The sequence below is a fragment of the Cupressus sempervirens genome, chromosome 6 (genome assembly GCF_028749045.1).
Source record: "Cupressus sempervirens isolate cs-2001-9-10 chromosome 6, ASM2874904v1, whole genome shotgun sequence".
Taxonomy (NCBI): domain Eukaryota; kingdom Viridiplantae; phylum Streptophyta; class Pinopsida; order Cupressales; family Cupressaceae; genus Cupressus; species Cupressus sempervirens.
In genome coordinates, this window is record NC_143123.1 from 122,052,542 (window position 1) to 122,340,899 (window position 288,358).

At 36.3% G+C, this 288,358-nt stretch overlaps 2 protein-coding genes across 2 annotated transcripts; one reads left to right on the top strand and one right to left on the bottom strand.

The window, feature by feature from the left end:
* Positions 1 to 24,489: 24,489 nt before the first annotated feature.
* LOC149551526 (cyclase-like protein 2) lies at positions 24,490 to 200,212 on the bottom strand. The gene is made up of 6 exons (XM_089787024.1): positions 199,761 to 200,212; positions 141,100 to 141,144; positions 68,335 to 68,407; positions 65,198 to 65,295; positions 44,292 to 44,362; positions 24,490 to 24,886 (listed from the first exon to the last, which is right to left on the bottom strand). The coding sequence occupies exons 1-6, from the start codon at positions 200,143 to 200,145 to the stop codon at positions 24,761 to 24,763; spliced, it is 798 nt and encodes a 265-aa protein (XP_089643150.1). The 5' UTR covers positions 200,146 to 200,212; the 3' UTR covers positions 24,490 to 24,760.
* Positions 200,213 to 235,876: 35,664 nt separating this feature from the next.
* Positions 235,877 to 238,811, top strand: LOC149551527 (reticulon-like protein B10). The gene is made up of 5 exons (XM_089787026.1): positions 235,877 to 236,420; positions 237,514 to 237,694; positions 237,797 to 237,938; positions 238,132 to 238,201; positions 238,380 to 238,811. Exons 1-5 carry the CDS (start codon positions 236,033 to 236,035, stop codon positions 238,595 to 238,597), a joined length of 999 nt encoding a protein of 332 aa, XP_089643152.1. The 5' UTR covers positions 235,877 to 236,032; the 3' UTR covers positions 238,598 to 238,811.
* The last annotated feature ends 49,547 nt before the right edge of the window (positions 238,812 to 288,358 follow it).

A 288,358-nucleotide genomic window follows, 5' to 3' on the forward strand; every position in this document is an offset into this window, starting at 1 on the left:
TCTTTTCAGGGATTGGGAGAGATTCTCCTTTGCTTTCTTGAGTTGGGAAATGACCATTTCTAGATCTAGCTTTTCATTGTCAATAGCTTTGTCAAGTTTGAATATCTCCATAATCCTTGATCTGTGCTCAAGCTATCAAAATTTCTCCTGAGAACCAGAAGCTCTAATACCAATTGTTGGAAATATATTCAAGACTATGCTAAGTTACTAAGAGGGAGGGGTGAATTAGTAACTTCTAAAACTTTACCAATTTCAATTCTTTGTCCAATAAATCAATTAGTACTTAATTCATCACAACTGATCTAATTGCATGCATGAGAAACTAAAGACATGAAAGCAACCATAATACTTGAACACACAGATTTGGTGACCCAGAAACCTTCCAAATAGAAAGTAAAACTAGGGTGGGAATGATACCCACAAACTTGAATTCTGCAGCATAAAGTTGGTCAATTAAGGCTTACATTGATCACTTCTGATGATATGCCCTATTAGGAGCAATTAGGACTACTAAGTCAACCTTTTTAGAGGTTTTACAAACATACAATGAAGTATGCACTCGGTAAAGAGATTTATGAAAGACTGTTAAGTCTACCTTGTTAAAGGATTTTGATTGGTTCACCTGTCAGGATGAAGCAGTAGATCTCTGATCTGCAACTGAATTTGCTAAGTGAGATTCCTTTGAGTACCGATCACCTTTCTGTGATGGATAAGTCTTTTTTGCTCCTTATACTGACATGGCCTATACAATTTGCTTTTTTTCTACTTTATTAATTGCACAATTATGTATATCTTTCATTACACACTTGGATATGATTCAATACATCCATATATATATATATATATATATATATATATATATATATACCAATTCAAATCACATAATTACAAAGTTGACCATCATACAAGATAACATCAATATTACAAAGTCGGCCCATATGAAGACACTCGAGTTTTGAAGACTAACTCGGTGAAGTTCTGATACTCAACATCCACTACCATTACTTGGCATCATCATGCACTTGGTAGATGTAGAGGCTCGGTCGATACTGATCACTTCAGAGTAGTCTTGAACTTGGTCTACATTGGTGACTCAGTAAATACTATGCAACTCAACATAAACCGAATCACTTATTTACCATAACTGAACTTGGTAAACACTATCTTCGCATTTTATGAACTGAGAACTCGGTAGGCACTTCAATGCTTGATAATAATTGGCATTACTCCAAAAGACTTGGTAGCAACTATAATGCTTGGTGGCTAATAAATTTCATGGTAAACACTATAGACTGTTCAATGAGCTCAGTAGCCATACAAAATTCAATTAAGTGTGTGTCACTAATAACAAACTTGACTAATATGTCAACATTAACCAGTCAAGATTATTTGGTTAACAATTCAAATTGATTGGCACCTTTTATGTTCAATGAACTATAAATGTGCCACTATATTTATTCATGATGGTATTGATTTTCATAAGTTTATAGAATGTGGTAATCTTGTACCAATTTATGTTATTATGATATTAAAAATTGGTTTATTTGGTTGGCAACAATGCAGAGTTTGTAAGACAAGTACTTATTTAGATTGGAGATAGAATTTGATGTGTCTTTCTTAAATATTGTAATGACTAGTAGTTAATACAACCTTTGAAAGAGTAATTTTCCTATTGTATACTATCATATTGAAATTTGTGCCAACCTTGTTGTATTGAAGATAAGCTAAATATGTTTAGATCTTTCCAAATCCCCACAATTGTATATTTTATACTTTAAGGTACTCTAGAGGAACTAGTAATTAATATCTCTATATACATTATGATGCACTATAAAATGGATAGCATAAGTTTCTCCTAATGTTAACTATGACAATATATGTAAAACAAAGAAAAAATTCATTTCAATGATCTAATAGATAATGACCTGCTTGAATATTGGATGATTTTGTTTATGAAAATTCAAAAGTGTATAGAAATGTCTTCTTGATACTTTGATGCACACCCAATAGATCCTTTTGTTTTTTTCTTTGGGGTCATTATATTTGTTTGGTTACTCAAGGTTACTTGTGGTTTGACACAAGGCCTATTTTGTTTGGGTATTATAGAAATTTTTGCTCCTTATAGCAAAGCATCCTATTTTGAGAAATGATCTTGGGTTTTGTAGAATGGAAGAAAAATATTTTTTTGGACTTTAATATACCATCAAGGCTAAGAAATTGCAATTAAGTTGGACGATTAAGATCTCATTTAGAAAAGTAAGTTTCCTATTATATTATATCAATTTTTTGGTCTATTTGTCTTCATTGTAGATAATATTGAAGTGTTTCCATCTACTTAGCTTCTAAGAGTGGCAAAGGCTTTTGAGAGAAAGAGAGACTTTGTGCTAGAAGCCCTGAGAGGATGCAATGTGTCGAAGATGAAAAAGACAAAATATGTCCTACTTTCTCTCTCCTGATATTCATGCATTCCAACCACCACACCAACAATCATAGAGGTAAAATGTGTACAAATAACAAATAAAGAATTATAGAAACACTAACCTTCACTTTTTTTGGAGAAAGTTTGAACCATACCTCCTTGATCACTTTTGAAGTAGGTTTGAAACTCCCTAAACCACACTCGTTTACTTTTGTCCAAAACATTTGAGAGGTTAATAGGCAAGGAAGACCACCACTTCTTGATGTCATTGCTCTCAATTCATCCTTGTCCCATTAGTCTCTCTAGAAACACAGGATATCTAATTTTTCATTGTGTCTCAGGGAGAAATCCAATTTATAACCTGAAATGGAAGGCAAGGCCTAGGGCACTAACCTGAAATGGCTCTTGTGCATATCGAAAAGACAAACTCCAGCCGCCAAACAAACTTGCCAAATAACAAATGATGTTACGATTTTCTTTTTTTTCATTATGAACCTGATTTGGTCAAAATTTTGACCAACTCAGGCATAAATCCCTAATTTGGTCAAAATCTTAACCAACTCAGGAATTAAAAATAAATAAAAAATCATTGGCCAATATGACCTTTGGTATAAGATTTTGGTTGAAAAATAAGGGGTAATGTACAAGTGAATTACATGTAATTGCTCCTAGAATTAAATTTCATATGAAGGAAATCAATACAATATGTTTTGTCATGAATTGGTGGGATACGAAAAGATGTGATGCACTTGCATGAAAAGGTAAAAAATAAAATGAGCATTCTTGGAGAAGAATGTTTAACCTTTTTGAAGAAAAGCAAATCAAAAGAACGAGAAAACATTAACCAAAAATATGTACAAAGAAAAACCACATACCTTTGGTTACTGACTCATACATGAAAAAAATAGCAAGTTGGATTCCTATATGCAATTTCAAAATTGGAGTTTGGAGAAATCCAATCATGTAACCTTCATCATATTTAAAGGAAATTTGCACAATACATGGCATGTCTTTGAACAAGTGTACAATAACAAGCTATAATATAATGCAACAAAATAACAAGATATGTGTGAATTGACAATCATGGTTGAAAGTGTCTACTTACTTGGAGATTTAAGAGAAAAAAATGAAGGAGAAAGAAGTTGCAATGAAAAACTTCTCTCCAACTTTGAAATTTTCAACTAAATCTTTGACATTTTCAAAACTTGCAATGATGGATTTGAATGAGATGTCAATGGGACATTTTTTGATTTTAATGCCTAAAATGTGCTAAATAACTTCCAAATATGCAAACATTTTTGCAAAATACCAAGAATTTGGGTATTTTTAACCAAAAACGTGTTCTCAAGTTGAGATGACATGAAACATTTTGGCCATGAATGGTAAAAAAAGGCAACAATATGCATCCAAACTCTAAAATGACCCTCCATTCATGGAAAACGTAAGTTGGAATTACCAAATTTGGGTGTTTTTAGCAAAAAAAAGCCACATAAATACATGTAGAGTTGTGTTTGGCTTGGGAATATAAAATTGTGGTCTCCAATAGTATTTTCATGTTTTGAAATGCCAAGTCAGGGTCTATGGATGCATTTACATGTTTAAAACTTATTCATATGATGGTTGGAAGTGAAAATCACACTCTCAAGACTCCATTACATATTTAGAACATGTAATACATACCATGTGTTTATACAATTTTGTCTTTGGAGTGCAAAAAAGGGGTCTTGGAGGGTGATAACATGAGTTTTGAATGTTAAATCAGATTTTCCATGACACATTACATATACAATCCATTGGCTGGAAATGCACTTACATGTAAATGGACTCTTAGAAGTCCATTAAATATTTCAAATATCCATTTCATATTTACATGTTTTAGTGCAAATTTCACACTAGAAGGGAATTTGCATGTTTTAAAATGCATGGGACTCGGTCTCTTATGCAAATTTCACTCTTGGAGTACATTTGCATGTTTAAAATTTGTATTACAATGCAAGTAGTGCAAAATCGCACTCTCCAAGGGTTGTTACACATTTAAAAACCAATGTATTTTCAAATCTTTAAGCCTTTAAATGCAAATCACATTCTACAAGACCCATTGCATGTTTTAAATTACATGCATTTACATGTTTTAGTATTTCTTGAAAAAATCTCTAGTGCCAAATCACATTCTCTAGAGGTATTTATAAACATGTAAATGGGTTGGAAAGCATGTATATCCACAACTTAAGTGATAAATTAAGCACATGTCTAATTGACTTTTGAGGAAACATCACTTAATTAGGTCAAAATAATATGTACACTAATAATTATGTTGAGAGGCATTCTATACAATGGGAGTACAAATGGAAATCCCAACATGAGAATATGCCAAAAAGATTTCCCATCAATCATAAAGAACTAGTAGCAGTTACAAACTTTTAAACTTAAATATAAAGTTTTAAATTATAAAAAAAAATTAAAAAAAGATTTATGAAATAATAATTGGTCAAAAAAATAGGAAGCCAAATGAAGGCCAAAATAATAGGACCCAAAAAATAGGCCCAAAAATATAGGGCCCGAAGAAATTAGGTGCAAAAAAATAGGGTTGAAATAACTTCTATAATTTTTTAAATATGAAACATATTCTTTTTGTTAAATGTATGCACATTCATGCTTATTTTGTGGGGAGGGGGGAATTTGAAACAAATTCATGGAATGTCAAGAGACATCTATTGGGGGATATGAGAAACCTCTCAAAGATTATGAAACAAATGCTCCTCATTCCATTTCAATTTTGTGTTTTTGCAGGTAGGAGAGGTGGAGATTATTATAGTAGATTGGAGTTTTTGAGGAGTACATTAAAGTTTTGGAGTAACTTTTTTGCAGGTGAGATTTCTATTTTTATTTTTTATTTTTTATTTAGTTTCGCATTTAGATTTAGATTTAGTTATGTATTTAGATTTAGAAGTAGATTTAGTTTCAAAATTAGTTATAATATTCTACTTTGATTTGGATTTTAGTTTCAATTAGTTTCATCTCATATTTAGAATTGCAGTCAAAATTATTTACATTTGTATGTAATAGTTTAATCTTGCATGTTTGATTTAGATTTAGAATTTGAATTGCATACAAAATCTATTTGATTTATATATTTGATAATACTTTTCATTTGCACATTTTCAATGTGCATGTTTCAATTTAGTTTTAGATTTGCATATTTCAAGATGCTTTTGGTTAGTATGTTTCATAATAGTTTTACATTTTCAAGTTTCAAAATATTTATATTTTCATGTTTCATAATTAAATTTTATCATTAATGTAGATGGCAAGGTTGCCATGTCAATAAAATTTGTAATTATCAAAGTTAATAATTAATTTAAAATAGGCGAATCATAAATTTAGTTTATAATTTGTCATTATTTAATTATATTATGTATGTGTTTTATTTAAATATTTTTCATCATATATTTATTTATTTATTTATTTATATTTATGTTCGTAATGTTTGAAAAGTGGAAGGCAATGACACCATATTTCAAACATTACAATCTAAATGTTCCATTTGAAATAGTTTTCATTTTTATTACTCTTATTTTAACATTATTCATTTGAAAGAATTTATGTTAATTATTAATACTTTTTTATTCTAATTATTTCTATATATTAATGTTTTTTTATAAGTTTGCAGGTTACGATTTGAGTTATGGATGTCTCGAACAAAGAATCAAATATTATTGATACCAGCTTGACTACTTGAATGACCTCGAATGATGTCTTTGAGACTGAGTTTGACAAATGCATACAAATAATTAAAGAGTTGTGCACAACTATAATTAAAGTTGTGGAGAACACAATATTGCCAATTAACTATGTTGAGGAAATGGAAGTAATGCAGATGAAAGATGTAGAAAAATTCATTCATGACACATTTGGGAACATGGATGGGTTTCCCTTAATGATGAAAGAAGTCTTTCACAATAATTATTCAAATAAAGGTCACAAAGGAATCCTAATCATTGAAGAATGTGACATATATTTACACGATTACAGCAGATTTTTTTGTATATAATTCATTCTTGTCTCCAGTTTCAGGATTTTACTTCTAATTAGTCGTATTGGGAGTTTTGTTTCGCCATTGTTCTATGTAACTTTCATGAAGGAGAGAACAAGGAAAAATAAATGTATTTTTGTACAAAACATTTCTTCAATGGATGTGGTTACTAAATATGTTAATTAAGAAAGAAAATCATAAGTCTAAATAGATTTCCTTAATGATAGGCATATTTATTGATTACATTTCTCAATCATTGCAACAAAACTTGCATTAGCATTATTAAAAATTCAACAATATATAATGTTCCCACGTCGTCATGGAGAAATGGTTTCCATAAAATTGATTCTTATCTATTCATTCACAATTTTACATCATCTAAATAGTTGTGTTTGAACTTATAATTTCCCTTTTATAAACAAGACACAATTAATTTTTTTCCACTATTTGAGTCATATTTAAACACTATATCCAAAATTTGACCATAGTTGTACTCCGAATACTCCAACAGTACACCTAAAACTCATACTTCCCTTAACAATGTTCCTTATTTTAGTGTAACATTTAACCACTTATTAACCCTAACCATAACACTAAGTGTCATATAAATGAAATTGTAAAGCTTGGATCCTAATTCTAACTCTTACTCTATATGTGTTTATACTAAGCATTTAGAAGTCGATATATATATAGAGAGCATATCTAGAGATAGGAGGGGGCTCATATTATGTTTCTTATAGAGACATGTTTCTAGTAGAGAGAGAGATATTAGAGATAAGGAAAGAGATAGTCATATGATGGTGTATCTAGAGAGAGAGAGAGAGAGAGAGAGAGAGAGAGAGAGAGAGAGAGAGAGAGAGAGAGAGAGAGAGAGAGAGAGAGAGAGAGAGAGAGAGTTTGTGTGTGTGTGTGTCTGTATTTAGAGAGTAGGGAGGGAGAGATATTATGGGTTGTAGAGAGAGAGAGAGAGAGATTAGGGGGTGTATCTAGACAAGGGTGAGAGAGATAAGGGGGTGTATGTAGAGAGAGAGAGGGAGGGAGGGAGGGAGGGATGGAGAGTATATTTAGAGAGTAGAGAGGGAGAGATATTACGCGGTGTAGTTAGAAAGTAGAGAGAGGGGCGAGGAGGGGGTTGTATCTAGAGAGTAAGGAGGGAGAGAAAGAGAGATTAGGGGGGTGTATCTAATTAGAGAGAGAGAGAGAGAGAGAGAGAGAGAGAGAGAGTGTGTGGATGTGTGGGTGTGGGTGTGGGTGTGGGTTTGGATTCAGAGACTAGGGAGGGACATATATTATGTGGTGTAGTTAGAGAGTAGAGAGTAGGGAGAGAGAGGGAGAGAGAGAGGGAGGGAGGGAGGGAGGGAGGGAGGGAGAGAGGGGAGGGTTGTATCTAGAGAGTAAGGAGGGAGAGAAAGAGAGATTAGGGGGTGTATCTAGAGAGAGAGAGAGATTAGTGGTTGTATCTAGAGAAAGAGAGATTAAGGATTGTATCTAGAAAGGAGGGACAAAAAGAGAGATTGGGGGTGTATCTAGATATTAGGGAGAGAGAGGGAGTGAGGGAGGGTTGTGTCTAGAGAGTAAGAAGGGAGAGAAAGAGAGATTAGGGAGGGAGATATATATATATATATATATATTAGCGGGTGTATCTAGAGAGAGAGAGAGAGAGATTAAGGGTTGTATCTAGAAAGTAAGGAGGGAGAGAAAGAGAGATTAGCAAGTGTATATAGATATTAGAGAGAGAATAAATTATAAAAAAATAAACATGTTTCACAATAGCACTAATCATGAGTAATTACAATAGCACTAACATCAGCTATAATATGATTAATAAGAACAAAACTAACCTTAACTACAATAATAACACAAACCCTAACTCTAACTCTAATTCTAACTCTACCTCAAACTTTAACTCTAACTATAACTCTAATTGTAACCCTAACCATAATTCTAAACCTAACCCTAACTCTAACTCTAATTTCACCCCTAACCCTATATAACCCTAACTCTAATCTTAATTCTAACACTAACCCCAGTTTTAGCCCTGACTCTAATCCTAATCCTAGACTCCAACTCTAGGTCTAACTCTAACTCTAATGCTCACCCTTACCCTACCCTAACACTAATTAAAACCCTAACTCTAACTCTAATTCTAACTCTAATTCTAAACCCTAAGCCTAACCTTAATTTTAACCCGAATTCTAACTCTAACTCTAACCCTAAATCTAACTCTATCTTTAATTCTAACCCTAACCCTACCCCTATTTCTAACCGTAACTCTAACTCTAACTGTAACCCTAACTATAACTATAACTCTAATTATAGCCCTAACACTAACTCTAATCCTAACCCTACCTCTAATCCTAACCCTAACATTATATATAAATCTAACTCTAATCCTAACCCCAACCATAATTCTAACTCTAACCCTAAATCTAACACTAACCCCAACTTTATCTTCAACTAACTTCAACTTGAACCCTAACTCTAATTCTAACCCTAACCCTAGCCCCAATTCTAACCCCAATTCTAACCTAACTCTAACTCACATGCTAACACTAACACTAACTATAACTATAACTCTAATTGTAACCGTGACTCTAACCATAACCCTAACACTAACCCTAGCCCTAATTATAACTCTAACCCTAACTCTAACTCTAACTCTAACTCTAACTCTAACTCTAATTCTAACTCTAACTCTTACTCTATCTCAAACCTTAACTCTAATCCTAACCCTAACCCTAACCCTGATTCTAATCCTAACTATATTTGTAACCCTAATTCTTACCCTTACCCTAACCCTAACTCTAACTCTAGCCCTAATTGTATGTGTATTTATAATTCTAACCCTAACCCTGACTCTAACTCTAACTCTAACTCTAATTCTACCTTTAACCCTAACCCTATATAACTTCAACTCTAATCCTAATTCTAACCCTAACCTCAATTCTATCCCTAATCCTAACCTAATTATAACCTTAACTCTAATCCTAACTCTAACCCTAACTCTAACTCTAACTCTAATTCTCACCCTAAGCCTAACCCTAATACTAATTCTAACCATATCTCTAACTCTAATGCTAATTCTAACCCTAACCCTAATTCTAACCCTAAATCTAATTCTAATTCTAACTCTAACTCTAACCCTAACTCTAACTCTATCCCTATTTCTAACCTACTCCTAACTCTAACCCTAACTATAATCCTAACTATAACTATAACTCTATATTGTATACTTGACCCTAACACTAACCCTAACCCTAATTCTAACCCTAACCCTGCCACTAATCCTAACCCTAACACTATATAACTCTAACCCTAACCCTAACTCCAATCCTAACCCCAGCCCTAATTCTAACCCTAACTCTTACTCTAACCCTAAATATTACCCTCACTCTAACCCTAACCCTAACCCCAACTCTATCTCTAACTTTAACTCTAACTCTTACTCTTACTCTAACTCTAAAGCTAACACTAACACTAACACTATCACCAACACCAACAATAATACCAACAGTGACACTAACACTACCTCTAATTTTAACTCTAACTCTAATTGTAACCCTAACCCTAATGCTAACCCTAATCCTAACTATAACCCTAACTCTAACTCTAACTCTTATGCTAACTCTTATTCTAACTCTAACTCAAACCCTAACTCTAATTCTAACCCTAATCCTAATTGTATTTGTAACCCTTATTCTAACCCTAACCCCAATTCTTACACTTACCCTAACCCTTACTCTAGCTCTAACTCTAATCCTAACTATATTTGAAACTCTAATTCTAACCCCAACCCTAACCCTAACTCTAACTCTAACTCTAATTCTAAACCTAACCCTAACCCTAGCTCTAGCTCTAACTCTAATCTTGGCCCTAACTCTAGCTCTAATTGTAACCCTAACAATAACCCTAACCTCAAACCTAACTCTAATTCAAACCCTATCACTAACCCTAACTTTAATCCTAATGCTAACCCTAAATATAACTGTAACCCTAAACCTAACCTTAACACTAACCCTAACCATAACTCTACTCGCAAATGTAACATTTTACCTAACAATATCCTTAAAATAGAAACAAATTAAAGTCATGCAAATTAAACACCATATAAAGAATTTTTTTAAGAAAATGTTGAATAATTTTATAGTAAGTTTAGATAACTACAATTTTATAGCGACTTTATACAACTATATTAAAAATAAATAAATAATTTGATACTAACCTTATCAAAAATTTTTAAAAAAAATTTAAAAAATTCCTATTGCATTGTGATTGCCACTAGCTTATACATATACATAAATGTATGTATGTATGTATGTATGTATAAGCTAGTTAATACATTACATGCAAATATCATTTGAAAAAATAAGATTTAACTTAGATGTTTTAAATAAAACATAAAGTAACTCAAAAATAAATCAAACTATATAGATAATAAAGTCACTCAAGTGAAAATTTTAAAAAACAAGTCAACATGAAAATATAACATAAAGTGTTATATAGTCACTTAAATGATAAAGTAACTTAAAAACATAACATAAAGTAAAATTATGTTGTATTTTTCAAAAAGTAAATGTCAACATGAAAATATAACATGATTTTTTAAATCATGTAATTGCATCTGGAGAGACCACCTTTTGGGCATTTATTTGGTCATATCTTTTGACTACCAAGTCTCATTAAGCCCTAAAATATATTGAATCAAAGGGAAAACTGAAAGTAGTGGATTGAACAAAATCAAAAGACCAAAAGAAAACAAACACAATCAAAATGAGAAAAAGAACATTGAAGGCTTCAAAAATCAAGCATAGGCTTAAGAAGAAAAAAATGAAAATGACTTGATTAAAGTCTTTAGTAAAAGAGTTCATTATACCAATTGGGGTCAGTTGATTGATCAATGTTAGCCAATTAAATAATGATATCTCAAAGAAATGTGAAACTAAGTTGAAATTTTTTTGTACTATTACCTACATTTTGTGGTGACAAAATAAGGACAAAATCCACCTTCAATAACCAATAATGTCAACAATCCCAAGAGATAGAACATACACAATGACACAATGATTTGTTAACTAGGAAAACCATTGGTCAAAGGGAAAACCCTAGTGGGGATTGAATCAATAATATGATGTACTAATATAAAAGTTTCTTGTGAAATGATGTGACCTTATTAGGAGTCAATTCCAATACAATTAGTACATATAGTTCCTAAAGGGATATTTTGAGTCCTCAACAAAAGATTCTAAACCAATTAGGTGCACAAAAAAGACAATTGAACCCACTATCCAATTTGCTTCAACACTATTTTTTTTTGGAAAAAGTGGGCGAACAACTAGATATATATATAACTTGTTCAAATGCTCAACTGGGAAAGAACTAGAAAGAAAACCCAGCATCGTCGCAATATGTACAAGTATCAAACATCGATATATATAACATATAATATCGATGAACGTAATCTAAATTACAAAATGAGGGGATATTCCCACAAAAATTTGAAATTTGTCAAATTTTTACAATTTCAAAAATAGTTCAACCAATAGGCATGAAAGTCCCAAACCAAACCAAAAATACAAAATGTTTATAGTCATGCCTTTTGACAAAAAAATATTCACAAAAAGGAAAAAATCTTGATACTATCATTCCTCCATGTCCTCACACGAGACGCCATCAGCAGAAGTTGAGCCCATATCAGTTTGTAGTGAATGCCCATACCAGTTTGTAGTGAATATCCCCACCCAAGTTCTAAACATGGAAATGGAGCAACCTCCCAGCCCGAGCCCAAAATAATAGCAGCATCATTTGTAGTACATGTGGCAGGAGGCTCACCCAAATTGGTGCTCTAGCTTTGTCAGATTGGGAATACCATCTAGATTCTTGCACAGTAAGAAGACCCGAGCCATGAAGAATGGAAGTCGGGATTTCAGAGTGCACACCTAGTCCACAATCATACCTAATTTGGGAGGCAAAAAATGCCACCATGTGAGCATTAATATCCTGAACATCACGAATCGGCAACCCCAGAATATCTAGCAAAGCATAACCCATTTTCTTCACACCCTCCTCCAATTGGTTTCCTAGTACTCTTGCAGTGACTTGCAAGGTCTTCATCATAAAACATGGGTTATGCTTTTCAAAAGACTTTTGCAGCACCTCAAAGGTAGCCATAGCCTTGTGTTTCTGCAGGAGTTGAGATCGTGGAAACAAGTCGCCCACCGACGCATTTCCAACCCACAAATTGTAATTCTGCATTGCCCTTTTCAATTTGTTTTCTGCCCAGAATTTTAGATGAACCACTTTGATTGCAATGATTTCCAAATGCAAGGCTGACTAGAGTAAGTCCATAGCATTACACATAAAAATGGATACCAAGTTTGATGGGAACAACACTTTCCTTAAAGATGAAGAAAAAAACTCCTCCCCAATTACGATACGAATCACCCTTCGAGTAGAAGAAGACTGCACAAAAAACATATTATCTAGGGCAGTGTCATCCAAAGGATGGGAAGGAGCATCTCCATCCAACGATGATTGGAGCCATATTCTGAAGTTTTTAAGGAGAATTGATTTATAATACTGATAGCAAGAGTCACATTTAATGCAGGCATCATATGAAAATGATATCTTGAAATTAAATGTAATGGAAGACACAAAAAATAGAGGAAACAAAACCATAAATAAGGGTCCTTTTCATGAATACTAATTCTAAGAAGAATAAAGAAAAATCTCCCATAACACGCATGAAATATATGAGATACCGGTTGCCATGTGAATAGTAATGAAGAAGTCGCCATCGAAGCTAGAACACATTTGCAAATATGATGTGTGAAGTACAAAGATGACGACCCCAAGACATCAAGGATTAATAAAACCTACTCAAAAACTTATTATGATGTTGAAACAAATGCTTTGATGCCGTGTGTATTGAAAAGCCATTTAATTTAGCATTAACATTTATCAATATCGGCCTTGATTAATATTTGTAGTTCCTTGTAGTTGTTAATAAAAGGATTTGGCTATAATGTTGAAATGTAAATTCCATCACACCCTAGGTTTGAGAGACAATCGGAAACTTTATTCCCCTCTCTTAGAGTATGAGATAAGTAGACCTCTTGACATTAATCCATAAGGATCCATATCTGTTGCAGAATATAATTGAGCTTCCAATTGAAAATTTCTCTCTTAATACAAGCGTTGATGATTACTTGTGAATCACCTTCAATATGAAATCTATGAAACTACCCCCTTTTTACTAGGGCAAGACCTGCAAGCAAAGCTTGATTTTCTGCAATGTTATTTGTTTTGTCCAAAAATGGGACCACTATGATTGCTAAGACAAATCCATTGCAATTTCTAATATAAGCTCCAAGAGCTGATTTTTCGAGATTGCCTCTAGAAGCCCCATTGAAATTGAGCTTCACATATCTTATGTTAGGTGAAAGCCAATGGATTGATGCTCGATCAACTTTAGGTTGTGCTAAAAAAATTGATCCCCAACATGTTGGAATGTCTAATGTTTTCCATACTCTAAGCGTCATACTATCCCATGAAGTCATAATAAGATTTACCTTACAATGGCTAAGACTCGCATTCGTAACCTCTACAATTGATCTTTCAATGCCTTCCAACAACTTGTCTAATGAGACTGATTCTTTCCTAAAAATCCTCTTATTTCTTTCCCACCAAATATCCCATAGGACTATAGTTGGGGCACACTTCCAAAGTCCTGAAAACAAATCCTTTTGATGTAAACTTGGCCATGCTTGAAAAATGTCCCATAAGTTATTTGGGAGTGGTGTGAAAAAGTTTAACTTTTTTAACACAAATGTCCAACATTTATATGTCGTTAGACATCTTGCAAATAGATGATCACCTGTCTCCAATTCTTCATTGCAAAGCACACATTTGAAAGCCAGAGCAATGTTAAGTCGCTCTAACATATCCCTAGTTAGAATCCTTTTCTTAGTTGCAAGTCAAGCAAAACAACCAACTTTTGGTAGTACAACATTATCCCAAAAAAACGAATATGCACGTGACAAGGTCTTGTATGAAGCAATTCTTTGAATGAGCTTATATTCCTCTTTGATTGAGTAGTTACCACCCTTAGTTGGAGCCCATCTCAACTTGTCTTCACAATCAGAATGAAAGGCCTACCTATCAACAAGAATGGTTCGAAAGATAGATTTGTCCTAAATAGCTAATGATAAGAGGTATGGATCCTTCCATATAATTTTTCTAGTGAATAAAAAAACCATAAAAATGTAATGAATGACCTATTGACCCCACAAGGCCTCTGAAGCTGGTACAATATTATGAATATCCAGTAGGTTTATTAATGGTGGCTAGCCATTCCATGAGTCTCTCCAAAAACTAATCTTGTCTCCTTTATTGAGCTCCCATGTCACATATTTCATTAAAATATCTCCAAAATAGACCATAAAATCCCAAACAATGAATCCTTTTGGAGGATCAAGGATGGAAAATATCCTAGATGGCTCATTGTTACCTAGATATTTTTGCTGCATAGTTTGGCACCATGTAGTTTGAGGTTTATTATAAATTTTCCAAATTAACTTGCCTCCAAATGCCCCATTCCTTTTTGACAAATCATGAACACCCACACCACCTATAGCAGGGGTATAAGTGGAATCTTCTTATCATTTGTCATATTATCCGTCCATAGAAATCCTCTTATTAATTTTTGAATCTAAAATAAGATCAAAGGAGGAGCTCTAAGGACAGCCAAATAATAATTTGGTATAGCTGGAAGTACTGATTTGATAAGCATAATTCTGCTTGATAAAGAAAGCCATTGAGTTTTCCATGCAACCACTCTACTTTTGATTCTTTCAATGATCGAAGACCATAGCTTACCTTATTAGACCCCATAAAAAAAGGAATGCCCAAGTATTTTGCAAGAAGAAAATCCTCTTGAAAGCCCAAAATTCTCACAATTTTATCTAAAATAACTTTATTCGTGTTAAAAAGAAATATTTTTGATTTCTAAGGGTTGATTTTTTTCCCTGAAACCTCTGAATATACCTACAATGTACTCGTAATCTATCTTGCCTCGAAGACTTGTGATCTACCAAAAAGCAATGTATCATCTACAAATAGGGAATGCGTAACTGATAAAGTGGTACCCTAGTGAATCTTGACACCTTTCCAATTTCCTAACATGTTATGATGCTTAATAGTCCTACTGAGAGCTTCAACCATAATGATGAAAAGGATTGGGGATAGTGGGTTGCCTTGATGAACACCCTATGTAGAGGGGAAGAAGCCTAAAGCTTTTCCATTAATGATAACTGGGAACCAAGCTCCCAAAATGCATGCTTTAATCGATTTGCATCAGCACTTTGCAAACCCTTTTTTTTGAAGTACTTGAAAAAGGAAGGACCAGCATACCCAATCATATGCTTTCATCATGTCAAGTTTTACCATGAAAGATGGCAAGCGAGAAGTATTCATAGAATGTAGAACTTCATGGACAACCAAAGCTCCTTCTGTGGTTTCTAACCTAGAACAAAACCTTCTTGCTTAGGGGATATAATATTCCGAATAAGATGTTTTAATCTCATGTATATAGCTTTTGTGATAATTTTATATGTCAAATTACACAAAGAAATTGGCTGAATGCAAAACAAATCTTTAGGATAAGAAATTTAAGTAGTGAACTCATCAAACCCGCAACTCAATTGTCAATACAGTTTCTTTTGAAGTTCTCGAACCAATCGTCTTCCCTACTCTAACCGAATTCACATCCTCAACATCCAAACATCAATTACACAATCACGCAAATCATAATTATCACACTTCTACTAAAGGAGACAGACTTTCTTTTATACCTTGTCCTAACAACTAATTGAGTTGGTCATTTGACCTTCCCCAATGTATAGCTAACTACATAGGACCTCAATAAGATATTTACAATAAAGTTCCACATGTTATAATATGCTTTACAACCTCCAAAATAAATCACAAAACAAGAGTTTATTGCGAGTGAATATATCACACATTACACTTCAACAACCTCCATAGAATAATCTTTAGCATTTGCTAACACAAACATAGCATCATGAGCATTTCTTCAACCATGATCTAAAATCTCTTACCTTAATTCTATCTCAAACATCAAATAAATCTAGAATAACATCAACTTGTTTCCTACACACTAATCTACTACTAGTTTCTACTAAATCAGTTGTAACTAATCCAATTCACATACGTGAACATAGATGTAGCAACTAAAAACATTCTTGAATATAAATCAAATCATGTATAGCTTAACCTATCATAGTCTATCCTTGTTAATCAAATTTTCCAATGTGTTGTACATAATCTTTGTATGTCACATACAAAATCATATATATGTTGACATCAATGACAAACTTATCATTAGTGCAACACATAAACATGATATCCAAGTGCTAACCACTTCCCAGAATCCCAACAAATAGGTCTACTCTTTATTTGTACCTACATTTCGGGGGCAAGGGAATCATATTTATCTTTCTCATTCTCCAAAGGAGTCATTATTCCCTTGGTTTCATGTTATTTGTTTACCATCTTACATCCAATCTTAGATCATTTGAAATTAGGTTTTCTTGGTAGATAAACCACTTTCCTTAGAACCTCACAATAGTGTGCTATCCTTCACTAGGAATTTCCTTTTCACTTCTTGCACGCTATCTCCTTTCATTCTTCCCTTCTAGGGCCTCATAGGAGTTGTGGCCCTTTTGGCTTGAACTGGGTGTTTCTTGTGGATATTATCTTGATGTTGAGTGGGGGGGAGGCATGCATGGCCCCCTTATTTTCATGTCTATGTTCATTTCAAGCACAACATATAAAGTAGCATAACACAACTTGCTAGGGTCAATTACTCTGTCTTTTTGCATGTCTTGAATTGGTTGACTAGCATTCCAAACACACTTGTTAGATCATTTGAACTATCCTAGCACATACACAAACCATTCTCATGGTATAGGTACTATATCATGGGGTTGCAAAGCCAGTGCAAGGTGAAAAGTTTGTATGATTGAATATTGAGTACACAAACCTATTATACCATTTGATCCTAACCCATTTTGTTTTCATAGGATTGACTATCGATCACACATACCTACTAGACCATTTGATCCTGGCCCTTTTTTCATAGGATTAACTTTCATGTACACAAACCCATTAGGCAATTTGATCCTACCCATTTTTTTATGGGATTGACTTTCAAGCACACAAACTCGCTAGACTATTCAATCTTGTCACTTTAGTCTAGTTCACAATATTCTCTCTCTCTCTCTCTCTCTCTCTCTCTCTCTCTCTCTCTCTCTCTCTCTCTCTCTCTCTCTCTCTCTCTCTCACACACACACACACACACACACACAAGTTGCATTTCTCTTATTATGATTTTGGATATGATGAAGACCCTAGTCTACTGGGGGCTTGGTAGTTTCTTTGTCTCCTTGGTCATGATGAGATCACCTTTTTCTTTTGATCTACTTTACTACAAGTATTAGGTAACTCATACTCTTACTAAAGTGTGGAATAAATGTACCATCTTAAAATGAAATCACTCATCATATAAGACCTTTTAGCTCCTATCATTTAGTGGCTTTATGGACCATGGATGGATTTGTGCTCAACCAACTCTTTCTCTTATTTGGTCTTGCTTCTTCTATTTTCATTTATGCATTTTTTGAGACCTCGAGGTTAGCTCCTTTTGAGCCAACCCAAGTCAGCCATTTCTAAAAGAGGTTGACCCAAGTCAACCTATTCCCTAGGGATTTTGAGTTCCATAGCCAGTTCAGTATTGGGGTTGCAAATTCAAAAATTGGGTGCCACAGTCTATTTCTTTTGTTTTCCCACCTAAAATTTATTATGAAAAGGAGCCTAGGCACCTCATTTTCACATCACCGGGCACCATTACACACATATTTCCACTCAAGCCAACAGATTTCCTAAGGCTTTTCAAGCATTCATCAAGTATTCAAGATTCAAGGATCCTTTGTGAGTATTTCCTCTTCAAGATCTAGCATTTTGGTGGTCATCAAGGGAGTAGATCTACATTTAGACATCCATCATCTTCTTCTTTGATGCACATTTACATCCATGGCGGTATGATGTGGTTTTGGTAGATCTGTTTTATTTGTGGAGACCTCTTGCATCCTTCATTACAAATTCAACATTGACGGTGCACAAGCATTTTAAAATCTTTATTGACAAGGGTTTCTACAAGCGAGATGAATACTTACATTTGTCTTGCTTTCCTTTCATATTTTACATCTCAATTTCAAGGTTGATTCCTCAATATAGGTTTTTACCAAGGCAATCCCTCCTCACACCAAAACAAAAATCAAGTTTTGTTATGTGCAGGAGCAGGATGATCAAATTACGACCACAGATCTAAAAACTACTTGCCAAAATCTTTTCAATGAATTTGAGTTGACTTTTATACTATATCTCAGGAACATGCCCATCTTCCCTTAAAGTGTCTCACCAGTTTTCCACCAAGTCGACATCTTCTTAGAGGCTTGAGAAACACAACATTTTATGGGTTTTCTATTGCGATCGCAAGTCCAATGTCAAAAGTTCAGTCATAGGTTCAAATCTGCAATCTTTAAAGTGAAAAGGTACATTCCCTTGCATATTTCGAGGTGAGTAGTTAATCATTCATTTCACTTTTTAGTCTAGACCTATTTTCATATCTTAGTTGGGTCAATTGCATATATTTAGAACTTAGATCTATCTTACACTTCTTATTGATTGTGTCCATTTTTTCTCTAAGCAAGGAATATTATGGAAGAAGATGGGTGTGTGTGTGCACGCGCACGTGTGTGTGTGTGTGTGTGTGTGTGTGTGTGTGTGTGTGTGTGTGTGTGTGTGTGTGTGTGTGTGTGTGTGTGTGTGTGTGTGTGCACGCGCGCGCGCGTGTGTGTGTGTGTGTGTGTGTGTGTGTGTGTGTGTGTGGAAGTTTAGCTCATTGCACCATCCACAAATCAATGGGAAGACATAAATTGGTTCATAGAAATATAAGAAATATTTTGAGGTGCTTAACAAGAGGTGAGATCTTATTTTACCACGGACAGAATTTGCATGTAATATTTATATCAACAAGAACACTACAAAATCACCATTCCAAATTATATATGGAAGTCCTACAAATGCTTCATAACTCAGAAAGTCGGACAAAGGAAAGAAGAGTAGTACCAAAGTTGAAGACTTTGCAAAATACCCAAAGAGTTTTAATAAAGAGCTGAGAAAAAATATTAATAAAATGAAAATTTAGTACAAGGCTAAGGAAAATCTAATATGATAGATTTCATATTGGAGATGAGGTCATGGCTCATCTAACAAAAGAGATTTTTCCAATGGAAACACATAATAAGTTCGAAATGAAGAAGTTTGGACCATGCAAATCCTAAAGAAACGTGATTCAAGAAATGCTTATATAGTATAGTCGCCCAATGAACTTAAATATCACTATTCTTAATATTAAGATTTGATAAAGTATCGAAGATGAGATAGAAAAAGAAAAAGAAAATATTTAAGCACCTACATAAAGTATAGAGAGATAGAAAACATCTTAAATAGTCATGATGGAAGAAGCACAAGAAACAAAAAAATATGAAGAGTATCTAGTCAAATGGAAAGGAAGGCTTGTGGAAGATTCGTCATGGCTATCAAAGGAAGAGGTTGGTTGCCTTGGCTTTCCTCTCCACCCCTGAGATGTGATAGGACATTTCTCAAATCACCCCAAATACTTGATGCAGAAGAATCCAGGGTTTAAGAGTAATCTAACGTCACCCAAAAAAATAGTCTAGTTTTTCAATAAGAGTTATCTTTGGACATGGTTATATTTTTGGGAAGTTTACTATTTTTATTAAGTTTTTCAGTTGATTATGGATTATGCTAGGTATTCTTGGGGGTTCATGTTGGATATATAAGCCTAGTGGTAAACTTTTGTGGCAAGATCAAAGTTGGTTTTGAAAATATATATTTTTTATAGTGTGATACAAAAACTTTAAACTCAGTTTTGAAGGTCTAGGAGGCTCCAAAAGGGGTCAAAACTTATTTACGATAACACTATGCAACCCTAATTATAGAGTGCTTCGAGAGGTTTTTTAAAAATACTCATAGTAGGAAATTAAGAACATGGTTCAAAAGTTATGGCCTTCAAAATTTGTGCCACCAAGACTCAAGTATTGATACAAGAGGAAGAGAGAGAAAATCACTTAATGCAGGAAACTGAACCATGGGCACCAAAATGGAAAATTTTCACTTTCTAAAATATTCTAAGGCAATTATTAGTGCTACATATGTAAGGATGAAGATGGTTTCTCGGCTCAGTTCCACAAGGGTAGCTTGTGGTTCTCTCTTGGAGATTACTGTGATGAAATTACCCATGTGGTTGTATCAAATTATTTTTTGAATATTGTAATGTCATGTCATTGAAGGTAATAAAAAGCAATTGTTTCTCTTCTTGCAATTTTTCGCTCTTGCGATTTTATGTTTATTTCCCTATTTTGTTGTGTGTGTTTGGGTTAGTAAGGAGAGTGCCCTTCATCAAAGGTCTAGTTTCCTTTGTGGTGTGTAGATGTCAAATCAACACCCTTAAATTTATGAAGGTCATCATAACCACATGAGTTCTCACACAGGGACCGAGGTCTAGAGAAAGACTACTAAGAACTCAAGATAATTGGAAATATGTGATGACACTCGCCTACATGTCTTGGGATTCTCTCAAGTTAGCCTTGTTTTTTTTAACTCTGATGATTTTCTTGTGATATCTCTTAAGAGTATCTTTGGTGTTATCCCTTAGATTATGAAACCTTGCATGTAGTCTTTCTTTTGTTTTCTTGTGTGGTGTGGGGCCTTATGTTCATCTCCTAGCACCAAGGGGTGAACCTCAAGTTTCTACATGGTCAAGTGGTAGTTTCCTCTCTGCACCATCGGGTTGTTCGAAAGTTTATTTGAGAGCTTCTTAGGTGGTCTTCCATCTTCACTGTAGTGTTTATTTCTTATGGCCAAATAGACTTTTTTGCTCTTTGTATCATGATATGTATCTTCATTCTAATGTATAGGTGTAATATTGTGTCCTAAAGGAGATGATTGTCTTTGGAAAATTGTTGCATGCATCCATGACTATTTGTGATGTCATGAAAGAAGTTGATAAAGAATGAGCTTGACTTTAGATATTTTATAATGTGACTGTGATTATATTTGATTGTAAAACTTAATTAAGTCTTTTCATACTGTATTCATTTTCGTTGTCTCATGGTCATCTTATTGACTTAGCCATATATGTTATACATTGTTAGTAGCACATCAGGAATCGTAAGAGAATTTATTTATCTAATTAATATTTTGCCCTTGTGCTTAACAAAAAGTATCATAGTTAAGTCCATGTATTATGAAATTGTATTTTGTTATTAGTTCTAACTTGTTTCAAATATATTTTTTATTTTCCATTTAATTGAGTTGTCTTCTCAAGTTCCCTCGCAGGGACATTATAGCTTCTTTTGACAGACAAATTCCTCAAGAATTTCTTTTATACTCCATACTTTGATGAGTGTCCATAATTAGTTTGCACCACTAGTTGTTATGCAAGCAAGGAGGATAATGATAGTCAAGGATTTTGCTGAGTAATTGTCAATTTCTTTTGCCTGAAAGTTTCTCAAGCTTTTTCAGCAAATCCATTTTATTAATTACCTGCGATTTGTGCATTCCAATAGGCCACATTTTCCTCCCAATCTCACATTTTGTTCTCCTTCTGACATCCCTCTTTCTCCCAATCTCACTTTTTCCTCCCAATCTCACATTTTGTTCTCCTTCTGACACCATTCCTTTCAATAAATTGGTTTTTTTTTTATAAATTGACTTGTCCCCACATATAGTCCAATACAGGTGTGGTTGTTAGGCATATCGCACTATTTTCCCCTCGAGATAAGCAATTTTGGCTCATAAAAAGATTGTATATGTTAATTTCTTCAAAAAAATTGGCTTCTAGTGGAGCTATTTGATTTTGAACCTTGTTACTCTTGCCCCTCAAATGGTCTTATTTTACCTAATTGGACCAATTTCTAAAAATCAATATAATTTCTTTTTCAAGGGTGCATACTAAAAAAAAATCTCATGTAGTATTTTTTTTCTCAATCCAATCTTCCATTTTTTAGAATTTCAAGTTGATTTTTCTTAAGAAAGGTTGATATTGTGAGAAATGTTCTCAATAATCTAAAATATGTAATGAGTTTTTCTTTGTGACAAGGAATGAAAACAAATCCAACAAGGGAAAATACCATCATTAGATATCTCAAGCTCCTCCTGTACATTCTTATTTATATACTATGAATTATATATAAAAGTTCCTTTACATCGCCTTAGGTTAACTTAGGACTAGCCAACCATTCTTGAAACCTTAAAGCCCATTTAAGAAATTCAAGACGACTACATCATACCAAAACGCCAACTACTTATTATTAATTAGCAGTGCAAGTTCATATCCTTTGAAGACTCATTGAGCTTTGTAGGTCTAGTAAGATTTCTCCATTTAGTTATACAATTTTCTTTCTCATTAAATGCTAAGAAACCAAACCTATGTGAAACTCCCAAGTGGATGTACTCATTGCCTACTCACATATCCTCTACTTTATGGGTCTAAACTCTCACAACCCATCTCCTTTTATCCCTTATATCATTGAGAGAAATTCCTCGTGAATTTATTTTATACTCCATACTCTTATCAATGTCCATAACTTGTTTGAAACACTAGTAGTAATCTTGATAGTTGTAGGATTTATCTTATTAATTACCAATTTATTTTGCCTAGAAGTCTTCAAGATGCTTTAGCAAATCCATTTTATTTATAACTTGCAACTTGTAAAGACCAAGAAGCACATTTTTCTCCTAACCTATACATACATCCTTCCTACACAATTTATTCCTCTACCACTTACATTTGTATCCTCACATCTTCACATTCCTCACATCCACGTTAGTTTTTCCCCTGCGACTTCTTCCTTCTCTTTTTGCTTTTTCTCAAATTAAGCCCACATCCCTAAGCCACATTTTTCTCCCAATCTATGTACATCCTTGCTATGCAATTTATTCCTATGGTACTTGCATTATTCTCCTCACACACCCCTATTTCTTATATCCCTCTCTTTCCCTCCTCTACAATTTCTTCCTTCTCTCTTTTTTTATTATTTTATTCAACTGAACCCACATCCACAATAAAATAGAGGTTGTGGATTGGTGATTTCTTGTGTGCCTATTCTCCATAGCAACAGAAGGCTTGGCATGCCATATTGATTCCATAGATAACACCTCTCTCCTACAACACGCCCTCCATTAAATAGGTTTGTACTTCAAAAAAAATTGGTCCACATGTAAATTCCCATATAGAAGTGGCTTGAAGAAATACCAAAATTTCCCTCTCCCTCTCTCTCCCTCTAGACAAATAGAATAGTTACTAATGGATAATAGGCTTTATCAAAAGTATTATAAACAATTGTCGACAAAAATAAGTATGATCAAAAACTAGTTTCCAAATACAAAATGATATACTAAATAAACAAAATAGATCAATCACACCAATTACTCCATCTCTTACTATCACTTCATATTATGTCATAGATATAATAAGCAATAGATGAAACAACTTCTAATGGTAAAAACAAAGAGGCTGTAGGTTTTCTCAACTAGGTAAACTCACCTCAAATGGTTCAATTAAATTCTACACATTAATCTAGAACTCAACCAATGAAACATCTCATTTTAAGTTGTCGACTCGTAAGCATCATCGAACTTATAACTTGCAAATCAATATAGTTTCACTATAAATTCTTAAGAATGCATGAAGCATAGCACCCTTATGAAATAAATCATAGGGCACAATTCATGATTTAGAACCTATACCACTTATTTCCATATCCAATACCGAAAAGGTAAAAAAGAACAATGTGCTCATTACTCATTTCAAAAATAAATCTCAATACGACATAAAATTAAAAACATCTATAAAGGCACGAGTCCACCAAAATAAAACAAGTGGCAAGATGATATATAAATTGCATGCATACATGTGTTTTCCTATTTTAGGATCCAACATTCTAAATTAAACAAATAGCCAATGATGTAATAAAATATAGATCCAAAAAGACACCAAACACATGCCCCAACTATTAAGTACATAAAATTGTATCTATGAGCAGTGCCAAATTTTCATGAACTTCATACCAATGAAAATAAAACACATATATTCATGTTTATATCCATCACATTTTTCACACTGTACAGAGCAATCCACATATTTAGTCCATCAAAATGCATCTAATAGGTGCTCCCTCTGCACCCACCAATCTTAGTGGCAAGCAATTTAACGAATAAATCCCTGGATCGACAACATCTAGCTTCAAGCCTTCAACCAAAATGATCTCCTGAAAAGATATTACAAAACATTCTCAAGTGAAACACAAATAAATGAAAATTAATAGATTGAATTCAATTAATATTTGTATGCATCTACAACTATCCATACATCCTTCATCAAGGAGCATACCATCTTAAAATCACAATGAAAATTGACATTAAATAAATCAACTAAACAAATAAATTAACACAATCATTATGTGGAATATGGTTGCTTGCATTCTAGAATGCATGTGCCAAGGTTAGAGTTCCATAATTTGTGTGAATATCCACTTGTCTCAATGCAAGTGTGTGCATGATTAAGAATATTTTAATTGGCTAAAACTCAAGCACAAAAAATTGACCAACTTCAAAAAAATTGGAAAAAAAGGCAGATATTTAGAATCTTGTCTTCTTTTTTCTTTCGAGTGTGTCAAGTCTCTCTGCCTCTCTTGAATGTTTTTCGACAAATTCAACTCACAACCCATGGAGAAGTTACTAACTCGCCTGAAAAGGTTGCGAGTATGGCGAGTGCTCATCAAGTTTTATCTATGTGCATGTGTGTGTGTGTGTTTCTGTGTCTTTGTCTAGGTGTGCAATTGTGGGTGTGCTCACATATGCTTGTTTGTGTGTGTGTGTGTGTGTGTGTGTGTGTGTGTGTGTGTGTGTGTGTCTTTGTTTGTTTCTGTGTCTATGTGTGCACGCACACGTGTGTGCGTGTGCAGGTGTGTTTGTGGATGTTTGTGGGTGTGTCTATGTGTGCCTATTCGCGTGAGTGTGCACGTGCGCATGCATGTGCGCGCGTGTGTTTGTGTGTCTTTATCTATCTCTGTGTCTATGTGCCTTTGTGTCTGTCTGTCTGTCTGTCTTTTTGTTTGTGTCTGTGTCTATGTCTCTGTGTCTGTGTGTTTGTGTCTCTATATGTTTGTTTGTCTATTTGTATGTCTATTTGTCTGTTTGTGTGTCTGTCTATTTATGTCTATGTGTGTGTGTGTCTATCTGTCTGTTTGTCTGTGTCTTTGTCTGTGTGTGCGCATGTGTGTACATGTGTGTGCGTTTGTCTGTGGGCGTGTGTATGTGTGTGTGTATGTCTATTTGTGGGTTTGTTTGTGTCTGTGTCTGTGTCTCTCTCTATCTGTGTGTTTGTGTCTGTGTTTATGTTTGTGTCTGTGTCTGTGTCTGTGTCTGTGCATGCATGTGGAGGCATGTGAGAGACATCCTTATGTTGAATTTTTTTATTGCAAAACCCCTCTAATCCAAAAGGTGCTTAAGAACCACCTAAACACTACAAGCATTGAACTTTGACAAGATCACTATAGAGCAACTACATCAATATCATATTGACCATGGATCATCTTGGTGGTAGCCCTTCCCATTATCTTTAGACTCTGTAATGTTCCCATTCTTGAACTAGCCATACGAAGTCAATTAACTACTTTTGTGATCAAGGAGTGGCAGTCCTTGAACACCAATAGCTAATAACCTACGTTATCGGAAGACATGTCCCCAAGGTATTCTCAGCCATCCCCATCGCAGGGACTAGGGGCACCTAGGTGACTTTGACTGTCTCCCAAAAAAACACAAACTTGAGAAAAAAAATTGGCTAATTATTATATTTTAAGATTCCATAATACATAAGGGCATGCTTTATCCATGTTTTCATACGAGTATTTTAAATTTTTACATATTTTAATTTTCACTATAATTATATAGCTGTCCCCTTTGCCATCCCTGTAAACAGCAAAACAATTTGGCATCCCAGAAACTTGTCAACCTATCCCTTGCCATCCCCATCTCAAAAACTTGAAATAAAAAATGTTAGTAGGAATAATTAGAAGTAGCTATTGCTAATATGTTAATAGATAAATAAGATAAGGGTTCACCATGAAGTGCTATAAATAAGACAGTTTCCTAGTTATATTAGGAGGAATAGGGAATTGATTCCAAGCAATGTTCACTTTGACAAAGAATAATGAGTAGATATTCATTATCAAGCACTCTATGTTGATCAAACATGGAAAGGAATAGTCAGCATGACATCTAGCCATCAAGAAAACCAATAATAAAGCAAAGATCATCTATGATCAAATGGCAAAGGATCCCCAGCATAGATGAAGGAAGCTAATCTTATCAGAGAATCATAGTACTACCATCAATTACAAGATCAATTGTAATCTGCATTGTCAATTGTGATGAGGATCTGACCAACAAATCAAAGAACACAAGCAGCAATGGCCAACATTTGCAGAGATGATGGCAGCAAGTGTGCATTAGCTAGATATGAATGAGGTCTTTAATATACATTGATTGATGATTCAAAATAAGGCTCTGGTCAAAGGAATGCATCCACATAAATGAAATATACAGATCGAATAGCATCCACGGCGTTGTTAATACAGCTCCTGTTGTGATTGGTCGAATTAGTGGGAAAAGGATAGAATCGGCATCATCCAAAGACTGAACATAATCAATTGGGACATCAAGCATATTGTTCATAGGTCAACATCCAATATCACTATGATCAGCTGTGGAATGGTAGTGGATGTCTCAGAGTTTATCAATATGTTCAGTCCATAAAGAATTTATAATGGATTGTTAACAACCAATACAGATCAAAGGCAATGTCCATTATCAGCAACTATGGAGTGACCATAATACGATCAGTATGAAGGAATAATGATTATGTGTAAGGAAGAAGTCAAATAACTATCAACTAGTTAAAAGGAGAATATTACCATCAATATCTGAAGACAACTTAATTAGTCAATAAGATAATGCGATGCTAATAAAGAAAAGTTGCAATCATGAAAGGATATTATCCTCATAACAAAGAGATGTAATACTCATCTATCTGGATTTTACAAAGAACTAATTGTTAGAAAGATCAGATTAACACATACATATCACTGGTGATGAGGTGGTAAGGAATAAGAGATTATTTAAATTACAATATGATACTATAAGATCTCATCAGTTGAGTACACAGCGAGTCATGTAGAAAGGATATGAATAGTTAAGTGGCATGATGACCAACAATTTATGAAAGGAATGAAGAGACCCGATGACATTATAACTATCATCAATTAAGAACAGTTACATACTGGTGGTTGTTATGAAGAGATATGATCTCTTGAGAAGAGAGACCAATTAAAGAAACTGTATGACTTTTAAGATGCAACTATTCGGAGAGGATAGATACATAAGGAAATTGAAATTGTTCATTCAACTCATTATTGGAAACTTATCAGTCCTTTTCTATCCATATTTGGATCTTCACGGTTGAGTATCTGCCTTTTGGCATTTAAAAGTTGCAAGAATAATATTGCAGATCAGAGACAGCACCAGTGATTGCAGGCATTAAGTGTGCATATCAGAAACAGCATCCATTGTTAAGTTGCAAGTATATAAGGCAATATTGAAATACAAACATATTGCCCAAAGCGATGTTATTATATTTGTGTAATTGCATTATTGTATCAAACATAGCACGCACATTGCCGCAACCATTACTTATCAATTGCATATTCATATTATAAGTTGCCCCATTTGCCTGCTAAAGGCCAAATTCAAGAGCCGATTTGATCCAATTCCACCTAGAGAATTCAATTTAAATTCATCCACAGACTGAGAAATTCGCACTAAATTCTGTTAGAGGGACCCTGTAGGAATTTGCAATGACTTTAACCAACTTTTTGAATGCCGCATGAGTCCAGAAAGAATTTGGACCCAATTTGTGCAAACATCAGTTATGTTGACTTTTCAATAAAGTTTTTGGCAAATAATAATCCCTAAACTGACTATTATAATACTAATAGTAATACTCACCTTCTGATAATACTCACTGCCTATGCATTATAATTTATCATCTCACACGACATTCTTCTCTAATAGCAATACTTCTGCATCCCAAGAGTTATGGTAGCCCGTGGAGAATTATTATTGTAGAGCTTGTGGATAGCGCAAGTCTTGTGGCGGAAAATTCTTTTTGCAGAACCTATGGGTAGTGATAGTCTTCTAGGTCTGGTTTCCTTTGTCATGTTATTGAAAGAGGTAGGGTTTTGTAACTTGTTTATTTAATATTTTGTTTGTTTTTTAAACCTTTTTTTTCAATATTTTTACAAAACGTAATGAGCTCCATAGTTTTATTTTAGCTTTTTGTTTTTTGTTTTGTATATTGTTTGTAGACTCAAAGAATGGCAAGTGCTTCTAGCACCAGAAAATCCCGCTTCAAAGAAGAAATATGCTCTCCACTATGGCAATATTTGGAAATGGTTCAACCAATACCCGGTAAAGGAGGTTTTTCGCATATTTGCAGCCATTGCAAAGAGGAATATAGTAGCTCTTATAGTAGAGTGAAAGCAGATTTGTGCTTTATTCCTTAAAAAAGCACTAAGTTTTGTATAGGGAAGTCAAGAGTTAATGGGGTGCTACCTAAAACCCTTATTCCAAACCACATAGTAAACAAATATATTCAAGAGAAAAAAACAAGCAAAAGCAGCAGCTGGGAATTATAGTTCTCATCCTTTGCAAAAGCCTAGAAAATAAACAAAAACAACAATTATGGCTTCAGTTTCCACTACCAATGAACCACCCACAAAGGGTCATCCATTCTTGCATGCTCCTCGAGAACCGGTTGCAAATAAGAGAGCAAAGGGGCCCTTGGAAATATCATTTCAGAATGAAGCTAGAGAAGTTACCAAGGAAGACAGTGAGATGCATCAATGCAATTGGACTGTCATTTGATGTTGTTCGCTCACCGTATTTGCAAAAAATGGTAAGATCAATTAATGAGGCTCCAAAGGTGTTCAAGGGCCCAAGTTATTACAAGGTGTGCACCACTTTATTGGACAGAGAGGTGATCCATGTAGAGGCTCTCATGCAGCCAATAAAGGATTCATGGACTGAAACAGGTGTGACCATAGTATCTGATGGATGGAAAGATGCAAGAAATTGTTCTTTTATCAACGTTATTGCAGTATCCACAAAAGGTGCAATGTTTTTGAAAGTTGTGGATTGCAAAGGGGAGGTGAAGGACAGTCCTTTCATACATTCTCATCCAATCCATTGAACAAGTTAGCCCCCAAAATGTGTTCACGTAATAACTGACAATGCCAAGAATTATAGGGCTACCAGATTAATGGTTGAGGAGGAATCTGAACACAATTTTTGAACACTTTGTGCTGTCCACTCAACCTAATGCGGCAAAAAATTGGCACTAATATTAGATGTATCAAAAAAATGCATGAAGATGCATAAGAGATCCAAATGTTCGTCACAAACCACCATATGGCGCAAGCCATATTTAGACAATTCTCAAGATTGGAGCTCTTCAAAGTAAGGTAAATTATTTTAAATATAAATATATTTTAGAAATTTAGACTTTAGTTTAGCGAAATTTCTATGTTTTTAGAATTTAATTTTAGCCTTCATTTTTATTTTTTATTGTTAAGATTTTAGAATAGGTTGTTGAGACCTGTATTGCCTCCAATACTATATTGTTTTGAAAAGCGTTGTGAAGGTTAAAGAGGCATTGTCTAGAATGGTAATCAGTGCTCATTGGAGGAGCATATGGAGGCAATCTATTAGTACCAAAGCAGCTGCCATAAAGGCAATGATACTAGATGGTTCTTTGTGGGATCGTGTCTTGTACTTCCAAAGGTTCACTTAGCTTATAGCAAGCATGATCTGATACAATGATATGGATAGGTCTTGCTTGGGTGAGGTATATGATGGCATAGACTTCATGATTAAGGATATTAGAAATATCATAAGAGAAAGATAGAGAGATGAGAGAGAGAGAGAGATCCTAAAGAAAAGTTTTTCAAGGAACTACAGACAATCATGGTAGATAAGGTAAGATAAGACAAATTTATTAATGTCTAACAAGAGACCACAAAGAGGGCCTAAGCGACCACTAAAGTACAACAAAAGAAACCAGCCAACAATGGGGCACAAAATGGTGATCGAGGAAAAGCAAAACAAAGACGAGGCGAGAGCAGCAACTAGTCGCCCCCACCATGGAGAAGAAATCCAAAGCTAAAGGATGCAGCCTAGGACAAGAGGAAGTCTAGTACCGTCTCTAAGGACTGTCGGAAGTGGAGAGTTTTTGTCACATGTAATTCTTGCGAGGCCTCAAAGACCTAGTGTGACTAGAGGAAGGGAGACCAAGCGATAACTTGGTAGCCCAAGTCAAAGTGATCGACAGGAAGGAGGTGATGAGTTGATCTGTGGTTTGTCTCGAAGGAGACAGAGTCTGTGAGGTATGGTCCCAAAGTCCCATAGTCTCCTGAAGATAAAGAGCAAGACACTAGTGGTTGTTGTATCCGAAGAATGACGAAACAGATTGGCACCCTTTGAAAAGACAATAAAATCACTGATCTCAAAAATGGAGCAATGGACAATAAAGTGTCTTTGACTCATGTCGCAAAGCTAGCAGATTTAGTCCTCTCTACCAATTTAGCAATCAATTTGGATACGGGGCCGATGGGAACCCACCTTGAAAGAGCTAAGGAGATATGAAGCACATGTGTCCAACGTCAAGAGATGTTTGACAAGAGCACAATAATTTGATCATGAATATCAATAAAATGCTCAGCATAGAAGGTCATGAATCGTAGAGCCCCCGTCCTCCCCCCCTAGGAGATTGACCCATGTGGTAATAATATATAACTTATATATTTCTATCTTGACATGCATGTTCAACTCCTACCAAAATGGGAGGACATGAGCAGGGGCATCCAAAGGGTATTGGAAGGGAGGGAGGCGTTCAATGTCAATCTCCACCAACCTCAGAAAAAGAAGAGGCTTGTGTATACCAGCAATGGGCCTAACTAGTGGAGTCAACCCCTGCAGTTGCCTCGGAGGAGCAATTAGCCAGGTACAAATCTTTGAGTCACCCCTCTGTCGAATCCACAAACTACCGAGGACGATGGAGGAACTAGACCATATCAAAGATGGCCTCGACCCTGAAAGGATGAGGCCCAAACTCGGCCAAAATGATACTCAGGGGGTACACTTGTGGCACTTGATGGTGCCCCTACAAAATAGGGTCTGGACCCTCTCAATTGAAGCCCAATTTGACTCCAACAAAGAGAGCCCCCCAAACTACTGAATCATAAAGAACCATTGATCTAATCAAAGCATCCAAGAGAGCCATTTTGGACATGGTGTCCTAAATCTAGGGCTGCATAGCAGCTCCCATATTAAAGTAGGGACCGAAAAACATGACTCCCAAGTACATGTATGAAGAAGCGGTCTCCACCTCGGTGCTCTAGAAGAAGTGGAGGTGGGAGGTCTTCAAGCAATGAAAAACCATCACCTGGGTCTTGCCCAAGTTAACCACCGTCTCGAATCATAAAATAGGCCAGGCCATCAAGGAGCCAATAGAGACCCTCTAAGGAGGGTGCAAGGAGAACTGCATCATCCAAGATGACAAGTAGGAAATCAAAGCCTGATATAAGCGGCAAACATCACCCGGGAGTGAGTGCTCATTGAGGAAAGCCTCCAACTCGTCGATGTAGCTGCCAAACAAAGTAGCGCAAAGAGCGTAGCCCTGCTTTACTCCAATGGTGCTCTGAATGGCATTTGAGAAGCCTTGCGAAGTTTTGAATCTACCCACAACACTCTCCTACAGTCTCATGGTGGTCGTCAACTAAAAAGAGATCCTTATGTCATGAAGGCTCTAAAAAAGAGAAGCTCAAGGGACAAAATTAAAAGCTTTTCTTTAGCCTCCTCGATGATAGCCCAAAGGGTCAAAACGCGGTCTGTGGTTTGAAAGTCTTCCCTAAAACTAGTTTGCTCCCTTACCCAAAGATGACATCTATCAAGCTATCCGAAAAGAATGACGTGCAAAACTGTGGCATACAGTTTGGAGAAAGTGTGTCCCACCATAATAGTTTTGTAGTTGTTAGGATCAGAATCCGGCCCGGCCTTGTGAATTGGATGGATGATATGCTGCGACCAGGAAGGGGAGAAACAAGTGCAAACAACCTTGTTGAGGAGAACAGTGAAGAAGGGGCCTAGAACCATGATGCCAAGCTTGAAGAGTTCTCCTTGGAACCCTTCCTCATATGTTTCTCTAACTATTGTTCATGGATTTAATAGCCTCCAGATATTGGAGAAGGTGAAGACGTGGCAATGGGGTGGTGGGTGAAGAGGGAAGGGAGGTTTGGGTTGGGGATATCATAGAGGGTATAGGTGCATGAGACCAAGGAGTTGCAATCCAAGACAGGGGGAGGATGACAAGGGAAAAGGGTGTGCTAGAAGGACTTCGCAGATAGGAGTGAAGCGCAAAGAGATCTATACTGCAATTAGAAGAACACTACTTCTTATGGTCGATGAAGCAGCAATAGGAGAGCCTCAACTAGATGAGCAAGGAGGAGGCAGGTCCTGGTGCCTTGTGCAAAAAGTGAAAAACATAAAACTAAAAAGAGCAACTGAATATTTCATTTTTTTTAAATTATATATGCCCTTACACCTAAAAGCATCTTATCTCAGTTTTCAAGTCAATAGGCAAAGGTAAAAAAAAGAATTCCAAGCCAAAATTGGATTACATTGTAGGGAATCAACAAGAAGATTGAACAAAATTCAATGGTGAAATCACATGTGAACAAGTTTGTAAATACTTTTGGCACATCTCGAGTAGTCTACAAAGGATTGGAAAGCCTCACTATTTATCTCAAGCAAGAAATAAGGGGTAAAATTGTTTTTTAAAAGATTTTCTTTTTTATACAAAAAATTCACTTTTCTTGTACAAATCTTCTTTATTTTTCTATCCTATTTTAGTGGACCAAAGAACAATCTCTAAGTACGCTAATTTTTTTCTAAACAAATTCTATGTGTTTTCATAAAAAATACTAATTTTAAAATTGCTAACCCTAGATTTTATTAATATTACTTTGATTAAAAAAACATAAATGTTAATATTTTTCTATTTAGATGTTATTGCAGCATTGTTGAGATTTATAGATGTCTTTATCGCAATGTCTCAAAACCCTAGTTAGAAGGGGGAATGCTTCTCTGACCCTTGGGAAAAAGAAAGAAGTAACTCGTTTTAATTGCAAAGCAAATTTTCATTAGAGAGGCATGCATTAACAAATTAAAATACCATCTTGCACATATACTAATCTGAGATACTGATCCATGCCTATATTTGTCTCCTAAGATCATGCATGAAAAGCAAGTTCAATTAGACACCTTGGAGCAGCAAAACAAAATTAAGGCCAAAAGAGAGGCAAAGAGAGATGGAAAGCCGTGGTGGAACTAGAAAGTCTTCTTCCATTCCTCCATTTCATCCATCTTTGGTTGCCAGGAGTCCACGTGCTAGTGCCAATGGCATTAGCAATGACAGTGCTAGCATTGGGCCTAGAGTTCATGCATCTACATTAGACCTATCTATTTGACCACGCACTACTCCAGGTTCTAAAGCATCAATTGAGAGGGTGGATTGTTACAAAGACTGGATTTAGAATGAAAGATTGCAGCATCAATTGAGAGTATGATCTGCTATGGTATGTCTGATACGAAGTATGTGTGCCCAGAAATTTACCAAATCACACAGTTATGAAGACTGGCTGAAAACTAACTTTGTCACCAATCTAAATGCTACCATTAACACGTTTACCTCAAATACGGTAATTAAAACAAACCCTAAGCAGAAGTCATGTGTGTCCAATCTTCAATATTATCCACTCGCCAATGATCACAATTCTGCCCAAACAATCAATTCAGATCCTTGCTGAAACTCACCAAATTCTGTCCACCTGAAAGTCAAATCGATCCTCTCCAATACAGATGCAACAATTGCCAATTCACCTCTGAATCAAGCATGCCATAACAACAAACAATAAGAGTGTCCAACTGGCCTATAATCACAAATTCTCCAGCCTCAAGAATCTTCCCAGATATAGTAAAAACAGAAGGGAATTCAATCGGAACAAATTCTTGGAATTAATTCACAATACCTCAGCTGTCAATTACAAACTAATTCTCAGCCTCAAACCCTTTTACTTCAGCACGGGCAAAAAATTCATAACTTCAGCAATGTCTGAAATATTCCAAATGGATATTTGCTTTGCTGCTGCTACAATGTTTAATTATATAAATTAAATTTTCCTATAGATTTTTATTTGATCTTATTGAGCTACACAGAAGTTGCAAAAGAATATTGTTTCTTTTTGTATTTTTCAGAATATAGGAATTACAATGAATAAATAACAGTAACTGCTAAAATAGAAGTGATAGAAATCATATGCGGCAATACATACTAATCTGAAAATGATTCTAAACCCATACCAGCAGAGTGATTTATTTCAGAATAGTACTAATACAGATGTACTTCAAACAAGGTTGACACTAGTTGAAGATGGGAATCAGCTACAATGAAACAAGTGCAAATGACAAAGCCCGAGCTGCTGCAATAAAACAACTCCAGTCTGCTGCAAATAAACACTCTAGAATTCCTCACATGAGCTGCTATAAAGAAACGCCAAGTTGAACCAAAGTGGTTGTCTTCCCTAAAAATCCACTACTTGCAAAGTGTGACTGCAATACTAGAAATCGATCCCTTGCCTTGATCAAACTGTATGCATAAGAACCTTTGAATCTGATTTTGTTGAGGGCTACATCCCAACAAATATGCTCTCAACACTAGGGTTTGTGTCCTAGGTGGAGAATGCTCTTCTAGAGCAATGGCATCCAAAATAGGTTGACAAAATGATAAAAGATACTCACCATTAGGTTACCATCTCCTTATATCCCCTCTCCAAGGCAAATTGAACCCTAAAAGAACCCTAAAGTGGATTTCATTTGAACTTTATAATATAACATCATTTCCCCTATAAAGGCATCCAAATAGAAAGAAAGAATTACTTTATTTATGACAAATAGCTCCAAGCATCAAATAAGTCCCGATAAGTGATAATCAAATAGTAGAGACTGAGCTCTTTCCAACAAGCTATCACACATTGGCAAATCGATCCAAATGGTGCTAGAAAACTCCTTATTACTCCAAAATGGCTAAACACTTAGTCTTGTTTAAATTATTAAAATGCAACTTAGGAGAATATTTAAATATATTAAAATATTTCCCAAGTAGCCAAGGAACAACCCAAACACCTCCAAAACATGAAAGTGAGTTTGTCACCTGCCTGTGACTAATGTCAAGCAACCTGGGCCAACTAATAGTCTCACCCTCAAATCTAGGGATACTCCTTAAAAAAAAGGAACACGCCCAAATCTCCTAAAATTGAGATCAGGGGTGATCTCATAGAACCTCAACTCTGTAAAACGTCACAACCTTCTAAAAGGTAGGAATCTCCTTCTAAAATCAAGGAACTGCTCTCAATTGATCTACTACTACCTAAAATACCAAATCCAAACACTGAGACCCCTGACTGGCCCCCTGATCACCATTGCCAAACTACAAGACTCCATAATAGGCTAACTCTCATGTCACTGCTAGACAGAACTAAAGAGGGGACATGACAATGTGACAAAGACAATAAACAAATAAGATAATCAAATAATCGGATGTTTCTCTCATCAAATGGACTCAATTTTATAATCTCCAAACGGCACAAGTTTCCCAAATGAACTCCACTTAAGAAGCTTCCTCCACACAACATTAAACTATAATAAAGTGTCATTATAATATAATTTATTAGTTGCTTTTGGCTCCCAAAAATGACCTTTTCCACCATAATAATATTCTGACACACAAGGCCACTGTTTCTTGTGCCCACGATTTAAAACTTTTCAACCCAGTTCCAACAAGCTATGATATTGAGGTGACCAACATTAAACACCAACAAAAATAGCAACCTCAACATTATTTAGATGAATAATAATAATAATTCACCCATCTTGCAAAAACAACTAAAGAAGCATCGGAATCGTAATCTAATAACACCAGAGTGTCTTGATGAAGAGAGACGATGAATGAACCTGACAGGGTGACTTCTTATAAATAAACGCTCCCTCCAAGATTCTTGGAGCTCGAACTAGAAGCCCGAAATAAAAACTAAGAGCATCACTCAACTCCTCTAACTCAACTGAGCTCATCGAAACCAACAGTTTGACTTACTATAGATAGTAATTCCCTCAAACAGAATCAAAACACATCATAGGCAGCTGGGAAGCCTATAAACCCACAACTGAGACCCTAAAATCCCATTGTTAGCTCAAGAGAGATGTGATGGTGAACAAACCAAGCCAACTGCAAGACCCTACTAAAAATGGGGTGTAATAACCACAACCGGCTATAACTTTGTGAAACACCAAATCCTTCTCAAATTCAATCGTTTGACATTTTGTCAAACACTTTGCAAGCAAGCTCTGATACCATTGTAATAACCCCAACCAGTTATAACTTCGAGAAAACAGCAAATTCTTCTCTAATTTAGTTGTTTAACATTTCATCAAATACTTTGCATGCAAGCTCTAATACCATTGTAATATCCCTTGTCAATTCAAACCTCAACTTGTTGATTTGTAGGTCAAGGAAAATTTTCAAACACTTCCAATACGATCTCTATACTTGTTGTTTCTGAGTTTCAGACTGATTACGCTTGCTTGAAATGATATCAAAAAGAATCTAAAAGCCTATAATTGATTTCTACTATAACTAAGAAAAAAAACTAAATGCATATAGATGAATTCTAAATGAGAAATGTGCACTTACAGCCAATTGGTATTTTGTCAAACAATTGGCATACAACTATTATGTTGATCATATATGCTATTAGATGGACATTTCATCAAATAAATGGTATGCAACATATATCTTCTCATTTGAATTCATTCCCATGTAAATGTTGCTATGAATTTGCCAAGACAAATGAGATTACAATAATGACTATAGCAATGCCAAATCTGATTCTGAGTTATCACTTACAACAGCAAAAATATATGCCTAAGATTACAATGCTAACTACTAACAGTTGCAAGAGGAGCCTGATAATAGTGATGCCCACTAATGGAGATGAAAGTTGCAATCGGAATCAAGCATAAATACTATAGCGCGGCAATGTTCACGCATACTGTAGAAGAAAGGAAAAAAATGATTACTATTGGTTGCCAAAGATAAATCTTTAGGTTTGCACTCGATAGTCTTTCAATATTCTTCAAACCCTTTGATTATTCCTTAACTTTAAGCACAAATAGAACTATAGAATGAAGTTCTCCTGAATGCCAAATTCAATGGATATTTCACCACCTCAAATGGTTGCAACACTAAAGAACTGACTCCTTCCAATGGCTAACTGAAATCAGAAACACTTAGTTTCTTTTCCTAAGTTCATATCAAATGCAATTGACAATAATAGGATGCTTAACAATGAAGCTCTCGCCTCTATTTATTCTTTTCCTTCACCCTTCTTGAAGGAAATAAAATATTATTTAATTGCATTCTCTAGAAGCTTCCCCCTTTCCAATACAATAATTAGTTGTATTTCTAGAAAATACACTCTCTAGAAGATTCCCCCTTTCCAATACAATAATTAGTTGTGCTTCTAGAAAATTAAATTAATTAAATATAAAGTCACCTTTAGATGTCTTTATTTGTTGAATTTAATTTAATTCATTTCTCCACTTGGCCTTCGGAGAATGAAAAGCTAAGAACTTCATTGAGGGTCTAAAAGATGAGAAACATTTCAGTCCGCCTTGAAATTGCTTGTCCTCAAGCAATCCAACAACACAATGAACTCCAACCTCCACCTAGATCCCAAATGAAGTAGTATGTGACATCCCTATGAACACTAAACCAACTGCAAACCAGCATCATCAAGACCAACCACATGTCCTGTAGCCTAACACCCAAAACTTGTATTGATGATGTAGAAGTCAAAATGTCACGAGAAGACAACTCCGTAGAAGATCTATGAAACCTCTTCTTCCTTGTATCCACCCACATAATATATATTGGATTGGAATCATGATCATCACCAACATGCGTTGAAAAAGATGTAGCTACAGGCGAACCATATGCACTCATGCCAACTGTATCAACAATAGGTGTAGCCACATCAAAATATATGGACACAGGAACAACACTAACTGCCGCAACAAAAAACTGAACCAAATCTACAGTTGATGAAAACTCATAATCATCAACATGTGCGCCATCATCAAAACACACATCAACTGCATGCATACTACTAAACTCCTCATTGGATGGTTCAACTAACACAGAAGTGGTTGTTCATATGACAGTATCCTTGCATGCTCCTACTCCCACTATTGTTGCATCGCCATCAAATACACGATCCGGGGAATTCATGCCAACAAATGCATCGTCTGACATAACCGGACATGAATTCTCATCACCTTCCACCTCAATTATGCCAAACTCATGCAGTATCTCATAAGAAATGTCCTGCAAATATGAAGCTGCAACAGTGTCATCACATTTCGCTCTTCGAAAAAGCAATATCATGCTCTACTCAAATCTTGGATTTGAAATTAGTTGGGTCATCCATTTGTGATTTTGATTCATCTCAGTCACTAGCACATCCAACTATTTCACAATATCCTATATCTGAGAATCTTCAACCCTTGATGGAAAAGTACAGCCTCTACAGGTATAATGAATACCAAACCTTCTGCCACCATCCATAAAGCTAAAAACCAAGTCCTCTAGTTGTGGGTCAAAAGAAAAGTGATATGCACTCCTCACAATGTAATGTTGATAAAAACTCCTAATCTCTGTCAAGTGCTCATCATCATCAAACTGGGATCAGAAGATAGCTCCAATCTCTGACTCTGAACTATTGGTCGGGCAAGATCCTAGGCAAACTTCTCAGCAAACCCAACCACAAAATCCTTATTGGGAAGCATTGTAGCCAAGGTCTCTAGAATCTTCCTCACCAATCGTTGTCTAGCACGAGAGCCCCGAATGAGAGTACCCTTAGATACTTTGTATGAAGCCTCTCGTACATTTGAACTCTCCAATAGATACTCAATGAAGAACTTTGTGTAGTAGAAATTATATCTAGAAGCATCGACATACTCCCCCGCAATCCATAGCTGATCCCTCTAAAGATGTGACAATGCCGACTGTCTAATGCTACCAGCTATATGAAAAGAAGAAATAGATTCACTTCCAGTAGAACGAAGCAAATCACCATGAGAGCTCGCCTCCACTGATGCTCTCACCTCCTCTATACATATTATACTCATATCCTAGAAAAATGTGTTCGCCGCATCATCGCATCCCTCATCCTCAATCGTAGAAGCAAACTGACCACCAACCACAATATGTAACTGAACAAGGTCTAGGGCTAGTGTCGACTATACCCATTCTAACTCCATTTGTAACCTTATCCAACTGTGATTGTGACTCTTGAAGGGCCAACTGAGTGTACTGAAGAGAGTCCACGGTCACCTCAAGCTCCTGGGTGAGCTCAGCCGCCACCTCCTCTTTCCTTAACAACATCTCATAGTAGGTGCTACCCCATTCTAGAAGGTAATCCCTGTCAGCAACTAACTAAGAGTAACCACATTTCAAGATCCTAACAACCTCTCGAAGTGCATGAACCTCTGCTAGAGAAAGAGTACTATCACTATGCTCATCAAACATAGAAGCACCCCAACCAGATGTAGCTAACATCTGACGGATAGCGTCATAATGCTCAAGAGCTAAAGAAATGTTACTACCACTCACCTTCAGCTGACAAGTCACATGATGCCTCTGTAACCCCTAACTCCTTTGCAAGCTTTCTGTCTCACTAACTGTACTGAGATAGGAAATTGAATCAGAACTCTTCACCACAAGATTGCTCATATAAGTGCTATCTTCCTCGTAGAATTCTGCATCCAACATACAATTGCCATGTACCTCAACCAACTCCTCATCCGAAGAAATGGAAGCCCTTGTCGTATCAATCTCCTCGCATGTCTCAACTTCCACCTCAATAGTAAGATCCTGTAAGCATTGATCCTAGGACTCGTCCAAAACCTCCTTGGAGTCGTCACCTAGTAACTGACAAGGGATGTCATTCCCAGTACATCTCATAGCATCATCAAATGGATCATCAAATGTGTCCATACTATCTGCACTGACATCTCCTGAGAAAGCCTCAACTGCAGACTCCTGACTCAGCGCCAGGCTGCGAATCAATAATACTAGAGCATAAACCCACATCTATTGACTCCGCTAAAACACCCACATCACCAACATCACAGCTGAGTGACTTTATTCATGCCTCTTTCCCACCTGAGGAAGCAACTGCCTCCTGCACTGTAGCAACACCATGAGATCTCCAATAATAATCTTGTCCTCAAGAAAGCCAAAAGTATCAATGGTAACAACTGCACTAACTGTAAAAACAGCTCTAGGAGCCTTAACCTACTAAAGCTCGGTGTGGCTAAGTCCATCGTCAACTCTGCAGATAGGACTAGCATGTGCCATACTAAATATAGGTACATCTGCATCAGGGACTCCTGTCGGGGACAAGTTTTCTTCCGTGCAACCTTGATGTCGGCCTTATAAAGGCAGAAACCATATACGTCGCTACCCTTTCAATTGTCTCTGAATTCGACAAGCTCTCCGTCAATCTCTTTTGATGAAGCTTAAGTCTTTTCATATTCTCCTGCAAAGCATTCATCTTCACGCTAGCTTTGTCATTACTCCATTGACTTTTAGAACTGCCAATCCTCCTATGTTTGTCCATGGCTAGAAAATACTAGAGTTTTGGTCACTCCAAATGATACTAGAGTTTTGGTCACTCCAAATGACACAACAAATCTGACAATAATATAAATTTCTTACCCCACAGGATGGCAGGAAACCGCTCTGATATCACTGTAATAACCCCAACCAGTTATAACTTCGAGAAAACAGCAAATTCTTCTCTAATTTAGTTGTTTGAAATTTCATCAAACACTTTACATGCAAGCTCTAATACCACTATAATATCCCTTGTTAATTTGAACCTCAACTTGCTGATTTGTAGATCAAAGAAAATTGTCAAACACTTCCAATAGGATCTCTATGTTTGTTGTTTCTAAGTTTCAGACTGATTATGCTTGCTTGAAATGATATCAAAGGGAATCTAAAAGCCTGAAATTGTTTACTACTATATCTAAGAAAAAAAAACTAAATGAGTATAGATGAATTCTAAATGAAAAATGTGCACTTACAACCAGTTGGTATTTTGTCAAACAATTGGCATACAACTATTATGCTAATCATATATGCCATTAGATGAAAATTTCATCAAACAAATGGTATGCAACATATATCTTCTCATTTGAATTCATTCCCATGCACAATGTTGCTATGAATTTTCCAAGACAAATGAGCTTACAATAATGACTACAACAATGCCAAATCTGATTCTGAGTTATCACTTACAACAGCAAAATTATATGCCTAAGATTACAATGCTGACTACTAACAATTACAAGAGGAACCTGATAATAGTGATGCCCACTGATGGAGATGAAGGTTGCAATGGGAATCAAGCATTAATATTGTAGCACGACACTATTCACACGTACTGTAGAAGCAAGGAAAAAAAAGATTGCTAATAGCTGCCAAAGATGAATCTTTAGGTCTGCACTTGATAGTCCTTCAATATTCTTCAAACCCTTCGGTTACTCCTTAACTTAAAGCACAAATAGAACTCCAGAATGAACCTCTCCTGAATGCCAAGTTCATTGGATATTTCACAGCCTCAAATGGTTGCAACATTGAAGAATTGATGCTCTCCAATAGCTAACTAAAATCAGAAACACTTAGTTTCTTCTCCCAAGTTCATATCAAATGCAATTGACAACAATCGAATGCTTAACAATAAACCTCTCACCTCTATTTATTCTTTTCCTTCACCCTTCTAGAAAGAAATAGAATATTTTTTAATTGCACTCTCTAGAAGCTTCCCCCTTTCCAATACAATAATTAGTTGTATTTCTAGAAAATACACTCTCTAGAAGCCTCCCCCTTTCCAATACAATAATTAGTTGTGCTTCTAGAAAGTTAAATTAATTAAATATAAAGTCACCTTTAGATTTATTTATTTGTTGACTTTAATTTAATTTATTTCTCCTTATTTCTCCACTTAGCCTTCGGAGAATGAAAAGATAAGAACTTCATTGAGGGTCTAAAAGATGGGGAACATTACATGGGGACATTACAAAATGATAGTCATAGGTGAATGCTTAGATAATTATCATTATGGTCTGGAAGTAATATATACAAAACAAACGACAGACTGTGACTATTCATGCAGTAATAAATGTTAACAATAATTACTGACAATGCAATTATGGTAGCAGCCAACAGAACAGCCTGATTGCAAAATGTGTATCTCCCACTCCTCTTTGGCAAGATCCACGGATTGACTTCTCCTTCGGGCCGCATCCGGATCAAACCGGAGGCAACCCGGACCTGCACTGGGATCAGACTACCAGCCTGGAACCAGGCCTTCCCCAGGGGAACCCTGAACTTAGCATGTGTTTGATCTTAGCCATCTTGTTTGGCCTTAATGTTTACATTTATTGGTTGTGGAAGAAGGCCTCAATAGAATCTTCACATAACCTATCAAAAAACAACTATGCTTGGCAAATTGGTTAGATAATAGTTGCAGAAATCATAAATAAAACATGAATGTTGATATTTAACGCATCCTTGCTGCTGTCGCTGTTCTGATCATTGTGTAAATATGACTAGAGAAAAACTGGCAATAAATGATAAAAACTATTAAAAATGCATAATACAAAACAAAGGTGATTAAAAATAACAGGATAAAACAGGAAAAGGATAGAAAGAACTCATTTTTGAATGCTCTCTCTACCTTATTTAAATTATGTGCTTCCATTTTAAATTGTGACAATTAAAACTATGTATACACTCTGGCTATACCATGTCGTTTCTATTTAAGTCTTATGTCAGTAAAGGTCAAGTATTAGTATCTATGGTATCCAAGTTGGAGAAATCAATGACCATCAGGGTGTGCTTATCTATGGATGATCATTCCCCAAGCCTACATATTTCTTTACTTACTCCTGAACCCGATTCATCATCATTGTTTCTATTTTCCCACCATATGCAGATAACAAAGAAGTGGCAGAAGTATGTATTTTTGTGTATCGCAATGGCTCAATAATTTTTAAAGATTGGCAGCAAGAAAGACTGTCACTGACATTTTAGTTTTTGGCAATCACTAGCCCATTGTTTATCTGATGGTAATGCCACCTTTAAAATCCTCAATTAAATTTTCAATTAAAAATACACAATGGGACATGAACAGGCAGGAGGGGCAGCAAAGAGCTGTTTTCAAATTTATTTATCTTTATTTAAAAATGACCTAAGGAGACATCTATATTCAGAAACTGATATGTTAATAGGGAAAGCTGCAAGTATAATCATTTTAGCCAAGCAACACAGGAATCAAATCCAATGCTTTAATTTTCCAACTACGAAACTGCACCTCTTACCTTACTTTCAAGAAGTACCAAATGTGATGGAATCAGATCATCATATGCTGCAACTGACAGGTAGTCAATTCCTACAATTCAAATAAACAACATGGTGAGAAGCACAAAATCAACATAATCTACAAATTAACATATTGAGAAACTCAATGTTTTGAAAACAAATAGATCCATAAAAATGTGTACTGATCAAGTCAAATTCTATAAATCCTAAGGATATGCGCAAGTCAAAGAATAGAAGAAGCATCGTCAAATTCCATGAAATTGAAAAATATCCTAGATAATATTTTATATTACAGAGTAGACATGATGCATTCCAGCATCAGGGGCCTTTCTCCAAGTCATATGATGCCACATGTAACTATTTATTAAAAAAAATTGCTGCCTGAGGATTAGAAGAGGCTGTAGAGGAAGTACTCATCTTCCATCTAGAATTGCCACACCTAGCCCCCTCAACCCTTCACAAACCTCCATGAGAAGCTCAAGTCATATTATGGATCTTCCCTAATGATGGACAATGGCGGTTTTGATCCTTAGAAGAGTTAATGAAGAATTATTAACAATGTAGGCTGACATGGTTAGATTTGCAAAAATATAAGCCAACGGAAAAGTGCTAGAGACCTAGTCCCTTCTTCTAACGCAAGGAAACAAATGATAGTTTTAGCATAGATCATGCAAACCTACTCAATAACTACGGAGGAAGACTAGTTAGTGTGATGGTGTTATTGTCATTCCAGTAGAGCACTGGGAACTCCCACATCACTGTTTTTTCCATTGCCAACAGCAATTCATTGACCTTGGAAGACCCCACCTCACAAAGGACTTGTAATACCATGTTCTTAGGAGAATTAATTCAACCATATTATGCTTTCATTAGATTATTAGTTAATAGCATGATTAAGGTGGTTCCTTTGTGGCTCCTTCAAATCCCATTTGATACTCGAAGTATTAATATTTAAATAAATGGTTATGACTAGTCCTTGTAAGCCCCTTGTAACCATTCTGGGATGACTCTTCATATTATGTGAAAACACATATATGACACTTGTAATAGAATTCTAATTCTTACGTAGAAGAGAATATGCTTTGGAATTATTAAACTTATCAAGAATCCTTATAACTTTTCTTTTAAAGCTTTTTGACACCATGTAATAAAATGGGAGTATACACACATCTGCATGATATGTAATGTCTCTTTTAGATAAAGGCGAATTGATATTGAAGGCATGGTATATTCATGTAAACATAAATAGTAACATATAGTAACAGGAACATAAAAACATCTATATAATATGAGCATAACCATGAACTTGGCAATAGGTTCTGATAGAGATCTAGGAATCTTAAACTTTGCTATCAAACACATCATGGCTTTGAATACTTATGCACATTAGACTCATTAATTGGTATATTAGGTTGACAAAATTGAAACATTAGCTGTGAAGCATTTTATGTTATGATTTGTCATGAACCCCAACAATGATTATAGAATCTAAACAAATATGATATATCCACAATGGCATAATATATTACAAATATTATAATAATATATTATAAAGAATATATAAGTATAAAAAATATAATCTAAATCAGTAGGAAAAAATAATATATCACTAATGTATATACAAATATATCATCTCATTTTTATATATGGTTACATTGATTAATTATTGACTTTTTAATTATGTTATCTCATAACTATGTTTACATATATGTATTAATAACAATGATATAATTTAAATAATAAACAATAAATAAAATAGATGATCATTCTATAGCACATGTTTAATATTAATTTCAAATTAATAATTCATAAATTGTAATTAAATCGACTTGTTCAAAGTCATTTAATATAACCAATAGGACATGATCTTATCCCAACACCACCCCCCCCCCCCCCAGCGTTGCCATGTATAAATATAGAAGGTTCAAGCAAAGGGGAGGACTCATAACAAAAATCACATCGAAGAAAAAGGAAACTATACTCCAAAGGTGATCAGCTAATAAATGCAAGGCAAATTGACTCATATAACATGGCGGGAAATGAGATGAGGAATATGGATGAAGGAAATAAAGAAAGTCAGTCAAAATCCATTCTATGACAACGTGGAAAGGTGTCGTCTTACTGTTTGGTAGATTAATGCATGGAACTAGGAAATTAGTGAGAAGTAATAAGTAAAGAAACAGGATATCACTCATAATCAAAGAATAACAAAATAACATAGCAAATAGATTTGGAAAAGGATTCGTTCTTGAAACAAATAAAATACCAAACATAAGAGAGTTAGAGACAAGGCCATTGTAACGGTGGAGAACATTGACTTTTGCAAAAGATATTAAAAAGGAGAGGAAAATTTATTAAAGCAAAGCATAAAGTTCATTGGAACAAAAAAATGGAAGATAAAGAATGAGGAAATTAAATAATAAATACCATTTAAACGGGAAAGAGCGTTAGTCCCATCTTGGTATGAGATGTGGGCTGTGTAAAGTTTAAGAAATGATAAACAACTTGAGAGGTATGAGTTGCAATTTATTTATTTTTTCTTTATTGTTGCAATTTATTTTCCTTTATTATTAAATTCTAGAATATTATTAATGGCTAAACATGCAAAGCTAAATAGGGAAACCTTATGGAATGTTATAATAAATATACTTATAATTATGAAAAATTCAATCTTTTACTCTGTACTAAGATATGTTGAGATTGGGAGTATGTGGAAGGGAGAGACAAAGTAATACATGATGAAATTCCATGAAATATATATAACAGAGATCTATTGAAACATTAGGAATAATGATCGCTAAGTATGATTCAAACTCTGAAAGGGCAATTATAGAACAAATAAAGAAAGGTCCTAAAATGGATCATTATATGATTGATTTCTGAATTTATTTTGACATTATCTTGGGTACATTCTGATTAGCTAATGCGAGTTATTTTACAATTATGCACCTAATCTATTTTGTTTTATCTCATCATGGAAATTACATACCTCTAGGAATCACATTATAGATAATTGATTTCAATATTATGTGGTAATGAATACATGAAGCAACTCTAGAGATGTACTGAACTTCTAAAATATATGTTATGATCATACTCTATGACTCATTATAACCAATCAAGTTTATCATTACATTCAATACCCTTTCGCACCACAAAGGAGCCACAAAGGAACCACCTTGTTGCATCTAAGAATCTGGTCAGTGTTCTTATGATGTGAAAGGAGCAAGATAATCCTATAGTAACTTACATTTGCATATGACACAAGATTTCAAATGTTGCATAGAGTACTATATTTTGATTTGATTTTTGGGTACCTTTTGAATCTCATCTAAGTAATGTTTATGAGCGAATCTGAACTTGTTCAGGAAAAAAAAATGTGTGTTTTAGTTGGAAGAATTTAATGACAAACCTTAGATATTAGAAGACCTCTTATCGTCAAGTCTATCACCTTCTCAAATACTTCATGAGACCTTTCCTTAAGATGCATAATGATGTTTTCATCTCTTCTAGTTCAAGCCAAACTGCAGACCTGAGCTTCTTTCATGGTCCCTGGCTAGATCTTCATCCAATTCATGTTTCTTTGAGTGGTCCTTCACTCACAGTTACTTACACCAAGGCATTTTATCCTAGTACTTGAAATTTACAACTAGTTGTACTTACCAGATTCCCTTGATCTATTTTAATTATGTGTGAACACTAGCATAATTATCTATTTTAAGATGCATAATGATGTTTTCATCTCTTCTAGTTCAAGCCAAACTGCAGACCTGAGCTTCTTTCATGGTCCCTGGCTAGATCTTCATCCAATTCATGTTTGTTTGAGTGGTCCTTCACTCACAGTTACTTACACCAAGGCATTTTATCCTAGTACTTGAAATTTACAACTAGTTGTACTTACCAGATTCCCTTGATCTATTTTAATTATGTGTGAACACTAGCATGATTTCCTTCTTTATTTTCTTTTATTTGCATAGAAGAAACCACCTTTAGCAAAGGCCGGAAGAATGATGAAGATTTTAGAATACAAGCTAACTTAGCTAGATTACCATGAAAAAACTTGACTGTTATTACAAAAAATGTATCAAAACAGCTACCTGGGGCATAGTGAAATAGAACTTAGAGCTAAAATGACAGGTAAAGCTAATTGTCATGCACAGTAATATGCAGTGTCGATTTTCCCTGTAATTGCCTTCATTTGTGTAATTTTTGTTTTGCTAACATTAACATGGTACCTGAGCAATTCTAGTAGCAAGCTCATAATCAATCATCCTGCTGATGATTATGCTTTTATGGTGGGGAATAGATTGCGCACGTGCAAACTATGAAGGTGTTTTTTGTTACTACGGTTAAAGCATCTGGGGGTCTTCAAACATTTTGTTTTGATGGTTAAATGAAGATTACAAATGCAGATTAAATGGCGCAGTCCTGATTGCATAACAGAAGAAAGTATACAGTGAATTCAAAGGTTTTAAAGGTTATAAGCTAGCAAAGTAAATACCATAGAACCAAGGAGAATCAGGTGTGCCCCAGTAGCCACAAAGAGCCAAAAGTGTAGACAAGGAAGAGTTTAAAAGAATATATCAGTCACTTGGAAGACAACAAACTTCAAAAACAATACCAAGAACAATCAATGCCACCCACATGAAAGAAAGCAAGCAAAGGATTTGTCAGTGTGTGGCAACAGACAGTACCAAACCCTTTATTTTCTTCTTTGATTGGAGATGACTCTACAGAGCAAAAACAGATCAGAAAGGACTACAACAAAATAAATGAGCATCCTCCATTGAATGTTGTTGATATTTGATAGCTTTTCTCAGATAAACATTATATGAGATATAAATGAGAGAAATTAATATACTATATATATAAACAATTAATTATATTATTATATTAATTATCTGATTAACGAACAGACATGTCCCATGAAAGGACATGTCTATTCATTGCCTATTCTCAATATAGATCTCAGGGGTTGTTGCATTTGGAACATACAAACCAAAAACATGGCAGTGCTTAGTACATTTGCAGCAGATCCGAAAAGTATGGTATCAGAGTATAGGTTGCAAATGTACCAGAAAAATAAAGATTACAAATCAGAAAGATCTATAGAAATAAATATGGAAGACAAATTCTAATAAATGCAACATGTGTGTATGAAACTCAGCATTGACAAATTATGATCAAATAGAAGGGAATGAGAATGAAACTAAAGTGGTAGACTTCTGGCTATTACCATGCGTGGAATGACAGTCTAGAGATCTTGATGTGTGGGATGGAGTATAGAACAAGTATGATATGGGGATCCAGTTTGTAATGTTCTGAGATTTTGTAATATATGCAGTTAGACTAACAGTTTTTCGATAATATTTCTAATGGCTGTGTCAATGGAATTCACTGGAGATAGTATGAATGTTGAAATGCATTTAACTATTGAAAGATTTCGATTGGTTGTTTGTTTGAATCTAATTAAATAGATCAAATCCTAATACCGATTTCTGACTGCATTCAAGAATTGGGTATGTGAACAAGTTTTAAGAGTTTGTTTAATCACAATAGTGTTAGTGATATGGATTTCTGACTCCCAAAATGAAATATCATGTTGAGTTGGCTGATTCAAATTGCTTTGGAATCATCTTATTATCTAGCATGTTGAGTTTGCCATTCCATGGATTGGTGACATCAGCTTTAGCTGTCATGGATGGAAACTAGGATCGATCCAAAAATTGATCTGGATGGGCAAGAAAACCTTCACGATGGGTTCTTATAATCTTGTTGAATGTTATCAAATTTTGAACCAATCCAAAATTCTGGAGATTAATATCGATTTAGGTTCCTTCTATTTTATCAGGACACCCATTGCATTGGTATCAAGTTTTGTGTACAAATATAAATTTGTAAGTCTATGGATTGGCATGCTGGAGATGCTAAGTGCAGTGAGTAAGAAATGTCACCCACCGTATTCCTAGCAATCATTTCATTCTGTCCTGGCACTGACATTTGAAGAAAATTGGTGATTTTTTAATAGTAAGGAAGATAAGTATGCATGTTCCAAATTGTGTTTGAGTTTGTCTCATACGATGAGTGAAACCACAGAGTAAGACTGTTCTGCTACATGGGATAGCCACGTAACACAGATTGATTTTGAAATAAGTTGTTCTTACTCATTGCGTCTTGTCCAGATGAATTTTGCTCTTGATTCTAGTCCTTGTGAGAAGAGCAGTTGTATCTCTATCAAGTCTTACACACTTGGTTCTTAAATGTGAAGGAGGGCAGTAAATTCTCAACAATGGAAATATATTAAAGTCTCTATGCGTAGTCAAAATATGAGTAATTCAAATGCCTCATGAAAAGTAGCCATTTATAGAGATACTACATCTAAAGGATATTAAATGAGATAAGTATTTTCTTTTGAGTAAAATTTCTAAGTATTGTATTTCTAATAAAGAAAATCTCTCTCATTTATTTTTTCTATATGTATAATATGAGCTACTTGCCTTGATCTTCTCTTTCGAGAATGTTATTGCAGGAAGAGGAAAATTGAGATTCAGAGGGAGCTTGACATTTCATTAGAGGCAACCTTGAAAGAGAGCAAGCAAATAGAGTATATGATTCAGTCAACCTTTCGTGATCTTGATCATATTAATTCAAAAGGAGTAAACCATGTTGAGATGAATTCTCTAGTGAGCAATAAATTGTAGCAGACAAGAGGATTGTGATTCATGAATATACCTCATGGCTGTGATTTGAGCCTACCCCCTACGTAGATGAGAAAGTAACAACTTCCAAATGATGTCACTTGTATTTGTAGAAGTTATTGAAAGGGGACGATCTTACAATAACTTGTATTATGAGATCAAATAAATTGAGTATATGGTGAATGTCTTGCATTTCAACATTCTGGAAGGCCATTACTCAAAGAGTACTTGGTGAATATCATTGATATTATAGGAGGCTAATAATTTTGATATCAGATGTGATATCAAAACCTTTTTGAGTACTTGGTGAATATCATTGATATTCTGGGAGGCCAATACTTTTGATATTAGATGTGATATCAAAACCGTTTTGAGTACTTGGTGAATATCATTGAAACTTTTTTTGAGTACTTGGTGAATATCATGTCTTGATATTCTGGAAGACCAATGTTAATGTTTTAGCGTCAGTAGAAGTAAAACATTGATTATTTGATATACTAATCTATGTTTATCTTTTTAGATAAATTGTTATTGGTGATTCTTATATATATAATATATATTATATATGTAATATAATATATATTATATATGTAATATAATATATATTATATATTATGCATTATATATCTCATATATATAATATATATATGATATATGTAATATAATATGTATTATATATATTATGCATTATATATTATTATATAATAATATAATAATATTATATTATATTACATATATAGTTAATATATTAATATTATATATATGTTAAAGATAAGTTAGGCATATAGTTATTCATAATCTAAATGGTGATTAACTATAGAGACATGTCTCCTCTCATATTATGCATATATGAGATCCAAATCTACATTTGGAAATCATCAATTACAATGGCAATGAAAATACATTTGCAAAAACGATCTTAGTTATTTCAACATAGTATCAGAGCTGGTTTGCAAATGTTCCCTACAAGATTTGTGAGGTCAATAATTATTCTACACGATGAAACAATTCTTGTAATTGACATATGTTATGGCTACCAATATCTTTGAATGCCCGAAAGAGGTTTGCGCAAACTATTGCTCGTTGGTAGCACTCAATAGTGCTTGGGAAGAATGCATGTAAAATCAGACGACAGCTCGTGGAGAAACAATGATCAATATTAGAGAGGAAATTTTACTAAATAGTGGAAAATTCGAAACACAAAAGGAGATATAGGAAACACTCCCAATGCCAATCAATGATGAAGAAGGAGCAATCAACGCATAAATTACTCAACAATGATGAGCTAAGAAAGGTATCTTAGATAATCTGTTCGCCATCCATGTCCACCACATAGATGGCGATGGTGAAGAAGGAACTGAATATAACTAAAAATAAGAGAATTCTATAGTTATGAGTTTATAGCCAAATCTTCACGGGTGTAGTTGGATATTGCACAACCTAATCCTTCCTAAAGTTACCAAGATACGGAGTCAGATGCATCATAAGTTGGATGTTGTGTGAGATTCTTATCAATTGCATTGTGGTGTGCAGTGTGAATAGACATACCACTTGGAATAGACATTCCCGTCATTAAAATAGTAATCCTTGAAAAGTACACCTCACCCACCTGCATGTCATGGAATACATTCTCTTACCTCTCATTGGCTCATGACATCTAGTAAGGCGATAAAAATCGATACTCCAACAAGGCGATGATGATAGGAAGGATGGAGGATGACGATAGCTAAGGAAAATGAATGTGCATCTCGCGAGGGAAAAATGACTTAGGAATTGTCCGACCAATGCATACGTGGAGTATAAGGAAGATCAAAATGAAGCATTGCATAACCTGGTTGGGTTTGAACAAAATAACCATAACAATGGACTTTGAAATTATAACATGGAACAAGGAACTGCAATGATTGTAAAGGCATCAAGTGAGACGTGCGTACAACAAGGTAAGTTATTAGAAAGGTCCATCCCCGATCCCACCAAGGTAAGTTGGTGGTATTTTCTCTTTGATATACATATATATTTTATATCAGGTTCCTCTATATTATTAATTTAATGAATATATAATATACTTTGTAATTAATATTGAGTATATAATATATGTGTATGTGTCTGTGTGATTATATTTGATGACATTTAATAATTTGATATATGGGAGTATGAAAGATTAAGTATTATATGTTCTTACTTCTATTTATTGAAAACATAATAAATATTACAATCATTTATGTGATTGTTACTAAATAGGCAAGAGTTAAATTTCTAACAGTTCTCTGATATTCTTCTCACAAGTGGAAGTGAACTATTTATGGTTAAAATTAGTAATAATGAGACAACCTCTTCAAGGCTAGATCCATATTACTCTTGGCAAGCACTTGTATTTGCTGAGACAACATATATACTTTTGCATTCATCAACAAAATTGTGACCTCTATTGTTAGGGGGGCATGCGTGGTTTATTGGCAACTCATTTCTCATCAAACTACACAAATATGAGGCTATCAATAGCATCGGAGGCCTAATGACTGACATGTTAAATGCTTCTACCTGGAAATAAGCTTAAAAGTCCTATTGGTTATGATCACTACTTGCTTTGAAATTTTAAATTGTTTAAAGGTGACACCCATGGGTCAAGATTATTTTCAATTGTTGTCAGTCTTCACAGTATTGATCATCGCTTACCTATCTCCATTATGATGTCCTCTTTTATAGAGAATGGATTTGGGAGGTAACAAATGTGTTACTCACAACAATCATTCTAAACCCAAACAGGAAAGTGCCAATGAGGTCAAGGAAGGAAGAAATTTCTATAATCCAACCATAGGAGATACAAGTCATGCATCGCAAGTGGTTAACATGACAAGAAAATACAAGAGCAAATTAAAAAGGTGTCACTCGCAATCAGACAGGGTCCGCGTAACCATTGGGCAAAGGTAAACTTGTCTTAAGGATCAGTGACAAAATGAGTGAAAAGTCTGTTTGTAGGGTATACGCATAAAGTCAAGTGATTAAGTGTAGGAAGCCTAAATCTGAGGTGATCCATCATGGAATTTAAAATGGTAAAGTGAAAGTATGATATATTTTGTGTTTTAGTCCAATATTATAAATCAATTAATTCATATCTGATAGATGTTATGAGTTAATTATTATTGAGTATTATGTTATGAATAAAATTAAGTATTATGTTATCTTGATTTTATTATTAAATGTAAAATAAAGAGTTGTGTTATAAAATTTTATGTTGTTAGTAATAGATATGAGATAAACTTACTAACATCCTAATCAATATTCTTTGGTATTTCTATATGTTAAAATATAGATCATAATATATATATATAGAAAATGGAAGATATACTTTATGTTCAGAGTATACACATTTATCTATATTATATTGGGATGATCTTATATAATTTTGCAGAACTATTTATTATCCTTGAGTATTATCTCCTGTTTCTATACGACCTATGTGCCTTGATCTTTTCCTCTGAGATTGTTACTACAAGAAGATGGAGATTGAGATTTAAAGGGAGTAAATAGTGTTGTGAATAGAATCTTCAATGATCGATAAATTGTAACAGTCAAGAGGACTTTTATTATTGTAACGGTCTAGAGGACTTTAAATCATGCAACTATGTGATCTTAATCATCTATAATAAATGATAAATGATACTTGACGTATGAATTGTAGAGTCATTCAAGTGACACAATCATACTCAATCAAGATATTGGCATATTGTGAACAAGCTTATGTTAGGATGGATTTTCATTGGATAAAAAGAGCAAGTTCGAACTTAGAAAGGAGTTATCATATTTGATACAAAACAATATAAGAATGAGTGGGAATTTTACATTGAGCAGGGAATAATAGTCAATGTTCCATTCCCACTTGAACCATCCTTGGAAAAGAAAATATTCCATGACCCTCTTGGGGCAGATAAGTACTTGTATCTTTTACATTTATCTATTCATTTATAAGGGTTATTTGCTTTGATCTTTTCCTTTATGTTTGAGGATATTCTTACAGGAAAATAAGTTTGGTACTTCAAATATGCTACCAAATATTGCGTAGACTAAATCTAATAATAGTAGTTCCAAAGACCCTGATGATCAAGATGGTTCTTGATGCAAGTATCTTTGATGATTGAAATTATGAGATTCTTCTACAATAAGAGGGAGTTTGACACTTCTCCAAAGGCAATGCTGGAGCTTAGAAGATTGATACTCAAAGGGAGTCTAGAAATCCATGTGAGTGACTGCATAATGTTGATGGGCCTACTCCTACGTATATCATGAGGGAGTGATGAGTTTGAAAAGCATCTTTGAGAAAAGAGAGTTTCTGAGGAAGTAACAAGAGGACCTAACATCCCAGGATCAATATTCAGAGGGAGAAATTTTGAGATGCGATCCCTTATGGATGATATCTTCTCTATGAGAAGTTCTAAAGGGCAAAGTTAAATTAAAATATTTCAAAGGTAAAACTTGATATGTTGATTTCAATCTATATCTAGTTATATAATTGTTGTTTCATATATGTAATGAAAGGTGACGATCTTTCATTGGCATATATAAACAGAAGGTAATCATTGTAAGGTGACGATCTTAAATATGATAGGCCTGTTATCATGGTTCTTTGGGCCGAAATCTACCGGACATCATGATAACAAACAAAAGGTAATCTTTGTAAGGTGACGATCTTACAAATGATAGTCCTATTATCATGGACATCTCTAGACATTGCTTAAGTGCAAGTAGAGATCATGTGTGTATCATTGACATCTCTAGACATTGCTTAAGTGCAAGTAGAGATCATGAGTGTGTCATGGGCATCTCTAGACATTGCTTAAGTGCAAGTAGAGATCATATGTGTATCTTGAACATCTCTAGACATTGCTTAAGTGCAAGTAGAGATCATGAGTGTGTTATGGGCATCTCTAGACATTGCTTAAGTGCAAGTAGAGATCATGAGTGTGTCATGAACATCTCTAGATATTACTTAAGTGCAAGTAGAGATCATAAACTACAAATGTGTCATGGACATCTCTAGACATTGCTTAAGTGCAAGTAGAGATTATAGGAAATACTTTATGTTGCTAAGAGATTTTAATATACATTGTGTTGATTACATAATGATTCTGATTCTAATCTAATGATGTTTTACTTCTCCCTTGCTAAAGAGGGAGTGTTAATGTTTTAGCATCAGTAGAAGTAAAACATTGATTATTTGATATATAATATGTGTTTATCTTTTTAGATAAATTGTTAATAGTGATTCTTATATATATATAATATATAATATATGTGTAATATAATATATATTATATATTATGCATTATATATTATTATATAATAATATTATATTATATTACATATATGATTAATATATTAATATTATATATATGTTAAAGATAAGTTATGCATATAGTTATTCATACTCTAAATGGTGATTAACTATAGAGACATATCTCTTCATGTCTCTTGAAGAGACATGTCTCCTCTCATATTATACATATATGAGATCCAAATCTGCATTTAGAAATCATCAATTACAATGGCAATGAAAATACATTTGCAGAAACGATCTAAGTTATTTCAACAACCAATACTTGTGATATTGAATGCGATATCAAATGAGATATCCATAAAATTTGTCATTCCTAATATTACCAATGGTGTAATATCTATCTTGTGTTTATGCTCCCTAGCTAAGAGGGAGTGTTGATGTTTGATAGCTTTTCTTGGATAAACATTATATGAGATATAAATGAGAGAAATTAATATAATATATATAAACAATTAATTATATTATTATATTAATTATCCAATTAACGAATAGACATGTCCCATGAAAGCACATGTCTATTCATCGCCTATTCTCAATATAAATCTCAGGGGTTGTTGCATTTGGAACATACATACCAAAACATGGCAGTGCTTAGTACGTTTGCAACAGATCCGAAAATTAACAAATGTACATACCTTAAGGACTAAGTGGCTTATATCCATGGTCGTTTTGTGGCTCAAAGGTGTAGCAACTACTAACGTATGCTGAAAGTTCCTAAAAAGGCATTCAAAAGGGCACAATGTAAAAAACATAACAATTAAATGAGGAATGGAAATGCACCTTGTGGCATACCACAGACAATGGCAACAGTGATCGTGGCTGCAAAAGAAAAGTTGATAGAGGGAGTTAAAGAGACAAAATCTTTAACACCATATTTCACTCTCCTTGAACTTCAATTCAGAATGATCAAACTATACTATTTGTTGATAACTTGGTATAAATACAAAACTAGTTAAACCTAATGACTTGTCAAATGAATCATAATCAAACCATCTACAATCTCTAACCTTGAACCTTCTCTAAAAATGTGGAATACCTTGAGATGTCTTTGGAAAGGTATTTATGAACATTTGGGTGCTAGTAATACATTTTGCAGTGGAAATAATCCCCTAGCCAGCCAACAAATAGAGGTAGTCAATCGTGTATTGCAACCAAACAAAGACTTTGCAAAGGGAAATTACTTTAACAGTGTACACTCAATTACAACCATGAACTCTTACAATGCAATGAATGGATTTAAAGTTTATATCTCACAACTATTACTCTAAAGCTCCAGCATGAGAAAGCAATTTCAAAGTATCATATCGATTATGAGATGTACAATGTTCTATGTATCACATCAATTCTTAGAAAAGATCTACCAAAATTTACAATATCACTTTTAGCTTTAGAAGAGATGCACAAACAAAAAAAGAATGCAAGGTATTTTCATGAAATTTGAGCAAACAATTACACGGTTTGAAGTCTGTCTTTTCCTTCCAGACCACTACTGACTGCCTGATAGTCACTCGGAACTATTTTCCCTTCTGCCAGTTACAGGTCAGGGTAAGAGGAAAGAATATCTTGTCTGTCGTTGGCTAACTTGATGGATTCACAATGGAAGAGGCTTATGTTGATTTAGCTTATGCCAATGGCACCTCTGTCATGAATGGATTTAAAGTTTAAATCTCTCACAACTATTACTCTAAAGCTCCAGCATGAGAAAGCAATTTCAAAGTATCATATCGATTATGAGATGTACAAAGTTCTATGTATCACATCAATTATTAGAAAAGATCTACCAAAATTTACAATATCACTTTTAGCCTTAGAAGAGATGCACAAACAAAAAAAGAATGCAAGGTTTTTTTCTTGAAATTTGAGCAAACAATTCCACGGTTTGAAGTCTGTCTTGTCCTTCCAGACCACTACTGACTGCCTCATAGTCACTTGGCACTATTTTCCCTTCTGCCAGTTACAGGTCAGGGTAAGAGTAAAGAGTATCTTGTCTGTCATTGGCTAAGTTCATGGATTCACAATGGAAGAGGCTTATGTTCATTCAGCTTATGCCAATGGCACCTCTGTCATGTGGGATTGAACCAACTGTAGTTATCCGTCGAGGAAGGGTATGGCCCTCAATTACCTTAGTGGAGTTTGCAAATGTAGAAATGCATATTATTAAGTATACCCTTACTGTTGTTTATAAGGAATATTTCATGAGTTTGGCATATCATTTTCTATAAGATAACAAAATCATATTATAACTCTCAAATGACTAGGTACATTTGACCGAAATGTACAAGTTACTATTACTTATGCCTTGCCATTAGAGGGGAAGAGGATATGTTAGCAAATAAAAATTTAAATTGATTCACAATATTAGACATGGTCAATTGCAAATTTATCAAGTGAAATATCTAGGATGTTAAAAACTTAAAACTTATTAAATTTCTGGTATTTTTATTTTCGCAAGTTGACTAGAAATATTGAGAATAAATTTTAAGTTTGTAGAAGTTACTGCTCCCATATTTCAGGACCATTAGTTAACATTTGAATTAACAATAGGTGATATTCTGATTTTAATTCCTGCTTCTAGGCTGCTAATATATGCATATTTATGACTTGTTTTTCTGTACAGACATACTTGGCCCCAAAAATAATCATAACCATGATTATACCTTATTTGAATTCAGCAATTTAAGAAATTAATGTCATTAGATTTCCACAATCCATTAGAAATGCATAAGAAGTTTTCTGGAATTTTGATTGTGTTTGAATTTTTAACATCAACATTTTGGATCACACACAGTGATCCATCATCATGATGGAGAGTGCAAGATGGGTCACTTACAGTTTATTCTCTTGCACTCTCCATCCTGATGATGGGTCAGTGTGCGTGATCTGAAACATTGATGTTGAAAATTCAAACACAATCAAAATTTCAGAGAACTTCTTATGAATTTAAGAAATGATGAGAACAAAAAAGGAAAAAACAATGATGTTACAAGAGGAAAAAGCTATGGTTTGGGAAGAAGCTTGTTAATGAAAATGATAAATTCCTTGGTCAAGCACATGCAACAAAGCACTATTGGAAAGTTGAAAGAAATTCTAAATAGAAGAAATTTGTCTTTTCTCCTTTTTGGAGTGGGTTATTCTTTGAAGTCATTGACTTTTCAAACATTACAAATTTGTTAAGCTACTCACAGAGTCAAATAGACTTACTCGGACAAGATGTAGGAATGAAAAAGTGGTATGAAAGGACCTTCAGCGTTTAGGGCCCGTTTGGCGAGCAAAATAGGAATAGGTATTCTAGAATAGAAAATGGGGCTACGTATTCCTGTTCTCCGTTTGGTTCAGCCAATATTTGATGGGAATTCACGGACCTCAAAATTTATGTTTTCTAAAATAAAAAAAAGTGGAATAGGAATACGTATTCCAATAACACCTATTTGGGTGGAATTGCAAAACCCCATTTTTGGGCCAAAATTGGAATACTTATTCCTATTTTACTTCGTATTCCAATTCCGTTTTGGTGCATCCAAACAAGGAATTCAAAATTTTTGGAATACGTATTCCTATTCCGCTCACCAAACGGGCCCTTAACAATGTTCCCCCGAGTTTTCGGGACAGGAACAGCAAGGGACAGCAGGATGGGTTTCTAGGACGACAAAAAAATTTGGCGATTTTGGGGATGGAGGGAGACAGTAGACGAGGATATATATATATATATATATATATAGAGAGAGAGAGAGAGAGAGAGAGAGAGAGAGAGAGAGAGAGAGAGAGAGAGAGAGAGAGAGAGAGAGAGAGAGAGAGAGAGAGAGGGAAAAAAAATTTAAAACACTGAAATTTGCAAATATACATGTCATTCATATGAAACTAAGCATAAAGCATGTCATTTAAACATTAGAGAACCTTATCATACAACATGTGAATGCCATCTAGGAAATAATAACCAATTTCAGTACTTAATTTTCAATATTCATATCAATAATGTGAACAAAAATGTTTAAATATAAGTTTATAACAGTGAACAATACCATAAAAGTCTGAAAATCTAAATATGCTAAAAGGCTAAAGGGCTGCCATAAAGTATCAATGCATCATCATCATATTCAAGTTCAACATAAAAAAATGAAGCAGACTATTGGTCCTATTCTACCTCTGCTCGCCATCGCATCAAATTAGAGTCCTCCTCACTATCATCCTCCACAGGAAGCGTAGTCTTGTCTAATGGAACCCCAACCAATCCTAGCTTTGTGGCATCCTCATCTATCTGGGCCACATCCTCAGGCTCAACATCCCACCGCAAAGTTGGGTCTGCCTATACTTTAGAGTCTAACGATCCGCAAGTCAACGAGCATGATGCACTGTCACTAGCTTCTCCATTCTTTTAGAGGTAAGTCCGTTCCTCTTGATGGAGTGGATAAATGAATATGTGGACCGATTCCTCTCTGCAACTAAGGAACTAGCAACCTGTGCAGGGAGGCAAGTGGCAAGTGCTTTTAACTCGAATGTATCTCTCTCATGCTAGGTCCACCATCCAATAGGATCTCTTTGTATCAAAACCACTCTATCCAAACTTGCTTGTGGCTTACCCAAGTTTGGGCCACGAAGGTTGGTAAAGTCAAGGAACTGTGCACCAAGAGTAGAGGCCTCTTGAGCTGAATACACCTTATCAATGGCTCTTGTGAAGTCATCCAATACCTCGGGATCATCACATGGGAGGCCCCTTTCACCCAATTGTGCATATCATTTGAGATTTAGACCAAAGGCTTCCATATGAAGCAGGGTATTCATCATGTTCCGCCTCCGCGTCACAATAGGCCTAATATGCTCCTCATAAAACCCCAATGTAGGATCCTTTGCTGCAACAATTCTCTTCGTCTTCCCCAACATGTTGTCAATAGTCTCATATATCTCTCCCAAACTAGGAGTGCCAGTATCAGCATATCTAATGACATCTACAATGGTTGTTATGACAAAGCAAATATATCTACAGGATGCAAACAAAAATTAAAATCAGAATTAGAATTTTAAAAAATTTAAGACTGTTAATATCAAAATCCGCAAGCAAAAGACTAACATTAAATTTGAAAATCAGCAACTTACCTCATTGTGGACCACCAGCTCTCATCAAGGATCCTTTGCTTCATCTCTTTTCCTTTCATAGGACTTAGAATTGGACCACCGTCCCCACTCTGGATTCACCACCATCAACTGAAGGGCCTCATATACCAAAATCATCCTCTCCATCAAGAGGAAATATGTGCAATACCTATAGAGACAATTATAAATTAAAATAAAGTTTAACATTAATGATTGAAAACATCACAGGTAAGTTTGTAACAATTATAAATAAAAGTAAACTTAAAGCAAACATTAAAATTGGCATACCTTGTCTCAACTGGTTTGAGGAACTCATTCTTAGAGAAGGACCTAAATAGAGCAAGTGAAGTGTGGTGGTTGCATATAAACACTTGCACTTCTCTAGCTTCTAACACTGCCTGTTTCACCCATTCAATCTTCCCTATGTCCTTCAATGAATTGTTCAAGACATGAACACAACAAGGGGTCCAAAGGATGTGCCTATAAGCACCCTCTATCATCAAACCGGCTGATTTGCACACAGGTGCAGAATCTATGATAACCTGTACTACACTAACCAACCCAACCTCCTCTATGGCTTCTCTCAAAATGGTAAACTGGAATTCTACATCCTTCTTCTTTCCTGAGAAATCTATGGCTTTCAAAAAATAAGAGCCAGTCGAAGATGTGATATTGATGAGTGATCGATGTCTAACATCAGTCCACCCATCTATCACAATAGAGCAACTCTTCCTAACCCAAATGTGTTTCATATCTTCAAACAAAAAAGCAACCCTTTAGTACTCTTCATCTAGGCTGGTGGTTTGTAGCTTATGCTCACTAGGGGGTACAAATGAGGGATTCATATTCAATATTTCTTTCACCATTTGTTTAAAATAAGTGGAATGGGCTGCATGATATGGGATACCATTAGCAACAAAGAATTTACAAATGGATGCCTCAAATTTTTCCTTTGCTTGTGCATTAAACATACTTTCCACCAAACCCTTCTCACCAGTACTCATCTTTCTCTTCCCTCTAGACTTAGTGGGGCTGCCACTAGTACCAATGGCGGATGACATATGCCTCGATGATTGTAACAGAATAGATGGTGATGTCACTGTCAAATTTTGCCCCTCCATTTCAGCCTCTAAGTGCAATCTTTGGCATTCTAATCTTTGTCCATCGATCAAGTTAGGACAAGCTTTGACTCCATGGCATGCAACACCTAAAAAGTGTGATTTTATCCTTGTATAGCTGCCCCTAAAATCATTAAGATAAACATGGCAATCCTCTTGAATTCTTTTTATCTTTTGGCTTAGGTGTGACATTGGAGAAGAGGTTTTTTTCTATTGAAAGGACCCTTTGCAAAAAAATTACGATGGTGGAAGGGCATTTAAACAAATCAGATTTAGAATTAGCTCTGTCCCACTACTAGCAACATCACCCCAAACAACATTTTCTTCCTCATCACCACTACTAGTACTCCCACTGCTGCTCATTGTGCTTTGTTTTGAGATCTAAATATGCAATGGAAATATGAGTTGAAACAATGGAAAAAAAATTTAAAATCAGACTTTTAAAGCTGCAAATCTATTTTTAAAATGGAAAATAGAAGCATACAGAGTTTCATACTTGGTGCACAAAATGGAAGCTCAAACCCCTGCTCAAGCTCTTGGAAGCAAAAAAATCACCCCCTCCTCTTGCAAAATGAAAACACCAGCCAACTACAACACATTCCACCTTCACTACCAAAACTAAACAAATGACAAAACAACCAAAATGTGGTCTCTTTTAACCTTATAGGGCATTTGGAGGGGTGGGGCCCACCTGGACAACCAAGTTGGAAACCTTAACTTTTTGTTTTTGTGTTCACTTTTATTATTTTTTGCATGCTAAAAATTGGGGCAGTTGGTTGTCCCGGTACGATCGAGGGACGTGTAGACGTCCACTTTCCGTACCAGGGACAGCTTTTTTGGCCCAAGTGTCCCCAAGTACCGTAGATGTCTCCTGCCAATTTGGCCATTGTGGGGATGGTTGGGGGACATACCCCCATCCAGGGGACATCCCCGTCTCAAAAACTCAAGGTTTTTTGCCAAGGAAGCGTCCTCGGGGTACATAGGTTTTTTAAAATCTAGCATAGGATTGTTTGGTAACTGCCACATCTGGCCCATTTCAAGGAAGGCCTTCCACAAAGTAATTAAGATACAATTGGCTCCATATTTCATCCTACTAGAGAGGATGCTTAAGTTGCAAAAATCCTTGCAACTTATGATCATGACATCAGATTGGACCAGGCAGAGGAAGTCCAAGCTAGAGCAAGGCAAAGAAGATGGAGGAGACAGTAATTAGCAATATGTTTAGTCAGATGTGATAAATATATTTTGTATCCCTTGTTTTCAGCATCACCAAATTTGAGATTCTGATAGTCTCAACCTTGGGGAGATCTAGAAGTGCATTGATTGCATGCTTGGTTAGATGAAGGATGTCATTCATTAGAGGACCCACCCCGCAATTTACCTCAAGAATTTTTCCACTTTTGTTCATTATTCGATGAATCTGGAAATGTTGAACACCTATAGGTCAAAAGGATTGGAATAGGTGAAGGGAATTTGTGAGAGAGCAAGGAAAGAAGGTGAAAAAGAGTGAGATCAATAATGGGTTTTATTCAAATTTGAGGTACACATCTTTTGTACTTATTGTTTTCAACATCATCAAGATCAGATAAATTTTAGCCTTAGGAAGATCTACAAGTGCAATGAGAGAGACCCCACTCCTTTGTAACTAATTCACTTCACTGGCATTGTTTCAGTCATTTAAGGAAGTCCTCTAACCTACTGAAACTTAGTTTGCTTCATACTCCATCCTACTAAAGAAGATAATGGAGTTGTGACAGCCCTTATTATCATGACAAATGATCAATCCCAAGATAAAGAAGGGGTAAAGGTTGACATATATTCTGGTTATTAATATTTTTAGTTAATATAAGTAACATCTTTTTTCCCTTGTTTTCAGAGTCATTAAATGTAGGGATTTTGCCAGTCCATGCTTAGGGGAGATCTACAAGCACATTGATAGCAATTCTTGGTCAAATAAAGATCTCTATTCATGAGAGAGACCCCTCCCTACTGTTCCACATTAAGCATATTCAGCCCATTATTCACTCGAGGTAGGCTACATATGCGTAGTGGTATGTGAAAGACTTGGAAAATTTGTTTCAATTGACAACCACAAGGTGAGGAATGGCCTCATGTAGGCCCTCAAGTAAATGCATAGTCTAGAGGAAGCCTCATTGATCTGAACTCAATGGATTAAATTCACTAAAGTCAATGGCTACATGAATTCGTCAAAAATCAATAAGCACACTATGGCACAATAAAGTTCAATCAGTTGTTAGAATCTGCCAGCACCAAGATTGTTTTTCATGCTTGCCATTCACTCCTCTGCAGGTTTTCTAGTTCCTCTGTTGACATTTTCAAATCAGGTCACACATAGCTTCATCTACTTTTTAAAGAGGAATCCGCATATCTCTAAGAGAGCAGAGAAGTTTATTGTACATAGAGCCTTGCATCTTATTGATCCAAGACACCTGAGTACAAGGAGAGGCTGATGCCATGGTAGTGTCTAGAGCTTGAAAACCACAACAGGTTGATGAGGAGCAGGATGTGTGTGTGTGTGTGTGTGTGTGTGTGTGTTGATCCAAAACACCTGAATACAAGCAAAGCCTGATATATGTGCATGTGTTACATTTCTTTAAAAAAATGTGGAATGAAAGAACAAAATGTAGATGCATGCTTAATCTTACCAACAAATTTAATGTCTGTGTTATCTACAAGCCATTGTGCCCCATCTCTCATAAAGCCAACATAACTTGTATCGAATTGTCTTTTCCACATGAGACGCCTGTCAAAAGGTCAAAATGTTGAATTCAGTGCATCTTACAAGTAATTCATCCACTTCTTAGCTTACTGCTCTCATATATTAAATAATTAAAGAGTTCAAAAGAGACATGGAATATCGGCAGAAATTTGAAGCAAGTAAATTTTACAAATGCCCCACAAATGTCTTTGCACGCTAAAGAAAGAGATGTCATACCAAGATGCAAGACAGAGAAACTTAAATTGAACTAAATTTAGAAATAAATTGAGAAACTAAAAAATTCACACCACAGAGTTTCATATGGGACCAGAGTTGACCACAGACAAACAACTACACTAAACCGAGCCATAAATAAGAGTCACCAAAATAACAAGATATACAAAATATATTTAAGCATCACTTTCCGTTGGAAAGAAGATATATTACAAAATTAATGATTTTCCAGCTAGTGTCACACATGAGAATAGCTTAAAATTGTAATTTTATAGCAATGAAACAAAATAGTTACATTTCCTGATGATCGAAAAAGTTTGTGGTTATAAATTCTCTAGCAGTCAGGAAGATATTGCCTATTACTGCTAGTTCTTTCAGAGACTATCAATTAGCTGATGTTGAAGTGGGTAATCTTTCGGTATTTTGAGTTATATAAAAAGTACAGATTAACAAATGGTATTTTAAGATTGAATACAAGCATTCAAGGCTGGTGACTCGCCTGCTAAGAACCTTTATTTCCCTCAATTTTAAGATAGAGAATAATCACCAAAACTAGTTAATGTGCAAACCTACCTATATAAGCACTACATAAAATAAATGTTGTACTTATTGTGTCACAGTAAAATAGACTACACCTCAAGAAAAATGCAATAAAACAAAGACCTCCCAAAGGGTCTTTTTTGTTACGATGACTAAGGTTATTAGAGTCTATGTTACCTGACTGTAACTCAAGTTGGAAGTTGCCAACCATAAAATAAGAAAAATAATCCAGTGGTGAAAAAATATTTTAAGAATATTCACCTTGAAGCGTAGTAAAAATGAAGTAAGACATGGTATAAGTGAATAAAATGTATAAACAAAATTAGTTAAGGAATAACAAAATACATAGCTACTGCAGCAAATGCCCTTCAGTCAATGATGGTCTAACATCGCTTCCAATATCAGTTTTCCTCTTGCATCTGTAACAAGCAAATGATGCATATTTGGTGTAGTTTCATAGAGGTGCCTACTTCACAGATTACTCATGAGAAAATATAGATATTATCCCAGAAGATATTTCTTCATGCATTTGCTTGCTGCTATTTATTACACCGAAGGCATTTATTATCTGTAAAGGATGAGCTGCTAAAGAATACCAATGACTGTCTTGCAATTAGAACCAATGGATGATCTCGTCCATCAGTAATTTAAATTTTTTGACACTTTTTACTTTTTCTCTGTCAATGTTTTCTCACCACATCCGAAGAGCTATTAATTGCAGATTGTCTCACATAATCAACGTGAGCCAATATTATTTATTTATTGTTATTTGTAATATTTTAAAAACCTTCCATGTCACTTAAACTTAGTATTAGACTTTTAATTTATGTCCTGAGCTCTCTTCTATGATTTGTCTTATACGCCATTTGGATAATGTTCAGTCAAATATCTATTTACGCAGTTTTGAGTTGTAATTAATTAATACTGACCCCTACATTTAGGTTTTTTATTTTCAATTGTAAGCCAAATGTATTGAGTTTTGAATTTTAACTAATCAGTATTAATGTATTGAATTTTAAGTTCAAAAGTGGTAATTCATACAAACTCGTCTCTCATGAGAATCTAATTTATCATACAAACACAAATTTGCATTTAGGTGATGTTAGTGCTCTTTTTCCTTGGCATCTTATATTGCACATCCAAAATGATTTATAGCTAAGATATATTCTTTTGCTTAAGCCTAATTATTAAACATGTGCATTTAAGGAAATTTCTTTCTAATCCAAGTCTAAGTTACTCATTTTATTTTAAATTAAACGTTTCATAATGACAGTAGTATCTTTTGAAAAAAAAAATCATTTATTATTATTATTATATATTGTATTTTAGATTTGAAATAAATTTATGTTTGAGCTAGTAATTGTTCTATTTAATTTTATAGTTTACTTCTTTATGTAAGGATGGATATTTCTCCAGATTTACTAGAATTTATTTGAGTTGAGAAGATAATTAAGTTCCATGTTTTTAGCAATAGTGAGAGGGAGCTAAGTGGATAGAAAGAGAGAGAGGGATAGAAGTGAAAGAGCAAGAGAAAGATGGGTAAGGCAAGAGATATAATGACGCGGGGGGGGGGGGGGGGGGGGGGGGGTGGAGGTCGGGGGGGCGCTAAAAGCTGAGAGGTTCAGGGAGATAAAGTGGGAAAGATAGAGAGAACAGATAAAGAGATATGGAGGAATAAGGAGAAGGGGCAATAAAGAGATATATAGATGGTGAATGAGAGAGAAAGATATAAGGAGATAATAGGGATAGAGGGATAAATAGGTTATAAAATAAGTAGAGATAGCTAAAGCAGAGATGGAGATAGGGAGAGGTAGCAAGAGGAAGAGAGAAATCATGAAATATGCTCCTAAATTTTCCAATTAGAGTCCTTTCTTGTTGGACAAATAAGGAAGATATTCGTAATGGTGCCTAGTAATCATGTATTACATAAATATATGCAAAACATAGAACAATGTATTTTTTCTATTTGATTTTCTACCTCTTCAGTGTACCCATTGCACATCAATGTAGTATTGCCAGTTTTTTATTCATGTTATGCATGGCAAAAGCATACAGTAAGGGTCACATCAAAGTTTTCATTGGTAACGAGAAACCCAACAAATTACCGACCATATTACATGGGCCTAAGGAAAGCTTTATGCTTGACCAAAGGCAAGGCACCTGCAGCTAAAAGTCACGATGATCGAACTGGAGTGAAAAATGACTTTAGAGAAAACACTTTGAAAACTTGTTAAGAAAATCTATCAACCTGCAATAAGATTGTATTAAAACTAGAATTATACAGATCCATATTATTAAAACTTAAAATACCTGTCAGTATTAAGTGTTCGAAAAAGCACACGCCGGACACCTCTTGGAATGTTCAGGGCCTCCATAACCTTTGCTACAATAAGAAAGAAATCCAAATAATATTAAATCTTTGCTGAAACTCCAATTCACAAGGATGTATAGTTATGTTCTAATAATCAAATACTAACAGTCAAAAACACAAAGCTGAAATGGATAAGTCGCTAGTTTTTCTCCATTCATTCAGAAAACAAGCTTGATACTAAAATGTAAGTGTTTTCTCTTTAAATTATATCATGCTGATCACAAATACTAATCACAGATTAGTTATCCAAAAGGGTGCAATAATGACAGAGGAGCCAAATACTAAAAGATGCAATGAAGAGTTGCAATTCTTCAAATGATATTAAAAAGACATCAATAACCAGTCCAAGGACATTATTCAGACAGAAGATTACTTTATATTCTATACAGACCTAAGTGGTCGTAATCCACTAGACATCAGAAAGCCAGATCCCATGAGTACAACGATTAAGATCAGGAATAGTGACATATATGTCACATAAGTAACAAGAGTTACATCAGAAATTGCAACAGTACAGATCACCCATCATTGGGTCATCACCATTACAAAGATATTATATCAGCCAGAGATCAAATAAATATCCAACGTCTTTACAAACCAAACAGAATCAATCATATCACATTTCAATAAGGCAGATATCAGAAACAGTGAATAACTTCAGACCAGTATGGTACATATCACTTTTACATTATGATAAATCTGTAACAGTGATTACTTGGTCTTGCAAATTGCTCTACAGCAATTCTAATGATACTTATTGCAGATCAGTAATCAACATTGATCGTCAGGATCTATGACATTAGGTCATTTAGTTGACTATCACTATACTTCCAACTTCAATATATATAATCCTTGTTTAGTCTTTGATATTGATTGGATTGGGAATTTTCACAAAGTCATTTCCATCATTATTGGAAGTGTTTTTGGTTATCAAAGTTTGATTGAAGATATCAGAACTACTTAAAAAGACATTTGCATATTGTTCGTCTATATTCTTTACCAAAGATCAGTTGCATCTCTCTAGCAGTGAATTAAAGAATATATCAGAAGCATGGGTGATATTACTTCTACATAACATCAAGATACATGCACAATTGCATTGATATATCTACCCTGAAAAAATATTGTTATTAATACCTAACATTTATTTGTGGCAAAATAAAGAATTGAGTATAAGTAATAATAGAAAGAAATTTATTGTGATTTAAAATATAAGGATTTAGTCACAGACCCTTAGGAGTCATACAAGTCAAATAAGGGATTATTAACAAGCTGAAAGTTATCCTTGTTTCTGAAGCCAAATCTCTCTTCTTCCAAACTTTCCTTGTCTGATTTCTCTGGACAACGTTTCAGGTCATAAGTCTCAGCTAGGTTGTCCACTTTATCATTTCTTCCTTTGTCTTTTGGTTCCTCGAAGTGTTTTGTTCCTACACCCTGATTTTCTGTTTTTTATGTTTTCATGAACATCTATCAACTTATCATTTTTTTGCTTATATCAATCCAAGGTCCTACGATATATAGCTGTTGATCTATTCTTGCTTACTGTCTTGTTACATCATCCTTAAAGGACTTCAATGCTATACGTTGAGATTTTTGACAAGGTAAATGTGAGTGAAGTTCTTGAAGCAATATTTGAATTACAATACTTAGTCTGAACAATCTCTCCTATTTAATTTTCTGCAATTTCTCTCTTTCTTGTGAAGCTATCATCTTGGCATGCCTAGATATCATAGAGCTCTTTCAACATCTTCAGCACGATCCCTTAATTTCCCTAGTTCTTTGCTTGCCATAGTTTCATCAAAACATTTTCTCACCTACTTGTTCCTATCCTTCACTATCACATCTCTTTGTCTATCTTCCTCGAGGTGATTAGATTTGACACACAATGTATTTTTTGATTGACTGACATTAGAAATATTACTCTTCTCATGCACAAACACTGACATTCTAGTCAATGTCATGTACTTTTTAAAAGGTGAAGTATAATTTTGATCAACATCCTTATCTCCAAGCAACTTCACATAATCTGAATGATGACCCCTAGATTCAATCCCTACTATGTCATCCTCAATGTATGACCTTGAGATGCAGTAAGAGCAATCTCATAATCATCATCAATCCATGTACTCATTTCATTTGTGACAAAAGGAGGACTCAAAAAATTAACTGCTTCTATTCCTTCCAAGTGTCAAAAACTATTTCCTCTCCTTGTATCTTGTTGCCACTATTTTTGGTGGTCTATTAAGGTTAGATTCTGAAAATATTTCTCCCATTCACTTCCTAACTTGATTTTTTCTCATTCTTCCTTTTTCAAGTGAGGCTTCAGTTTTTCCTCTTTCTCGGTTGCAAAAAAGAAACACACCATTGCCAGAAGAAAAGAGGCATGCAAAAAACTCCATATTGTAGTAAAACTACTATCTTTACTTTTCCTCACATTGTTTGATCCATCCTTCGTTCCAAATTGTATATATCATGAAATTAGAGTTCCCAGACTCGGAATCGGCTTAGACTTGGCAAGGCTGACTCAACTCGTGACTCAGCTACAACTCAGCAACGACTTGGCAATGACTCGGCAAAATGGAAAAAAACCCTCGAAATCATAGCCTTTTAGAATTTTATATATATATATGAAATTATATATCATATTTCATAACTCGTTTCGAGTCATAAAAACTCATCAAGGTCTGCTTTAGTCAGCAACCCAAACTACCGGCACAACTTGTGAAGAGTCATGGAACTCTGTGTGAGATAAGGTCACTCTCTTTGATAGTGAGAACCATAAAATCTTTCATAGCCTCAAAAACACCACCATCATGTGTGTCATTGATCATAGTGCAAAAGTGATAGAACATGTTGTAGATTAGTTCTTGCAAATCCAAGTACAAAAGAAGGTTAGATGTCCTAATTTCCCCAAATATTTTTCATATGGTTACCCTTCTCAAGAAATGTGTACTATTGATGGCAAATAGGTTGTTGAGACTCTCTACAATTTGAATTAGGTATAATGATTGTATTGCTTCTCTCCTAGTAAACTCCTTCCTTGATCATTCTTCTTATTGCTTCTTATATTTTCAAATTCATTCTTTGTACTACATTATATTAAGTGTTCTAGAGGCTAATAATTGTCTTTTTCAAAACATCATTCCTCGATTGCACTTAATACTCAACTTATTGCTTGCTCCACAGTGTTACATTGTTTCCTTGAGGACCTTTTAATAATTGTTTTATGTGAAGTATATAGTTAGTTAAGTTGATTTGGTATTTTTAATTAAGGAGTTATGATTAATATGATTATGCTTTCATTAATGGAAATGCTTAGTCAATGGTATCTGCATAGGATTTTATTCAAGAATGGATAATGTTTTATGATACTATAAATGATTTATTGTTTATAAGATTATGAAGATGAAGATAACTAGGCCTTCCTTCTCAACGGGTACAAGAGTAGATCAATCCCACAAGTGAGGGAAGAGTATCAACAAAGAGAGGGGATGTAAGAATGAGGTGAAGGTCCAAAATGCCATCCAAGAAATAACCCATAACTGAGCATTTGGTCATCAAGTCTTGGGTTGGGATTATTGGCCTTGCTCGTCCTTAGTCATGTTGGGTTATTCTTGGTCTCCTTGACCATGGTGGGGAGGTATTCATTTCATTCCTTGACTTGTTATATTATTAAATATTTTCTTGTTAATGTGAATGTTATTGAGACTCAACTCTATTGATTTAAATGAAACGACCTCCTAATTATCTCATTATTTTTATTTATATATGGATACGAGTAATGTCCTTACCATTTTTATAATCAAAGGAAATCATTATGTTTAATTCATATTATTCAGCTATAAGTGTGCAATCCATCATGTGAGTAAATCAATCTGATCTTATCTTTTTATCATCATGGGGTCTTATATTGATATTTATATACATGCATACATACATATATATTTACACGAGCATACACATTGGAAGAGCACAAATATGCATTTTTTCATATCTAAGGTTATTGAATACTTGTGAAGAGATCCATAACTTCAATAAGCTTTGCATTTCTAGCATACACATATTATATATTATTATATTTTGCATATTTGATTGGAAGGAAGATTGAGAGCTTATTATTAAAGAATGACAATTTTAAGTCCTCTACAAATCAATCTTTTTGGTTCTCAAAATTGAATCACTACCATAATCTATTTGGAGGTAACAACGGAAATAGGGGAGAGGTTGTTTGTCATGAGATGGGGGTTTGAAGCTGCGACAATTTCATCTTTACAGGGGAGGGAGAAACAAGAAACCTAGAACAGTATTGCAAGGAGTTTTCACAGAGGAAACAACAATCACATAGACTCGGGGTTTGGGGAAATAGGAGGAACATTTTGATGTCATTGGGGAGATTAGACATTGCATATTATTGTTTGGTACTAGAATAAGAACAGTTGAGGAATTAATTATAGGAGGACCAGACTCTCAAATAAGAAGGAACAAGACATCAGTTCAACTTTTTAAGCGAGTATCAAGCAAGTCATGCCGTTCTCTATATCCTTTATCACTATCTATTCCATGTCATATTTTATCAGTTTTAAAAGGGTCAATTGACATGCTTATAAGAATGGAATTAACATGAAATGACCATACTCTTTTATGAATGTATCAATACCAACAATTATTATCTTTCATTAACAATGGTTTATATCTCTTGCATGTAGACAATAATGAAACCTTCTTTAATTACTTTGTATTTTATCCTCCAATGTGATTAGTCTCTTTATTGCACAATAGCAAAATATATGTTGTGAAAAAAACCAAGACCTTTATAACGGTAACTCTAGACATGATCAACCAATAGTATGAAAAATAATCATTTTAGTTTTCCTTTCTACATCAACTAGTGTGGAGCTAGGTGAGCCCTTCATTGAATATGTCATTCGAACAAGAAGATCCTCATTCGATTGACCCAAAACGAAATGAAAGGTTAATCTTGATCTGTTTGTCAAATCCTTGCTACGAAGTTTAAAGGTCAAAAGGCCAGATTTATGATCTACAATCTTTTGAATTCATCAAGTTGATCCATTACTCCAATTCTTATGAATCATTCGGGTGTGCTTGTACTAGAAATCATTACTAAATCTAAGAATCAACACAGTGACAACATATAGTTCTTATCCATGATATTACCATCAAGAAGTGGTTACACAAGAGTCTAGAACAAAGCATCCCTTTTCTTGCCTTCAAGATTTACTAGAGATGTTCTTCATGAAGCTTATGCCATATTATGTTTCCGTTTATGTTTGTTGTTCAATTCAAACAATCATAGAAATGATCTCATACTCATTGTTGCAAATTAATACAAAAAGATTAGATGTGTAAACTATATATTTTTTGGGTGTCTCTTTTACATGCTTTTTATCTGTGCCATAGAAGCGGAAATCTGCAAAAAATACTAATTATAACCAATTAATCTTTAATCCTAGAGCCAGCTGATTTTTTCATGAAAAAATCATCAATCCAATTTTCAAGGACCTTTTTGCATTTGAAGCCCATAAAAATGATATGAAATTCTGTTAAAAATAGCAAAAGAAGATAAAAAGTCATTGCAAAAACCTAAAGAACCCTACAAAAAACTCACAAAATTGACGAATCACTCAGAAATAGGATTGTCTCTAGGACAAAAGCGAAGTAAATGCGGAATCGATCTGGAAAATTGTAACTTTGTCAATTTACTTTTATTTTCGATCTTTGAAAAACCCTAAACATACAAGCAGGAGGAGCAACGGTGATCATCAACGAAATTTGAAAGGGCCTCAATCATCCTACATTGTGAGAGGCATGTGAGATAGTGTCAAAGCAGCTGATAAATTTGTTCTAAACTACGGTTTCAGTATACCCGAGCTCTCTGCGCCTCGTCCCATGGATTCTAATGAGACCAAATATATAATTAACATGATACCCTAATTTTAAAAATATAACTATTAAGCACTATTATAGATGGCCCTTTAATAGGAAGCAGCAAACCCCTATAATTTATAATTAATTTTCTAAATGTTCCAAAAAAAAAAAATATTAAAATCTCAGTAATAGAGTTTTTTATTTTTTATTATTAGTCGAGACTAAGCTTGGTTGGACTAAGGGTTAATACAGCAAGGGAATCCACCTCCCCAAAAGGCAAAACAAAGGAGGTTCGTTAACAGACCAGAATCCTTCATTACCCCTAATGCCTCTCTTTGTGTGGGAGCAAAGAGTCATATCAAATTGCTCCACCTATGCAAGCCTTTTCTTGCCTTTACAACCTGTCAACCATCTTCCAATCTAGCTACCTCATTTCACCAATCCACATCCTAGTCCTGAACCATAAGGTCACCCTCCCCATGTTGGGATTGACTCTTCCCTGCCATGTCATCCCTCATCCCTCTCCTCATCTCTTGAGTCCCAACTGGAGAATTTCCATTTCTGACAGGAATATCCAACCCATTATGTTGCAGCTCCACCCCAACACAGCCTGTAGCAATCCTATTGTCAATAACTTTTGTAGTTTGTTCCACCCTATCCACCTTAGAAGATACATGTGTATGCTCGTCTGACACAATGTAGGCAAAGCTCTTTTGCTGCTCACCTTTTTTCTCAACCATGTAACGTTGACCTGAGGCATCTTTCCACCATGAAGTGAGCTTCCATACTCTGCTTTTGTTGTATTGAAATGCCATATGTCCAGTCCAGAAGCATACCCTTTAATAATCTTGGGGCTGAACCCAACTAACCTTTGAAGATTTGATTGTAATCTTGGCAAGAAGCACTTTAACCACATCCATTTCCACCAGTATCCTTGCAAATGTAGAACGTAGAGATTCAAAGAACCTTCATCAACCAACAAAAAATCTCCTATAGCATCACCTACAGCCTCTAAAAATGAATCAAATCAGAGATGCATTTGAAGGTTAGGAAGTTGATGTCAAAAGCTTCGCAAATAAGGTTTAAATCTGAATGCCATGGCTCTAACATCAAAGCAAGTTTATTCTCCAACACAAATGAAAGTCACAAAGAATCTTGGTCCTATCATACACATTCTCAAAAACAATAATAAAGAAACCCTTTACAGCAGGATAAATTTGAACATAGCCTTTAATGAGTGGTTCCTAGTTCACCAAAATCCACTTGTGTAACTCTGTCAAGCTTGGCCAAAGCCCCCTAAATCAGCCAATGAACCCTAGATCTGAGAAAACTGCCACATTATGATCTGCCTCTTCCACCAAATCAAACTCCAAAACAACCAAACAAGCCTCATTCGTTGGTGTGAGGGCAGATTCTAGTTGCCTGCAGTACCCTTTGAAATAACCTACCCACAAAGCATCCCCACCATCAAGAGGGCTACCAACAGTTCCCCCCAACAAGCATTTCTCACACACTAAACACATCAGTTGGTCAATCATTTGGATGGTTTTGTTCCATGTCTTTGGGCCATCTATTTGACTACATAGTCCAGACTTTCCACCTGCAGAAAGAGAGACTGGCCAATTTCAAAACCCACAAACCCTGGCTTTTGCATTCGCCACATGGGCCGCCCAAGATCATTGTTGACAACATTTTTGCAGAGTTCAGCTCCATGGTTTGCATGACCAGCAAGACCAAAATAGCCTCCCCCATCCACCATGCATCACTTATTGTTGTCATTGTTCAAACCAGGAGAAACGACAAACTGTCGAGGAACCCTAGCACAAAAAGAATTTCGGGAACTCCAGAACATTTCCATCTCTTTTTCAAAAGGGTCTGCGGTGACCAAGTGAGAATTGAATCGAAGTTGATACGTAGCACCAAGATCATTAGCCTAACACTATGCATATTCACACCAACTCAGCAACTCACGCACCCTTAAAAGGGTTTGTAACTTTGTGGCGACATGGTGAGAATCGAACCATAGTTGATGCATACCACCAAGTTCATTAGCCTAACATTACGCCTCACGACTTAGCTTCACACAACTCGGCTACTCACACACCCTTTCCAATTTTAAATTATAAACTATTAATATATATTAATAGAATAGAAGCAAAATGGGCAAAAAGGTGCAATTAATCAAAGTCCACATGTACAACTTACTTCACCAAAAAATCAGGATTTTTTGGTCGACGACTCTCAACACTTTTTTGCAATATAATTGGTGATTAATCAGAAAAAAGCGATGGTACTTGGAAAAAACAAATTTGTAAACTAGCTAATATCCTAAAAGTGACTAGATTCTCTACAAAATTTGTGTGCAACACTAAAACCACAACCAAGAGAATTGGGTCAAAAGTGTAGCAAAGTTGGGAAGCAATGTGGGAGATAGGAATTACAAACAAAACTTACCTCTTTCTTATTAGAGTTAAATCGCTATATTTTTTGTTTCTCTCTCTTCTCTGGATTTATGTCGATTTCTAATGGTAACTCTTCTTCTATGCTTCCATATTCTCTCTTTGTTCAAATATGGAAACTTTCTCTCTTCAAAATGTTTCTATTCCTATCTTTGTTCATTATAGAGACACTCTTGTGTATATCTGTATATATAGATCATTTATAATCTTTGTTTAATAACACATTCATTATTTTACCATAATATGGTATCAAAGGTTTTTTTTCCAAAAAATAATAATTTCATTGCTGAAATTTTCTAACTTATTTTTTAAAATTGGTTTCGAAAAATCTTTAATTTCTTCATGAAATTTTTAGACTCGTAAGATTTTCAAAATCATTTTCCTAAGTCTCTTCAACATCTATCTATCCGAATTGTGTGGTGATTTTTTTGTGGGGATTTCCTACAGCCATTGTGGTTCATTTTTTTTTGGGCGTCTCAACTCATTTTAGGAGCCATCTAGGATTTCCAAAGCAACACTATTTATCTAATCTATGGCCAGATCTTTTCCACCATTTTCTTCCAATGAACTTTGCAAATTTTTGTAATTCTTTTCAGGGGGCTAGGGTTTTATTAGAAACTCTCTTTTTCCGTGCCAATTTGAAAAAAACCACAGATTCTTCATGGGATTTTTGAGATCTCAATTGGGATGTTGTCAGATTTTGTTTGGGTACCTCATTTATTTTGACTTCAGATTTCTTTTGGGATTTTGAAATGTCTTCTGGGTCTTCATCCAATGTTTCTGGATTAGCCAAAAAAAAAATCTGAAAATTTGTGCCAGTCATACTTCATTATTTTTTTGATCTACTTGCATTTGCCTCTTTTTCCTACACTTGGATGCGTATTTCAGATTTCATGCTATCGCCTATACTTTGATTTTCGTTTTTGTGCATTGGTAAATGTGCAAGATGGCATCATTCGCCAACTTAGTGTTGCAAGGCAATTAAAGATTCAACAACAAAAATTATCCGGCTGAGCCTTCTAAGGATTCCCTTGCATATTTTCATTTTGAAGTTAGATTGACCATTAAGGGAGGGTATTAGAGTTAAATCTCTCTATTTTTGTTTTTCACTTCTGTAGATTTATTTCTATTTCTAGTGGTCACTCTTGTTCTATGTTTCGATATTCTCTCTCTATTCAAATATGGAAACTTTATCTTTCTCTCTTCAGAATGTTTTTGTTTCTCACTCTTTATTCATTATAGAAACATTCTCATGTATACTTGTATATATAGATCATTTATGATCTTTGTTTAATAACACATTCATTATTTTACCATAATATTTCTATATTTAATATATTATATAACTTGATTGATACTATTTATTTTTTGTTAATTTTGTTTGTACAATATTCAAATATTTAAATTGTTGTAATGTTCCCGTCATAAAATAAATAAATTACTAAATTTTTGTGACTAAGACCGATTAATTTAGCATATCTTGGGCCCATCTTTAATTAGTCATAGGTGTAGGTGTTTGTCGTGTCATGTACTAACACTTAGTTTTCTCTCTCGGCAGATATATATGTCTAACGGGATGGTTTGCAGAGCTATGTGACTTAATTTATTATTATTTTGATATTGTGAACCGATTGATTCTGTTTGTACTCCATTTCAGAAGTGAAAGTTCTTCCTTACTTGGCTTTTCTCAGTTTTGGTGGCATTCAACCTTCACCCTATTTCGTTCATGTATTACTTTGCTTCAAATCTGGCACATTTGGAGCACCATCTTTGTCTAAAATTATATTTTTTGATAGGACCGCAACTATCTGGCGTATGTGAGTATTAATTCTTCATTCTATGTTAATTGCACAACTCTATGATTTGCATTTATCTCTATCGGCAAGTACTTCTCATTATTAATTTCCTTCTGGTTTAGCCTGTAAATCTCCATTCCTTTCCACCACAAGCTTTGTTGCCAAGGCCACCATACAACCTGCTCCTATCACTTTGACTCTCTTATTCCCACCATATAAACACTTTATCTCTATCACCATACATACCGTATGACCTCTCCATCTCACTCCCTTCATTGCCCGCCATCTCCAGACTCTCCATATATCGTAAAAAAATCTCACTACCGTACACCCTTCCTGCATTTCCATCGTACACATAGTTAGCAACTCCATACGACCTACCTATCTCTCACTATATGCCTTACTTGACATCACCATACATCCCCTTGATCATCACTATACAACAAATAATTTCCATTGTTCAGCCACTATATAGCAATTCCAGGTATGTTCCCACTCTCTCTCTCTTGTACGTACTAAAATGAAACATTACAGTTGTATCAGAGCCAATGATCTAGCCAGCTTGTGGACAGTGAATGAAAGTATATAGCCGGAAACAAAGGAGAACCCACTCAGTTAATAGAATGGAATATTTCTGAGAACCCACTCCCGCTGAAGTCATGGCATTACAGAGGGAACTTTCAAGGAATCAGGCATAGACCAACAACACTCGGTGACTTATGGAAGAAACTATGTGGAAAATGGTTGAAAGTAAAAATATCAAGCGACCAAAATGGTCACAATGACGATTCAAATTCCGGAAAAGCAAATCCTCATCCAGCATGCTCTTGACCTTCCATGTCGACGTTCCCTCCACGGACGGAGGTGTCGCACTAAGGAAACCAACCTTTGAGGAAGTTCAAGAACAGTTGAAAGAAGACTGGAAGAATGCAAATGTGGAACGGAATATTTCCTAGAACAAAACATTACAATTGTATCAGAGCTAGTGATCTAGCCAGCCTGTGGACAATGAATGAAAGTATACAACCAGAAACGAAACAAAACCCACTCAGTTAATAGAATTGAGGATTCTTGAGAATCCACTTCCACTGAAGTCATGGCATTACAAAGGGAACTTTCAAGGAATCAGGCACAAATCAACGACACTCAGTAACTTATGGAAGAAACTATGCAGAAATTTGCTAAAAGTAAACTATCGAGAGAACAAACTGGTCACAATGACGATTCAATTTCCATAAAAGAAAATCGTCATCCAGCACGCTCTTGACCTTCCATGCCAACTTTCCCTCCACGAATGGAGGTATCGTACTAAGGAAGGAAACCAACCTTTGAGGAAGTTCAAGAACAATTGAAAGAAAGCTGGAAGAATGCAAACTTGGAAGGGGATATATCCTACAAAGATTGCGCGGGCACCCACTCCAAGGCTATCAAAAAGGCGCGAAGTATGGCATCATCATCCATCTCTTCTTCTCAAAGTTACTCACTCCAAACCGTCGTTGGCTCCCAAGGATAGATACAACAAACCCCTGTCATAGAAGCCTCAGTTGGATGAAGCTACTAGTCAGGAACTTCAAAGGAAAAAATTGTTTCACCTGTAAAGAATCTTGGGAACCAAGGCACAAATGCCTCTGGAAAGGGAAATTACACTACATCGAAGTCGTATTTGATGATGAGAACGATCAGGAGGAATTATCCACCGAGGATGGTCACCAATAAGAAGACCCAAAGGTGGTCAGCCTAAACCGTACGAAGAAGATCACCGCATTGGTACAACACAGAAGAACCATTGCCCTAGCCAGAAGCTCAAGATGTAGGGTATTCAGGGGACAAGAAACCCTTCAAGGACAGAGGGTCATTATGATGCTGGACAGCAAAGCCACTCTAAATTTTATAAACTCATCACTTGTTAAACGAAGAGGTTTACCTATATAGGCACCTGCAAGTTTCCAAGTCAAGGTCGTTGGAGGAACACTCTTACCATGCATGCATCTAGTTCTCCAACTCAATATCACCATGGCTAACCATACAATGACGAAAGATTTCTTTATAGTGGACTTGAATGATATGGAGGTCATTCTAGGCATGTAATGGATGGAATCACTAGATGAAATTTGAATACACTCAAAGCTTCAAATAGATGGACTTACTTTTGTTGTCGATAGGAAAAAGGTTGTTCTCAAAGGGATGGCAAATGAGGAATCAAAGGAAGTATCTGCACAACAGATGGAAGCCATCTTTTAGAATGATGATGTTGTGTGGGCCGCACATTGTTTCGTTTCGACGAAACCAATAAAAGGGCAGCATATGTACCATCAAGATGATGAGTTTCAATCTATTTTGAATAAACTTGATAGGTTTTTGCAAACATTCCTCCTCACAAACCTCTGTTAATTCTTGTAACTCTAATAATTATAACTGGTCTGAACTACAGATCATCAAATCTAGATAAGTATGGAGATCCTTAGAAAGGATCGGTCTCTTAAAAACCATATTCGCATAACCTCATTAGCGTCTTCAATGGGAGCACTTATTATGTTCTATTTGCATAGTATAGTTAGTATATTTACTAACTAATCATAATATCCTTGAGACACCAATCTTGGCGAGATAATTGTGAGTTTATATAGAGGGTCGACCTAGAAAGAGTCATGTCCTTTCAATGGACATGCCTCTTGGTTGCCATATAAATAAACAGGTAAGGATGTGGACAAAGGACACATGGAATGTAATATCCTCCCCTGATTTGAACTTTGACTTGTAGAAATTTAACTTAAGGAATATTGTCAAACACTTTGTATGCAAACTCATAAAGCTGATTTCCTCAATAAATTGCTTTCCAATGAGTAGATTTACAAACGACTATGAAGTGACATTAAAATGCATAATACACATCATAACATTTTCACAAACACTTGGCACACATTCAACAGTATATGAAAAATCTGGAAACTCTTTCAATCTGTTGATAAAAGGGTGATTTTTAAATGTAGATGTGCACTTACAGCTGCCTTAAAGGCTGCAACAACTATTCAGACTTGTATTCAACAATTATTATGCAAAGTATCAAAATTTGACAGAAGAAACCTGGAATTAGTTGCCGTAGTATTTTGCAGATGTAGTCGACAGCCCTCCAAACTTCTAATCAGCCAGAAAAACAAGTAAACTTGATACCAACACGGTTCACGCCATACTGTAGCAAAATACTGTTCATGCCGACTGTAGCAAAATACTGTTCATGCGGCACTATAGCAATAACTAACTTCAGATTTGCACCTCAAATCCTTGTAAATTTCTTTATGCGAACGCCCCAAATGAAACCCAGTGTGTTTCCTGAAGTGAAAACACCCTTGATCCTCCTGACTGTGTCTTCCAACAGCGAAGAGAATGCTAGCAAAGAGGGATTCCGTCCTCCAAGCCCAATAACCAGATATCCAGCAACATAACATTAATCTTCATCCAAGCATACAAAAAAAAAGCTCTTCCATTTCTTTTATAGTGTTCTCACAAGAGCTCAATCCTTCGTTTTCTCAATGTGGGATAAAACATAACTCCCTTTATGTACCTTATGTCTCCAATGTGTTATAAAAATAAAGGGAGCTCTTTTAATTTAAATATTTCCCACAAACTATAGTCTATGCATTAATAAAGTTAAATATTTAAATTTAACTTTATAAAATGGCTTTATCAATGCATAACAAATCTTATCAATGATAAATAAGTTTTCCTGTCGATTTTAAACAATTACCATCGACATACCACTGTGACTGAATGTCCGGCCATGTCCAAGATGACTTACTATAAATAGTAAGTATGCCCAAAGTTGGCCCAGAACCCCTCAGAAAGACCTAGAACTGAAACTGTCTAGGCCAAATGGCCTCTAAGCCCCTTTAATGTCCTAGTTAGCCTACGCGACTGTGGGGAAATAGGCTAACGACAACATCATGCTATGAATGCTAGAAAGGGGACATTACAGTCCGCCCTTCCTAAAATTGCTTCTCCTCAAGCAATTTCAGCTCTGGATGCTGCAAAATCTGCTCATTTTCCCAAGTAGCATCCTCGACAGGTAGGTTCCTCCACTTCACTAGATACTCCCTGATAGTCCTCCTGCGAAGCACCCTCTCCTTGGAGTCAAGTATGGCCTCGGGAACCAAGATAAGCTTTCCCTCATCATCAAGAGGTGGCAATACTACTGAAGGCACCACATTGTGACCCAATGCCTTCTTAAGGCGTGACACATGGAACACATTATGCACTTTACTGTCTGCAGGCAACTCCAACTCATAAGCTACTTCGCCCACTCTCCTGATTACTTTGAACGGTCCATAGTAGCGTGGTTTCAATTTCTCTGCTCCACTCTTCTTGAGAGAGGACTGTTTATACGGCTGTAACATGAGGTACACCATATCTCCCACCTCAAAAGACCTCTCAACCTTGTGCTGATCAGCATATTGCTTCTACTGATTTTGTGCTTTTTGCAAATTTTCCTTCAAGGATCGCATAATGTCTTGGCACTCCTGCAAAGTATCCTTGGCCTTAGGCACCCTGCTGTCCCCAAATAACAAATCCAAAAAATTAGGAGCATCATACCCGTACAGTGCCATAAAAAGGGATATTTGAATAGACATATGGAAAGAGGTATTATAGCAGTACTCCCCTAGATGTAGCCACTTCACCCAAGCCTTCTGCTCTCCTGCAATGTAGTTTCAAAGGTACCCCTCAACCCATTTGTTCACTATCTCTGTCTGCCCATCAGTTTGGGGGTGGTAGCTGGTACTCGGAGTGAGCTCTGTTCCACATAACCTAAACAACTCCTGCCAAAAGTGGCTCATAAATCTGTTGTCTCTGTCACTTACTATGCTCCGTGGTATCCCATGTAGTCTGAATAACTCTCGAAAAAATAGTTCTGTTGTTTGTGTTGCTGAATATGTAGACGAAATTGCAAAGAAATGTGCAAATTTCGTCAATCTGTCTACCACAACAAAGATACAATCCTGACCCTGTGCCTTGGGGAGGCCTGTGATAAAATCCATGGAAACGCTATCCCACTTCTTCTCTGGTATGGGTAGGGGCTGTAGTAAACCACCCGGAAAAGAATGTTCCTGTTTGTTCTGCTGACACACAGGGCATTCCCTCACAAACTGAAGCACCTCTGATTTGAGTCCTTTCCAAGTGAAGCGCTCTCTCACCTTCCAATATGTCTTAAAGAATCCAGGATGTCCTGCCATTGGTGAATCATGAAATGCCCTCAAAATCTTCTGCTTCATAGCAGACCCAAGTACTAAATAAATCCTTTCCTTGTAGATGATAAGATCATTTACGACAGTGTATCGACTATCTTGAATAGCTCCCTCAATAATGCTAGATGCCCAACTATCCTTAGCATATTCTGCCAAGATCATCTCTCTCCAATCATCCATGACTATCCCAACAGCAAGCAAATGAGGCCTTCTAGATAAAGCATCTGCAACAATATTTTTCTTCCCTTTGACATAGGCTATGTCGAAATCATAGACCTGTAACTTACTCACCCATTTCTGTTGCCTGTCATTAAGGTCCTTCTGTCCAAGGAAATGTTTCAAGCTATTATGATCTGTTTTTACTGTGAACCGGCTTCCCACTAAGTACTGCCTGAACTTAGCTAGCGTGTGCATGATTGCTAGCATCTTTTTGTCGTAGATGCTGTAGGTTCTCTCCACACCTCGTAATTTTCTACTCTCATATGCGATGGGATGTTTGTCTTGCATGAGAACAGCTCCTATGCCCTCTCCCGAGGCATCACACTGCAGCTCAAAGGGCCTGGTGAAATCTGGAATGGCTAAAACAGGACATGTACTCATTAGCTCCTTAAACCTGTCAAAACAATCCTGAGCCCTCTCTGACCGCTTGAAACTATCTTTCCGTGTCAAATCTGTAAGTGGTGTTGCTATCTGTGAAAATCCCTTCACAAATCTGCGGTAGAACCCACAAAGCCCGAGAAATCCCTTGAGTTGTGAAGTGTTCCTCGGTGGTGGCCAATCCAGAATGGCCCTGATCTTGTCTGGGTCAACCCGAACACTTCCTGCACTAATAATATGCCCTAGATAGAGCAACTCTGTCATCCCAAACTCACATTTACTCATCTTGGCATATAATGACTCCCTCTCTAGAATACTGAGCACTGTATCAATATGCTTCAAATGTTCCTCCCAAGTATGGCTATATATCAATATATCATCAAAAAATATCAACACAAACTTCCTCAACTGATCTCTGAACACTCTATTCATACAGGACTGGAAAGTGGCAGGGGCATTTGTCAACCCAAAGGGCATGACTAAGAACTCAAAATGTCCATAGTGGCATCTAAAAGCTGTCTTCTCCACATCCACCTCTCTAACCCGTATCTGATGGTAGCCGGATCTCAAATCAATCTTGGAGAAGTAGCATGCACCATGCAATAAGCTCATGGATGCGCGGGATAGGGTATCGGTTCTTGATTGTCTTCTTGTTTAGCTCCCTATAATCAATGCACATCCTCATTGTACCATCCTTCATCTTCAGCAATACTACTGAAGAAGCGAAAGGACTTTTGCTTGGTCGTATGTGCCCCATGTCAATCAACTCCTTAATTGCCTTTTCTATTTCATCCTTACATCTCTTCGAATGGCGGTAAGGTGTGATGATAACTAGCTTAGCCCCTTCCTCTAATTCAATAACATGCTCGATTCCCCTCTCCGAGGGTCTCCCTGGAGGTATCTCACCAAACACCTTAGTATGTTTGGTTATTATTTTTTGTACATCAGGTGGATACTCTTGTTTATGCTGCTTTGTCATCTCAGGCATTGCTCTAAACTCTGCTGCCCACTGCACTTGATCATGTCTAAAGAAACTCTGCATCCGCTTGAGTGACACCACTCGAAGTCTCCCATCTGACAAACCTCTGAGCACTATCTTCTTACCATTTGCCTCAAACCTCATTTCCATTTTCTCAAGGTTAAATGTAAACTCTACCAGAGACTTCATCCAGTTCATCCCAAGCACCATATCCTGATCACCAATGTTGACCACAAAGAAATCTCCTGTCATGTCATAATCTCCCAAACGAAGCTGCAAGTTGGAGATTTTCTTGGTACATTCAATTTTGAAGCCATCAGCAACCATCACCTTAAATCCCCTATGCTCCTCTGTATGTAGCCCTCTGCGTGTCACAAACTTCTCATCAATGAAGTTATGTGTCGCCCCTGTATCAATGAGTGCCACAACTCTCTGTCCATCCAAAGTTCCCCTAACTCTGAAAGTGACGGCCTCCTGTATACTTGACAACTGAGCTATCGTGATATCACCGCGTACTTCCTCCTATGAAGAACTATCATCATCTCCATCTGATTTGGATGACTGCTCTGAATCTCCATCTACTGACTCTTCGGCTGAAAAGTACTCCATCTGCTTAGCTTTTGCTTTCAATGGACACTTATGTGACAAATCCCAAGGCTCCCTGCAATGAAAACAAAGCTTCTTCTTCCTGAGATCATTAAGTGTCTCATTGTCCAACCTCTTACTTTCCTCCTTAGCTGGCTGAACCTCTTTATGAAAAGGTTTCCTGTCCTTATCTTTCCTTGAAGGGAAACTCTTTGCCTGGAATTTATTTTTTGAAGATGAAGAGGAATCCATGTCACGAGCTTTCTTAATGGCTTCCTGCAAAGTGGGAGGGTTGAGAGCTTTAACCCACCCTCTCAACGGATCAGCTAACCCATCCATAAATAGAACTAGTATCCTCCGTTCAGATACATCTGTTACTAACACTGCAAGTTTCTGAAACTCTGAAATGTATGTTTCCAATGATCCCCACTGTTTAAGCTGAGCTAACTCCTTGAAATGGAGTTCTGGATCCTTCCTATCAAAACGTTCAATCAGCCTCTCTGTAAACTCCACATATGAGGTAATGTGTGCGTGTCCCATAGTGACCATACCATGATGCCACCACTCGTGTGCTAACCCATCCAGATGAATTGCTGCGTACTTAATAGCTTCTTCCTCGGGCATAGGGTTCAATTGAAAGTATGTGTCAAGCTTTTGAACCCAAGCTCTTGCTGTAGACTTTCCTGAGCCATCATAATATGGTAACTCAAGTCTCCCTACTTTCTTCCGTAGCTCATAGCTCTGGTTCCTGTCATGTCCACATGGCATATGTTTCATCCGCACATCCATATACTCCCTAAAGGTAATTGCAGCAGTAAAATCTGGCCCTCCGGCTTCCCAATCTCTCCTCAACTGGTCCTGTATATCAGTAATCTGGGGCTCTGGTACGAGCTGCTCTGGAGCTCTAGGACGAAATGTAGGAATCATGGGCCTTGAACTCACTGTCCTAGCTCGCTGGGGTGCATGACCGAAATTGTTCCCAACTTGTTCATCTCCATTATGTGTCCCATCCTGATCATTTCCATTCTAATTGTTACCATTCTGATTATTTCCTCCACCCATGTTAGCATTCAACCCCATTTGACGAGCCATCATCTGCATCATAAGATCCAATCTCTGATTCTGTTCCTGTGCCCTTTGTTCTGCTACTCGCTAACCCTGTACCAAGGTCTCTAATAACTGTAAGAATCTTTCCTCTCCAAGCTCTGGACCGGCATTCCCGCCTCCACCTAATCTTGTATTCCTGTCATCTCGGTCACCCATATTGCTGTCTTGATCAAAGAATACCTCTGCTGTGTCTGTATGACTGGATTCTATACCCCCTGTACGGATGAACTAGACTGTTTGCTTTGCAGGTCTGAACTCCTACTTTGTCTTGCTCTGGTATTGTGGAAATTATAAGGCCCCTGTCGTATGCTCAAACATAAATGCTCTGATTTTAGTGTTTTGACATTTCATCAAACACTTTTCCCTCTATCCGCCAGTTCCAAATTTCCTATAAGACCTCCACAGGATGGCAGGACTTATAGCTCTGATACCACTGTAATATCCTCCCCTGATTTGAACTTTGACTTGTAGAAATTTAACTTAAAGAATATTGTCAAACACTTTGTATGCAAACTCATAAAGCTGATTTCCTCAATAAATTTCTTTCCAATGAGTAGATTTACGAACGACTATGAAGTGACATTAAAATGCATAATACACATCATAACATTTTCACAAACACTTGGCACACATTCAACAGTATATGAAAAATCTGGAAACTCTTTCAATCTGTTGATAAAAGGGTGATTTTTAAATGTAGATGTGCACTTACAGCTGCCTTAAAGGCTGCAACAACTATTCAGACTTGTATTCAACAATTATTATGCAAAGTATCAAAATTTGACAGAAGAAACCTGGAATTAGTTGCCGTAGTATTTTGCAGATGTAGTCGACAGCCCTCCAAACTTCTAATCAGCCGGAAAAACAAGTAAACTTGATACCAACACGGTTCACGCCGTACTGTAGTAAAATACTGTTCATGCTGACTGTAGCAAAATACTGTTCATGCGGCACTATAGCAATAACTAACTTCAAATCTGCACCTCAAACCCTTGTAAATTTCTTTATGCGAACGCCCCAAATGAAACCCAGTGTGTTTCCTGAAGTGAAAACACCCTTGATCCTCCTGACTGTGTCTTCCACCAGCGAAGAGAATGCTAGCAAAGAGGGATTCCATCCTCCAAGCCCGATAATCAGATATCCAGCAACATAACATTAATCTTCATCCAAGCATACAAAAAAAAGCTCTTCCATTTCTTTTATAGTATTCTCACAAGAGCTCAATCCTTCGTTTTCTCAATGCGGGATAAAACATAACTCCCTTTATGTACCTTATGTCTCCAATGTGTTATAAAAATAAAGGGAACTCTTTTAATTTAAATATTTTCCACAAACTATAGTCTATGCATTAATAAAGTTAAATATTTAAATTTAACTTTATAAAATGGCTTTATCAATGCATAACAAATCTTATCAATGATAAATAAGTTTTCCTGTCGATTTTAAACAATTACCATCGACATACCACTGTGACTGAATGTCCGGCCATGTCCAAGATGACTTACTATAAATAGTAAGTATGCCCAAAGTTGGCCCAGAACCCCTCAGAAAGACCTGCAACTGAAACTGTCTAGGCCAAATGGCCTCTAAGCCCCTTTAATGTCCTAGTTAGCCTACGGGACTGTGGGGAAATAGGCTAACGACAACATCATGCTATGAATGCTAGAAAGGGGACATTACATAGAAACACATAAGGTCTACTCCTTTAAGCGTTAATGCCCTATACAACATTTGCAGAATAATTATTATACTCACAAATAGCACTTCATATACAGATCTGATATATTCAAGATCACTTTCAGCAACTAGAGAAAGGCATTATATCAGTTTGGTTGTTCAGAATTTGCAAAAACTTTACAACCTCCCCATCAAGGTTTTAAATATACCATCAAATTGGAAGCGGGCGAAAAGCCAATTATCACGACGTCATACCGCCATCCCTGAAAAATTCAAAGATGAGATTGAAAAAACAATTTAGGAGCTGCTTGACAAAGGATGGATCTGTCCCAATTCTAGTCCCTTCTCATCATTAGTGGTCCTTGTGAAAAAGAAGGATGGAACATTACACATGTATGTGGACTACTGTACGTTGAACAAGAAGACGATAAAAAACACATACCCTATTCCCAAGGTTGATCAAACTACTTGATGAGTTGCATGGCACAGGTTACGTTTCTAAGATAGATCTTCATTCTGGATATCATCGGACCTATATGCAAGAGGAAGATGTGGAAAAGACGACATTCCGTTGTCATTATGGGCATTATGAGTTCTTGGTCGTGCCATTTGGGTTAACAACACACAAGCTGCATTCCAATCTTTCATAAATCGCATCTTCAACAAACTATTACGTAAGTTCTTGCTAGTATTATTTGAGGACATCCTTATTTAAAGTAAAACATAGGAAGAACACTTGAGGCATTTGGATGAAGTCCTTAGGATCATGGAGGCCCATGTTACATCTCAAATTGTGACCTAATTTTTATCTAATCATAGCCGTTAGACTGAACAGATTTTTCTTTCTTAATCATGTGAAGTAGGTAGTTATTTATACCTGTTGTATTAACTGTTTAATGAAGATGATCGGTATCCATTATTTGTCATGTGATGTTTAGCAGTTGCTTGAATTTGGAATTATGGTTAATAATTAAATTCTTTTAAATGTTAATATGAAAATTATTATGGAACTTGTTATTATTGTCGAAATGTTGCATGGGTGATTGCAAGAGAAGATGAAATGGGGAAGCACTGCTAAACGGGATCAACGGAATGGGATACTAGCTTAGTCCAATCATCAGGATGACAGGTATGACCTTAAATTGCCTTGGTAAGGACCTAGCAACTTGAACTTCAGGATACAATTGAAGGACCCACATGAGCTATTAAGCAAACATTTTAAAACATAAAATAATTTAATTAAAATATAATACGTACCTCAAAGGATTTTGATTGATCTTTCCATCAAATAATTATAATAAATACCTATGTACATACACATAGATATAAGAATAAAAAGACACCATAATATTATTATTATTTTTTATAATAGTATGATGTCACCCAATAATTATATCTAGGTGTATGTAGATAGATATAAACAATAATTATTCTTTATTTATAACCTTCAAATCTTTTTCCATTTTTTTTATTTCATTTTATTACTTAAAACTTTTTGTTACATATGGTATCAGAGCGTTGGGTCCGACACTCAGCCTAGGGTACACTACCTTCCATGTAAGCCTAAAAATTCTTAGAATAATTGTATAGGATGCAAGTACATAAAACACCTCGCAAAAAGGCACTACATCCCATCTTCTTGTACTTAATTAAAAACATGCAAACTTCGACTACACCTGCTGCTCCATACCCCAAGACAATAAAACTATGAACCAGGCTTTGCAAGGAATGAACAAGGAAAGAGTCAGGTGGACTCCTGCTAGTAAAGCAGCATATAGGAACAAACTAATTCAAAACTGGAACGCTCGTCGAGGCAACTCTCTTATGCACTTTCACAAATCTTGGATGGTGCAAGATATGTACAAATTTGAATCAGAACTGAATGCTGAGAAGCAAAATTTAGATTCCATAATGTAAACATCCTCAATAGAAGAAAAATTTTGTAAATAAGTGTAATGTTCCAAGGTAACCCCAAACTGCAAATGCCCGATTAGCCGTGCAAGTAAGTTGCCTGGAAGGACATTTTCCCTATGGACGTTGTGGTAGGAGGTCGTACGGATGACAAATCTGGGAGATGAGATAGTAGCCGTACAAGGTGAAACTGTGTTGTGAATCCTAATGCCTTACTAGGTACCTAGATGCAATAAAAATGCAGCAGGAGGATGGCCATACGGTAGGCAAGAACCGTACGGGAGTTATAGTTTATGCGTACGGTTATGTTATAAGTTCGTACGGCATTTGAGAAGGCCGTACAATGGCTAAAATAATAGGCTATATGGTTGAAAATAGTAGGGCGTACAGTGACCACAGAGTTGGCCGTACGGTGTACTTAGGAGGGAGTGCGGTGACTACTAAAGGGTGTACAGAAGTGCCAAAGATGGAATTGAGTACGGATGATGGGGGAATATGTATGTCGTATGGTTAGGAGGTGAGGCAAAATAACCGAGTTCGATACGGAGAGGTTATGTAAGAGGATAATTTGCAGATGGAGGGGGAGAGAGCTGTACACCATAAATCATCAACTAATATTATTAATTAATGGCAAACAACAATGTCGATCTTGAACACCAACAACACCTTTAAAAGTATGAAGAACATTCAAAAATTGCTAAGTATTTTCAAATGATGAGAGCACTCCCAATTTGCCAAATATAGACCGAGTTGAACACCAACAGAATAGGGTTAGAGTTGAATCCCAACGAAACCGCATGAGCCAAATAGGGAAGATCTTTCACTTCCGAAATGGTGAACAATTCCAAACTCCAACAGGAATCCGCAATACAGAAAAAAAAAATCCAAAGCATACCTACAAACTTCCTACAAGTTGTGCTTAAATACCCTTCAAATAAACATCTCGAGAGTTTACAAAAATGCCGACATGAAACAATTAAATAAAAATGGGTCTGAGATATACTAAATCAATCGGAACCCCTAAATACAAACATTAATAACTTGGGCCCAAATTAATTAAAATTGGGAACATTACAAATCCTCGCCGCTCAAAAATTGCTTGTCCTCAAGCAAATTCGCAACTCCCGAATCCCAAACCGTGCGCTAACGCGGATAGCCATATCTGTTGGAAACACCATGCTTCTTCAGGATCACATGAGCACGATTGAATTCAACTGAGGTTAGTAGACCACCATCAAGATTCCAATGCACCACTCTGATATAAATGTTGTCGTATCCTGAGTCATCGAGATCCCAAGGATGCCAATCATAACATATATCAATGTCATCATGTTCATCAATTTCTACAGGTATGGTCATACACACAGATGCCAATGTTGGTACAAACCCAACAATTCTAGCTATAGATAAAACCTTGGCAACACAAAAACCCTAGTTGAAACCTTGACAATGGATAGAACCTCGACAATGAGCAATGTCTCAACGATTGTAGCTACACTAGCAGACACACAATGATGACATGGATGACCACCACCACCACGAGCACAAGCTCGACAATGGACACAGACGCAGACTCGGCGTCGGTGATGGACAAGACAATGTCGGACACCACGGTGATGAACACCAACTTGACGAACACGATGGTGACGGACATGACGGCAACGGACACGACAATGACGGACATGGACTCGGTGTCGATGACGGACATGATGGTGACGGACACAACAGTGACGGGCATGGACTCGACGTCGATGACGGACACAACAGTGACGGGCATGGACTCGGGGCCGGTGACGGACACGGTGGTGATGGACACAACAGTGATGATTATGAACACGACGATGATGGACACGACGACGACGAACACGACGATGATGGACACGACGATGACGGACACGACGGTGACAGACATGGACTTGGCATCAGTGATGGACACAACGGTGACTGACACCAACTTGACGGACACGATGGTGACAGACACGACGGTGACGAACACACAACCTTGGAAACGGACATGATGATGAACATAGCTTCGATGAAAGACACAGTTTCGGCAACAACCTTGGTGACCAGCATAACTTGATCTGTACATGTCTTCACAAGATCCATGTAAGCAACTTCTTCATTTTTTTTATGTTCTCCCCTGGTTGGTGTAGAAGGAAGTTTTAGCAATTCCTCTTGGAGCGACCCTGTACTAATGTCTTTTTTCTGGTGTAATGCACCGTCCTTATTGCTGCCATCTATTTTCCCCCACTTGTGCAAATGAGATATTAGTTTTTCTTCACAATGCTCGAAAATATGACTGACCAATTTACATGCAGCTATAGAGGGGACACATTCAAGATTACGAACAACCCATAACATAGATGTGATGGGTTGGAATATTTCATCCATCTCCTCAATGCACGAAATCATAAGACTCTCCATAGCAATTGGAATCTTGGTATCATGATCTTCCTTAATGGTGACCAAGAAGTGATGAAACATATCATGAACCAAATTTTGCAATTCGAGATCTAAGAGAAGATTACTTACTTTGACATTTGCACAATTCTCCAATATTGTAGATCTCCTACCAAAAGGGCCACTATTGAAGTCATCAAGACTCTGAAAGCTATCAACTATCAATCGCAATATCTCAATCATGGTGTTATCATCATACAGTGCTTCAGAAGCCGAAATTCTCAAGACCTCGCTGAGACATGTTGCAACTGCCAATCTTTTATCCTTGCCATGGTGTCTCAAAAGCCTGGGTTAACTTAAGGCATCCTTAATCGGCGAGAGGATTCTCTGTATAAATCTTGAAGGTAATTGGTCCACCCGACACAGACATACTTCCAATATATCTAATGGAGGATCAATACCCTCGCTGAGTTCTTTGCCAATCTTTTGTAGTGCTTTCAACCACCACTCTCCATCGTTGTCTGGCGCCACAGTGTGATCCCAATACCAAAATTTCTCAATCATCCCAATAGGCTGGCAAGATCACCAGCTTTGATACCACTGTAATGTTCCAAGCTAACCCCAAACTGCAAATGCCTGATTGGCCGTACGGGTAAGTTGCCTGGAAGGACGTTTTCCCTATGGACGCTGTGGTAAGAGGCCGTACGGATGACAAATCTAGGAGATGAGATAGTAGCCGTACAAGGTGAAACTATGCTATGAATTTGAATGCCTTATTAGGTACCTAGATGCAGTACAAATGCAGGAGGAGGATGGTCGTACGGTCAGCAAGAACCGTACGGGAGTTATAGTTTATGCGTACGGTTATGTTAGAAGTTCATACGGCATTTGAGAAGGCCGTACGGTTGAAAATAGAAGGTCGTACGGTAACCACAGAGTTGGTCGTACGATGTACTGAGAAGGTGGTGCGGTGACTACTGAAGGGTATATAGAAGTGCCAAAGATGGAATTGAGTACGGATGATGGGGAAATATGTATGTTGTACGATTAGGAGGTGAGGCAAAATAACTGAGTTTTATACAGATAGGTTATGTAACAGGATGATTTGCAGATGGAGGAGAGGGAGAGAGTCATATACGATAAATCATCAATTGATACAATTAATTAATGCCAAACAACAATGTCGATCTTGAATACCAACAACGCCTGTAAAAGTATGAACATTCAAAAATTGCTAAGTATTTGCAAATGATGAGAGCACTCCAGATTTGCCAAATACAGACCGGGTTGAACACCGACAGAAGAGGGTGAGGGTTGAATCCCACCGAAACCGCACGAGCCAAATAGGGAAGATCTTTCACTTCTGAAATGGCGAACAATTCCTAACTCCAACAGGAATCCGCAATACAAAGAAAAGTAATCCAAAGCATACCTACAAACTTCCTACAAGTCATGCTTAAATACCCTTCGGATAAACATCCCGAGGGTTTACAAAAATAGCCGACAGCCAACACCTACGGAACAATTAAATAAAAATGGGTCCGAGATATACTAAATCAATCGGAACCCTTAAATACAAACATTAATAACTTGGGCCCAAATTAATTAAAATTGGGAACATTACAATAAGGCTGTCATGAATGCAGCAGCAAAAGTATTAAAGTTAATTAAATAAATTGGTTTTGTGTTATATCTACTCACAAATTTTTTTTGTTGCAGGCACATTTAAAAATATGTATACAATAAAATAACAATTTTTTTGAAAATTTCCAAGTTAAACCGGTAAACATACAAAATGAGCAGCAACGAGAACATTGCAGGTCATGACATGGTCCATGAAAACACACAATTATCCATTGATTTATTACTTCAGATTTTGCAAGAAACGCAACTGAAGTTGGATAATATGGAAAAAAGAATGAATGAGATGGCAGCCCAGATGGGGAAGAACCAAGAGGAAATGTAATCCTTGCCTCCTCTCAGAACAGAGATAGAAATTTCTGAACACAAGAAGAGAACCTCACAAGCTTCACCCACTCAAACTGAAAAACAAAAGAAACAACAAATAGTGAGTGATCTGTCCACAGATATTAAGAAGACTAAACCACCCAAATTTGTTGGTTCTGAATCCGGAGAGGATGTCGAGGCCTGGTTAACCGAAATGAAATTAGGAACTTTTCAGAAATCTCAAAAGCAGTTTGGGGAATATACCATTTTACTGGAGAAGCTGCTACATGGTGGGCAAACACCAAGGTTGAGCAAAACATTAAAACCACTGAGATTACCTGGAAAAAATTTGTAACCATTTTTAGGAACCCTTGGTTACCCCAAACCTTTTATGACCAAAAATTGTTGGATTTCCAAAATCTAAAGCAAGGAGACATGACTGTACACAAGTACTAGGAGAAATTTACCCGATTATTGAAGTATGTACCACCATATCAACAAGATAAAAATCTAAAAGTGAGGAAATTCATCATGGGTCTGAATAATAGAATAGGAGGAGCAATTGATGTTCTTACTCCTCGAACCATGGAAGAAGCTTTAGAGAAGGTTGTATGACAAGAATATAAAATAAAGAGAGATGACTCCATTTGGTATAATTTTTTTTTTAAAAACTGGAATACAGAAAGTACAGATACTGGATCTCAGAAGAAATAGTTTAAGGATTTTAAATTTAGCAAGCTAGAATCAAAAGGGAACGGAATCAAGGATTTTAAAAGTAATTTCAATACAAGAATAATAAGAGCAATGAAAGGAAAGGGCCACTTTCAAGATATTACAATTGTGGGGAGCTCACTATGCTAATAAATGCCCCGTCAAGCCCAACACCAACCACCCCTTCCACAATAGCAGCATGTTTATCAGCAAAGGATCCACGCAGCCCTCGACAATAGACAAGAAGAACAACAGATAGGCCCGATCGAAACTACAGGTAAGATCTACAGGAACCCTGTCTCTAATTTAATTAATACTGGAGCTTCTGAATGTTTTATATCGCCTAAACTATTAAGTAGATTTCCATAGAGATCTAGTTTTATGGTAAAACCATGGATATTCGAGTATGCAAACCAGTCAAGGGCTAAGGTAGAGCAATGTTTGTTTGAGGCTCGGGTTGATTTTCCAAATTTCTCCATTGAATTGAATCTGTATGTAGCACCTCTTGGGTCTTACGATATTATTATAAGCGTAATTGGCTCAGTGAGCATAAGGGCAAGGTGGATTGTTTTGCTAAAACTGTAGATTGTTTGGATGACCAAGGTAAATCTGCAAGCATTATAGGGATTAAACATGAAATTAAATCAATACAGATATCTGCCATGCAACTTAAGAAATGTGGAACAAAAGGCTACGAGATTTTTGCAGTAAGAGTTGAAGATATGAGAAATCCTATAAATATCACATATGGAGATGACTACATTTTTTAAGATGGGGAAATCAGAGAAAACTTAAAGGGATCTTTTGAAGAAAAGTATCCCTACCTAAAGAATTATCAAGATGTGTTTCCCAAAGAACTCCTCGGTTTACCTCCATCTCTAGTCTTTGATTTTACTATAGATTTTTTACCAGAAGCAAAACCCAATTCTCGAGCACCATATCCAATGACCACCACTGAACCACTACTGAATTAATGGAGTTGCAAATACAATTACAAGATGTGTTAAACAAGAAACTAATACAGCCCAATGTCTCACCATGGGGAACCCCAATATTGTTTGTTAGGAAGAAGGACGAAACTATGAGATTATCCATAGATTACAAAATGCTCAATAAGGTTACTATCAAGAACCGGTACCCACTCCCTAGGATTGATGACTTTTTTGATCAAATGAAAGGCACTACAATATTTTCAAAGATTGATTTGAGATTGATTTGAGGTCAGTATATCATCAACTTCATTTCAAGGACGAAGATATTCACAACACTGCATTCAGAACTAGGTATGGGCATTATGAATTTACAATGTTACCTTTCGGGTTAACCAATGCTCTAGTAGCTTTATGAACTTAATGAATAGCATATTCCAAGATTGCCTAGATAAGTTTGTAGTGGTCTTTATAGATGATATTCTAATCTATTCAAAGAACGAGGAAGAACATCAAGAATATCTGAAAAAAGTCTTACAAAGTTTAAGAGAACAGACCAAAGTCGAGTTCAGCCAAAAGCAGGGTTCCAACCAGATATGAGAGCGAGAACCAACCCTGACATCCTGTGGTTGCGGTGGTATCTAAAGAGTTCTCTGTAGGGGAGAGGGTGTTCTAAATGTGTCACTGATGCCTTGCAGTCCGGGAGACTACTTATATATATTTGTTGCCAAATAGCGTCATTTATCAAATATACGAAACGCAACAAATTTTTTTTTAGATGTGTGAGAAAGATTTCTCCTCTAATTAATTAGCCTGCTAGAGTAAGGGAACTATGATTCCCCATTAACACTCGGAACGTCGACTATTCCCTCCTTATGTTAGCTTATTCTAGCAGGTTTATTCATTTACTGATTAATGCGGCCCATTAGAATAGTAGGGCCGAGAACCTTATATCCTCCTAAATTCCGTGTGTGGGGAATTAATATAGAGGGGGGGCATAGTTTAGTAGGCTGATTAATGGCAGGATGGGTTGGGCCCTACTATTCTATTATTCCCTACTGGAAGGGCGATTATTGTTCATTAGCCATCTATATGTAACATTCAGAATCTAAGCTGAACTGTCACTATTCTTTCGCCCTACAGGGTTGGGGTTCGGGGTCGGTTCGTAAGTCATGTGACCCACAAAAATTATAAATTGATCATTTTTATCGCTAACCAGACTGGCAGATCCCTATCAAAACTCTAGGCGAGATCGTCCCAAAGCTAAACAACCGTAGGGCCCCATAGAATAGTAGGCACAGTCATGTCTGAGAGACTTTTGATCAATGGAAGATGGGCAGGAGCAATACCAATTTCAATAGCACTACCAGTAGTAGGAAAGGCAAAGGCACCTAAAGCAGCACCACTGCCTATTGAACCAGCAGAACTTTCTATAATTGGGGTCACAACTTACGCTTCTCCAGTTCCTGGTCCGGCAGTAGCACCACAATTATAGTTCTAGTTGCAGCCATTGATCCTTATATTATACGCCCGGACGGACCTCGTGCTGCTATTGGGCTGATCATCCTACATCCCTACCGCTGCCCATATATTTAGAAGGGGCACTTGAACTAATACTATCACTGGGAAGAAACCTACCTACAAGCAATCTATTTGCCTACCTATACTGATTAACCGAACCATACCTACAAGGTCTCAATTGGTCAACGATCAGTTGTTCAAGCAAGCAATCTCACCATCCAAACAGATATATAGATAGGGGGCCATCCCTATATCTATAGGGCTCCCCAAATCTAGGTTTTCAACCCTTACAGTACAAGGAAACTCATTGAACCAATCTATCCTTGGGCTCCATCTATCCAACTCGCTTAGTTTATCTTGCGTTTCTCGGGTTCTAAACTAATGAAAGGTGGCCAAAGCCTTTACTGGCATCCATTACTACCTGGCTTTCTTTCTGGCAATGCTAGCCCCTACTATTATATGGGCACCTACTGACCTTACTTTCTTATGCTTATTACCAGGCCCCATAGAATAGTAGGGCACCCTGCTGATGAACCCAATAATGAATGAATGGGTCCCCTTTCACCTGTAGAATAGTAGGGGCCATAAAATAGTAGGGCATATGAGCAAGACTTTTGCAGGCGCCTATAGGGCCCCTAAGAAACCATCTATCCATTGATCATGCACCATAGCCCTAGCCCTACTATTTATAAGGGAAGGCGAGGGCTCGCTATATATGACTGGCCCTACTATTTATCAGGCCCGCCCTGTTTTGGCCCCTACAATTCTATGGCCCCCACAATTTTATAGGGAATCGCCATACTGTGGATCTGCTACGATGTTTGTCCCTGCTCTCGCTTCTGCCTGGCACATCACCAATGCATGCAAATGCAGGATCCGAAAATGGAACCGGACAAAGGGAATCATTCTACTGACGCCCTACAATTCTATGGGGCAGCAAGGGAAACCTATGTCCATGTTTCTAGCGATACCACCCATGCTTCTAGCATGCTCTGCCTCTACATTATCATGATGGTAATGCAAGTGCACTTTGCAGGTCATCGACGAGATAAACTGGAGCTGCTGGATCTCCGACGGAAGCTATACAACTGTCGGATCTGCTACTGGCTATCCTAGCTGGGACGCTGGAACTAGCTCAAATGTTGGCTCAACCTTTGGTTGGTTCTTTGTAGGCAGATCAACAACATGACTTGCATAATCAATAGGATCAACTGCGTCACCTTGCTCCCCTTGCTACAAATGCTACTACTGGATTGACTCTTCTCAATAGCTGGGGTGTCTGCACGCACCACCCCCCTACTATTTGCCCTACCATAGAACCATAGCCCATCCTATAAATTCTATGGCCCCCTGCACCGTGCCAGCATTCTATACGCCTGCCTATGCCTTAGCTAGAATTGACTATCGAAGAAAACCCCATAAATAAATACTTTGATTTCTGAGTGAGGCGACAGTAGCATTAGACGGATTAGAGATAGTGGAGAAGGGCCCTACTATTCTAAAGGAACACTCAACAAGGCAATAGTTGATAGTTGGGCCCGATTCTGTAACATGCCCCTTACTATAGTAGGGGCCTTCTCAAATGCTTAGAAAGCGCCCCAAGCAAGTCAACCATCAGCCTTCAGTGGGTGAAACTTTCACATTCACCTTATAATAGTAGGGAACGAAATCCAAAATAATCTGCAACTGGGGCCTATAAAAAGAATGGGCCCCCTACATTCAAATTATTGTAGTGGGCAGGGGAATAATATAATAGTAGGGGGCCTTAGAATAGTAGGGTATGGGCTATCTAGAATAATTAGGGGTAGGGCATGATGCGGCAGGCCTTAAAATTCTATGGGGTGACGGGCCTTAAAATTCTATGGCCTTTATTCGCAGATGTTGATACGTATATAATAGCATCGGGTATCCTTCTCCACCAGGTCCTTGAGCTACTACCGACTCTACTGGTACCAATGTCGGATCAACTGATCAATAGATGGTTGAGATGCATGCGAGAAGGCCCCCCTACCATTTTATAGGATCTATAGGCGACTGGATCAGAGTCAACCATCGAATCTGCCACTGGAACTGGGCTCTGGAATGCTACTCCCACTCGCTTCTAGTGTACCCCGGATCCTCACCTGTCTATGATATCGTAGCCTATGCCAACCTAGATGCTACTAGGTGCTACTGGCTCCAATTCCACATATGGGATTAGATCCGCTACCTTCACCTATGTCGCCCCTTCTACTAGATCTTCCACTGATGCAGCACTTCTACCTGCTACCTAAGGCTAAGGAGATTAAACTACTAGTGAGTGTGTGGGAAGGACCTGGTACAGGTGGGGATGCAAGCGGGTGCCCCACGGGCTGGAACCACTAATGGAGAAACCCACCCTTCGGTGCTGGCGGATAAGCCAGGGCCCCATATATCTTTAGGGGTAGCAATAGCGCAGCAGAAGGCCCTATAGAGGCAATAATCTATTTGGTAGGGCGAGCCGATCTGGTGGATGCCCGGGTCGAGAATCGCCCAATAGAATTGTAGGGCCATTGCTCCTGCCTCCGTGCTACCCTTGCCTCTGTCTATGGTATTGGTGGGACCGCTCGGTTCAGCACACGAAACTATATCTTTGACTCGATCCACGATTACCTTACCTTATAAGAGTAGGGGGTAGGGCCTAAAATTCTATGGGCGAGGGCATCCATATCCATTTCAGCTTGGGCTGCCTATAGATTAGTAGGGCAGTCTAGTTGGGATCGAGGGGCACCCCTATATGGATGGATTGATGACTGATGACCGATTGTATAATGAGCCTGAACGTTCAGAAGGGCGGGGGAGGACCCGCCTGAACTCAATATCCAATACTCAATATCGCTATAATCCCCCCACCCTGCTGCTTTGGGCATGTTACGTATAGAATCGATAAGAGGGTGGGAGGCCCTACGGGGCGACTCGGGGCAATCGCCTTTGCTCCTATTGCCCTACTATTCTATGGCGAACAAACTATGGCTATCGCCATAGAATAGTAGGGCAATAGGTAGGAATGCCGCCAGGTATGGTGGTAGTAGGTGCCCTAATATTCTAAGGGACTCCTCAGTCTCGCCTACTATTCTATGGGCCTGCAGGTTAAAACTTCTTCAGGCTGGTTCATCGACCCCAAACCATCCAATGCTTCAACCCTTCTGCTTCATACGCATCAACAACTGCTGGATCAACTGAATGGCCATGCAGGGCCGGCTGAACCAACAAACCAACTACCCCCGCCTCTGCTCCCGCTCCGACCTCTATGCCCACCTCCGCCACCACTACTTGTTCAAGTAGTGGTCCCGGTCCCTAACATCTGCTGCTCGATCTCCTTCGGACTGACTCCATAGAATTGTAGGGGTGTCGTTGCTTCCTAAGCCGACTAGGGGTCTGCACCGGTCTCGATCCCGTAGAACACCCGGTTCTGGCTATCTGTTGGGCTCCCGATCCGGCATCTCAATGATTAATGGGTTGGGAGTAAGCAACTGGATCGATTATTGGTTCAGGGCCAATAGAGTCAACTAGCACATCACTAACCGGCCACGGCCGGCGGGGGCTATGCACGGATTACGTCTCTGCACGCACCCAGCTCAGGCCTATCGAAGAAGCAACGAGTTAGAATAGTAGGCCTCTGCTGCTAGTGACTCGACCAGTTGGGTTATGAATCATTCCCCCTTTCCTTCCCCCGCCTTTCTCATCTACGTATTAACAACCGAACCTCGTAAATATCCCATAGCCCATAGAATAGTAGGGGAGGGCGATCGATATCGCATCCATGCCTATGGGCCCTACTATTCCAAATAAAGGCAAGCGATCAATGCGATGCAATAATAGGCCCTTTCTTTCTTTACCAGCCAGCTGCCCTAAAATTCTATGGGGGCCAAATTCCCTATTGCCATTGGGCGAGGGTAACATGAATAATCCCTTTAGAATAGTAGGGGCCCCTGCTTGCACAATAGTAGGGGTAAATTGTCTAAGCGCGCTTTGTATAAAAAGGAAATTCAGTATTTAGGACACAATATATCAGCTCAGGAAATAGCTATAAATCCGTCAAAAATCAAAGCAATTAAGAAATGACCTATACCTAAAAATGTAATAGAAGTCAAAAGTTTTATAAGATTGGCAGGATTCTATAGGAAATTTGTCAGAAATTTCTCCAAGATAGCCTACCCAATTACATCACTTCAGAAAAAGGGAAGGAAGTTTGTATGGACAGAAAAATGTCAATCAGCTTTTGAATGTTTGAAGGAAAAGTTAACTACAGCACTCATATTAAGAGTACCTGACCTACAAAAGAAATTTGTTGTTATAACTAATGCATTAGGAGTAGTAGGAGGTGTGCTAATGCAGGATGAGTAGGTAATTGCATACAAGTCTAAGAAATTGAAGAATTACGAGTAGAATTATGCCCATCATGATCTGGAATTAGCAGCTATTGTTCATGCTCTTCAAATGTGGAGACATTACTTGATTAGAACCTTTTGATCTATGATCCGACCACCACGGCCTAAAATATATTTTTACTCAACCTAATCTTAATGCTAGACAAAGGAGATGGTTGAAATTTCTAGCAGAGTATGAATTTGAAATAAATTACATCAAGGGCAAGGAAAACAAAGTGCCAGATGCCTTAAATAGAAGAAGACACATTTCTGCAATAGCTACTATAAATTTTGAATTAAAGGATCAAATCTTACAGCATCTAGAGCATGATGAATTTTATGTAGAGATCAGCCTAGCTCTGATCAGAGACCTACAAGATCCCAAGATTCATAATTTAGGGTAGCAGAGAATGGATTGTTAAGATATCATGACAGAATTTATTTAGTTGTGATATTGCTATCAAGATTTAACTGTGTGATTTTTGAGTCAAACTCATTGACCCATATTTCATGAGTAGTGATTCAACATGAATCCATCTCTCATGAGAATAAATGGAACACTTAGCACTCATTCGATCTAGGTGATGCTCACAGGGGTGAAGCACCGGGACTTCCCGAGAGGTCACCCATCCGAGTTGTACTTAGACTTAGTTTTTGTTGCATGTCTTTACATTTTTGGATACCCATTTGGCTCAAATAAAGATTCCAACTCTCATAGTTCAACTATCAGTGCGTTTGAAAATCTCGAAAAAATAGGAGCATGTATTTGGGCCATCATTTCGGTAAACTAGAAGGTGTGAATTGGCCAGATGAATGTAATCATGATTTAGAGCATTCCAGAAAAAGAATCAAGTCAATAGGCCCCACGGTTTGAAAGTTATTGCAATTTTTCGAGTTTTGGAGACCTCCTAAGAATGCTTCAAAGTTAGGTTTGGGGCATTAAATAACCTCGAAAAGGGTCGAAAAATGGGGGAGGAGCTAAGCTTGTCCATAGGGCTATAGAGCGCTTCGAGAGCTTTCCGAAAATGTAAACGGTTCGTCAATCGGAGCTACGGTTCAAAAGTTATGCCTCCCGGAAGTTCGGCTACCGTTTCTGGATTCTTCTAGATTTGCACTGACTTCTAACGCAGCTTCTAGATACTTCTATTTTGTCGGTGGATGCCTACTAGCACTTTCTAGAATGTACTCCTAGTCCTTAAACCTTCGGGGTCTATTTAAGGAGATTTCTGGCATTGTAAAAGGCAGCTCGGAGTGGAGTTTGAGAGGAGGTGCCAAAGGGAGAAATATTCTCCAGATTTATGCTATTGTAAGCCCTTAGGGCATGTTTTGAAGTTTATTTTCTCTGCACTGTTTGTACTAGCTTATTTTCTCAGTTAATATAATTTTCCCTTTCTATTGGTTCCATTTGTTCTTGGGAGTGTCCCCATCAAGTGGTATCAGAGCGGGTTTTCCCGAGTGTGTAGACAGAGCGCCAACTGTGAGGCAGTTTGCACCAGGACTGTGTGGTTGTGGGTTCGAGTTGGAAGATGCCTCCACGAAGAGAGTGTGGCGGAAGGGCCAGAGCTATTGATCCTGAGGAGGTTAGAGCCCTCCAGAGACAGGTACAAGCATTGCAAGAGGAGCTTCGTAGAGGAGCAAATGTTGCCGCAGATGACAATAGTGAGGATGACAATGAAGAGGAAGTAATGGAAGTTGACGGGGAAGTTCTGAATCCTGTAGAGGAAAGGCTTTTTAGGGCCATTACTAGGTTTGGGAAAAGACCTACAATTGAAGTCGGTATATTTTCGGGAAATTTGAAACCAGATGAGTTGATCGATTGGATCAATGAACTGGAAGAATACTTTGAGTATGAGGATATAAGGGACCCAGATAGGGTTAAGTTTGCAAAGGCCAAACTGAAAGGCCATGCTAAAATTTGGTGGCAAGAGATTCAACTGGAAAGACTTAGAAGAGGAAAGGAGAAGATCACAAGATGGGATCGCATGGTGGACAAATTGAAGAAGCAGTTCATTCCTATGGACTACGAGCTTGATCTATTTAAGAAGATGCATGGGTTAAAGCAAGCAGGAAGATCAGTCCAAGAATATACAGAGGAGTTTTACCGACTCCTGATTAGAGCGGGGCATGCAGAAGCAAATAAGGAGAAGGTTGCTCGTTATATCAGTGGGTTGCGACCTAGCATCCAGGAGGAATTAAGTCTGGTAAGAATGACCAGCATTGAAGACGCATACCAGTTTGCCCTACGAGTTGAAGAGAAGCTGAATAAAAGGTTTGAAGGAAGACAAAGAGGGCGCGGTCAAGGAGGAAGGGGAAGCGGTAGATCATCTGGAGGCCGCAATGAAACTCAAAAGAAAAATGAAGATGAGGGTACGAGCAGGAACCAGAGGAATGAGGGTTTCAACCACTCCCGTGATCAAGACTTTGGAAATCAAAGAGGAAGAGGTAGAGGACGTGGACAAGGAAGAGGAGGCTTCCGTGGTACCTGTTTCCATTGCAATGAAGAAGGTCATCGTACCTTTGAATGCCCTCAACGACAAGGAAGGACAGATAGGAGAGCTGAGGGCCAAGCTAGGGTTGCTCATGTGGATGAGGATGCACAATCATCACATTCAGAGGATGCAGAAAGAGGGGAGACCTTGGTAAATGAAAGAGTCCTACTAAGTGGTGAGAATGAACTAGGACAACAGAGGAGTTTGTTCCGTACCAGATGCAAGTGTGAGGATAAATGTTGTGATGTGATCATTGATGGTGGTAGCACTGATAACTTGGTATCAGAAGAGATGGTCTCTAAGCTGAAGCTCAAGAGGGAGAAACATCCCCAGCCCTATCGGATTTCTTGGGTAAAATGTGATCATAAGATCCTGGTAAGTGAACAATGTTTAGTAAAATTCAAAATTGGGAGTTACCATGATGAAGTTCTCTGTGATGTTATTTCGATGGATGTTTGCCATCTATTGTTGGGTAGACCATGGCAGTTTGATAGACATGCAATACATGATGGACATGCAAACACATACTCTCTGACAAAGGATGGAGTTCGCCACAAATTGAAGCCCATGAAAAAGGAAGGTGAAAAGGTATGTAGCAGTGCTAGGATTTGTCTTGTTGATGGAACGAAGTTTTTACATGGCATGAAACATCAGCGTATGTGCTATGCTTTGATTCCTAGGAAAGATAAAGAAGGTAGTAGTGAAATACCATTTGAAGTTTCAAATTTACTAGGGGAATTTGGAGATATTATCTCTGATAATGTTCCAGATGGATTGCCACCAGTAAGGCAAATCAGTCATCAGATAGATCTGATTCCAGGAGCTAGTTTGCCTAACAAGGCTGCTCACAGGATGACTCCTACTGAAACAGAGGAGTTAAATAGACAGGTTCAGGAGCTGTTGAGGAAGGGCTTGATTCGAGAGAGCCTGAGTCCATGTGCAGTACCTGCAGTACTTGCACCAAAGAAGGATGGACAGTGGAGGATGTGTACAGATTCTCGAGCTATAAATAGGATAACCATCAAGTACCGGTTTCCTTTACCAAGGATGGATGATCTTATGGACTGCTTGAGTGGAGCTCAGTACTTCACAAAGATAGATCTGAAGAGTGGCTATCATCAGATACGGATTCGAGAAGGAGATGAGTGGAAAACAGCCTTCAAGACCAAGGAGGGTCTTTATGAGTGGTTAGTCATGCCCTTTGGATTAACAAACGCCCCAAGCACCTTCATGCGGCTCATGAATGAGGTACTTAAGAAGTTCTTGGAAAAATTTGTTATTGTCTATTTGAATGATATTTTAATTTTCAGCAAGACTTTGGAAGAGCATTTACTGCATATTCGTAGTGTCCTTGAAAGGCTAAGGGAAGAGAAACTGTTAATTAATCTAAAGAAGTGTGTCTTTGCAAAAAGGGAGTTAGTCTATTTGGGATTTGTTATATCACCTGAAGGTCTCAAAATGGATCCAGAGAAGGTAAAAGCCATCTTGGAATGGCCTACTCCAAGGTCTGCTACTGAGGTAAGATCATTTCATGGTCTGGTTAGTTTTTACAGGAAGTTTATTAAGAATTTCAGTAGCATATGTGCACCTCTAACTGATACAATAAGAGGGGATAGAAAAGAGTTCAAATAGACTGCAGCAGCTGCGAGAAGTTTTGAATTGCTCAAGAAGAAGGTGACTGAACAGCCTGTGTTGGCACTTCCAGATTTTAGAAAAGTATTCCAGGTGGATTGTGATGCTAGTGGTAGCGCTATTGGGGCTGTATTAAGCCAAGAAGGTAAGCCTATTGCATATTTTAGTGAAAAATTGAATGATGTAAAGAAGAAGTATTCTGTTTATGATCAAGAGTTCTATGCAATAGTTCAGGCCTTAAAGAAATGGAGGCATTATTTATTGCCAAAGGAATTTGTTTTGTATACTGATCATCAGGCATTACAGTACCTAAATAGCCAAGGTAAATTGAATCAGAGGCATATGAAGTGGATAGAATTCTTGCAGAGTTATACATTTGTGTTGAAGCATAGAAGTGGAAAATCTAACAGGGTTGCAGATGCATTAAGTAGGAGACAGCTATTGCTTACAAAAATGCAGGTTGAAGTAGTTGGGTTTGATGAACTCAAGAATTTGTACCCCGAGGATCTTGATTTTGCTGAAGCATGGAAAGCTTGTAAAGAACCTGTTGCTGTAGATAGAACCAAGTGGTTAGACTATTTGATTTAGGATGGCATGTTGTTCAAAGGTAGTCAATTGTGCATTCCAAAGAGTTCCATGAGGGAGAATATGATTAAGGAGAAACACAGTGGAGGGATGGCAGGACATTTTGGTCGGAATAAGACCATTGCCATTCTTAGAGAACATTATTTTTGGCTTCAAATTACACAGGATGTGAAGAAGTTTGTACAGAGTTGCCAGGTTTGTCAAGTTGCCAAGGGGTTTAGTCAAAATACTGGCCTATATCAGCCATTGCCTGTTCCATCAAGGCCATGGGAGGACATAAGTATGGATTTTGTTCTTGGATTGCCAAGGACACAAAGGGGTAATGACTCAGTATTCGTGGTGGTTGATAGGTTCTCCAAAATGGCACATTTCATTCCATGCCACAAAACTCATGATGCTGTCCATATTGCAGACTTGTTTTTCAAAGAGGTGATAAGACTACATGGTCTTCCAAGGAGTATAGTTTCTGATAGAGATACTAAATTTGTGGGGTATTTTTGGAGGACATTGTGGAAGAAGTTGAGAACAGACTTGAAATTCAGTTCCACGCATCACCCACAGACTGATGGTCAAACAGAAGTGGTAAATAGAAGTCTGGGCAATTTGCTGAGATGTTTAGTTGGAGATAAGCCCAAGGCATGGGATTTGATTCTACCACAGGCAAAGTTTGCTTATAATAACTCTGTAAATAGGAGTACTGGAAAATCACCATTTCAAATTGTATATGGGAATAGCCCAAGGACTGCACCAGAATTGAGGAAGATAGAACAAGGGGAGAGGACAAGTGCTGAAGCTGAGGAATTTGCTGAACACATCAAGCGTCTACATGAGGAGGTTCAAGCACACATTATCAAGATGAATCAAGAGTATAAAGCTAGGGCTGATCAAAGGAGAAGACATAAGGAATTCCAAGTAGGGGATCTAGTCATGGTGCACTTACGAAAAGAAAGATTTCCAGTTGGTACTTACAACAAGCTGAAAATGAAGAAATTTGGCCCTTGCAAAGTTTTGAAGAAACATAACTCAGGAAATGCATATGAGGTGGAGCTGCCAGATGGTATTCACATTTCTCCCATTTTCAACATTGCATATTTAACAGAGTATCATGATGATGGTGCAGATGAGGAGCTGGTTTTAGAGTCATGTCCAATTCCTGCTTCTAAGAAGGAGGAGATAGAAGACATTCTAGATCATCGTGTGAGTAGGAGTACCAGAAACAGGCAGTATGAAGAGTATTTGGTCAAATGGAAAGGACGGCCAATCGAGGACTCAACTTGGATTTCAGCAGCTGAAGTTTCCCATTTGGGATTTCCTCTACCATCCATAAAGTGACAGGGTCACTTTTCAATCTACCCTAGGTGTCTGATGCAGGAGCATCCAGAGGTATAAGGGCAATCCTATGTCACCCAAAAATATGTACTTAGACTTAGTTTTTGTTTCATGTCTTTACATTTTTGGATACCCATTTGGCTCAAATAAAGGTTCCAACTCTCATAGTTCAACTATCAGTGCGTTTGAAAATCCCGAAAAAATAGGAGCATGTATTTGGGCCATCATTTCGGTAAACTAGAAGGTGTGAATTGGCCAGATGAATGTAATCATGATTTAGAGCATTCCAGAAAAAGAATCAGGTCAATAGGCCCCACGGTTTGAAAGTTATTGCAATTTTTCGGGTTTTGGAGACCTCCTAAGAATGCTTCAAAGTCAGGTTTGGGGCATTAAATGACCTCGAAAAGGGTCGAAAAATGGGGAACAAGCTAAGCTTGTCCATAAGGCTATAGAGCGCTTCGAGAGCTTTCCGAAAATGTAAACGGTTCGTCAATCGGAGCTACGGTTCAAAAGTTATGCCTCCCGGAAGTTCGGCTACCGTTTCTGGATTCTTCTAGATTTGCACCGATTTCTAACGCAGCTTCTAGAACCTTCTATTTTGTCAGTGGATGCCTACTAGCACTTTCTAGAATGTACTCCTAGTCCTTAACCCTTTGGGGTCTATTTAAGGAGATTTCTGGCATTGTAAAAGGCAACTCGGAGTGGAGTTTGAGAGGAGGTGCCAAAGGGAGAAATATTCTCCAGATTTATGCTATTGTAAGCCCTTAGCACATGTTTTGAAGTTTATTTTCTCTGCACTGTTTGTACTAGCTTATTTTCTCAGTTAATATAATTTTCCCTTTCTATTGGTTCCATTTGTTCTTGGGAGTGTGGAGAAATATTCTCCAGATTTATGCTATTGTAAGCCCTTAGGGCATGTTTTGAAGTTTATTTTCTCTACACTGTTTGTACTAGCTTATTTTCTCAGTTAATATAATTTTCCCTTTCTATTGGTTCCATTTGTTCTTGGGAGTGTCCCCATCAAGAAAGCCTCTTAAGCTCATCAATTGATAAGTAGGAGATTCTAGAAGAATCTCATTCCGCTCCATATTTAGGACACCCAAGAGCAACTAAAATGTTGTCAGATATAAAACCTCTATATTTTTGGAAAGGAATGAAAAGGGAGATAACAGAATTTGTGGCAAGATGCCTAGAATGCCAGAGAGTAAAAGCAGAACATCGATACCAAGCCAATCTTTTGCACCCAAATGAGGTACTAGAATGTAAATGGCAGATAATCTCCATGGATTTTTTACAAGGATTACCTATGACACGAAATAGACACAACACCATTCTGGTAGTAAAAGATATATTGACAAAAGTTGCTCACTTTATACCAGGAAATCTAACCGATGGAGCACCATAAATCGCTCATAAATTCATAAAGGAGATTTTCAGATTACATGGAGTTCCAGAGAAAATTATCTCAAATAGGGATGCTAGGATAACTTCCAGATTTTGGCAAATCTTATTTTCAGCATTAGGGACTAAACTAAACATTAGTTCAGCTTATCATCCCGAGACAGATGGTCAAACAGAAAGAGTAAACCAAGTATTAGAAGATCTTTTGAGAGTTTACTGTATGGACCGGCAATACCAGTGGGAAATGTATTTACCCTTGGTAGAATTTGCTTATAAAAATTCCTATCAATCCACCATTAAAATGGCCCCCTTTGAGGCTCTATATGGCCGCAAATGTAGAACTCCTGTGAGTTGGAATCAATTGGAGGATAGAATTATTGTTGGACCTGAAATGCTTAAGGAAATGGAAGAGCAGATAATGCAAATTCGTCAAAGATTGAAGGAAGCCAATGATAGATAGAAAAGTTATGCAGATGCAAAAAGAACACCTAGGGAATTCTTAGTGGGAGAAAAGGTGCTATTAAGAGTAAAACCTTAGAAGAGTACTATCAAGTTTGGTAAGAATGCCACGTCAGCCCCAAGGTATGTGGGACCCTTTGAAATATTGGAAGTTATGAACCTAGTAGCCTACAGAATTGCCTTACCACCAGCTCTTGCAAGGATGCATGACATCTTCCATGTGTCATACCTTAAAAAATACATTACTCATCATGATCATATAATTGATTGGAACCTATTGTAGGTGCGAGAACCAGGGGTGGTGGAAATAAAACCACTCAGAATACTCGAGGTGCGTAAGCTACACTTACGAAATAGAGAGGTGATTCAATGCAAGGTCTAGTGGGATCAATATGTAGAAGATAATGCCACCTGGGAAGATTATCACGAAATCTTTCAAAAATACCCTCATCTTTTCTCCAGGGCTAGAGCCTAAACCTTTGCTTTCTTCAAATAATCTGAATAGATATTGTTTAAGTTTTGTTGTGATATTCATCGGAGACGATGAAAAAATTCAAGGGGGACGGTATGTAACATCCCAAATTTTGACCTAATTTTAATCTAATCATAGCCGTTAGACTAAACAGATTTTTCTTTCATAATCATGTGAAGTAGGTAGTTATTTATACCCGTTGTATTAATTGTTTAATGAAGATGGCCGTTATCCATTATTTGTCATGTGAAGTTTAGTAGTTGCTTGAATTTGGAATTATGGTTAATAATTAAATTATTTTAAATGTTAATATGACAATTATTATGGAACTTGTTATTATAGTGGAAATGTTGCACGAGTGATTGCAGGAGAAGATGAAGGGGGGAAGCATTGCTAAACGGGATCAACGGAATGGGATACTAACTTAGTCCAATCATCAAGATGGCAGGTATGACCTTAAATTGCCTTGGTAAGGACCTAGCGACTTGAACTTCAGGATACATTTAAAGGACCTGCATGAGCTATTAAGCAAACATTTTGAAACATAAAATAATTTAATTGAAATATAATATGTACCTCAAAGGATTTTGATTAATCTTTCCATCACATAATTATAATAAATACTTATGTACATACACAGATGTAAGAATAAAATGACACCATAATATTTTTTTTTTTATAATAGTATGATGTCACCCCATAATTATATCTAAGTGCATGTAGATAGATGTAAACCATAATTATTTTCGATTTATAACCTTCAAATCTTTTTCCATCCTTTTTTTATTTCATTTTCTTACTTGAAACCTTTTGTTACAGCCCAGTCCTTGTTCGCCAAGCAATCCAAGTGCAAATTTGCAATGACAGAGATATTATACCTAGGCCATATTGTTAGCAAATGCGGAGTACATGTTCAGCAAAAGAAAATCCAGGCTATTCTTGATTGATCTCCACCAAAAACACTCTCAGAGTTGCAAGGATTCTTCGGACTGTGCAATTACTATAGGAGATTTGTAAAAGGTTTCTCCCAGCTCAAGGCACCCTTTACTAATCTAACGAAGAAAGGTTCTCTTCAATGGAGTGAAAGCAACACACCTTTGACAAATTGAAGGAGGTCATGAGTACTTGTCTAATGCTTGCATTACCAAATTTTAATCAGACTTTCATCTTGAAGTGTGACACCTCAGAGGTAGGCATTGGCATTGTGTTGATGCAAGATCAACACCCGATAGCATTTGAAATTCGAAAGCTCACACAGGGTGAGCGATTATACTCTATTTATAATAAAGAAATATTGGCCATCATGCACACCTTGACCAAGTTTCGACAATATCTGGTCAGTGCCAAGTTTGTTGTCCTCGCCAATCATAATAGTCCAGGTACTTCCTTGAACAGAAGGATCTGAATGAGAGACAACAAAAATGGGTAAGCAAGATACAGGCTTTCAATTTTGACATTGAATATGTGAAGGGAATGAATAATGTCATAGCTTATGCGTTATCAAGAAAACCAATCATCTGTTCATAGCCCTAATCTCAAGTGATTGGAGGGCACACTTATTGGTGGAATACTCCAAACACACATTTGCATGTAAGCTAATGAATGGCGACATTCAAGACGACCGATATAAGGTGGTTGATGACATCATCTACTACAAGGATTGGATTTACTTAGTGCCTAAGTCCAAACTGAAGCAAAGAATCTTTAAGGAAATGCATGCCTCACCGTTAGCCGAACACCTTGGATTTCTCAAGAACTATAAACAGCTCAAGGAGAGGCTTTCATGGAAACGACTTAAGGATGATGTCTTGCAGTATGTGCAGGAATGTGCAATATGTGAACAAAACAAATTCAAACACACCTTACATGTCGGATTATTACAACCATTGCCAATACAGGAACAAAAGTGGAACAACATCTCTATGGATTTCATCACCCAACTTCCAAAGGTAAATGGAAGGGACTATATCTTTGTGGTAGTTGACCAGTTGACAAAGTGCGCACACTTCTTTGACATCCCAATAGAGTTTCAGGCCGGAAAGGTGGCCAAACTTATTCTTCGGGGAAGTTTTCTACCTGCACAGGTTACCTTAAACATTGTTAGTGATAGGGATGGTTGTTTTCTCAGTACCTTATGGATAGAATTATTTCGGTTGGAAGGAATAGAATTACCGCCAAGCTACCACCCCCAGATTGATGGACAAACAAAGATTGTGAACAAATGGTTAGAAGGCTACCTCTAGAACTATGTTTCAGCACAACAACAGGCATGGGTCAAATGGTTGCATCTCGAGGAATATTGTTACAATACAATGTATCACACGTCAATCAGGATGGGGCCCTTCAAAGCGCTCTACGGATATGAACCCCTTGCATTTATGGACATGATTTTGGGTGAGAGTTGCGCACCGAGGGCAAAAGATTGGCTACAAGAGGGGCAAGATATTATTAGGTTCTTTAAGGAAAATTTGCAGAGGGCACAGAATCAACAAAAGATCTATGCCAACAAACATCGAATCAAGAGAAGTTTTAAGGTTGGCGACCTCATCTATCTCCAACTCCAACCATATAGACAATCATCATTTAAGGCGAAGGGCAAAGAAAAACAAAGGCCATTATTTTACAGTCCTTATCATGTAACTTGCCACATAGGTGAAGTTGCCTATAAACTTGATCCACCAAAGGGAAGCCACATCCACAACATCTTTCACGTATCCTACCTGAAGAAAGCCACAGGATAAAACATCATTGTATCTACTAATCTGCCACCTCTCAATGAAGAAGGGAAACTAGTATTCGAATTAGTCCAAATAATTGAAGTACAAGAGAAGGCGCTACAAAAAAGCATCATCAAGATTTACTTGTTACGCTAGAAGCACTTGTTGTTCAACGACGCCACTTGGGAAGGTGAACAAATTTTATATCATCCAACATTGCGTTTTCTTGAGGAAGGGAAACTTTGGGACGAGAGGACTGTAATGTTCCCGTAATAAAATAAATAAAATTATTATATTTGTCTGACTAGGACCAATTGATTTAGCTTATCTCAGACCCATCTTTAATTAGTTGTAGGTGAGGTGTTTGTCGTGTCATGTGTCGGCACTTAGTTTTCTCCCTCAGTGGATATATATGTCTAACGGGATGGTTTGTAGAGATATGTGACTTAATTTATTACTTTGATATTGCAAACTGATTGGTTTTGCTTGTACGCCATTTCAAAAGTGAAAGATCTTCCCTACTTGACTTTTACCGATTTCAATGGGATAAACCCTCACCCTATTATGTTTGTGTATTACTTTGCTTTGGATCTGGCACATCTGGAGTGCCATATTTGTCTACAATTATATTTCGTAATTGGAACTGCAACTATCTGGTATATGTGAATATTAATTCTTCATTCTATGTTAATTGCATAACTCTATGATTTGCGTTTAGCTCTATTGGCAAGTACTTCTCATTATTAATTTCCTTCTGGCTTAGCCTACACATCTCTGTACCTTTCCACCACGACCTTCGTTGCTAAGGCCACCATACAACAAGCTCCTATCACTCTAGCTCTCTTATTCCCGCCGTACGAACACTTTATCTATACCACTATACGGACCATATAGCCTCTCCATCTCATTCCCTTCGCTGCTCGCCATCCTAGACTCTCTGTACACCATACGAACATCTCACTATCGTACACCTATCCTACATTGCCACCATAGAGACATTTAGCAACTTCGTATGACTTCCCTGTCTCTCACCATACAACTTGCTTGACAGCACTGTACGTCCTCTTGATCATCATAGTACAACAGACAATTTCCATTGCTTGGCCACTATACAGCAATTCCAAGTCACTTGCATATTCCCTCTCTCTCTCTTGTACATACTAGAACGGAACATTACAGTTGCAATATGAAACAAAAGAACAGCATAAGAAAGTTGCCTTCTTTATTTGTTGTGCTATGATCTAAAAGAGTAGGGTAACAAAGTTTTGCTTATTTATTTTGGAGACGGATATTTAGAACTCTACTCATAAATTAAATTAAATAGTTCATACAATTTAATCTCTAAGTTCAAAATATATAAAAAATTTTTGGAATAATAATGTATATACATCACTTCATGTGTATATCATGCCAACTTTGTATACAATTGTTTGTTGAGTACATATAATAAAAGGAAATTGAGAGAATTCTAGTTATATGAATATGAAGATTTTATTTTATTGATAATATTTTGCAAAGATATTCATTCTGATTTTGAAAAAAAGAAAGCCCACATCATATTTTGGTGCTACTTCAAAAATCATAGCTTGATAGAAATTTATACAAAATCAATATTAAAACTTTAAATTGTGTCCTCCAAGTAAAAAATATATCAAGAGGAGGTTATACACGTGCTTTGAATCATTTATATGTCCTTTATCATCTATGCTAAAAGTATTTATTGACTATTTTCTTCAATTTTTGACTTTTTAAGTATTTTGTAAATCCGATTTTCAAAAATTTCCTATTTCTCTATATTGCCTATTTTTTCCCCAAACAATTTATGCTTCTATGAGATTTTGTGCAATCATAGAAATGTTAGATCTTCTATTTGGATATCCAATGGTGACATATTTGAACATGCTGACACTGGGAATGCATATTTAAAAATGCAACCCTTCAATTTGCATCAGAAATCAATGTATCTATATTATACTCATTGATTGTTTTATTTCCAAAAGATCTTTTGTGCTTACTATTTTCAGAAGTATCATTATGGATTGGATTAGTTGTTTTAGTAGGTATTCTAAATTCTTTCATATCTTAAGATATATTGATCTTTTGGGTTTAAAATATCCTTCCTCCTATTGGGCCATTCTTTCTAAATTATTCACAAAGGAATTTACAATAAATAAAAATAATGAAAGTGCTAAAGGGAGAGGCTATTATTAATATGATTGAGTAGCCTTCAGATTACAGCCCCTGCAATCTATAGGCCTATAGTTTCTCTAGCCTTAGCCGCTTGGCAAGTGGTATTATCCTACCAGCCTTTGTTAAACTCAGGAAATGTGATGATGAATCATGGTGATTGAGGATATAAAGTGATTGGCAACATCACTCTATGTGTAACACACCAAATCTAACTCCCCGATAATAAAATCAAATGATGAACAATTCAAGGAAAATATAAGAATTTTCTTTTAACTATGTAATATGGCAATAGTGACATTGTGAGTTAGCTTGTGATTCTCATGTCACAAAGTATGATAATTCAAAGGCATAGGAGTGTATAATTTATCCCGTGCTCGAGAATATATGGTGATTAACACTTCTAACCATGACAAGTGTTATTGATGATAAGTGTTAAACACACAATCCTCGCCAGATGTTGAACACACATTAGAGATAACAACTAATGAATATGGACATAGGTACAGTATTTAAGTGGAATTGGAGCAACTTGTACAGATCAGTATTTATTACTCCTAAATATTTCATTTATATATTCATCGTAGTCTCTCTTATTTGTATTTCTATACGTATTATAAGAGGTATTTGCCTTCATCTTATCCTCCGAGAATGTTCTTGCAGGAAGAGGGAGATTGAAATCAGGTTCAAAGGGCGTCTAATGCATTTGATTGAAGGAGCAAATAAGTTTCAATTGATCTTTGAAGATCTTCATCATATCAGATTCAAAGGGAGTATGACACTTCATCAAAGGCAACTTTGGTTGAGGAGCTCAAATGATTGATTTTCAGAGAGAGTTTGAAAGTCCTTGCGTGGGACTATATGACATTAATGGGCCTATCCCCTATGTACATCATGAGGAAGTGACGACTTCCAAATGATTATCACTTGTATTTGCAAAAGTTATTGAAAGGTGACAATCTTCCAATAACTTTATTTTCTATTATGATGGATATCTTACAATGTTTATGCAAATCATGATAGATTATACTTTGCATGATGATTTATATAAAATGCATTATGAGAATGTATGTGCAAATACCTTATAATTAATTTTGAGTATTTGGTGAATATCATGTATTCTAGAAAGACCAATACTCATGATATCACAACTTTTTGAGAACTTGGTAAATATCGAATGTTGATATTCTAGGAAACCAATACTCACGATATCATATATGATATCAAAATGTTTTAAGTACTTGGTGAATATCATGTGTTGATAATCTGGAAGACCAATACTCACGATATCAAATGTGATATCAAAATATTACTTAAGAGTATTTTGTGAATATCATGTGTTGATATTCTAGAAGACCAATACTCATGATATCAAATGGTGGATATTTTCTGATCAAATATATCCTTATATTGCCATTACTAAATGTTACCAATAGTGTAATATTAATACATGTGTTTATTCTCCATAGCTATAAGAGAGAGTGTTGATGTTTGGTAGATTTAGTAGGATAAACCTGTGACATTAATTAATATAATAATAATGATTCTTAAACACACACACACACACACATATGATTAAGATTATCATTATATTAATTATATAAATGAGGTTAATTAATATAATAATAATGATTCTTTTATATATACACACACACACACACACACGCACATACATGTGATTAAGATTATCATTATATTAATTATATAAATGAAGGGACATGTCTCCTCTTGGCTTATTCCTCATACAAATACAAAGAAATCACTGCCATTTGAAAAACACGTACCAAAACATGGCATTGTTATTACATTTGAAATGAGCCATGAAAACCAACAGTAATGTCCCCTTATGCAATCTGTTAGGATTTGGGTCAATTTCTTATAATTTCAAATTGCAACAGACTTCTTTCTATCTAAAACTTGTACTCAATTCTTTAATTGGCCACAACGAATTTATATAGCAATGATGTTCTTATTACAAATGTCAACTACCTTGTTATCGATGCAATTTTAAACAATTGATAGTATTTATTTTTGGTCTGCAATGATTATCAATATATCCCAAATGCTTATGATCACAAGATCAATCTGTATATAGAAGAAATAATGTCTTGCATTGTTCTAGATCTGATGGAGAATATATGTAATAATAAAGGAATAGAAAATACCGAAATAAGTATGTCAATCAGGTATATATAAGTTGCTATTTCTGATAACATCTTAATATAAGTACGGTATTAAATTTACTGAACAGAAATATATAAACCGGTTGTTGTTTCTGACATCACTTATGTATATGAAAATGATGTTGCTACTGTTCAGTCTGATAAGACCTTGTAAATTTATATGATCACTTATCTGATATGATAGCTATGCATTGGTGATACTTGACACTGTTCCTGATTTAGTTGCTAATAATATGCATCCTTGGCCTTGTTACAAGTGTTAGAGCACCAATTCCACTTGGCTACTATTTTATTTATAAGAGCAATCCAATTTTGGACTGAACAAATGAAATATGCTAAATCCATGCCTTCGGAAGAGTGGTGGATATCCTTTCAATATTTCTTCGAAGGCAAGTGAATGTGAGTGGTTACCACTGAAAAAGCACATCGTACCCTTTCAGTTAATTAATTAATATTTTAGTTAGTTATCTTTTGTATATTCTTAGCCAGAAATTAATATATGGTTGCTTGTTTTGCTAGAGATAAATGTCGTCAGTAAATACTGTATCAGGATGTATCCCGTTAGTGTATCAGGATACATGTCATCAGTATCAGGATGGGGTGTGTGTCAGGATGTATGCCGTCAGGCTGACAGGGTGTGTATCAAGATGTATGTCATCGGTATCGGAAAGGTTCTTACTGTGTAGCCATGTTGTATGTGGCTGACAGACACCTTCAGGAAGGTTCCTCGAGATGTATATATACCCCCTTTAGGATTGTTGTAAAGCATCTTATCATCTGGATGTAACGTCTTTGGCATATGCGAATAATACAATAATTCTGCTATTCTTACAGATATTCTGATCCATTATCTGTATGCATTGATTTCTTTACCCAGTACGATAAACATTTGGCACCGTTGCCCAATGGACCTGGAAAGGCAGGCGAATGAAGAGTAATGCCAAATCAGCTGAACAAGAATAAGAACAAGCTGAAGGAAATGAGGAAATACATATAGCACAAGGAAATCTAATTTTGGCACAGCAAGCCAAACGCAGAAGGAGGTTCCAGAAGATTGCCGACGGACACAGAAGCGCGGAGGAATTGTTGGAAGAGACTCAACAGCAGGTGGAATTGGTGGAAGAAGCAAGGGAGGAGTTTTTGAATTTGTATTCACCGAGGGAAGAGAATCCAGACAGAAGAGAATCGACTCGCACAGTTCGGAGTGCCGAGGGAGCAAGAGTGTGGAGTCACCTCTTTCTCCACGATACACTTCTAGAAGGGGCAAATTCACTTAACGGAGACCCTTCTTCAACAAACAACACAGCTGCCGGGCTACCAAGCGTCAGTGTCGAGATGGCGAGACCAAAGGATAAGTTGCCTAAATTTGATGGTGATGGAGTAGCTGATCCCATTTGACATTGTAAAACTTGCAAAACAATTTGGAGGGCCAATGACATAATCGATACAAATGAATGGATGAGGCAATTTCCGGCAACCCTACAGGGGGTGGCAATTGATTGGTTTACTGATACCAATCCACAAAAGTTAAACAGTTGAAATAACATTAAAAAGGAGTTTATCGTAGAATTTCAACTCTTGCGCGACGATAATGAAATTGTAGCAGAGATATTTAAAACTAAGCAGGGGAAGAATGAAACAATCCGAGTTTTCGCCAGGAAGTTAAAGGACTTGATCAATAAAATGAAGAATAAGTCGGTTGATGGGCTACAGAAAAGATGGTTCATTGAAGGCCTTCACCCGAAGCTGCGAAAGAAGATTAAGATCGTGCCACCATCAACATACACTAAAGCATACAACCGGGCAATGAACTTAGAAAGTGAACAGAAGATCAAAAAGAAGAAGAAGAATAGTTCATTCGATTCAGATGACGACACACCTTCCGAAGAAGATAGCAGCAATGATAAAGGTAGCAGCAAGAAGGTTTGCGCCCTTCAAAAGGACATGATTCTGATGATGAAAGAGATCAAAAACATGCACAAGGAGACTAAGGGCAATAAGCTATAGTGCACGGAGTGCAAGAAAGAAGGTCATACGAAAGGATCCTGCCCGAAAGATCAATTTTGTCAGATTTGCCAAATCATGGGCATTCGATAAAAGAATGCCCTTTCAACCTGAAAACAAGAGCACCGCAACAAGTGTTTCTTACACAGGAAGCGTCCGCGTCAGGAAGAAGCGGAAACACCAGTACAGTGGGTGCCACGTCGGGAGAATACAGAAATAATCAATGCGGTCAAAATAGCAACAACAACAACAACGGCAACAACAATAATAGGAGTCGAATTCAGTATGATGCAAACGGTCGGCCGATAGTTCAATGCCGCGCATGCAATTTGTGGGGCCACTTTGACCAAGAGTGCACAACGGCGAACACACCGAAATTGTTATGCAGCTGGTGCGGACCCGACGATCACGAAGATGCTAAGTGCCCGAAGTCGGGAGTCTTGATCGCTGTCGAGACAGACGAAGAAGAGGTTCTTGCCATCACTCGAAAGCAAGCGAAGCTATACCCCGATCCGATGGAAGAAAAGAAGAGACTAGAGGAAGCACGGGTAGAGATCCAGAGAGCAACGCAGGCAGAAATAGCACACCTGAAGGACACGACTAGTACCTCCGCACGAAACTGTGCAGAACAAAATATCGTACGGCAAATATTACAAACCAAGGTACCCGTCAGGATAAATGATCTGTTACTCATTATGCCTCAACTCCGTACGGCACTCCCAAATATAGCTCCAATTGCCAAGCAACCAACAGAGCAAGGAAGGGAGAAGGAAGGTGGCGTAAGTGCGGAAGATCCAATGCTGTTAGCCCTTTTATCCGGACGTCATCTGGCAGTTGTCGAAATGGGCATTCTCGGGACTATATTGACAAACACGATTGTGGACGGAGGGTCCGGTGTCAATGTGCTACCAGAGGATACCTGGAGAAGGTTGGGACAGCCAACATTGTGGCCACCTACATTCCAGCTACTAACGGTCGATCAACATGGAATCAAACCATTGGGAGTCCGAACGGCACAACCAGTCACTATCAGAACACAGTCGTTCCTGCTCGACTTTGTCGTGATTCCAGTGAAGCGAAAAGGATATGATGCTATTCTAGGCTGGGGGTGGCTGATACAAACCAAGGCAAAACACAATTGGAAGAAGAATACTTTATCACTTGAAAGCAAAGGGCAAAAATACGTCATTGATTTGCACACTCAAATGGCCGGGGAAAAAGCTCTGTCATCAGACTCCGAAGGTGAAGAGGATGAAGCAAGGCAACGTCTGGAACCAGATCAGGAGGGAACACTGTGATTGGAAGGGGGATCAACAAACGACGACTTGGATTTGGTGAGCGGTCTCTACCACTGGCAAATGGAGGATTACGAGCTCTTTTCGAGCTGTAATATGTTAAGGGTCCACGAAGGTAAGAAAGAAGAGGGAAATGAATGTCCGAAGGAATACAGAGCGGCGAAAGAAGGAAAGGCAGTTATGACTGAAGTTGAAGGGAAGAACATACAGTACGAACCCAGAATAAGGAAAGATTCCACCGTACGACCGCACAAAAAGAAAGTGTTACATCGAACCATGGATATAGCAGAAAGGTGCTGGCAACAAGGAAGACACATCATACAGTCTGCACAGGAAATGAAGAGGAAGGGTTTAATAAAAGTTGCAGCAATACGGAGTGGAGTTGTTATTGATGGCCAGAAGGGGCAGCTGACGAAGTCCATGGTACCGAGCTTAGGGAATAATCTGGGCAATATGGAAAACCGGATGGAGAGATTGTGTACCTTAAATAAACTTGAGCGACGATTGCAAGCACAAGGGGCCACGGAGGTGACACAAAATAGGCGCAAAGCATGGCATGATAGACATCTGAAATTGAACAAGTTCCAACCGGGACAAGCGGTGTTGATGTATGACGGACAGAACGAGATCAAACCAGGCAAGTTTCAAGTGAAATGGATCGGACCGTACTAGATTCGAGAAGTGGGTGATAACGGAGCAATAAAACTATGGATGCTAGATGGAAAGGAAGTGGCTGACACAGTGAATAGGTCAAAGTTGACTGCCTACCATAAAAGAAGTAACGCACCCACATGGACGAACAACTGAGAAAAGAACGACTATAAATACAGTATATATGTAAATATTGTACATATGTAAGATAAGGAAAAAGTTTTTTTTTTTTTTTTAAGTTGAAAAAAAAAAATGAAAAAAGAGTTGAAAAAAGGGAAAGCAGAAGTTTCGTACGGCATTGTGTAGCACCGTACGGCATCTTAAGCCAGCCACCACTGTACGACATTTTATATAATGAACATGAACCATACGGCATTCCAAGCAAAGCACCGTAAGGCATATTGTTTGCATCACTGACACCGTACGACATAAAGGTGTGTCACCGTACGACATGAAGGTGCACGGCAGTATGCAGCCACCGTACAGAGATTAAGACATTATATTTGTAGTGCCTGCCCCTAGGTTGCATTTTGTTATCATTGCCAAACTCTTTTAGGTCAATTGTATATTGATGATTATTAGTAACATTATTTTGATATTGTTTTAGATTTGGTTTATTATATGATGATGATTATTCAAGTGATTTAAGTTATTGATGATGATTAGATAGGTGGTTTATTCTATGTGTGTTTTTTTATGGATACTTACCCCATACTTGCATGTGTATGGTGTGCGTATTTGTTTTCTTTCTATATGGCGTTTCTGATGTGGTTAAGGAAGGGAGTCGTAGTCACCTGCTAGTCGAGATCTACACGATGCACTTCCTGCCATTGCCTGTTTAGCTTAGTATATATTATGTATGTACATGCGTGGATTTGATGCAGGTTGCAAGTACCAGGTATCGACTTCTCTGAATTGTCAAGATGAGCGTACCGTAACACATTATCTCAATGGTAAGAGAGGGGAGATAAATTCTCAAGTCCAAATCTCAACCCTTTAAGTCATTTGTCCTAATTGAAAATTAGGACAAGTATCTGAATCAAGTACCCTTCGAATACGTCGGATGACATAATTCATGATATTGACCCTTGGTTTGATTTTGTATATATTTTGGCTATGATGGGTTTTCGTATTGTACTTTGTGAGTCTCTGGATTATTTTCTATTAATTAAGCCTAATTAAAAGATTTAATTAAGGATTTAATTTAATAGAAAATTAATGTGATATATTAATATTTGATTTTATTTAATTAATTTGGAAATTAATTAAATAAAAAGAATTAATTTGGAGATAAAAGTTATAATTTTAAAGTTGGAATGTGATAATATTTATTTAAATTAATAAATATTTATCAATTAAGTTTCGAAAATGAATTTAAAAGTGGAAAAGATATTAAAATTATTAAAAGATTCTAGATTGCATGATGCATGCATGTGATTAAAATATATTAAGATAAAACAAGTGGATTTATTAAAGTGAGTGCATGAGATTTAAAATTAATAAATTAATTTAAAAAGGAGTCAAGTGAATACTAAATAAATTAATGTGCATTATTTTAATATTCATTTGCACAAGAGTATGCGAACTCTCGGGAGTTGTCATGTAAACAACAGAGGAGTTTGCACTCTAATTATGCACGTGTTATCTACACTTGGGAGTTAGCATATTATTTGAGCACATGTTGTCTACAACATTCTAGACACCCCATCATCTTTATCTTCTTATCATGGAAGTTATGTGCTTAGTAGTCATGCTTATCTCCTAGTTCTTTCTAGACACATTCTAGATGCATCTTAGAGGGCTTTAAATAGAGGCTCTCCTAGTGTGTATGGACAAGCGTACGTGCATTCGAGAAGCTCATATGCTTCTACATCCTCATATGCTTCTACAAGCACTTCTAGTCATTTGGGGGTTTCGGTTCTTGGAAGAATTGCGAATGTTGGAGAAGGAAGGAATTTTCAGAAAGGAGAAGGTTCTGAGAGGAGGAGCTTCTCTACAATCTTCTGAGGCGTAGCGAATTAGCATCAGTGTCCAAGTAGGCACTTGTGATTATTTCGCATATTCTATTACGCTCTTTCTCTTCTTGTCTTCATCGTGTCTGTTATGTATGTCTGAATAATTCTCTATGAATGAATGTTCAATTTTATAATTTGGAATTCGGGCATGCATATTGTTTCATCTAGCTATGGGAATTAAAATATTATTGCAATCTTCCCTTAGTAGAATCAAGATTTGAAAATTGATTCGAGTTTGGGTTCGAATTAAAATAGAATCTTATTATTATGCACTAGTTTGATATGATTTATTAACTAATCTAATTTAATTTAATTTAATTAAGATTAGTTAATAGTAGAAGAAGTGTAATTAATTATTAGTCAATTTAAGTAAATGGATTTTTAAATGAGGGCAAATTAAAAGAAATATTAATAAGTGTTTAGTGGAATTAAATAATTGAATTATTAGTAAGATTGATTTTACTTAAAATCAATGAAGATTATTTTAAATAAATGATTGTCCTTGAAATGTTTTAAGGAAATTGTAAACTAATTATTTGAAGGTTGATAAGTATTATTCTAATAATTTAAATAATAGGAGACGCTTCCTGAAATTATTAGTAACATTGATTTTTAGTGAAATAATGCGAATGATTTTATTAAGTGTCAATAAAGATTAGTTTAATGGTTTAATAAGTAAATATTTATCCCGCAATTATTCTTAGAATATTATTTTAAATGATAGAGGGATAATTCTATGTTTTAATCGAGGGGATAAACGGGTTGACTTGTAGTTTAAATGAAGGATCTTTTACATTTGAAATATACCTGAAATGAAAACTGAAAACTCATATTTGGCTTAACCATGTGATTGCAAAAGTAAACTAAAATATGTGTTTGTATCTTGTTCTTTATGCTATCCATGTTTGGGGTTTGGGTGGTCCTAGAGTGTTGACCAATTAGGACGTCTACCAGAGGCTTGGGAGTTATGCGAATGTGATGGCATGTTGATGTTATTTGATCTCGATCTTTCTAAACCCAACCATGGTAATGTGATGGTATGTTCTATGAGATGTTTGTATTTACTGATTGTTATTGCTTTCCAGTCTTCTTGTGTGAAGCTGAGGTGTATGTATTTGAGATACTTGACTTAACCATTTTTGAGTCATCGATCAGTTATCCTTGGATTACTTTCCAATCGCCATGATGGGACTGAAGTGTTGATTTATTTCTTGATGATGTCATGTTGTGACATGTTTTGACTCAACCATTTTGGAGTCTTCGATCAGTATTATTTATTTTGAGATTCCTTATGGTTGCTTGTTGAGAACCAATGGATATTGTGATTATCAATGTTACCTTCAGTTGCCAATAGAGAGTTGTTGTGGTCATGATTATTATTGGATGCTTTTCAATTGCTCATGGAGATTTGATGCTTTTATTGTAGATTATCTTTTGGTATTTTTCCAGTCGCTTTTATAGGACTGTGGTGATTTTGAGATTTATGATTCCATGAGCCTAGGCTAGGTTATCTACTTGCAGTGTCGGGAAGTGGCTTGCAATGGGGGTCGGAGCCCCAAGTGGCTGCCAGGGTAACTCATTGTAAGTTATTTAATAAGTGAAAACATTTACACTAAATGGGGATTAAATGAACCTAATAAGATAATTGTATGTTCTCGCCCATGCCTCGAGTGCTAGTACAGACTAGGATGGGAGTACAGAGAACACTTGGTTGCGACCTTGCATTCCGTAGTATGCCTCGTCAATATGAGAGAATACTAGTGGCCGCATAGGGATCACTAGGGGGCCGGGGTCTATTGAGAGGCTACCAGGGTAACTCTAGCGTGATCCGCGCGATGACACTTTCCCACTTGCATAGTAGGTTTCCTACATGTCCTTGTTGTGCCTTTGAGATTAAATGTCGATTTGTGTTGTAACCCTTGAGTTAGTATACTTTTAGGATTCCTGGACTTAGAGAGTTTTTGTGCAATGTGATTTGATAACCTGTTTGGAAATTGAGACTATCTCCTCAGCGCGGTGGGAGTGGACCATTTAGGTTCCACGCGGTCGGGTGGTAGTGCATTTTCACTCTTACCATTTGAGATCAGCCCGAGACAATGTGGCTGGAGTATTCTTTATTGGCATTTACTTTCATTCAATTCTTGGATCTTATGATGGATGTTATTTACTGACATGTTTCTTTATATTGATGATTAGCATGTGATAGAAGATGTTATCTTCTTTGTAGGATCATCTTATGCTTTATTCCTTGCATGTTAGCTTTCTTTATGCATATGTTGTAGCATGTTAGATTTCTTTCTGCATAAGTTGTAGTATGTTTTAGGAGTGACATTCCTACTATGATAATACCGATGATCTCTTCGGTGACTTGGGATGTTACGCGCGGAGGGATGGCTAGGGCCCACAATGGTCTAATGATGCTATTGTCGGTTGGGACGAACCGCGCACTTACTTAGATGTGTTTTATGATGGATGGTTATCATTTATGATGGTTGTTATATCTTTATTGCTGGATAGATGTATCATGTATGTTATTGGTTTCATTTACTTTATTGCACTTGTATCATGGATTCGATGAGGATGATGTATCTTTACTTTTACATATGTATATTCTTTTAAGCCTTTCGTACCCTGTGTCATGTACAATGGATGATTGAGCATTCCGAATTTAATTGCCAAAAGGCATTCGGAACAAATGTATAATATGGCAATTGGACTTTCTATTTATTCTTTCATGTGGATGTGGTAGTGGTTAGACTTAGTATTAATTAAATTAAATGTGACTCAACATCTTGGGATCCTTAAGGAATGTAACCTCTTATGTATGCTTACAATTGATTGTATGTTATTGTTTCCACTACTATGTGTTTGATGTGAATGGTTTATCTTTCATGATTAAAAAAAAATTGTTTGGCAAACTTAGTAAAAATTTAGGTTGAAGGCAACTGGACTATACGGCATATTGGAAAGGGAGCAATACCTGTACAGCCCTCCAAAAAGAATAACATCGTACAGTATACAGTCGTGACAGGCTTATAAAGGCTTGAAGTACGGTGTTCAATGACAGTGAACCGTGCAGCATTACAAAATCCTCCAGGTACGGCAGCACAAGCATAATCATTGTACGTCTTTAAAAGCTTAGTCGACCAACATAGAGTCGGGGGTTTCCGAAGGTCATTATAGTAGCATATGTTCATCAGTCATGACTTGTCTTCCATGATCTTGAGTCAGATTGGAGTTGGCATACCAGGGCATTCGTTCTTCAGATCATCTGTAGGAGGGTTTGTGCTCGTACGTGCAGGAGTATCCGTACAGATACAGAAGAAGGGTGACAGGAGGTTTTGTAAATTATAAAAAAAATTTAAAAGTCGACAAATAAAAAATGTTTAGAATGCATAACGGATGATGCCAAAGGGAGGGGAAAACATCAGCGGTTGCTAGAAAGAGTGTGAGATTAGAAGAAATCGCAAAAATAGTGTGTTCCATGCAATTTTGTGTGGATTTCGGAGTGTTGATTAGGTCTTGGCGGCGAGGGGCACTGCCCCTCGACCTTGCCCTATATTGCGACAGGGAGCGCACCTGGGGCACTATGTTGACCCTCGACCCTGCTATGGGCTAGACCCCCAATCGTTGCGGATTATCAATCGTGGAAAGTATGACCAGTTGATGAGACCTGGAGCTGCTGCAGGCATAGTGTGCCAGAGGTGAAGAGATCACAGAGCGAAGCAAGTTCCTGGCAGAGTGGGTGCTCACAGAGAAGACGGGCAGAGGCTCGATAGGAAGCTCGGAAGACGGTCGAGAAGGCTCGGGAGGAGATGGCCAACTGACTTGCCACCTAGTAGATTGCATGGGAAGCAGAGCGAGCAGCCCTGTTAGCACAACTCGAGGAAAGTGCACGAGGGAAGTAGCAGGCAGAATAACAGTTAGTAGCATCGGAGCAGTATTTGGTAGCAGCACTACAGGAGGACTCAGCAAAGAGAGCTCATGATTAGAAAGAAGCTGAGTACCAGGAGGTTGCGTTGATGCTGAAGGAAATGGTGGAGAACTCTCAGATTAGAGCTGATTTGCAGGTCCGGACAGATCAAGTGTATCAGCTCTGACGTAGCTGGTCTTCGCAGTGGGAGACACAGCCTTCGGGTTCATGATGTATAAGTCCATGTTGTTTTTTTTTTTTTTTATGAATAATCTAGTTAGTTGTTGGGTTTTTGTTTGGTCGTCGTTGGGAGACGACTTTTCTTTTTGGGGGGGATGATGTCGTCAGTAAATACTGTATCAAGATGTATCTCGTTAGTGTATCAGGATGTATCCCGTTAGTGTATCAGGATACATGTCGTCAATATCAAGATGGGGTGTGTGTCAAGATGTATGCCATCAGGTCGACAGGGTGTGTATCAGGATGTATGTCGTCGATATCGAGAAGGTTCTACGTCGATATCGGGAAGGTTCTTGCTGTGTAGCCGACATGTTGTATGTGGCCGACGGACACCTTCGGGAAGGTTCCTCGAGATGTATATATACCCCCTCCGGGATTGTTGTAAAGCATCTTATCATATTTCTGCTATTCTTACTGATATTCTGATCTATTATCTGTATGCACTGATTTCTTTACCCAGTACGGTAAACAATAAACAGATCCCACCTCTTTGTACCAAATATGTTATTTTTCCTTAACAGATAGTACTTAATTTACTTAGTCTTTATATTGGTTGTCTCTGATATAAAGTCACTGTTTATTCTTTTTTCATTGAATTAGCAAGATATTACTTGATTCATCGTTCAGACTCTTTCCTTGGCTGAATCCTCATATCTATAAACGTATCACAATCTTTGTATACTAGCTATTAAGTTGACCATTCTTGATAATGTAAATTGTATAAATCAAGTGTTTTTGCAAATCATAACGATGAAGTTGATTGTTGCCCGTGATGAAGTCCGTTATGTCAAGTCACTGCCCGTCATAATGATAAAGACGATTGTTGCCCATGATGAACTTGGCTATGCCAAATCATAATAATGTTTCTAATAACGTTGGTTATAAGGATCTGTGATTTTTTATCTGCATTAGTGTGTATAATATAACCAAATTTATTTATATGCCTCTTGTTGGTAAATGCCAATCACAGCTTAAGAAGAATTCCTTTAAAGAAACCACACTTGCTTACTGGTTAAGCCATCATTTTTTCATTGTAAATCATTTAACCTCTTGATGAAGTTTGATTGTCTGGATTGGAAGCGAGCATTACATTATGACAAAAAATAGAGAAAAAATATTAATGTTTGTATTTGTAACAACCAACTTTTCCCGGATCTTAACTAACAACATATCAAGTAATACAGTTATTACTTCATTTTCATAGGAAGACAATTATATCTATTGCATTCATGGGAATGAAATTAACAGTTACAATCAGTTAAACGAAAATTTCATAACTAACAATTGAAAACACCATCAATGAATTTTACTATGAAAATTATAATCTACATAACATGGAATTCGAAACCGAAATCACTCTAGGGATGCTTCTGTAAACACCCAGGTTAGTGCACAAATACCACTTAGGATCAAATAATGATTACCATCCAATACCACTATATCAAAATTGAATGATGATTACCATAAAATACCACTATATCAATTAGGGCATCGATTACTATCAGATCATTTAAGGCATCACATACCACTGTATCAATTAGGACATCTATTATCATTGGATCAATTAGGGCATCACATACCACTGTGTTAATTGGGGCAAGAATTACCATTGAATCATTTAGGGCATCAGATACTGCTGTATCATTTGGGGCGTCAGATACCACTACATCATTTGGGGCCCGTCTGATACCACTGTATCATTTGGGGCATTAGATACCACTGTATCGTTTAGGACATCAGATACCACTGTATCGTTTAGGACATCAGATACCACTGTTTCATTCATTTTCTTCTTATTGCTAACTATGGCAATGACATAAGATTAGAAGATATGTGTTGGGTGGATATTTTGCAACCGACAGTTTTGGGTAAAAATTCAATCGCAAAATAGGATGACCAGCCACAGCATGTGAGACAGAGTCTCTCCTACCTTAAAGGGAAGGCTCCCCCTTCTCACTGTTCCTTGGATCAACTCAAGGTAAGCAAGAAATTGAGAGATTTATAAAGAGGGTGTTACTATTATCCTTTCTTCTTAACTTTCAAGAAAGGATCCACTTATTCATAAGGCGAATAATGGGCAAGGTGAATCTCTAATTACACTTCTATCACGAGCTGGAAACAGTGATACCAATAAATTTTAACTAACTCAAAGGCTAGCCAAAACGTACCAGTTTGGCTCTAAGTCTTGTTGTACTTCTATGTGGTAAAATTTTTACAATTAGGGCACAAAGACTCCTAAAAGTAACAACAATCTAACTATTTTACAAATTAAGACGAACACCCAAGCTACAAACAAGGCTAATAGCTATAGATTTTCACAATTGTTCCTAGTCAAAGCTCGGGATTCAATTGTTTCTTAACTCTTTTCTATCAATCACAAAGGATACAATATCAATAAGAAAAGATAATACGAATCAAAGATAACTTGAATGAACAATAGACAAAGCTTATAATTCATACAAGTGACAATTTCACTTAATCAAAGTTAAGTCTCAAATGCGCCTTTGTATTTACTTTTTCTCAAAATAATGCTCACACAAACGAAGTTATGCTGGCACAATTTCTCCAGAGCTCTCTTGTATAAAGATAATGATCATTTTACAATGAGGGGGACACTCCTTTCTATAGGCAAAGAAGTTGAGAAAAAAGGGGAGGAAAAAGTGGGAGCAACTCAACCAACTTTGACCAAGTCTAACTACAAAAACTAATGGATTACATGCAACTCGCATTACATCTTTTACATACATGCAATTCGCATTACATGCAATTACACTTTATCATGTAATGTATCTTAAACAACTATGAAGTAGAAATTACATAACAATCTTAAAGATTGCTTCTTAATGCCTTGAATTTCACAATGACGTCATGCACTGTAGGAAGATCAACAATCTCCATAGTCTTTGATATGGCTTCGATTCTCACTGCATTCTCATATGCTGATTGCACGACTTTGGAATTTGTTGTTGTAGTATCTAACAAGTGTTTTATCAAGGATTTGTACAAAACGAACTTGTTCATTGTGCGTGATCCAAAATCTTCGAAATCTACATCAGCATCGATTCTGATTGTATATTTTGAATTCACTCTCTGCTGCCAAAAGATTACCAAGATTATCAGTAACACGGCATCCCAATTGCTCCAAATCACAAGTAAGGCTTGTTTCAACTGCTTGACAATCTTCAAGAGCCACTTGCAATTTTGTGATCAACTTTCTTAAGGTCTCTTCCTTGTAACCAATGAGTCCTTGAAATCTGAAGAACATTTCACATGACGGAAGAACGTCACATGAGACCATAGCATTTAGATCAAATTTTATCGTTTCATCCCAATCCTCAAGGATTTCCTTCAGGTTATCTGCTTTCTGAGTCAAAGAAGAAATTAAGCTTAGTTCCATTTTGTTCATCTCTTTGATACGCTTTAGAACTGCAAGTGTCTCTGTGATAGCTCGAACTCCTTCAACAATGATTTCCTGTATCCAAGACTTAGCAGCTTCAATCAACCTTCTATTTTTAGATGTTTGTGATGCAACAACAACATTCTAAGAAGATTGCTTCTGGATGACCTCATTCAAACGAGCTATTTCTGGTTTCAATTGATTCTTCTTTTCCCAAATCTCATGACTGCTTTTTGATACATTTGCCAATGCATCATGAGCATCTTGTAAAGAACTCAAACGAGATTGCTTTCCAACTTCAATCCTAGTAAATTTATAATCAGAGCTAGTGAGTTCTTCAACAGGTTTATCTACTAAGGGCTCAGCAACCTCAACATACTTGGTTTTGTCAGAATCAACCAAAATTCTAAAAACAATCTTGTCCTTCAGAGATTTGGATTTAGTCTTCTTCACAGGAAGATTGTCAGGAGGAACAACCACCTTCCTTCTCTTCGTTGTTATTCTACTCAACCATGTAGGTAGGCTGAAACTTTCATCTGTAGAAGCAACCACAGTGGAGACCATTGGCATTGATCCAGATTATATATCTGTAGTGACTGAACAAGATTTAGTTTGCACTGTTGTAGGCATAAGAACATGTTGTGAAGATTCTGTCATGAAAAGTTCAAATCCTGTCAAAGATGTATCAAGTTGGGAAACTTGACCACTAGTAAGAGTCGAAAAATCTTCAAACACATTTGCTAAGTGTTCAAATTGATCATGTGCAGGAACACGAGGAGCAACAGATGAAATTGGCAGAGCCATGGTGTTAACCTCCGAGACTAGAATGGGGTGAGTGAAAACAATAGAAAACAAATCTACATCATCATCAAGCTCATGCAAAAAGGGCTCTACATGTGGAGAAGACGTGCAGGCTTGGGAGGAGATATGATTCTAATTTCTCCTTCTTCATCTGAATCTTCTTTCTCGGATTCTGTTTCCAATTCTTCTTCTGATTCTGTCACTGATTCTTGAATTGGTTCAGGAACTTGGGATGATTTAGTCCCTTTTCCGCCCTTTAATTTGAATTTGAGAGTATTCTTGACATTGGAAGATGAAGCACCATCTTTCCCTGTAATTTCCAGTTGTGACTTCCTGCCAGGAGGACCAAAACTTCCACAATCCAGACCCATTTTAGGATTTACTCTTTTTAAGCTTTTACTTTTCAACCACTCGTTAGTGTTTGCTAAGATGGATTGAAACCTATCCATAATAGATGTACCTTCTTTTTGTTGCCATTGAATAGGAAAAGGACACATTTTATCAAAACCGGCTTGATGAAATTCCAGATCAAAGATGTCGCCGTCATCTTCAACTTGAAAATCTGGAGGGATTTCCAACATATTAATATCGATTATTTGTTGCAAGGTTAACCTGCAATAATCCATCTTCATAATATCAAGCTTTGTTCTCATGTCAATCCAAATGTCTTCAATGCGATGAACATGAGTATAAGCCCTCTTTATCTAAGAGTTCATCTCTCGATAATCAAAGTCAAATCTAGCCTTGAACCTCTTCAATGTAATCAATTGCAACTCTACTTCCATATTCTTTGTTTTAAGCATAGAAACAATTGAATAATTGCCAATAGATAAAGGCCTAGCTGAGGTGATGCCAAATCGAGGCCTATGTGACGCATGCTGATCATTATGCATGTCCATGAGTTCTCTTGCTAAGTCCATTAGAATAATTCGATCTGTAGCATACCTAGGTAAAGTATACGGCTCTCCTTTGAAATATCCAACTCTCAAGTATGTGAAAATGGGAAATTGAAGAAAAATGCAGCCATACTGGTTTACCTTTTCCCATGCTGCATCAGATACTCTTTTGATACACAACTGTTTGTCGAACAAACACCTATAATGTCCAAAGAAAGCATCTTGGACTCTTCTGTAATGATATTTACTGTTAGCCAAAGTAATTTGGTCATAGTATTCCCAAACAAGTACTTGAAGACGATCACCTTTGGTGGAAAGCCCCGAAAAAGATCCCATGGCAACAGCAATGTAAACTAGATATGAATTCATGTAAAAAGGTACTGATGTTCCTACATTGCATATTTGCTGACAGATCACAGTACTGATAAGCTCTCCCCAAAAGATGTGTTCTTTGTTCTCTATGATTTGAAACATAAATTTGTACATCCATGGCTCAAAGTCGGAAGAATCTTTAAGACCACAGATCCTGCTGAGAAGGATGATGAGATCCTTGTATTCCTGTTTAAAATTGGACCGATGAAGAGTCTTTGGCCACCTAGAAAAATTACTTCTTTTGTTGTCTAACCAGTACAGGTTGACATACTTCTGATAGTTGCTTTTTTGTTCATTCCAACAAGCCAATGATGAATCTTTAGTCAAATCAACACATTCTGATTTTCGAGGAACTTTGAAGATTTGTTCAATCACTTCAGGATCAAGGCTAATGATGACCTTGCTGTCAACGTCTTTGATATTCCTTGTCTTCGGAGTGAATCGCCGAGTGCATCCGTAAACAAAATCAGGTTCTATGGCCGCCATGGGAAATGTAGAAACCAAATGAATGTTGCTTCTTTTAATGCATTTCATCTTATGCGTAGCAGGAGCTTCAATCCTTCGTAGAAAATCGGCTACATCTACGTGACCAATCTTGGTGTCTAGTATGTTATCCAGAACAGACGTAACTGAAGAAGGAACTACATGAGCCAATTCTTTGTCGTATTAGTATTTCATTTTGCCCTTGGATTTGGAAGGCGAGGACATTTCTTGTGCTCGTACTGTAACACAAAAATTCCAAAACACAAATACATCGTCAGAAGGAATCTCCATGTAAGTGGATTCCAGAGCAGTAGTGAAGATTCGAAAATGACTGACTTTCGAAGAGAAAGCGTATGCATATGCAACGGAATGTGAAATGAAATGAAATGAAAGTATGAATATGGAAAATGGAATGAAATGGAATGGAATGAAAATGCGCGAAGGTGAAACGCATGGGAATGCGTGCAAAGTGAAAATTGCTGATTTCAAAAGTGACTTAAATGTTTTCAAAGCTTTATTGAATGAAACATGCATATATGTAAATGCAATATGTAACAGAAGGTGGAAAGTGAAATGAGATGTAAGTGCGAATGAAAGGTACACTTTACATGTACATGCGGGTGCAAATGAAGGATAAGATGTAAAATATGTTATAAGGTGGAAACATGTATGGAAACATGTACTTATTCATGTAAGTGTGAATGCGTATATGAAGATGGAAATGAAACAATGGAGGTGAGATAATGAATTATGTAGTCACTTTTGGAGGAAGAAAGAAGTCAAAATTCACGGAAAGAGAAAATAACATATTTTTTGTCTTTTCAAAATATGACTTTTGATCAAAATCGGACCTTTTGGATGCAATTACACTTAAGGCATTTCGTGTAATCATGTCGTGCAAATGGAAGCAAAAAATGAGATGGATGAAAATGAAAACGAAAAATGGGATTACATGCATGTGCGGATGGCGAATAAAGTGAAAAACATGTAATCGCATTTGTCGGATGAAATGTGAAATGTAATGACACAAGGAAAAACAAGTTTTTGAGAAAAAACTTGCAACTTCTTCAAAATGGAGAAAAACCGGCAACAAGCACACAAAATCAAAACAAAACAAAAACATACCTTTGAAAACAACTCAAAACATGCCAAGATGCAATGCACTCCAAAGATGAAATTCAAATTTGGAACTTGGGGAAGAATCAAAGACATCAAAATGAAAAAAAAAATCATATTTAAAGGAAAAATGCATATTCTAAGGCAAAGATATATACAAGTGGCATCCATTCAACAATTTCATGCATAAAATCAGCAAGGATAAGCATGAATTAAAATGTAAGAAAGAAAAGGTCCACTTACATGATAAATATGTGCCAAAAATGAAGGAAAAGATGCTCTTTGTTTGAATTTTTTTTCAAAAATGATGAGAACTTTTCAAATCTCCAAAATCCGAATGATGAAGGGCAGCAAACAAGGAGATTATTTAGCAAAATGCCAAAACGTGCCCTAGATTAGCTCCTCCTTGCAACGTTTTAAAGATTGCATGTTCTTGAGCCGTTTTTGCCAAAACAAGCAAAAAACCCGATCTTCAAAGTAAAAGGTTTTGATGATTTAACACCAAAATAATGATCCTCAACTAATGTAATCACCTAATGAGATAAAAACGACTTGATCTCATGCAAAAACGTGATCAAACTTGGCAGATTTATGGAGTTTTATGCAAAAAAGTGCCCTAGCTTGGGAGTTTCAAACACGTTTTTGGGTGAAATAACTTGATTTTTGATGAGGGAACAATGATCACCTCTCCAAAACATGATGAATGCAACTGATTTCATTCAAATCCATGGAAAAAATCAAAAGTTATGAGCAAAATCGGAGGTTTTTGGAGCAAGAACATGTTTTGTTCACATAATAGGACATTTTTATGTTCATTACATATTTTAAAACATGTAATAAGACAAAATCGGACATTTTTGAGTCCAATGCATGTTTTAAAATATGTCTTGATCATAATCTCACTTTTTGAAGCCCATTACATTTTTTTAAATGTGCAAGTCTCCAAAATCTCACTTTTTGAAGCCACTTACATATTTTACAAACATATCAACTTTTTCATGCACAAGCATGAAAACTCAATTTTTCATGTCATTGCATCAAAAAAGTCCACTTTTACAAGCTTTTGATGTAATGACTTGAAAAAGGTCCTCAAAATGAGTTTTCATATGCATTAACATGAAAAGTTTCCACTTTTCATGATTTTTTACATGCATATGCACATAAAATGTCCATTTTTATGCTTTTCAGTTATGCATTTCACTTATTTTTATAAAAATGTCAACAATATGGGTCAAAAATAACATTTATGCATTATATTAATCAATATAAGTCATAATCATTAAGTTAAAGTGACATTTATATAAGTATTTGATTTAAAAATCAAAAATTTAAAAAATAACTATATAGTTCTATAGTCACTTTAAGTGAAAAATTAAAAAGTAACCCAACTTAAAATTATAACATAAAGTGCAGTATAGTCACTATAAGTTATAAATTTAAATGAAAAGTAACTTCAAAACATAACAAAAAGTGAATAAATGTTATATTTTTGAAAAAGTGAATGTCAAAATGAAAATATAACATCATTTTTTAATTCGTGATGTTGCACCTAAAAGGTCCACTTTTTGGGCACTAAAATGACCATATCTCTTAACTGACAACTCCGATTGACCTCTAAGTTAGACCGAATCGAAGGGGAAATCGAAAGGCGTAACATGAGCAAATTGAAAGGACCAAAAAAAGCAAACACAAATTCAAAAGCAAAGAACGAACTGTGAAGGCTTCAAAAATCAAGCAAAGGCTCAACAGAAAGCAAAACAAAAACGACTTGATGAAGGCCCTCAGTAAAACAACTTGATATTCGAATTGAAATGGATCAATCGATCAACATTAAGCAATTGAATATCAAATTCAAGCTTAGAGAAAAACGAAACTAGCTTGGAAAAGTTTCGTGTTGTTACCAACATTTTGTGGTGACAAAATGCAGGACAACAATATGCTCATAATCATTATTCTTATAAATGAAAGACTGAAATAACAATCCTATAGATATATTCCATGATCAGTTGGAAGGTCAACCGATCTAAATGTTTACCAATTACATTGGCGAGAAAGGTTGCTTTCATCAAAGGAGATAACCGAATTCAACGATATAAATTAATTCATCATCTCTTCTACTTGTATACATATCATAAAAGTAAAAATACATGTTACCAATAAATGTTTGAATGCTCAACTTATCTTTATCTGATGCACGGCCTAACATCTCGCGAAGAGGGGAAACATAGTCAGGGGCTTAACCTCCCAACCACAAACCTCAAACTTATACCCACACTTTCTCTAACTAGAAAGGCCCTCCCTACCTGGAATAGACATTAAACACCTTGTCAGCCACTGAGCATCCTGGTACTTAATCACACCACTCGACTTGACAACAGAGAATGAATTGGACATGCATGAGTTATTAAATAATTCCTTCTAAAATAATAAATAATTGTTATGTCACATATGATTATGTTTTCATGCTATTGCAAATTCCTCTCTCTCACCTCTTCATTTTTTTCCTTGACCATACAGTCGGGTGAGTCCCAGGTGTTTATAATCTCAAAGTATCCACTCTTTCGCTAAGCCCCAGCAGGGGTTGGAACATTGCAATTTCCAATATATCAAATAACAGAAAATGATCTTAATAAGCTTGCAAGGATATAATTTGATTCTGATATACTTCAATAAAACAAAGATGTATGAACATACCATGCATATTTGGTCTTGACTCAACAATATAGAGAAATTGGACAATCGAATATCCATTCAATTAAAATTCAGACGTAATGTAGGGAATTTTCATGACACATTCCTTCCTACTGCAAATACGAAAAATAGTTTAAGAAAAACATATAGCAATCTAAATATGAAAGTCTGACCACATAACCTGGTCTAAGAATGGAAGACGTCAGCCTTGGCTTGGTTTCAATTAACCGGTCCCTTGGACATTAGCCTTGGTTGCATGCTAACAACCAGTTCCTTCTCTGAAGTAATTTCGAACGTAAAACCCAGAGTGATTATCAATCACGACTTTCAGTACAAGCAAAATGAGAAGGAAAATAACGTGACAAGAACTGTAGAGGTATATCATAAATCGGGTGGAAGGAGAAACCATTTCATGTTCATCGGGTTTCTCACGGCTCCCAAATATATAGAGGCATTCGATATATCAAGGCTTCCAAGAAGCCGTAACTCTTAAAGAAAAATTTGTCTTCTTGAACACTGATATTATATGCCAAGTGCACATTTCGGTTTCTAAAAAGAATTGAATAAATATAGAAAATAACTTGAAGGTTATAAATCAATAGAATATTATAAACATATTTATTTACTTGCACGTAAATATATCTTATTAAGATGGCACATAGTAAAAGTTTATCCAAAGTCGTACCTTTTAAATATGTATATCTAAATACATGTTTCATCTTGGAAGATTTATTTTATCTTCTTGCACATGCATTTAAATGTACGTATTAAATAGATAAAATCTTGTATAAAAATAATATTATGATGTCACCTTTAATTTATATCTATATGTACATACATAGATATGTATTATAATGATGTGGAGGAAAAATCAACCATAATCTAATAAAAGTATGTATTTTAATTAAGTTAAGATCATTAACGTTTTTATCCAATAGCTCATGCGTGTCTAATGTGTGTAACCTGTTATGCAATCACTAGGTCCTCAACCATGGTGATTCACAATTCATGCTCATTTGCCTAGTAATGGTGATGCTCCTATGCCCAATTCTTTTTTGACAATGCTTCCACTCTTTTGACATGCTCCCTACAAGGAAATTCTCCGCAGTTAAATCATATTACCATAACAAGTTATTAATCATAAATGATCATAACGGCTAACTGCCTTTTCAATTCCATGAATTCATGATAAATAATCAACTAGCATGTTATCTTCATATGAAATTATAACGACTAACCATCTTACCATTTCGCAAGATTATAACAAATTTAACTGTCAACTGACTTCATGTGAACCTAAACGGTTATATGAACATTTTAAATTGGGTCAAAAATTGGGATGTAACAATATTCATCGCAATGAAAAATCTTGGGGTCTACTCGGCCGAATTGGTAGGTTAAAATGACAAGATTCATACGGGGTTTTCATTTTGCTTGAGGGATACAATCCACAATTTTGGAAACTTGATTTCCAAGTCAAAACCTATGAATATTGTAAATGGAGGTAAGGTTTTCCCCTAGAATCTTTGAAATGCTTTTCTCTCGAGGAATGAAAATAAAAGATGTGACTTGATAGTGGTAAAATATACACCAAGCAAAGAGTAAATGGAGAATATTTAAATGTCAATTATTCTGCACTTCTGAATTGTGTTTTGTATAAAATCATAATGGTATTACAAAAAATCAACGACAAATTACATTCAAGATCATATTTTTTAAAGTACAAAATACTCTTAATGTCAAAATCAATAAGAAGGACACACAAGCAAGACAAACCAAAGCACTATATCACAATCATGATAAAATGATGGTTTCCCAACAAAAACCATTACCTTGTATCGCAGCAAATATTGTCTTCCCTCTTACCAACCGTTATACACTTTCTCAAAACTTTTCCCAACAAAACACAATTACATTTAGCTGATAGGCTGAAATTTGGAGGTTACTTTTTGGTGTCGGCCCTCAAATGTATATTTGTCTGACTTTTCTCACAGTTTTGTTCTTGCTTTATGGCTAGGGTCCCATTTTCCCTAGTCCTTTGCAAGTGTAATCGCTGTACATTTCATTCCCTTTGATCTATGTTGGTCATTTTGTGGATATTCTAGCACGTGCCATATCATCATGCAAGATTGGAAAGAATATTTTGACAGACTACATCTAACATATATCAGACTTGACTTAACCCTTGTCTCTCCAATATAACTGAATCTCTTACCAGCCAAAAGAAATATAACATGGGCACAAACACTGCATCTGCATCACTTCATTCAAGATGTCTACCAAGATTCAATACACAATTTCCTATCCTATAAAAGCATGTTAAAATGACAGATGTTAATATGAGAGCTTAGAACAAGATGAATGCAAGAAACAAGAATTAAGAGGGGGAAAAGGTTAGATAACTATACATGTTAGATGCCAAAGTAACGGTACTTTCAGAACAATGATAATGCCAATGTGGCATCCCAAAACTTACCTATCACAATCATGTGAAAGCTTGCTTCTATTTCTCACCAAGATGAATGCAGTAAATGAGAACATATTGGTTGCTTGTAAGAAAGATGATTCCCAAAAATTGTGATTCAGTTTGTTACCTCTCATACTTATAATCTTGGATATCTGGTAGTCAATGAGAAGAAGTGTAATGAGTTACATCCACAACAATGGAATGCTATGGATGCTACTCTATTTTTTAGTGGACCTATCACAGATTGAATCAAGATATGTATTGCTACCATATAAAACACGGATATGAACTTACAATTACAGAGTACAAAAATTATTATTTTTTTCCATCTATTACATCTTTCATTCAATTTACTTATGTATTCATCAGCATTTTTGCCAGTTAAACACAACATCAAATCAAAATGCAATGATAGCAACAATTTTAGTTAATGAGACTACCACTACATTCCATCTAAGCAAGCAACTCCTGGAGTGATCACAAGGAGATTCTAAATCCAAAAGATCAATATTACCAAAGAAAAAGGAAGATAATGTGAAGTAACAGTGACAAACTTTTAATATTCAAGACTCGGCAGAAATGTAATGAGCATAAGCCACCTCTTTCTATTGCACATGCACCAAATCCTTTCAATAAAAAGAAATTCATTTACATCAACTAAAATCAAAACGGAATAATAGCTAAAATTGGAATTTAACTACCTGCAATGTTTGTGTCTCTGGGCACATCCACTAAAATGAAAATGAAATGATAAGTTACAAATGACATTAAATTACCTGTTATATTTGAGTCTCTGGGCACATCAACAAGCAACGCATGACCTATTTTCATCAGAGACAAGGTTCATTCAAAAAGTAATTATAGAAATTTCGGATAGATCTAAAAAAAATTATAAAATGCAAATTTCACTTCAATTGCTACATAATTTCTTATTTCCTTGCAGAATTCAGCGATACTGTGGATATATAAACAAGAATAGCAAGCAAAATGTCACATTTATTTTAGTGTTAATCAAATAAATTTTCACAGGAATATTTAATAGTAAAAATTATTGCTAGCAAAATAGTTTAGTTTTATCCTTGAAGAAAGTACCTGGATTTATTAACTGAATGATGAGCAAGGAACTTCTACCTACCAAACAAATAGTAGTAGCAATGACAATATCTTGATCTAATGATTGCTAGGATGATGTTGAAGCTCTTGAAGTAGACATGTTTATCCAATAGATCATTGTAAATATTTGTGTATGTGTCTGTATGTATTCATGCAGTTGTAGTTATGTACATGGGGCCGGTCAGCATATTTCAGCCACAATTTGGTCGTAAAATATGGGATTAGTCTGATCTTTGTAGAGATATTTCCCATGAATTTTGTGAGATCTCCATAAATATCGAGTCAAGATTCACCCATCTGACCTCTAAATGTCCAAAAATCAGTAAACCAAATAAAGCCAAAACTGAAAGTGTAGATTATTATCATTGTAATTCATGCTCCTACCAAAAATTAGCTCCAACATTTTTCATTTGGGCCAGGAAAAGTTTAGGTGGTAAACTAGAAATTTTGGGTTTAACTAACAAGAAAAAAGTGTCCAAACATAACAACAACAGCCAAAAAAGTTACTCAAATGCTTCCACATTATCATAAAACTCTCAAAAAGCATACAATATCAGTTAACATACAGATTTTGCAAAGAGTTACCAAGGCATAATCTAACCAATTGAGCAAAACCAAGAACTAGGTTGGTCTTACAAATAAATATATTCTGCAGAAAAAAGGAGAGGCATCTAAGTATATTTATGATTATATGTCTTGTATGAATTGTAACATATAGGAAGAGGAAAGATGGCAGTTGCATAGCAGGGGAAGTAACAAATTCCATGGCAGAAGAAGATAAGACTAATTTCGTAGAAGAGACATTTTTGTATTTCATTTCCTAAGAACCATTTCTATTTTGGCTTTCCCCCCTTTGAGGTCTCTAGGGTAAATCTCTCTGTTTTTTTTTGTGCACTTGCCCATTGGATTCTTCATTACCTGACATTGTGAATTGTCATAGGTAGGATAAGCTCTTGGAATAAATATAGCTCTCTAAATACTTTAGGCATCAAACATATGGGGTACAAGATAATTAAGACCATGTAGATAGCGTGTGTACATTCACATGTTCTCTTCTGTATAAGGATATATGTGACAGCTTGCTGTATTCCATGTCTCAAATCAGCTCATGTGTGTTGAATTTCAGTAATAGAGGTACTACCTTGAGAATTTGTGGCAAAGATAGATTGGCAAGTTTAGGGATTGTGTATGATCTTGATGATTAATTATTGCACCTAACTCTATTTAGGTGTATATTATGTATCACACACACATACATACATACATATGTACGTACCATAGTTGCACTGCCCTGGGGGACAGAGGGGCCCAAATTTGGGGACAGCAGGGGGACGGCAAAAAGGCACAGGAGAGGGGGGTGTATATACTATACATATGGTACTTAAAATGATAGTTATGAAAACATGTATAACAATATAAGACAAAGATGTAAAATACTAATTTACTAAAATTTAAATACTTAAACATTGAACATGAAAGTGGAACATTGAACAATAAATATTAAAGTTATAAATACTTGAATGGGTAAGTGGAAGAGTTCTAACTTCTATTATGTAAATATTAAAAATAGTAGTTATAGATATCAAAAATATGAGTATCTCATCGTAAAGATGATTACATTGAGCAACATGATATGATATTCAATACAACCAATAGAGTATTAATAAATTTTTTTTTTTTTTTTTAACAAACTTTACTTTTTTTGTTTGGATAGGCAATGCCCAGCCACCCCCAGGAGGGGTCAAAGAACTTGTTCCTATCCCTTTGTTCCCTTAGGAGATGTTGGGACGACCCCCATCTCTGGCAGACTGGTGGCACCATTGAAGACGTTGAAATGGCATACCCTGTCCCCATCTCGGAGACGTTGGGATTTTTTTTTTTTTTTTTGGTGGGGGGTGGGGGGGTGACGCGTCCCCATGTTACACTAGAATGTACGTACCTATATATATATATATATATATATATATATATATATATATATATATATATATATATCGACACACGCACACAAGTTCTAACAAGTATAGAATACATACATGTGGGTATAAGCATGCATCAAAATAGGGCACATGGCATAATGTCCCCACTTTAGCAATTGACCAAGAGTGTCTGTGTTAGCATAGTTCTACATGGTCCCAAGGGCTAACGACGGGTTTAAAAGGGATCCTAGAGTGTTTTGGCCCAGTCATCTCCAGTTTGGGCCAAAACGGAGTGATTTACTCAGTCTTAGGCATACTATTTTTAGTAAGTCAGCAGGACACAAGGGAGGCTAGTTTTTGGTGATTGGATTTGATACTCCTTGGCGAGGATCTTCCCGACGAGCTATCACTCCTGTTGTTCGAAGTCTGACGGCCTATATATTTTTATGCCTGAAGTAGTATTAAAGTAACATTTAATCTAGTTGTACGATAATAAAGTGTTACTTTAATATTAAATTTTATGGGAATGTGTGCAAATCAAAGGGGCACCTAAAGGAGACATATGTGAATATTTTAATATGTTTTATATTGCACATCTTTTATCCCACATTGCTCGTGAGAGTTGAGTCGACCCTTGGAGAAAGAATAAAAAGGAGAGTCGATGGCTTCATTAGGCAAGGTTGAATATGAAGAGAAATCGATCTGTGAGTTGCAGATCTATCCTTGGCATTAGAGGAGGTTTATCCTCTCTTGTGACATTTTAGACATCATTCCCTTGAGATTTGACCTTTGGAATTCATTGCTATCAGCTTCATTAACAAGCAGATTGGGCACATTTCTAGCTACAAGCATACTGGGTGTTTGCTCATATCCTCCCCGCTTCTTGTCTTGTGCTTATGCCATTCTAGAAGGATGATTTTTATGAGGATCTTGGACTGATTGAAGACATATTATACTGTAGCAGTACTGTAGCGCGGCATTATTCACGTTACTATAGCGCGGCACTATTCACACCACTATAGAGTGACATATTCACGTCACTATAGCACAACACTATTCATGTTACTATAGCAACAAGATGGGAAGTCATTGCTGGAAAATTATGTTATAATGCTGGAGTAATTAGTGAGTTGAAAAGTTTGCTACGTGTTTGATTTTATTAGTTTGAAAAATAATATTATTTCAGCATTAGTTCAATCTTTAGTTTGCATATTATTATATTGTTCATGTTATGTGATTTCAAATCTATGCAAAGCCATAAAAACAAACAAGCATTTTATTTCTGGAGCCATAAAGGAGTTTAAACATTTAACAAAGAAATAAAGAGTTAGATGCAAATTATTTGACCAAATTCCTATCAGCAGTTAGTTTAGCTTTTGGGCATTTCAAGGGTGCCATTACAATGGTATCCTTGAAGTCTTGCCATCTTGTGGAAGCTTTACAAGGAATTTGGAACAGCCGAATAGAGGGAGAAGTGTCTAACGAAATGTTAAAACACTAAAGTCAAAAATCAAACAGGTTAAGAATGTATGTTTGAGCATGCGACAGGCCATTAACTTCCACCATACTAGAGCAAGACAACAAAGATTCGGACTCACAGAGCAAGCAGTCTAGTTCATCCATGCAAGTGGACATAGAATCCAGTCATACAAACACAAGAGATATTCTTTGAATAGGACAGCAGTATGGGTGACCGAGATGACAGGAATATAGGACTAGACAGAGGGAGGAATGCTGGTCCAAATTAGGAGGTAATGTTCGGATGGTTAATAAATACATTAAAGCAGGGGCAACGTATGCAGCAGGAGCAGAATGGGTGAATGTATATAATATCACAGCTAATGTCTAGACAAATGGGCGTCAATAATAAATTAGGCGATGCCAACAATGGAAACAATAACAATGGGGGCAATGATAATAATGGAGGCCGAGGCAACAATGGTCCTGAGAATAATATTAATGATAATAATGATGGACAAGGCAACAATGGGAATGAGGCTGATAACTTTAGACACATTGCACACCTAGCTCGAAAAGCAAGCTCAAGACCTCTTCTACCCACATTCCCACCCAAAGATCCAGTTCAACCAGTGAACAAACTGCAGATTATCGAGTTATAGGTTCAGTTCAGGAGTTACTGGGACGCTGGTGGACCGGAGTTTCAGGTGGATATTTCCCTCAAAGATTATATGGACTTGAGGACAAGACATATGCCTAGAGTAGGAGGGAAGAATCAAAACTTTGAGCTGAGAAAGAAAGTTGGAAAACTTTCTTTACCTTATTATGATGCTTCGGGGAAGATGACTACATGATGTTGGGCGCAGAAGGTAGATAAATGCAATTGAATCCTATGCTTGAGGAGGAGGCTATCAAGTATGCGGCTATTCATTTGGAGGGCCCAATGCATGAGTGGTGGCACCATGGCATGGTAGACTTGGGGCATGATCAAATCACAGCTTACGAAGAGTTCACTAACAAGCTCACAGAGAGATTTGATAGCAAAGATCCCAAGTTACAGTTTAAGGAGTTGTGCAGCTCAAGCAATGAGGGTTAGTTGAGACCTATATCAGTGAATTCAGAGGTTAGTTGTGTGGGTCACAAGATATTTCAGAGAGGAGATTAGTAGTGTTGTTTATGGACGGACTCCCAGATCCCTTAAGGGGTTGGGTCAAGGGGCATGACCCCGCTATATTACAGAAGGCCACTAAGAAGGCTCGTCACTTAGCACCTTCTTCTTTTAAGAGCAAATTTCAGCCTAGGGATTCACATACGACGAAGGATAAGGATAAGGACAAAAAACCTTTTTACCAGGACGCACAACTGAAAGAGGATAATAGGAAATTGGATAATGACACCCTAAATGAGTTGAGGAGGAAGAAGTTGTGTTTTCATTGTAGAGAGACTTCGGACTTATCTCATAAGTGCCCTCTCAAAGCTAAGACAAAGCAGATGGAGAATTTTCCAGCGTAGGAGTCACAGTCAAAGGGGGAGGATCAGCACTCTAATTCGGATGAGAGTAGTACTCCAGAGGAGCAGCATTCCTAAGGATTATAGGTCATCGGCATGATTGACGGGGGCTTAAAAGGCAATAATATTTAGGGTCAGGGATACTATCCAAAGGCAGAAAATGATCTCTCTCATTGACAATGGGGCCACACATAACTTCATTGATGCACGGTTGGTAGCCACGAGAGGTTTACAGACCGAGGAGCATGTTGGGTTTAGTCATGGTAGCTAATGGTGACAAATTATTATGCACTCGGAAGATACCTAATCTTCCCATCAAGTTTGGAGATGGCTATGAGTTGTAGGATGAGTTCTATGTAGTAGACATGGGAGACGATGATGTCATCCTCGACATAACATGGATGGCCTCGCTAGTTGAGTTCACACTCAACCAAGCAAAACTAAAAATGATATTCCAGCATGAGGGCAGAATTGTTGTACTTAGAGGACTTTCAGATGGGAGTTGCAAAGTATTCTCCCTGAGGAGAATGCAGAGGCTTTTTCGACATAATACCATAGAGTGGGCACCAGGATCTTTCATTATGCCAGCTCCACATGAGCCACAGGTAAAGAGTAATCCACCAGATATCCAAGAGATACTTGACAGGCACACCAAAGTATTTGGCGATATTTCGCATGGGGTTCCTCCTGACACAGGGTTAAAGTAAGTTATTGAGCTCGAGGAGGGAGGCAAACCGGTCATGATTACTCCCTATTGTCATCCTAAAAAACACAAGGATGAGATAGAGAAGGCAATTAAGGAACTATTGGAGATGGGGCACATTAGGTCTAGCAAAAGCCCCTTTGCTTCAACAGTAGTTCTAGTGAAGAAGGATGGGATGATGTGCATGTGCATCGATTACAGGGCACTGAATAAGCAAACAATTAAAAACATGTATCCCATTCCTAGGATTGATGAGTTGCATGGTGCACACTTCTTCACCAAAATCGATTTACGATCTTGATACCACTAGATCAGGATGAGAGCAGAGGACATCGAGAAGACAACCTTCCGATGACACTATGGCCACTTCAATTTTATGGTTATACCATTTGGGCTAACCAATGCACCCACCACATTTCAAAGTTGTATGAACCAGGTGTTCAAGGGGTAGTTGAGAGATTCGTCTTGATCTTTTTTTACGACATCTTGGTCTTCAGTAAGACCTAGGAGGAGCACTTGCAGCATCTGGAGGAAGTGTTATCTATTTTGGATAGAGTCATCATATGCCAAGGAATCAAAATGTGAGTTTGGCATGACCGAGCTCCTTTACCTTGGGTATATCATTAGTGCAGATGGTGTTCGGGTCGATTCCGAAAAGATTAGAGCTGTTGTGGATTGGCCTACTCCCACAAACCTCACACAACTTAAGAAGTTCTTTGGTTTATGTGGTTTTTACAGGAGGTTTGTTAGGGGATTCTCACAAATTGCTGCACCTTTGACAAATCTCACCAAGAAAGGAGCCTTCACATGGACAGAGGCAACACAAAGATGTTTTGACCACTTCAAACAAGTGATGTCATCTTGTCCGGTTCTAGCTCTACCTGATTTCACGAAGCCATTTGAGCTTCAATTTGATGCTTCAGGAGACGGGATAGGAGCACTATTGATGCAGGAGAGACACCCCATTGCATTCGAGACTAGGAAGCTCCAAGGAGTTGAGAGGAGCTATTCTATCTACGACAGGGAAATGTTGGCCATAATGCATGCATTGGCCAAATTCCGATCATATTTGGTAGGTGGGCATTTTGTGATCAAGACTGATCACAATAGTATTAAATACTTCATGAGCTAGCGTGATCTTAATGACGGGCAGTGGAAATGGGTTACTAAATCGCAAGATTATGACTTTGATATAGAATTTGTCAAAGGTAAGAAAAATGTGGTGGTTGATACTTTATCTCGATGACCTCACTTATGTGCTCTGGCAGAGGTTTCAAGAGATTGGAGAGATTGGATTGCAGCGGAGTATGCAAGAGATGATTGGGCTTCTAGGATAGTTGCAAGCACCATTAAGGGTGACAGGTATGCGGCGTTGGATGGGTTGATCAAATTTCATGACAGGGTTTATTTGATCCCTACATCACACAGTTTAGAGAGTAGATTTTGAGGGCATTTCATGATAAACCTACATCTGGGCATCCAGGGGTCTTCAAGACCTATAGGTCGATCCGAGAGCGGTTCTCATGGAGAGGGCTCAAGGATGATATTCAAAGGAATGTTAGGGAGTGTGTTGTTTGTCAACACAATAAGAGAGAACACACCTTTCTCATAGGTTTACTATAGGCCTTGCCCATTCCAAACAGGAAATGGGAAAGTATTTCTATGGACTTCATCACTAGTTTACCACGAGTCCAAGGAAAAGATTGTATTTATGTGGTGGTAAATAGATTGACAAAATTTGCTCACTTCTTTGCTATTCCTTCTACTTCTACAGCAGCTCAGGTGGCAAATTTGTTCTTTAGAGAGATTTTCATGCTGCATGGGATACCGAGATCTATTGTTAGTGACAGGGATAGTAAGTTCATGAGCACCTTTTGGCAGGAGTTGTTTAGGCTGTGCAATACAGATCTCACACCTAGTACAAGTTACCACCCTCAGATAGATGGGCAGACGGAGATGATAAATAAATGGGTGGAAGGCTATTTGTGGAACTATGTGACTGCGTAGCAAAGGACATGGGTCAAGTGGTTACACATTGGGGAGTATTGTTACAATACCACATATCACATGACCATCAAGATGACTCCATTTATGGCATTGTATGGGTATGAAGCACCAAGCTTCACGGATTTGGTTTTGGGGAACAATCGAGTGTCCAGGGCCAAATACCTGTTGCAAGATAGTCAGGATATCTTGAGAGCGCTCAAGGAGAACATACAACAGGCCCCAAAATCAGCAAAAGTTGTATGCTGATCAGCATTGGGTAGAGCCCAATTTCGAGGTAGGGGATATGGTGTATTTGAGGCTACAGCTATATAGGCAGTCATTGCTCAAGAGGACCAAAGTAGAGAAGCTGAAGCCAAGATTTTATAGTCGCTACAGGATGATTCACAGAGTGGGCAAAATCACCTATGAGATTCAGGTGCACAATGTATTTCATGCGTCGATGCTTAAGAAAGCCATTAGTTAGAGTGTAGTGCCTTCTACGGATTTACCCCCTTTGGATGAGGAGGGGAAGCTTGTGTTAGTACCTGAGGCTATTTTGGACACACATACATACATACATAGATTTTGGGCATACGTATGTACGTACCATAGTTGCACATCCCTAGGGGATAGAGGGGCCCAAATTTGGGGACAGCAGGGGGACGGCAAAAAAGGATGCAAGAGGAGGGTGTATATACTATATATATGGTACTTAAAATGATAGTTATGAAAATATGTATAACAATATAAGACAAAAATGTAAAATACTAATTTACTAAAATTTAAATACTTGAACATTGAACATGAAAGTTGAACATTGAACAATAACAATTAAAATTATACATACTTGAATGGGTAAGTGGAAGAGTTCTAACTTCTATTATGTAAATATTAAAAACAGTAGTTATAGATATCAAAAATATGAGTATCTCATTGTAAAGATGATTATATTGAGCAACATGATATGATATTCAATACAACCAATGGAGTATTAATTAAAAAAAAAAATGGTTGGATAGGGAAGGCCGAACCACCCCCAAGAGGGGTCAAAGAACTTGTTCCTGTCCCTTTGTTCCCTTAGGAGATGTCGGGACGACCCCCATCTCTGCCAGAATGGTGGCAAACTAGTGCCATCATTGAAGACGTTGAAATGGCATACCCTATCCCCATCTCGAAGACGTTGAGATTTTTTTTTTTTTTTTTTTTTGGTGGGGGGTGACGCATCCCCATGTTACACTAGAATGTACGTGTGTGTATAATATATCGACACATGCACACAAGTTCTAACAAGCATAGAATACATACATGTGGGTATAAGCATGCATCAAAATAGGGCACATGGCGTAATGTCCCCACTTTAGACATTGACCAAGTGTGTCTGTGTTAGCCTGGTTCTACATGGTCTCAAGGGCTAACGAAGGGTTTAAAAGGGATCCTAGAGTGTTATGGGCCAAAACAGAATTGATTTACTCAGTCTCAGGCATACTTACTATTTTTAGTAAGTCAACAAGACACAAGGGAGGCTAGTTTTGGTGATTGGATTTGATACTCTTCGACGAGGAACTTCTCGACGAGCTATCACTCCTGTTGTTCAAAGTCTAATGGCTTATATATTTTTATGCCTAAAGTAGTATTAAAGTAACATTTAATCTAATTGTAAGATAATAAAGTGTTACTTTAATATTAAATTTTATGGGAATGTGTGCAAATCAAAGGGGCACCTAAGGGAGACATGTGAATATTTTAATATGTTTTATATTGCACATCTTTTATCCCACATTGCTCACGAGAGTTGAGTCGACCCTTGGAGAAAGAATAAAAGGGAGAGTTGGTGACTTCATTAGGCATGGTTGAATACGAAGAGAAATCGATTTGTGAGTTGCAGATCCGTTCTTGGCATTAGAGGAGGTTTATCCTCTCTTGTGACATTCTAGACGTCATTCCCTTGGGAATTGGGCTTTGGAATTCATTGCTATCAGCTTCATTAACAAGCAGATTGGGTGCATTTCCAACTACAGGCATATTGGGTGTTTGCTCATATCCTCTCCACTTCTTGTCCGATGCTTATGTCATTCTGAAGGGATGAATTTTATGAGGATCTTGCACCAATTGAAGATAAATTATACTGTAGCAGCACTGTAGTGCGGCACTATTCATGTTACTATAGCACGGCACTATTCATGCCACTATAGCGTGACACTATTCACCTCACTGTAGCACGGCACTATTCATGTACTGTAGCAGCAAGATGGGAAGTCATTACTGGAACATTATGTTATAATGTTGGAGTAATTAGTGAATTGAAAGGTCTGTTGTGTTTGATTTTATTAGTTTGAAAAATAATATTATTTCAGCAGGTAGTTCAATCTTCAGTTTGCATATTATTATAAATTCCTTCTTGTTCATGTTATGTGATTTCAAATCTATGCAAAGACATAAAAACAAACAAACATTTTATTTCCGGAGCCATAAAGGTGTTTAAACATTTAACGGAGAAATAAAGAGTTGGATGCAAATTATTTGACTAAATTCCTATCAGCAATTGGTTTAGCTTTTGGGCATTTCTAGGGTGCCCATTACACATGGGCTCATCTAGCACTTAAATTTGATAGATACAAGAATCTAGAGAACTTGATACAAGAACAAATTATCAAGATCATACAACTATCTAGCAAGTATAGCTCATAAAATACTCAGATTTGAACAGTCCATTCTAACATACATAATATGTCATGATATTACTATCAAGATTTAACTGTGTAGTTTTTGAGTCCTCATTAAACCATATTTCATGAGTAGTGATTCAACATGAATCCATCTCTCATGATAATAAATGAAACACTTAGCACTCACTGGATCTAGGTGATGCTCACAGAGGTGAAGCACCAAGACTTCCCGGAAGGTCACCCATCCCAGTACTACTCCAGCTTGAGCACGCTTAAATACGGAGTTTCCTCCATAGTTAAACCCATTGTGCTTGCAACCCCATTTGCAAAAACTTCACCAAGTGTTGTGCGTTATGAACCACTCATTAGAATGTCCCTTAAGCTCATCAATTGATAAGTGGAGATATTTCCATAGCAAGTCAAATTGTGATATTGCTATTAGGATTTAACTGTGTAGTCTGAGTCAAACTCATTGACCCATATTTCATGAGTAGTGATTCAACGTGAAACCATCTCTCATGATAATAAATGGAACGCATAGCACTCATTGGATCTAGATGACGCTCACAGAGGTGAAGCACCGAGAATTCCCGAGAGGTCACCCATCCCAGTACTACTCCAGCTTGAGCAAGCTTAACTACGGAATTTCCTCCATGGTTAAACCCACTATACTTGCAACCCCACCAAGTGTTGTGCCTTATGAACCATTCATAAACAACATAAAAGTATGTTAAAAAATATGGTGATGCTACCTAGAAAGAAAATTGTGTAAAATACAGCTTCGAGAAAGTGTGGCCCACCATGATGGTCATGTAGTTGTTGGGGTCTAAAATCGAGCCCACTTTGTAAATCGGGTGAATATTGTGTTGTGACCAAGACGTGGGAAACCCAGTATGGAGTACATGGTTGAAGGCGGATAAGTAAAAGCCTAGAACAATGAGGCCATGCTTGAAGAACTTTGCCCGAAATCCCTTCGTATCGACCACTCTAATGTTGTTAAGAGTCCTAACAACCTCCATGATGTTCGTAGGGCTGAAAAGATAGCAAGAAGTGGGGGAGGAGACATGGATGAGGGGTTGGTCAAGGATATCATAGAAAGAAGTGTGGGAGACCAAGGAAGCATGGTGTAACGCGACAAGAGGGGCGACAGGGGAAAAGGGTGCACCAAAAGGATTTAGGGGAGTGGATAAGAGAGGTAAGGAGGGCTTTCCTACGTCGGGAGATGTAAAGGCGCTTCTTACAATAGATGAGGTGGCGATAAGAAGTTTTCAGCCTAGCGTCGAAGGGGTGGCAATGGATAAAAGCATTGCACAAGACTCAATGGTGAGCTTTACAATCCTCGTCGTAACCATTTGTTCATAACACAAGTGCTCTTAGGCCTAGAAGGAGGGAACTGTGGGGTGATACAATGAGGAAAAAACAAAAGGGCAACATCCCAAATAGAGGCAGAAAGGAGGATTTTTTGAGTCTTTCATATGCATGATAAGTAGATAAAAACTACATATTTTTTCACCTTGCTTTCTAACTCTTCAATATTTTATTTTGCAAATGCTTGATTGTAAAATTGGCGAGAAAATGCCCCAAATCTGCAAAGACTTGCTCTCTGAATCGTATGTCATCCTTATATTTCATCCAATTGTGAGCACAATTGGAGCTTGTTTGAGGCCATCCACATAAAGAAGAGGAACAATTTAGCATAGAAACACCTCAATGACCTTATCTTTGTGCAATATAACCTTCAGTTGCACCTAAGAAAGGTAGAAGAAACACCAAATGGTCCACTTGACATAGATCCTTACTATTATTGAACATCATATGAGTAGCCTCCATTGTTTATAGAGGATGAAAAGGTGAGTTAAGGAAGAGGGCGGATTCACAATGGAATTGGATTCATAAATTTGCAAGGCTCATTCAAGAAGGATAGGTAGATGGAAACATACATGATTATGCTACAAAGTTAATGACAAATCGACCTAAGTTATATTTCTTTCAAATTGATGTTTTTACCAGGCTAGACTTTTCCCACCAATTCAATCTTTCAAGGAGTCCAACTAAATACGTTTGGTCTAATAGATGAAAGGTAATCATGGCGACACCATATCCCATTGTTATAGGGTGATGTTACATCTAATATAAACAATATGTTAATACAATCGATTAATATTGTTCTCAACAATGGTTTGCTATATCAAATTTGTAAATTTGATTATGCAAATATAGTGATATTGCTAGAAGCAATATATTTTTGTTTCAAATAAATATTTGAATGCTTACAACTTCAAATGTATTGGTATAATTAAATATTACTAATTACACTTTACTTAAGTTTACTTAGGATAATGCATTTTGCATATTAGTTGTCATGTAGACAACTTGGAGGTTGCATTCTATTTTAGCACATGGTGTAGGAGAAATCCACTTGCATGTACTTGTTGTCTCACACCTCGTTTGTGAGCTCCACCTTTGTGTTCTAATCACATTTTCATTCTCTCATCGTTGCACATACTTTGTTACACAATGGAGGATGATCCACCTTTAGTGGACATATGATTACACCTTTTTTGGTTGATAGCTTATCTATATCATCACTCCTAGTTATCAAGCATTATGTGTATATTCAGACACATCTATAATGTATTCATCTGAATATGAATATCAATTAGGCAATAAGCTATTGAGCATTATACTCTTCATCATTATTGACTTAATCAATTGATCATCATTTATCAAAGCAAAATGAGTGTTTCATTGCATAGCTGTTGGAGAGTATTTTGCTTCGTCTTTTGGAGGGCCACAATTTAGATCCAAGTATCAACAGTTATTGGAAGCGTCTAGAACAAGATCAGACCTCACCATTGCATCCGAGTGGCCGTTCCGGTGAATTTTGACTATAAATTTGTCTATCTTAAGCAAAACTCAAATCCGAGGCAAAGATTTTTTGCAAATCAGGCTTGGACAGCCCGATCTGCAATTCAATGGTACAGATCTAGTTTTCTTTATATAAAAAATTCAAAAAATATCAGATCTACTTATTTTACATCATTATTCTGCAATTTGTTGGGCAAAATATTGTTGTTGTAGGCCATATCGGTCTCTCTCTACATCATCTTACACTCGTCAGACCTTTGGCCGTGGTAATTTTTTGTTTGGAAAGCCAGTAGACATTGACCAAGGCAAAGAACCAAGCGAACTCAAATCCAACCATGTTCCACAACAATACCCCCTATTTGAGCATCACAACATTGGAAAGGCATTTCATTCGATCCTTCAATTATTTGGATCATCTATTCAACACGTGCCCAATCATTCTCCTCAACACAGAACCCATTGTTTGCGAGCTTGGCAAGTTCTAGCCCTTCTCACAGCCAACTTAAGCGATCTGAGACATTGCGCACAAATTCATTAAGGGTGATCTGCCATCGAAGCCAAGCTCTCCTATCAACCAAAGCTCGAGCTTGGCACAATCAGCCTAAGACCAATCTAACTTGCACAATTATTCCCATTTGTGCCTGTTGGTGAACAGATTGTCTTCCTTTTATAAAGTTAAATAACTTGATCTATGCCTAAGATGGAAAACCAATAAAGTTCACAACAGTTGGGTAAATGTTTATTAATCGTTCCCTCTGAATTCTGAGAGTTGCAACTCCCTCTAATTAGATTATCAATGAATTTAGATTTTAAGAAAAATAAATATGTATACGTACTTTTACCTGAAAGTGCCTAAGGATCTCTTGCTTACTCTTAGGCACGGAGGAGAAATTTAAGAATTACAAAAATATGCAGAGACTGAGGAACCCAAAGTTTTCTTAGTGTTGTACAGAACTTGGAAAAACTAAGATACTTTGAATGCATTAAATAATATGATAGCAATAAAAACGATAATTTTAGACAGTAATCAATATCATAGAACAATTAACACAATGATCCACAATGTAACCATCATATCCAAATCCAAACATAAAGTTTCAAACTGTAATATTTATTGAAAGATATATAAATGTAAGTCTTCAAGCTCGAAGTCTCAAAACGAACATTCAAATTATCCCTCTTACTTTTCACTCATTACCATCAAAAAGATAAAATTCCATACTACTCTTACGACTATCTTTTTCTCTCTAAAAGCTAACCCCTAGTTAGTTTTATGCTCCAACATATATAGTTTCAAATTCTGAGAGGCCTCCATCAAAACCCAGAAATCTCGGTTACAAAACAATTATCAAAATTAACTAGCTAAAACAGTTTTCAAAAAGAAAAGCTTCAAAAAGATAACTGCCATGCAACTAATTCTCCTCATCAAGCTTATCGTCCTTTGACATAGCCTGTTTAACCAACTTCTAGCTCCAAAAGGCACTCATGAACCCCTAGGCGGCATGAGAATGCGGATTCTTCAAGCTTGGTAATTTTGATCTACAAGCGTCTTTTTGCCATTTAAGTTCTTTAATCCTTTTTCTTTGCCTAGGCAAAAGTTCTCTGTTCAAGTACAACATAGATTCCACGTTGGCCACCGTAGTAAAACCTTGAGGAGTAGGGGCGTCATTGTCTCTCATCTTAAATATGGCATCTTGGAAACTTCTTGTTAAAGTTTTTGAATTCGCATTTCTATCCTCAAATTGTAGAATACCAGTAGGATTGATTATTTGCATGTCTTTCAAGTCCTCCTTATTCATTCCCTTGACTTCGTTCTCAATTGCCTATATTTCTTCTAAGGCGACTTTATAAAAGGAAACCTTCCAATTCATGTTGCTTTTCAGTATGAAAAGCATGCAAGGGTCCACATTTTTCATAGGATTTTCAAAGAGGAATTTCATTATCCATACCTCTCAACCTCTTGTACTTGAAAGATTATTGCCCAACATCGACCTTCATCTGCTTCCTACACAGGCATAAGGGTTTGGATTTCTCCAAGTAACAACTCCCCTTTGACATATGTAGTGGTAAAATTCAAAATGAATTTACCTCCTTCTTCCACAACAAAACTGATCCAATTGTTCATTGCTTCTAAAAAGAGTTTCCCTTTCTGCATTTGTATGACCGATTGTTTGCTGTCAGAAGAATTGGGGTCAAACAACTGGGGAATCTGAATTAAGGGGAGTGTGCCAACATTCATCAAGGAGTCAATGTACTCAGCCATAACAACAACCAACCGCTTTAGTTCCCTCTTCTCCTGACTATCCTTTTCTAATTGATTCAGCATGTGGTCAGCCGAGAATTTGAAAAGATGATCACCAATATCCCTGCTAAGGACCCCCAAGTCCATGGTTGTGATCTCGAAACCTTCGGCCACCATTTCATGTGTGCCTTCTTTCTGCCTATAGGTAGTTATCTCTGCAGTTACTTTCCCTATGGTAGGATCTTTAGTTAGGCGAGCATTTTTTTTCACCTTTTTGTTCTTAGGAGTGCGAGTGGCATATCTGGTGACTATGTCTTTAACCGGCATGGAGACAGGCTTGAGGCTACATTTCTTGTTCAGTGAAACGGATAACTAGGGAGGTATAGTGCTTGCCACTGTCACCCCTTCATTCGGTTTAGTGGGAGTCACAAAGCCTGGTTGAATCACATTTGTAGTGCCTACCAATTCTATGTCCATCTCTTGATTGTCTGACAGTTGTAAGGTTATCTTGCTTATCCATCTCTAAATCCATAAGATTAGGCTCTTGAACTATTGTCTAGATCGGCACCCTAGACCTAGGTTTAGACCTCATTCTCAGAGCTGTCAGACAATTTGATGGTGCCACTCTCTTCTTAGCTGTGGAAACACGACCTGCATCATTCGATGAAAGGGGAATGTCAGAAGGCAAAGATTTAGAGAAAGAAGCATCCTTTGTAGGTTTTTTCAATTTGCATCACACTGGATGATTTGGTTCTTTTCTCTCACAACCAATTGTCCATGCATTCCAGTATGCACTTAGACCTGAGGCTTATGTCATCTTCTTCGTCTCTATCCCAATCAATCTCGGGAAGAACTTGTTCAATCACTTCTTTGCAACTTGGTTCCATGACTTCTGAACCATCCTCAACAAGCCCTTTTGTTTTGAATTTCAACTTCAGCAAGGTGATTTGAGAAATTGTCAACCACGAGTTATCTCTTTTGGTAACCTCTTGTTCGCTGCTACAGTCCTCCCACAAGTCTTCAAGGTGAAGCACTGACTGAATCCGGTCTCCTAGGCCGAGCACCAGTCTTGCAAAGTTCTTATTATCAAAGTCCTTTCTTTCATGATAAAATCCTAAATTGAAGTTCAATAAATCGCTCCCGATTGTTGAAGCATTGATCATGGTATTGCAAGCCAGGGAAACAAGCTTAATAGGGAATACAGATTCCCATTTTGCCTCAGGGAGGTTGTCTTTAACCATAGAAAACATTTGCCTACATATTTCGGCAAGAACAAAACAATCTAGAGCATATCTTGGTAATTCAGTTGGCTCTTCCTCAAAACCTCCTATTCTCAAGTAGAACCTAGGAAATTAAATGTAGAAACTTCCATAGCTTTGAACTAACACTTGTTCTTCTAGGTACATTCTCTGCATTGGAGTTTTGGTAAGGTTGAGATGCAAATTTCCCAAAAAGACATCATGCACTTTCCTAAAATCCTCCAATCCTTCGTCTTTCTCAGCAAAGGGCAGTATTGATATACCGTTACGTCTTTACTCCAAGGTTCATTAGGAATCGTAGTGAGATTACACATGCATGCAAGACAGTAAGTTAAATAGATGTAAAACTCTTGCCTAGAGGCCTTTGAATGCTTGAGTTGGTTCCTTAATGAGTTGGCTATCAACTCGGCCCAATCAAGGAATGTTTTACCAGTCATAACAATGTCTATATAGTGAAACATCCATTCTTCGAAAACAAGAACATCAAGTGACCCTCTAGCCCTATGCAACAAAACTATCAAGTCATGTAAATGAGACTTCATATGATCTTTAGTGAGCACTTTAGGTAGTCTTGAACCTCCTCTGTAAAAGGTCTTTGTCCACTTCCTAGCCATTTGATTATGGTATTTTTAAGGGTCTTCTTGGAATTGGACCAAGGACTGAGCGGGGCTAAAACTAGCAAAGGAAGACTCTGGTAATTTCGAAACAAATGAAATGGTCTTCCTGGTAATACACAGCAAGGGTTCACCAATTTTATTTAGTATGCTCTTAGTTTTGACATCATAATGATCAAGACAGTATTGGAGTAATTTTGTAGTTTGCAATGCAAGCAGGAAGGCAGCTGCTTCAAGGAGCCCGCTCGTTAAAACCTCAAGACATCCTTTAACCTCTACTTGTTCTAAAAAGCTCTTGTAACTTTTCAACCTCGATTCCCATTAAATTCTTATCAGAAATTACAAGCCACTAGTATTCAAGACTAGAGGTATTTCCAAAAAAGTGCATAACAAACTTCATTTCCTCAACAAAAATACGAGCTTTCCAAATCTTTACCCTTTGAAGAAAAACGACATTACATAAGTAGAAAGGAAAAGTTTGCAACCCTCAGCTGAAATCCAAAATACTTCTCTTTCTTCGCTCGCTACTTTGCACTCGATTTTTCACAGAATAGAATGAAAAATAAGCTCAGGCTGGGTTTAAGAAAGACTTGCATACCGGGAGAAAGTACCACTAAATAATTAGGCTTTAATGACGAGATTATTGTGGGCCAGTACACACGCTCCAAGAGGTCATGATGTCCTTTTATTAAAAGCTCATTTGAGAAAAGTGTCTTTAGCATCATTAATATACTTCTGACAATCCGAATTTACCCTTCGATAAAAGATTTAGCTTTCCCACTTACACCGCTAGCTCATTATCCGTACTCAGCAGTACTGGTTCCGAGGTCTTTACATCATCATTGGGATATCACCCTTCACGCCTTTGGGACAACTGTCCTATCAAATATTGATTTTACTTTCCGACACCAATTTTCAGTGTTAGAACTTCTTTGAACCTCTTCGAACCTCAGTACAAAGTGGTTCAAAGTGGTTTAGAGGTAATTTGGCAACATATTTGATAGGTCCTTCCTGCAAAACAAAAGTTAATCCAAAACCTTTGATGGAACCGGTTTGAACTGCTTTGAACCTTGGTTCAAAGAGTTTCAAAATGGTTCAAAAGACTTAACCATAAGCACTTCACAACAAGGTTCAACTCTATACATTTAAGCCAATGCAATACCTTAAGGGAATCAACACATTTTCTGGAAGGCGGACTCTCGCAAGTGAGAAGAAAAGGTCAACAGGGGAAAATGGGTTTAAGGAGGTAAACAGAGAATTAATAAGGGCAGCTCAAAAAGTTGGACTAACAGTGCCCCACTACAATATTAGACACTCAATGATCGAGGTCATTGGTCTTCCTCGTCGCAACAGATTTTTTGGATTCTGCATCGAGCAAACCCAGGGTTGCCCAATTAAAGGGATAGTGGGCTCCACATTAGCGACTTCCAAGTTGTTAATCTCCGCAAGGAGTAGTCAATATATTTGCAAGCATCACTCTACTCAGATATTTGGCATCCACCATGAAGATGAGCCATTGACCTGCAGCTTCCATCCGCATGGACTCCAAATTCTAAGATCCACCTTTCTACTAGACGAACTTGCCCAATTTCGAGATCAACCCAATTTCCACGCGATATCACTTCCTCAGTGGACAAGGACATTGAATCAGCATGTCAAACAATTCATATCTTGTGCCAACAGAGTAGCATCCACAGTGACCATTGCCAACATTCTTTTTTCCAGCCCGAGCTCAAGGGCCCTCAAGCAAAGATTGCCCCAAGCAACAAAGATCCAACTCGATCTACACATCATTAACCCAGCCTTTTCCTAGCAAAAAGGGGACTTACAAATCTAACAAATCAGATTTTGCTTAGTCAACATTGCCACGTCAACACTATGCAATCAGATGCCCAGTAAGCAATCCAATTGTCCTCTAACTGGCCATTTTTTTGCCACGAGTTTCAACTCACTGTACAAAATTGCCAATCCTTTAACCATCCAATAGGGGTATTTTCTGTTTGCTATGACAGCAATCTGACTATCAAATTTGATCTCTCGCTTTGTTGACATCATCAAATGCTTGCATATTTGAACCCCTCTTCATTTCATTTTCCATACGGCAGTCCAACTTTGCAGCACAATAACTTGGTCATACTGACTCCAATTTCATTGAATGTTTTTTTTATTTTAGCCTAAATTACTTGGAACTTTTCAGTGGTGCAACTGCTTTTTTATTTTGGTGGGTAGATTTTTCAGAAAGTGCAGATTTTGGGGACTATACCTATCCAATCCTTGATTTTGCAACTTCAAAGGCTTTGTTTGGGCTCGTACAGATTCATTTCAGGTGTAGTTTTTTCTCTAAAAGCACATAATTTTTAGAAAGAAATCCAAATTTGCTATCATAGAAGAGGCTTAGTTGGATGAAAATTTCACTTTCAATATTTGGTCTATTTTGGCTATTGGGTACTTGTCCTTTGTTGATCCTTTAGTGATCTTGTGTCCTAATTGTATTGAGTCTATTATTGCTGCATACTTTTTGTTGTAATTGTCAAAATCAAAAGTCCACTTTGGCCAAATTGAGCAAGTGGCGATGACTCAGACTACATATAAAGTGTCAAAATCATATGGGGGGAGGGGGGAGTTCTTGGATTCATTGCATTATGGGGGTGCATTATTGATGTAATCATGGGCATACCACATCCCATTGTTATACAATTAACTAGAGATAATTATGCATTATAGGCAAGAGGCATCATCACACATTGTAGATGGCTTAATATCTTGACTTAACTTTATGGACTCATTCCTGAGCCAAAGAAATTTTGGAAAAGAGAAGTTTGGGACACTAAAAATCAACATATTAGCAGTGTGATTGGTTTAAATCTTTTCTCTTTCAAGAGATATCATCAAGTCTAGTCTAAGATCAAGAATAATGAATCCCCTCACGTAGTTTGGACTATTATTTGGGATGGTTTGGAGATCCAGATATTCCTCTAGTACCAGTTGATCCAATAGCATATTATCGCATTCCACTTGATGATGCAAATAATATTCCCTATGATGATGAAACATTAGAGTTCATCACACGCATTTCATTAGAAGAGTCTTGATGATCGAAAGCCCTATAGTTGCATCTCCTACTTCTCCAGTTGAGATCACATATTCTATTGTTCATGATGATACTTGCATTCACACAACCATGGATTAAGGTAATTCAACGTAGCAAGGCATTCCTTGTCTTCCAATGATAGTTCCTTGGGATTACTTCTTGACCGACATTACAGGTTTGTTTATGGGGTCCTACATTGAGTATTTGGTACACTAAATTGATGATATTCATCTTCTCTTTGTTGAGGATGATCCTTCTTCAATTGTTGTGAGGGAACACTCTAACCCTCATCATTCTTCACTTGACCATTCTTTTGAGTGTGACATGACTGTGGATCCTTTGATACAGCAATTGGAGGTCTCTTTCACTTTTGAGAAGACATTTGAGTCTTCGGAGATTGATTCTCATGAGTCTTAAACTTCACTTGAGATGTCACATTGCATAGTTGATTATACTCATGTGTCAAAGATTCCTATTCATTTTATCGAGACATCTGAGGGTTCTTCCTATTGATTGGGGAGATTCTATGATACACCTATGACACCATTTCCTAAAGGGAAGAACATCATTGAGTTTGCTTGGTGCGGCTTCTACAGTGATCCAGAGCCCCTATCATGGGTGTACTACGTTCTACATTGGGGGGGAGTCTTCTTTGCTTCTCTTCTTACTTCTACTTTTGAGGAGACATCTTTTTCTTTGGAATTTGATCCACATTCCTACACGAATCAATTACCATTGGTTTGTTGTTTGAAGAATCCATCTATGCATGCATCTTGCTTTTCATTTTTATCTCTCTCTTTGGGGAAGGTTTTTCTCATGAGGTGTTTCCTCTTCTCCGTTTTATGAGAGATTGCATTGCATATCTTTTGCACTTGCAGTTTGTACATGGGTACCTAACATGGCCTAGTAGTTGACCCATATTGCATTGTCCTCTAGCTTTTGTGAACTTAAGTGGATTCCCCAAAGTTGCACTTAAGGGGGGTGTTCATGTAATTAAATATTACTAATTACATTTTACTTAACTTTACTTAAGATAATGCATTTGCATATTAGTTGTCAGGTAGACACCTAGGAATTTGCATTCTATTTTAGCACATGGTGTAGGAGAAATCCACTTACACATAATTGTTGTCTCACACCTCATTGTTTGTGATCTCCACCTTTGTGTTCTTATCACATTATCATCCACTCATTTTTTGCACACATTGCATATACTTTGTTGCACAATGGTGGATGATCCACCTTTAGTGGACATGTGATTACACCTTGTGTGGTTGATAGCTTATCTCTATTACGAGGTAATTGGTAAATACTTGCTTGTAATTAACAATGACCGAAAGGTCAATTTATACAAAAGAATGAAACAATGTTTCCTTAGGAAACGATCATAAAGAATAGAAACATTCTATTCTAGAGAAAGCAATAACGAAAGCAAACTAAAGCTTAAGATATTTACAAGATAACCATTAACTAATAATAAACGACTTATCTATTATTATAATACCCTCCCTTAATGGTTAATCTATCGAACACACCAAGCTGTCCTCTGAATTTGACAAACTTATAAAGACCAAGAGGCTTGGTGAGAATGTCTGTAGTCTGCTCTGTGGTAGGAACATACTGCATATCTCTAGTCCCGTCTTCAACCGTCGTATGTAATGACAATGAACATCCACGTGCTTGATTCGTTTATGAAAGACTAGATTTTGTGCTAACTTGATAATGCCTTTGTTATCAACAAACAGAGTAGCCGGTCCTGCTGGTGACATCTGCATATCCCCAAGCATCCGACAAAGCCAAACAACTTCACATCCTGCCTTAACAGTCCCTCTGTATTCAGCCTCTGTAGAAGAGAGAGAAACTATTTGCTGCTTCTTGCTGGTCAATGTCACTGCACGGGATCCCAAACTAAACACATATCCAGATGTTGACTTTTTATCATCAACAAAGCCTGCTTGATCTGAATCTATGAAACCACTGAGTTTAGAATTAAAACTCCAAGAGTATAGAAGTCCATAATCTGAAGTGCCCTTCACATAACAAAGCACACGCTTTTCTGCCATCCAATGATCAGCCTTAGGAGCTGTCATAAAGCATGAAATATAGTTGATTGCGAAGCTAATATCAAGCCTAGTAGCAGAGAGGTAGATGAGGTTGCCTACTAGTTGCCTGTATGTAGTATCATCAACGGAAGGAGAATCAAACTTTGTTGATAACTTGAGACCTTTCTCCATAGGTGTAGATGTAGGTTTGCAATCCCGCATTCGAAATTTTTCTAACAGGGCCCTGGCATATTTGGACTAAGAGATGGATATACCAAAAGACTATTGCCAAACTTCAACACCTAAGCAATAATGCATGAGTCCAAGGTCAGTCATATCAAAAGACTGGCATAAGTTTTGTTTGATTCCCTGAATCAAAAATGTCGAACTGCTAGTGATGATAAGATCATCCACATAGATAACCGGAAGAATGATGTCACTGTCGGTAGTCTTGACGTACAAATTTGAGTCTGAAGAACTCCTCTTGAAGCCTTGATCACTAAGGTACTTATCAATCTTGATGTACCATGCCCGAGGGGCCTGCTTCAAGCCATAGAGAGCTTTTACCAATCTGAGAACCTCATGGTCTTTACTAGCAACCTTGAAACCAGGAGGCTGCATCCTGTAGACCTCTTCATGGAGATCACCATTTAGGAAAGCACTCTTTGCGTCCATCTAATGGACCTTCCAACCAAACTGTGCTACCATGGCTAGGACTAATTTGATGGTGCTCATCTTTGCAGTAGGAGCAAAGGTCTCCTCATAATCAATGCCCTGACGCTGAGAAAAGCCATTCGCCACTAAATGAGCTTTGTACTTGCCCAAAGTACCATCCGATTTGTATTTGATTTTGTAGACCCATTTGCAAACAATGGGTTCCTTCCCTGGTGGAAGATCAAAAAGGACCCAAGTGTTGTTCTTCAGCAGGCTCTGGTATTCAGATGTCATGGCCTGTTCCCACTCTGGACTTCCTTTAGCCTCGAAATATGTTTGAGGTTCAAACAAACTGTGAATGCTAGCCATAAGAGCAAAGTTAACAGAATCTGTAGTTTTGCTCTTTTTCTGAGTAGTTCTCCCATCAATGAGCTCATCATCACGAAGATCAGCAAGTGTCTTAGTCCACCACTTAGGCCGAATAGGAGAATGACCAACAGTAGTACTGGGAGATGCTTGATCAACAAGATCCTCATCAAACGAAGTTGGATCAAACTCAGGTGAAGCATCTACAAAGCGAGGTGATCCTGCAGGAGAAGCTGGAGGAGTCTGTACAGGTATCATTGGAATAACTGGAGCTGTAGGAGCTGCACGAGCTACTGGAGCCCTCCCATTAGGTGGACCTAATGGAAGCCGAACTCCCAAATCATGAGCCATCATAGGCTGGTCTACTGGAGCACGAACAGAAGAAACAACCATGAATGGTCCTCGCTACTCATTAAAGACTACATCACGACTGTATATGAGACGAGACATCTCAACATCAATCAGGCGGTAGGCTTTGTGAAGACTGCTATATCCAACAAGCATGAGTTTTTGATTCTAGGCATCCAACTTGGTGCGTGATGCATCAGGGATCCAAACAAAAGCAAGAGAGCCAAAAACCTTTAGGTGACTGATTCTGGGTTAGCGACCTGACCAGGCCCCTTCCGGAGTTTTAACTTTGACGGCCACTATGAGTGACCGATTCAACAAATAAACTACAGTGTTAACTGCTTTTGCCCAAAACTGTTTCAGAACATGTCTATGTTCGAGCATGGAATGAGCCATCTCGGTGATTGTCCGGTTCCAACGTTCAACTACACTGTTCTGTTTTGGCGTGTGGGGTGTGGTTAACTGGCGTTTGATGCCATGTGTATCCAAGAAGCTGGAGAAAGCATTAGAACAAAATTCCCCCCCATTCTCTAATCTAAGAGTAATAATATATTTCCCAAACTCTTTTTCAACTAAGGGTTTAAACTTTTGAAATACAGGAAATGCATCCAATTTCTTTTTAAGGAAATACACCCACATTTTTCTACTAAAATCATCAACAAACAACAAAAAATACCTGGACCTAAGAACAGGAGTGGCCATGGGGCCGCAGATATCGACATGAACAAGCTGTAGTACCTGAGAAGCTCGCCAAGAATCGCCACTGGTGAAAGGTGTGCGATGTTGCTTCCCAGCCTGGCATGCGTCACAAACTCCAAGTTGTTGAGTCTGAATCTCTGGCAATCCAAGAACAAGCTCATCCCAAGCAAGCTGTGAGAGAGAATGCACATTTAAGTGCCCATATCGTTGATGCCAAAGGGTGTTAATAGAAGATCGCCGAGCAGCCATAGCTAAGTCCTAAGAATCACCAGAATCAGTAAGTCTGAAAAGACCATGATCCTCAAGACCTACTACAATAATAGACTTAGTCACCCGATCAGTGATGGTGCACTAATGTGAACTAATGGTGACTGTCAAGTGTGGAGAATGTTGCAGCAACTGACTAACTGAGAGTAGATTTAGTTCCATCCTTGGAATGTAGTACTCATCAAGGAATATGAGATTCCTCCCAACAGACTGAATCTAAATGTTGCCTTTATCGACAACTGTGTACTCTTCTCCACCACCAAAAATAATAGAATCTGAATAAGGCTGGCAGTCAGTAAACTAGTCTCTGCAGTGAATGAAATGTCGAGAGGCACCTGAATCAATGTACCAGGCAAACGACTTCACCTAATCTACAGGTCTTTTAGCCATAAAGGTGTAAAAGGAAAATTCCACTTGCTTAGTGTGCTCTGCACTATTTGCTTTGGGTTGCGAACCTGATTGCTTAGACTAGGCAACTAAGCATTTCCGACATTCAACCTTCATGTGACCAAACTTGTGGCAGTAGTTGCATTGAATGTTCTTTTTTCTGGTACCATTAGATGCTGGAGCAGAAGACTTCTGCTAAGATGGTTGCTGAAACTTGCCCTTATCCTTTTGAAAGGATTTCGCAGCAAAGGCTTGCTCAGTGGAGGTGGAACTGGAGCTGCTACCGAACTATTGTTTCCACCGATCTTGCTGAAGCAACAAGGTGCAGAGATCAGTGAACTTCAGATCAACACTAATAGATGTGATGTTGAGACTCTCGATAAAATGCTCATAGGATTTTGGTAAACTCTAAAGAGTGATAACCACAATATTCTCTTCCTTCATCATGCGACCGATGACAAGTAGTTGATCACGGATTTCCTGAATCCGATTCAAGTGTGCCTGGAGCATGATGTATTCATCCATGACAATAAAAAACAATGTTTTTCAGAAAGAAGGCTCTGCTCTTGTCGGAAGTCTCATGAAGACATTTGAGGTGTATCCAGATTTCGACAGCTGTCTTGCCAAATGGAATCTGAGAAAGTTGATCATCAACTACAAATAATTTGAGAAGCATCACTGCCTCTCAATTATTTAGATCCCATGTATCTTGATCAGGACCCGGAGAAGTCGGACGCTTCATAACACCCAGAACAAGTTGATCGGTGTTCCGATATCCAAAAATTGCGATGATGCGCTACTTTCAAGTTCCATAATTGCAGCCATTGAATTTGGAATTATGCTCGAGCAAAATTTTTGTCAGAGATACCATGGCACATTTTGCAATGAAAAACTGTGAAAATCTGTGAAGGCGCGTTCTTTGAGGCAAAAATACGAAAGACCCAAAAGAATCAAAGAGTGACCCAAAAGAGAGCTCAAAAACCCAGAAGGAATATGCTGTCATTTTTTGGATCCGCTAGCTCGAAAAATGAGGCACCCAAAAAAATGGACAACCCAGTTGAGCTCTCGAAAAACCCACCAAGAATTTGCAATCAAAAAAAACTTTGACCCCAAAAATTAGGGTTTCGAGCAAAACCCTAGCTGTCGGATTGGAGAGTCGAATTTTCAAAAAAATGGCGAATTTGTTGAAAAAAATTGTTGCAGAACCAATCGGATTTAGGTCCTTGACACGAGTTTGAGGAAAAGATGAGTTTCCATGCGATTTGCAGAGAAAAACGAGTCTGCAACTCGTGTTTTGTTTTCTCAAATAGACACGTCTTGCAACTCGAGTTTCCATGCGATTTGCAAAGAAAAAAATGAGTTTCAACTTTTGCTCCAGCGTTCGGAGTCATCTCCAAACACAGTAAAAAATGTGATTTTCAGAGACAACCAAAAGCTAAACCCTGTGTTTTTCAAAAAACAGATGCCAAACAAAAACCCTAGTCGTGATTGGGTGTATGAACAAAAAGCCTAGCCAGGTTGTTTGTGCAAAACTAGAAGTAATTTCGAAAAAACTTAACAAATAATTTCAATAGAAATTATAATTTTCTTGATAAATTTGAAGTATTTGCTCTAATACGGTATTACAAGGTAATTGGTAAATACTTGCTTGTAATTAACAGAGACCGAAAGGTCAATTTATACAAAAGAATGAGACGATGTTTCCTTAGGAAACGATCATAAAGAATAGAAACATTCTATTCTAGAGAATGCGAAAAACGAAAGCAAACTAAATCTTAAGATATTTACAAGATAACTATTAACTAATAATAGACAACTTATCTATTATTGTAATAATCTCTATCATCACTCCTAGTTATCATGCATTGCCTATATACTTAGGCACATCTATGTGTATTCATTTAAATCTAAATATCAATTAGGTAATAGCCTAGTGATCATTATTGACTTAATCAATTGATCATCATTTTGCCTATCTCTCTTGTGCTATCAATTGAGCTTCTAGATCTTGGCATTTGCCTTCCTTGCGTTAGGCAATTTCTTACATGGTATCAAAGTCATTCTTACATGGTATCAAAGCCATATTCTTACAAAATGATTTTGTTGTTTCTGATTTGTCTTCTATTCTTGCAATCATGGTGTCATCTCTTGTAACGTCCCCTCTCATCTAGATTGTCAATAAACAATTGAATAAAATGCTAGCCTATTATTTATGTCTCCCCCATAGGCTAAAGTATTATAAAATAAAAGGGATGCAGTAATAATTAGATAAAGAGGCAAAAAGCAGGCAACAACCTACAACACAACAGTAAGTTGCGAGCCTCTCGTCTGGGAGGTCTTCGGTTTGAGTCTACTCGAGCTTAACAAATAATAATTAATCTCGCCTTCGGCATATTACCCATCAAAAAATAAATAATGAGGCAAAAAGAAATGGTTGTGCAAAAAGAATTTAATTATGCCTTTTTCGTCATAAGGAAGGGGGCACTTAATTATTGCTAGGTGATTTTCCTCTTGGTTGACAATTAAATTATCGGAGAGGTAAATAATACGATTTGAATGGCTAAGCTGAGCCTTCGAGATTTTCGGTGCTTTTTGGTGACTATAAGAAATCGATGAAGATTATTTTTTGCTATTCATCCTATACATGTAGTTTCAGAGATTGTTTTCTTCTCTATGAAGATCAATCTTCATCTTTAGGATGAAAGCCTTCAAATTAGAGAGCATGGACGTCACCCCAAGCTTATCTCAGGTTCTTCCAATCAGCCGCACAATACAAAGCAACTGCAGAAGTCATTGACGACTTACTGAAATCTGATTTTTGGCAGAAATAAAATGAGAGTCTACAGGAAGTTAAGGTGACATTCAAAAGGTAGATTTCTTTGAAGAATTCACAGCTTTGCAACCAACCAGTTCACAGCATTCAAGGAAGCTCTGAATAATTAAAAACTGCAGATCTGCAATTATCTAATCAATCTTTTCCATATTAGGTGATCAGGTCAGTGGTGAATAGTTTCAGCTTTGGAATAAACATTGCAAATTCTGAACATGTTGTTTGGGTTCTCAATTTCAATCAATGAAACTTTCCTATCAATTGTTAATGCTCCTATTTTTCCGTCTGTATTTCGGGGTATTATTTTGATAAAATAAACAAAACCCTTATTGCTGTGAATTTTTTATTAAGTTTCAATTAAATCTGAGGAAAGAATATTTCATCTCTGACCTGCAATATATCACCCTGCAACCAGTTTGCCAATGGAAATTTCTCTTACTGGGATCTGATAAGGATTGAATAAAAGAAATAAATGTCCAATGATGATTTGAAAGAAGACAGTGGACTACTTTCTTATATTGTCTTTCTTGAAAGACGAGTCAGTAAAGATACATCCCAGATCTCTTCATGCTTCACAATCATTAATCACACCTTGCCAAATATTAATATTATCTGCAGCATCATTATCATCATCCTTATTGTAATTGACTCTTATCCATAAGTAAACAGTGGCTATTATTTATCATAAGCTTTATTAATCAGTGCCAAAATATCATCGTTTCTTCTCACTATCATCAGAAACATCACTATATATTTTCCAGTTATCAATCATAATTAATGTTTACTTAATATCATGCTTCCTCATAACTCAAGTAGGATTGCTGACCATCACATATTGGCTTCCACTGTAACTTACCTATCACTTTAATCCTCATTATTAATTCTGAACATTGATTGTGATAAGGCAATTATTATTCTTCATCGATGATGATATAGACAATTTGTCATCACCTCCTCATGATCGGCAGCATGAACATAATCGATAGAGCCCAATCACTGTCACATAACACTTGTGGTTAATATAATAGTCAAACCTTCAATATTCTTGATTATCACTTTTAAGGGGTGTAATCTCTTGAGATGATATTCTTAGGATTGATCAATGACGATATCACTGATGGTACTATTAATTTTGATTGGATTAGCAAATCACTCCTTTCAAGATTACGTGTTTACTCCCATCATCATCTATAGTCTTTGTTCCGAAGTATAATTGTATTCACCCTCTAACACATCCTCCTCTCCTTACATGGCGCATCAATTATATGTTTGACATATTACAGTGACTTACACTGTTTGATAATTGATATTCTGACTTGATACTTATCTTCTACAACCTTCGTATGTATTCTATAGCCTGTAAAAACATCCCTTGATAGGACAATACAAGTCTCGAATGTTCTTCTACCACGAAAAACTCTCTACTGTCATGTGTATTTATAAGAGCGTGTGCAACACTTATAACATTACCTCTGAATTACCCCATTAATAATCAGTATTCTACTTTCTTCATGAAGTCTTAAGGATTGTTTGCTTTATGTATGAAGATGCAAATAAGAGTTATGACTATTGTACATCACTCACCTCTTTTGCATACCATCCTAAGCCATCTATAGCAAAGGACTTTCAATATACTTCCACAATTTTGTCTCTTCTAGAGACTTCATAAAATTGAGATGTTAGGTCACCATGATGTGACAAGGGTGGAGATAGTTTTCTCTATCATGGCAAGCAAATGCATTAAGAATGTTCAACCATGGGAAGTAGGATTGAAGTGGCAAGATTGAGGAGAATGGTTATAGAACACTTCACTAGGTACTCCACCTCATATGGATGGCACAGACCACATAAGGCCAAGAGGGTTAGTGTATCCAGTCTTGGGCCCACAGTGGAGGATCTCTAGGGCAATCTATCTTAGCTCTTATATGGTGGAGTCTTAAATTGATTTAAGCAATCTAGTGATATGATCTAAACTTCTAATATGTACTTATTTCTAACTAAACAGATCGTGTTATGGTTCTAAATGATTCCTAACTTATTTGCAGGGTCTCAATCAAAGTGAAAGGTATCTTTAAACCCTACTTGTTTCAATTAAGAATTATGATTATAAATGACTCCTAACTTGTTTGTAGGGCCTCAATCCAAGTGAAATGTATGATTGGCTCTACATTTACATACATGAGATCTTGGGTTAAATTAGAAAACATATAGCAATTGTGAAACCATCAAGATCAACGGAGTTAATATGAAGGGAAAGTAAATGTAATGTCCCCTCTTGTTTAGCGTCTCTAATAAATAATAATGATGCTAAGCCTTCTTATTATTATATCCCAAAAAGGTTTAAGGCATTGAGTATTCAAAGAGGATGAATTGTTTATGAATCACTTAACTCATAAGGTATGGGGCCACTTTTATGTGCTTCAACCTCTTTATGCAAAGCTTATCCCACTGCCAAGTCAGTTTTTTACATGCCAAGGCATAAAGCAATGAATTTGGATATAGTCCATCAAGGGGTCATCCAAGATAGAAAGAAAGAAACAGGATACTCTTTGAAGATACTCAATTGGGATTCAAAGGAAATCAAAGGAAGGAGAGATGTTATGTTATTTATTTGTGATTTTGTATCTCTTTAGTGATATGGTATTCTCTATGATTACTAAAGAGTTATAGGATGAAAACCCTATATGTGGCAGTCTAGACGTAGCCCTAAGTCTATAGTAATTTGTAGGTCCTATTCAGAAGGAAGAGTAGTTATTAGTCCAACAAACGATTTGGAACTGGTGAGGCAATTACCTGTAGAAGTATTAAGACTGCCATTACAACACATCCAGATCAAACATCAGCTACAGGAGCATAAAATACCACAGAAGTTGACTTGGGTCTGATACATATAAGATAAGATAAGATAATGATATTAATGTCCAACAAAAGAGCAAAAGAGGTCTATGGGACTGAAAGATTACAATATAGAGGTAGACACCAACAGGAACACACAAAGGTATCCAAAAATAAATGACAAAAACCAAAGCAACAACAACAAATAAAGAGAGAGAGACAGAGAAAATGCTAAGAGAGACTAGGAGTCAATCTTAGGCGAAAAGAAATCAATCACTGCATGATACGCATGCCGATGTGTAAAGGCACTATACTGTCTCTGGCCACTTGCAGAGGAGTGTCACTGGTGCAAACAACCGGAATGAGATCTAACACATCTGGAAATCCCGATAGATCTAGTAGAGCTAGAAGGCCTTTTCACATCACGCAAAGGAGATAATGGTGTAAAAAAATGTAGTAATGAGCTGAGTAGATGAGTGCCGGTGTGGAAGCAATGACTGGATCATGATATCACGGAGCGTAGTAGCCTCACGAAGATAAAGTGCAAGACATTTCTGATCATAATGGCTGAAAAAGTCATAGAGAGAGAAGCATTCCCTGAATAGACAAAAAAATCTCCCTCTAATCTCATAGTATATAGGGCATCAAAAAAGGAAATAAGCCTTAGTCTCCACCTCCCCTAAAGTAAAGAGCATACAGATCCACTCCCCACTATCAATATAATGATCAGTCTGAGCCCGAAGACAGTGAGAACCAACTCTGAAAGAACCTAAGGAGATCTGTAGGGTGTAAGACCACCGCCAGGAAAGGTAGCTAGAAAGGACAATAATCCCATCAGGAATCTCCAAAAAGTGCTCCGCATAAAAAGGCATCCATGGACATAACCCGCCAGAAGGGTTAACCCAAGCAGTGGCAATGTAACGTCTATAGATGTCAAGCCGAACGTGGTCATTCAACTCCTGTCGAAAGGGGAGAAGATGAGCAGGGGCATCCAATGAGAACTAAAAAGTGGGGAGACGATCAATGTCAATCTCAATCGAACCCAGCAAAGAAAAAGCCTGTGCATACCAACAAAGAGCACGAGAACCAGACTTAGCATTCGCAGTAGAAACAAACGAACAAGAAGTTAAATAGGAGTATTGGTCACGGTCCCTAGCATTATCCACAAACCCACGAAGGTGATGGAGGAACCAAACCAAATCAAAGATGGCTACGAAACTGAAAGGATGAGCACCAAACTCAGGCAACATGACATTGTGAGGAGTGAACCTGTGACATATGATGATGCACCTCAAGAACAAAGTCTAAACCCGCTCTATCGAGGCCTAATCTGAGCTAAGAAGAGAAGGGCCTCAAACCACAGATCCATACAAAACAATCGGCTACACAAGAGAGTCTAAGAAAGGTAGCTTGGACAAGGTATCCTGGAAGTGATGTCTCAAACACTATTTCCCAAGCAAAGCAAGAGAACCCATACCCTTATTAATTCTGGGCTGAACAGTTGGTCTCATACTAAAACACAGACCGGAAAACATAACCCCCAGATAAGTGTAGGATGAAGTGATCTCAATCTCCTGACCCTGAAAAATGAAGTGAAGATGAGAGGTCTTTAAGCAATTAAAGACCACAACCCGAGTCTTACCCAAGTTAACCACAAGCTGTCGTTGATCACAAAATGAAGCCAAGTTATCAAGAAGTCTCTGTAACCTGTCTGGAGAGGAAGCAAGGAGAACCACATCATCCACAAAAAGAAGGATGGAAATCAGAACCTGATGAAGATAACATCCATCCCTAGGGAGTGAAGACTTCAGGAGGAAGTCCTCAAGCTCATCAATATATAATCCAAACAAAGTAGGAGAGAGGACATCCCTGCTTAACTCCAATGGTGCTATGGATCAAATCCAAGAAGCCCTCAGGAGTCCTAAATCTACCAACCATAGTCTCATACAATCTCATAATAGTGGCGTGTAACATCTCAGAAATACCAACCTCTCTAAGTCTCTCAAATAGAGCCACCCTAGGAATAAAATCAAAAGCTTTGCGAAAATCAACAAAGCAACAATAAACCTTCTCCGATCTATGTCTGGCCTCCTCAATAATAGCCCATAGGGTGAAGATGTAATCCATAGTCTGATAATCAGCCAGAAAACCAACCTGCCCTCTGGCCCTACAACCTTTCCTATCTAGCTCCGCAGAAAGCATAGCATTAAGGGTTGTCGCATACAGTTTGGCAAAAGTGTACCCAATTATGATAGTTCTATAGTTCCCCGGATCCGAGATAGGGTTGGTCTTGTAAATGGGATAAATCAGATGGCTGGACCAGGAGGTCGAAAATCCAGTGTGAATCACTCTATTGAAAAGAATAGAAAGAAAGGGGCCCAAAACTGAGGCACCGAACTTGAAAAGCTCAGCCTGGAAACCCTCCTTATCAGCAGCTCTACTACACTTCATGGATTTGATCACCTCATAAATGTGGGAAGGGGTGAAAAGGCGGGCGAAAGGAGGCGAAGAGGGGTGGATGGAAGGCTGCCCAGGAATGTCATAAAGAGTCATGGTGTGCAAGGTAAGAGAGCGAAAGTCGAGGGTGGAGGAGAACTATGGGGGAAAAGAGTGTGTCAAAAGAGCTGGGGATTGCAGATCAGCGTGGAGCAAAGAGACTTGCACTTAGAAGCAACAAAGTTACACTTCTTACTCCGAAGAAAGTGGAGATTAAACGAGCGAATGTGGGCAAAATCAATGGAGTGAGCCTCAAAAGCATAATGCATAAAACAATGGAACGATTTGCAGTCTGAATCGAATCATTGGTTCATAGGGTAGGTAGTACAACGTTTGTCACGAAGGGGCAAAGAAGGACAATGAGGAATCGAAAGGGTGGCAAACTTAAGGATAGCCGACGCAAGCAAGTCAAACATGGAGGCGGCCTCGCACGAGTCCGAGAAGCATGACAGGTTGAGGAGTCTCAAAAGATGAGCAAAAAAAAGCTCACGATCACCATTGAGAAAACGGAAGCGAATAGGCGAGCGAGCAATGACAGATGAATGATGAGGCAACATGAGAGGGGGTGAAAGAATAGGGGAGAGGCAAAAATGAATACTAGGAGAGCATGGTACATCAGAGGAAGGCGCAAGATGGTGAAACTGTGAATGCAAGGGATGAAGGAGGGACAGGCAAGAACATAATCCACGACACTAGCACCACCACAATGAGGCCAACAAGTGAAGCACTCAAAACCAGAGAAGCAGGAGAGGTCGTTCAAGATCACAAAGCCAAAAGACTCACAAAGGCGCAAAAAATGTCTACCATATACAGATAACAACCCAAGACCATCCTCAGAATACCTTTGAAGCCCTAAAGAAGTTGGATCAATCTCGATGGAGCATATGGAATCTGAACTACGATCATAAAGTGGAGTTTGTAGTACTCTGGTTCTCGCATTGAAATCCCCGAGAATAATAATGTCCCCTAGAGCAACAAACTGTGAAATAGTCTCGCAAAGATTAAAAAAAGGATCTCCATCATCGGTACCATGAATGGCATAGTGAGAGGAAGCCGGTGGAAAGTAGCAAGCAGCCAAATAAAGAGATCTCTGACGGTGACACTTACGGTCAATGCAGACCCACATAAATCTGGCAAACGTGTCTGAGTGTACAATAGAAGTGCTACTGAAAAATCTTCCTAATCAAACAAGCTACACCACCTAAGCCCCATACCCCAGCAGAAACACGAACCTCCTCTCTACAAATGGGCAACGACTAAAAACTAGTAACACCTGGAAGAGGACGCACAAGACTTTCATGAGTCTTAGATATGACAAGAATATCTGTGGATCCCACAGCATCATGTAGAAGACCAAGTAATGACCCAAAAGATCCATTACCGTTCTAGCAATTAATAAGACATTGTCAAACTTGTAAGCCTAGGTGTCATGCAACAAAATGGTTATGCATTGTATCCATTGTTTGAAATTAAAACATTCATGAAGTTTTTGGTTAAGGATCATTTGCTAGTTTGATAATTTTGATGCTAAATAAATTTTCGATCAGTCTCTACAAATCTCATGAATAAATTGTCTTCGGGGTTTAACTGTATATTTTACACTGAATTAACCCAGTGGAAGCAAAGACCGGTGAAAAAAAGCGATAGAAGCCCGCCAAGGGAACTAAATAATCAACTTCACCATTCCCTGACAATTTCTACCCAGCAGCAGCAGCAGCAGCAAATGATGCAACAGTTCCAAGATCACATGATCGTGACAATGGGTCAAATGAGAGTTGGACATTTGAGGTTGGGAAGGTCCAGTACTCGACGCAGGAGAAGTGAAGCAAGGCATGAGAACCAAGACAAAGCAGCCTCTAACGTTGTGAGAACGGCAGATACAAGGTTTGATCAACTATCGCATCCCACTTTTTTACCTCGTCCAGTCGAAAGAGAACCAATCCCTCAGGTTGAGGTAGAAGAGATGCACATCACAGACGATATTATGGTGGCTCGAGATGAATGCATGCAGCTTCCAACTAATGTAAGGCAGCTGATGAACTTAAATCAGTTCATCAACCAATGTAAGGACAAAGCTAGGAATCATCTCGAATGGCAAGACAAGAGGCCTAGGGAGCAAGCTAGACAAGGCTTTCAGCCAACCGAGTACAAAGATACCTTGAAAAAATTTCTATTCCAACTTTTCATAGAACTGGAGAGATATCAGCTAGATCATGGGTCCATAAGTTGAACATGTTTTTGGCACTCAAGCCCGTGGAAGAAGAAAAGGCAATTCAAATTGCTACCAAGCACCTGGAAGGAGTTTGTCTCCCAAGATCATGTCATGGTTCATTCTTATTAAGAGTTTATCAAAAAGTTGGTTACTCACTTTGACCAAAAAGACATAGAGATATATTACAGAGAATTGGCACAGCTTAAGCAAGTAGTAAATACGGAGTCTTACATTTATAAATTCCAAAACAAATCCACAATGGTTCCTGATATGCCTCAAAAAAGAGTTACAGTGCTCTTTGTTGAAGGTTTAAGTAACAAATTAAAAGGCTCGATTAAGGCCCATAGGCCTAGTTCATCAAATGATGCTATTGGGTTAGCCATGGACTTAGAAGTCACGCCTTCCTACCAACCACAAAAGAAAGATTTCAGCCCTTTGAAACTGAAAAGAAAAGTTCAAATTACTAGAAGAACATGAGTATCAATCAGCAAAGGAACATACATTCCAAAATTGAGCAAGAGACACGAAATGAAATAAGGAGACAATTATGTTTCTCTTGAAGAACTGGGGAATCTGGTTATCGTTGCCTTCGAAGAGGCAAGGTACATTTGATAGAAGCCCATTTCAATGGTGAGGAACAGAATGAGCAAGAAGATAACACTAATGGGGATGTTGCACAAGAGGTTCAACCTCAACAGATTGAGCTGGATTATACTACAGTCAGAAACATTCCATGCATCATTGGCAAGAGCTTCTGGATTTGATTGCGTAAAGATTTTTAGCATCAACATTTTGAATTGCACTCTGCGATCCATCATCAGGATGAAACCAAGCATAAAGAAAAAAATCAAAGTACTGCGCATTTGTCCTTTCTGGCTGAAATATGTCCTTCTAGGACAAAGGATGGTATGTTTAGTGGATAGTGGAGTTGCACACGATTTTATCGAGGGATGGTCAACAAACATGGACCATAGCCTAAGGAGTTCCCTGGATTCAATGTTATTGTTGTTGATGGTTTTCCATTAAGTTGCAACCAAGTTGTGCCTCTGTATATACATTGATGGGCATTTTTATGTGCTTAGGTTGAGCAATGTGGATGCTATATTAGGATTATAGTGGTTAGAGTCGCTTGACTTCAAATAAATGCAGTTGGAATTCATGGTTGACAATAAGAAAATTGTACTTAAGGCTATGATTGGTGGCAGTTCGCTAGTGGTTTCAGCAAGAAGGATGATAGCTTTATTTAGACATAATGATGTAGAGTGGACCAGCACGATGTTTTGCAACCACCAAATTGTCTCCCAGTAATGAGGCGCAAAGTCACATAGATATCCAAACAGTGTTGGATAAGCATAGTGCAATGCTTGGAGATGTTCCTCCCCATCATCCACCTGATCTTGGGATTGAGCATGTCATTAAGCTTGAGGAGGGTGCAAAGACAGTCATTACCGCACTCTACAAAGACCCACATCATTTTAGGGAGGAAATTGAGAAGGAAAACAGAGAGAAACTGAAAATGGGACACATAAATCATAGCTCTAACACTTTTACTTCGTTAGTTGTGTTGGTGAAGAAGGATGGCACCCGTGTGCTTAGATTACAAAGCCTTGAACAAAAAGACCATTAAGAATTGGTACATCACTACTAGGTGTTGGTCAAAATTTTGTAAGTCACTAAAACCATAGCTTACAAAATTATAATTTTAGGCAACAATGTAGTGAGATTTCTCTCTCCTCTTAGTAAAAGGAGAAGCTCCCTTCTTACCATAGGTGGCTTCAACAGGACCTTAAATGAAATTACAAAAAGCGAGGTTCTCTTAATCAATTCCTCCTTTTCAAGAATGACTTGTCTACAACCTTCCAACTTATCAAAAAGAGTGTAATATCCCTTGCCCAAACTGACTGCTTTTAGCTCAAGGAGTATTGTCAAACACTTGTATGCTGCCTCTCAATGCTAAGAAATTTAGAATGTTCGCAAATGATATTATAATGCCTCTTACAATGAACTAATATGCAAATGCAGTTCTTTTGGTATTTTCAATGCATATACACGAAAATTAGATATGGAATGCATACCCACAGCCAACTGACATTTTGACAAGCAATTGACATACAACTATTATGTTGATCATATATGCTATTAGATGGACATTTCGTCAAACAAATGGTATGCAACATGTATCTTCTTTATTGAATTCTTCCTCATGTACAATGTTGCTATGAGTTTGCCAAGACAAATGGGCTTACAATAATGACTACAGTAATGCCAAAATCTAATTCTGAATTATCACAACATAATCATATGCCTAAAAATTACAAAGTTAACTACTAATAGTTGCAAGAGGAACCTGATAATAGTGATACCCAAGGATGGAAATGAATTAAACTTGAATACTGTAGTGCGGCATCGTTCTTGCATACTATAGCAGCTAACAATAAATGTATTCTCCAATTTAAGCACAAATAGAACTCCTGAATTGAAACTCTCCTGAATACCAAATTCAGTGGATATTTAACCACCTCAAATGGTTGCAACACTGAAGAGTTGACGTTCTCCAATAGCTGACTGAAATTAGAAACCTTACTTTCTTCTCCAAAGTTCTTATGAAATGCAATTCACAATAATCGGATCATAAATAATGAAGCTCTCACCTCTATTTATTCTTTTCCTTCACGCTTCTAGAAGGAAATAAAATATTATTTAATTGCATTCTCTAGAACCTTCCCCCTTTCCAATGCAATAATTAGTTGTATTTCTAGAAAATGCACTCTCTAGAAGCTTCTCCCTTGCAATACAATAATTAATTGTGTTTTTAGAACATTAAATTAATTAAATATAAAGTCACCTTTTTATTTTAATTTATTTAATGACTTTATAAGAAATTAATTTAATCAATTTCTCCTTATTTCTCCACTTAGCCTTCAAAGAATGTAAAGGCTAAGAACTCCATTGAGATGCTAAAAGGGTGGGGACATTACAAAGAGCCTCATTGCTACAATAATACTGGTGACCCTAGAATTGATGTAAGAACAACATCGAGAGCAGCAATTTACTTGTCTATTTTGTGGAATAAGTATAGGAAAAGTCTCCTGTGATTATCACGAATTAGGATTCAAGTAGAATAACTAGTACGGCACAAAGTATCTTACCAGACACTCTTAGACTTAATAGAAATACCTACAACTGAAACCCAAAGTCTTCGATTCTAAGTAATTGCAGCCACTACCAACTGTAGCAAGTTGTCCTCGTATAGCACCAAGTCTCAAAAAGTTCAAATTGACTCTAAATGCAAAAGGCAACTCAAAATTTGCACAACTAAATTCAAATCCCTTTTGAACAAAGCATTAAAACTCACAATCAACTCAAGAAAATGTCATCACATAACCATTTGAATTGGCACACAATCTCAAAACAACCTGCCTCTTTTATTAAAAAACAATCTAATTTACATCCAAGTACAAAGTCTTAGTGCATAATACAAACTGGCAAAAAAATTTCTTGCCTTGCCAAAAGATGATTATTAACAATAAGCTTCCTCCTTTATATAGAAAAAGAGGAAGGTGGAGAAAGATGGGAAAAACTTTAAGGGCCCGTTTGGCTGCTAGCATTAGCAAATGTTGCATTTGTCTTATATCCGAAATTTGTCAAATATTGGATTTGTTAATTCGGAATTAGGATTTGTTGAGAGCGAAAAATGAAAATAAAAATTTTATTTTATTCCAATACCAGTTTGATGCATCCAAACTGAAGATTAAAGTTTTTTTAGAATTTGTTCCTACCAATTCTGGTTCAATTCCAGCAAACAAATGGGCCTTTAACCACCCTGACTTATTCTCTAACAAACTTCTGACCAACTTTGACTTATTCAAAGTTGCACGCCTAATTCACTTGCAACCTGATTACATGTTGCAAGTGATACTATAATATGCAATTACATCTTGTTTTTCCATTACACGTAATAACTAATATGTCAATGACAAATTAGAAATGCATGATGAAAATATTCTAAGTGCCTGACAAGACAAGATCTCTATCATATCATTCTTTTTGGTCTTCCGGCTGCTAAAGGAATGCTTGATGAATGTTGTGCTCAAGTTTGGAGAAAGCATGTTGGAGAAATGCATCTTGATTGTTCCATGGAGTGTTCCTTAACCATTTTTGTCTTGAATGCATTCTATCTTGTAATCATTTTTTCACCTCCTTGTAGGCTCCATTGTGTGCTCATGCTTGCCTCATGTCCCTCTTTCTTCTTTGCATGCATGATTGAAGGACTTTTAAGCAATGAAGGATGAGGGGATTAAGGCAAAACCAGCTCTTCAAATGGGGATAAAATCTTTAAAACAGGGTTTTCTGGTAGCATTGCATATGAATGAACAACAAGTTTTTGGTAAGAAAATGAAGCATGGGTGGGTACATTACACGCTTTTGATGTAATGTCCCCATTTTTAGCAGATTCCTGCAGTTGGCTTGGTCAATTCACCATTGTGACCCTCATGAACTGATAGTGGGATTTGAGGGTCTCAGTTGTGGGGTTATAGGCTTTCAGCAGCCTATGTTGTGTTTTGGCTCCAATTGAAAGACTTACTATTTATAGTAAGTGAAACTGTTGGTTCTGATGAGCTCAGTTGAGTTAAAGGAGTTGGGTGATGCTCTCAATTTTTATTTCAGGATTTTGGTTTGGGCTTCAAGAATCTTGGAGGGCGTGTCTATTTATAGTAAGTCACCCTGTCAGGTTCATTCATCCTCTTTCATCATTAAGATCACTTTGGTGTTGTCAGATTTTGATTCTGATGCTTCTTCAGTTGTTTTCGCAAGACGGGTGAATTATTATTATTATTCATCTAAATACGCTGAGGTTATTATTTTTGTTGGTATTGTTGGTCGGTCACCTGAGTATCATAGCTTGTTGGAACCGGGACGAAAAGTTTTAAATCGTGGGAACAAAAAATAGTGGCCTTGCATGTCAGAATATTAAGTTATGGTGGAAAAGGTCATTTATGGAGCCAAAAGCAAGTAATAAATTATATTTATGGCACTTTATTATATTTTAATGTTGTGTAGAGAAAGATTCTTAAATGGAGTTCTTTTGGGAAACTGGTGCCATTTGGGGATTATAAATATGAGGACATTTGATGAGAAAAGCATCCGATTATTGATTTGTCTATTGGCTTGTCGTCTTTGTGACGTATTCTGAGGTTGTGTCCTATGCCGTTGCTGAGGTAGAAGGGTTTGAAGCTGAGAGGTACACTGAATCACTGCTGAGGCATAGTGATTTAATTCTGAAAATTGTCTCTCCTTACTGTTTTGATTGTGGCTATGAGTTAACAATGTAGTCGAGATTGTTTGGAGTTGTTTACAATTTGCTGCTGCCTGGACTTTCCTACCATGAAGAAATTGAAACTGGTTACATCTGATCTGGACACTATTATTGTTTATTTCTGGGCGTGATTTCTTGAGCGGAATTTGGTTGTCTTTCAGAACTGTGATTACTAGCAAGAGGAGCCGGTTTATGCCAGTGTAACTGTCTGATTTGGAAGGGTTTGGTAACAGCGATTGTAAGTTTCAGACCTGCATTTTTGTTTGGGACTGGTGTATGTTGGAGGCTCCACTATGGTAAGCAGTTCACATAATATTTATCATATCAGATCTGTATGGAAGCTATTGCAATCTATCCAGGTTCCATTTGAGATCATTCAATTTAATTATGCAATTGTGAATTTCAGTGTGATAAATTGTAATCGAGTGGGATTGCTTGCTAATGAATAAACTTAGAGGTTTGGTGTGAATCATTTATCATTCCAGAGTTGTCTATTTGTAAAGTCTATAGGGCAGAACTGTATATCCATATTTTGCTTTCATCTGTGCAAAATTGCAAATTACTTAGAACCAAATAATTCCAAATAATAGAAGCTCTTCATTGCATTCTCTAGTTGGTGTTTGGAATTTTAGAATTTCATTTGTACTGTGAGAATGGTGCAGCCTGCCAAGTGTTTGACAAAATGACAAGTTATTGATTAGTAAAGAGAATTGATGTTTGTTTGAGGTCATAACCGACAGGGTTAAAGTTATAACCAGCTAGGGGTTATTACATTGATGTACAAGTATGGATTTTGAAATTTTGGCATATGGAGTATAGCTGGAAACTTTTGGGGCAGGGAATGTGGATACATGCATTTAAGCTCAAAATATGTGCTTATAAGGTGGAAAAACCCAAAAATGGGCTTTTGGAGGGCAATAGCAGATGTGGACAGCAAGGATAATATATGGAAAATGCATGGAATTGAATGGAAAGACATTCACTTATAATGAGATATTGTGGTTTCATTACGAGTAAATGCACAAGCAGATGTGGACAGCAAGGATAATATATGGAAAATGCATGGAATTGAATGGAAAGACATTCACTTATAATGAGATATTGTGGTTTCATTACGAGTAAATGCACAAGCATATACAAGTAACCACCATCATGAGTTTTAAATCATGTGGCAATGGTATGTAAGGTATGAATGGAGTGAACACAAGCATGAAACTAAGGTTTTTGGATGCAAAAGTACATGTTAGATGAGCTCACTTCTTTGATGGTCTCTTTCAAGAACGGGGTTTTTAATCCCAACTACACATACAAGGTGAAGAACTTGCACATGCAACTTTGAGAATGTAGATGGAAGATAGAAAGAACACATCCCATATACAAAATAAATGCAAATCTGAAAATGAAATTAAGAGATTTGCAAACAAAAACAAAAGAACACAACAAAGCCCTATGAAATTGGCAAAGAATCTTACCTCTTCCCACCAAAAGCAAGAGAAGAAGTCGCTGCAAATCTTTGTGCAAAATCTGAAGCAAATCCAAGAGATTTGTGGATTTAGAAAAGATTGCAGCAAAGAGGCATATATAGTCTTTGAGTCTTGACTCAATCCTCTTGACATGAATGCATTTTAGAGTCAGGATTCATTTCTTGCCAAGTGTGGGAAGTTGGAGGATTAAAATGCACAATAATTGCAACTGTATTGACTAAATCAAATGCAATATCCAATGCCAATTAGAAATGTGGTCTAGGGCATCAAATGCAACTTAAAGGAATGATAGACAAGCTACAGATGATCAACAACACCCAAAACTCACCTTGGAAGCAAAACATATGGATTCGATGAAAAAAATGGCATAAAATGGATCATTTTTTGGGCAAAAAAGTACCCTAATTGGTTGGTTTGTCAACAATATCCTTTGAAATCTGCACATTTGATGAGCCAAAAGCATAGCGTCCCCCCTTTTTTGCCCCACGTCCTGCAGACTTCAACGCACCAAGGACTTGGGGATTCTGTCCCCTTGTCCCCAACAACACCACCAAATTCCACCACCTCCACTAGCATTTTAAGTACCATATGCATATATATATACCCCCTCTCTTGTCCCCCGCTGTCGTCCCCCCACCATCCCCAAATTAAGGCCCCTCTGTCTCCCCGTCCTAGAAACTTGTCCCCCCATTCCACCATCCCCTAGGGTGGTGTAACTATGGCCAAAAGTGATCCTTGAGAGATATAATGCAAAACTGACCCTCTTGGAGACAAAAATCATTGGGTTTTGGTGATGAATCTTGTGATTCTTTACTCCAAAATCCCGTTTTGTGCTGAAAAAGCCCAAAATGAGTGGGATATTACAACTCAAAAACACATGTTTTTCTCTCAAACATCGCCACCCAAGCTAGTTTGATCATAAACGCATGAAGTAATCAGTAAAGATTGACTTTTTCATGGCCAAAACCCATGCTTTTGGGTTCAAAATCGCCACCCATGAGCACTTTAGCTAAATTGTCTCTATTATGAGTAAAGACGTGCTTTTTAGATGCAAAAGCATGTGCTTTTGTCTTTAAATTCCCCACCATAATGAGTTTCTAGCGTTAATGAAAATAATGGTGTGTTTTTAGAATAGAAAAGCATGTGCTTGCTAATGAAAATAATGGTGTGTTTTTACAATAGAAAAGCATGTGCTTTTCACTTCAAAAACTCCACCACATGCATCAACATTCTAAACACCTCTATTGGACAAGTAATGACGTGTTTTAAGAATAGAAAGGCATGTGCTTTTCACTTGAAAAAATCCACCATATGCTTTTACATGTCCAAATGGGTGTTTGAAATGCAAAAACACATGTAATTTAAAATACATATGCTTTTGGGTTCAAATTCCCCACCATTATGCATTTAAATAATAACTTAAGCTTAAAAAACACATTAATAGACTTTTAGAATGCAATAACGTGTGTTTGGGTTCAAATTCCGCACTTATAAGCCTTTGAGTTAATAGCACATTAAAAACCCCACTCACACATAAAAATGTGTTATTGCATATAAAAAGCCCACCAATATGTATTTAGGACTTACATTTTATAGGCAATGGGTTTTTATAAGGTGATTTGGGTGTGGATGATATGCAATAAGTGGTAAAAAACCCACCTTTATGCATTTAAAATGTCTCATGTAACTAATTTTAATAAATTATTAAAGTAACATGAAAACTTACTAGAAAAAGTCAATTTCATTAAAACATTAAAAACTATGGTTAAAAATCAACTCAAAATTCACTTTAAATATTTATAACTATTTATTTCGTGCAATTGTCAATAAAAGCCCGCTTTTGGAGGATTTTTTAAGGTGTGTTGTTGCCCTAAAAAGCCCACCTTTTCCTTTATAACTTAAGTTAGACAACTCCATTTGAGACCTAAGTTAGCTCGAAACAAGCAAGATTGCAAGGGCTATTATCATGAGGCAAAATAAGACTTAAAACTATTTATAACAAAAAGAAAAATTTAGAAAAGACGTGAAAGTTGCCAAAAATTAAATGCTTCAAGTCAAAAAAGAAAAACTCTTACTAACAAGCATTTGGGGATTTGACTTGAGAGAAACCTTCAAAAAGAACAACACACAAATAAAGTTACATAAAACACAACTCAAGGATGATGAATTGCTTTCATGACACTTAACTAATTAAAACAAAGAGGATACACCTACAGAGCCATGAGAAAATTGCGTAGGGTTGCCACATTTTTGTGAAGTGAAAATTGAGGACAATACCAGGATCATTGAGCTTCTAGATAAGCTACAAAAGGCTATGTACTTTTCCAAAATTGATCTTTGTTCAAGCTATCATCAAATTAGTGACCAAGAAGAAGATGTGCAAAAGACTATTTTCCATTGTCACTATGGGAACTTTGAGTTCCTTGTCATGCCTTTTGGACTCACAAACACACCTGAAACATTTCAGTCCTGTATGAATCACACTTTTCTCATTGAAGTTTAATTTGGTTTATTTATGATATCTTGACATATAGCAAAATGGGGGATGAATATTTGCAGCATTTGGACGTTGTCTTAGGTACCATGGAGACACAGTCACTATTTGCAAAGCCTCCACAAATGTGTTTGGGATGACGGAGATTCTCTACCTAGGACATGTAATTGAAGTTGATGGCATTAAAGTGTATCAAAACATTCTAGATTGGCCACCTCCGAAAAATATTTCTGGATTGAGAGGGTTCTAGGGGTTGTGTTGTTACTACAAGAGGTTTCGGCAAGGATTCTAACAATTGGCATCACCCTTGACAAATCTTACTATGAAGGAAGCACACCAATGGTCTAGTAAGGCACAACTTACATTTGACAAACTCAAGGAAGTAATGAGCACATGCCTAGTATTAGCATTACTTGACTTCACTCAGCCTTTTGCTGTCAAGTGTGATGCATTAGGATAGGGCATTGGTGCAAACCAGATGCAAAACAAGTATCCTATTCCATTCGAGAGTAGGAAATTCAGAGATCCAGAAAGACAGTATTCCACATATGATAAGGTGATGTTAGCAATGCATACACTAGCTAAGTTCAAACAATACCAAGTGAGATCAAAATTTGTGGTTTGGACAAATCACAATAGTCTCAAGTACTTCTTGGAGTACAAGGATCTAAACAAGCAGCAACAAAAGTGGGTGAGCAAGTTTCAGGCTTAAGATTTTTGATAATTAGACTATAAAGGGCAAGAAAATGTTGTTGTTGAATCTTTGTCCAAGAAATCAGCACTCTGCTCTCTCGCTGAGATGTCAACCGACTAGAAATCGCAACTATTTTCAAAATATGCAGAGAACACATTTTCTACTGATTTGATTGATGGAAAAGTACAAGATGGCAAGCATTCGATAAAGGAGGGTATTATTTATTACAAGGAGAAATTTTATCTTGTACTCAATTCCAAGTTGAAGGCCAAGATTTTGAGAACATTACACAATGCACCTATGACGGGACATCCAGGTTTCTTCAAACCTTATCACTAGACTCGTGAGAGGTTTACCTAGAAGGGGTTGATAGATGATGTGTTACAGCATGTTCAATAATGCTTGGTTGACTAGCAAAACAAATCAAAACATACATTCCCTGCAAGTCTTCTCTAATCACTTCCTATACCTAAGCAAAAATGGGAAGGAATATCAATAGAGAATTCAAGGGAAGGATTGTATCTCTGTAGTTGTAGACAGGTTGACAAAATATTCCCAATTCTTCGTCGCCTCTAGAGATTTTTCAGCACATTCGGTTGCCAAATTATTTTTCCAAGAGGTGTTTAGATGCATAGTCTACCTAAGACCATTGCTAGTGATCACGACAATAGATTCATTAGTATGTTTTGCTAGGAATTGTTCGAACTGACAAGCACAGAATTGACTCTAAGAACCATCTACCATCCTCAAATAGATGGGAAGACAGAAATTGTAAACAAATGAGTTGAGAGCTACCTTAGAAATTATGTTTCACGGCAACAAAGTGCTCAAGTTAGATGGTTGCACTTTAGTGAGTATTGTTAGAACACCACCTTCTATATGTCGATTGTGAAGAGTACGTGGTTATACTGAGAGGGGGGTGAATTGGTATAATAATATCTTTTCCAAATTAAAACTTGTATCCACACAATAGAATTAATCTAGGATACTGATTCATCCAGGGAAAGCCTGGAGGCAGAGGTAGACGAGCACGCGAAGGCAAGGCAAAACCTTGCGGATGCCACCCAAAGGCATTTGGATGTGTCCAGAAGCCTACATCCAGATGCGTCCAAGAGCCTATAAGGCTTTCGAATGCACTCGGATGCCTATGGGTAGCATCTAGGTGGCACCCGCAGCACATCCGGGTGCTTCCAAAAGCCTTCACAAAAAGCAAAAGGGAAAAAAAATACACTTTTCCACTTAAACTCAAATTAAAACACGTGCCTTTTAGGCTTTTACTAACAACAATAAATTTACCAAACCCTAAAACAGCCCTAATAGAGGCCTTTCAAACACCATTTTGTTTGCAGTTGGGTTTGCTCTCTCATTTGACTTCCATTTTAGCATTTTTAAGGCAACTTGATTATTTTCAAAGAGGAACGATAGTAGGGCGAGAGTTGGCTTCCATAAGTTCATTAAAACACTAAGAGGTAAGCATTTTATCCCATTCTTGAGTGTTTCAATGAATTTTTTAGAGATTTTGATGAATTTTTTCAAGTTTGTGAAGAAATGTTTCAAGTTTTTTTCAAAAAAAAAAAAATTTAAGAAATTGAGAAACAAGTCTAGGTATCTATTTGAATGGTTTTGTATCATTGTTTCTTACTTGTATGCTTGATATTCATAGTTATTTCTATACATGAAAGCATCTCTTATCGTCAATATAATTGGCAATTAGTTAGATCGGTTGATCTTCTAACTGAATGTGGAATATATTTATTTGCGAAAGATAGATTTATTTGATGAATTGCTATTTCAATCTTTCATTTATAAGATTACTGATTATGAGCATATTTTCTAATTTTATGTTATTGCCCCAGTTAAGCAAATCGAAAGCAAAGGAATGATACAGTGGTATCTAAAGCCCTAAATAATATAGTGGTATCCGATGCCTTAAATGATCCAATGGTAATTGATGCCCTAAATGATACAGTGGTATCTGAAGCCCTAAATGATACAGTGGTATTGATGCCCCAAATGATATAGTGGTATCTGATGCCCTAAATGTTCTAATGGTAATTGATGCCCTAATTGACACAGTGGTACGTGATGGCCTAAACAATATAGTGGTATTTGATGGTAATCGTCATTTGAATTTGATATAGTGGCATTGGATGGTAGTCGTCAATTGTTATTTAACATTGATATTTGTGGACTAACCTGGGTTGTTGCAGAAGCATCCCTAGAATGATTCGCCTCAAATTCCATGGTATTTAGATTTTAATTTCCATAGTAAATTCACTGATGGTGTTTTCAATTCTTAGTTATGAAATTTTGTTTAACTGTTTTTAACCATTAATCTCTTTTACATGAACATAACTGATATAACTGTCTTCCTATAAAAATGAAGTAATAATTGTATTTCTTTGATATGTTAGTTGTTAGTTAAGACAAGGAAAAAGTGTATGTTACATTTATATTTATAATTTCACTTAAGGTTGAGTCATCATTGGAAGGGGTCATTTATTTAATTAGTTATAAGCCTAAGTCAGGTATTAAATGTATAAGTGCAAGGAGTTGTTATATTTAATAGTTGAAGCCTCTTAAGTGAAAAGCATCTTCATGAAGCCATGTGCTAGAAAAGTTATTTGTTTAAAGAATCTAATGGAAGCTTCTAATTAATGGTGTGTTCGTGAAGCCAAGTGGATTAAAAAAGGTGGCTTCATGAAGCAAATGATTCATCCAATTGTCTATTTTCTTTTGATTATTCTTGTGAGGGTTTTTGAGTTTGGTGATTACAGTTCCTTTGCTGAGGTGTAAGGGTTTGAAAATCGAGGTTGTGCATCAATCCACTGCTGAAGTACAGTGAGATTGATTTTGTTATCAGATCTAAGGAGTCTTCTCTTCCTGTATTGACTGTGGCTGAGAGGACAGATCTATCCTCGAAAGTTTGGTAATTTATATCTCTGATTTCTAGTAATTTCTGATTTAGATTTCTCAAGGCTGGGCATTTGTGATTTTACTGTTGATATAATCTATGCGCGACTGCAAGCAGGAATTGTTCTGAAGATTTTTCCTATTAATTTCATCTATTCGAGATTCCCAGAATTTCTACTGATAGCTGCCTATCTTAATGCTAAATCTGGGCACACATATTCTTGTGATTAAACATCCTTCGAATTGGTGTGTTCTGTCTGAGGGCTCTTGAGGATCGTTTGCAGCTAAACTGGTCTAGCTGTCTAGTTAAGAGTGAGTGAAAATTTGTGCAAGATTGAGCGCTACTACAGGCCTGAATTCCTATTTGTAGTGTTTGGAACACTGCTGCTAACTCCAGCTCCTATGTGGCTTGGGCGTTTGGACCTGCTTAGGCCATTGCTCATACACAACAGCCCTGCTGTGGTTTCTCCTTGCTGCTGGCAGCCAACTGCTGAAGGTGCCAGGTTAACATCTCATGCTAGAAGTCATTCCTAGTGTGACTAGTGTGAACTGAAATCAGAAGGGACCATTCATTCATGCCTTTGGAGGCTTTACAAGTCGGTTTCCCACAGGTTCCTCTGTTGGCATCTTGAAAACTTGTTCAGAATTAGTATTGTATCTCTCTCATGATTTATAACAATAAATGGTTGTTAAATATTAACTTGAAAAAGAGAATTCAGATTTTCTAAGCATTGGCATGTGTTAGAATATGTTATTTCTTATCATTTCGGTATTTGAAATACATATCAATTCAAAATTCGAAAACACCATTACATATTGCACCATTAGAGGTATCTTAGAATACATTTTGCAACGCACAATCTCAAAACATACAGACTGAAACAAGAATGGCAGGTAAGATTTCGCATTACAAGTGTTTGACGAAATCTCAAACAATTGATTAGAAAATAATATTGGTGTTTGTCAAGGTTATAACCGATCAGGGTTATTACAGGAAATATCTGATTAATGGAAGGATTTAGCTGTTGAGGATACTACCTAGAAAGGCAAAGAAATTCTGCAGCATCCTAATTTATGATTTTTAGTGGACCAGCAATCTGGAGAAGGGAGGACTGTAATGTCCCCTCTTGTTTAGCGTCTCTAATAAAAAATAATAATGCTAAGCCTTCTCATTATTAAGTCCCCAAAAGGCTAGGAAAGTGAATTAATAAAAGGGGACAAATTATTTCTGAATCACTTGGTCCTAGTTTTCAGTCATAAGGCATGGGGCCACTTTTATGTGCTTTGACTTCTTTGTACAAAGCTTATCCCACTGCCAGGTCAGTAGCTTACATGCCAAGGCGTAAAGCAATGAATTTGGAAATATTCCATTGATAGGCCATCCAAGATAGAAAGAACGCAAAAAGACGTTTTTTGAAGAGACAAAAAGGAAATCAAAGGGAGGAGAGATACGTTATGTTTTTTTATGTGCAATATATAATCTCTTCAGCTCTATGATATTCTCTGCAATTAGTAAAGAGTTACAGAACAAAAACCCTGTTTGCAATAGTCTGGATGTAGCCCCAGGTTGGCACTAATCTGTTGATTCCATAGTTGGAAAACTCGCAGTCTGGATGTAGCCCCAGGTTGGCACTAATTTGTTGATAACTTGATTCTATTCAGAAGACAGCGTAGTTACCAGTGGGACATTCAATTGGGGACTGGTGAGAAAATTCCTGCGGGCAAGTATTAAGACTGCCATTACTACACATTCAGATCAAACATCAGACATCCCACAAAGAAACTCATAATACCATATTTTGAACTAGGGAAAATCTAGTGGGGACGGTACCCACAAAATGATGCACTAATCAAAAATACCCTATAAGAGATTTTGACCCTATTAAGGGTCTGCAGACTCTACCACAGAAGTTGACTTGGGTCTGATTCATATCAGGCATTATCACATTCATTAGCCTAGGCATCATGCAATAAAATGGGTACAATTTGTATCCACTGTTGAAATTAAAAGATTAGTGAAGTTTTTGGTTGAGGATCATTTGCTAGTTTGACTATTTTGGTGCTCTTAATAGTAAGAAGTAAATTTTCAATCGGTCTCTGGAAATCTCATAAATAAATTGTCTTTGGGGTTTAACTGTATATTTTTACCTGTTATTGACAAAATTATTATTAAGGATATTTCAACAGAAATTTAGAAGGACTTTGGGAGTCTTATGTTGAAAACAGGAATTTTGAATTTCAAAATGACATAAGAGCTTCTACTTGAGTCTTGAGGATTTTATTTGCCAAAAAGAGTCCTCCTATCACACTAACAATTCACGACTCCAATTTCTAAAATCAAAAATATTAATCGAATGACCCCCTTAGTGGGAAAGAGCAACTCCGTGCCAATCAAAAAACTTGGGAAAGGATGAGTGCACCATAAGATTTGAAGTACTTGTATGAAAAAGCATTGATTTCCTCATCACTTTGATGCGGACAGAATGTTTATTGCTTCTTATTTACATATTCATGATGGAAAAATAAATCTTCACAGGAGGACCTAGAGAAGTAGTTCTTTCTCTTTTAGCTCTATCGAATAGAAAGTAAAATGCTTGTCATTTGGAGATGAGATTGTTAGAGCAATGACTCTTGTTCTCAACCATCTGGTTGAAATTTTTACCACAATTCATAGAAGTAGCCATGAAAATGTTGAATCTGACTGTTTAAGATTGTTATCATGTGTTGTCCACATAAAATGATTGTACAAATAAGCCTTGATAGAAGTCGAGTCTCAAAATGACCATAAACTGTACAACAATGGCATGACAAATGTTTATGGGATAGCCACCTTCATGTCCATATTTTCATTTTTCTTATAAATGTATATGGTTGGTTCATGTGAACCATAATAATCTCATAACGAAGCTATAAAAAAGCCAAGATTGTCCCCTTTCTTATTGGAGATGTATTCCTCTTCTCCTCCACCCTTTCTCCCTCATGTTTCTTCATGTAGATACTTGGGGATGGCCCATTGGAAAAGCAAAAAGGCATTGTTGGGTTTACCATAGGCAAGGAAGATCTTGTGAGATTGTAGAAAGTTTCAGCCAAACCTGTTATTTCACAAATTTAGTTTATCTCCTAAATTCGTTTACTCCATTCGTTACAGCTACTTCACTGTGCAATGAATGCGAGCTGTAAATGGATGGTACATGATATTTTCTCTGACTTGTTTGCTATGCAAATGGCCTTTATAGTTATGTAGATATGATATAGAAGGTATCACATATGTTGGACATCTGTTCATTTAAATGCTGTCCATTCAACAACCAAAGATGAAAAACTAGGGGAAGACTTCCAATTGTATTTTTGTGAAGACCTGGCTGGTAATTTTTACACATAGCCATGCTCTACTGTTACTGTTCACTGAATATTATTCTAAGATGTGTTGAGTTGTTGAGTTGCTGGAGTCTCTTGTGAAAGTTTTAACTACAGTAACCCTATATAAGTTGTCTTGAATTTCATGTGTGGGTGGGTACTTGACTTGTGCCTTTGACATTTTTCTTTTTTATTCATTATGACTACATAAGCAGAGTAATCCTTGATACGTGATTCCTTGCTATGGATATTGTTATGCAACTTTTTATTCTAAAGGAGTCTGAGTATTTGTCTTTGTCTTTGCATGCGGAACCATTTTATGATGAGATGGATGTCATAGTTGAGGCTCGTAAGATTAGCTATCAGATTCTCCTCTATTTTATTTGCAAACCATTAATGGCTTCTCCAGAGTTCAATGCTTTGAGACAAGTGACCTGGCAATTGATGTTATTCACTCCTTTCTTAAAATTTTCCAGCTCATCTTGGATGGATTTGAAGGATGGCTATCCTAAGGACTACATTGTCCCTCTAACAGTCATATGAGTCAAATCAAACTCATTTGCACTTTTTTGAGATGTGATCTATATCTTCTAATGCACTGATTGGGAAGTTTATTCTTTTTTAGAAGCACGCGTGACCTGTAGGAGTAGGTGGCACCTCATTCTTGTATCATCTGATTAAATTGCTGGTTCAAGTTTCTCTCCCCTTGAATAATTGATATACTTCACAAACCCTTGAAGAAAGGCTATTTTCAGCTTTTCTTAAACCTCCAAAGTACTAATAATCAAGTATGAAAGAGGAAAACTGTGAGATTGTGTGTCAATTCAATAAAGTAATATCATAGGAGTTACTACAATCATCAAAATGCGAGACACATATCTTATTCATAAGAGTAAGTTTTCTAACTAGATTGTGTCATATCCACTTAATAAAGCTGGTTACTCGTTCGATTAACAAAGATGGTTTCTAGTTTGATTAACAAAGATGGTTACTCGTTCTATATTAACCTCGAAGGAACATATACATGAGATGATTTTTAACCTTTTTTTCTTCAATCTCCTTTCAATAAATTTTAAGCATTTCTACCTTGAAAGCACGAATAGGTATCAAGTAAGCATAGCTACTAAGCATGTCCATACGGCCTCGTGCAATTCTTTCTATAGGCATCAATGTGTGGAAATGAGCATAGCAGATAGATTTAAAAAAGACTCACAAAGAATCATACTACAAAAGCACCAAGTGAATTTTTTTTGCAATTAGTAAATGCAAAGCATGTATTAGATGAAATTTCAAATGGAGAACATAGATAATTCTCCCATCCATTATGTTCAGGCAATGAGGAGCCAATTTTTGCGAGCAACACCTATGATGCACTAGTTGATAGAACCTGCACCTGTGGCACCACAACTATTCACATGGGTGACAACTAGCTGGAATCATCTTCCTAGCTCGGATTTTCTAATAATTAAAGCAGGGAAGAGATGGCACTTTATGCACACTATCAATATACTCTTACAACGGTCAACCATGATTATCCCTATCTGAAAGGATATACAATACTTGATTATTCAAGTCACTTGCGACTACATTTACTTCAGCTTGGCTTGCATATTCCATCACAGCCAACATAATTTAACCATGGAATTTGCTTTTCAAGATGCATAGTATAGCTTAGAACCAGTACACAGACACCCAAAAACTTGCATATGTAGATTCATAGCATGTTCAAGCATCACATATGAGCCTCAATGACTTTATCCCTTTGTGCCCATCCAAACAGCGAAGGGAAGGGTTGTGGTATCTCGTGTGCTAATTTGGCATGTCATAAAACAACCTTTACCTGTCTACACAGTAGACTTATTGTTAAAAGGCAATTAGTTTAAACATTAATTCCTGGACTAATATCTTAATTACGAAAACTCCTATAAACAAGGTTGCACGGGTACGCGTACCCAGACCCCTGGTACACGTACCAGGTACTAGTACGCGTATCCCGTACCGGGTACGGACTAGGGCACGTTTCCTAAATTGTGAAACGCCACGTCAGCTTTTGAAAAGGTAGAGGCGGCACAATTTGTCGTGCTGGAAAGTTGAAATAAAGTGTAACCTAAAATGCGGCGTTATATTACCAAAACGCGGCATTAAACACTCTCCATCCACGAGCAGGTCAAAGACGAGGTTAAAGATTGAACGCAGGTCGAAGACAACATTGAATGCAGCCGCAAGTCAAAGAAAGTCGGAAAACGGAAGGCAAAGACAGTTTCACGCATTTTTCTCAAACGCCACGCGTTTTTCTCAGACGCCACGCAAAGTTCAAACGCTTCACCCCATTTTTCTACAACCTCAGACTCGGCGCTCGCACAGAGGTATTTTAATTTTTTATTTTGCTGATGAAAAGTTCTGCTCGCGTTTACAAAACACAATATTATTTTTCAACATTTTTAAATTTTGTTTGAGTTTTATTTTAAACTTTTAAGTTTTAAAGTTTTCACTTTTAGTTTTAACTTTTAACAAAGTTTAATATTTTAATATAATAATATATGATGGAACTACATAACTATAGTAAATACTAAACTTAGAGTTTAAAGTCTTAAACCAAATAAAATTAATAAATATTTTTAAATTTCAATATTTATACATTTTATAACTTTATTGAAATTAATTTTTAAATGTTATTGTTTAACTTTAGTATTTATTTAATTTTTAATTTTTTATATAATTTAAAATTGATAAAATTTAGTTAAAGTATTATTTTATTGATTTAATTAAATTAATTTATCCTTTAGTAGTTTACTATTTAGTATTTTGACTTGTAACAATACACGATCATCTTAAATTTTAAAAAATTTAAATTATAATATCAATATGGATTTTTAAAATTTTAAATAGATGTTTACAATTTAAATAATCGTTTAAATTTTAAAGTGAAATTTATTTTAGATGTTAAATTTAAAATATAAAGCAATATAAAGCAACTTTAAGTCTTTAATTCTTTTTTATTTTGCTATACAATATCTTCTCAACAGTTCGACAGTAATTATTGAATTTTTTTTAAATTTTTCCAGGTAGAATGTCAGGTGGAGGAAAGCAAGCGTTGTATCCTTTGTGGAAGTATGTTGATCGTGTTCGAGGGCCGAAGGGTTCAGGTGGATCAGCCGAGGTCACATGCAAGCTTTGCCCTTTGAAATGGAAAGGTTCTTACACAAGAGTGAAGGCTCACTTCCTTCACATATCTGGGGTAGGTGTTGATCCTTGTACAAATGAGGTGGAACGATATGATCTTATAAGGGAGCAAGAAAGGGCTGAAGGGAAAGTTGCTAAGAAGAGCTCTCATGCTTCAACAACAGGGCATGTACAGAGTCAACATGGAGATTTAGAAGTAGATGTCTCAACTACAGATGTAGCCCGCAAGAGACAACACATTGGCAGCTCAAATCCCATTGAAGAATTGTTTGATGTGATCGGTCGAGATGTTGTTGATGCAGCAATTGCACGATTCTTTTATGCAAATGGAATTGCATTTAATGTTTCTCGCTCCCATTTCTACATTGAGATGGTCCAAGCTATCCTTCATGCACCAACAGGGTATAAACCACCTGGATATGAAAAGCTTCGCACTACTTTACTTGATAAAGAGAAAAGTCGATTAGATGAACAAACTACACCACTGAAAAGAGTGTGGGTTACAGAGGGATGCAGTATTGTGATGGATGGGTGGACAGATGCTAGAAATCGTCCATTACTTAACATCATGGGCAGCAAAGGGCCTTATTTTTTGAAGGCAATAGACTGTTCAGGGCAAGAAAAAAATGCAGAATTTCTACACACCCAGCTATGTGAGGGCATTGAGGAGGTGGGGGCTACACATGTGGTCCAAGTTGTTACTAATGCTGCCCTTGTTTGTAAAGCAGCAGGTATGTTGGTGCAAAAAAAGTACAAGCATATATTTTGGACACCCTGTTGTGTGCATTCGTTGAATAATGCACTCCAAGACATTGGCAAGTTTCAATGGATTACAGATCTCATAGAGAAGGGGAGAAAAATACAAATGTTTATATGCAATCACCACCACACACAAGCCATCTATCGTAAATTTGCCAAGGTGGAGCTACTCAAACCTGCTGATACACGTTTTGCTTCTTACTTCATTCTTCTTGACCGCCTTTGTGAAGTCAAGGGAGCTTTGTGTTCCACAGTTGTTAGTGAAGCATGGACAGCTTGGAGACAATCTACTTCAGATACTGCTGTTGAGGTGCGAGGTATGATTCTTGATGAGCATTTTTGGGCTGATGTGAAATTTGTTGTGGAGTTTATTAAGCCCATATGTGAGCTGATCAGATATGCAGATTCAGATAAGGCATGTTTGGGAGAAATTTATGAAGCAATAGATTCCATGTGTGAAAAAGTGAAGACAATAACTGATATAAAAGACCCTTCTCTATATCCTTTGATAGAGGAGAAGTTACATGGAAGATGGAATAAGCTTAACACACCTCTTCATTGTGCTGCGTATGCTCTTAATCCTAAATGGCATGATATACAAGTGACTGGGAAGAGGGCTCCACATCAGGATAGAGAGGTAATGAAAGGATTTTGGGCTGCAATAAAAAAGATCTATGGCCGAGGTGAGGATGCTGCAATTATAAGGAGTCAATGGAATAAGTTTTCACGTGGGAAAGGTAAGTTTGGTTCTGTGGAAGCTTTATATGATATGAAATTAAAGATAGACCCTATAGAGTGGTGGTGGAACCATGGAGGTGAAGCTCCTGAATTGCAATCATTTGCCATAAGATTGCTCTCACAAGTAGCTAGCTCTTCATCTTGTGAGAGAAATTGGAGTACTTATGGGTTCATCCATTCACTATTGAGAAACCGTTTGGGGTCAAAGAAAGCAGAGAAATTGGTGTACATTCACAGCTCACTTCGTCTCCTCTCTCGTCTAGATCCTGGATACAATGATGGTCCTTCATCAAAATGGGATCAAATCTCACCTGATGGAGAACTTGCTGCCCTTGTGGATGGAGAGGTTGAAGTAGATGGCCTTATTGACTTGCCTATTATTATTCTACCAGCAGAGGAACCTGAGCTCGAGAGTGATGATTATTTGGACAGCATCATAACTGAGGACCTTGATATGGATGATGAAGACATAGAAGACTAGAAAATAGATTAAGATGTCTGATTTTTGTTTTAGTTTTTTGTTTGCATATCAGCTTGCTGTTTATCAAGCTTATTTCGATATGTAATCAGTTTGAGACTTTGGTACAATGCTGATTAACAATAGATTATAATCTATAAAGTCATAAACTTTTTCTGATTTTCACTGTTTAAACTTTTAAGCTTAAACTAGAAGTTTATCATTTCTAATATCAATATGTCCTATCTATATGATTTATCATTATGAAGTTATTGTTCGTATTTAAAATTTGTCTTCTCTGTTAAGTATCTTTATCATTATGAAGTTATTACTGTTATTGTTTGTATTTAAAGTTTGTCTTCTCTGTTAAGTATCTAGACTCTAAAGTTCAAAACTTTAAACTTTTAAACATTCAGCAGTAGTATATATTATAAATTTATGCAGATACAGGCTGCTACAACACTTCCTTTTCTATCCTTAAATTTGTTCAGCCCTCTACCCAGTATGAACGAAACCATTAGATTGCTTCAGAGTTCAGACCCTCATATCTCCTTTCCTAACCTTGCTCAAACTGGTATGACTTAGATTTCAGGTATTTTTGATTGCTGTGGCATATATCAGAACTGTTGCAGACTGTTATAAACCCTCCTGGACATGTACAGCCAGCTTATAGACTCATGAGACTCACCTCAGCATGTATGGCCTCTCTGATTTTCTCAGCCAGTATGGCATCTTGTTCTTAATATCAATGTTGAGTGAGTACTTCTTCAAACAGCAGAGCAATTCCCAAACCCTTCAATCACAATCTTCAGCATACTATCACAGTTTCATATATTAAAATTTATAACTTTAAACTTTAAACATTTTTGGATTTCTTGTTTTGGATGCTCAATGTCATGACTCATGACTGATATTTTGATTTTCAGATTTTCTATAAGATAATTATATATATATATAAAATATTAAAATTAGACATACACATGTACCCCCGTCCCCTGTTTTGAAAAATACCCGTTCCCGTTCCCGTACCCACGTACCCATGCAACCTTGCCTATAATTAACTTAAAACATATTTGGGGCGATTTGGGTATGCGGTCAACTGGTAATTTCTTAAATTATTGCAACTACTGGTAGACATCAGTGGCAAAGCATCCACAGAGTTCAACCAGTACTACTTTACTACTTCCCGAAAAGTGAAGGTAGTGTTTAGGTCACTGCGAAGCTTATTGCCACCATAGCACATGGGACCTTCTAAGGAAACCCACAAAGGAATTTATTTACATCGTTCAAATTTTGTGCCTCTAGACTTCAGTCGCATGGCCACACTCAACGGTCAACTTAAATCATTTCTACCTACAAACGCATTAACACCTAAGTGAAGCAAACTCCAAACAATATTGGCCATCAGCTAATATGAAATTAAGCATATGCTCTGAAAATAAGCCAAATAACTGTGAGGGTAAAAATTGCAAAATACCATTTAGTACTTTGAGATCGAGTGTATCCACATCAAATCCACCTTCATAATACTCCTGAAACACGTGACCAGGTGCGTCCACGTGGGTGCCCGTGTGGGTGCCCATCTTCATTTCAGAATTGTTTGCCAGGGACCCATTTTTCATGCTTTTCGCCAGCCAAAGATAGTCACCCAGACCCTCTGTGTCATCCCAAACAGGCAAATCTGGTGTATATGCATGTGATATGTCCCAAACCCTTCTCTCATCTCTGTAAGGTGCAACGCCCACTTCACATATCTCATATCCAGGATGAGCTTCAGCTTGAGCTTCGCACGATGATGCAGCCACCCCAAATACATATGACCCACATAGACCAATTACGAGCAAGACACTCTGAACCCACATATTGCTCTGAACTGCTCTTCCTCAAAACACGGAGTTTTCACCCTGACCTTGTTAAGCCTTTCAGCATGTATTTCGGCGTTCGTCAACCAGCTCTTAAGGGCCCGTTTGGTGAGCGGAATAGGAATACGTATTCCAGAAGACGTATTCCAAAAATTTTGAATTCTTTGTTTGGATGCACCAAAACGGGATTGGAATACGAGGTAAAATAGGAATACGTATTCTAATTTTGGCTCAAAAATGGAATTTTGCAATTTTATCCAAATAGGTGGTATTGGAATACGTATTTTTATTCTATTTTTTTATTTCAGAAAACATAAAATTTTGGGTTCGCGAATTTTCATTAAATATTGGCTGAACCAAACGGAGAACAGGAATACGTTCTATTTCAGAATACGTATTTCAGAAAACGTATTCCTATTCCGCTCACCAAACGGACCCTAAATTGACAGAAGTTTCGAAATAAGCTCTTGATTGATAAAAGTTTCGAATAACTGTTAGGAATGTGTCTCTTAAATGGTACTCGGCATTTTTTAAATAGATAAGATCCCAAAGCACGCTATTTTTTTCGAGAAAAAAGGTGCAAACAATAAAACACAAGAATAAGAACTTTTAGTTCATTACTTTTTTAAAATTAAAAATATTTGTTGAATTCGGTAGGTAACTATTGTTTTTGTTTAATGCACTTATATTTCTTTTTGTCGAATCAAATTTCAAGATTTTTAAACTTATTTGCATATGATATAGTTTGAGAATTTTCATATATTTATCAGAATTTAATAATACAAATTATCTACACTTCTATTGGTTATTACAAAAAATTGCAATGAAAAAAATCAAATTCTACAACTTTAATTCAAAAAATACATCACATCACTTTAAACACCGCTAAATATCATTTATGTCCGCGAATCTTAATAAATGAAATCGTTGTTCCGTATTAATTACGATTTGTCTAAGTTGGTGAGGTTGAAAAGGACAAGCATACATTTTAAAACTCAGCGCACTTTTAATCTATGAATAGAATGTTGATCGCGAATAATCCAGCCGCCATTACGACTCAGTCCGATATTCATATGCATAAATACATCTCCAGAGCCACATCAAATAATCTTTTTAACTATCATTTTTTTAATTTTGTCTAAAGGGTAATTTAAAGAATGTTAAATAAAATAACTTTATAATTGATAAAGTAAATATTATTAACATTTCAGAATTGTATTAAAATCTATTTATTTGTGTGATATAGTTATAAAATAAGTTTTGATAATTTGATTGTTAAATTAAATAATTATAGTAAATAAGTAATATTAATTTAATTTATAATACTACTATTTTTTTCATCATCTAATGTAGGAAAAACTATCTATATAATAGTCACCCATATTCCAAAATCATATGAATTAGAATTGGTCACAAAGGAGAGTCATTAAAGAATGTTTTTGTTAAATGAAGTTCCATGGATGGCCTTTTTTATCAAGATAGATTGGTTATTTCCAAACCTAAAATCAAATTCTTACTATGTAAATAAATATCTTCTTAGAAGCATTTCTAACATTTTTTAAAGTATCTTGAATGAAAAATCTAATGTGCTCACACTAATTTCTTGAACAAAAAATTCATTTATCAAAATTCACCTATTGAATGTATTTAGGATTACATTTAATTTAATAGTAATAATCAATCCATATAAATAAATATATAATTTTCATTATTAATTATTTATTTTTATACTTTCAAATATTTTTTCATTTGAATCTAAAAGCATTATACTTTAGGCAAGAACTTTGACGCTTGTTAGTTTGTGCCATGGGCATGCATACTTATGCACTTGATTAATCAAATCAAAGAATTTAAAAGTTTATATGAAACTTACAATGTTTATATCTATTTTTTATTTTTTCTTTATTTTATAATTAACATTATTGGTGAAAAATCAATTTTCCTTAACAAAAATTCACATTTTTTTTCAACAACAATATCATCATGCATTAATGATAGTTTTATCTTTTTCACAAGTGTGACAAATTAATTAGAATTTCCAAAAGTAATTATTTTATCTTCCAATTAATTAGAATTTCCAAAAGTAATTATTTTATCTTCCACCTCACTACTACCTAAGACATATATGCATATCTAATCAACAATAATAACTAAATCATTTATATCAATTTATCATTTTTAACATCATATGAGTTTAAGTTTATTTAAAATCTTACTTAAAAACCAATTATCATATAATTTTAAAATATATTTATTTAATTTTTTCTTCATAATAATTTAAAATTATTTTATTCTAATTTTTAAATTATTTTAATTCTAAATTATAATGAAATTAATAAATACCGAAAATATATTTTTAAGAATATAATTATTTAATAAATTTTTACTAAAAATATTTATAAATTTTGTTAAAAAAAAATTAAATTTAGTTTTCAATGTTTTTTATTTTTTATTTTAAATATATTTATTAGTTTTACATTGTCCCTTATTTTTGTCAATCGTAAAATGCTAATTTTTTCACACTATGTTTAACTAGCTATTTTTTCCAATCTTGTTTTGATTCTTTTTTACATTTTAAAATTTGTAAAACTAATATTGTTCTTCAAATAGTCAACAATTTAATTTTTTTAAATTTAAATTTTGAATTTATATTGGAAAAGGTAGAAACGAATACTTCATTGATTTAACTCAATTTTATTATTGTTATTTAAATATTTCTTAAAATAAAATAATCTTGAATTTTATTTTATTTTAATTCTCTTCCAACTATCTCTATTTAGCGTCCCTATAACAACATGTCATCCTTTCTCTTCATATCCTTTGTATCCTTCATTTCTATCTATAAATCTCTATTATCATAATCTCTTTTTTCAATTTGTCTTCATATATATAAATCTCCATTTTCCTTCTTTTTTAACTATTACGATGAATATATCTTAACTCTCTCTTTATATATTTTACTCTCTAATTTCCTTCTTTCCTAACTATTGGCAGGAACTTTGACGCAATGTGTCTCTTGTTGTCATGATGTAAATATTTTGTATTTTATCCAATATGAATATATATATATGGTCTCAAACTACAATGTAAATTTTAAGTAGCAAGGAACTTGAAAGATATTGATTTATGATGTGTGAGAACAATCTAATAGAATGTACTTTAAGGTATGGATCAAATGTATAAAGTAAGTTCAAACAAGTGCCACTGAGGGGCTTAGTACTTGCCTTAGTATAAACTTAATTTTTAATTTAGTTTTTTATTATAATATATTAAATATTTAAAGTAATAAAAGTATGATATAGTTATGGTTTTGATAATTATAGTAATAAATATATTATTATTATTATTATATAAATAATTATCAATTTTTAATTATAAAGTATAATTAATTTTAATCTTAATTTTTTTTAATTTTATTTATAAATATGCTTATTAATATATATTTTCTATTCAGATGTTAGTATTATATTATAAAGAAATTAAAAGATTAACATAATAACATTTTTATAATATAAAAATATAAAATAATATTTCTTAAAATTCATATAACATTAAAGTATGTATTATTGTTTTAACATTTTAATAGAATGACATTAATTACATTTTTAAAATAATAATACTAGAAGTATAAAAATCTAAACTAAAATATATGAAATCTCGCTCGTATAAAAGTGAAATGGATTCATCCAATCAAACTATTAAAAAAAATTCTAAAAATAATAAAGTTAAACATCTTGCATCTATATTGTACACAATTTATTAATTTTATAATAAACTTTAAAATGATTATTTTAATAGTAGAAATGAAAAAAAAAAATTAATCACTACTTAACTCATGAAATCCAAAAAGTGTCACAATAGTACTTAGCCTACAAGCAAGTACTAATAAGGATAAATAAATGGTGATAAAAGAATAAATTCAATAGTCCACAATTGCTAGGTGAGTTGGTTTGGATAGCGGTTTGCTTCTTATTGGTTTCAAGTTTGATTCTTTGTACCCTTCGTTTAATTGGTGTGTAATGTACATGCCCTGACCGATGCATCAAGTAATTAGTCTCACCTAAGCTCAAGCCTTGAGTCTCGAGCCTACCCTCAAATACCAAAATGAACAAGAAGAAAACAAAAGTAAAAAACAAGGATATATGTGCATGGGAAGACCTATTTAGTCATGACCCAAGCCTAGTACACCAATGTGTCACTTGTTGACATGGAACTGCATGAAAAACATTTCACTAGAGTGGGTGTTGTCCTTCAAATCTATATTATTGCAACTCTATAAAGTGGGCACATTACATGTATAACTAATAATATATGATGATTCAAATATAGAGAGAAAATCTCATGATTATCTTATACAGGTGGTAATGGTCCAATTGACAAGACTATGTTGACCCTCTACACTTATGATTCAACAAAACCATAGAGGGTGATCAAAGAGGTCTCAAAATGACAATTAAGAAGAAAATGATGTTGCTTGATAAATCTCAAGGACCAACACACAATACATACAAGTATCCCAAATATTTTGTCACTGGTTATTTAAGTGCTAACATGTTTTGAAATAACCCTAAAGACCCATCAATGTATTGTGTTCGTTACCCTCAAATGAAACACATTAACATTTCCTACTTCTTACATAAACTATAATCCAAAATACATAATTGTGTTGAGTATAAAATTCATAGGATTTCGCAAGATTTATGAAGTTTGTTGAACTAGCCACATGAAGTGGAAGAACTCTATGCATGTAAACCGTTTTATTGACAAAGGATTTCGCATTGTTAGACGAAATACCATGACTAAAAATAGTATTCATTGTTTAAAGGTTGAGAAACAAGTATTTGAATAAAAGTTTGATTATATAATTAATGAGGATCAATATTTTGGATAACAAGGTTGAGAATAATAGAAACATTAATGTACATCTAAAAATGAGAACTAGTGAGACACCTAATCTAATCATAATGAATGAAATCAAGAATCTTTACACAATTAGGTCTACTTAAATAATAATCAACAAATGATAAAAGAATGTTCCATGTGTCTTTGTGAAAAGACTTACTTGAAATGCATTGGAGTTTTTTTTGTTCAAAATTAGGATCTTAGATTACTAATAATTACAAAAAATCATTAAGAAAAATAAAATGAGAACTCTGAGATATGTGTACTAAACCTATTGCACTAGATATATACATGAGGAAACCCTTCCAAATAAAAAAAATAGCATCAAGCATTATTCTATCGTAAAATACTTATGTAATAGTCTATTGAAATATCAACTAGATGTGGCTTAGAGACTTGGCTTGATTAGCAAGAGCTTTCTACGGTGGAGTACAAGGCCATGAGGTATAGTCTCTCCCCAGTCCCCCACACCCCAACCCATATCAGAACAAAGGATGTATAATGTGGTCATTGTTGGTCTTGATGCACTGCAATTTATAGGCAATACTAAAAGGATTGCAAGTTACAACTATCAAAAAACATGATTTGTAAATAGCTTATATTTATAATAGTTTATCATATTACAATTTACTTAAACGGTACATGCTCTATAAAAACATATATATTTTGAATAAGGTTTTATGGCTTTTCAATAGGGTTAAATCTATTGTGCTAATTTTGAATTCTTTATAAATTTACTCTTAATGTATCTTTTTGTAGTCAGTATCAACTTCTTCCATACTAAGACTAGCAAAATTGCAACCCTTGTGTTTATGAAAATCATACATATGATTTTTTACTAGTATTCATGACTCTTTGACACACAAACATGTTGCCTGATATTATGTTATCAAATTTTTTTATCTTTTAGTTTAAAAAATTGTCTTCAGTGATAATAATTAGCAAAAAGCATATCACTAGAACAATATAAATATTGTAAAGTATGCCCCAACAACATTGTATTTTAACACTCCCCTTGAATATCAGTGTAAAAATGGTCTACTCTAATTGCGATAAATAGAGATAAATATACATCAAAATGAAGATTAATTATTGCAAATTGTTGGAAGGATTTAATGGGAAACAAGACATTAAGAGGGGAGGTGAATGTAATGTCCCATTTTTTTTGAGGAGTTAATTATAAAGTTATCAATTAAAAAATAATATATTACAAGGTAACTTAATAAATTAAATTAAAAAATCTTCTAGAGGTTGCTGGAAGAAGCGAAGAAAAATTAAAAAGGAGGCTGACCTATCAAGGAAAAAAGAATAAATAGGCATTGAGGGCTCATTGCCTATCATCAAGTTTTATTATTGAATTTTTGCTGATGTGCATTGTGGAGCCTAGGATTTCTGCAAGTAGTCACAATTGGCCATTGAGAATGAAAACTCTCAATTGGTACGCAATTTTGAGGGTGTGAAAGATCACTTGAATTATTGCAACTGTGGGAAGGATATTTCAGTCCTTTCACTTGTGCTTAATTTTTGGTTTGGAGTTTCCAATGGAGTTGCACTTTCACCATATCATCTTCAGCATTCAGTCTCCACCATTTGATCAATCCAGTGGCCTATTGGTACGAGTCATTATAGTGGTATCAAAGTGATTTCCTGCTAGCCTGATAGGGTTACCCAGCCACCATTTAATTTAGTTTACAAAAGAACCAACGTAACTGAGAATATGGCTAAGAGACATTCTCAAAGCCCATCCAGAAGTGTGTGAGATGATGAGACTTTACAGCAATAGGAGAGGCTTCTACAGTCAATAGAGGCAAGTACACAGGCAATGATGGTTATGATGCAACATTTGATTGGGGAAAATAGGAGGAATAATCATAATAATGACCAGGATGACAGGAGCATAGCAGGATCACAACATAGGACACGGTCTAGAACAGCTGACAGACCCACACGTCCTACATTTAGAGAAGAAACTCTAGCACGCACACCTGATGCTATGGTAACAGATATTGTAGATGAACTCCGACAAGCAAGGAATGAGTGGGATTCATTACCAAAATATGTACAGGATGGATGGACATTTGACAGGTACCTGAACTATAGAGCTGCCAAGTAGAAGCAAGTAGATAAACACAGTGAGTTGCAACAGGTCACCAACAAATTGGTATTACCCACATTTGATGGCAGTGGAAAAATGACTGCTCATGCTTGGATTCATAAGGTGGATACTTTCCTATCTTTGAAGGCGATGACAGAATTTGAAGCACTCAAGTATGCCACTTTACACTTAGATGGGGCAACACATGATTGGTGGGCACATGGCATGATCACATTGCAACACAATCAGGTAACCACTTATCAGGAGTTTGTGGATAGATTGATAGAAAGGTTTGATAAAAAAAATCCTGAAGTTTATTTTCAGGAGTTAGCCTAGTTGAGACAGTTAGGAGGCTTAGAATAATTTATCAATGACTTGTAGAAGCTTGCAGTGATGGTGTCTGACATTTCAGAAAGGAGGCTAGTCATTTTATTCACAGAGGGATTAACTGAACCACTCAAGGGGTGGGTAAAGGCCTTTGATCCTCCTACATTATAGGAAGCCATGAAGAAAGCCCACAGTATGGAACTTGCAGCTCCAGCAAACTGGTTTAGTTCAAAGAGTTGTTCATCATTTAGAGATAACAAAGGGGAATTCGGCAAGGGTAAAGAGAAGGTTAGTGACTCAAAAGACAAGCTAGTTGCACCTTGGGCTAGGGAAACACTTAATGACCTATGTAGGAAGAAGCTATGCTTCTTTTGCAAAGGTCCCTATGAGTTTGGTCATGATTGTCCTATGAAGCCTAAGGGGAAGGCTAACCGGGTGATGTGGGCTTATTACGAAGGTTCATATTCAAACATCTCAGAGGACCATGATGAGGATCCTGATGAGGCAGAGGGTGAATAAGAGGTAGATAGTGCTGAAAAAAGAGAGGCTCTAGAGATATATTGTATAGGAGGCACATCTGTCTAGTATTCAAAGAGAGGGATCTTTTAGATTTCGGGGAGTCTTGGCAAGACAAAAGATTATTACTCTGTTGGATACAGGTGCCACGCATAATTTCATTGATGCACGATTTTTGGAGAGGCATGGACTCATTACTGAGGAGTTCGAGGGAATAAGAGTTAAGGTAGCTGATGGATATACTCTTCGTTGTGATAGGATGGTGCAAGATCTACCTTTGCACCTGAACAACTATGAGTTTAAGGCAGACTATCATGTGGTCAACATGGGTGACATGGACATAGTACTTGGGATGCAATGGCTACATTCTTTGAAGGAGGTTGCCCCAAGATTGGAGGATATGGAGATATGATTTGTGGTGGATGGCAGGACTCATGTGCTGAAGGCTATCCGTAATGGGATGTCAGGAATATCTCATTTAGGCAGTTGGAGAGATTAGCCAAACATAATAATATAGAGTGGGTGGAAATATGTGCTTTGATGCCTAACCAGGAGGGGCAACATAAGACTGAATATCATCCAAATATTCAGAAATTGAGAATCAAGTATGGGAAGGTATTCAGTGAGATTCCACTAGGCAGGCCACCAGACAGAGGTATTGAGCACATTATCGAGTTGGAGGAAGGTGCTAAGCCTGTCATGATCACACTATACCGGCACCCAAAATGACTCAAAGATGAGATCAAGAGGACCATCAATGAGTTGCTAGCAATGGGACACATCAAACCAAGTAAGTCACCCTTTGCATCTTCTGTTGTTTTGGTAAAAAAGAAGGATGATACTCTACGAATGTGTATTGATTATAGGGTGTTGAATAAGAGAACTATAAAGAACAAGTATCCCATCCCACGCATCGATGAGCTAATAGACGAATTGCATGGGGCTTGTTATTTCACAAAAATTGATTTGAGATTAGGCTATCACCAAATCAGAGTTCGAGAGCAGGATATTGAAAAAATTGCTTTTAGATGTCATTACAAGCATTTCGAGTTTGTAGTCATGCCTTTTGGTTTGACTAATGCACCTGCCACTTTTTAGTCCACTATGAACAAGGTCTTCCACCATCAGTTGAGGAAATTTTTTCTAGTGTTCTTTGATGATATTTTGATCTATAGCAGGACATGGCAGGAACATTTAGAGCACTTGGAGACAGTATTAAGCATTTTACAGAGCGAGTCCTTATATGCCAAGGAGTCCAAATGTGATTTGGGGATGATAGAATTGTTGTATCTTGGACACATCATTAGTGCGGAAGGAGTGTGAATGGATCCTGAAAAGATCTGTGCTATTGTTGATTGGCCACCACCAGAGAGCCTTACACGGTTAAGAGGGTTCCTTGGTCTATGTGGATTCTATCGTAGGTTTTTTAGTGGCTACTCACAACATGCAACACCCATGATAGATTTTCTGAAGAAAGGGGCATTTCTGTGGACTCGGGAGGCACAGGAGTGTTTTATGCAGTTCAAGGAAATAATGACTACATGCTCAGTATTAGCATTACCTGATTTCACAAATCCATTTGAGCTTCAATGTGATGCTTCTGGAGAGGGAGTTGGTGTTGTACTCATGTAGGACAAGCATCCTATAGCTTATGAGAGTAGGAAACTCAGAGGGGCTGAGAGATCATTCAGCATATATGATAAGGAGATGTTGGCCATCATACATGCCTTGGCCAAGTTGTGGGCAGAAAATTTTGTATTAAAACTGATCATAATAGTTTGAAGCACTTTTTGGGACAGCGAGACCTGAATGATCGTCGAAAGAAGTGGGTGAGTAAGTTACAGGCATATGATTTTGATATCACATATGTTAAGGGGACACAGAATATTGTTGCAGATGCTTTATCCCGTAGGCCACGCCTCACTTCTATGATTCAGATATCAAAGGATTGGCGACACTTGATTGTAGCAGAATATGCCAAAGACATGTAGGCCTTTGCTATAGTGGAGGGGACAACAATTGACACCAGATACACTCTCATAGATGATTTGATCATTTACAAGAACAGGATTTACTTAGTCCCAGGATCGAAAGTGAAGCAGTTGATTTTGAGAGCATTTCATAATTCACCTACAACAGGCCATTCTGGGTATTTCAAGACTTACAGGTTAGTACAGGAACGGTTCACTTGGAAGGGACTTAAGGCTGATGTTTTGTAGTATGTGCGTGAGTGTCATGTTTTCCAGTAGAACAAACAAGAGCACACTTATCCAGCAGGGCTCCTATAGCCACTTCCTATTCCTGATAGGAAGTGGGAGTGCATCTCTATGGATTTTATTACGGGCTTGCCCAAGGCCTAGGGGAGCGATTGTATCTATGTGGTGGTGGATAGGCTGACAAAATATGCTCACTTCTTCCCTATCGCTACTACATCCTCAGCAACTCAGGTGGCAGAGGTCTTCTTCAAGGAGATTTTTAGATTACATAGTTTGCCTTGGAGCATTGTGAGTGACAGGGACAGCCGCTTCATGAGTCACTTTTGGCAGGAGATAGTTCGGTTGTGTGCCACTGAGCTTACACCTAGTACCAGTGATCACCCACAAACTGATGGTCAAACAGAGATTGTAAACAAATGGGTGGAAGGGTATTTGAGGAATTATGTGGCAGATCAACAACGAGCTTGGGTCAGATGGATATATCTCTATGAGTATTGTTACAATACTACATATCATATGACTATACAAATGACACCCTTCATGGCACTTTACAGTTATGAGGCACCTAGTTTCTTAGATTTTTTGTTGGGAGACAGTTGAGTACCCTGTGCAGGTGAACTATTATAGGAAAGTAAGGATATAGTTGCTACTCTCAGACAACATTGCTAGAGGTTAGAACCAGCAAAAATAGTATGTAGATAAGAAGAGGACTGAGCGTAGTTTTGAGGTAAATGATATGGTTTACCTCATGTTGCAGCCATATAAGTAGTCCACTCTCAAGAAGAGTGGTACAAAGAAACTCAAGCCACGTTATTATGGACCATTCAAGATCATCAAACGAGGGGGTGAGGTGGCTTATGAGTTGGAGCGTCCCACAGATAGTAAAGTGCACAATGTGTTTCATGTATCACACCTCAAAAAGGTGTTGGGTCAAAATGTGATGCCTTCTGCAGTATTACCTCCCTTGGATGATGAGGGGAAATTGATCTTAGTGCCAGAATCCATTCTAGATAGTAGAGAGAAGCAGCTTCGCAGGAGAGTAATCAAAGAGTATCTAGTTAAGTGGAAAGATTTACCTATTGAATATGCTACTTGGGAGGGAGAAGTGATTTTGCAGCATCCAGCATTAAGATTGCTTAAGGCCAAGCAATTTTAGGAGGGGCGGACCTGTAATGTCCCATTTTTTTTGAGGAGTTAATTATAAAGTTATCAATTAAAAATATATATTACAAGGTAACTTAGTAAATTAAATAAAAAAAATCTTCTAGAGGTTGCTAGAAGAAGCGGAGAAAAATTAAAAAGGAGGTCAACCTATCAAGGAAAAAAGAATAAATAGGCATTGAGGGCTCATTGCCTATCATCAAGTTTTATTATTGAATTTTTGCTGATGTGCGTTGTGGAGCCTAGGGTTTCTACAAGTAGTCACAATTGGCCATTGAGAATGAAAACTCTCAATTGGTATGCATTTTTGAGGGTGTGAAAGATCACCTGAATTATTGCAACTATGGGAAGGATATTTGAGTCCTTTCACTTGTGCTTAATTGCTAGTTTGGAGTTTCCAGTGGAGTTGCACTTTCACCATATCATCTTCAGCATTTGGTCTCCACCATTTGATCAATCCAATGGCCTATTGGTATGGGTCATTACAGTGAATCAGGATCTTAAACTTTTACTTGCAAAAACAAATTATTGATTTCACACCTAATACATCTCATATCTATCATCAAAATTGTAGTGCTAAAATGTTAATTAAAACATCACATCCATGAAGAGATTCAACACATAACACAAATTATTTGGTTACCCAAAAACACTTCGATGTAAAGGTAAAACTTGGGTGGGGATGAAATCCACGAACCTTCACTGTTGCAAAAACAAAGTTAACCTATTAGGATTACAATGTTTGATCATAATATATGATTTACCCTGTGAGGGGTCTACCCTATTAAAAGCTTTAAGATTGTTAGGTCTTACCATGTTAAAGTGTTTTACACTTACAATCAAGTAAGGACTCTATTAGGAGATTTACATAGATCTGTTAGGATCACTCAGTTAAGAGAATTTCCCTGACATAATCTTGTTAAAAATTGATTCAGTACCTAACCCTCAATTCGCTTTGTAAGTTGATTTTTGATCTCCTCTATTCAATATCTCAATTTGATCTCTTAATCTGACCATCTTTATTTTTCCCTTCACTACTTGTTTGTCTAATATCCTCTCAGACTTGGCCTTTCTTACTTTGTTTTATCTGTGTTCACTCCTTCACTTGTGCATTCACCTATTCATTCACACACACATGTGCTTCTTCTTTCCCTCTTTATGATCCAAGGGTTAGAAGCCTCTTTAAATAGATGATCTTCGAAAGTTCTAGATCATAATCAATGGTTCATAATTCATCTCTTTTGTTGTTTCCCTTCTAATTTTTTTATTGGTCGATTTCCTTTCCTCGGTATCACTACCATCTATAAAGACACATAAAATCCATCTTAATTATATCTATAATCATTAATTGTATATAGAAGTTGGCCAAAAATGGTTTAAAAAGGTATTTATGCAATTAAAAACTCACATGACAAAATTGTTAGGATTAACCATTGGCAAAAATAACAATTAGTCTAGGGAAGTTTGGTTACAATAAGGAGACAAAAACACACAAAAAATTCATGCTTTTGCCCAACAAAAATGGGCAACTAAATCGATTTTTCAAATTATGGATTCAGAATTGGGCAATATTTTAACTAATGCTCAATAAATTAGAGATGAAGGTGTCAAATTCTTTTAGAATCTTCTTGCACCAGCAAATCACCCATTTCCTTTGACCTCACAAGTTGAGGAATTCATTCAGCATATCCCTACAATGACATCCCCCATGGAGAATACTAAGCTCTTGGCCCTACTCACCATTCAAGAAATTCAAGAAGTAGTCTTCTCCTTCCCCCCAGACAAAGCTCTAGGTCTAGATGGCTTTACGACTCTATTCTTTCAAAGTTGTTGGGAGTTTATTGGTTAGGATCTTCTAGCAGCCATTGAGAAATCTAGAAAGTTCAAATCTATGCTAAAGTACTTCAATTCTAAAAATATTGCAATCATTCCAAAAACAAAGGAGCCCAAAACTTTTGTAGATTTTCGCCCAATCTCACTTTGCAACTTGACATTCAAAATTATTACTAAAGCTATTTATTTGTGACTTCAAAAAATTCTCCCATTCATAATTTATCTCGAACAAGGTGGCTTTGTTCCTGGTAGAGAAATAATGGAGGGTGCAATGGTAGCTCATGGAGTCCTACACCATCAATAGTAATCAATCCTACAACTTTGGTATCAAGTTAGACATGCAAAAGGCATATGATAGAGTCTGTTGGCAATTTCTTTTTCAAGTTCTTCAAAAAATGGGTTTTGATAAGCATTGGTGTAATTGGATTAAAGCATGCATTTTGGGGACTTGGTTCTCAGTTATTATTAATGGATCAACATTAGGTGTCTCCGACAAGGTGATCCTCTTTCACTAGATTTATTTATCATCATGGATGAAGCCCTTAGCAGGACTATCAAGCACCATCATTTATCTGACAAGTGGAAAGGAGCAAAAATTGAGGATACATCAATCTCAGTCACGCATTCTCTATTTGTTAATGACACATTATTGTTCGATACTTCACTAGTTTCAAAGGCTAAGCAAATTGCAAAAATTTTAACACAATATTCAGGAGTTTCAGGGTAGAAAATAAATCCTCAAAAGTAAAAAAAATTCTTATTTAACACAAAGAAAGTTATATCAGACAAGATAGTGCATATTTTGGGGTTTTCTGAGGATTTTCTACCCTGCACTTATCTTAGGATCCCTTTTTTTATGGGATCCAATAAGAAAAGTTTTTGGGATGACATCTACCAAAGAATTAAGAGCAAAATTGCCCCCTAGAAAGTTAGATGGTTGTCATTATCAGGCAGAATATTGCTTATTAAATCAGTTCTTTCTGCAATACCAAACTACTGCATGGCTATCATGCATGCATCGTCTTTTGTCACTTCACAAATTCAAAAACTTATTAGGGTCTTTCTATTGTATGGAAATTTGACAAATGAAAAGAAACTTCCACTTATTTCTATCCAAGACATGGCACATATTCCTCCTTTAGGAGGAGCTGGAATTCATGATTTGACAGCAAGGAATAAAACATTTAGTGGTAAGCTGGCTTGGCACATGTATACTAAATCACAGTTAGTATGTTATCAAATAATGCAATAGAAATACCTAGATAATAATGATCCACATAGAATATTCTCTATGTTGGACCCTCCTAAGGGATCTATTATTTGGGATTTCATGATTGCATCTAGAGACATTGTTCTTAAGTACATTTCTTGGGAATTAAATTGTGAGAATAAGATCAACTTTTGGGGTGACTCTTGGAATGGACAACCTCCCCTAATTGCAATGCCAAATATATAAAAAATTGTATCAGTTATAGAAGTAGAGTGGGGTAATCTTGTTATTCATTTTATGGATGCAATATACATTTTTTCAAGGAAAGTAATATGGAAATATCCAAACCAACTCCCTTTAGATCCTCAATGTAAACAATAGCTTCAATCTATTTTCTCAAAAAGACAGGCTTTTGTGTCAAGGTTGAGGATTGATTACTATGGATTCCGGCTAAGAATGGAAATTATTCAATTAAGGAAGGATATTATTGGTGTAAAATAGTATTCACTATTTACATTTACTTAAGTTTACTTAGGTTAATGTATTATTTTATTATTTTGCATTATTTTATTTGTGAGACAGTTAGGAGTTTGCGCACCTTTTTGAGTTGTCATGTTGACAACACAGGAGTATGCAACTCTCTTTTAGCACATGGTGTCTACAACATTGATTTGCATTTCACACCCTTGTAGGCTTATCCTCTCGTCACCACACTTACTTCCATGCTTAATGGAGGATAACCCATATCTAGTGGACATGTGCCTAATTGTATGACATATCATGTAGCTGATTATGAGGCATTCTAGATTTATCTTAGAGGCCTTTATATGCAAGCACTCCTAGTGTAATTTTACATGGCATATTGAATATATTGTCATTCTAATCATACTCCCTCTTTTGGTCTACAATTGTTCTTGTGTTTGAGTTCTTGGTTCCTAGCTAAATTTTTCCCTTAGGAAAATTCTTGCATGGTATCAGAGCTTGGAGATTTTCTCATCACATAGCCTTTTTACTTCAACGCCTTAGCTTGAATTCAGAGTACTACTAAAATTGGGAGTGTCCAGAGCTAGATCTGACCTTGCCATTGCATCTGGAATGTTGAATCGGTCAAGATCAACTATAAAATTGGCTACCTTGGCCCAAAGTCGACCGTGAGGCAAATTCTTTTTGCAAATTGGAACCTAGAGGCCCCAATTTGCAGTTCGAGTATCGTAATTTTTTGCAAATTTAATTGATTTATTCAAATCTGCATTTTTTCTCTACTTTTTGACTATAGATTTTTGAAAAAAAAAAATTTACCTTTTTTTTGCCCTTTGAGTACCCAACGGAGAATTTTTTTTTTGTAGAACCAGGCTGTCAGATCCCAGCTCTGCAGTGTGGGGAATTTATTTTATTTGTGCGCAAGAGTATATTCTCTACTATAGGGAATATTTCATAGGTAGGCTTTATATTTTATTTAGCACTGTACCTCTGAAAAAAATTAGGTCATACCACAGGGCACACAGCTTAACCAACAAGAAAATTTTAGTGAGGCTGCAACCCTCGATAGCTAAGTCTTCCACCGATCAAGCAAGCCTCACCTTCACCGGTGGCTTCAGCCACTTTGTTTTCCTACGATGGCCCTTTTGTTATAAAGACCACAGAACTCATACCTTTGGTCGATGTGGGATAATTTACTTATCCCCCTGCCGACCTGATTAAAATTTTGGCACTGCTTGGAGTCACCGGCCTGAATAGTAGTTTTTTTGGCAGAAATCTTTTTGGCGCACACAGTATCTTTGGTGGCCTGAACCATCCAACCCCACAACTCCCACTTGTAGACTTTATAACCCAGTGACGTCAACAATAATTGGCCCATGTATCAGACTTTCTGGCCAACATAAGTGCTTTTATGGCCTGCGCTTTTTAAAAAATTTAGCGTCGTAAAAAGGAGTTCGACAATTGTTTTTTAAGATTTTGACCATTGCTTTGTGATCTCTAGTAGAGTCTCCTACCCTCGGCATATTCTATTTCAATTGAATATTCTGATGACTTTTTTGAACCCGCCCCCACAGGACAACCACCAGCCATGCAGACTAGTCTTGAACAGACTATGAGTAGACAGTCAAACAGTTGTTAGTATGAGAAGATAGCCATGCAAGCGTTGAGCCAACTTCCACCAAACCCATTCGTTGGCTGCCACATGTACTTGCAGACACGTCATCTTGACAATAGTTATTCTGTCACATAGACTGCCATGTCCACTGTTGTACATCGTATAGATTTTGACATGTCACGTCCGTATGGTACAGACGCTAGATCAACCTGACATGTCAACCCAGGGGGCCTTTTTTGCTAACATCAGCAGAGCACTAGGTTAAATTTGAATGACATATGACCGTCATTCACAGGCCTTTTATAACTGCTTCGACAATCATTTGACCGTTAATTTTAAGCTCGCAATATTTGCTCCAAACCCCTCTCCAGATTGCTTTTCAATTTGGCAGCCTAACTTTGCAAGCCCTTAACTTGGACATCTGGACTCCGATTCAGGTGTAATTTTTTTGTAATTGGGTAGAATTTCCTGAATTTTATAGTGGTGGTGTTGTTTTCTAGTTTTGGTGTTCAGATTTTGTAGAAATTGCATTTTTTGGCAACTATACTTGCATAATCCTGCTTTTTGCAACTTCAAACGCTCTGTACGGGCACATCTGGTCACTTTTTCAGGTTTTATTTTTTTCAAAGTGTGTTTTTTTTGTTTGCTTTCCAGATCTAAAGTTAGATTCTAGGGCTGTATGGACAAGTTTCTCACTTTCAGAATTAGGCCTTTTCTCAGCATTGTAAAGCTTTGATTCTTTTTTAGAATTGTTGTAAATCTGAGTTGCAGTGCTTAAGTGACAGATTTAAGCCTCATGAGGTAGTTGTAAAAGCAAAATCAAAAAGTCCACTTTATTCATTTTGACAAGTGGCCCATTGTACACGCATTACTTATAAAGTGCCAAAAGCATCCTTTTTTTTTTGTGGGGGGGGGGTTCTATGTTTTTTGTCTCTCTATTGTGCTCTTTTCATTTTCTCCACCATGGGTTTTAAATGTCCTCCTCTAACTTCACACAACTATTCTACATGGAAAGATATTGCATGGAGTAGATTAATGGAAAAGGGATATAGTCTTTATGTTGAAGGTAAAATTCCTAAACCTATTGATGCTATAGAACTCATTAATTGGAAAACTCAAGACCAACATGCTTTAGGAGCTATCAGGAGTTGTGTACATGGGGATCTCCTCTTTCACATTACCAATTGTTCAAAATCTAAAGAAGCTTGGGATAAAATTGAGTCATTATATGGTAAGGTGGATGAAGAAAAGGGATTTCAGATTGAAGATGATCTACTTCTCTTGGATCCAAAGAATTTTGACACAATTTAGGATTATATCATCAAAGCCAATGAATATAGGGCACTTCTAAAAGATTGTGGAAACCCCATGAAAGATGAAAAGTTGATTCATCACATCGCGAAGAGGCTATCTTCTGAGTATACTTCCTTTGTTTCGAGTTTTAATACTCATAGGTTGACCATGGGATCTGCTTACCAGAAGCCTTCATTTGATGCATTTACAGAGATGTTGATTTTTGAACAATCTCACTTGATGGATTTAGGACTTCTCAAGTCATCAAATACCAAAGCCTTGGTGGCTAGTGATGAGCACAAATCAAGTCAAGGAGGGAAAAGCAACAACACGAAAAAGTAGTCGAAGCAGAAAACACAATCTGAGACACAACAATCCTCCTCTCAACAAGGTGGTTCTTCTTCCAACAAGAAGGGAAGTAATGAAAAGAAGGACAAACTCTTTTGTGCATACTGCAAAAAGCCAAATTATGACGAGCATCATTGCAAGACTAAAAGAATCGATGAGTTAGAAAACCTACTAAGGAAGAACAAGATTCAAGTGCTAGGTACTTCCAAGGATTCAACTCCAACCTCTTCAAAGGGTAAAGGGAAAGAACTTATGGCAAACACAAGTTCTTCTTCGGAATGGATACTTGACTCAAGTGTCTCTTACCATATGGGTTCTTCGAAGGAAGACTTTTCTTCATTGAAGCAGTCAAAGGTACCACACATCTTCGTGGGGGATGATACTAAAATGGAAGTTGAAGGAAAAGAACATGTGGGAATGGAAAATGGGGAATTCAAAGATGTTCTCTACATTCCAAACCTTAGTACCAATCTCCTCTCAATTTACCAAATCACTCACCTTGGAGATGGTCACAAAGTTGAGTTCCTTCCCGATTTAGTAATGGTACGAAGTCTTAGAGATGATTGATTGGTTGTAGTGGGAAAAGTCAATGATGACAAGAGGTTTTATTCCTTCTCCCACTTTGTTCCTAAGTCTCCTTCTCAAGCCTTGTTAACTCACTCTACTTCACACATCAACCTATGGCATTAGTGGTTTGGTCACCTTGTCTTCTGCTCTCTTTAGCAACTTTGCTCAAAACATATGGTCAAAGGTCTACCCAACATCAACTTTTCTAAGGGATAAAGTTCATCATGTTCAGTGGACATGAATCTCAAGGAGAAGTATGATAAAGGGAAGTCTTCTAGAGCTCCAATTGTTCTTCAGCTAGTTTACATGGTTTTAGCAAGACCCTTTGCAGTGACTTCAGTCAGCCAAGGCCGCTACATCCTCACATTTGTTGATGACTTTTCGAGATTCACTTGGGTCTACTTCCTTCATCACAAGAATGAAGTGGTTCATAAGCTTCAAGAATTTAAGACTCGTGTTGAACACAAGTCAATGAAAGCCATCAAGGTTATAAGGGTGGATAATGAGAACAGATACGTAGACAGAAGACTTAGGGACTTTTGTAGAATTGAGGGGATTGATCTTCAGAACCCACTAGCATTTAGTCCGCACAAGACAAATATTGCAGCTATGAGGATTAGGACTCTTAAAACCATGGAAAGTTGCATGATAAAAGCCAAGTCTCTCAATCCTACACTTGAAGTTGAAGCCATTAGCAGTGCTACTCACATACTTAACAGATCTCCTCATAATGCCTTAGATGCGAAGACTCCTTTTGAGGCATGGTGTGGCAGAAAACTAGTTGTGAGTCACCTTAGAGTCTTCGGTTGTTCAGCATGGGCAAACCTATCTTCTAGGAGTTGCAAGGCACTGACAGCTAGGCCATATACCTTCATTGATTATAAAGACAAAGCAAAGGCTTACAAACTTATGGATCTAGAGACTCACGAGATCTTTGTGGAGAAGGATGTTCACTTTGAGGAAAGTTCTCCAAGCTTATCCTCTACTCCTCTTTGCACATCATACACTATGGAAACTGATAGTGACACATGCGATAGTGCTTCAACAAGTTTAGACACATGGGGTTCTATCAACAGTTGGAGTGAGAGGTCACTTCATCAGTTCAGTCCACATGCTTATATTACCACAGTGAAAGGTCCAACACAACATGATACATCTCTTCTTTGAGCTCTAACTTCAATTGACTTGGGAGATAGACTTGAGGACTTACATCTTCTCATTGATGAAGGTGATCCTTCTACAATTGTTGCGAGGGCTCACTCTGACCCTTATGTATATTCTCTACATGATTAATCCTCATAGGCTGGTATGATTGTGGATCCTTATGAACAATAATTAGTGGAGGTCTCTTTGTTAGTTAAGGAGACAGATGATTCACTAGAACAGGTTCAACAGACATTCTTGCCTAATTTGCATTCGTTCTTTTCAGCACAGTTGGAAAGGGTGAGCATCAGCATCAGTACAAGGATACTTGAGCAGGTTTTAGGGCCAACATACATCTTCAGGAGTATACCTTTGCCATTGTTTCTTCCTAAGGGGAGGAACACCATTATGTATTCTTGGACCAGCTTCTTCATCGAAACAACTTTCACTTGTCGATATTCTTCTTGGGTGGGGGGGGGGGGGGGGGGGGAGCCTATTCTCTCTCTTCCTTCTCTCATCATTCTCTTATGTATATATTGGATGTATGTCGTAATGGGGGGATCTTGATTACTCCATCCATCCATGCATCCTTATTCATCTCTCTTTTTGGGGGAGGGTTTTTCCCATGAGGTTTTCCCTCTTTCTCCACTTTATGAGAGATTTGCATTTCATTATGTACATGGGTACCTAACATGGCCTAGTAGCCAATACCCATTATGCATCTTCATCCTAGTTTTCATAAGCTTAAGAGCATTCCCCTAAGTTGCACTTAAGGGGGGGTGTTGGTGTAAATAAGTATTCACTATTTACACTTACTTAAGTTTACTTAAGTTAATGCATTATTTTATTATTTTGCATTATTTTATTTGTGAAACACTTAGGAGTTTGTGCACCTTTTTGAGTTGTCATGTTGACAATACAGGAGTACGCAACTCTATTTTAGCACATGGTGTCTACAACACTGATTTGTGTGTCACACCCTTATAGGCTTATCCTCTCATCACTGCACTTAGTTCCATGCTTAATGGAGGATAACCCATATCTGGTGGACATTTGCCTGGTTGTATGACATATCATGTAGCTAATTACGAGACATTCTAGATGTATCTCAGAGGCCTTTATATGCAAGCACTCCTAGTGTACTTTTACATGGCATATTGAATGTATCATCATTTTGATCATACTCCCTCTTTTGGTCTACAGTTGTGTGTGTGTCTGAGTTCTTAGTTCCTAGGTGAATTTTTCCCTTAGGCAAATTCTTACAAATACAAACTTCTCCAACAAGTTGATTTGGCAAAATCTCCTTCTCGAGCCTTCATGTTCTACTGGAATAAGGTAGTGTTACCTAAGGCTAGGTGCTTTGTGTGGCTAGCAATTAAGCTCAAGATTCTAACAAGTGATCGGTTGGTTAGGCTAAGTATTGCTTCTCCTTTTAAATGTGTTTTATGTCAAGAAGAATATGAGTTAGTTGACCATCTTTTTGTGAGTTTTCATTTTGCATACTAGTGCTAGACGTTTATCTTAAACAAATTAAATTATTCTACTCCACTACAAAATAACATCTAGTACATCTTTTAGGCATGGCCAGTTCTTTAGCCCAATGCCCTTTTTGTAGGAATTTGGAAATGTGCACCTGCATTGGTAATTTGGGCAATTTGGTGCAAAAAAGATAAGAGGATTTTTAGAAAAGAAGTATCGTCTATAGAGAGAGTGTTACAAACCATTGAAAAATCGATCTCAAAAGTTACCAATACAAGTGTTAATAGATGTAAATCTAATCCAATTACCACTTCCTAGGATGGAAGTATCATTCGGGAATGAAAATCAATGTTCATACCATTAGGACTTAGCACATCTTCAAAATTACAAACACCTATAGATAGATCTATAGTTAAATGGAAACCCCCTATGCCTAGATTTGTCAAGCTCAACTTTGATGGAGCATCTAGAGGTAACCCAGGACAATCGGGATTGGGTGCATGCATTAGAGATTGCACTAGTAAAGTGCTAGCACTTACAATGGCACCCTTACCTATAAGAACTAATAATATGGCTAAGGCTTAGTCATTGCTTTCAGGATTAATTCTTGCCAAGAAAGGGAATTTCCATCATGTGCAGATTGAAGGTGACTCTCAAGTTTATAATCTCAGCTTGTATTAAGAGACAATCATCATCTTGGAAACTCAAGTATGTCCTACAACAAATTTGGAATATAATTGATCAGTTTCAGGAGGTTACATTATCACACACATACAGAGAGGGAAATAAAATTGTTGATTATCTCTCCAACTTAGGTTGTAATGGGAATACAACTTTTACATTACAACTTTCTAAATTCATGGAGCATTACGAAGACTTGCAGAAATTGATCTCTAATGAGTTTGTGGACTGCCAACAATAATTGGTTACTTTTCACATTTGTATTAGTGGTGAATGCCTAGTCATTTTTGAGCTCCAGTATTATTGTCAAGTTTCAACAACTGTCGAGATCCAATACTTGTTGAGCTAGGTAGGGTGAAGCATTTGTCGAGCTACATTGGCATAGTGTCTACTAAGTAAGCTTAGGTTTAGTGTTGACCGATTTGCTCGAGTCTTACCAAGTAACTCATATCAGTGACTACCGAGTGTCTACCAGGCATCAAGTGGCAGTGTGTTGATTGAGTTCCAGTTGGGTGTTTGCTGAGCAAAGTAGGGCTAGTCGGCTCCAATTCTCAGTGCTCTTGGCTTAGAACACCCTGTCACATAAGAAACTAATTGGCCTCTTCACTTGAATTACACCAAAGCAACAATTTGGGGTGTGCCTTGTTCCACTGGTATTTTAGATGTCATCACTGAAGGCTCGAGTTCGGGATGGGAGGTTGCTCCTTTACCATGTTCAAATTTTGGATGGGGTTACTCTATACAACTTGGTTTGGCTTCCACTTTTGCTGAGGGTCCCTCATGCGAGGACATGGAAGAAAGATAGTACAAAGGATTCCCTCTATTTTTTGGGTTTATTTTTTCCAACTTCAGGCATGTTTTGTAAAACATTGACAATTTTGGTTGAATTTGAGTCCTCCATGCCTGTTGTTTGATATGCTGGAAAATGTAAAATTCAATAAATATTGAATTTTGGTGAGAATATTTTTATTCATCGATATAATATGATTGTAAATATTGATGCTTGTTACTTGTACACATTGCGACAATGCTAGGTTTTCTTTTATGGTTCTTTCCTAGTTGAACTCTTGAACTAGTTTATATATATATTCAGTGGCTTGTCCACATTTTTCCAAAAAAATAAAAATAATTACAATATAACCAATATCAGAAAATAATAGATCGCACAAAAGAGAACACAACACATCAAGATTTAACGTGGTTCACCCAATCCTTGGTCTATGTCCACCAACAACAAGTCCAATAGTATTACTATCTAGTGATTACAATCTGTAATCCCTTACAACTCAATACCATAACAAGAAGCTACAATGTCGCCATACATTATGAAATTCCTAACCCTAAGCTTTTTTATACAAGCTTTTTATTGCTTACAAAATTAGGGCTAGAATAAGTCATCAAATAGAAAAATAATAGTAGATGCCTTTTACAATATAAGGTCATTTTGGCTTCGGGTGTTACAGCTCAAGCCCACCATGTATTGTGATAGAGAGTGCACCTAGGGCGCTACCCCTTGACCCTATCTCCCCATAGAAATAATTTGGGGAGAAATCACAGTGAATAAACTTCTGAGTTTGATTAGGCTCCATATCATAAAAATCTCCCACTTGGAGACTAATCAGACTCCACAACAATAACCTTCCACTTGGAGACTGATCATAGCACTATTAAACCTATAGCTCCCATTGGAATATCAAAGCACTCTAGACTCTGTTGTTCTTTTATTTTGTTCAGTCTAGAAGACCAACCAAAGTTGAAAAGGAGTTCAAATTCTCCCTTGTCACTGCCTTGCTAAACATATTTGCTAGATTACTTCTCCAGCTTTAACTATCCATCATCCAAAAACTAAATGAATGAAATGGTATCGCAACTGTATGTGTTTTATCTTTGAATGTAGAGCATAATTCTTTGCAAGATGAATGACACTCTAGATATCTGTAAACAAATAATTATCCCTCTATGAGTATCCCAATTCTTCCATGAAGAACTGAAGCAATATCATCTACTTGGTTGCCTCTATAATAGCTTGACATACACCTCTATAGTGGATAAAGCATTAACCTTCTATAACCAAGAAACTCAACTCATTATTGCCCCATCAATAGTAAATACATAAGCTATAGTACTCCACTTGGTATCAATATCCCCTACCAAATCTGACTCAACACAACCTTGTAAATTAGTAGTAGAGCCCCCAAAATGTAAGCACTTACTAGATGTTCTTCTCAAATATCTAAGAATCTATTTAACTGCATTCCAATGCTCAATTCTTGGATGACTCATGCTTGCTAATGACTCCCACTACATGTGCAATATCTAGCCTTCTACACACCATAGCATACATCAAGCTTCCTATAGCTAAATTATAAGGTACCTTGGACATCTTAACCTCCTCTTCTTGTCTCTTTGGACACATCTCCTTAGTCAATTTCAAAGGACCAGGTAAAGGTGCGCTGACAACTTTAGCATTCTCCATATAGAAATGTTACAACACCTTTGCAATATAATCAACCTAAGATAATGACAATTTTTTATTTTTCCCATCTCTCCAAATTTTTATACCAAGGAATTGCTTTGTTTCCCACAAATCCCTCATAGAAAATGAATGTGTTAATTGTTCTTTTAACCCCTTAATGTCATCCATGTTAAGCCCAACTACAAGCATATCATCAACATATAAACATAAAATAATGTAGTTGTCATCATCTAATATAATAAAAATGATTTGAATGACACCTATTGTATCCATGTTTATGCATAAAACTAACAAATTTTAGATACTATTGCTGAGGTGCTTACTTCAATTCATATAAACTCTTTTTCAATCTGCACACTAGATTCTCCTTACCTTGGACCTCAAACCGCAATGGTTGTTCCATATATATCTCTTCATCCAAATCACCATGAAGAAAGGTTGTTTTAACATCAAGATACTCCAAAAACAAATCTTTAGTCACCACAATACTTAAAACAATACAAATAGAAGTCATTTTAACAACAAGAGAAAATATCTCATCAAAATCAATGCCCTTTTCTGTGGAAATCCTTTTATGACTAACCTAGCTTTAAATCTTTTCTTACCTTAATACTCTTCTTTCAACTTGTAAACCCATTTATTCTTTAAAGTCATTTTACCTACAGACAACTTGCATAAATCTCATGTCTTATTTTTCAACAAAGAGTCCATTTCTTCTTTCATGGATGACTCCCACTAAATCTTTGTATCCACCTGCACAACTTCATCATAACATTCAGGTTAACCAACATTAGTAAGTAAAATATAATACAAAGAAGGAGAAAATATTTTTAGGGGTCTAATTAGCCTTGTTGACCATCTAACATTCACTGGGGTGTGTGGTATTTGTTGTTGCAGTTGTTGTAGATCATGAGGAACTATTGGAACATCATCTTTTGGAGTATCATCCAACATTACATAATCATTTTCTTTCTTCTCATGTTGTTGCAACATATCTTTGTACAACACTTTCTCATTGAATATGACATCCCTGCTTCTAATAATTTTACAATTTTTAACATTCCAATTCCTATAACTAAATTCATCAATTCCATATCCAACAAATGCACATTTCTTTGACTTAGCTTCTAGCTTGGTTCTATTTTTGAAATATATATGTACAAATGCTTCACAACCAAAGACTTTGAGAAAATAATAACTTACCTTCTTACTAGTCCATGCTCCCTCTGGAACACCATAGCCCAAAGGAGTAAAGGGACCTCTATTAATCAAATATACAATAGTATTGACAACCTCCTCCCACATGTTTAAGGGCAACCCAACATGCAACCTCATGCTCCTTGCACATTTCATTATTGTCCAATTCATGCATTCAACCACTCCATTTTCTTGTGGAGTCCTTGGAACAATTTTATGTCTATGAATATCATTAGTGGAATAATAATCTTCAAATTCATGACTACAATACTCACCACCATTATCTTATCTTTTACTAGTGTCATTCTCGACCAAGCATTTTCATTTCTTAAAAGTTTGAAATACATCAAATTTATGTCTAAGGAAATAAACTCATATTTTTCTAGTTGCATCATCAATAAATGTAACATAATAATGGAGAGTCACCAAGGGAAGATATCTAAGCTAATCCCCATACATCGATATGTACAAGCTCTAATTTCTCATTTTTCTTTTCCTTCCCACTCTTCACAAAACTCACTCTATTTTGTTTTCCATACACACAACTTTTACATAAATGTGTTTTAACAAATTTTAGTTTTTGGTGCCATAGTGTTGTATGAGAATCTACAACATTTATTTGTTCTCCCTGCTCAATTGCAACAATTATTCCTGAACATTCATTTTCCTCTAAAACAATCAAAGTAGAAGGACCAATATGACCTATACAAAGATATAAGGTGCCTACTTTCGCACCTTTTGCAACTACAAATGAACCTTTTGAAACCTTCCAATTTTATCATTAAAGGTAACTACACAACCCTCATCATCGATTTGCCAAGCTAAAATTAAATTCTTACTTAACCTTGGAACATGTCTTACCTCATGTAGTAGCCAATGATTTCCATTTTGCAACCTAATCTTAACTTTTCTTTTTCAAACAATCTGACAGGGTTCACTATCCCCCAAATAAACAAGCCCAAAATCCCCTTGGGCATAATCAATAAAATAACCTCTCTGAGGTGTAACATGAAATGAAGCCCTAGAATCTAAAACCCATGAATCGTCAATACTTTCTAAAGGAAGAAGAAAAACATCCTCTTTGGATTTATTCCTTACTACATTTGCCTCCTTGTTCCTTTTGGTTTATCTCCTTCATTGTTCTTTTGAGTCCAACTATCTTTCTTCTTATGCCCTAGCATCCCACAGTACCAACAATCTCTTAGTCCTCTAGATTGAGACCTCTTCCCCTTTGACTTTCCTCTTGATTTTGCATAATTTTGAGAATTACTTCCTCTCTTAGTTAGTCTGCCTCTGCTTTGTGCATTCAAAGCACTTCCTGATGTAGAGCCACTTGAGGTTGTCCTACGAGTTTCCTCACTTAGAATAACATCAATCACATCATCAAATTTTAGGGTATTAGATCTTGAAACAAAATTACTCACAACCATTACCAATCCATGTTCCAACTTTCCAACAAAGAACATAACATCAAGAGAGCCCTAATTTCTTCATCAAAATTGACATTCATAGAAGATAATTTTTTAGTAACAATATTAAACTCATTTAAATGATCTGCAATAGATCCATCTTCTGTTGTCTTCATATTAAATAAATGCAAAATGAGAAATACCTTGTTTGAAGTGGAGGGATTTTCATACAATTTTTTCTAGGGTTTGCATCAACTCTTCCACTGTCTTTTATTTTATAATTTTAAATGTCACCAATGGTGTCAAGCACAATTGAATGCTTTCAAGTGCCTTTCTATCTAAAATCTCCCAGTCCTCATTTGTCATAGTTCCCTATTTCTTTGTTTTTCCTTCCAATGGCTTCCATAAATCCTTCTGATAAAGATAGTCCTCCATTTGTATTTTCTATAATTGAAAATTCTACCCATTAAACTTCTTAACTTTTAGCTTACCCTCATTTGTCATCACTCCCACTCAACCATGAGACTCCATTCAACTGTGATACCTTCCTATAGAGGATCACTAAAAAAATGATGATAGTCTACCTCTATCACTTGTTAGGATTAACCACATACATAAATAATAGTTACATGCAAATATAACCAATATTAGAAAATAATAGATTACAAAGAAGAGAATACAAGACTCTAAAAATGGTTGATATCCACCCGTAGTGTCCCCAACTCTACCCATGCTCTATCTGCCTATCCCTGTGCCACATCGTGCTCATGTTTAAACTAATCTCTCTCTATCCTGAGATGATCCCTCTCTTGTTGTGTATCGCACAACAACTGGATGGTCACCTCATGTGTTTGCTACAGGGACACATACTCGCTCGCCAGTCCATCATCCCCTCCCCTAGATGATGAGCCATCTCCACCCCCTCCACCTCCTCCTTTGCCTACTGGCCCCTATGGTCCCTGCCCATCCTCCTCATGCGACATCCTCTCCTTTGTCGGCCTCTCCTCTTCCCTCTCAGGCTATGGCCTCACATCATCCTACCTCCCTTCTCTCATAACCCTCTGCCTATGCCTTAGTGGTGCCTCCTCCTACACCACTTCCTCTGCTCATTGTCATAATCCTCTGGTTGCATATCTCTCCTACCTTGCTAGCTGGGAAACATCCCTTGCTACCACTGCTGCTCTCGTAACCTGAGCCTAACCTACTAGCCTTGGTCGCTCAAAACCATCTCGGTACTCCTGCATCGAGTTCACATCTAAGACATCCCCAAACTAATCCCACTCCTATGGCTTTAGGTCTTTCCACGCTTGTAACAACCCCTCCCTCTAAAGTGTAGACCCAAACATCATGATTGCCACTCACGTCACGCACTGATACCCGGCTAGCTCCCCTCTAGGGTAGCCTGTCGCCATTTGAACTGTTGCAAGGCCCTATCTGGCTAGTACTACTTCGCAATATACTCCCATTGTCCCAAAAAAAAGAGGTGAAATAGTATATGGTAAATGTTGCCTCTCCTCTACCCATGGCCTGAGACCCATATATGGTCTCCATGTTACCACCCGAATCTCATCTATATGCACTCGTTAGTAGTCCACATCCTCAATATGATGGTATGTAAGTGGATCCCCCCAACTATACACAACTGACTCCTTTGCCTACCTCTCTCTCCGCGCAATCAGCCTGAATGCCATAATGTGCTCCCAAGTCCACACCTATAGAAATTTTGAGAACCCCACACTCCTGCCTTGGTGCCCTACACCCTCATAGACTATCTAATGAAGATCCTGATACAACTCCACTAGCATCAATGAACCCAATGCTTCAGGAACTCTAGCATCCACAATCCACATAATAGTCGGTATCAGTGCCAAAGTAACTCCTGCCCCACCTATATTTGGGGCAATATACCCTGACATCAACCCTCATAAATAAAAATAAATCCTCCTCTCCACAGCTACTCAGTTCAGGTGCTCATCTAAGGGAAATTGACCACTAAGGATTTGATACTGTACACCTGGCCCCACCAACTACTATACTGCTACGTCTCCTATCATCTTCCTGGTTGCCATCATTGGCATCCCCCGCACAGGTACCCTAAAAATCCTATAAACATCCTCTAATGTCAAGTGAAAAGTGCCAGTCTCACTATGACATCACTCACATAGGGCTGTCACCATCGCCATGCAGTTCCATGTGCACGAGAATCTCTCCAGGAACCCTAGGCTGATACCATCAATAATTGCCTAGTCAACGGGGGTGAACTACTCTTCCACAAATAATATGACTGCCTGTCGCTCCTATGAAACCAATGCATCTAACGACCGTTGCATCATAGAAAACATGTCAATTTTCATTTTTCTACACAATTTTAATGATCATTCAAACAAAACCAAACCCCTTCCCTCAACCAAGTCCCTCTTCTTCCCACATGCTTTTACCCTTTACCCCTTTCCTGACATTCCTATTGGCATGTTCCTACGAATGCTAGTGCCCTGTGATCTCACAATCCCATTTTACTGCGAGATCGTTCTTTAACTTTTGACCCCCTTGAAACTCTATCCTGCGTTCTTGCAATCCTAGATATTCCCTCATGTTCCCACAACCATAGCTTATCACAGGAACGTGCCAACCCCATTATCCCTCCCAGTCAAACCCTTTCTTATTATTGCATTGAATTTCTCCTCAAACCTACCCATTCTAGCAAATTCATGTTCTCACCACCAAGACCACATTTTCGCTAGCGAGATCACTTCCTTGCAACAAATTTTTGGCTGGTTCATGTTCTCGTGCAAACTTCCTACTAAATTCACAATTTTGCAAAACATGTTTTTGAACCCTATTTTATCCCTACTCTCTAACATTTTTTGCGGGATTGCATTCTCGCCTATCCCTATAGTGATCCTATTGGACCCATGCCCATATGATCACATTTTATTAATTGCAGGAATGCTATAAACATCATGACATTAATGATTATAAAGACAAGTTTTTTGACCCTACCAATTGGTTTGGTGTCTGCCGCACTTGTACTCGCCATACCACATCCAGCTAATGCTCTGGTCATCCATGCATAACTATTGTATCATCCAAATTAGAGCTCCAACTAGTAATATGTCGATGTAGGTATGAGAGCTCATAACCCTTTTTGCCCCTCCTAGCCCCCCTTATAGACCTCTAGTGGTGCCATTTGCCCCTCTCTGCATCCTCCTGCCCCCCTTCTCTCCTCTCGCCTTATTATTTTTATCATCCCTTGTCTTTTTCTTGCTCATTTTTTCTCTTCTACATTCCCCTACTCCTGTCACTTTGTTTTTGCCTTTTCAATAAGTTATTGAGATTCGTTTTCTCTCCCTACCGTCTTCTTGAGGGGGCATCATACAATCCATTCTCTCTTCTTCTATTCAAAGCCAAGACAACCATATTGCTTTAAAAAGTCTTCTTCATGTCGTTTATATCCGAACTTCTTTGAAATAGTGTTGTCCCAATACTATGTCAAATATGGGCAAAATGTAGAAACCTAAATTTGATTACACCACTAGGTAATCTTATTTAGTCATCTTCTAAGACATTATTGATTAAATATTTATTATTTAATTAATTAATCGTCATCCCCTAGTTAATTAAATTATAGTCCAATTGATAAAATCAAATGATAACCCAAATCAACTTATCAATTAAATCCCTACTCCTCTATTAAAATTAAATAGATTTCCAAATCTATTTAATTTAATCCCATAGCCCTTATTTATTAAATAATTCATTTGATAAATCATCCCAAAAAGCCCTAAACCATCCTTAAAACCTATATTTAATCCTAATCCAACCCATCCACCCATACTAACCTCACTTAGCCTCCTAACTTACCCATCCCATCAAAGCTAAGCCACTTGCTCCCGAACCCCCTTTCTAAGCTAAGCCTAATCCCCCTCCTAAACATATGCACAACTTTAAGCAAGGGTTAAGAATTGCTAATCCAAGACAAAGTCAATAAGTCTCCCTTGTCCTCTTCCATCCCTATCCAAGCGCACTAATGGCTCTTACATGCCATCAATGTCTCTTACACCTCTCTTACACACTCTTCCCCCCTCATTACTCCCTTTGACCAACCATCTTGCCCATCCCCTCACACTCATCCTCCTTATGACAAGTGTCACTCCATGATTGGCTACAAACAAGCAGAATTCATGTGTTCCCCTTTCAAAGCATCCTATCCCTCCCTCACCATTATTCCATCTGTGCATCCTGACCCTCCATCTCGCTACCCCTTAGCCTATAAATAAAGCCCTGCTCTCTCACAATCCATATCATCTACCCATGCAAACTTATAATGCCCCACTAACCACTATAATATAGCCATTTTACACCATTGCCATGTCAAAATCCACCTTCACCTCCATTTACTCCCATACTTGATAAACACCCCATCATTTGAAGCTTGAGGAAAACTGAGCATACACCCCTCATTGCTAGACACATCAATGTCATCATGGGAAACACTTGAGGAACTTACCATTTTTGGTCTGCTTTCCTCCATGGTTTCTTCCTTGGTCTTATCATAAGTGTTAATTTGTTTTGTATTGCGAATGCTTTGTTAATCTTAGTATTCAATTTGCACTACTAAAATAGGTGATACACCACAAATATGCACTTTTGTGTTTTATATGTGCTACAAACAAATAATTTTTACACTCAACATGTGTCGAGTAATTTACATAAACGCTCTCTCTCTCTCTCTCTCTCTCTCTCTCTCACACACACACACACACACACACACACACACACACACACACACACACACACACACACACACACACACACACACACACACACACACACACACACACACACACACACACACGTACACACATACACACATTTAAGTTGGCAACTCTCCCTCCTATCACCTCCTTCCCCTATTTAGGTATCTCATTTATCTATTTGTCCCCTCTCTAGTTTTCTATTCCCCTCTCCACTTGTGATAAGAGGGAGCTTGTTTAAGAGTTTGGATTTTTATTTCATAGTTTATATTTGTGAAATATAGAATAGTTGTATTAAGTGATGGCAGGTCAACAAATATTGAGTTAAATCTATTTAGTGGTAGAGGGCCAATGAAACTTGAATTAAAACTATGTAGTCAAGCTTTGATATTCATAATGTATTGATGGAAGTTGTCAAGTTACCCATGCCACGTGGGTGAATATGATATTTTGATGAGAAGGGCATATAGTTGATTTCTTAGAATAGGGACCATGTTCTTTTTAAATTTTTGTGTAAAGTTATAATTTTACTCATCCCAAATAATGTGTTTTGGTATTGCATAAAATACATAGATGTTTCTCTTTCTAATGAACAATCAATGAACATTTTAGTGGTAGACAAAACTAGTGACAATTGCATTGACTTTTTTGTCTCTAGGATTGATGTTGTTTCCCATTATTATAGTGAAAGTTGCTCAAATACACTATTGTTAGATTGCTAAAATGGGCTAACTAGACAACATGGGATATTCATGGTTAATGGGGACATATAATTTTTGTGAGGATAGATGAATATAATTGCAATAACTAATACATACATTCATATAACTTGATCACTTATTTAAGAGAGCCCTTAGATTTGAGTGTTCTACTTTAACTAGTGCAAAAGGAAGAGCCATTATTAATGCTCGCAGTCATGGTAGCTTGATTAAGAGTGTGTAGAATTCTTGACTTATATTGTGTAGAATGCTTGACTTGAAAAAAATTATCCCATGTCTTGTAGTAATATTTTGCATAGTGTTCGCCCTCTCAGTAATGCTGAAATTTGCATAAATGTCATTGTAATTAGGATCCAATTTTATGTCAAGGGCATGGACACTTGTTCTAACTTGTTGCATAACTTTGTTGGACAAAAATGTGTAATGTGTTGGTTCTATTTATTAAACTTGTGTTTTTATCACCTTCCCTTCTCTCATATGGCATGGTAGGTTATGATACTTAAGCAATATGCTATATTTGCTTATTAATATTTGGCATAAATTGGACATTATGGGGATATGCACTTTTCACCACACCAAATTGAAATAACTTTTTAATTGTTGTTGACCAAATGAGGCTTTTGAGACTACCAAATACCATTTCCTAAGAATTCCCACCCTCCTCTTGTTGGTAGTATCTTTCTTTTAAGAGAGTTTGAGCAATTTGATTACAAAATTTGATGACAAATTTACAATACTATTGTTTGTTCTCTGATTATTTTTCAAAAGAAAAGGATCACACAATCTGAATCCTTTAGACGATGGTCACACAATTTTAACAAGATAGGAAATAATTGAAACACTTTGTACCATAGTTGAAATTAATTTACTTTTCCTTGATTTCAAAAAGCATGTTGTCTATATCATATAGGAATTATTTTGACATAATTATCAATAATCCAAAACACAAGAAAATAGATGTGGATATATGGTTCTCACCATAAAGAAACATAACAACCTTTGAGACAATTTAATAATCATCAAATTTTATTATGTCAATCTTATATATATATAGATCGGTAAATGGCCAAGGCCTTGATAGATTTTATTAATAAAAATGATAATTACAACATCTCTCTATTCAAACGAGCACTCGTAGGAAAGAACAGAGAAGAAAACCTCCAATCTAGCCTGGGACAATCGTCCTTTATTATTACATCATAAAAGGGGCATACCCTAATAGAATAAACTCAAATTTTATTACAAAGAAGGATTGTAATACAACTTGATACAATAATCATCAAATCTTAGATGCCACTGGGGCCATTTGTGGTAGTTCCATTCCAGCCATAGCCTTTAACTACCTTCTTTTATTAACCAGCGTGCTCAACCCTGTCTAATTACTTAACCATCAAAATTGTTAGAGATATGGCTCCAAATCTTATAATTGTGATGGAAGCCTTGGAGAAAATGAATGTTCCATTCTTACATTACATTTATGTTAACTTCTACAAAACTCGAATAAAGGCATTCATCATAAAATTCATGTTGTTCCTTATATAAACATAATCCTTAAACTAATTAATTAGTCTTAGATGCCTATCTGACAAAGCCTTGACCCTATATTAGAAATAGTAAGACTTATCTTTATTTTTCTTTTTTAAGTAAACATAAATCAATGAACTTATTAAAATATCTATAATCTTCTAAAACCAAATATACATCTACATATCCTTAAAGATTCTTGCCAGTTAGTCTCAAGCAACCATCATCTTATTTAGTCTTACAGACCAGACTGTAGAGCTTGAATATTATAAACTGAAGTTACTAATATATATTATTCAACACTCTTGGGTTTTCACTTCCACTCCAAATTAGTCTCCTTTATCTGATAGTTAAGCTATCAAAGGTTCTGACTCTTAATTCATAATACCTAGCAATGAGGGTATTATAAAAAGAGAGTGCCTTGATTATTGTAGCAACAACCATAAAGATAATAATTTTCTATTAGATTTGGGAGACTAATGATAAGAAGAACTACCTACATAAAATTCCATACCATTTCTTAGTCATAACAATGCTACAATAATCACATAACTGAATGGATAACGAAACAAAACATCACTGAAAGAAAGAAACCCTTCAAAGTAGGATTAAAACATATTCTTCTATTGTTATGTATTCATATTAATTACAATAGAGCTACCATAGAGTGCTGCCATATGTACAATTGCAGACAATAAAATAACCCATTACTAACAATCAAACTGACAGCAACCTATTAACATTCCACTGTAGACCATAACCCTAATATAAACATGGATTGACCTAAATTAACAATTACAGAACAAGTACTTGAAGACTAAAAGCAAAATATGAACAGAGTGATCCTTTTACCCAAAACCTAAATGAGTAGGGGACAGTGCTTCAAGGCCAAACCTTCAAATTTGAGCAAAACAAAATGCCTGAAGCATCAACTCCTTGTTTTATGTCATTTCTTCCAGTATACCATAATTACTTCCACTACATCATTCGAGTTGTCTGCCTGAAAGTATGGGGGGAATTCAAAGGAGGACCGTTCTCTGTTGGTCTTCTCTATATTGGGGGAACATAAGTCCACCTTGTCCAAATTGTCAAATACCACTCCAAGATGGATGTAAGCCTTAAAAAGGTTGAGATAGTTGATGAGCCATCCCTGCTTAGCATTCACTGTAATCTTTCTCCATCCGAGTAGGAAATGTTTAAAATATTATTTTAACCAAAAGATTCAAGATGTCAAAAAAATGGAAGATTAGCACGAGTCTCATGGAGGGGTTTGGATTCTATTTTTGTAGATTGGCTAGGGTGGGTCTAGAAATAGTTCGACTAGCTTAGAAAAACTTTTTGTCACATGTCCACAATCCCTCATTAATTTTTACCAAAATTTTAATAATAAATTTAAAATCTTAGAATATCTCCACTTAAATTTTTTAAAAGACAAGACAAATTTTAAATTCGTGAAAAAAATCTCTAGAGCCATAGGTAAGAAGGAAGCCCCACCCAACCATACACTTCCCATTTAAGAAAGGAAGTATATTCATGCCAAAGTCCTTCAATTTATTTTAAGATCATCACCATTTATTTTGAATCTTTCCCCGGCTCAATAGAAACAAAAGTTTGAAAAGGGACGATGTTTGTGGGCGATTAGTTGTACCCCATTTTCCCTAAAAATTTCCTTTATTGTTCTCCAGACAATAAATATTGTTTAACCGTCAGTAACGGTCTGTTACAGAATGGAGGCCCAGGGCTAAATACACCGCATATATAAATCAGCTCTAATTCAATACGCAAGACAGCTGAAATTTCCTTTTCTCACTTCATTTCCAGGTTTCATCACTGCATTGTTTCCTTTCTGCGTTGGAATCAGGTATAAACTGTGATCAAAATATTGTTTTTGATTTCACACAGAATTTGTCCAGCAGTCTTGCTTTTCTCTTGTTCATCAGATATGGCAGAAACTTCAGGAATGCCTTCTGTTGGCATAGATAATAATGCAGTGATGGAAAAATCAACGGAAATGCCAGTGGAATTCGTTGCTCCAAAACCCTCGGAGGAAATATTACCTCAACCTGCCGCTGCCAAGCCTTCGGAGGATGTTTCTGCCAAACCCTCCGAAGAGATGTTGCGTCAAAATGACGCTCTCAATCCTTCGGATGATGTTTCTCCCAAACCCTCGGAGGCGCTTGATTCGAGATCACGGGAGGTTTTGCCTACAAAACCCTCTGAATCTTCCGATCCTAAGCTCTTGGGAGCTTCAGGGGAACAAGCTCCTACCACTCCCTATCGCCTCTTCAATCGGCAGAGGACCGTTCATGAAGTTCTTGGGGGAGGACAAGGTATGTAACTTTCATCACTCAACTTTGCATTTTCGCTAAATCTGGTAAATTTCCGTCCTATGATATCTCTTCCGTCGAATTCACAAAGGCTTACGCTTGGACTTGACATTCATTGAGTTGGATTTTACATGCTCAAATTTTACTGAATTTTAATGATTCACCATTCTGGATTTAAGATACCCCGTAATTTTCCCATTTCTAATTTATATTTTCTATTTTATTTTTTTCGTAATTTCCTCTTCTATTCAATTTTTTTTGTAGAGTATAGAAGAAAAGGATCAGATTTACACAATCCATTTGATATAAAATTGATTCATCAATAAAATGAAAGAATGCAAGAATTAAATAGCAAAACCTGATCCATCATCAGGGACCAGATCTCAGTTTCTTGAATTTGGGGGAACTGATTTTAATTTAACCTTTGACGATCATTATTATAGCCTCTGAAATTTTGAATCTCTTAGCCAAATGTTGAAAGCCATCTCAGTGATTCTTGAATTTTGCTTCCTCTATTTTGATGTCATTGATTTAGGAAAACAAATACCAAACAGCTACCAATCAAACTAATTGACGTGGCGAAGCCATCCATGGCAGGCCATCTCAGTGAAACTTTTTGGGGATTTTACATCCTTACAGCCCAAATCTGGCTGTACATTTAGTTCTTTTTTTTTTTTTTTTTTGTGTTAAGTTTATGTGGAAATTCGCAACATAAGCCTACTCAAAAGTATCTTTAAATTAAGAGTACTTGGATTTTTTGCTTTAGGTCAACCTCATTTTGAAGTCTGGTGTTAAACTAGTGCTGCATTTGCCATGCCTTTACTGCTATATACCCTTCTCACATTAATTAGTGTTTCATTACTGTATGATCCGTTTTTCATTTATTATTCAATCCTTTAGCCGTAAGTGTTATCTACTTTATGCCCTTCAATCTAGCATTGTATTAAATCCAGAAAATTGCCTATTTAAATTCTTGTCGGATGGAATGAAGGCTTTCCCCTAAGACCCTAGGACTTATTTTACTGCATGTTTGAGTTTAGCTTATGCCGAACTTTATTTGATGCATTTTATCTCGTTTATCATATTGTTTTTGCAGTTGCTGATGTGATTCTCTGGAGGAAAAGGAGAATTTGTATCTGCCTGCTTCTTGGTGGTGGTTTTATTTGGTACTTTTTGGAACAATCGGGGCACAGTTTTGTTTCAGTTGTTTCATCAACACTACTTTCTGTCGTTGTTCTTTTGTTTACTTGGGCAAAAACTGCTAGGATTCTCCAAAGGCAAGCAGTTTGAAATTATCCTTAGCATTTTGATTTTGTTTGGACTCTTATCTTGCTTTAAGTAACTATTTACAAACAGAATTAACAGATTCTGTACCGCAGACCACTTCCTACCTTGCCCGATTTGACATTATCAGAAGAAACGGTGACCAGAGGAGCTGCTAAATTGTGTGAACAAATTAATTGCATTTTGTCAATTGCACATGAATTCGCTCATGGGAGAAATATAAAGCTTTTTATTAAGGTAGTTTTGTACTCGTTTACCGAGCATTCATGTCAAGGTTTTGATTCTCAATGGGTCTGCCATCATGAATGCATTTTAGTCCAATGTCTAGATTGTTTGAGGATTATATCTAAACCGTGTTCTATATATGATATAGATATCATTGGCTAAATTATCTTGTATTATAATGTTCTATTGATCTTATGCCTTATAGGTGTTTTCCATTCTCCTACTTCTATCCATTATTGGAGGGATGTGCAACTTTCTCACGCTTCTATATATCTGTAAGTAGTTGGAAATTTTTAGTATTTTAACAAGTAATATGAATATCAAAATTTTTACTGCTTCAACGAGTAATATGAATATCATATTCCAGTTGGAACTTATGACCTATTATGTGGATTTTAAGAAGATGCTATTATTAATCATGCTTCTTTCTGTTGGAATCTTCTATATTGCAAGGCCTTATCTTATCTCTCATTGTTCCTGCATTGTACAACAAATATGAGGATCATGTGGATAGTCATGCAGAAAGAGCGCTGAAGGAAATTGTAAAGCAAAAAGAAGTAGCACAGCGGCATATATTGAAACATTACAAGAATCTTGATGAAAAAGTCATAAGCAAGATCCCGAGGGAAATTTCTAATCTTTCCAAAATTTCAAAGGAGAAGACTCCATGAATTGTCTCTAGATCTATGTCGTGAGGAAAAAATATGTAAATGTAAAATCATTTTTTTTTTGAAATAATCGCACTTTTGGCTGATCAATCTTTTGTTTTTCATTCGCTTATTATCCTTTATATATGCCATACAGCATAAGCCATTTGAAAAAACTCAAAGAATTTCGGAATCCTTGTTCATTTTTGTTGAATCAAGTATCTTATCTTGCCTAGCAGTGTTAAGTTGGTGAAAATATTTTCAATTTCTAATGCTTCTAAGGGTATGCAATGATCAATCATTTGCTGTCTAGATATTGGTTATCAATAGCGGACACTTAAACATCACACATTAAGGCTTGAATTTTTTAATATGAATAGATAAGATATATTTTTGAATACGAATAGATAAGATATAATTTCATGAATTTTGAAGTAGACTTTGGAAAATAAAAGTATTTTCTTAATAGACTTGGAAGCAAAGATTTAAGTGTCTATGTAAGTTCAAAATGATTAGTTGAATTATTGAATAGTTAAATTAGTTGTTGAAGTATAAATATAGATATTGTCTTTATTACAAGTTTAAATGAATATTAAATAAAAACAAATTGGTTTTGAATAGTAAGTATTAGTTGATTTGATGTAGATTAGAAAAGATACATGTATCTTAAAATATATGAATTCATTCTTTGAGCTATATACTTGTTATTAAATGTTTTTTTTTGTTTGCACTTTTGAAATGTAATTTTCAATAGTTATTTATAATTCTTTGAAGTAGAGATTGAAGTAGTTTATAAAATTAAATGAATAGGAAATTGATTTTGAAAAATGAAAGTAATCTAAAGTTGGAAATTTTGGTTGAAAGTTTATTCTCTCTTCTTATTACATTGCTTGGTAGCATTTTGGAACTTTGAGGACTCCATAGAACAAGCAAACAATGAACACACCTAATGCATCTCCAAATAGTCATGGAGGCAGAAACTCATGAGATAAGCCAGAATTTTGAGGATTGACTCTTTTATAACATTTAGATTGACCTTAGCCATTTCTATATTTTAAAGGCATCATTTGACACAATTTTTTAGTCCCAAATTTTCTTACCTCCTTCCCATAACAAGTAGGAATGAAGGTTTTAATGTTTTTTTATATCTTCCTTATCCCATTTACTAAAGGAACCTTCAAATTGATTAATACTTCTTAACCCAATGTTTGCTAGTTCAACTAAGTTGCCTTTTAACCTTATTTATAATTGTTTCTACTTTCATCTTTAATCTTATTTATAACTATAAGTCTTAAATAGATCTTGTTGTATGTTGATCATTTGATTTCCCTAACTATTATGTTTACATTCTTGTTTTTTAATTTTTGGTGCAAATTTCAAAATTTTGCAATAATAAACCATTACATACTCAAATGGGAAAGATCAAATAATAATCTTGAACCATTACCCCATTTGCACCATAATTAGTTAGCTTTTCGGCTAAAAGGTTACCTCTACAAAAGATGTGGGAAATACATAAATTGTGATTTAAAAATAAAATGTTACAAATTTATGTTATTTTTGAGTTTAGAATCCAATTTGAAGATTGACTCTTTTTTATAACATTTAGAATGACTCGAGAGTCTTCTTCTATCTCTATAACAACAATGCTAGGGTGTAGGAATGATTAAGGTAAGCTAAGTTGCCTTTAATGTTATTCATAAAATTTTCTACTTCCATCTTTAATCTTATTTATAATCATAAGTGTTGTGTTTGTTTTCTCTTGGGCAAGAGCGAAGACAATTACTCATTGCTAACATGATTGGGCAAACTCACATTCCCATAGTAGATGGTTGACATTTTCTTCATTACATTTGCATAAAGAACATCTAGATGGGCCCACAAAGCCTAATTTTCAAAACCATTTTGCTATTAATATCCTTCCTTGCATTGCTGCCCAAAGAAACATACGTACTTTGGAAAGGTATTTTTTGTTCCAACTTAACTGAATTAGAAGATCTGAAAGAGGTGCTAATCATAGTTTGTCTATTACCATGCATTCCCTCTTTAACTTTGCAACTCCTAGATTTCAATTGACACCATCTTAACACATCTTGAGTAGCTTTTGGAATATAGTTCTAGATTGTAAAATTTTGGCAAGTTCTTATTTTTCCACCTCCAAAAGAGGAGTGTTTTCTAAGATTTTTGATTGTCTATCTACTCCATTAATGTTTGAAGTTCAATAATGTAATCCTCTACTTTGGATCTCCACAAGTTTTTACTATTGCATATCAAGAAAGAACTGAAGGAATTTTACACTGTCACAGTGCCAAAAAGAATATACCCTTGAACAACTACTATAGATATTTTACCCACCCATAGTACAAGAATCAATTAACTATTTTTGCCATGGAGAGTTTACATCTTAAAATATGTCATATACAAAATAACACAAAGCTACTCTTCGTCTTCTTCACTATATTTTGTTGTAGTGAAATGCACTGGTGAGGGCATGTAAAGGTTGGTTGGAACCTCCCTATCAATAACCTGCCTCTTCTAATTGCTTTCATCCTTGAGTTTCTAAATTAATTGAGCCAGGGGGATGTTGAATTCATCCATGTCTTTCAAAGTAGTGTCCCCATGTATCAAATCCTTCTTGTCCAATAAGCCTGTTGGCGAATTTTTGCCCCCCATTTAGCCCATCATTGATAACTGATCAGAGAGATCTTCAATGGGCTGGATTCATTGATGTGGGTTAGCACACTTTTTGGTCAGGTTAACATCTCGTGTTAACGCGGTTTCTTCATAAGCCGAGTTGGCTTGGTTCCTTCATGTGCTAAGCTAGTTTAGCTTGTTCATGTGCCAAGTTGGCTCATTTTTTCTTCATGTGCTGAGTTGCCAGTTAACATGCATTTTTGCGCCAAGTTAACATCCTGTGTGAACCATCTTCGCTATTTTGGGGAGTGACTACTTGCATTTGCGAAATCGCAAAAACACATGTTGCCTCCTCCACCATACATTTGGAAAATGTTTCGACAAATAGTTTCATGCCACATGGTAGATCTTTCTTGTGTTGGGTTGTAGATCTTTGGATATATTCTGGGTGCATCTAGGTTGTCCATTCTTTTGGTAAAGATCTTGATCTATGGTTATGTTTTATTCATTGGTTGGAGATTTCTTGTAGCATCTGAGCCATCTATTTTAGAATAAATATCTATGTCGACGACTCATCTTATTGGGGGCAAATTAGATTTTTTTTCCACGTGGGTCAATTCTCTAAATTTTTTGTGGTGGGTTAACTTGCGTGTTATCCCATCCCGCCTTTTTTTGACAGCGGTGCAGATTTATTTGTGGCAGTCATGGCACGTTGCAAGGATCATTTTTTCAAGGCAAACCAACATTTTGGGGCTTGTTCCATGGCATTAATACATCTCCATGCCACTTTATTACATGTAATGATAAAATCTTTTATATTTTGATCTCTTACGACTAGATGCGTTGGTTTTTCCCTTCCTATCACTTCACTACAACAAGTTGTTTTCAAGATTAGATTTTAGTTTTGATATTTATTTATTTCTATTCTTTGTAACCTTGACTCCATCTTGTGGGGTTTGAACTTCAAGTTAGATATGAGTTATGCCTGAACTCTATAAAGGCAAGTTGTAAATAATTTTTCTAAGTTCCTCTTTGTTCTAATAATGTCTACTTGTAGTAGCCTTGTGCTCTGTAATTGTAGTTCTTGCCTTCCATTAATGAAATAGTTGGTTTCTTACCCTCTCTTGCCATTCATTAGTCTGTGCAAGTATCATGCCCCCTTTGAATGTTTCTTTTCTACTTCCTTAGATTTATATGTTGTGTTTAGTTTGTTGATGGTTGTTGTATTGTGAAATTGTAGTTTTCCCTTCTGCATTTGATCAACCTCAAACCCTCATGTGGTTTCTTAGAAGGTAGAATAGAGTCGAGAGTTGAGTATTTGGCTTTTCATTGATGTGTTGAGCATATAGGAGCAGAGTCGTAACTGTTTCAATTAGGTGCATTACCCCTTTCCCTTTCAACAATTTACTTTGTTGCATCTCCTTCTCCCTTTTCCTTCAAAGTAGTAGTTAGGTGCATCCTGATTGTAAGGAAGCTGACCTCCTCTGGAGATTCAACCTCAAAGTGCAAGTTCCACACTTAGAGGTCGTTTCCATATTATGCAAAGTTACCTTTAGGTCACACTTCAGGTGAGGGTGCAAACTTTGGCGATAACAGTTTTGGCACGCCTGGTGGGACATAGATTCATATTCATAAGTTCGCTGGTTAGCTAGTTGATCTTTATTCACTAAGAAATTGGGTGTTTTTCTTGATGCCATCAGCCTTTGGAGAAAATCATCTAACACCATGGCAACTCTATGCATCTACCAGTTTCAACAGATTAAGTGCTGCTATTATTTTTAGTTTTTATATTTCCTCAAGATTTCTATGAAGGTGCTTGTTTAAATGCTTTATCATGGATCCTCTTCATAGAGATGCCTCCCACTTTCCACCATTATCATGAAGAGGCTAGTTTATTCCAGCTCATCATGTCATATTTGGTCATGCATGTGTTGAAATTTCCCCCAACAAGTATATTTCGGTCCAAGAATTCCATGAGCAACAAGAGAGGAAGAAAACATCAAGCCCATATGTTGATTCCTCTTTAGGTTTGGTCTCCCTTGCTATACCAAATGATCAACCTACCTAGTCTTCCTTAGGACCCTATAGTGATCCCAAATCAAAGGTAGGAGGGATTTTTGACTGCTTAAATAGTTTGGGGCTCAGGTTTACTAAACTTGGAAAAGATCTAAGCTATGTTGAAAATCCATACCCAAATACAGATTGTGGGAATTTTTCTCATGTTATGCTCATCATGACTTCCTGGATTAAGGAGTTGCAGAATGAGAGGGCAATGTGGGAGAATGACCCTCATGTGTGTACCATAGTGTCTGAGGCATCTAATATTTTCGATAAGGCTTGGGATGTCCTCCTCATTTTGTAGCACGAGGAAGAATTAAGACAAGTGAAGTTTGAGGAGGAGGAGGCAGAGCTCAAGCTTGCCCAAATGCAGAGAGTTGAAGTACATGGGCCCCAAAAAAGGAGGCTTTCTGATTTTAGACAAAGCAGCCCTCCCTAGATTTTGACCCCAAGCTGCCTTGAACCTCAACCTTTAGTTCAAACACCTCCACATGTCAACGATGGCGAGCCCCAAAATGATTATTGTCCCTTCTTTGTTGTTCATGAAGAAGTAGATATATCTTTGTCCACATCTAAGACAACTAAAGAGTAGCCACCAATTGCAAAACATGTGCTGCAGCAGGAGGTTGAGGGGGAAGAGCATCAAAAGGACATTCTTGTCCTCGAGGAGAAAGATGTTAATGTGCACAAAGCTGCTCCTTGGTTTGCATGCAATGTCACAATAGAGAAGACAATCCAAGAAGACTTTCTTTCTTCTTCGAGCTATCATAGGGACTGTTGTGACATGGGGACATCATAATGGATGGGGGAGATTGATTTCTATGAGCTCGAGGCTTCATGCCTATCTAATGAGTTATCTTCCCCATATGAGGAACATTTATTTCAATAGACTATCCTTCATGACATGGAGGATGGAAAGGATGATTCCAAGGATAACTCTATTCTTGAGGAAGGATATGCTAACATGCATGAGGTTTTACCTCAACCTATGCATGTTATTGCAACTATAATGGAGGAGATCGATGATTAAGATGATCTTTTGGATGAGTTTGATGCTATTTTCTCTTCCATAGATGTTGAGTCATCATCTCCTATATATGAAGAGCACGTTCTTCAACAACAACAAGAGGAGACATGCACACTACTAGCCACACCATCAAAGCTAACCCCTATTGGCCAAGAGGATGCAACTGTTGCATAGCACAACAGTGAGGTCAAGGCTGATTGCTTGGACTTGAAACTATCAAGAGGATGCCCCATCAAGCATCTAGCTCTGCAACAATGCAAGTTGCCCTTAGTCATGCTCATTCTAGAGCATGAGGGTGAGGACCACAAGGAGGAGCAAGTTTGTCTTGCTCAAAATCAAGACTGCCCAGTCTTGGAGAGCTTCATTGTCTTCAACATTGGAAAAAAGGAGTTCCATGCAACAACATGTTTTTTATGCTTACTGCTATCTTCAACTACCCACATGCATGGAAGGAAGAATCAACTTGTGAGGAAGGGCAGCTGCTTTAACAAGCTAGTCAATGGCTTTGTTTGATGTAAATACTTGTACATAGTAGAGTAGGCCTATTTTTCTTTCTAAGAAGTGCATGAACACATTTTCTCCTTTTATGGAGTTTGTTTTGAGCTTTTCAGAGCTCCTTGGAGTTTTTGTTTTTTGTTGGTTGCAAAATTTTCTGAAGTTGCAGGTGGGATAACACATCAATTCTTGGTAATGACTCTATGCCCATCACATTGCTTGAGGCTACTAGTCTATGCTTAGCAAGCAAGCATCTCAAATGAGTTGCCAAGAATGTTGACCAATTTTTGCCCCCCATTCAACCCATCACTAATAACTGATCTAAGAGATCTTCAATGAGTTGGATTCTTTGATGTGGGTTAGCACACTTTTTAGTCGGGTTAACATCTCGTGTTAACGTGGTTTCTTCATAAGCCGAGTTGGCTTGGTATCTTCATGTATTGAGCTAGTTTAGCTTGTTCATGTGCCGAGTTGGCTCATTTTTCCTTCATGTGTCGAGTTGCAGGTTGACACACATTTTCACGACAGGTTAACATTCTGCATGAACCATCTTTGCCATTTCAGGGAGTGACTTCTTCTTGCTTCTGTGAAATCGTGAAAACACATGTTGCCTCCTCCACCATACATTTGGGAAATTTTCTGACCAATAGTTTCATGCCACATGGAAGATCTTTCTTGTGCTGGGTTGTAGATCTTTGGATATTTTTTGGATGCATCTGGGTCGTCCATTCTTTTGGTAAAGATCGTGATCTATTGTTGTGTTTTATTCATCGATTGGAGATTTCTCGCAACATCTAAGTCATCTATTTCAGAATGAATATCTACATTGATGACTCATCTTATTGGGGAAAAATCAATTTTTTTTTTCCACATGGGTCAATTCTCTAAATTTTTCGTCGTGGGTTAACTTGCGTGCTATCCATCCTGCAATTTTTTGATAGCGGTGCAAATTTCTCTGTGGCGGTCATGGCATGTTGTAAGGATCATTTCTTCAAGGCAAACCAACATTTCGGGGCTTGTTCCATGGCATTAATACATCTCCATGCCTCTTTATTACATTTTGATTAAATCTTTTATATTTTGATCTCTTACGGCTAGATTCGTTGGTTTTGCCCTTCCTGTCAGTTCACTACAACAAGTTGATTTCAAGATTAGATTTTAGTTCTGATATTTATTTATTACTATTCTCTGTAACTATAATGGATGGCTCTAATATCATTGTAATGGGCACTTATCGGTTATAACTTCATAAAACACTTTGCAAGCAAGCTCTGATACCATTGTAAATGGCTTTGATACCACTGTAATGGGCACCCTAGAAATGGCCAAGAACTAACCAATTGTTGAAAGTGATTTAAATGTCTTTGCATAGGTTTCAATCCACACAACATGAGCAAGAAGGAATTTATGCAAATTGAAGACTGAACCACTGCTAAAATAATATTAGTTCTCACAATGATAAAATTAAGTACATAGCAGTGTATTCCAAAGGCCAAACCCCAAGGGAATGATGTCTAGAATGTTACAAGAGAGGATGAACATCCTCTAATGCCAAGAAAGATATGACTCACACATCCAAGCTCTTATCAAAAGCAATTCACAATCATCCGATGCTAAAAAATGACTCTCCCACCTCTATTTATACTTTTCCTACACCCTTCTAGAAGGAAATCAAATATTAATTAATTACAAGTACTAGAAGCTTCCCCCTTCCAATAATTAATGCACTCTCTAGAAACTCCTCCCTTGCAATACAATAATTAATTGTGCTTCTAGAAAATTAAATTACTAGAGGCTTCCCCCTTTCCAATAATTAATACACACTTTAGAAGCTTCTCCCTTGTAATACACCAATTAAATTAATTAAATATAAAGTTACCTTTTAATTTTAAATTTATTTAATGACTTTATAAGAAATTAATTTAATTTCCTCTTATGCTCCACTTAGCCTTTGGAGAACGCGAGGGCTAAGAATTCCACTTGGTTGCTAAAAAGATGGGGATATTACAATCTACCCTCTTTGAAATTGCTTGTCCTCAAGCAATCTAGCAACGCAATGAACTCCAACCTCCACCCAAATCCCAATTGAAGTAGCATTTGACATCCTTGTGGACATTAAACCAACTGCAAATGAGCATCATCAGGACCAATCACATGTCTTGTAGCGTAGAACCCAAAACTTGTGCTGATGATGTAGAAGTCAGAATGTCACCACAAGGAAACTCCGCAAAAGATATATGAAATCTCTTTTTCCTTGTATCCATCCACATAATAGATATTGGACTGGAATACTGATCATCACCAACACGCACTGAAAAAGATGTAGCTACAAGTGAACCATATGTACTCATGTCAACTGTATCAACAATAAGTGTAGCCACATCAAAATATATGGACACAGGAACATCACTAATTGCCACAATAGAAAATTGAACTAGATCTGTAGTTGATGAAAACTCATAATCATCAACATGTGCGCCATCATTATAACACACATCAACAACTATATGCATACTGCTAAAATCTTCGTCAGATGTTTCAACTAACAAAGAAGTGGCTGCTGATATGACAACATCCTCACATTCTCCCACTATTGCTGCATCACCATTCCCTGACAAAGCTTCATATGTTGACTCCTAACTATCACCAACAACATAACCGGGTGGTGTCTCGATCCCATCGGAGGAACCAACTACCTCCTGCACTGGAGCAACATACAATTCATCAATATTGATGCCCATCTATCTAGCCATAAGCTGCAACATCATATCCATTCACCTATTCTATTCTTAAAATGTATCCAGTAACCTCAACACTACATTTTCTTGATCTAGACCGGTATTCCTATCATCTCAGTCACCCATACTACTGTCTTTGTTCAAAGAATATCTCCTCTATATTTGTATGACTGGATTGTATGTCCCTCTACATGGATGAACTATCCTGTTCGTTCTGGAAGTCTGAACTCCTACTTTGTCTTGCTCTGGTATTACAAAAATTATAAAGCCCTTGTCGCATGCTCAAACATAGATGCTGAAGATCTTCATAGGATGGTAGGACTTATAGCTCTGATACCACTGTAATGGCCACCTACCAATTATAACTTTGTGAAACACTTTGCAAGCAAGCTCTAATACCACTAGAATGGATACCCTAGAAATGGCTCTAATACCACTGTAATGGATACCCTAGAAACGACTCTAATACCACTGTAATGGGCACCTTGGAAATGCCCTAGAACTAACCAATTGCTGAAAATGATTTTAATGTCTTTGCATAGGTTTCAAACCACATAACATGAGCAAGAAGGAATTTATGCAAATTGAAGATTGAACTGCTACTGAAATAATATTAGTTTTCAAAATGATAAAATCAAATACATAGCATTGTATTCCAAAGGCGAAACCCCAAGGGAATGACGTCTAGAATGTTACAAGAGAGGATGAATGTCCTCTAATGCCAAGACGAAATCTTTAACTCACACCTCCAAGCTTTTGTCAAATGCAATTCACAATCATCTGATGCTCAACAATGACTCTCCCACATCTATTTATACTTTTCCTACACCGTTTTAGAAGGAAACCAAATATTAATTAATTGCAAGTGCTAGAAGCTTCCCCCTTCCAATAATTAATGCACTCTCTAGAAACTCCTCCCTTGCAATACAATAATTAATTGTGCTTCTACAAAATTAAATTACTAGAGGCTTCCCCCTTTCCAATAATTAATACACACTCTAGAAGCTTCTCCCTTGTAATGCAGTAATTAATTAAATTAATTAAATTAAAGACAGAGACATTATAGAATCCTAATTTATCTTGCTCTGGTATTAGAGAAATTATAAAGTGCTTGTCGCATGCTCAAATATAAATGTTGAAAATCTCCATACGATGGTAGGACTTATAGCTCTGATACCACTATAATGGATGGCTCTGATACCACTGTAATGGGAAGCTCTGTAAATGCTCAAGAACTAAACCAATTGCTGAAAGTGATTTAAATATCTTTGCATAGGTTTCAATCCACACAACATGAGCAAGAAGGAATTTATGCAAATTGAAGATTGAACCACTGCTGATATAATATTAGTTCTCACAATGATAAAATCAAGTACATAGCAATGTATTTCAAAGGCCAAACACCAAGGGAATGACGTCTAGAATGTTTCAAGAGAGGATGAATGTCCTGTCATGCCAAGAAAGATATGTGACTCACACATCCAAGCTCTTATCAAATACAATTCACAATCATCCGATGCTAAACAATGAAGCTCCACCTCTATTTATACTTTCCCTACACCCTTCTAGAAGGAAGTCAAATATTAATTAATTGCAAGTACTAGAAGCTTCCCCCTTCTAATAATTAATGCACTCTCTAGAAATTCCTCCCTTGCAATACACTAATTAATAGTGCTTTTAGAAAATTAAATTACTAGAGGCTTCCCCCTTTCCAATAATTAATACACACTCTAGAAGCTTCTCCCTTGTAATACAATAATTAATTAAATTAATTAAATATAAAGTCACCTTTTAATTTTTAATTTATTTAATGACTTTATAAGAAATTAATTTAACTGCTAAAGTGGGGATATTACAGTCTGCCCTCCTTGAAATTGCTTGTCCTCAAGCAATCCAACAATACAATGAACTCCAACCTCCACCCAAATCTCAATTGAAGTAGTATGTGACATCCCTGTGGATATTAAACCAACTACAAACAAGCATTATTAGGACTAACCACATGTCCTGCAACCTAGCACCTAAAACTCATGTTGATGATGTAGAAGTCAGAATGTCACTAGAAGGCGGCTCCATAGAAGATCTATGAAATCTTTACTTCCCAACTACTGCAACACAAAATTGAATCTTTGTAGATGGTGAAAACTGAGCCCAACTCCCCTTAGGTGAGTGATCAACATCAACCTTAAACATCAAATTGTCATCAGACAATGTTGCATCTATATTGAACATAGTACTATCCCAGAAGTGAACATCAACACTTTGTTGATCGATAGTATAATATGACTTTGTTACTTATATCACTCACCTCATTAGCAATAAAAAGTGTACTATCATTAGAGCACACATCTAAAATTGCATGCATACTGCTAAACTCCTCGTTGGATGGTTCAATTGACACAAAAGTGGCTGTTGATATGATAGTATCCTCACATTCTCCTAATCCTACTATTGCTACAATGCCATCCCTTGACAAGGCTTCATATATGGACTCCTGACTTGGCACACATGTTTCAACATCAGATTGCAAATCAATATTGATGCCCATCTATCTAGCCATAAGTCGAACATTACATCTATTCGCCTATTTTGCTCCTCTAATATTTTCAGTAACCATCTGAACATCACATCTTGATCTAGACTGATATACATTTTGTCAAACACTTTTTCCTCTATCTGACTATCCCAAATTCCTTATAATACCTCCACCAGATGGTAGGACTTATAGCTCTGATACCACTGTAATGGGCAGCTCTGATACCACTGTAATGGACACCCTAGAAATGCCCAAAAATTGAATCAATTGCTGAAATAGATTTTAAATGTCTTTGCATAGGTTTCAATCCACACATCATGAGCAAGAAGGAATTTATGCAAATTGAAGACTGAACTACTGCTGATATAATATTAGTTCTCACAATGATAAAATCAAGTACATAGCAATGTATTCCAAAGGCCAAACCCCAAGGGAATGATATCTAGAATGTTACAAGAGAGGATGAATGTCCTCTAATGCCAAGAAAGATATGTGACTCACACATCCAATATCTTATCAAATGCAATTCACAATCATCCAATGCTAAATAATGAAGCTTCAACCTCTATTTATACTTTCCCTACACCCTTCTAGAAGGAAGTCAAATATTAATTAATTGCAAGTACTAGAAGCTTCCCCCTTCCACTAATTAATGCACTCTCTAGAAACTCCTCCCTTGCAATACAATAATTAATAGTGCTTCTAGAAAATTAAATTACTAGAGGCTTTCCCCTTTCCAATAATTAATACACACTTTAGAAGCTTCTCCCTTGTAATAAAATAATTAATTAAATTAATTAAATATAAAGTCACATTTTAAATTTTAATTTATTTAATAACTTTATAAGAAATTAATTTAACTACTAAAGTGGGGTCATTACAGTCTGCCCTCCTTGAAATTGCTTGTCCTCAAGCAATCCAACAATACAATGAACTCGAACCTCCACCCAAATCCCAATTGAAGTAGTATGTGACATCCCTGTGGACATTAAACCGATTACAAACAAGCATTATTAGGACCAACCACATGTCTTGCAACCTAGCACCCAAAACTTGTGCTGATGATGTAGAAGTTAGAATGTCACTAGAAGGCGGCTCCATAGAAGATGTATGAAATCTCTGCTTCTCAACTGCTGCAACACAAAATTGAATCTTTTTAGATGGTGAAAACTGAGCCCAAATCCATGTAGGTGAGTGATCAACATCAACCTCAAATATCAGATTGTCATAAGACATAGTACTATCCCATAAGTGAACATCAACACTTTGTTGATTGATAGTATAATATGACTCTGTCACACCTCATTAGCAATAACAAGTGTACTATCATTTGAGCACACATCTACAACCATATGCATACTGCTAAACTCCTAATTAGATGGTTCAATTGACATAGAAGTGGCTGTTGATATGACAATATCCTCACATTCTCCTAATCCCACTATTGTTGCAATGCCATCCCTTGACAAGGCTTCATATATGGACTCCTGACTTGGCACATATGTCTCAACACTAGATTACGAATCAATATTGATGCTCATCTATCTATCCATAAGCTACAACATCATATCCATTTGCCTATTATGCTCCTCTAATGTATCCTATAACCATCTGAACATTACATCCTGATCTGGACTAATATACATTTTGTCAAACACTTTTCCTTCTAACCGACTATCCCAAATTCCCTATAAGACCTCCATAGGATGGCAGGACTTATAGCTTTGATACCATTGTAATGGGAAGCTCTAGAAATGCCCAAGAACTTAATCAATTGGAGGTTGGAGTTCATTGTATTGTTGGATTGCTTGAGGACAAGCAATTTCAAGGAGGGCGAACTGTAATGTCCCCACTTTAGAAATTAAATTAATTTCTTATAAAGTCATTAAATAAATTAAAAATTAAAATCTGACTTTATATTTAATTAATTAAATTAATTATTGTATTACAAGGGAGAAGCTTCTAGAATGTGTATTAATTATTGGAAAGGGGGAAGCCTCTAGTAATTTATTTTTTTAGAAGCACTATTAATTATTGTATTGCAAGGGAGGAGTTTCTAAAGAGTGCATTAATTATTGGAAGGGGGAAGCTTCTAGTACTTGCAATTAATTAATATTTGACTTCCTTCTAGAAGGGTGTAGGGAAAGTATAAATAGAGGTGGGAGCTTCATTGTTTAGCATAAGATGATTGTGAATTACATTTGATAAGAGCTTGGAGGTGTGAGTTAGAGATTTGGTCTTGGCATTAGAGGATGTTCATCCTCTCTTGTAACATTCTAGACGTCATTCCCTTGGGGTTTGGTCTTTGGAATACATTACTGCACATTTGATTTTATCATCTTGAGGACTAATAATATTTCAATAGTGGTTCAATCTTTAGTTTGCATATATTCCTTCTTGCTCATGTTATATGGATTGAAACCTATGCAAGACATTAAAATCATTTTCAGCAATTGGTTAGTTCTTGGGCATTTTCAGGGTGCCCATTATAGTGGTATTAGAGTCCATTATAGTGGTATTAGAGCTATAAGTCCTACCATCCTATGGAGGTCTTATAGGGAATTTGGGACATCCAGATAGAGGGAAAAGTGTTTGACAAAATGTATATCAGTTTAGATCAGAAAAATGTAATGTTTAGGTTACTGGGTACATTAGAGGAGTAGAATATGCGAATGGATATGATGCAATAGGAGAATAGGTGAATGGATATGATATTGTAGCTTATGACTAGAGAGATGGGCATCAATATTGATGATTTGTATGTGGCTTCAGTGTAGGAGGTAGTTGATTCCTCAGGTGGGATTGAGACAAGTATAGAGCCACCTAGCTCTGATGTTGGTGAGGTGGGTATTTCAAAGGAGTTAGTGGATGTGGGTTTATGCTCTGGCATTATTGATTCACAATCTAGTGTTGAGTCATGTGTGCAGAGTCAGGAGTCCACATATGAAGCTTTGTTAGGGGATGGCAATGCAACAATACTGGAATTAAGAGAATGTGAGGATACGATCATATCAACAACCACTTCTGTGTCAGTTAAACCATCCAATGAGGAGCTTAGCAGTATGCATGCAATGGTTGATGTATGTTCTAATGATGGCCCACATGTTGATTATGAGTTTTCATCAACTATAGATTTGGTTAAGTTTTCTAGTGCAATAATTAGTATTGTTCCTATGTCCACATATTTCAATGCAGATAGACCTATTGTTGATACAATTAGCATGAGTGAATATGGTTCACTTGTCATTACATCTTCTTCAATGTATGTTGGTGATTATGGTGATTCTAGTCCAATATATATTATGTGGGCGGATACAAAGAAGAAAAGGTTACACAGATCTTCTACAAAGTTACCTTCTGGTGACATTTTGACTTCTACATCATCAGCACAAGTTTTGGGTGCTAGATTGTAGGACATATGGTTGGTCCTAATGATGTTGGTTTGCAATTGGTTTAATTTCCATAGGGATGTCACATACTACTTCAACTGGGATCCAGGTGGAGGTTGGAGTTCATTGTGTTGTTGGATTGCTTGAGGACAAGCAATTTCAAGGAGGGTGGACTGTAATGTCCCCATTTTAGCAGTTAAATTAATTTCTTATAAAGTTATTAAATAAATTAAAAATTAAAAGGTGACTTTATATTTAATTAATTAAATTAATTATTGTATTACAAGGGAGAAAATTCTAGCGTGTATATTAATTATTGGAAAGGGGGAAGCCTCTAGTAATTTAATTTTCTAGAAGCACAATTAATTATTGTATTGCAAGGGAGTTTCTAGAGAGTGAATTAATAATTGCAAGGGGGAAGCTTCTAGTACTTGCAATTAATTAATATTTGATTTCCTTCTAGAAGGGTGGAGGAAAAGTATAAATAGAGGTGGGAGAGTCATTGTTGAGCATCAAATGATTGTGAATTGCATCTGATAAGAGCTTGGATGTGTGAGTCACATATCTTTCTTGGCATTAGAGGACATTCATCCTCTCTTGTAACATTCTAGACATCATTCCCTTGGGGTTTGGTCTTTGAAAAACATTGCTATGTACTTGATTTTATCATTGTGAGAACTAATATTATTTCAGCAGCGATTCAATCTTCAATTTGCATAAATTCCTTCTTGCTCATGTTGTGTGGATTGAAACCTATACAAAGACATTAAAATCATTTTCAAAAATCATTTAGTTCTTAGGAATTTCTAGGGTGTCCATTATAGTGGTATTAGAGCTTATTTGCAAAGTGTTTCATGAGGTTATAACCGGTAGGTGCCCATTACAGTGGTATCAGAGCTATAAGTCTTACCATTCTGTGGAGATCTTAAGTATTTATGTTTGAGCATGCGACAAGGGATTTATAATTTCTACAATATTAGAGCACGACAAAGTAGGAGTTTAGACTTGCAGAATGAATAGGGTAGTTCATCCGTGTAGAGGGACATACAATCTAGTCATACAGACAGAGAGGAGATATTCTTTGAACAAGACAACAGTATGGGTGACCGAGAAGATAGGAATACAGGTCAAGATCAGGAAAATGTAATGTTTAGGTTATTTGATACATTAGAGGACGGGCAATGTATGCAACAAGATCATAATAGGTGAATGGATATGATGTTGCATCTTATGGCTAGATAGATGGGCATCAATATTAATCTAGGTGATGCCAACAATGGAAACAACAATAATAGAGGCAATGATAATGGAGGTCGAGGCAACATTAATGGTAATAATGGACATGACAACAATGGGAATGAGGCTAATAACTTTAGATATGTTGCACGCCTAGCTCAAACATTAAGCTCGAGACCTCTTCTACCCACCTTCCCACCTAGAGATCTAGTTCAACCAGTTAATGAACCATAGATTATGGAGTTACAAGATCACTTTAGGAGGGATTGGGAGGCTAGTGGATCAGAGTTTCAAGCTGACATTCTCTTAGAGATTACATGGACTTGAGGATGATTCACATGCCTAGATTAGGACGAAGGAATCAAAACTTTGAGCTGAGAAAGAAAGTTGGGAAACTTTCTTTACCTTATTATGATGCTTTAGGGAAGATGACCGCATGAGCTTGGGTGCAGAAGATGGATACATACTTGCAACTGAATCCTATGCCTGAGGAGGAGGCTATAAAGTATGTGGCTATTCACTTGGATGTACCAACACATGAGTGGTCACACCATGGCATGGTAACCTTGGGACATAATTAGATCACATCTTATGAGGAGTTCATTGAGAAGCTCATAGAGAGGTTTGATACCAAGGATGCCGAATTATAGTTTAAGGAGTTGGCACAACTCAAGAAGTGGGGATTAGTTGAGACATATATCAATGAGTTTTAGAGGTTAGCTATATTGGTCACAAATATTTTAGAGAGGAGGTTAATAGTGTTGTTTATAGATGGACTCTCAGAACCCTTGCAAGGTTGGCTCAAGGGGCATGACCTAGCTACATTGTAGGAGCCCACTAAAAAGGCTCGTGACTTAGCACCTTCTTCATTTAGTAGTAGATTTTAGCACATGGATTCTTATATGAAGAAGGACAAGGAGATTGACAAAAAAAACTGTTCACAAGGATGCTTAGCCAAAAAGAGATAAGTTGGATAGTGACACCTTGAATGATTTAAGAAAGAAGTTATGTTTTCATTCTAAAGAGCCTTGGGATTTATCTCATAAGTGTCCTCTCAAGGCTAGGACAAATCAAATGGAGTATTTCTTAGTCGAGGAGTCATAGTTAGAGAGGGAGGATCAACACTCTAATTTAGATGAGGATAGAACTACAAAGGAGAGCAACATTCCTAAGGATGAGAAGTCATTAGCATGATTAATGGGAGCTCAGAAGACAATCACATTTAAGGTCAGGGGTACTATCCAAGGGCAAAAAGTGATATCACTCATTGAGACTGGGGCTACACATAATTTTATAGATGCAAAATTGGTAGCCAAGAGAGGTCTATAGATCGAGGAGCACATCGAGTTTAGAGTCATGGTAGCTAATAGTGACAAACTATTATGTACTTGAAAGATATCTAATCTTCACATTAGGTTTGGAGATGGTTATGAGTTGGAGGATGAGTTCTATGTGGTAGACATGGGAGACTATGATTTTATCCTTGACATGACATGGATGGCCTCACTAGTAGAGTTCACACTTAACCTATCTAAAGTGGAGAGTAGGTTTCAGCATGAGGGAAGAACTGTTGTACTTAGAGGACTTTCAGATGGGAGTTGCAAAATAGTTTCCCTAAAGAGAATGTAGAGACTTTTTCAGCATAATAACATAAAGTGTGCAACAGAATGTTTCACTATGCCAACTTCACAAGAGCCATAGGTAAGAGTCATCCACCAGATATCCAAGAGATACTTGATAGGTACACTAAGGTATTTGGCAAGATTTTGCATGGGGTTCCTCCCGACAGGGGGATGGAGCATGTTATTGAGCTTGAGGAGGGAGCCAAACCAGTTATGATTACTCCATATCATCATCCTAAGAAACATAAGGATGAGATATAGAAGGCAATTAAGGAGTTGTTGGAAATAGGGCATATTAGGCCTAGTAAGAGCCCCTTTGCTTTAGCAATAGTGTTGGTAAAGAAGAAGGATGGGATGATGCACATGTGCATTGATTATAAGGCACTAAATAAGAATACTATTAAGAATAGATATCCCATCCGACAGATAGATGAGCTAATTGATGAATTGCATGGTGCATGCTTTTTTATGAAGATTGATTTACGGTCAGGGTATCATCAAATCAGGATGAGGGAGGAGGACATTGAGAAGACAACTTTTTATTGTCACTATGGCCGCTTCAATTTTTGGTTATACCGTTTGGGCTAACCAATGCCCCTGCTACATTCCAAAGTTACATAAATTAGGTATTCAGGGAGCAACTTAAGAGATTTATCTTGATTTTCTTTGATGACATTTTAGTCTTCAACAAGACTTGGAAGGAGCATTTACAACATCTTGATATGGTGTTGTCCACTTTGAAGAAAGAGTCACTATATGATAAGGAATCTAAGTGCGAGTTTGGGATGATTGAGCTACTATACATTGGGCATATCATCAATGCAGATGGATTTCGGGTAGATCCTGAAAAGATTAGGGCTATTGTTGATTGACCTACTCCTATGCATCTTACATAGCTTAAGGGATTCCTTGGTGTTTGTGGGTTTTATAGGAGATTTGTTAAGGGATTTTCACAGATCATTGCACCCTTGATAGAACTTACTAGGAAAGAGGCCTTCGCATGGATAGGGGAAACTCAAAGAAGCTTCAATCATTTCAAGAAGGTGATGTCATCATATCCAGTACTAGCTCTACCAAATTTCACAAAGCCATTTGAGCTTCATTGTGATGTGTCAAGAGATGGGATTGGGGTAGTCTTGATGCAAGAGAAGCCACCCATTGTTTTTGAGAGTAGGAAGCTCTGTGGAGTGGATAGGAGCTATTCCATCTATGATCAGGAGATGTTGGCTATTATGCATGCATTGGCTAAGTTTTGGTCATACCTAGTTGGGGGAAAGTTTGTTATCAAAACTGATCATAACAACATCAAATACTTCATGAGCCAACGTGATTTGAATGATAGATAATAGAAGTGGATTACGAAGTTATAGGCCTATGACTTTGACATTGAGATTTTCAAAGGTTAGAAGAATGTGGTGGTAGATGCTTTATCTAGGAGACCTCATATTTGTGCTCTAGCTAAGATTACATGAGAGTGGAGAAGTAAGATTATAATAGAGTATGCAAGGCACACTTGGGCTTCTGGAGTGATTGCAAGCACCATACAAGATGATCGTTATGTAGTGATGGACAGATTGATTAAGTTTTAGGGTAGGATATATTTGATTCCTTCATCACAGTTTAGGGAGGTAATACTGAAGGCATTTCATGATGCACTTATAGCTGGACATCTAGGGGTCTTTAAGACCTATAGGCAGATCCATGAGTGGTTTACATGGAAAGGGCTCAAGGATGATGTTCAGAAGCATGTCAGGGAATATGAAATTTTTCAGTAGAATAAGGGAGAACACACACATCCTGCAGGGTTGTTATAACCTTTGCCCATTTGAATAGGAAATGGGAAAGTATTTCTATGGACTTCATCACCAGGTTACCACGAGTATAGGGGAAAGATTGCATCTATGTGATAGTTGATCGGCTGACAAAGTTTTCTCACTGCTTTGTTATTTCATCCACTTACATAGCAACATAGGTGGATGATCTTTTCTTCAAAGAGATATTCATGTTACATGGGCTACCTAGTTTCATCGTTAATGATCGGGATAGTACACTTATGAGTACTTTTTGGCAAGAATTGTTTAGGTTGTGTGGTACAAATCTTACACCTAGCACTAGTTATCATCCACAGATAGATGGGCAGATAGAGATTGTGAATAAATGGGTCGAAGGATATCCGAGGAACTATGTGACTACATAATAGAGGGCTTGGGTCAAATGGCTACATATGGGAGAGTACTGTTATAACACCACTTATCATATGTCCATCAAGATGACTCCATTCATGGCATTGTATGGTTATGAAGCACCTAGTTTCATGGATCCAGTTTTGGGGGATAGAGAGTGCCCAAAGAAAAACACTTCTTACAGGATAAGATATTTTGAGAGTGCTTAAGGAGAATATACAAAAAGCTCAAAATCAACAGAAATTGTATGCTGACCAGCACTAGATAGAGCACAGTTTCAAGGTTGGGGATATGGTTTACTTGAGGCTACAACCATACAGATAGTCATCACTCAAGAAAACCAGAGTAGAGAAGTTGAAGCCTAGGTTTTATGGCCCCTACAGAGTGATTCACAAGGTGGGTGAGGTTGCTTATGAGATTGAGTTTCCAGAGAGAAATCAGGTGCATAATGTGTTTCATGTGTCAAGGCTTATGAAAGCCATCAGTTAGAGAGTTGTGCCTTCAACAAAATTACCACCATTAGATGAGGAGGGAAAGCTCATATTAATTCTTGAGGCTATTTTGGATACTAGGGAAAGGAATCTGTGAAACATGTTGATTAAAGAATATTTAGTCAAATGGAGATATCTGGTAGAGGAAGATGCTACTTGGGAGAGTGAGCAGGTACTACAACAAAAAAGACTGAGATTGCTTGAGGACAAGCAATTTCAAAGAGGGCAGACTATAATGACCTTGTATTTTAGCCTTCATGTTCTCCAAAGGCTATTAAATTAATTTCTTATAAAGTTATCAAATAAATTAAAAATTAAAAGGTGACTTTATATTTAATTAATTTAATTAATTGTTGTATTACAAGGGAGAAGCTTCTAGATTGTGTATTAATTATTGGAAAGGGGGAAGCCTCTAGTAATTTAATTTTCTAGAAGCACAATTAATTATTGTATTGCAAGGGAGGAGTTTCTAGAGAGTGTATTAATTATTGGAAGGGGAAGCTTCTAGTACTTGCAATTAATTAATATTTGATTTCCTTCTAGAAGGGTGTAGGAAAAGTGTAAATAGAGGTGGGAGAGTCATTATTGAGCATCAGATGATTGTGAAATGCATTTGATAAAGCTTGGATGTGTGAGTTACATATATTTCTTGGCATTAGAGGATGTTCATCCTCTCTTGTAACATTCTAGACGTCATTCCCTTAGGGTTTTTCCTTTGGAATACATTGCTATGTACTTGATTTTATCATTGTGAGAACTAATATTATTTTAGCAGTGGTTCAATCTTCAATTTGCATAAATTCTTTCTTGCTCATGTTGTGTGGATTGAAACCTATGCAAAGACATTAAAATTGTTTTCAACAATTCCAGGGTGTCCATTATAGTGGTATCAGAGCTTACTTGCAAAGTGTTTGACAGAGTTATAACTGGTAGGTGCCCATTACAGTGGTATCAAAGCTCATTATAGTGGTATTAGAGTCGTTTCTAGGGTATCCATTATAATGGTATCAAAGCCATTTCTAGGTTATCTATTATAGTGGTATTAGAGATATAAGTCCTGCTATCCTATGGATGTCTTATAGGGAATTTGGGATGGTTGGATAGAGGGAAAAGTGTTTGACAAAATGTATATCGGTCCAGATCAGGAAAATGTAATGTTCAGGTTACTGGGTACATTAGAGGAGTAAAATAGGTAAATGGATATAATGTTGCAATTTATGGCTAGACAAATGGGCATCACTATTGATGATTTGTATGTTGCTCTAGTGTAGCAGGTAGTTGGTTCCTTAGGTGGGATCGAGACAAGTATAGAGCCACATCACTCTAATGTTGGTGATGTGGGCATTTCAGTAGAGTCAGTAGATGTGGGTTTATGCTCTAGTATTATTGATTCACAATCTAGTGCCAAGTTAGGAGTCCACATATGAAGGTTTGTTAAGGGATGGTGATGCAAAAATAATGGGATTAGGAGAATGCAAGGATGTTGTCATATCAGTAGCCAGTTTTATGTTCATTGAAACATCTGATGAGGAGTTTAGCATTATGCATGCAGTGGTTGATAATGATGGTGCACATGTTGATTATGAGTTTTCATCAACTACAGATTCAGTTAAGTTTTCTGTCATAGCAATTAGTGTTGTTCCTATGTCCACATATTTAGATGCAGCTACACCTATTATTGATATAGTTAGCATGAGTGCATATGGTTTACTTGTTGTTACATCTTCTTCAATCCATGTTGGTGGCGATTCTAGTCCAATATATATTATGTGGGTGGATACGAAGAAGAAAAGGTTACGAAGATCTTCCATGGAGTTTCCTTTTGGTGACATTCTGACTTCTACATCATCAACACAAGTTTTGGGTGCTAGGTTGCACGACATATGGTTGGTCTTGATGATGTTGGTTTGTAGTTGGTTTAATATCCACAAGGATGTCACATACTACTTTAATTGGGATCTAGGTGGAGGTTGGAGTTCATTGTGTTGTTGGATTGCTTGAGGACAAGCAATTTCAAGGAGGGCAGACTATAATGTCCCCATCTTTTAGCAACTAAGTGGAGTTCTTAGCCTTCACGTTCTCCAAAGGCTAAGTGGAGTATAAGAGGAAATTAAATTAATTTCCTATAAAGTCATTAAATAAATTAAAAATTAAAAGGTGACTTTATATTTAATTAATTAAATTAATTATTGTATTACAAGGGAGAAGCTTCTAGAGTGTGTATTAATTATTGGAAAGGGGGAAGCCTCTAGTAATTTAATTTCCTAGAAGCACAATTAATTATTGTATTGCAAGGGAGGAGTTTCTTTAGATATGAGTTATGCCTAAACTCTATAAAGGCGAGTTGTAAATAATTTTTCTAGGTTCCTCTTTGCTCTAATAATGTCTACTTGTAGTAGCCTTGTGCTCTATAATTGTAGTTCTTGCCTTCCATTAATGAAATAGCTAGTTTCTTACACTCTCTTGCCATTCATTAGTTTGTGCAAGTATGTTGCCCCCTTTGAATGTTTCTTTTCTACTTCCTTAAATTTATATGTTGTGTTTGGTTTGTTGATGGTTGCTGTACTCTGAAATTGTATTTTTCCCTTCCACATTTGGTCAACCTCAAACCCTCATGTGGTTTCTTAGAAGGTAGAATAGAGTCAAGAGTTGAGTAATTGGCTTTTTATTGATGTGTCGAGCATATAGGAGCAGAGTCATAACCGTTTCAATTAGGTGCATCAACCCTTTCCCTTTCAAAAATTTACTTTACTGCATCTCCTTCTCCCTTTTCCTTCAAAGTAGTAGTTAGGTGCATCCTAATTGTAAGGAAGCTAGCCTCCTCTGGAGATTCAACCTCAAAGCACAAGTCCCACACTTGGAGGTCATTCCATGTTACACAAAGTTGCCTTTAGGTCACACTTTAGGAAAGGGTGCAAACTTTGGTGATAACAAATCCTATTCCATCTTGTAGTAGTTGAAGGAATTGACTTTCCTTGAGTTTGAATACTATAGCAACTTGAAATGCAATATCAACAAAAAAATGTTTCCTCAGAGACTTAGTACTTGGCATCTAACTTTACCCTAAATAAGTCATTATTCCTATATTTTTAAGGAAACCAGAGCACAACAGAAGAAAGAACATACTCGAATACATTACACCATTTTCTGCTTACACATATTTAACCAAAATAACATTCTCTAATGAAAAGTTGCTGTGAAGATTGAGCCCAAAAAGGTTCTAGGTTTCCAAGAAAAGAAATAATTAAAGAGAACATAAAAAGTTTATTTAGGTTTCTTTCAAATAAAACAAATATTACAACCCCCTTGGCTTTTTAAAAGGTACTTTATGAATCAAAAACCTCCACAAGAAGCAAGTTGTTTTAGGTTGAATAGGCTTAGTCCAAAGGCTGGAAATAATCTTTTTCCATTCAGTATGAGCAAAAGATAATTTCCACCTAGAGTTTAGATGGTCAAGGATAAAAACACTAGAGGAGAGGATATAGAACACATATTTGGATTTTACAAGGTGTAGAGGGGAAGATTCAGGTCACTACAACTGGGAGAGACAAGAATCAAGAGAGCAATATTCAAATTTAACACCAGAGCCTTCTAAATCACTCTTGATAAGACAATAGATTCTCCTTTGAGATGTTAGGATACTGAATTTCTCTCTCAATTTTTCCCACTTTTTGAGCTCCCCATTGAAAAGAATATCATAAAATGTACAAATGATTGCCTTAGCCTGCTTCTTTGTTGAGAATCCCTTAAAAAGGGCTAGAGGTTTAGAATTGCTCTTTAAATTCCACTAAATAGAGCTCTTGCCACACTAAATGCTACCCTCTTCCAATCTCTGAATAGAGCCAAGCAATTCTCTCACTCTTACCCAACTTTTCCATAGTGACACGATTACATTAGAGCCTCCTACATTTGTTCTACCTTCTAATGCTAGGAAATCAAACATGTTTAGATCACTCCAGAGTCTAGCTCCATAAGGGTGACCACTACTCAAGTTATGCCGAATAAGAACTTTCCAAGATTCATTTTCCTGAACTTCTTTGACTATCCACTTTACTGCCAAGGCTATACCTTGAGTTCTAAGTTCCTTTAGGACCAATCCTTCACATTCTATGCTTTTGGTACACTAGCCCTACCCGATTGCTTGAGTTTTTTTCCCCTTTCCCATCAAACAATAGGAAACCATGTATATTTTTTGTATAAATTCAAAGTGATTAACATTGAATAGCCGCCATGCTAAGGAGAAATACACATCGTAGGAGGAGAGAATTTTATGATACACCTGCACTCTCCCAGCCATAGATAAGTAGAAGGAGTTCCATTCGCTAAGCTTGACACTAATTTTCTCTCTAATCCGATTCCATATATCATTAATATTTTTATTAATACTTGTTGCACCAAGGGGGAGAATTCAAGTCCCACCCCAATAAAGTGTAGTTGGAGATGGAGATTCTAATACTTGATGCTGAGCAAAAAATATCCAGTTTATTCATCAAATGTTCCATATTTTTCTCTTTAAGGAAAAAAAAGAATAGTTATGTCATCAAAAAATTGTATGTTGGAAATCTCCTTCCCGTTTGGAAGGTTAGAGCCTTGATCTTTGGGAGATAAGGAGTTGTCCCTAAGTAGGTAATGTAATGAATCTTTTTCTATCACAAAGAGAGCAGGAGCCAAAGGGAAACCCTACCTAATTCATTTGGTAAGTTAGAAGTAATCATAGGATTTTTATAGTCAATCAATAGAATCCCCACATTTTCTCATGATTTATTGATCCAATCCAAGGTCTCCCAACAGGTGAGAAGGTTTTTTGATATGAATCTCCCTTGGACAAAGATAGTTTATGTAGGATTAATAATCTTGGGCAGAATATGTTCAATTCTAGAGGCCAATATTTTTTTAGGGATCTCGAAAGAAACATTGCAAAGTGTTATTGGTCTCCAATTTCTAATAAGGATTTTAATCACTCCTTTAGAGATTAGTTTGACGAGTCCTACAAACATTACATGTCCCAAAGAGCCTTTAGATAGAGCGTAATCACAAGTTTCTTCTAGAATTGGGAAAATTGCACTCGAGTTCACTTTAAAGAATTCTACAAGAAGCCCATCCAGGTTAGGGGATTTCTCTTTGCTCATAATAAAAATACCATTATAGATTTCATTGACCAAGATAGGTTCTTCTAGCTAAGTAGAGTTCTATTCTAAAAATTTCTTAGGGATGATGATTTGAATCTTATTTATGTCCTTTATATTACTGTCCACATCTTCATAAGTGAACATGAGTTTATAGTATTGGGCAAAAGCATTAAGAATACATTTTGAGTTGATGAGAGCAGCACCATTTTAACACACAATAAATTTTATCTTTTGATTCTTATATTTCAACACATTAAAGAAGAATTTTGAACCCTAGTCACCCATCTTCAACTAATTAGCTCTTGATATTATTCTTGCTTCTTGGATCTTCTCATCCTAAAGCTCCCTAAGGTCATGTTTTATTTTAGAGACTAATGCTACAACTTTAGAATTGAAGGGTTGACTCTTGATTGATGCTTCTTCTACTTGGAGGGAGTTGATAAGGGAGAGTTCTTTGGCCTTATTATCTTTGACTCTCTTTTTGCCTACTATTTTGAAATGGCACAATCTTATTCCATTATCTAAGAGGGTTCTCATTGACATACATAGGAGTTGTACCAATGAATAATTTTGATAGCTACCATCATATCCTGATCTTCAATGAGAGATGAATTAAGGTAAAATGACTTGGACATTTTGGCAACAGAGTTGGGATAACCTATTTTGAAAAAAAATAGTTAAGATAGGGCGATGGTTTGAAAGAGGTTAAGGTAAGACTCTTATAGGATTATCATCAAGGGGTTTGAAACAACTAAAGAGATCTTTATTAAAGCATGCTCTATCTAATCTAGACTAAATTCTTTTATCACATTTATGAAAGTTAGACCAAGTGACCAAATGCATTTAGATTGATTCTTAAGTTTTGTTAGAAGGTCAATTAGATTAAGTTTTCCCAAGAACTGGTTCCAAAAATATTTTTCATTACCTTTCCATTAAAATTTTAAGCCACTAGATTTGTCTTGGGCCCTTTTCACCATATTAAAATCACTGGCCATAACCCATGGAATGTTAGGAAGGGTAATTAATTAATTCTAGACTTTAATTCTTTTTAAATGATCATTTGGGGCATAGATAGAGTAGATGCCAAACTTAAATTCTTTTGCTTTAAATGAAACCTATGAGGATCTATTACAGGGAGGTTGACCCATTGATAAATATTTTTTCTCCATCTAGGGCCCACTAGAATGGAAGTTCCACCCTTGCCTTAGGGTGTTTAGTAGAGTATGTTGCAAAATCCTTCCAAATACATTTTAGGGCCATTTCTAGGGAAAACCCTACAAATTTTACTTCTTCTAACAAAATGATATCAATATCTTTGGCTCAATTAAGGAATCTTTTGACAATGTATTTTCTGTTTGAGGATTCTAGTACTCTAACATTCCATCAGACTAGTCTCAACTTATCCATGGGAGACCTTATTTATCAAAATCCATGGAAGTCTTGAAGCCCTTGAAGAAGTCAGGCATCTTGGTTCTTTCCATTTTGCAGGGTTTGGTATTGGCACTTAAAATAGATAGCCTTCCTCTCTTCCTCCTAACCACTTCTCCATTGCCCAACAACAAGGGATCTTGTTTTTTGGGTTTCTTCTTCTTCCTCTTCTTTTCTCCATTAAACACAAATGTACCTTCCTCAACTATGTGATCTACCTTGGAGCCTTCCCCTATTCAAAATTTTAGGGGGATAAATGAGTGCATCTCCTCTACCTTATGAGAGGGTTCTTCTTTATTAATCGTAGCTACATTAATTTCAACCTCTACAACAATTGGACAAGGAAATTCAGGGATAATAGGAATGACAATAACAAAATAATCATGGAGCCTTTCTTCCTTAGTAAGGAAATCTATATAATGAACAATAGGTGCCTCACAAGAATTCACATCCTCAACATTTGCTATAGAAATCTTAGAGGGAGCAACAGGGAAAGGAGAGACAATATCTTCTCTCCCCCAAATTGGAATACATAAAGACTTCAAGATAGGTTGAGCAACCACATTTTTAGCAATCTTGGCCCTCTCCTTTAGAGATTGCACAAATAATTACTAATTATCAAGAGGGAAAGAGTTACAAGGGGGAGAACTAGGGCCATCCAAGAGGGACTCTAGATATTTTAATGGTGAGGATGAATTCAAAATTGTCGAGATAGAAAATAGTTTAATAAACTGCTCTTTCAATTTATCTAGAAAAGCTCAAATACTTTTAGAATTATTTAGCCATTGGGAAGCCTTGGGATCCAAGAAAATTTTATTAGGACAAAGGAGAGCAGGTTTTCGAACAATAACATATTTAGCTTTGGGGGGAAGTTTAGGATCAACCATAACATTATGAGATTGGGGTTATTTATTCAAGAGAGGGAACACCTTCCTCCTATGGCCCTCTCTCCTACATAGGTAGCACACATTGAGGCCATTAATGTAAATAGTAGAAAATGGTGGTGACTCACCAACTTCCAAAAAAATGCTATTAGGGGCTTCCATGCCAGGGTAAATAGATATAAGGACTCTGAATTGTACACTAGGTATTAGGGTATTTGAGTGATGAAGATTCAAAACTCTATCAATGAGTTCTAGACATTGAGGGATGAAATTATAGACAAAGGGAAGATGATTACTAATGGTAATCAATTTGGGGTTGGCAAGAGGGAAAAATTCCTCACTGACTAACTCAAGCGCCCACGATAAGGCCCTAAATTCAACATTACAAACTTTCCAAAATTGTTTGTCCTTGATAGCCTTTTGGGAGTTAGGGTTACAAATATCAAAATGAACAATCTCCTTTATAACACGTGGCAGTAGGAAAAATGGTATCCTAGACTTTTGTCCTACACCTTATGAAACCAACTATTCAAAAAATACCTTGAAAGCATTTTAAGGTGGTTCATAGCAACAAAGAATATTACAATATGCCTCAATCTAATTTTCTCCTTATCTAACTCTAATTTCATTTAGTCATTAGGTTTAATAACAAATTTGGGTAAAGTAAGATCCTTACCTCTATTTCCTTCCAAGGCTAGAAAAGTGGTGGAATTTGAGACATCCTTGACAAACTTGACATTTGTTGGAAAGGGTTGGACTCCCTGCAATGCTTTCTTGAAGGAGATGGGTCGTTTACATTCTCCATATGTGTGGTTGTTGCCACCTTCCCTATGTTCTCCATGTCAAGTAGTGTGTTGTTTTTGAGGAGAAAAATGAATGCTTTTTGAAGAAATGGGATTATTGACATTGTTGCTTGAAGGAAAAGTCATTAGAATTAAGTGCTTGAGGCAGATAGCCTTCATACTCCTAGGAGAGGCCAAGGCCATAAATTCTTTGCATGGAGGAATTAATTGAGGGCTTTATGAAATCATAGATGCAGGACATGCTTGTTCATCCCCACAAGTTTTTGAGGATGCCAATGGTTCTTTTTTGTGTAATAGAATCTTGTAGATAGGGGTGACCTCCCCATGAGTCTTCCCAGAATAAAGTTTTTGATTTCTAAAATTTTTAATGAGTCAATATAATTTTTGATTTCTAAAGTTTCTTTAAGAATATTCCCATCCCAGTTTTTGATTTTGAAAACTTTGTTGATACCCCTTCTAATTTCGACACTATTATGAAAGAATTTTGAGTTTCTCTCACCTTTTGCTAACTAGAATTTCCTTTATTTTTGTCTCTACTAAATTTCTTCTTTTGTTAAGAGATCTTCATGTATGTGGATTATAGTTTCTTTTCCTTAAAATAACTTTCATTGATCATCCCTTCATGCATTACTTTCTCATTTAGTTCTTTATATTTGAATATTTTTAAAGGAAGTTATGTTCCATTCCAACACTCTCTATTTAATATATTTCATTTTTGTGACAAAATAGAAGAGTTTTGACCCTTCAAAGCTTTTCTCTTTCCACCAAGTTTCTATATTTACCATGAAATTATTATCTTCAAACCATATGTTTTTGAATTTGAAGGGGCATCATTTTGGTTTACTCTCTTTTCTAATCTCCAATTTAATTGGTAGGTAATCCAAACCACCTAAGTTTAGGATTGAAGCCCTAAAATAAAAGTTTAAGGTGCTTATGTCTCCTTTGAATAAAAATCTATCTAGTTTTTCTACTATGAAGTTTGATTCATCCCTCTTGTGTTCCATGTGTATGTGCGATTTTCAAATTTAATATCTAGTAAAATGTTAGAGTTTATATAAATTTTGAAATATAATAAAGATTGCAGTTCATAGGAAAATCATCAATTTTCTCTTCTCGAGAGAACCAAGTGTTAAAATAAACACCTATAATGAAATTGCAGTTTCTAAATTGTTTAAAAATGGATTCTAGCTCTTTCCAAATTGCTACATTTTCTTTAGTTTGAATTGGGTCATAAATATTCATCAAAAAAAAAATGAGGTTGCTAACAGTGCTTTGGATCCATCCCCCCAACCAATTATCTTTCTTTTAATGGAGATTAAAGTTAACTCTCCTTGGGTTCCATATGGAGAGCATTCCACTTGAGGCTCCTTAGCATGTATAAACCCAATTTCCAAAGTCCAAATTTTATTTTTATTTTATCCACTTGTTGTAATGAAAGTTTAGATTCTTGTATTAGAATGATCTCTGATTCCATTCAAGGTGGTTCTTTAGAAGGCGTTTCTTGTTAGGAACATTTAATCCTTCAATATTTCATGAAGTGATCTTTATGATTTGGTGGGAAGGCACTTCCCCTTCCCATTATTGATAAATTATAGTTTGGCTTGGTTTTTGACCCTATCATCATGTTGTCTTATTTCTACCAAAGATTCCCAACCTTATTTTTTTAAAGTCTTTCTATAGTTGGGGCATACCTTACCTGTATAGATTTTAGTAATTCCTAAACACTTTATTGATTCCTGAAGGATTTGGTTTTTAGAATTTTTGAAAACTGTTGGATTTAGATCTTCTTCCTTAGAACATTTTTTACAATTTGAGTTTGTTTTTTTATGTAGTGGCATGTTATCTCCTCCTCTGTGAATAATCCTTAGTGAATTAACTTATTTGTGTTGATTATGTTATAGAAAGCTTTAAGTTCAATAGAAATATTATTATTATTGTCCTCTAATTAGATTGGTATTGATTCTCTTGGGTGTCTTGGACTAGGATGAATGTCTTCCACCTATTCCATTTGAGGAATATGATTTTCACTATTTTCTTTTATGGAATTCCATATACTCAAGTCCAATATGATTTCATCCCGAACTTCAAGAACTTCTTTAATCAAGTTGGATACATCACTAGAATTTTGGAAAAAAAATGACTATATGACCAAAGGTTTTAGTCACGTGACTAAATATCATCAAACTCTACTATTTCTTTGTAACTCACAAGTATAAATGACTAAATTAGTGACTCATTTGGTCATTGGGTAACATCATAACTAAATAATATGTCAAAAAAATAAAAATGACTATCTCTATTAGGATCTCTGTAATGAGATAATAATGGTAGTTCTTATAGTTCAAATATCCATTTATTTATTTATGTTAATGTTATATAAACTTTTTAAATATAATGTACTTATCAATATCATATAATGTAAATGTGTAGAATAATAACCACAATATTTTCTTAGATACTTTAATGCCTTGGTGCTTTGACATCGACAATTAGTAGATTCAATGTTGGAAATAAATAATTGGCTTCTAAAATTAGTACAAATTTAATATTAATATACATAAATGTATAAGGCAAGATCCTATAACACAAAAGTAAATTGTGAGCCTCTCATATGGGAGGTCTTGAGTTCAAATCTACTCATGCTTAAGATATAATAATAATTAATCTAAACAAATAGTAATAAAAAATAATCTAGGCTTTGGTTGTTTACCTATCAAAAGAACACACACACACACACACACACACACACACACACACACACACGTTTAGAAATTATATTAACTTAATTTTTAGAGTAAAAGGTTTTAGCTTAATTATTTTATTAAGTTACTTTTATACCTTCTTAAGATTTCACTTTTTTCCTTGTTGACATTTAATAAAAATTTTAATTATTAAATATTTTTCCTTTAGGGTTGCACGATCTCCTTTTATAAGGATCGATCCATTTTATTTTTGAATTGTCTTCCATTCTCAAAGAAATAGATCTTTCATATTTTTAGAGCCATCTTCTTGACTTTTGCTCCATCCTTCCTTAGAATAGGTTTTTTTTTGCATGTAGGTGATTCTTGGACTCAATGAAGTTGGTTTTGACAACTTCTATATGGTATAAGAGCATTGACATACTGCAACTTGTTTTGATTTATGAAGTTTTTGGATAATCAGGGTTTGCACAGATGGATCACAATTCATTAGTTTAAAAAAAAAATAAATAGAAGAGGGGATATTTTGTGGTGTACTTTGAGCCCAAATGGACATCACAGTTAGGTATGTAGCACCCAAAAACCCCTATTTCCATATAAAATATGACATATTTAGAGGCAATTGATTTGTCAGGCAAAAAACATTTGTTGTAGATTGTACGACTTAAGCACGCTTCTCGATAAATCAAATTTTTTTTTTCACAAAAAATGTAAATTCAAAAAAAATAGTTCAAAAGAATTTGGAAGGATCACCAAAAAGTTTCTTTAATAAAAAGAACAAAGCTTTTCTTAAAAATGTGTGCATGAAATAAAAGAGCATGAGAACTTTTTAAAAAAGGAGCATAGTACCACAAGTAGTGACATGTAGTATACATAGTTAGGGCACCTTTATTTAACATGCAGGAATCCCACATCATCTTGGGCCCACTACCTTTCATGTGACTTGCCACATTAGCCACCAAATCAATGATCCGCCAAGTCACCAGATTACCCATCTCACCAATATAAAAGAGTTGCCACATAAGTACTAGTGCCACATCAACCTATCTATCATGTTAACACCACATCAGTGCCATGTGGAAGAATTTTTATGCCTCTGACATCCACACAACCATAAAACTATACTAGAGACATGCTAACATCATCACTACATCATGTCTTCAACCCCTTCTAGGTTATTTTAAGCACTCTTTGGGTTTTTTTGTTGTATCTTGCTCATACAAACTCCATTTTCCTTAAACAAGATATCGCTTGAAAGTTAGTTCCAATTCAATTATGATGGTGCTAGTTTGATTTATTAATTTTTCTTTTTTGATAGTGCTTTGTTTTGTTAGAGTCAAGGGTTCTATTTTGCACTCCAGGGGACATATTTTGAGCATCAAAACTCCATTTTTTGAAAATTTATATCATTGGATTTCTTGTTATGTGTCTTTTCCACTTATGTAGTTTATTTGTCTAGATTATAGTATAGGTACATTCTCTTCATTGTTTTTCAATTTTTCACTTTGGCAAATATCTTGGTTGTTTTAGGTCTAGGGATCAGTATCGTTGCATGGGATGACTCATCTTGGGATGTACTTTCCATTATAATAGCCTTATGTCTCTTCTAATCTTTTTAAGCATGTTTATGCAAATGTGCTCTGATAAAATGCCTTATTTTATCTATCTTCTTTGGGCACATCTTATGCCTTATTGTACATGCAATACTGATAATGTGTCATGAGGGGTTGATGTTTTTCTTTTTTTTCCATCTACCTTTTTAAAGTGGGTGTTCTTTCAAGGCATTAGCCTCATGATTCATATCTTGAGATGAATCACCTTACGATACTATTATATATTTTATGCGTATCCTATTCTCGGTTGCTTGACATGCACTTCTTATTGACCTCTTGTTAAGTTTCTTGTCACCTCACCTTTGTTTTCATTAGGGGGTTTCTCCTATTGGTTCTTATGATTCCTTGGTTTGATTGAGTGAGGTATGTATACATTATCTATTCTTATGTACTAGGTGGATGTAGCGGCTTAGTGCCTATAAATCTGGTGAGATGGATCATTTACCATATGGACACTCTTTAATTGCTAAGTTGGAGGAAACATTCCATATTTGATTGCTCATATCATTATAGTTTGATATTTTATGTCATCTATATCTTTGAGTTCAGTTTTTGGCCTTTGTTTTCCTCCTAATTTGAGTACTACCATCTGATGACACTCATGCATATTATAGTCTTCTCTACCTGGTCATGTTCTATTTTTAGTGGAGGTTCTTCAAATTAACAATTACTTTTTGATAGTATTTGTAGATTCTGCATGCTTTAGTGGTATTCTTCACAATCATTCTTTTGTTCCTATCTTTTGGGACATTCTCTAGTTTGGAAGCTTTTGTAATTCTTCACTAGTCTTTGACATTCTTTCTATCTCTTTTTGGAGTAGACTTTTTCCCATGTGATTTTCTTGATTTATCTTCTTTACAGAGATTTGGTACCTCATCAAGCCATGTTGCTAGGAACCATGTTTTCTTTCTAGATTATAGTTTCCTTTTCCTTTCATGCATTGTTTGTAGTTGCATTGTCACTCATATTAAGGGGGGTGTTAGAGTAAAAAGTTTTAACTAAATTTCTTTATTAAGTCACATTTGATACCTTCTTAAGATCTCACTTATGCATTATTCACATTTAATAATTATCTTAATTACTAAATATTTTCCATTTAGGGTTTTTGTAGGGTTGCATGATATCCTTTTATAAAGATTAATCCATTGTATTGTTTAACTATCTTCCATTCTCTAAGAAACATGTACAACAATGAACGTGCTTGATTATGATGACAACCAAATCATAATACCCCCACTTTGAAATGAAGATGTTGCTTCACCTACCAAAATTCAGAACATGTTAAATCGGCTATCCAACTATGAATTTATTAATTGTTGAACTTATTTTGAAAGGAATAAAAATAATTCAAAGTGTTGGAACATAGAATATCATTTATAATTAAATTTCAAACATTCTAATACTTTTGGAACACTTGAACCATAAAATAAATTTCAAAATTTCAAAAAATTATATGTTTACTTTTTTATTATTTTTAAACATTTTAAAAAAATCATATTATAATATAATACATAATTTAATAATTTTAGAATATTCTATATAAATGTATTTAATAATACTATTATTTAAAATTTAAAAATACATATTTTTTCAATATACACTTATTTTTATTATATAGTTTTTAAAATTGTGTTTTAATATAATGATTATATATATGTATATATCTATATATGCATATATATGTATATATATATATATATATATACATATATATGCATATATATATATACATATATATGCATATATATATATATATATATATATACATATATATGCATATATATATATATACATATATATATATATATATATGTATATATATATATATATGTATGTATATATATATATATATGGATATATATATACATCCATATATATGGATATATATATACATCCATATATATATATATACATACATATATATATATATATATACATACATATATATATATATATATATATACACACACACACACACATATGTATATATATATGTATACATATATATGTATATATATATATGTATACATATATATGTATACATATATATATACATATATATGTGTATACATACATATATATATGTATACATACATATATATATGTATACATACATATATATATGTATACATACATATATATATGTATACATACATATATATATGTATACATACATATATATATGTATACATACATATATATATGTATACATACATATATATATGTATACATACATATATATATATATATATATATATAAGCATATATGTATATATGTATATATATATATAAAAGCATATATGTATATATGTATATACATATATATATGCATATATATACATATATATGCATATATATATATATGTATATGCATATATATACATATATATGCATATATGTATATGCATATATATACATATATATGCATATATGTATACATATATATACATACATATACGTATATATATATGCATATATACATAGATGTATATATATGTATATGCATATACATAATGTATATATATATGTATATGCATATATATACATATATGTATATATATGCATATACATATACACACACACATATATATATATATATACATCTATGCATACATATATGTATGTATATATATGTATATATATATATATATGCATATACATACACACACATATATATATATATATGTATATACATATAGATATATATAGATATATATACATATATATACATATATGTATATACATATACATGCATGTATATATATGTATATATGTATATATATCTATATGTGTATATATATATATACATATATACATATAGCTATACATACATACATACATACATACATACATACATATATATATATAAGGCAAGTGCCCTATTTTATTAGTTTTCATATAATATTTACAATGTTAACCTTGTTCAACTTGCAGGCACTAGGGGAACAAGAATGGGAAAGAAAACCCCAGTGTAGTTTTGGATCGCAATCTTGCTTGTGAAGTACATTTTCCCGTAATCAGGTCTTGAAGAAGGCATACCTTTTTTTACATTACAAATGAGTATTTCTTATAACAAATTTACAAAAATTTGCATAAATATCATTGAGGAAAATAACTCTCTCTTACAATTACAAGGCCATGAGAGGATATACATCAAAGATAAAAATTTTGATAACTAGAGGACACTTGACCATAATTTTGATGAAATAACCTATTCTTTGTGAAGTTTTATTGCCTCATTCAAGAGTCTTTTCCAGCCTGTTCCAAATAAACCATCCAAAACTCAAGAAAACTGCCCACATAGTATAAAATGTTAGTTAAATCTAAGGAGAACATAAGAGATAATCCATGGAAACTACCTCTAAAATAGTCTCGTGATGTAATGAACCAAGCTTAAAATAAATTATCCCAATATTTTTTTTCTTCATATTTTTCAAAAGGAAACAAAGTAACTAAGAGCCCTAGTATAATTAGCCCAAAGAGAAATTTCTCATATGTTTCAATTAGAAACAAAATAACTGGTAGCCCTTGAAAACAAATAAAAATGATCTATGCATACATGAAGGCCTTTTCATCAAAGTTACCTTCCCAATCAACAAATTTGAACAAAGATACAATTGTTGAAATAAGACGCATGACACATCCTTGTCATAATTTTAAATTCTAATTCCTATTTAGAAAATTATCAACCAAACCAATGTTTAATAAGAATTATAACTAAATGGTTTAGTGAAGTCGGTCTTAATTTGCATAAAGGGTAAAGACTAAATATACTATCAAAGAAACTTCATCATATCATCTTAAGTTTCAATTATAACAAAAGCAATAAGTTTCAAAGGACAATACGAGCTTAAATTTGATCGTGTTAAAGAGACAAACACAATATGCAGTAACCCATCACAAAATAAATTAAGTACAAGACATAGATCCTAAGACTACACTTGGGTGAAGGATCATTCATATTCAACCCTTATAGCTTCCCTTAGATCAAAAATAGCCCCTTGGAGTGGTCATTTATCCTGGATGCCCTCTTTTACCAAATAGTCCTCCAGTAAGTCATTCTCTATATTATCTAGAATATCATAGAAGAACATTACAAGAAAATATTACACTTGTAGATTTCTTTATCATTCCAAAATCCATTCATATTTTTAGAGAAGATAATGGGGTAGGTAGGAACTAGTTCCCCTTATATATAGAAGTAATCATAATTATCAGGTAGAGGGATAGTAAGAATGTCCTTAATATTCACCATTACTCTATCCAAGCTATTGGAACTATAATGATGATTGAGTGACAGAGAGGGCGGGGGGGTGAATCAGGAACCACTTAAATATTTTGCCACATAATCTCACTTTATAGATTATCTAATCTTCTTGCATGCATGGAACATAAAGCAATAAAAGTAACAACACCATAACACTTTGACACAAGAATTGGTAACCCAAAAACCCTCCAAGTAGAAGGTAAAATTGGGGTGGCGATGACACCCACAATGCTTCACTACTATAGTAATAAAGTTGGACTGTTAACGGTTACAATTGATCACTTCTAGTGATCTACTTGGTTAAGAGTAAGAAGGACTGTTAGGTCCACCTTGTCAATGGACTTATATAATATAATAAAGTATGCACTTGGTTAAGAGATTTTGCAAGGACTGTTAGGTCCACCTAGTTAGAGAATTTGACTAATGCACCTGTTAGGATGAATCAGTAGATTGATCTCTGTTGTGAAACTTGGTTTCCTGAATAAGACCCTTTGATGTAATCTGATCACCTAACTATGATAGATGCATCTTTTCCTTTCCTGTATACTTCTTGCAGCCTTCTAATTACTCTTCCCTTTCAAATTTTCTTCTAAGTAATGTTCTTCAATTGATCATGATTATTTGGATAAACAAAGTAACTTATATTTATATCCATCCAAAATAACTCCATTAATAAGTCGGCTACTAAGATAACATAATAGTTTCAAACAATAATTTACCAAGTCAACTCAATGTTGATACTTGGGTCTAATTATCCACTCAGGTCATATGCTGAAACTCAAGCAACATAGTGGAACTTGACAATTGTGGCATTTGGTTAACACTATGCATTTGGTTCACATTGATCACTCGACAAGCAAAGATGACTCGATTAGCACTAGTAGCTCAATAGACATTGCTTAAATCCAAATGCTCAGTTGATACTACAACTCAGTAGATATTGTCAACTTGGTTGACACTTCTCACTACTAGCTCAGTTATAATTGTTAACATGGTTTGCACGGTTCTTCTTGGTAACATTATTAACCATACAAAATGACTTACGTGTTTTGACACTAATTGAAAATATGTCTTGCTATAGGGTCAACAATCTCCCACTTTGGCATTAGTGACAAAATAATTTCCCATGCTCAAAATATTCAATCAAAATCTTTCAGTAAAACTCCCACTATGTATGTGTTCTTTTAGGTAACTTGGTTTATTCTAAAAACTCTGCAACTTAGTTTAAACTAAAAACTCTAATTTTGATATTTCCATTTTTTTTTGTTTATCTACATTTTACATATCTTGTATACAATTTTTTTTCTATACAAATTTCCTCCATTATACATATCTCTATTTATATGCATATATACATACTTTTCCCCTTATTTTTGTTACAAATGAAAAAAATTACAAGGTTATGCCAAAAAGAGAGAGGAAATTATGATTTACCTTCAAAATTAAAGACATGGTTTTATCCCAATTATCTTGTAGTACCATTAAGATGTGAAGATCAATTTGAATCTTTGCTAACAATTCCATCATATGATCTGCAATAGAAAAATGTTGTCATGAATCAATGTCTTTGCATGAACAATGTAATTCTACATTACATCCATGTGTGGAATGATTAGACTCTAAATTTCTGAAAAGGATGTCCTTATCTTGGCTTTTCCTCTCAGTAGCTTTGTCTATATTTTAGTCAAATATCTGATTTTCACAAAATATGTTGAGCTTGAACTTTGATCAAGTGCTAATTGGTTTGCACTTGCCTTTAAATAAGTATCAATCTTTGTCAACTTATCCTTAATATCCTTTGTAAAATTGGTAGTATTACTCAATTTTCAAATAGAGATACAACATTAATTACAACATTTTCTAATGTAACAACAAGAGTTGATATTCTACTTGATTAATAACTATTTTCTATGCTACATTTTCTAGTACTTTTATCTCAAACTTCCTTTCAAGCTTTTCTAGAAGCTTGTCCTAACCATCTACAACATCATTCAACTTATGTACAATTTCAACTAATTGTTTAATAATGGGGACCTTTTCATTAGCTCTATAGGTAATGTAATGTTCTTCACTTCACTTCACTGCTTGATTGAACTTGGTTCAACTTAGCAAGCTATAGCTCAGGTGTTTTCTTAATTAGCTCAGCGCTTGAAGGAGTGGTAGGGAGAGATGCCATGACCTCTACTGCAATTTTCTTAGGATCAAACTCTTCTATGGTTTTAACCTCTAGTAGATCTCCCTCTTCTTTTATATCAAAAATGTTTTTCCACATGTTGGATGTGGATTGTACAACATCCTCAATTTTATTAGAAAATCTTTGAAATGCTTTAAATCTAGGAGTCTATCCACTTTCATGCTTAAACATTGCCTCCTTTACTTCCTTCTGAGACAAATTTGGCATAAGTTTCTTTAGAGTCTATTCTTTGATGCATTTCTCAATTCTAACTGCATTGGCCAAATGGTGAGAAATGACCTTCAGTAGGGCTTCTAGAGATTTCCCTTTTAGTTCAGTGAGGTCATACTTCCATTTAGCCATTTTGCTGACCAATGGATCTTCAATTTGTTTCTGCTCCTCCTTGCTTTCAGTTTCATATTTGAGGTATATGAAATCAGCCATGCCACTTCCTTCCGTTAATGATTTCAACCTTTATTCAAAATTTTGTGGGGGCTTCTTCAGTGAGATGATTAGAGTTTTATCTTCATCATCATCATCATCATCATCATCATCATCCATCCTTAATTTCCTTCTTGGTTTCTTGGTCTTGGTGATAGTAATTGTTGACATATTAGTCAAGTTTGTTATTAGTGACACATACTCTTATTCAAATTTTGTATAGCTACGAAGCTCTTTGAATAGTTTACAGTGTTTTCCATGTAATTTAGTAGCCACCAAGCTTCTATAGTTGCTACCAAGTCCTGGAAAAACTTCAGTGGTTACTAAGCATTATAGTGTCTACCAAGTTCTCAGTCCATGCGATATGAAGACAATGTTAATCAAGCTACTCCATGGTAACCAAGTAATTTAGTGTTTTCCAAGTTGCACAGTATCTACTGAGTCACTAGTGCAGACCAAGTTCAAGACTACTTGAAAGTGATTAGTATAGACTGAGATTCTATATCTACCAAGAGCATGACGATGCCAAGCAGTAATAGTGGATGTCGAGTATCAGAACATCATCGAGTTAGTATTCAGAACTTGAGTATCTTCATGTGGGCCAACTTTGTAATATTTGTGTTAACATGTGTTATGGTCAACTTTGTAATTTTGTAAATTGGATTGGTATATATATGTAATGTATTGTATCATATCCAATTTAACATGTAATATGCAATGTGCAATGCAAGTGCAAGAATACAAATATGAAATAAATGCAATAGATAAAGAATTGTAATGGCCATATCAGCATAAGGAGTAGTAGTGACAAATCTATCATAGAAAGGTGATCAATACACTAAGGATTCTCTATTAGCAAAATTAGTTGCATACCAGAGATCTACTGTTTCATCCTAATAGGTGAACTAGTCAAAATCCTCTAACAAGGTAGACCTAACAGTCTTTTCTAAATCTATTTACTAAGTGCATACTTCATTGTATGTTTGTAAATCCTCCCACAAGGTGGATCTAGCAATCCTATTTTCTGCTAACAAAGTAGATCATTAGAAGTGATCAATGCAAGCCTTAACCCGCCAACTTTATGATGTAGTAGTAAATTTTGTGGGTGTCATCCCCACCCTAGTTTTACTTTCTATTTGGAAGGTTTCTGGGTCACCAAATCATTGTATTTAAGCGTTGTGAATGCTTTTATAATTTTACTTTCTCATGCATGCAATTAGATCAGATGTGATGAATTAAATGCTAAATGGCTTATTGGATTAAGAATTGAAATTGGTAGAAGTTTTAGAAGTTACTAATTCACCCCTCGCCTCTTAATAACTTAGCATAGTCTTGAATATTTCCAATAGTAATCACATGGGTAGAAAACTTTATTGATTTTCTAGATGGTTCCTTTGCTTTCTTCTTAGAAGGTTCCTCTACCTCTTCTTCTTCCTCTTCTACATCATCAGCTTTGCCATCAGTAAGCATGAGAGGGGAATAAGATTTGGAAAATTTCTTCTCAAGGTTTTCTATCCTTTTCTTTCCTCTCTTCAAGATTTGAGGGATATGAATCTCAAGAAAAATTCTAGTTTTGGCTTCTCCATAAGTTCCAAAATAGGTAGCCTTAGGGTCCACTGGTTCATTGAAAATGGTTTCAATGATGTCTCTAGTTTCATCAATGTTAACTTCATAACCCAATAGATTCACCCATGCAATCCTACGTTTGACTGCTTGAATATTAACTTTGTCACAGTCAACTAGGAAAAATATGTCTTTCTCATAATCATCAACCAATTATTTAGGGATCCTAAACCTATTTTATATCTTCTCCTTAAAGTTCTCAAAATATGCATCTGTGATGACATCAAAATTCTCACCCATTTCATTAATGAAATTATTGATATGATATAGCACATGTCTGTCCTTCCATACAACATTTCCTTTGGATGGAAATTTTTTTTGCACATAGAAAAATAAACACATTAGAATAGAGGCAAACTTGCATGAAATATTCTTGGAAGCTTGGATGCTCTCCATGTTCTTTCTCAACTGAATGTGATATAGCTCGGCAAGATCAAAGGATAGGTTCTTCTTCACCACTTTGTATGCTAGGTCAACTGCTTCATAAGGTATGTTGTTGGGTTAGCTTGAACTGTAGATTTTGTGAGCTATGACATGAATTCAAATCTTGATTTCCATGTCAATCACATTATTCAACTTCATGCCTCTATCAGTCCATTCAGTTAGGGTTAGCTTAGCTAGTTCTCGTCATTCTAGGGTTTTTGTTGCCTTGGACTTCTCCATCATTGGGTAACCAGTCATTCGATGGATCATCTTCTTGGTGATTGGAACTAGTTTCTCAATCCAGAAGGTCATGAACCTAATCCAATTCACTTGAAAATTCCTTGACATGTGAAGGATACGGGTTAAACCTTTGACTTCTCATTGCTTGTGTTATAGTTTCAATGCTCCATTATCACATGATGCATTGATTGCCCGATCTAGCTCAAAATTACCATATTCTTGAATTGAATAATGGTAAAATAACCTTACATCATGGATTAGGAGTACCTTTGGAGGGATGCCCAAGTGTGCTCCCTTGGGATCCTTCTCTTCAGTGATTGTATGGTATAATTTAAAGTTAGGTGCTTTGTAATATGTGTTCTTGACCAATATCTTGAAACCCTTCTTGACCTTAGTGCTTGATGAAGCTGCCATTATGTTTAGTTGATGAACTATGGATGGTAAACTTGCCTAAATTATTTCTCAATAACAACTTCGCTCAATAATGCTTTGGGGCTCGAAGAATGCTGTGCATAGTTTCAATCTTTTATTTCATGGTGAAAGAATAAACCTTCAACTTCTCCTTTTATCAGAATTTCAACTTTTAGGGCCTCATTAATTTTCTATACTATGGTAGGTGAAATAAGAACATTGAACTTGACAATCATTCATCTATCTAGAAACTCGGTTAAAACCTCAAACTCCAGCTCGGCACAAACTTTTCATTGCAAATACCAATTAGGTTATATGACTTAGTTAAGTCATATAACTTGACCTTACTCAGTAAATCATCTTGACTCAATACAAATAGTTATTCCTCTATGTATCTGATATGATGATTTGGAATTGATTTTTTGCTTGAATTGAATTGATGTGAGATCTTATTTTGGTTCACAATTCCAATGATTTTCTTGGATGCTTACTCAGAGGTGGATATGTCACCCAATTCATTGACTTGGGTGTCAACAACTTCATTTTTTTGGCTTGAGATCATTTTATATTTCCTCACCCATTGCTGCTTCATTTGAGTCTTGATCTCATCAGCTTCTATTTTATTTTCTTCTTCAACTATAGCTCAGTTCATACAATTCTTTTCTAGATGACCAAGTTCTTTGCATATATAGCATCTTTTGGTAGGATTCTTTTTTGTGAAGTGAGTCCTCATAGCGTTAGCTCCAATGTGTCCACATTCTCCACATAGATAACATCTATACCAAGTATTGTAATCCCAATTGATAAATGCTCCTAGTATTGGACCAATGTTCCATTGTTTTGTTTTATATTCTGAGGATTTATGACCTTTCTTGTTACATGTAAAGCACTTTCCTTCAAACCTTGGTTTGTCTTTACATTCAGTTGCTCTATGACTAGGCTTATTATAACTATAGCAATTTCCATTGAATTTGAATTTCTATTACTCCACCATTGGTTTGATGAGCATCCTATACTTCCACAATGATTGCATGTAGGTCTTTTTTTTCTTTTGACCTCCTTGCTATGATGATTCTCCTTGTTCAATGTAACCCAATCCTGCTTTCCTTTTGTGTTTCTTCTGAGCTATTTCAACCAATTTATTCACACTTTCTTGTGATCTCATCATTATTTCATTGGTTTATTTTTATACTCTAAGATCATTCTTGAGCACATCATTTTCTTTCCTTAAATTGATGATTTCGTTATTTATACTATTCAACTAATTGATCATATCTGCATGATATAGTGAAAGCTAGTGGATTTCAATGTTCTTTTCTTCTAATCTAGTGTTGAGTAATGTTTTGTATTCTTCTTCCATCTCTTTTATTATTTTTAGATTTGTTCTTTTGTTCCATAGCTTCACATATTTTGATTAAACGAATCTCCTATTTTCTTTTCAATTTTCTAACTTCTTGAAAAATGAAGTTCTGTCCAAGTAGATCTTCCATAACTACATCAACTTCTTTTGAACTTCTTTCTTTGAAAATATCCTTAATTATTTATTTTGTGTATTGATTGTCATTCATTTGTACTGCTAACTCTTTTCTTCTTTTTAGGGGGTAAGAGAGTTGATTCTTCAATTTCTTGATTTATTCCATGAACAAGTGTAGATCTAGTTTGTCATTCTCAATGGCTTTCTCTAGCTTGTACAATTCCATTGCTTTTGATATTTACTCTCAAGCTACTAAAATTATGATACAAGAACCTCGCTCTGATAACAATTGTTGGAAATCTAATGATGACCAAGTGATAGAGAGGGGGGAGGGGATGAATTAGGAACCACTTAAATATTTTTCCATGTAATCTTACTTTGTAGATTATCTAATCTGCTTGCATGCATGGAACATAAAGCAATAAAAGTAACAATACTATAACACTTTCACATAAGAATTGGTAATCCAAAAACCCTCCAAGTAGAACATAAAATTGGGGTGAGGATGACACCCACAATGCTTCACTACTATAGTAATAAAGCTGGCTTTTTGAGGCTTACAATTGATCACTTCTGGTGATCTACTTGGTTAAGAATAAGAAGGACTATTAGGTCCACCTTGTCAATAGACTTATACAATACAATAAAGTATGTACTAAGTTAAGAGATTTTGCAAGGACTGTTAGGTCCACCTAGTTAGAGGATTTGACTGATGCACCTGTTAGGATGAATCTGTGGATTAATATTTTTTGTGCAACTTGGTTTGCTGAATAAGATCCTTTAATATAATCCAATCACTTGACTATGATAGATGAGTCTCTTCCTTTCTTGTATACTGCTTGTAGCCTTCTAATTACTCTTCTCTTTCATATTTTCTTCTAAGTAATGTTCTTCAGTTGATACTGATGACTTGGATAAACAAAGTAACTTATATTTATATCCATCTAAAATAGTTACATTAACAAGTCGACTACTAATATAACATAATAGTTTCAAACAATAATTTATGAAGTTAGCTCAATGCTGATACTCAGGTCCAATTATTCACTTGGGTGACATGTTGATACTGAAGAAACACAATGGAATTTGACAACTATGGAACTTGGTTAACACTACACACTTGATTCACATTGATCACTCAACGAGAGAAGATGACTCAATCAACACTAGTAGCTCAGTAGACATTGCTTGAAGCCAAACACCTGGTTGACATCACAACTCAGTAGATACTGTCAACTTGATTGACAACGCTCATTACTATCTTAGTTAACATTGTTAACATGGTTGACACAATTCTTCTCTATAAAAATATTAACCATACAAAATGACTTAAGTGTTTTAGCACTAATTGCCATATGTCTTGCCATAGGGTTGACACAAGTCATTGAGTAATTCCTTTTCAAATAATTCTTTGCAAAGTTTAGTAATAAGGTCCCTATCATTGTGTATTTTCATAGAAATGATACTGAATGTTGTCACTATGTCAACATTCCCTTAGAACCTATTAGAACAAATTATATATTCCCCCCAAGCTACAATACACTTCCCTTCAAATGAATTTGTTCCTAATAGGAACAAACTACTAGACTCATCCAAAGTAATGAAGGGATCAAAATTCATTTTCCTATTAGGAAATCTCAATTTGATATGGGTATCCATAGATTAATAAATCTTCATATTGGTCACCCTCCTATAACTTGCCAAACGTTAGGGTACCAACTGTGTAAAACTTAATAAATATCATATGTTGTGACATTAAGTGAAAAGATTGATTTATTAGCTTAAGGATTTTTCAAGCATGAGATGGTAAAGTTTTAGCTTTTTAAATCTTACCAAATCTACTTACCAATCTTTATTAATTAATTACAGAGAAATCTTTCAAAAGTAAAATAAGCTATATGAAAAGAATGACAACTTTGTCATTTTTGTAGGTATGATCTTACTAGATTCTTAGTATAAATGTTTCATTCATTTTATCAACCCCTACATTCACTAGATTGTTAGCTACACTATTAGCTTCTCCATAAATATGATTTATTGTTAGTTCTATAAGGGTTTCATAATATATGAAGATAATCACACCATTGTCTTTCTCAAGGATACAATATCTATTTTGAAGACTACCTATTCCATCATGAAATATGCTTGAATTTTCAACCCAGGGATGTAAGACTTGAAAAGGGTCAACACAGTATGTGCACTATGTTCCTTTTTGAGTCTTAACACCTATGTTGTAGGAAAGTAAAATGCATGAAGGCAATCTATAGTAATATGACAAAATAGAAAACACACTTGGAATAACAAAAAATAACTGTAGAAAGCTTTGGAAAATGAATTCTAAACTAGTTAACCACTCAAAACATCCACCGTGATCATTTTTCGCAAGTGCTGCAGGAACTGTCATAGTAACAATGCTGTAGGACTAATACAATAAATCTATCTTGAAAAAAAGAAATTGTAGGGAATGACTCTACTCTATCTAAATCTATTCCACCTCCCAAGTGGTCTCCCTTGGTTGGTTTCAACTAAGAACACAACAAATATTCCAAAATCACTCTTTCATTAGAGTCCTTCTTTGATTACGTCGACTAAATAATTCATGAAGAAAAATAGTAATTCCTATGTCTTAAACTAGCATTTCCTATTTTCTCCTCTCTACTAAGATGATCCCCTATCCATTATATAGAGGATTTAATACTTATTGAAAACATGTCATAAAAAGTCTTGAAGAAACATCGCCATAAAAGAAGGCAGAAGATCAACCATAACATAGTATATTTATTAAGCAACAGAATAATAGCTCGCAAGAAATATAGCAAGTCAGGTCTTCCTAGATTTTCTAGAATAGTAACTCCTCTTTAGGCATAGCTTATCCATAGGAACTAAACTATGCTTCCCTCACCATGATCGATCTCCATCATCTTCTTCCTTTAATGCAATAATCACCACCCTTTTGTGCCACTCTTCATTTCTTGAAAGTTAGAAACATTTGGAACACATATGCAAGATAACATTCCTACTCTTGTTCAAATATTAGAATGTAGCTTAAAATAGTTATATGAAATACTACATTCTATGTATAATATTAAGCAAAGTATGTCATACACGCTACCCATAGGTTTAGTAAATTCTAGTTGTCTCTGGTATAAGTTCACAAGATATTTAAAAAAAATTTTTGGAAATTTTTTTAGACAAAGCACAAAGAGTAAGTCCAAACTATAAAAACTATATCAAAATTGAGATATTAAATCGCCTCATCATCTGCCCCCCACTTTTCAAATGCTTGTCCTTAAGTATTATACTTCTTTACCATAGCTTTGAAATCTCCCACTATAGTTTTCTCTTGCTTCCCTCTTCTAAAAGTGTAGAAGAATCCTCTAGTATGCTTCCAATGTTCACCTAGGTGTTCCTCAACCAATGGATCCAGTGTGGTAGCATTATTATCATAAAGAGGCCAAAAAAGGGCAGGAGGCTAAAAAGTAAATGGCATCCATAATTCCTTTCTATTTTTCCTTCCCAATTGTAGATACTTTGCCACCCTATTAATAGTTGCCTCATAATTGATAGGGCTATGTGGTTCTGCCTTTTTGAAGGCTTCTAGCAATTAGTTCCATCGATTCCTAAGCCTTGCAATAGCTCTTTGCCATGTAAAGTTTGGAAGTGTCTGGTACTATCTATACACCTTTTCTCTTTTTGCAAACTCTCTCTCTCTCTCTCTCTCTCTAATCTCTGGTTTCAGTCTTCCATAGGTTAATTTGAACCAGTCTCTTAGAAGGTCATTAGGCATATGTGATTCAACCTGTAGTGGTAATAGTTTAGATTTCTCAAGATCTCTATAGGTATCTAACTTCTTATCATAATTTCTCTCATTGTGTGTCCAAGACATTAAAGCTCTGAGGTGAAGATATACTATGTAAAGTAGATGATTCCACTCTATCTCATGTGGAATTATGAAATTATGTAGTAAAGTTCACACAACAAATTCTTTTGCCATGAAGGCAAAGTCTGATACACATTGTAGAAATCTTTAGCATTTTCAAATTCACAATCAACATCCCTTATTATTATCATTAGTTGAAATAGAAGAAATTGTTCCTTCAGATAAAGGGAGTACACCCTAGGTGGTGGCCTACAAGCCATCACTTGGTTAGCTAACTTTAAAGCTTTATTCATTTGTTGTTTTTATTTCTTGAGTTTCTCTTTTAGTGACTCAATTTCCTCATCTTTATAAAATATTACTTTCTTCATTTGGTTCCTTTCTTGCTTCCACAAGGCCTTTTTTTTAGACCAAATAATATAGATTGAATTGTTGATGAAGGGAATTCCTGAGCCATAGATTTCTTCTTTTTCTCCTTAGCAACTTGCTGAAAGTAATGGGTATACCAAGAGGATCTATAAGGTATGAGAGAAACATTAGAATATTCAGGGACTAGTGGCATGGTAGGTTAATCATTGTTAGGGGCTTTTTATGGGACAACATTGGGGTTTGAATCACACATTTCTTTACTCCCCTGTGGCATTTCATTAACAAGATCATTTTCATTTATTTCCACATTTGGGGGTTCCAACTGTACTAGAGAGTCATCTAGAATACTCTCAACTACTAATTCTGCATTAGATTTTGAAATTGGGGCATTTAGGTTTTAAGTGAAAATTGGGGATACTTGATCTTGCATACGAGGGCTTCTACATATAGGAACCTCTTTAGCTTTGACCATTTTGTGGGTTTTCTTTGGTTTAGGTGTGACTAGGCTAGATGCTGTAGGAATAAACCTTTTTCTTTTTGTTATTTTAATAGAAGGGTTTTGGGCTTCCTTTTCAAGATTAGGGCTCTCTTTACCAACCTTACATTTTTCTTTTTCTCTTGAAGAGTTAGGTATATCACCTTCTAAAATAGGCTCAACAAGTTTATTAGAAGAGGGTAATGTTGGTTCTTTTTCCATTTCATCTAGATTTTGACTAGGCTCTCCAATTTCTTCCTTATTACCTAATTTTTTTTGGAACAAGGTTGGCTTGAGGTTGCAAGGTTTTTAATTCAACAAAGTCTTCCAAAGTCTAAAAGTTTGATGAGGGCATGATGAGAAATACAATTTTCATTTCCTTTTCGAGTTTCCTCAACACTAATACACAACATATTATAAAGGAAATTGGGGACATTAACTTGAATGTTATGTCTTATACAACTGAGAAATTTAAAATGGTGAGCATCCAAGTTTGAAAACCTACCTTCACAGGTCAAATACCTGATGATATGGGTTGCCAATTTTGGATATGGAGCCGAAAGAGAAAGTCTTTATACCCTTGCTTTAAAATATCCAGTTGAGGGTCACTTGGCCAAAAGAACTTCACCTTTGATGACCTAGCATCATATTCATTTAGATAATGCTTCCTATTTGCTGGTAGTGCCTTGACTTCTGTTATCTGCTCCTTAGTAGCAGTCACTCTTAATCCCCATACTGTGGCTTCCCCTTCATCCAATGTTCTCATAAACTCCATTGCTACTTCTTCATTGAGCTCAGTTAACTACAAGAAGTAGCCAAGCCATCCACAGGCATGAAATTGCTAGATTGCTTCTATGTTTGCAAGTAAAATACTATGAATAACTGGCTCATATACCCATAACTGTCCCCCCATCTTCAAAATTCTTAGCCTCAAATTTCTCTATTCTCACTACCCTTATAAGTTTTACTTCTGCAAATACCCTCTTCTCAAAATTTCAAATTAATTTTTCTAAGAAATGCTAATAGCACATTCTCTTAACAAGACTC

Bases quoted from the DNA above. Each gene is read 5' to 3' on its own strand.
- LOC149551526 (XM_089787024.1), bottom strand. From the start codon at position 200,145: ATGTGGGTTCAGAGTGTCTTGCTCGTAATTGGTCTATGTGGGTCATAT. The intron at 141,145-199,760 runs GTATTTTGCAAT...TGATGAAAATAG, and splicing joins CGATCTCAAAGTACTAAATG to GTCATGCGTTGCTTGTTGAT. The intron at 68,408-141,099 runs GTAATTTAATGT...TTCTTATTGTAG, and splicing joins CAGAGACTCAAATATAACAG to CAAAGGTTATGGAGGCCCTG.
- LOC149551527 (XM_089787026.1), top strand. From the start codon at position 236,033: ATGGCAGAAACTTCAGGAATGCCTTCTGTTGGCATAGATAATAATGCA. The intron at 236,421-237,513 runs GTATGTAACTTT...TTGTTTTTGCAG, and splicing joins AGTTCTTGGGGGAGGACAAG to TTGCTGATGTGATTCTCTGG. The intron at 237,695-237,796 runs GCAAGCAGTTTG...TCTGTACCGCAG, and splicing joins ACTGCTAGGATTCTCCAAAG to ACCACTTCCTACCTTGCCCG.